The 288,358-nt window shown below is 45.2% G+C and overlaps 1 protein-coding gene across 2 annotated transcripts; it reads right to left on the reverse strand.

Annotated features, from left to right (window-relative positions):
* Positions 1 to 24,468: 24,468 nt before the first annotated feature.
* SHPK (sedoheptulokinase) lies at positions 24,469 to 229,497 on the reverse strand. 2 transcript variants are annotated; one of them, XM_086955020.1, is made up of 8 exons: positions 229,386 to 229,493; positions 229,028 to 229,294; positions 145,379 to 145,520; positions 79,922 to 80,105; positions 76,937 to 77,089; positions 64,211 to 64,386; positions 48,373 to 48,573; positions 24,469 to 28,679 (listed from the first exon to the last, which is right to left on the reverse strand). In XM_086955020.1, exons 2-8 carry the CDS (start codon positions 229,175 to 229,177, stop codon positions 28,285 to 28,287), a joined length of 1,401 nt encoding a protein of 466 aa, XP_086811146.1. In that variant the 5' UTR covers positions 229,178 to 229,294; positions 229,386 to 229,493; the 3' UTR covers positions 24,469 to 28,284. The 2 variants fall into 2 exon arrangements, with proteins under 2 accessions (XP_086811146.1, XP_086811147.1); XM_086955021.1 differs by lacking the exon at positions 48,373 to 48,573 and having other exon boundaries at positions 229,386 to 229,497.
* Between the last annotated feature and the right edge of the window lie 58,861 nt (positions 229,498 to 288,358).

Below are 288,358 nucleotides of genomic sequence, written 5' to 3' on the forward strand. Positions count from 1 at the left end.
ATTTATTCCTATGGGCCTCCAGGCCCATAGGAATGAATGGCAAATACCGAATCGGTAAATACCGATTCGGTAAATACCGATTCTTACTGATTAGGTATTTTTTACCGAATAATTATCTACATTGCAATTACCGATTCGAAAATACGGAATCGGTAAAATTCGGTATTTTCGAATCGGTCATTTACAATTGCCTACATCTAACCCCTAGGTCCTTACTATATCTACCTACTGGCGACCGCAAGTAGGTAATATATATGTATATATATATATATATATATATATCTATATATATATATATATATCCATAATATATTATACAATATATTATGGATATATATATATATATATCCTAGTGATGGTCGCCAGTAGGTATCGTTGGGTCAGTTATTCCACAGGAAAAGCGTTTCTTGTGTTGCTAATAACTTTGGCACCATTTGACAAATCTGCATGAAACTACTTTTTGGCAGGTTTGTGAATGGAAAGCTTCGGGGTGATTGGACAAGCGGAGGCCGAGAAAAAAGGGGGGTGCCCAAAAACAAAATCACCATGCATTTTGCATAGACTTTTGTAGATGAGGCTACAGCACAAACTGCTGCACTGAATTACACCAAATTTGATTGACAGCTAGATCTTGGTCCGCAAATTGTGCTTTTTTGTGAGTTGGTGTAAATCCAATCAGTAGTATATCTGGACGGTTGGGTTTGCGAGTCTCCAGAGACACTTGCGGGAGCACCAATTTAAAAATAGAGCATTCTGCTTGGCCCAGGGAGCTTTATTTCCTGTGGGCCATCTTGCTTTCGCGGTAATGAGTGCTCTAATTGGCTGCTAGCAAACATGAGAAAAAGTTTGCTGTCAGCCATTACAGACCCAGGCCGTATTCATTACTTAAAAGCCTACCCTGTGGTTGAAACTATGAAAAAAAGAGGAGGGGAGCGGCACGGCCCCCCTTCTTTGAGCTTCCAGAGGCCTCTTCCCCTTGGTGATTTTCTTAGTAAAGGGGAAGGAGCGTTCCGACTCCTCCTTTTTATTAAAGAAATCAGCCCTGGGCCTCCAGAGGCTCACGAAGGGGGGCTGCGTGCCCCTGTCCCTTTTTTTTACCAAATGTTGGCCTGAAGTGGGCTCCACAGGGGCAATGGGGGAGGTGTTCCCCAAGGCCTAAAGAGGCTTGGGGAGCAAGGGCTGCATGGCCCCCTCCCCATTTATAAAAAACAGCTTGGGGGATGGAGTTCCCAGGGACTAATAAGGCTCAGGGAGGGGGCCCCTTGAACCTCTACCCTTTAAAAAATATAAGGGCCTATGGTCCTCAGGGCCTAAAGGGATTAATTAGGTTTGGGGAGGGGGCCCTGTGGCCAATCCCTAGCCGCACATGGTCTTTGGCCTTGTGCGGTGGGGAGGTGGCTTCACGTATAATAATAATATATTACTTTATGTTAAAAAAAACTAGAAATTCACAAAAAAACATAGGTTAAAGAAACAAAGTTAGGTTACTTCGTCAGTGACAACATTAATGTTTTGAACTAAAAAAAACACAGAAATCCACAAGTTCTAGTTAGCAGAGCTAACTATAACTTGCGCCCCCATCATGCACTACTTCTGACCTCACATATTACATCACTTACGACATGAGAATTTCTGGGTTTCTTTAAGTTCAACGTTAATGTCACATGTATAGTCACCTAACTATAACGTTACTTTAACCTTTAGGTTTTCAGTGAATGTCTAAGGTGTTTCTTAAAAACAAAACAGATCTTTTTATTGCACCTAACTATATATTGATGTGGGCATATATGTATATGTCATGGCAATATATCACTATAAATAGATATATTAAAGAATTTGAATTTTTGAATTTTAACATATTTGTAGAGCGCGCTTATACCGGGACGGTTTCATGGCGCTAGATAGCGATGAATCAGTGGACAGAGACAGAGACTAGACTGCAAGGGATCTGGAGAACAAAAAAAAAAAAAAAAAAGACTCTAGCATATATGAGCATATAGATATTAGCGACTACTCTCAAAACAACAAAAACAGACAAGCTATATAAAACAAAGGCAATGTAAATTTTATGATTACATTTGAAGGAAAAACGTCATTTGGTCTTAAACCTGAATAAAACAGTATTTTAAAATGCAAATCTTTTATAAAACAGCTTTTAAATTAATTTAAAACAAACATTTACATATACATAATTGATGAAACATACTTACCTTCAATGATGAAAAGCAATACCACTCCAGATGCAAAGACTCCTGATGTATTCACTGTAATTTAAGGACTTCAAAGTAATAGTACGCGAGGTAATGACTGGCATTCATGTTACACCATTGTTGCAAACCCTAATGCTTAGGATCCTAGCATAATGCTAAAGGTGGGCATCATCAAGAGAATGATGCCAACAAAATGCAAAAAATGGCTGCCATTAATGTTAGTAGCTGGTGCCTATTATGACAGAGATATTGCTCAAATGACAATGGGCAAAAGATGCCAGGGGTCATCTACCAGGTAGCTGCCAGGGTGCTATACTTCCAACCAGAGGACACTGCCATTCACACACGCACACAATATACATTGGTGCTGGAGAGCACTCCACAGCCCCTCTGCACCCTGTCACTCTCCTTTCCCTCATTGAGATCTTGCTTTACCTCCACTCCTGCTCTAGCACTGCTTTCCACGCGGTGCTGTCCTTCCTCAGTGCCAGAGCTATGCACATAAACACACACACAAAGTGTGACTGACGGTGTTTCTGCCACAGCATTGCGAATTGCCATGAGGCAACAGCAGCTGTGGCAATGAATAACATTCTCTGCCCTGGCTGTCTGTCTGGGCTTTGCGGCTCCAGTGTGCAATTTCCTGGAAGCCACAGCATAGACCAGAGCCTTCAATACACCTTCCAACCAGAAAGCAAAAACTGTGCATTCATATTGAGCCACTCCATCTATTACACAATGCACAGTTTTACTTGACTTTTGCCGCCTCTTCGATGTTCCAGAGCGGTGCTGCGTGGTCTTCTTAAGTCTGCAGGGGCAACGCGCACCACTACATGCAAACAGAGAGATATTTAACATTTCTGGTGTGGCTCCACCATAACACCCTTACCGGCTGAACACCACTGGATGAGTCCCTGAAAAATCACATACATACAATGGAGCTTTGCAAAGGTGACAGCGGCGGTCACGAAAATACAATATAGCATTGTAAATTTAACAGTTAAGGACAGACCCTAAAACAGTTGCCAGATACAGAGAAAGCACCCGAGGTCAAATCATAGGAGCCTGCAAACATGTGGATGGTGGCCAGGAAAACTGGCAGAATGCCAAGCCCTTAGAGTCTCCTGTTTGAATATAGAATAGCGATTGTGGAGGATAAGGAAAAACCCAGAAACTCAACAGGCATGGAGACTGCTATTGAACCATTGGGGGAGTTTAGAGGTTAACTAATGCGAGGTTCCCCCGTCTGGGGAGAGAACACCTCTGTGCACAACCATTGTGCACAACCATTATCTATTGAAGTGTCCCTGCGGCAAATGTTATGTCGGACACACCGAAAGAAAGATCCGTGTCAGGATCTTAGAACATAAGAGTAACATCCGCACGAACAACTTGAAATCTACTGTAGCCACCCACTTCATGGAGAACAGGCACTCTGTGGCTCAACTAAAATGTCAAATTTTGGAACAAGTTCAAGTCACACATAAAAAAAAGAATACCCTATTAAAAAGAGAGAACTATTGGATTTGTTTTCTTACCACGATGGTGCCCCATGGGCTCAATGACCGCATTGAATTTCTGTGTTACCTGTAATTTTTTCCTCCATGTTTATTTTTTATGCCTGATTATGTCTGAATCTACTTGTATTTAGATATTCTCTCACCCTATTTTTTCTAATATCCCCCTGGGCAACACACACTCCATCATGGCGGCGTTCGAATTTCACTCATCTCCACTGTTCCCACTCTGCTCGGGTCTTGTTTGTAGTCCCTTTTTTATGTTCACGCTTCCTGGACGCTTTAAATCACTGTTATGCAGCGTTTCACGGGTTGACCAGCTCCGTTTGGAATTCCGCGGAGTTTAGCGTAATTTCACGCATGTAAGTACCCTTCTGGGGACCCTATGAGATTTTCACCGGGTGGGCCTCACCACGCTGTTGGTTTACTCTACCTTTCACCGTCCCACGAGCATGTTATCGTGTGGTTACACTTTCTCGGTTTGATAGTCACTGTCTACGTATCGCGTTACTCGTCTTGGGAGATAGCCTTTTCTATTCAACACGGGAGAGCTTGGGTTGCACGTTGGTTTGTTCTCACCATTTCAGTTTTCTACTCATTATGCAGGAAGATATGTATTCGTTTCTACCATTAGTATTTTTTGATGTTCTGTTGCTTTAAATTTCAGTTAGCTAGTCGCATGACATTGTATAGCATTTTGTTGCAGGATGCAGGATGTTTTAGTGATTTTGGTTATTTTCTGATTTGCCTCGTAGAGTAATCCCCTGACGAAGGGCATCTGCCCGAAATGCATCGGGATGTGTGAGGATTATTATGTTACAACATAACTACCACAGAGACATGTTTTTGACTAAAGTCTTATCCTGATTGGAATGTCTAAATATTCTACTTTCTCAAATAAAACCTTCAGATGGATAACTTTGATTCTCGTATAACCTTGTGTATGGAATAAGACTTCGGTCCCCCTGGTTGTGCACAGAGGTGTTCTCTCCCCAGACGGGGGAGCCTCGCATTAGTTCTACTGGATCTCACACTGCCTGGCCAGACAGTGTTTATCCTCTTGTTGCACACTACAGTCCGTTACAACCCTTCACCACTCCACCATTTGACCAAATTTGGCTGTGCGAGTTCCCTCAATTCTTGGAGTTTAGAGGTTGTCACTATGTTGAAAGCTGCATTGGGGAGCTGTTACAAAAAATGCATCTTTAATCAGCAACTTGCTTCCAGAAATTGTGAATAAAAGAAGAGAAGAATTACAATACCCTCTATTAGGCTTTGTCATTTGCAAGCAGTATTCATGAAGAAAAGGCAAAATTAGAAATAAAGTCCCTACTTTCCATTATGAGCTACACGCCATAACACAGCTGCAATCATTGTAAGATATCATCACCAGATTTCAGCAAGGCAACAACATATATAGTACTAAAAGTTATTGACCATCCCAAGTAGACCGGAGGATCCCTCCAACATAGTTACCGCCAATGCCAAACCCTCGTATTTCAATACCACTCCATGTGTGTTGTTTGTCCAGTGAAAGTGATGTTGCTGGTACTGGCAAACCAATGAAAGGATGCAGTTATGTCACAAAATCCACAGGGATGGAAACTGTCATGAACAATGGTCATAGGAAGGTGAACGGGAAATGATGGTCTGCCTTCTATGATTCAAAACACTGTACTCATTAGCTCTGCTTAGAAATGAATGTATTTTCTCCTTGTGAGCAAGTTCAATTCTTGAAGCATTAAAAGAGGGCGTCCCATAAGAGTGCTACATATAATTATATTGAGAGCAACTGGAAAGCTGCCATTAAATGGAAATTTTAACTGTGGTCAAAAAACACCCAATTAACTTTAAGCACTGTAAGCTACAAGACTTTCTACACATGAGTGAATATATGCTCTGTAAAGGCACATGAAGAATACCTACCACTGCCAGGTCCTCAATCCCGATTTACAACATGAGAACGTCATCGACAGAGGTGCGTATGAGACGGGCTCCTCCAGTCTAGTGATCATACAGGTACAGAGTATTTTGTATGTGAACACATCCCTAAATGAGAGAGGACGCGAGCAGTATGCCTCACTACCTTGATTCAAGGTTCTGGGAATTCATTTTTCTTTCAGGTAAAAAGGTTGTCATAAATATATGTTGTTAGATTATGGCTGTTATGGCATAAGTGTTCCATATCTGTATCATTAGATGGCAACCAAATATCCTAGTAAGGAATCTGGGTAACATATAATTTGAAGAACTATGGCTCCTCCGAACATCTTTATAACACACTAAGGATTGGGTGGCAGAAATGCATATATCGTAGGGTATATACATATTATACTAACATTCAGGCTCTCTGACTATAATACAGGACAGAGTAAACACGTTTTAGACATGCTTACAATATTTAACGTCAATATGAAAAAGTGAACTACCTGGTGCTCTGACGACCGTGCACAGTGAGGACCTCCCTCTTCAGGATGTTAGATGGCAATTTAAAGGGTTTTGTGCAGACTGTGATGTTGGGAGTCCAATTTGGGTTTCGAGTGGTGGATCATAAAGGTAATAGACGTTGTCCCTTTGGATATACACTGAACACTAGCATGTGATTATCCAGAGCAGAGGGAATGGAGATCTAAGGCAGAAGTGAAACATCCAGACTTCAACATGGAGTGAAAAGCTATATATATCCGTATTAGAATCCTAAATCCGGACCTGCAAAAACTCAAGGTGGAGATACTGGCCAAGAGACTGGAAGCTTCCCCCAGTCTCAACGACTCTATGGGCATGATTACTAGTGGTCCATTATACTGCGACCCCCGGAAAAGGACCACAATTATAAGTGGTGTGGTGTCTATTGCACACGGTAATTACCAGGAGCAATTAAGTTTGCATTCTTCGTTAGATTTAGGCAGGTCAAATCTGAGGGAATTTTACAGGATAAAAGGGTGCTGTATTTATCATGACATGCAGATTTTGTTGAAAAAGTATGGAAACCCTACTGTTAGTATGGAAAAAATCTGATTCGTTGATAATTATCGCTCTAGATAAATTCTGACACCATGGTGTTGGATTTTATTATGTGAGATAATGAATCCCATCTGACATGAGCCACTTGTAACCTGGCCCTAAAAGAGAAACAAGGGGGAATGGCATATAGTGTTGTCAGTTTTATTCCTACAATCCCAATTGGCAGGTTTGTGTTGTAAGGAAGGTCGCTTAACATGCTTGCACATCTCTATATATTGTTCATTCTGCTACAGTCCAGGCTTCTCCTCTTAATCTATTCTGCCTCATTCCTTTCTCCTAGACCCTCGACTTGAGCCTTGTGTGTGAGACTCAGGATGTGTTCTACTGGAACAGTGATCTTCATTTTCAAAAGGTGAGCTCTGCTCCCATATAATATTTGGCGCAAACGCTGTGCGTTATATAGACATCAAAAATTGATTGTTTTGTTTTGGCACTGAAAATAGTCGGTGTTGAGACACCAATAGATTTAACCCGTAAAAATGTTGTGCCTTGATAGCTCACTCACTTTATCAAAGGAAAGGCAGAAAATCAATTCTTCACAGTGGCATCAATCAGAAGAGTGAAAGCAGTCCATATCTGCCTAAAAATTAATCAACACAACGGGCTGCTGAAGGAGCATGGTGAGTGGTCTATCACGAGGGTCGAATGCCAGAGAGCCAAGCAATCACCTTTCACAGAGCTAGGATCAAACCTCGGTGTAGTTACTAATCTTTGATGCAACAAGGGTAGCAAGCAAAGTTGCTGCAGTGTATTGTGCAAAAGGAGAGAGAGAAGAATTGCTCCATATTTACAAAGGCGGGCTGGTTTTGTGAAGGAAAAACAACAACCAAGAGATCGCATTTTTAGATGTCCTCGTTAAGATCACCACCCATGGAATTCAGACTGACTTATTTCGAAAACCCACAGACCGCAACAACACTTTACTCTACAGCAGCTTCCACCGGAACGCCCTCAAAAAACATTTACCATACAGCCAGATGCTGAGAGTTACACGGATTGTATCCAACCCAGACACCAGACTGAATCAGATTCAAGCGATGGCATCTAGATTTCAGACAAGAGGATATCCCGAGGAAATCTTGAAGGAAGCCATCGAGAGGACCACCGCCACGTCCCGTAACGATGCCCTTTTGAGTAGCCACAAAACGAACCAACAGAGGATAGTCCTAGTATCGAGATACTCCACTGTGAGCAACACCTACAAAAGCACCATACTAAAACACTGGCGCATCCTGGCATCTGAACCGGATTTTGGGGACCTTTTCAAGGAACCCCCAATTTTCGCATACACTCGTCCTAGAAACATCAAAGAGATTCTATCTGGTAGCAATCCCAATACCATTCCTGTTAAACATACCGGCACACGTCCTTGTTACCATTGCAACAACTGCAATAACATCATCAAAGGAAACCATATCAATCATCCCATGAGAGGTCACGATATCAAACTAAATGTGGACGCTACTTGCGACTCTTCTAACGTCATTTACCTACTTAAATGCCCTTGCGGCAAAATCTATGTGGGTAAAACCAGCAGGAAAATAAAGATCAGACTGAATGAACATAAGTCGAACATTCGTACAAAAAACACCAAGTCCAGCATAGCAACCCACTTCAGTGAAGCTAACCATAACGTGGCCCAATTGAAGTACATGGTCCTAGAGATTGTTCCCAGAATTGAAGGAAGAGACAATGATAAGTTTCTCTTGCAGAGAGAAACCACCTGGATATACAGACTCCAAGCCCAGAAACCGTGGGGTCTCAATGACCGGACTGAATTAAGCTGTTTCTTATGATGCCCTTCTGGCACTGTATTGATGCTATATACTTTGCCTCTGCTGATTGCACCTTAAGCATGCTGATTGTTGTTCTACTTTCCCTTCACATCTTCTTTTGTCCCCTTTCCAAGATGACAATCGCCATCACACCCTTTCACACTACCTTGGTATTCCTTTGTTTATTTTGTCCACACTTGCTTTGAATTCCCGAACTCCGCGCCAGCTCCGCGTAGTTCCAGACTGCTGAACCCGCTAACCACACGCAAGCGCAGACACCCGCTGCAGTAAGTCGTTTTTCGCTTTAACCGGCATTCCAGTCCCGTTTCCTTCACCCCGCCCGGCATTAACGCGATCCTTGTCCCCTTTCCCTTCCAGCCTTCTCTTTCTAACTGGAGTCCATCACGTAAGCCTCGCGTTATGAGGTTTGTTTTGTTACCATTGTCACCGCCCTTTACTTTCTTGTTCCCAGTTGGCCATTCTTGCACGCTCCATCCCGACAGCTTCTTTTTCTCACATGGGCTTTTATTCTCCTTGGCTACCTCATGTTCTGTTCTCAACCGGCTCACCTTTTTTCCTTACCTCCCATTTTCTACACCCTAAGCACATCTGATCTTTTTCACCCTATACACTTCTGATAATTTTCACGTCTTCTCACCAAGATACCACAGTGGGCAGCATGCGGTTGTACCACCAAGTCACCTATGCGCATTACGTATGATAGTGATGTTACTTTATTGATCAGGGTTTTTTCCGTATCTTTTGTTACAGTGCTCCTTGACAAAGGACTTGGTTAGTCCGAAATGCATCGGAGCGAGCCTAATGTTGATTAAATTGATGATTTGATGATCATGTTGAAAAGAAAAATGAAATCTTGAAATGAAAATCTTCAAATAAATTACTAGAACTCTATCATTGGAACTTTCCATTTGAATCTTTTGGAATCTACAGTGTTACCCACACTTAGAACCTGAATAAGTGTGCCCATCACAGGGATGCGCCTACATTTCTGTAGCGCACTCACTCTCTTGACATTTATAGACGCACCGGAACAGTTGCGCCACCTGTAGGAGCACCTTCAAACCCATCACCATCAATAATTACCTTCTTTGAAACTAAGTTACAACTCAAGTAGTGCGCCGTGCCTATACCCATTTTACTCTCTTTGTGAAGGAAAAGACACTTTCCTGCACAGAAGACAATACCCAGAAGCATTTTCCTCTTTTTGTCTGTGCTGCAGAATGCAGCACACGTGAAAGAGTAAATACATAGGAGAAATAAAGATATTTCTCTGGTTACACTTCACTGTACTCATTAGCCTCGCATAGAAATTACATTACAATGTTGATACATTTCCAAGTGTACTAGCTTAGTAAATCTGGGAATGCACCAAAATCCATGAGTGGATGCTAAGGGATGCCCATGGGAAACATCACTTACAACGCATTTATTACAACGCACTACCATTACAACGCAACCATTACAACGCAAACCATTACAACGCATTGCGCTGGGGGGCGCTCTAGGATAGGGAATATATTTAATTTACTATCCAACACCTACCCTACTATCCACGGGGACTGGAGTTGGAATAGTAAATTAAATAAATCACTATCCAGCGCTTAAAAGCACTATGCGTTGTAGTGGTATGCGATGTAAAAACCGCGTTGTAACAGCAGGCGTTGTAATAGCCTGCGTTGTAACGACACCAATCCATGCCCATGCTTCACCCATGGAACATCTTCCAAGATGAAATAAAGCATAGCACACCACAAGTAGCTGCGTTGCGTTAGATTTCTTTACAAAACCATGTAAGATCGATCAAATCAGACCTTTCGTGGTTTTGTAAATACCAAATAATCCTTTGTGTTGCCATGAGTCACCTTACACAATGCGAGGGAGACACAAAGGCTTAGTAAATCTGTTTTTTAGGAGGAGATTATTTGGAAAGGGGTGACCGGTCATTAGCGCAGCAGGTGCAATGACACTGTGGCCCTGCGTGTGAAGAGCCTACTGAACCACAGTTATGGCTTCTACTTCCCAACCAGGAGCCAGGAGTGTCATTTTTGCTTGCTTACCTTAGGACCCATGGCACCTGTGAAATGATAGTAAGTTTGGAGACTGCTTGTTTGCACTGTAAAGACCACTCCTGAGCAATATCCTTCTGAGTCTTTAGGGTGAAAGCCCATTGTGAATAAGTGAAATAGCTCATATTTTTGCAGCTAATTGTTTTAGCTAAGAATACAATACTTAATACTTAATTTCATCTTTTTTCTGCTTCTTTGTGTCTACATCTCTCACTTCTTTTGGTTGTAGGAACTTTTCTTCTAGTCATCTAGTGCTTTTTAGTACAATCTGAATCTGCCAAAGCGAGTCTGGCAGAAGTAAGGAAGTGTGAGAGGGGTACAAGAAATAATATATGCAAATACAAAATGCACCAACGTCAGAGTTAATTGCCTAAAATAAGGTATTACAATACAGTGACCATGAGGTCATCTCAATGGACTGCTACTGGACATAGAGAGAATCCATGCACGTACATCTGCCTGCTTAAACCCCGATGAGTCATTTCCAGCACGGATTGTCAGTGATTGCAAGTGCTGCAAACGTTGGAGCGTCTTCTGCAGCCTACTGTGGGAAGTAGTGTTCTCATTACAAAACCATCTGTCGGCCCAAATCCCACTAATGAGCGATCCAACAATCCAGACACGGGGAAACAGATGGTGCAACCAACCTCCGACCACAAGTCCTACCTCGGTTATCTTCAGACTAATTACAAAGACAATAAAACAGAGGAACGTGTTCTCGAGGATGTGTAAGTCTTTCTACACGTGTGTGCTTCTTGCTCAGCAGGTTCCCGCCTCTTTCTACCTTTGTGTCGAATATCTTTGACACATCTGTCTAAGCTGAGAAAGTCGCACTGCAAGGGACGATGCCTGCAGATGTTGATATTGTTGCAGCTGTGGCAGAGAGGACTGGAAGCTAAAAAGGAAATGTTTGCTCGGAGCAATTGCATTCCCCACAACGTTTGCTTGTGGTTTGCCTTCCAGATGAACCTATTGAATGCTGGGGGAATCTTCTGGGGTTTATTTATTTATACTTATTAAAAGTCATCAATAAAAATGGATAGGTTATTAAATACATTGGTTATCAGCTCAAATAAAATCATCCAATGAACATTCATTCATCCTTTTGATCGATATATTATGTGTTCAGCATGTTCTTTACAATGTCCATATATTTCACAAAGTTATTTAGTAAAGTGCCTTAATGTGTTGTTAAAACAGAAGTGGTAAAAGTGGTAATAAAAGCATTTTGTGTTGTGGTAAAATACACAACAGCATCTGCGTGCTTGACTCTCCTCGTAGTAGGTGCAGACACAGCAGTCTGGCATGTCTTTTTAAGATTCCGTAGTTGTTCAACTTCAATACCAAAGAGCCTAAAACATAAGAGAAGGTATTTGAGCCAAAGCTCCCACGATATGACTGTAACATGACTGACCCTGATCCATTTAGAATGAAGATGGTTTTCAAATGTTAGAAGGTCTCTGTCTCAGGCCTTCTTGGTAATGCTTTAGAGGTAGCGGTAAATGCAGTGTGCCATGGGGAATTACCATGATAGCTGCAGTCTTCAAGTTCATTACAGAGATTGTGTTTGAAGGAATTTGGCTTAGCAAGTTACATTTTCAACCAGCACCTTAATAAAGTGCCATTTATTCCCATTTGCTGGGCGATATAATTAATTTCTAAACAAATGTGGGTGTAACTAGCTGATTTGGGGAGGTGGACAATGGTTCTTAATATATGAGTCTTATTGCCAGATCCTCTAGATTCTGAGATAGTTTAAGAAGGCAACTGTAGGAAGGTAGGATCCTTCTGCATGGGTACCCCACTTTTTGCCTGGTAATGAGCTGTGTTTTGACGAACCTGACTGGGATCCTGCTAATCAGGACCCCAGTCTATCTGCTTTCTCCCTAAACTGTTGTGTTATGTACTCAGCTACACCCCAGATTGGATACTGGTGTACCCTTGTCAGTCCCTAGTGTATGGTTCCCATGTACCCAGGGCATAGGAACCTCAGAGGTCTCGCATGGGCTGCAGCATGTATTATGCCACCCATGAGAGACCATTCAAAATGGTACTACTGGCCTGCTATTGCAGCCTGTGTAAGTTGGTGCATGCACTACTTACTTAAGATATAGGTTTACTATATCTAAGGGTCAATGCACTTAAAAACCTATAAGTCACCCCCATAGCAGCCTTATACAATATTGAAGGCAGGGGGCTTGGTTCTAAGTGAGAGGGTGCCCCTGCATGAGTAGGACACCCCTGCAGCCTACGGAGTCCATTCTGCTGGGTTGTCAGTCAAGCAGCCATATACTATATAGAGGGGCATCACGTGACCGCACATTGACCATCTTGAAAACGGCTGCAACAAATCCTATCCTATTTGTTATCAAACATGTTGGAATCATACCCCCACACCATTAATGGTGTGGGGGTATGATTCCAGGCACCTGAACCGGGCTCTGTTGGGCTTCTGGTGCTCCCGGTAGCAGCCTTCTAGTCCTGGACAGCACAAAATGGTTGCTGCCGACCAGACACAAATTTCTGCCCTTCTGCTGCTGAACAAAGCTAGAGCAGCATCTTGTCACAGGAAGGCGTGACCACCTCCCAGACAGGATTTAGTGTATTAGGACTGGGTGAGTGCGTTTGCCAGCGCCTGTAAGTCTGCATGAGGAGTAAATTTGGTGTCCCTGTGCATAGTCCAGTTTAAACCAGTCCTGGGAGCCGTTGGCTCCTGCACTGACGCAAAACTGGACAAAGGACATGGGACTATACCCCCTGCCCAGACCCTCCCCATGGAAAGTCCCCTGAATCTTCCCAACCCTTTCCTTAGGCTACTTAAGGGCTTACCTTGGTGTAGGTCCTTAGATCCGTCGTGTAAAAGATTCAAAACTAAAACCCCTGCACTTCGACCGTCTGGGCACTCCGGAATTTGTTTGGGCCTGACTTTGTCTCCCTCTCAGTCTGCTGCATCGTCTGTGCATGTGCATCATACAGGATCCATGCAGGACCTGTGGAGCATCCAAGACACCTGAAGATAATCTCCCTTGGAGTGAAGGAGTTACTCCCCTGCATTCTCAGGCACCGCAACACTGCTGACTAGTCTGCTGATCCTGAGCTCCTATGGACTCGAAAGGGTTCAACAACACAGGAGGTGGGTATCTACGTTCCCCGAGGCCCAAGCTGCCCTCTCACTCAGTTTGAGGCCACGAACCCTCGTGGGGTCTGCAATACCTGAACCTCTGTGCACCACGTACTTAATCTATACTATAATATTACATTCTGCTAAAACCAGCTGCTTTACACTCCTTCAAGACTAAGCCTGAAGGCTGCTCTCCACAGCTACCACTTGGATAGCTTTATAAGGTTATCTGAGACCTCTTAAATCACCCTAAGGGTCATCTGGACTGGTGCAGGGTGCCCACTTTAATTACTGGACATCATATACCAGGCCAGCTTCTCAGAGCAACTCTTAGTGATGCAGCTTTATTTTTCATTTCTTGTAAATGGGCTTAGTGGTGGCCTCTTTCACGGACAGTCATTCCCTGCTAAGTGTAAGTTTGGGCATTGCTAATTGTTTGCTTGACAATATTCCAGGCTAAACTTGTATTTTTGTATGTACTGATTCGTAGAACCGTAGGGGCATATTTACCAGCATATCATGCAAAGCATCGCTGCAAGGGGAGTTGCTGTGTTGCAGTGCGTGAAAAGGAGAGAACAGAAAAGCACCATGTTTTCGAAAATATGGTGCAGTTCTGCTCTTTCTTAGCGCTGGTGCACTTGTGTCTGCCTAGCACCAAAGCAAACACCCTTGTGCCATGGTGCAAGGGTGCCTGTATTGTGGGCAGGATGCCATTACTTCCCACACGAAAACTATCCTTTGAGGTTATTTCTTATTTGTATGTTTGGTGTAGAATGCAGTACATATGTAATTCAGAAGAAATAACAAGGAGAAATAAAGGTAGGTGCACCATTTTGGGGCAAACCCATGTTTTCAAGTCTTTATAAATATTGGTGTGTGTCAAAATACATTCATGGATACACAGGAACACCCATGCGCTGCCCATGTTACACCTACCTGAAGCAAAGTAATGGAGGCAGCGTGCTGAGATGTATTTATCACCTTTTTTTATTTGTTTTAGAAAGCCAAACAAATCGGGATTAGCGTGGCTTTGTAAATCCCAAAATGGATTTTGCATCAGGACTGAACCAAAAAAGTGACGCAAACCCAACACAAAATCTTAGTAAGTCTAGGCATTCGTTTTTTAAACAATAAAATCTGAGCTTATTTGAAGAGTGTTGTAGGCTGATTCAAGTACATTCTAATAAGGCTGCATCATCGTCAAACTGAATTATACTCACACTTGTCTCATTGAACTTGGGTGGACAGGCTTTTGAATTCGTTGATGTGTCTTCAATGTCGGCCACATAAAGGCTAAAAAGAAGTGAGGCTAAAAGGCATTACTGTTTAAAAAAAATGTGTATGTAAGGTATTGTGTTCTAATGTAACCTGGCGCAAGTTGTTTGAGTTCATGGTCATATTAGCTTTTAGCAGTTTTTATGGGATTCCCCATTTGGTACGATTTGTCTATAGGAGGCGCCTATTGATGATATCAACATTTTTGAAGTCGCCAAAGCAAACGTATAAGTAACTACGATTTGTTATTGCTTCGTACGCAAGGAGTCACATCTTCCACCCAATTCCTCAGGTAATCTAGAAGCAAGGATACAAAGTATTTAGAGAGTGTACTCAATTTATAATTGGCCAGATCTTGCTTGTTGACTTTCTTAAAGGTTGGATGTAGATATAAGCATTGCCAAAAGTGTCAAACAGTGGTAGTGTTATAGCATCTCTCAAATAGGTTTTTAAATCTGTCTAACCAATATGGAGGATTTCAACTTATGACAGCTGCAGGTATCCCTCTTAGCCCCACTGCTGCATCTTTCTTCTATTAACCCCTCCCATGCTGGTGACGAACCCCAGCTGTCACGCCCCGCGGTGGGCGTGTGCTGATGACGGCTGGGGTTCGTCATGGCCCCGCCCTGTTCTTTTGTTTACCGCACAGCGGTAAAATCGCGTCTGCAACGAAAGGGTTAATTATCTTCAGTATTTGATCTGTGGTTACCCAGTTGGTTATAGTTTTTAGGATAGAGGACTAATTTGGTTGTAACTTGGGAGTGTAGTACCAGTTTGAAGTGGAGGTTTGGAGGAACTTTGACAAGCGCAGAGAATCGCGACGCGCGCACTAAGGACCCAGCCTCTCCGGACCCCGCCTGCTCCTGGTCTCTGGTGGTTGGTCGGGCGGACGGCCTAATCGGCGTCCGGCTGACCCATTTCCGGTCCGGCGATATTGCGTGACCCGAGGGTTAGGGGGTGGAGACTCTGGGCCTATTTAGGGTCAACTCCCTGTGACTGGGGTCTCTGTTCCCGCTATCACTCCTTGATACCTGACTGCTTACGCCGGCACCTGGCCATTCTCCTGATCCGGGCCGGCTTTCCGAAACTCTAGAAGCAGAAGGCTCGAGCATCGTTCGTGTAGCCAGGTAAGGGGTCGAGTGCCTCGGGGGCCTCGTGGGCAGCTGTGAGTCACGGTCGGTGCTGGGAGGGGATAGGAGTGTCGCTACCTTATGGGGCTTACGGCTGTGTGCGTGGATCCTCAGGGTGCGGGCTCCTGCCGGCCGGCGTGAACGGTGCTTAGGGGTGCGGGAGCAGGGAACGCAGGGCACTCTAGGTGTTATAGCAAGGTTGCGCGAAGCGCAAGATAGTTAGCATGGCGCCCAAAAAGGGAGGACAAAAGCAGAAGGACTCTGAGCCTGGATTGGCACAGATTATGAAATTACTGCTGAGGAAGTTGAGCAAGGAGGCTCCCGATAGCGGGGAGGAGAGCGACTCTTCTCAGGGGGATCAGCCCAAGGTCGTGGAGCGGTCGCGCAGGGGGGTGCCACCAAAGGTCGCTGATCCTCCATTAAAGAAGAAACCCAAGGCACAGCCTAAAAGGAAAGGGGGAACAAGATAGGGGAAGGGTAGGCCTAGCCCTGTCAGGAGGAAACAGGACGAGGGATCAGTAGGTCCCGTCCCCACGCCTCCGTTAGATGCAGAGCAGGTGTACCCTTCTGTCCCCATTCCGAATGTACCCGCGCCAGTAGACCCAGTGGGTTCAGTGTTGTCCGAGATTATGGAGGCGCTGAAGGCGTTGGCCCCGGGAGGCCCGGGACCAGTAGTCACGGTCCCCCCGGCCCCACTCCCAACGCAGCCGGTGACCGCAGTGGCGGCCGTGGGCGATCCGTTAGATAGATTGCTGGCGTCGGTTTCCACATTAGTGGGCCAACTATCAGCTCCGGAGAAAGTATTGGAGAGAGTGAGCGCTGGAGCGGCGTCACCGTGGGGGCCCCCTCTGGCCACAGAGCAGGGCGCGTTGCAGGACATTCAGAGGCAGTTGGCCCTCGTAGTCGAGTCGCGCAAGGCGTTGCCTAGTGTAGCGATTGGAGCCCATCCCCCCGCGTCAGCGATAGCTGTAACACCTTCAGGAGGTAAGCCTGGTGACGCTACAGCAAGGAGCAGCGAAGTGGGGGTTAGTCAGGGGAATGTATTGTCCCAGTCAGGGATGTTAGCTACGCATGTGAGTGTGGAAATGCGAGAGAAGATTTGGAAGGGTGCCTACGTAGACATATTCTCCCTTATCAGGCCAAAGAGAAGAGAGGAAGATTACAAAGACAGGGAGGGGAAAGAACACTCCTTCCGAGAGCGGAGACCTAGGATTGAGGAGACGATTACCAATTGGTTGTGCGGCTTTCACGTTTATATGACAGTGTTGTTGGAAAGAAGGCCCGAGTTGGCGATTCCGCTGGTGTTTTATACCAATAAGATCGTGAAGGCTCACTCCACGCATGGTGGTTCAGCCTGGTTGACATACGATAGGGAGTTTCGCTGGGCGAAGGAAGAAAACCCCTCCATTTGTTGGGATCAGGTTGAGGTCAATGCCTGGTTGGAGAGCGTGAGCGCTAGGGAACACCTGGCTAGGCAGCCCTTTCGGACTTCCCAGGGAGGGCCGGGCGAGAAGAAAGGTACATGCTGGGCATTCAATGGCAAAGGGTGCACATGGCCCCCCGGGCAGTGCAAGTTTAAACACGCATGCGCCTACTGCGGTCACCCGTCCCATCCCGAACCAAAGTGCAACAAGAAATCCAAAGAACGGGGAGGTAATGCCTCTAAGGGTATCAAGCCTCCCCAAGTCTAAACTGCCTACTCCTGTTGATATTGAGAAGCTGACCTTTTGGTTGGACAGGTATCCAGACAGGGCAGCTGCTAGGATGTTGTTTGAGAGTTTTTCCAGTGGTTTCCGTATCCCAGCATCGCATGTCCCCCCTATTACTCAGTGTAGGAACCAAGTTTCACCAAGAACCCATCCCTCAGTAGTGGCCACAAAAGGTGGAAAAAGAGCGGGTCTTAGGCCGAGTAGCAGGCCCGTTCCCGGCTCCTCCCTGGGAGAACTATGTGTGCTCCCCTCTGGGAGTAGTGCCCAAGAAGGAGCCGGGACAATTCAGAATGATCCATAACTTATCTGCACCGAAGGGTGCATCTGTAAACGATGCCATCGACCCGGCAGTATGTTCAGTGACGTACTCGTCCTTCGATGCCGCGGTTCAGAAAGTGAGGGAGCTAGGCCGTGGAGTCAGCATTCGCTTGTTACCGGTACACCCTGAGGACTACCATTTGCTAGGCTTTCAGGTCCAACAGCAATTTTATTACGACAGATGTATGCCTATGGGTTGTGCGGTCTCCTGCAAGTACTTTGAGACCTTTAGCTCCATGCTGCAATGGGTGTTTTCGCAAAAGTCAGGATGTACAGATGTGGTGCATTACTTAGATGATTTCATGGTGATGGGTCCCGCATTGTCGGATGCCTGCGCTTTGGCCCTAAGTCAGCTGGTGGCTATGCTAAAGGATTTTGGGGTGCCGCTGGCACCGAGCAAGAAAGTCGGCCCCGACACCTGCATGTCCTTCCTGTGCATCGAAATAGACACAGTAGCGGGGGAATGTAGATTGCCAATGGATAAAGTGAAGGCCTTTTCCCTAGCCATTGAGGTAGCCTTGGCGTGTCCAAAGGTGACGTTGCATCAGTTACAAGTTCTTGTGGGTCAGCTAAACTTTGCTTTGCGTATCATTCTCATGGGATGCCCTTTCTCGAGGTCCATAGCCAGAGCGATGGTGGGTCTTACCCAGAAGCATCACCGGGTGAGGTTAAAAGCAGGGGTTAAGGAGGACCTCAAGGTGTGGCAAGCCTTCCTGGCAGATTTCAACGGGCGGGTAGTATGGCCCGCGCCGCCGGTGTCCAGTGTGGAGCTAGGATTATACACAGATTCAGCTGGAAGTGTTGGTTTTGGGGCAATCTTGGGCCCTGCCTGGTGTGGGGTGGTTTGGCCAGCGGAGTGGCACCTAGCAGGCTTGACTAAGAATTTAGCCTTTCTAGAGCTTTTTCCCATCTGGGTGGCATTTACGGTTTGGGCGGAGCGCTTCAGGGACAGGGCCGTGACCTTCTGGTCGGATAACATGGCAGTGGTTCAGGTTATCAATCGGCAAGGGGCGACTTGCCCACATGTGCTGAGGTTGCTGAAGTTGTTGGTGTTGGCATGCTTGAAATTGAATTTGACCTTTAAGGCTGCGCATATACCTGGTGTTGATAACCATGCTGCTGACGCTTTGTCTCGTTCCAAGTTGCAGGACTTCCGGAGGTTCCACCCGCAGGCGGAAGAGCGCATGACGACGTTTCCTACATCACTGTGGAAAATTGGAGCCCTGCTAAAGCGGGGCTGGTAGGTGCCGCTCTGTGTGACCGCACCAAACGTGCCTATCAGTCACAGTTTAATGTTTACAGATCATTTGTGGAACAAGCCGGAGAGGCTAGGATCTTCTCAACTGAAACAATGTATGCCTTCTTACAGGTTCTGCGGGATCAGGGCAAATCAGTGTCCTATGCTAGGGCCTCCTTGGCAGCGATAGGCTTCTTCGCTAAACTGGCGGGGGAGCGGGACCCTTGGGCTTCATTCTTGATCAGGAAGGCCTTAGCGGGTTGGGCCCGATTGGACGGGCCACGGCGGGACTGTCGTAGGCCTCTGGATCTCCCGACCTGGATTGATATTTTGGGGGTACTGCCTGTTATTTGCCAGTCATCGTTCGAGGGAATCATGCTGGGGGCGGCATTCTGCCTAGCCTTTTACGGGGCCTTTCGCCTGGGTGAGATAGTTGGGGCCTCCAAGGTGGACCATGAGGGAGGGTTGCAGTTCAGGGATATCTCCCTTTCCTCGGGGGGCCTAGTAGTGCGGTTGGGACGTTCCAAGACAGACCAAACAGGAAGGGGGGGTCACCATCAGTTTGCTGCCAGCCCCAGGGAAAGCAGCCTGCCCCGTATCCCTTATGCAGGCGTACTTGGCCCGAAGCCCAGCAGGGGGGGTCGGCTCTCTTCGTCCACGAAAATGGGGATTGCCTGTCTCAATACCAATTTAAAGCAGTATTCGGGTTGGCCTTGGGGAAACTGGGTCTGGGAGCAGTGGGCTATTCTTCTCATTCCTTTAGGATTGGCGCCGCAACTTTGGCGGCAGGGGCCGGTCTCGCCCCCAACGTAGTGAAAGGTGTAGGTCGCTGGACCTCTGACTGCTATAAGCGATATGTGAGGCCTGAACTGTTGTAAAAACATTTGTGTGCAGTGTCTAACAGCTTAATCTCTCTCCTTTCTGATTAGTATGCCCGCTTCCGTGGTATGGGTACTCGGGCACTCTTTCGTGCGTCGCGCGGCGGTGCGCTTGCAGCGAAGAGAGGTGGTGAAACCGGCCGCATTGGGCGAGACCGAATTCGTATGGCACGGCGTTGGAGGGATGCGTATCCGACACTTGAGGCGAATCGTCGAGGAGCTCAGTGCACGAGAGCACAAATCGCCGGATTGGATTATTCTACACTTGGGTGGCAACGACATGGTCGACAGAGGGCGCTTGGCTGTCAAGGAAGCCCTACTAGCAGAGTTTGCCTGGCTGGGGCATGAGTTCCCATCGACAAAAATAGTCTAGTCTGGCATGATATCACGCAGGGCATGGGGCCCAGGAGTGCGTCCTAGATCTTTGAACGTCTCGGTGAGGCGATTGAACGGCGAACTAGCAAGGTTGTGCTCAGTGAAGGGCCGCTTGCGCTACCTCCAGCACCGGATGATTTCCGGAGAAGCAATGTACCACCAGGATGGGATACATTTGTCGGACTATGGAACTGATACTTTTATCCGAGAACTTTGGTCATTTATTCTGAACGCAGGTGGGGAGGGTGTCAGACCTGTGGGCCTTGGCCACCCTTGTGGCGGAGAAGAGACCTGCAATCAGTAAATAGTGGCTAAACAAGATGGATGGGAGCCCGCTTGCCGGGCTCCATAGGCCAGCTCTGAGGGGGGATATGGCAAGCTCTCCAATGGGAGGAAGTGACCACCGGCTGGGGAGGCTAGGGCGACAGAATTCGAGCCTCCCGGGCGACCCTGGGCAGCCTGGTGGTCGAGAGGTGGGCCCCGGTAATGGCGGACAAGGATAGAAGGACGGGACCCACCACTCTAAGGGGCAGGTGCACGGCACTTGGCGTAGGATAACCAGTTGCGAGATGCGAACCAGATGGTGTTCCTCCCTTAGGGTTGGGAAGGTGATGGAGCATGATATGCTCATAAATGTCGTTATGTTATAACTTGTGATTTTAGATATGCATGTTATTGCTTGTCATGTTTATACAATGTGGTGAATAAACATGGCCTTTTTAACCCCACCTGAATCTCTGGTGATTTCAAATGTGGGGATCTTGCATGTCTAGGGTAGTTGGGTGGCGGGGGCATATCTGGAGGGTACGGGTCCTATGACAAGCACGGAGAATCGCGACGCGCGCACTTAGGACCCGGCCTCTCCGGACCTCGCCCGCTCCTGGTCTCTGGTGGTTGGTCGGGCGGACGGCCCAATCGGCGTCCGGCCGACCCATTTCCGGTCCGGTGATATCGTGTGACCCGAGGGTTAGGGGGTGGAGACTCTGGGCCTATTTAGGGTCAACTCCCTGTGACTGGGGTCTCTGTTCCCGCTATCACTCCTTGATACCTGACTGCTTACGCCAGCACCTGGCCATTCTTGTGATCCAGGCCGGCTTTCCGAAACTCCCACCCCCCGTCCCTTAGATAAATTGTGTGAGGGGCGTTCTGCGGAGAAGAGACCTGCGATCAGTAAATAGTGGCTAAACAAGATGGATGGGAGCCCGCTTGCCGGGCTCCATAGGCCAGCTCTGAGGGGGGATATAGCAAGCTCTCCACTGGGAGGAAGTGACCACCGGCTGGGGAGGCTAGGGCGACAGAATTCGAGCCTCCCGGGCGACCCTGGGCAGCCTGGTGGTCGAGAGGTGGGCCCCAGTAATGGCGGACAAGGATAGAAGGGCGGGACCCACCACTCTAAGGGGCAGGTGCACGGCACTTGGCGTAGGATACCCAGTTGCGAGATGCGAACCAGATGGTGTTCCTCCCTTAGGGTTGGGAAGGTGATGGAGCATGATATGCTCATAAATGTAGTTCTGTTATAACTTGTGATTTTAGATATGCATTTTATTGCTTGTCATGTTTATACAATGTGGTGAATAAACATGGCCTTTTTAACCCCACCTGAATCTCTGGTGATTTCAAATGTGGGGATCTTGCATGTCTAGGGTAGTTGGGCGGCGGGGGCATATCTGGAGGGTACGGGTCCTATGGAATTTGATATAGTCTGATGATAGTTTTTCACTTTTGTCACCCTGAACATGGAGTAATTTTGCAAACGCAGTTCATGCTGTAGTGTTGACATTGTTACTTAAGGGAATAGCACCTGTGCCTGATGCATTATTAACATGGCTTTGAAAATCTCAGAGGTTCCTGGATTGGAAAGCTCTGTGAAGGCCTAGCAACCACTGCTTTATGTGACATTTTGTGTGCCAAATAAGTTTTTTTATATCGATGCAACAGTGCAAAGTTGGTGTTGTTGTTTACATAGTTTATCATTTAGATTTTATTTGTACATTCTCTCTTTTGAATTACCAATGTGTACCATATATATATATATATATATATTTACATTTGTTATGGGTAGTGTTTTGTCTATTGTTATTGTTAAATTGGACCTTAGTTGCACTGTGAATTTTCCTGGCCGTACAGGATCATATGATCCTTCTTTTGCTGCAACAGTGCCAAGAAATTAGGTGAGGTCTGGAGCTTTACTTTGTCAGCTCATTAAATGGTGCATCATGGTTTACTGCATGGAATTTAGTATTTTCCTGTGGCCAAGGACATAGTTTGTAGAAGGTGATCACTTTCTGGACGACATTCTACTTTGAAGCTGGTAAAACACTTAAAATGTTCAATTAATATAATGAGGCACTACGGCACCACTTTTCTGGTCTTTGTAAGGTGCGTAACTGACATCTAGATATCCCTTTCAAAGTGACTGTTATTGACCCTTAGACCTATGTCCTATGTTTGATAAGGATTTGCATAGCAAATGTCCCAGTGGGTCTCTTCTTTGGGGGAGGATTGGTTGCTCCTGGATTTTCCATAGTAGGTCTTGTTCCTGATGTTCATCATCCTCTGGGCCTAGTGGAAAGGTAAGTGTTGAAATCTCCTGTTAATGTTATTCTGCGTGAATTCTGATGAAGTCAATTTGTAGTTCATTTCCATCTCCCAGTTGTATGTTTGAATTTCTTGTATATTTATGGATGAGAAATGAAACGTTTTTGGGAGTTTTATTTTAATCAATAATATCCATGGAAGTCCAGTATCAATTTTCTCTGGTTTTAGTTGAAGCCTTGCTGTTACCAGAATTACCAAAGTTGGTTTTCATTTCAACACTGTTCTTTCAGCTGGGTGAGAGAGGTTTAATGTATCAGTTTTGCAAGTTTCTTGGTAGCATATGATCAGGGGTTTAGGAAGGGGGTGCGGGCCACCCCCGGGTGTAATCACTGAGGGGGTGACAAAATGGCAAAAATATGTGTTTTAAACACATATTTTTGCCATTTTGTAACCCCCTCTCAGTGATGACCCTTGTCACCCCCAGCTTGACAAAATGGCAAATATATGTGTTTTAAACACCACTGTATTAGATATGAAACTTGAAATAAATGTGATTGTGCCTTTGTGACTGTGGAGTTGTGAAAAACCTTCTATGCTCCAGGAGCATATTTTTAATTGATTAACAGAGGAGAAGTTTTTACTACATGAATGTGTAGGCTTGGTGCAGTTATGAGTAGTAAATTTATGTAGATGACTGTGATGCTGTCTAGTGAATAGGGTCCTTGTTTTAAGGTGATGCTACCAACCATGTCTATTCTTGGTTAATCCATGGCCTTTGTTTTAGGTAGAGGTGGGCATAGCTCGCATTATTCTATGTAACATAATCCAGCGGAATTACCCAAAACTTCCATAGGATTACGTGGAAATGCGCGAGAAATACAATTCTGCATTTAGCCCCATTTTTTAAAAATGGTGCCTCACGTCCAAAATTAATGCAAGGATGCATTTTTCTCTAAAAAATAGTGCAAAATTCAACAGAACATAAATAGTGAACATGAGCAACTGCCCGATAAATGTGCTCTCGTAGTAGTATGTTGTTCATCCAAATTACTTTTGATTACGCTTTATTATAGATAATTCTGTGTCACAGAGTAATGCAGAATTACTTAAATTACTTTGGCGTAATTGAAATTCCGCCCAGGCCTAGTCTTAGGGTGCAATCTAAACAAAAGATTCCCTTTCGCGCTATAGCCACTAGCGTTAAATCCAGTAAGTATGCACTGAAACGTTGTAAATGTTATAGCACAATGTTCAATATTATCAATCAACACATCTCCTATTCAAAATTATTTATTGACGTTCATGTACAAAAAATATTATTAAATTTTAAAATGTAAAATGTAGACATACAATTTGGAGAGTCGTGGACTATCCTACATAAATCACCAGTATACCGGCAGGATTTACCTATTCAGTGTTATCACAATCTGTTTATCCTCCATCAATGTTAAAATACATCATTATAATTAAATTAAGTTCTTAAACGTGTCAATCTCAAATCTAATTTCTTTAAAAAATTCAAACATTTATAATACCGATCACAAAAACTGATTCTTACAAATTTTGTCGACGTAGCGTTTCGCCGGCCCCTGGAAACAATCCCACACCTTCTTCAGGACAAATTCATGTATGAACAAGCACTGTACATTTAACCATTAATACTATATGAGACAGATATTACAAACATTACATCAATGCACATTGTTGTCTATTATGCATTCCCCCAAAAAATCATGATAACAAATCTTTTCAGAGCACACATTTGGCTACGTTATTTCTGCGTTTATTTATCTCGTATTTTCTCTTTATGTGGTCTCTTCAATGATCCTGTGAGTATCCGGATACTCAGGTAGCATCACATAATTTTAAATCAATTCTAAGGCATTTCTTAAAAAACAGGTATTTGTTTCACCAGACCTGTTTTATCTTATCAGAATTATCTACATTGCTGTTCACCATTCCTTTTGTATGTAGAGAAACTTCTTATTTTTGCAGATTACTGGTTCACACTGATTACTTTAACCCCAATGCACATGAAGATAAGGAAGATATAAACCTGTACGGCTGCATTAAGCACTGGTCAACAATTAATCTGGATTTTGTTTTCTCCAGTGTTAGCTGTTGCACCTGGAAAAACATGTAACTGGTTTCAGGCGCCTTCTTAATTATAACAACATGTTTATTTCTCAAGAAAATCTTTCAAAATTAACTCTTTCTATTGCTTACTTTATCTTACGGGCCATGTAATTAATCTTCTTGATGTCCTTAGTTCTTAATCATGGCTAGGACACTCTTTCTTATTTTTCACCTTTCCTGGTAATAATATACATAATGGTGAATCTACAGTCATTCATGCATATTGTATTTATAAATTGTTGTTACATGCCACTTCCCTTCATTTATTAATTTCTCCTTTGAACTCACCTTACCAATCGCCTCTGTATATCTTTTTTCTCATTAGATAGGGGTGTCTTTTAAGCGAGCAGGAGTGCCTCCTCAATCTTTTACCCTTATCTTTTTTTGTCTTTTTAAAATTTAAATGTATTCCTCCCTGGGTGCAGCATCAGGTCCCTGAATTTTTGGTGTCTAATATGAGTTCAGCATCCATCTAGGTTAATGTTGTGGGAGGGCAAGGGGTGCTTTATACCAATTGTCAGGTAAAGATGTTCCATAGTATTTGGGCTTTTGATTGTACATGGTCAGATAACCACAGTCCTTTTTATTTCTGTAATTGTATGCTATGTGGGATATAGTCTCTTGTAGTTTTTTCAGTTTGGCTGGGTATAAATGGATAGTGTTCTGGTGGTTCAAGGTCACATTTAATATTGATTCATTGGAGAAAATGTTCGGCTGTGGGAGAGACCATAATAGCTTAAAGATGTGTGCACAATTTAAATAGTCATGAAATCCTCTAGAGATGTACTAGGGAGTCAAAAGAGCTGTTGATAAAATTGCAATCTGTGTTGGCGATTTTCTGTTAGCCCACGTTATTGGTCAAACGGTTGCTTCTCGTGGGTCAAGTTGACTTCAGCAATAACATTATTTAAGAAACTTCATTTAGGGAGACATGCTTTAGTGATCAATTAGGAGTTAGTTGATTTTTTGAATACTCTTGTTTTCCTTCCTCGCTCTGACTGGGATTGATTGCCATTCAGGGTGATGTGTTCCAGTCAATTTGAATTTGTCTGGTCCCAACATGGTTACTTTATAACCGTTTCGCCTGAGTGGAAGTTCTTGAATATTTGAAGAGGTTAAGGTCTTTATTTGCATCTATTGGCATTCATTAATGTTGAGTTAACTGGATTGTTCACCTGTGCTGTTCTTTGGTTAGCTGTCTAACTGCTGTTTGAATGCTTTCCTTTTCAGCTGAGGCCACCCTGAGCCTTTATCTGAATCAAGTTTATGGCTTCAAGGAATAGGGATGTAAATTGATCTAAAGAATTAGCTGATATTTGTTTTATTGAATTAGTGGGAATTGCCTCCTTTTATCTATCTGGGACACTTTGTAGACATACATTCCCAATGTTTTTTTACAAAGGCAGTGTAGTAGGAGTTTGGCCTCAAAAGGGGTGATCCGTTGGGGGCACTGCTGCACAGATGTCAAAAGGCCAGGGATCCCATCAAATAACATGTCAATTAGTGATGCCTGAACTTCACCCGAGAGGCCTGTGGAACCCATCTACAGGTGGCGATGAAACACCACACTGATAGTGCCTGCCCTGCCCAAGACGTCAGTGGTGTGCAGCCCACAGCGAATGACATTCTGCGATGCGTCCTGACAATCATGTGCGCAGAATTGGTGCAGTATTCATCAGGAACTGTTAGCAAACTCTCACTGTCCATATTACAGAACACATGCTAGTAGCATCCTAGGACGCAACTAGCATTTACTGAGCAAAGAGTGGGGCTTTTTGAAGAAAATATCCTCTTCCTGAATGCCTCCATGCATTTTGATCCCCTATCGGGAAATGTAGTAGAGAAGGACTTAGGGTTTAGTCTGCTCGTGGATGCCTGGACCACTAAGCTTTCAAGCTATTGTAGTGCATAAGGAAAGGAGGATCACCAGGAGCAAGGGGGCAGGCCTAGGTCTTCTGGCACCTTGTCTACTTACTGTTGGCAAGAGCAAGGTACGGGTTAAAATGTCCATTAGTGCATCCATCAGGGCTTCATTAAAGGGTAAAGGTGGTGCTGTAGAGATCTGCCCAGGTTGCAAGACCTCAGTCAGGACATTAGCTTTACCTTAAAAGGACAGGGGTTGCAGATCTAAAGCTATCCCACCTGGAGGCCACCTCAGGTTCTTGGGGGCCAAAGGCACACCAGAGGGAGCCAAAAGGCTACTGAAGATGAGCAACATTTATTTGTTGTGCAGTCGCACATGAATCCAAGAATACAGGTTGTAACGGTATGAACCGTGGAAAATCGGTTCCTCTGTAGGAGACTGGGAAGCACCTTGATGTCCTCAACTTCTCTGAACGAGAGTGGCTGGACAAGGGAAGAGTCACACATCGACTTCTTGTGTTTCTTTTTAACTTGGACTTACCTGATGACTTGGAGTATGGAGAGGACCTTTTGTAGGTACAGCTTAGAGACCAGTAACAGGCCAGTGCCCTCGACTGTGACTGGTCCTTAAGTGCCTTCCGACGGTGTTCGGCAATCTAGAGCTTGACTTTGCAGTCCGAGATTGCCTTGGGATTCATCCGGGCACAGTCACTGAAGCCAACAGCACTCACAACTTCCAAAAGTAAAGAGTAAGATTAACTGCATCGATAACTTATTTGGAGGTCGTGCTCATTCAGTCTACAGGGCATGCTACTAAACAAGGGTATGTTCAGTGAATATGCGCACGTTTTAATGTTTTAGAAACAGCTATGTAATGTCCAAATCATTTGATTGAGTCATTGTCCCTGAATTAGACCTAAACATTATGTGACGTTTTCAAAACATTTAGAACCGAGTTAAAAAAATGGAAAGACAAAATTTTTTTAGAAGCTTAAGGTTTTTTGTAATGTTGATATAGCCAGATCACTACAGCTTCTTTTTGAAGAAGGCAGGTTCCTAAAGCATGAATTTTATCACGGAAATTTATCTTCTTATCTTCTGTGCATCATAACCAAGGCTGCCCCAAAAGCAGAGTCCGCATCTTTCCCATATACCACAGGAAGAGGAAATACCCGCTCCACTTCCTGCCTCAAAACCTCGTTCCTGAAAAGTGCACTCCCACTTCCTATAATTCTTGTTATCCCTGCATCCTTCAGGCGTTCATAAGGCAACATGGAATGTAAGTTCTGAACAATCCCACAACACAAACTCCTGGACACATGACCCAATGATAGCTCAGACACAGAAATATTTGACACAGAACCCAGGACTTCAGGTATATGCCTTTCCCCAAAAATGGTTGGGTTGATGGTAAGTTTTGTGCTGTCATGGGATAAAGCAGCTTGGATCATCTGGGCATAGATAGTGGAGTCTGGAACTTCAAAACCTGAAAACATAAACAAGAGAAAAGAAAGACATTGTCAAATCTCAAAATAATAGCTACAGTCCCCTGTTACCATGTAAAGGACATCTTACTCTTTACACAATATCAAATCAGGCTGAAACACAAAACTATTTGACATTATGTACTGACAACAAAAATGCCAATGTTAATTACATGTTCCTTTATCTGTACTGTATCAGTAGATATTCAGTGGCAATGGGTAGTAGTAGCTCATGATAGGTGTCAAGGGGCATTTCCGGGCCGAGGTTATAAGGGAGGCTAAACATGCTAGTTAGATAGGATGGAAAACTTGCTCTATACCTGGGAGGTTAAGTTGACAGAGGAAACTGTTTTTATCAAGTACTCAGGACACATATGAGGCTACCCTTCCAGAGAAACAGAGGGCAGTATTATACAGGGTGTATAAGTGGCAGACATACGACCTTAAGCGATACATGGAAAAACAAGCTAACATTATCAACTGTTGTTTGGTTAAAATATTTGAAAAACCACAAAGTGATCTAAATTTCATTATCGGAGTATTTAAGGCCAATATCACATTCCACCAAGACAAGACTTGGACAAAGGTTTGGATGGGGAAGGGAGGCAATGAAAGCCTTAAGCAAATAAAAGGATGGGGTGTGGACGGGAGACTCTTAGTGGAGATGCCCAAACGTGGCTAGAGGAAGGAAGATACTTGGTCAGAAACCGATAAAAGTGGGAGAATGGCATTCCTTGAGAGAATGATGCGGTAAATGGGTGCCATCGAAAAAGAGGGTTTGTGGCGTCAGGAGGAAAAGCGGAGGTATAATACATTCAACTAAAACATTTGATCAAAAATATTAAACCAAAATACGTTTCAAATAACCTACAAATGAGAGACATAGTTAACAGCTGATAGCGGTGCATGCAGAAAATTTTAGTAATAAGCACCTATATGTCACAGAGCAGTTAAAATATATGGGAAATATGTCCAGTCTCTCTTCCCACTATAGCAATGGGAAGAAATCAAGACGACGTATGGTGGTCTTAACAGAATGGCATGCAGGAATCCTACTGCGGACCAAGCAGGCAAATTTTAGTAACAAACGGGAATCCACTGCAATGGCAACATCCTGTTTCAATAATCCCAAAACGTATTTATTTATTTATGAGATTTGATAAAGCGCGAACAAATGCCCTTGGGCGTCTCGGCGCTGCAACTTCTGCATCAAACTGCAGGAAAAACGTTGGTCAGCACTTTGGTGATGTCCTCCTTGGATTATTGTAATGGGCTGTTTGCCAATGCACAATGTAGGGTAATTAATAAATTGCAAACGGTCCAGAATGCTGCCGCGAGACTGTTATCAGGGACCTCCAAATTTAAACCCATATCCCATGTCATCAGGAAGTACCACTGGTTAACGGTCAAGAACCGGGTTAAATTTAAAGCTCTATGTATAGCATTCAAAGCTGCACATCAACTGGGCCCTCAGTTTCTTAAAGATCATTTATCATTCTACTGTCCCAATAGGCAACTTCGCTCAATGACTGCCTTTCAGTTACAGGTCCCAAGAGTAAAGACAGTATCTTGGGGAGACCGGCGTTTCGTAGTTACAGCGGCCAGACTGTGGAACGCTCTGCCCCTACAGATTCGCTCAAGCCAGACATTACTGCATTTCCGCAAGTTGATAAAAACATGGCTGTTTAACCACTAAGCGGTTGCTCTCCTGTAAGCTGAAGTGTATTATGGTCATCTATCCCTCAGCTAGCTCGTGATCCTGCTCAGTCCATAGCCCCGAGATACCCAAGGGCATTTGTTGCACTCTACAAGTTTCAAAAATAAATAAATAAATAAATAAATAAACAAAGGTATGATCTGAGACATTACTGGTTAAACAGCCAGGTTTTTAGATGTTTACGGAAGGACCAGAGTGAGGTGCTGGTCCGGATTGACTGAGGTAGGGTGATCCACAGCTTTGGAGCCGAAACCAGGAACCGACGGTCTCCCCAGGAGACAGTCCTGGTACGGGGCACCACTAAAATACCAAAAACTCAGGTTCTTGGTATCATGGCTGTGTGCAGCGATCCGAGGCTGCAAATTGAGAACTAAATTAGGCTGTAGTGTAGGTCCAAAATAGGGCTACAAGTGGAGGCTTACAACAGGCAGTAATTGGAAGTCTTGAGCAGGGATGCAAGAAGAAGTCCTGGGTGGAATTCAAATGTGGGTAGACAAAAAATGGCTGCGAGTGGAAGTCCAAAACAAAGAAGGATACAAAACTAAAGGACAAGAAAAGGTATATGTGCTACTGGTCTGCAAGCTGATGTCATAGACAGGCCGGCACGTGGAAGTAATGGCGAGAGTGCTGTGATCCGAAGTCTAGGGCAGCGGTATGAGTGGAGGTTCAGGGCTCCATTGTAGGTCTATACGTTTAGGGAATGTTATGTCTCGCTCTAAAGGCAAAGTGCCAACCTCAAGTCAAGAATTATAGCACACTGATATTGACCGTGCGATAAATGATAACTAGAGCAGGGAGAAAAGTGAGGAAGAAAAATAGGATACTATTCAACAAGCACTTTAGGCCAGGACCAATGGCACCATCAATAGGTCGGGATACCAAATGGACATCAGTGGGAAGTAAAACTTTTAAGACTCAGAGTCAATGAATGCACTGCTTGCAGCAGCCAAGGAACTGCAATTATTAAAATGACAAGCACATATGTAATTCCCACCTGACAGGTCAAGATACTTGCACAATAGATGCCAGCTTACAAAAATATTGGAGATCTTGAAATGGTGAGTGAAGTACTGTTAAATAAATTTGAACGAAAGCGGCTGTTTGCAATATTAAGAGAGAGGGCCAAATAGTGAGGGTGTGTGCAGGAAGTACTAGAACTGCAGCCTCACCAAAGCTGCTAGAAACCATTCGATAGATGCCTCCAGAAATCAACTTCAACTTTCAATCAGAGACAGAAAGACATACTTTGTGCAGTTATATTTAAGCAATCAGTTGCTTCTAAATCCCCTCACCAAATACAATGATGCGCACTGCAACAAGCACCTTCCAGTCTCCCGCACACTGTCAGCTTCCGACATCCAGTGTGCCACTTCCTTAGGAAACACATTTATTGAAGCAATTTCCTTCTACCGTGTTCTTCTGCAATGATTATATTAGTGACATGAACCAATATAGATGGGTCCCAAGTAGACGTCTCCATCTTAAAAAGTGGTGTCTCCTGTATGCAATGTGGTGTGGTACTGCTATAGTTTGGAATAGTTCTGTTTCTTAGACATGAATGTGTAGCACTGCACTGCGTCTTCTGTTGTGTTCCTTGAGGTGGAAATTAGCTATTCCACTCTTGGAATCTCCCCAAAGTACTAGTAAAATAGGGGAGTGCAAAATGCAAATGAGTTCAATTGGAATAGTAACTGTTTATGCTTCTGCCATTACAATGTGTCACCGTAACCAATTCACAATATATTGCAGCTATCCCCACTTTTATTAACAGTTGAATACGAATGTATCATGAACCAACATCTGATGTGCAGAGCTTAATATGCACCAATGGTTGTTGGTGGGGCCCACCAGCACTCATTTTTGAGGACCAACACTTCCTTTTACTCACCAGGCTTTCACCCAAAGTGAGAGAGAAAAACACAAAAGGAGGAAAAAGAGAAGGACAATAATAGAGTGACAAGGTGAGTAAGTAGAAATTAAAAATCTGCAAGTGTAAGATAAAGGGGCAGCGAGTATGGAGGGGGAGTTACTTAATCTCCTCTTGTTGGACGTGATTTCAGTAAGACATTTAAAACTAAAGAAGAATATCTCAAAAGCGTATCAATTGGATCACAAATTAACTGCAACAAATTCACCATGGAGATGAGTGTCATGGCATGAGTGTTGGTTTAGACACAGCAAAAAAAACGACACAAAGTAGACAGGTCACAGCTATTTGAGATGCATTGTAACCCTTTTCTAACCCTTAAAATCCATTTATTGGAGCATGGAAACTGATACGTAGTAAAATGAAAGGGATCATGTGGAGGTTATTTAGAGTTTGGCAGAAAGGGTACTTCACCACAACCACAGCAGGACACCTTGTTCCTCAAAATGGCGAGCTACCGTCTCGATTTAGAGTCGGGCAAACTGTCATGTTACCACTGGCAAAACCCTTAGCCCAAAGGCCTGCCGGACACGGGGCTGCCAGTTTAAGCACTTCAGATTGCCTGCCCTAAAGTGTCTGATGTACTTCTCCCCAGAACCAATAGGAAAAGCCTGGCTTTCCCGAACAGAAAAAAATATACATGCCCCCCACATCCTTGGAGAATACTCCCAGGGTGACAAGGTCCTTCATTTTTTCTCCACTGCTTTGGGAGTTTGTTTTGGGAAAATAGAAAAATCTCCTCAATCTGTAAGGTCTTTTAGAAATACCATTTTCCAATGACACTCCTGTGCTCCTCTGCATTCCACTGTAGTCCTTCAACCGCAATTGTGGTAATCTTCCAGTTGACACACTATATGCTGCATAATATCTTTTGTCAACTCTCATGTGGTAGATGTGTTTGTATGACCACCTGTATAATAATGCGATTCGCTGAGAATGTCCAGGCCTGGCACTTGAGCAAACTCTAGTTCCTTACTATTATTATTATTGTTATCATTATTACTATTATTATAATTATCATTATTTCCCGGTGCTTCACCACTTGTACTATTATAATAGAGGGTACGTCTAATTGTATGTTTATTGTATTTCTATTTGTCATTTGTTCATTTCTTATTACTCAATAAAAAAATGACTTGAAATAAAAAAGAAAAATATGAACATCTGCTGAGTGTCCACATGAATCATGGCGGTAGCTGAGCAAACCTAAAGTGCCTGTGGAGGAGCTGCCATGCCCACAGTTCCTCTGAAGGCACAGATCTCTGCCAAGGAGACCGAGATCTCTAAACAGGGCAGACGGTAATCTGCCAGGGTGGCGAATGTTCTGACACCCTGCCTCACGTCGTGCCGCCCGGCAATCTTTAAATACCATCCTAAGTCTGCTAAAGTTTGCCCTCTTCATAAAATAGCATACACCATACACAGTTTAGATTCGTTGATGCTCTAATAATAAACAAGGGCATAGCTCAGCCACATAAAGTGCTAGAACTTTCCAGAATTTATTTTTTCAATTTGAACAAACATAGTACTGACAGTTATGCTCCCTCCTCTGTAAAGCGCTCTGATATCTGCGAAGATCTTGTTCGCGCTATATAAAACTTTCAAAATAAATAAATAAGTTATTAGGTGTTATTACTTTGTGTCTTACTACATTCAAGTACAAATTCCTCACCACCTCCCATTGTAAGTCTTCACTGCGCACACACACACACACACACACTCACCCACCGCTTTCCTCTTTTCGAAACCTACATTCTTATACATCAGGGTCCAACACAATCTTCAATAATGAGTTCACAAACTGCATCATAACATTTTCTCTCCCATTTAAACACATCTTACCTTAGTATTTTGCTATAAGTGAAAGGATGGAAGAAACTCTACCTTACACCTTAAACTTCAACACATGTCTCTGAACCAACCCGTTCCAAAAACAGCATCGTTCACCTAGCCATCACATCCAACCCCATTGCTTCACTCTCCTCCAGCACAATTAAACAAGAGAGTTTACTTTGCAATGTCCATCTCCCATTATGAAACACTGAGTGTAAACTAATTACGGTCGACTAAAAAAAAAATCAAAGAATAGGTATTAAGTTCCTTAACGGACATTACCATAAGCTACATTAAACAAGACCTACTATTCGTCTCTTTCTTGCACTCACCCCAACTTTCTACTAACTTTAAGTTTCTGCTTGATGTACCTAACAACACGTTAAAAGTCAATATGAATGAACATGCCCGCTTGAAGCTCAGAGCAACAACAACAGAGCTTTCCACACAATGGTAAACCAAAGAACTTGCTGAAAGTTCTGACCTCCAACAAAAAAAGAAATAATGTAAGAACAGCTCATACCTGAGGAGTGGACACTAGCAGGAAACGCCTTACAAAAAAACAGTCTACTACAAAGAAACTATCTCCAAAGCACCCAACAAAAGCAAAACACTCATCGGTGCTGCCAAATAATATCCCTCTTCCAAAAGAAAAGGTGGACCATGGAACCGGAACTCACTTTAATGTTGCATGTCATTTGTACATTGCTCGATATTTGGTGGCCATCCTTTTTCTACAATGGTAAATATAACAAAATAGCTTTGTGTGCTCAATGGAATTAAGAATGTTGTGACCAAGTGTGAGAAGTTGGCCAGGTATATGAAGTTCACTATTCTAGTGAGCACCTTGCACCAGTCCAAACAACCCATATGGCAGAGCTTTCCAAACTGTGTGTCCCATCACAGTACTGTGTCGCCTGCAAATGGTGGGTCTGTCGCGGGATGACACCAGTATCAAGGGCACTTAGCACATAACTTTGCACCTGCCACCGTATCCTCAACGGGAGGGCACCAGCACCACTCCAGAGTCTGGTTTCCAGATATGAACCTATGCGAGCACTGCGTTCCTCCCATGGTGGCCTGTTAAAGGTCACGACGATAAGAAAGGCTCGCATGAGAGGTAGATCATTTCGCTACTTGGTGGCGAAGGGCTGGAACGCTTTACCCTTGGATCTTCGCCTAGAAGTGTCTGAAGCCGACTTCAGGAAGAAGCTAAAAACACATCTCTACAAACGATAACTCTAGCTGACTCTGCGGCCTGCCTGTATGAGTTTTTCTGTCCTAGCGTAGGGACACGCCAGCTGAGCGTAACCGCGTGCTTTATAAAACTCCCTTATTATTATTATTATTATTATTATTATTATTATAACTGCTGCTAATTAAGAGGCATTCCTTTGAAAGAGTGTCTCTGAGTCCGCCGCAGCAGCGCGGACTCTGAGACACTCTGCTCTATGGGGGCCAGGAGATTCACAACAAAGCCTCATTAACTAGTAAATGGTCTTTTAAAGACCTGCGAAGTACTCGAGCCCAGCTGTGTGTGTGCTCGGGAAGCTGGGGTGAGGTGACAGACAGAGGGTGACAGGCAGAGGGTGAAAGGCAGAGGGAGAGAAATAGAGGGGGGAAGACAGAGAAAGGGAGACAGAGAGGGAGGGAAACAGGGACGGACACGAAGGGACGGAGATAGAGGGACAGAGATAGAGGGACAGAGATAGAGGGACAGAGACAGAGGAACAGAGACAGAGGAACAGAGACAGAGGGAGACAGACAGAGGGAGGGAGGAAGACGGATAGAGGGAGACAGAGGGAGGGAGACAGACAGAGGGAGACAGACAGAGGGAGGGAGACAGAGATAGAGGGAAACTGTGGGAGACAGAGAGAGAGGGAGACGGGAGGGAGTCCGGAATAGACAGAGACAGAGAGAGGGAGACGGAGAGAGGGAGACAGAGAGAGGGAGACAGCGAGAGGGAGACAGCGAGAGGGAGACAGCGAGAGGGAGACAGCAAGAGGGAGACAGACAGAGGGAGACAGACAGAGGGAGACAGACAGAGGGAGGGAGACAGAGGGAGACAGACAGACAGAGGGAGACAGACAGACAGAGGGAGACAGACAGAGGGAGACAGACAGAGGGAGACAGACAGAGGGAGGGAGACAGAGGGAGGGAGACAGACAGAGGGAGACAGACAGAGGGAGACAGACAGAGGGAGGGATGGAGACAGAGGGAGGGAGACTGAGGTACAGAGACAGAGAGAAGGAGACAGAGGCAACAGACAGAGGGCGACAGATGGAGAGAGACAGACAGATGGAGACAGACAGAGGGAGGGAGGGAGACAGAGGGAGGGAGACTGAGGTACAGAGACAGAGAGAAGGAGACAAAGGGCGACAGACAGAGGGCGACAGACAGACAGAGGGATGCAAATACAAATAGAGGAGACAAATAGAGGGAGACAGAGGGAGGGAGACAGAGGGAGGGAGACAGACAAGAGAGAGTCAGACAAGAGGGAGACAGACAGAGGGAGAGAGAGGGAGGGAGGGAGACAGAGGGAGAGGGAGAGAGAGGGGGAGGGAAACAGAGAGAGGTAGACAGAAAGAGAGAGAGAGGGGGAGACAGACAGAGTGAGTGAGACAGAGGGAGACAGCAAGAGAGAGAGTGGGAGAGAGATAGAGAGAGGGAGGGAGACAGAGAGAGAGACAGAGAGGGACGGAGACAGAGAAAGACAGATATAGACAGAGACAGACAGAGACAAATAGAGGCAGGGACAAGGACAGGGGCAGACAGGCAGATACAGACAGAGACAGAGGGAGGGAGACAGGGACACTCAGGGACAGACAGAGACAGGGACAGACAGACAGATAGAGGCAGAGGCATGGACAGGGACAGACAGAGCAGAGACTGAGCCAGAGAGGGAGAGGGAGACAGAGGGAGAGAGAGGGAGACAGAAGGTGACAGAGGGAGAGGGAGGGAGACAGAGAGAGTGAGACAGAGGGAGGAGGCAGAGGAAGACAGTCAGGAGGAGACAGAGGGAAGGAGAGGGAGACAGACAGAGGGAGGGAGACAGAGAGAGAGGGAGACAGAGGGAGGGTGGAGGGAGGGAGACAGAGGAACGTAAATAGAGGGAGACAGAGGGCGACAGACAGAGGGAGGAGGGCGACAGAGGGAGGGAGACAGACAGAAAGAGACAGAGGGAGGTAGACAGACTGAGGGAGACAGATGGAGACAGACAGAAGGACAGAGAGGGAGGGAGACAGAGAGAGGGAGACAGAGGAGACAGAGAGGGAGAAACAGACACAGACAGAGATAGAGACAGAGACAGACAGGGACAGACAGAGGCAAATAGAGGCAGAGACAGGGACGGGGCAGACAGACCCAGACAGAGATGGAGAGGGAGACAGAGAGAGGGAGACAGGGACAGACAGGCAGATAGAGGCAGAGACAGTGACAGTGACAGACCGAGGCAGAGACTGAGACTGAGACAGACGGAGAGATGCAGCGAGGGAGACAGAGAGGGAGACAGAGAGACAGAGAGACAGAGAGAGAGAGACAGAGAGAGAGAGAGAGAGAGAGAGAGGGAGACAGATGGTGACAGAGGGAGGGAGACAGAGACAGTCGGGGAGACAGAGGGAGATAGAGGGAGGGTGACCAACAGAGGGAGACACACAGAGGGAGACTGAGGGAGGGAGGGAGGCAGAGGAACGGAGACAGAGGGAGGGAAACAGAGGGAGACGGAGAGCGGGAGACAGAGCGGGAGACAGAAGGAGACAGAGGGAGGAGGGCGACAAAGGGAGTGAGACAGGGAGCGAGACAGACAGAGAGAGACAGAGGAAGAGAGAGGGAGGGAGACAGACGGAGAGAGAGGGAGGGAGACAGAGAGAGGGAGACAGACAGAGTCAGTGAGAACCCCCCTGAACCCTACTTAGGTGGTTCGGGTTCGCTCGCTATGCTCGCTCGCTACACTGCCTTACTGTGTCCCAAAATAATGCATCTCCAAAAAGTGTGTCACCAACATGAAAAGTTTGGAAAGCTGTGCCTTATGGTGATGGTTGTAAAGTCAACTTATAGACCAGCTATCCTAGGGGTAGCATGGACAAAGCAGTCTTAGGCTAAACTCAAGAGGGCATGTGAAGCCAGCTGTTTTACCATATGTAACCCCTTTAATACCAAATGAAAGGACACCACACAGGATATATATAAAATATATATGTTATTTATTACTAGACAAACCCTCTGAACTCTTTATGAGGTCAGAGGCACAAGCACAATACAAGATATTTAATTAGAACACAATAAGTTGCACAAAATACAGTAGGGCCCTAGGGGCACGCTAAACCATATACTAAAATAGTGGTATAAGGACCACTACACGGAAAGTGAATAGGCCTAGGGCCTAGGGAATCGCTGGGGCTACGCTGAGCTACCAAGAGTTAGGAAGCAGGAGACCCACGGGAGGCGTGTGCAGTGTCTAATCACACACGCAAGTTACCATAGAGAATGAATGGGAACGTACAAGTTACAAACTAGTTCTTTTAGGGCTCTTCTGACTGGACTCTGTGAAAGTTACTTGAAACCTAGACAGTTGGATAGTTTTTTTTTTTAAACTTTATTTTTGAACAGACAGTTGGATAGTTGCTACCCACAGAGCAACGAAGTACTCGCGTTACCTCACCCACAAGAAGCGGGTGCTTAGGTGTCAAAATGTGTCGGGTTTCGTCGTCGAATCCTATGGAGCCTAGAAGAAAGATGCTGCAGGCGACCAGGAGAGAAGTGTCCGAGTGGATCCAAGGGTGGATCGAAGATGAAGAGGACCTGAAAGCAGAGGGGACAGAGTCTGGGTCACTAGCCAGTGACCAGGAAGGAACCAGGTAGGAACCAGGCAATGTCGCGAAGCAATCAGGTGCTGATGGGAAGCTTGTCTCTGCAGCCACGTGGACCAGGAGGCGTCGACGACGACCAGGAGTCAGGCACGGACTGTCCCACGAAGGCTCTCGCTGTCGGCGGTGTCGGCTTCAGGATTGGAGTCAACAAGCCTTGCCAAAGGCAACCCACGCAGGAAACGAAGTTGGCTTTTTACTCAGACCAGCAAGGTCTGAGTGGCTGCTTCTTTTGAGGGAAGCAAGGGCCAGTCTGGAGCAACCAGACCAGAGGTGTAAATTCAAAGGTTCGTTGCCAAGATGGCCACTAGCCAACGGGAAGGTGACCGGGCAGACGCGTCGAGCAGGAAAATGCAATAGGGCCCCACGTAGAACTCGTGGAGGGTGCAGGGCTGATCTTTGGTGCAGATGCTGCTCAGGGCTGGGGCTTCTCAATCTCCAATGCACAGCTTCGAGGAGGCCTCGGGGGCTGCACAGTTAGCAGGTCGCAGACTTTTCAAGATGGCCGGTCCCACATCTCTCGTCGCCTCCACGGGTCTCAGCTTTGCTGGGACTGTGGTTCGGGCTGTTGGATGTCTGGAAGTCCGGTTCTTGTCAGGCTCTGTGCTCGGGCTCCGGCGGGAGGCGGCGACAAAGCAAGCCGTTGATCGCTGGATGGTGCCTGCTTGTGCAGGGTGGTCACTCCTTGACCACAAGGGAGATTCTTCAGTCGTCTTTTTTCAAGTAGATCGTCGAAGGTCCAGAGTTTCGTTTCAGAGTTTCAGTTAGGATTAATCTAAATTCTTGGGACTCAGCTCCCACCTATATACCAAATCTAGGAGATGGGTTACTTGCTAGGTCCCTCCTATGGGTGGGACCAGGGAAGGGGGTGGTTACACCCCTTTCCCTTTGTCCAGTTTTGTGCCAGACCTGGGGCTGGAGTGCCCCAGCACTGGTTTGAACTGGACCATGCATGGGACACCTTGTGTGCCCCAGGCAGTGTCTCATTTCTTTCAGCCCTCTCTGCCCCAATACACAAAAGCCTGTCTGGGGTGTGCTAGCACCTCCCAAGGCAGAAAACCTATTGTCCAAGCCTCCCTCGCTGGAAGGACTCCCAGCAGCAGGAGGTCAGACTTGTGTCTGTGGCAGCAGCATCCATTTTGTGATGCTGAGGCTCTGGTTAACTTTAACCGGGAATAGTAGGAACAACATGTCTTCTCCATATAGAAGGGTGGAATGCTACCCCCGTCGCCAGAACTGGCGAGGGGGTAGTATTCCAAATCGTATGACACCTTACTCGACATGTTTTGATAAAGCCAAACCAGAGTTAGCATTTAACCGCGAGGTTCATAATGCACTTAAGAGTATATGGTATGGCAATATCCTAGAACAGATATAAGGACATGGTTCCGAAAGCTGCATACAGGCTCAGCTCATGCTAGTAGAGCACCATCTCACATAAAACCAAGCACTCTGCCTCCAGGACTGTTAAGGCCTGCCATAGGAGTGACTTATAGGTGTATATGTGTCTAAATATAAGGTTAGATATAGGTATACTATATCTAAGCAAGGGGTGATTACACGACCTTGCCCCAGCTGAGTGATCAGCCAGTTGTGTCAATGTGAATGGCCAGCCAGGGGTGGCATAATACATGCTGCAGCCCCTGGTAGGCCTTGGATGCACCTATGCCCTGGGTACCTATAGTACACTGTACAGGGGCTCATAAGGTGACCCAGTATTCAATTGGTAATGCACCTAAAGTACATTGTAGTGAATTTAGAGAGAGAGCAGCTGAGCTGTGGGTCTGATTAGCAGGCCCACAGCCACATTAAGTCGAAAACCAGTGAAGCAAAAAGCAAAAAGTAGGGAGACTATAGGAAAGCAGACCCTACTCTCCTACACCAATGCTCTAAAAGGCTACCCAATTTAGAATACCAGAATTAAATTATATATTTATAGCTTTCATTAGACACAAAAGGCCTGATGTTCTAAACTACTCTGTGGTCGCAAAGCTTGGGATTCACAAATCTCACACTTTATGACTGTCTAACGTTTAGTGTACATTGTGAGGTGGGAATCTTTTTTCAACTCGCTAAGCACACTTTGCGAAAAATTCCAAATTGCAATGAGAAAGGCGCATACAAGGAGTGTCCGTCTCGTCAATGTGATTTGCAATGGGATGTATTAATGCTTTGCGGCCACAACTGCAGTCGTAAACATTTGAATAGATACAGAGACCCAATATTTGAGCGTGGTTAATTCTGAATATGGAGGGTCAGTTCCACCTAGTAAATGGTGGCTGCCAGCATCTGGGAAGCAGACAGTGGTCTAGAGGATCAAGGCGCGCTCCAATTATGTCATTGCTTCAATCCTGATTTTTATTTGTAAAAGCAGCCCCTGTCCATGCATTTTTTTCTGAAGCATCCAGTCCCTTGGACATGCTGATATTTTATAAAGTTCCACATTCATTGAATATCTTGCATCTGGATGTGACTATAGTGTAAATGTTTCCAGGCAATGGCTTGCATAAAAAGTCTGATTCACAATTTGTTTGTGTTTAAAGCCAGATTATTTTACAGTAGGAATAGTGATAAATGTAGAATATGCAGCACAAATGTGCATTAGCATATGCAACTTTCTGTTTACTTATTTTCCTTGTGGACAAATCATTTGCACTACACACTTATTAAATACGGAAGTGTTCGGGGAGTAGTGAGTCCCCAGTGACAGACGGAACTGATGGTGTAGTGAGTGGGTGATTGAGTAGATTAGTGTGCGCCCCTGGGTCAGGGATCTGTGGAGAGGGAGATACTGTATGGGGGACCGCACCCCCCTTGAGGCCTACTCTTTGCCCCCCTGTGTTGCCCCTGACATGTCAAATGTTCCTAGTTTGTGGAGTTCTTGCTTCCTTTCCCCACTGCCTTTGCATTCCGCCCCCACACCACCGAGAGTTGCCGGACTACTAGACTGCGGACACTATTACTATGTGTAAGTTAGTTTATCAGTTATGAAGTTGTGCTTTGTAATAATTGGCTATGTGACCGATCTGCATGGCTACCAAAGAACACAAGCATTTCCAATGCAGTTGGTCTCGCATTAGTGAAAGTTTGAGCAATTGGTTCTGCAAATGAAAAAGTACTGCACATTAAATGGCACACTTACATGACATGCCTGCAAATAAGCACTTATACCGACCATTAAATAAGAAATGTCTGTAAAGAAGCAGTAACACGGCAAATTAAGGAAGCCCATTGCTAAGTTGGAAAATGGAATCTTCTGAAATGGGAGGCATTGGTGTTCCAGGTGGCGTGAGATTGGACGTTTGTCTGGTGGCAGTGTAGCACATTTTATCCCATACTGCTTCACTATTGTGTCAACCTTAACACTATTGGGGCTAAAGTTTGAAGTCATTATTATCAGTTTAACACTTAACTACAGCATTCAGCAATTTTAAGATGACCAGTTAAGGATTGCAATGGGCTTACCGCTGCAGGGCTAGACACGTGGCAGGGCTTTTAATACGTTTTTGATGCATTACCCCTGGAAAATATTTTATTGAAATCTGTAAACGATGCAGCGGGGTAGGAATGATGTGGCAAATTTCTAATTAAGACGAAAATGCTGCAGCATCGCAAAAATATAGTGCCCCTGACCATAACTATCATGTTACTAATGCAATGCACCCTAAGACAAGAGCATCTCCCAGGTCACTCCTACATAACACCAAAACATTTTGCATGCATCAGCAATAGAAATAAAACACTATCACAATCTCGTACTGCTGCGCGGTGTAACTTGCTACCCGTCCAAAACCTGATTTGACGCCCCACATACAGAGATGTGTAGATTTATATATAAATGTACATAAGGCCAGACAGCTGGCACAACATATTACGACTTTTCTGAGCCCATCTGGTTGTCATGGACATTGTGCTGTAGGTAACAATTTATGGATGGACACTGCAAAGTATTCTTCGTTGTCCTTGTTGAAAGAATACGTTTGTGTTTGATGAAACATGCGTGCTTAGAGAGAAAACAGAAATGTGTCTCTCACTGCTAAACAAAACGACTAGATTTGACTTCAAAATGCTGCAATGGTTTCGCATTTCGGATTGGCAAACGTATGTTGCTCTGTTTTAGCATTTGCCATGTTACTTTACAATGTTATTTATTTAAATTTGAGATTTGAAATCGTGCATGATCACCTTGCAAACTGCTGCCTCACTCACCTAAAACTGGGCTTTTATAGAGAAATCATCAGCCTTGTTAAGAATGAAATTATTTCACAATTCTGAGGAAAGATGTATAGCACCTACTTTAATTGCCTCTAGGCTTTGCGTCATACTAATTCAGCGCAACTTGTAACGTTTGTTGTCATTAGAATTCTCAGTCATATTTTTCAGTGGTAAACATCAATGCATCAGTATTATAACAGTTTCATGTGAACACTGTTAGGATTATTTTAAGGAAAGTTTGGTGGAAATTTAATTTGTACAAACAACATTTGAAGAAGAACTGGAAACCCCAGCCAAAGCCATGCAAAAATAGAACTGAAAATGCCAACATCGGTAAAGAATTGTCTAGAACAAGATTAATCATTGGGAGGAATGTCGTCTAGTCCCTTCTTTTAAAAGAATGTGTCTGTATCTATTTCTTTCAGGAACTATCCTGTGTATGTTTCTCACTATCCACAATTTCTCCCAGCCAACCACGAAAAAAGTGTAAAAAGTGAGGAGGCAACTCACGGAAACACCCGCCTTGGAGCTACTGATAGGTTCTCATCAGTGTGCTCCACTTATCATCATCACGACACCAAAGGGGATAATGGACGGAGCGTATGAGCAAATCAAACACTCACTCCCAGTCACCGGGAACGAGTTAACCGAACGTCGCCGACTAGGTTGACCCAGATCAACTGGCATAAATAAACTGGGGGTATGTGGACGCGTACACTATATCCCCAGGAGGTGGCTGTAGGTATGCCAAAAGGGGGCAACCACCTGGTATCAAGCTGTGAGTGCACAGTGTGGCAAGGACTGACCCCTAGCCCTGAAAAAATTGCTGATAAGTATCAATACATTAAACAAAGGGGGGTTATAGCCAATAAAGTCACTGGGACCTGGGTGCTACATGAGACACACAAAGAGGTCCCAGTGGGAGGTATCAAAAGTACACAACACAATTATCAAAGTGCCCCAGGGAGAGGAAGGATGGGGGGGTGTTTGTGTAAGAAGAAAGGGATGTGCAGAATTTATATTGTTGTTTGCACTATGACCAATTTGATTGAGTGTGCTCTGAAAATGCAGACTTTGATAATTGTGCTATGAGAATGATATATGTAATTTGAACAAGCACATTGTGATTAAATACCAGCGTGTTGAAGCAATTGAGTTTTATTTGTGTTTGATGATTTTTTGAAGTATTCTGTTGTGTACTTTTGATACCTCCCACTGGGACCCCTTTGTTTGTACGATAAGTATCAATAGGCAATGAACCATGTTGGCTTCTTGTATGAAAATGATGAAGCACGATTGTAGGTCTTGTTTTTAGTGTGAGCAAACACACAGCAGTCATTAAAATTGGAAATAGTGCCAGTGACTGTTTAGCTCGTTTTTAGAGCGTAAGAACCTGAAAATAGTTTTCAATGTCTCTTACTCTAGGGGATCAGGTTTTTCAATAATTGATGTTTCAATTTAGTTGTGCCCGATTTTTCACATTTATTTTTGTGGGGAGGCTGCTGATGATGATAAATGGAGCACACTGATGAGAACCTATCAGTAGCTCCCTGGCGGGTGTTTCCGTGAGGTGCCTCCTCACTTTTCACAACTTTTTTGGTCGTTGGCTGGGAGAAAATGTGGATAGTGAGAAATATACACAGGATAGTTCCTGGAAGAATTAGATACAGACATATTCTTTTAAAAGAAGGGGGTAGGAACACCCTGACAGTACAGAAATGTGTAACTAGTACTTGAAGTATTCTCACCAACAAGGGGTGTGGGGGATGTTCAAGATGTTTTATCCCAAGAAGAAGAGTAGGTTTTTGTGATATAAAAATTGTGAGTGGAGGGCACTAGCTCCTTTTGTGAAGGAATGTGAAGGAATTTCGTCTAAAACAAGATTAATTAATGGTAGGAATGTTTTCAAGTGTTTCTAGGAATTCTCTCGGTAACATGGTCTGCATTTTCAGAGCACACTCGATCCGTTCGGGTGCCTAGACAACTCCTATGGAAGCAAAGTGAAGCAAACAGACCTATCTTTCAGAAGGAGAGGGTGGTGGAAGAGTAGAGAGGGGAACAGAGGGCCTTTAAATACCTCCAGTTTTACGGAAGCCATTGAAACAGTTTTGTTTTTTTTAAACAGAGGAACCGAGCTTTCGGATAACTTCCTTCATCTAAGCACCGCAGAACAGATGTACAATAGTGTAAATTTCACACCCAGCTTTTACTTTCTGTGCATTCACTGGCCATTAGAAAGCGCATAGATGCTCAGCGGTTTGCACATCTGCTGTGTGTTTTGTCTTTGTGAGGTAGCTGCCTGGTTTTGAAAAGAAACTGCGACATAACATTTCGTTATCAGACACTACTGTATTCTTCCAGACTTGCTAGCAGTATCATCTCCAGGATCTTAACCAAGGCATCCAGCAGGGATATTGGGCGATACCAAGTTGGATCATTGCGACTACCTTTTTTAAAGATCAGAAAAATTGCAGCTTCTCACCTGGCTTCCAATTTCCATGTTCTGTAAGCAGACCTCAAAACATTAGTTATAAGAGGGCCCTGGAACTCAAAACCAGCCTTAAAGAAATCTGCTGGTATCCCATTGGGCCCCAGGTCTATGGCATTGCAATATGCTTGCACACAGAATGATGCCACATGTTCCCACTAACAGGCTCATACACTCGCCTGAAGGGGGCCCCACTTGTTAGCAGAGATTGCCATCTCTCAAGAGCCCCCGTTTCCCTGAAATATTGGTGATTGATCATCTGCCAAAATAATGTGGTGTCCTTATGTTTGGAGGCCTTTACTGTGGCATCCCAGGCCTCCTCCTTGAGGATTTGCATCCTCTAAGTGAGGACTAATTTGCATCTCTGTCTGCATTCAGTGATCTCAGTCTGGAATTTCGTTGCAAGGGTCTTAGTGCAGTTGTGGTCAAACCAGAAGACACACAATTGATGGACGGAATGCAGAACAAATCAAAACTTTCACCCCCAGTCAAGAGATCTGGGTTAAATCCATCTGTCAAACCATCCTTTCATTTTGCTCCTCGTCTAACTGTTTTATTAGTTAGAGCATCTGTAATGTACCTTGATATTTCAATAGAAGTCTTATTATTTGCCATCTCTTCTGTGTTATCAACCAGGCAAATACAGATATTAGATATGTTGGCCTCAAAAACCTTCCTCGCAATTCCCTCTGAGTTAACCCTCTCCCATATAATTTGAGGGCCATTTTTCCTTACTACTACAATGTCACTGAGGTCCAGTCACTGGTTACCTCACGGAAAATTCTCTATATCTTGGATTGCCGCGTTATCTCCGTCAGTGCCTCCAGATAGACAGTGCAGGCAAAGGGCTACTTCTTAACATTCCTTGCCGTCACTCCGTCACTCCATTTCAATTCATGTAAGGCAGCAGCAATGGTTAACTATTGCAAATTAATCAATTTTCAAGGCATTCTGCATTATTTTGAGATCCCTCTCTTGCAAAGGTCGCAGATAGAATCAAATTCTATTTAGCCATTAACAACCTGCCTGTGAGCTGCTATCCTCTATTAGTAAGCTCGCCTGTGTTCTGTTTGTTAACAAGGTTAGGCAAGGTATATTACCTTCAGAATCACAGTTCAGACAAAAACTAACAATTTTGCTGCTCTCTCGTTAGCTTATTTTCTTATAGGTCTCCAAACATGCTGCTAGCGCCAGGCGACCCTACTGAATGTACCATCATTTTCTACATAATGCTATTCCTTCATCCATTCATTCAGTAAATTCCAGCTAGAGTTATGATTTTTTAACCTAACTCATTGAAATCTACCACGTAAAAACAAATTCAACCAGGTAAGATGATTTATCATTCACTCGACCATCCAATAAGATTGGAGAGGATGTTTTGAGAGCAAAATAAGAAATTGAAACATGGTGGGGAGTAAATAAAGATCATTGTAGGTCCGAATCAAGCATGTCGGCTCGTATCATAAGACTGGCCATCTAACTGTTCTAAATGAGTCTATTTTCTCACTTTCATCCTATCAAAAATTTATGAGCACTGCAGAAAGACAATTTTAAGTAATTAATCAAAAGCAGCCTGCCTGCCATCTAATGTGAAAATGAACCATTAATTTCATGTCAATTGAACAAAATATGTTTTGCGTAATGGAGAACACTAGGATATTTTTTCTTCTACTTCCTTATTTAAAAGAAATAGAAATATTCAGAGTAAACACTGCACTAATAGCTTTTTAGAAAGTCTCCTGATGACTTACAGATGTTTCTAAACTTTTGCCAAGATGATGGACCTGTCAAGCAATGGGCAGTAGCCACAGGAGAGCTGTAAGCAGAGCAACATCTGCTACACGCAGGACTTTATGTTTCTGTATGGTTTTATTTGCCACCTGTTCTATATACAATGCCTTTGGTTGCAGGTGGTGGGCATGCATTTTTGGGGCCCGAGATGTTTTCCATTATCAGACTTTGACCCACAGCAACAGAGAGAAAGGCAGAAAAGGAAGAGGAAGTGAAAAGAAGACAGCAGGGATAAACATGCATTGGCAAAACCAATGAGTTTGTTGTCGGCTGCTAATCTTTTGTCTTTGCCAATGCCTATTTTGTTTGTAACTGCTTTTTATATGAAGGCACACATTGTATTAAAACAATCATTGTCTAAAAGCCAAAATGCATGTTGCACATTGCACCAGTAGTCACTGGCATTGAAGGGTACTATTTCTTGTGTGGATGGGCACACTGTGCAAAAACTGAATTCTATCACCCACAGTCAGGTAAATCAATGGTGAATGTGGTCTGAACCAGTTCCTGATGCCGTAGGTTCCGGTGGGCGGAAGCAAAATGTGAATGACACTACAGCAGACAAAAAAAGCTGCCTGAAACTCCAATAAATATGTACAGTATAGATATTTTTACGAACGACAAAACCTCTTGGCTAACACCAGACCTACAGAGAGGCTGCAAAACTGAAATAAATAGATAGGAAATGCATGACGGTGAAAGAAAGAAGCATGAGGTGGAATCAAAACCTGATAGCCTTGATATTCGGCAAGCCTGGCATTAGGCTGTGCTGGTGGAGAGCTCCTAAGAAAAAGTTTTTACTTTTTTTTAAAATTAAGTACTGGTATATTCTTTTATTTTAGATCACATAAAATACCTAGTTCTGTAGTCCACCGGCTCAGCATTCGTACAAACTCTGCCAGCACATTTCCTCCATTGAGCGAAGCCGCCACAGCCAAGTAGCGGTCGTTGAAGTACGGGAAGTACGCAACAGCTGCCTGAGGATCAGGGCTCCCCATAGGCTTGAATCCCGGAGGCAGAGAGAAGGTCAGCTGTGCTGAGGTGCTGACATTGAGCACTAGGACATCAAATAAAAGAGTCAAGGTTAGATTGCAGAAGGAACAGGTGGGCATGAATTTATGATGGATGGCACCATAGAGGGGGAATGACAACAAACTCCAGTGCCTTATTGGCTTTGCAGTAGGCTCACAGATCCCTCAGTTCTAGTGCTGAAATGACTGCAGCATTTCTGGCTCTGCCGCCAAGGCTGAACTGGGGGCTCAAGCAGACCTAGCACCAGATGCTGCATTGAACAAGAGAGTGCATTGAGCAAACCAAGCACTTTCCTGCTAAACTTGCAAGGCATTATTTTAAATTGGCCAAAGCAACTCATTTTAGAGCACAACATTTCAAAAACGTTGGTTGAAAAGCAAAAAGAGAAAACGAGATAGTGTTGGAAACTCAATCGCACTTCAAAACCTTACAGAAAACTGGGCTAGTATGCACAATTTATCTATTGATCAGAGTGTCCATTTGGTGCCTCTCAGGGTAAGATACCCCACTATCCAAGGTATAAGTAATACAAGAAACAAGAGTTACTTGTATAGCATAAATAACAAAAGGAAATCCCCAGCACTCCTAAATTATCACATTAACTCAAATATGGTACATTGTTTTACACCAACTAACGCCAGGATGACGAAAGATTCCTCCTATTACAGGAAACCATGACAAATATTCCATAGACCATTCATTAATAGATTTATTTACAGTAACATAGAAGGGAAACCAAGAACTGGCATATAGATATTACACAAATACATTCATACAAAAGATTTTTGTGTGAAATGCATAGTGGTCCAGTCCTTGTCGTGTAGGAGACCGATCACAGCCAACGAGCGTTTCGTCACCACCGTGACTTTCTCAAGGCTTCATGGTTAGGCGAATAGATGTCGGAAAGTTCAGCAGCTCGGTAGTCACAAAGACAAATCTTCTTGGAAAGGCATACAATAGTTAAAAGATGAAGATTTGTGTCCTGCTTCCTATTCAAATCTGAATTACGAAATTTGGCCTCCTGACAAATTCTGAAGACATGTACACAGTCACTTGAAAGATTCCTTGTCGCGTAGTAAGACAATAATCATATTAGGAATAGTAGTCAATAGTTCAGACATAAGGCTTAATTCCTTCCTTTCCTATTCCAGTCTTAATCAAGAGATTCATCCTTCATGAACAAGGTTCTAAAAATGTATAGACCGTAACAACGGTGATCCCTTGCAACGTGGTCGGACAGTGTTCCGAAGATTGGGGGACTGCGATAAGACCCTGTACAACAAAACACACAAGATGATGGACGGAATGTTGCATAATGGCAAAACATTCACCCGCAGTCACAGATCTGGGTTAAATCCATCGTTATTTTGCTCACCAAGCCAACCCAGTTCTGACATGGCCATATGCAAATCAGTCTTGACCCTGTGCCTCATAACGATGGATTAAACCCAGATCTGTGACTGGGGGTGAGTGTTTTGCCATTGTGCAACATTCCGTCCATCAACCTGTGTGTTTTGCTGTTCACCCTATGTGGGAAGGGTATACCCAGACGTGGGTCCCATGCTCACCAAGCCACAGGAGTCAAGCTATCCTGGCTGATGACGACTGATAGCCAGAAACTGGTCCTAGGATGCTTGATTCCAGTCCAGGGAAGACATGGCTTGGCAGTTCGAGCTGGACTGTTCCCATGAGAAGCAAGGTCAAGACTGATTTGCATATGGCCATGTCTGAACTGGGGTGGCTTGGTGAGCAAAATGCCCAGACGTGGGTCCCGTGCTCACTAAGCCACTGGAGTCAAGCTATCCTGGCTGAAGACAGCTGATAGCCAGAAACCGGTCCTAGGATGCTTGATTCTGGTCCAGGGAAGTCATCGCTTGGCAGTTCGGGCTGGCCTGTTCCCATGAGGCACAGGGTCAAGACTGATTTGCATATGGCCATGTCTGAACTGGGGTGGCTTGGTGAGCAAAATAACGATGCATTAAACCCAGATCTGTGACTGTGGGTGAATGTTTTGCCATTGTGCAACATTCTGTCCATCATCTTGTGTGTTTTGCTGTTCACCCTAGGTGGGAAGGGTATGCCCAGATGTGGGTCCCGTGCTCACTAAGCCACTGGAGTCAAGCTATCCTGGCTCAAGACGGCTGATAGTCAGAAACCGGTCCTAGGATGCGTGATTACGGTCCAGGGAAGACATGGCTAGGCAGTTCAGGCTGGACTGTTCCCATGAGGCACAGGGTCAAGACTGATTTGCATATGGCCATGTCTGAACTGGGATGGCTTGGTGAGCAAAATAACGATGGATTAAACCCCGATCTGTGACTGTGGGTGAATGTTTTGCCATTGTGCAACATTTCGTCCATCATCTTGTATTTTTTTCCTGTTCACTCTATGTGGGAATGGTATGCCCAGACGTGGGTCCCGTGCTCACTAAGCGACTGGAGTCAAGCTATCCTGGCTCAAGACGGCTGATAGCCAGAAACCGGTCCTAGGATGCGTGATTCCGGTCCAAGGAAGACATGGCTAGACAGTTCGGGCTGGACTGCTCCCAGGAGGCACGGGGTCAAGACTGATTTGCATATGGCCATGTCTGAACTAGGGTGGCTTGGTGAGCAAAATAACGATGGATTAAACCCAGATCTATGACTGGGGGAGAATGTTTTGCCATTGTGCAACATTCAGTCCATCATGTTCTGTGTTTTGCTGTTCACCCTATGTTGGAAGGGTATGCCCAGACGTGCGTCCCTTGCTCACTTATCCACTGGAGTCAAGCTATCCTGGCTGAAGACGGCTGATAGTCAGAAACCGGTCCTAGGATGCGTGATTACGGTCCAGGGAAGACATGGCTAGGCAGTTCAGGCTGGACTGTTCCCATGAGGCACAGGGTCAAGACTGATTTGCATATGGCCATGTCTGAACTGGGATGGCTTGGTGAGCAAAATAACGATGGATTAAACCCCGATCTGTGACTGTGGGTGAATGTTTTGCCATTGTGCAACATTTCGTCCATCATCTTGTATTTTTTTCCTGTTCACTCTATGTGGGAATGGTATGCCCAGACGTGGGTCCCGTGCTCACTAAGCGACTGGAGTCAAGCTATCCTGGCTCAAGACGGCTGATAGCCAGAAACCGGTCCTAGGATGCTTGATTCCGGTCCAGGGAAGACATGGCTTGGCAGTTCGGGCTGGACTTTTCCCATAAGGCACAGGGTCAAGACTTATTTGCATATGGCCATGTCTGAACTGGGGTGGCTTGATGAGCACAATAACAATTGATTAAACCCAGATTTGTGAATGGGGGTGAATGTTTTGCCATTGTGCAACATTCCGTCCATCATCTTGTGTGTTTTGCTGAAGACCCTGTACTAACGTTAGAGCGTCTCTGTAACCTACTTCTCCCATTGGTTGCAAAGAACTACGTTTTAAAGCACTTTTGAAGATACACTACAGTACTTTGGGTCAGGTACCATATCCAGGATCAATATTTCTCTGTGTGGAATTAAGTTATCTATACACCTATAAGTAAATTGTCTACTAGTTAGCAGGAAGGTTTTGGGGCCAAGCACTGGCTACAAATATTTCAGCCTAGCCAGCCTCAGAAATAGCCCACTACAATAGACCATTGATGTTGGGCGTCCCTCAGAAACTTAAACCCATTCCTGCCCTGTGCGTAAAAAGCAGGAAAATCATACTATATAATGATGAAGACTTAACAATCAATACTTGTATAGACATTACAACAGATAATAAGGAGGCCCTGCTTTTTGAAGCTGGATATAAAGAAGAACCTATACCTGGCTCTTACCCCCAGAAGAAAACAATCTTTAGAGTGAATAGTCCCTTAGGGCACGTGCTTAAAATAAGAAATTCTATTTTTGTGGCCACAGGCCCAATCCGTGGGGAAAGAGAATATAGGGTGGAAACCAACTTGTGTGCACATCTTAACTGCCAAGAATCTTGTACTGTTGACTCTGATGTGAGAGCAGGACTCAATATTCAATATTCAGTTGCTAGAGACCGTATGTTAACCATTACAAAGAATACCTGTGACTACAGGTGACAGCATATCACTAAACAGAGATTACATTATAAGCATCAGATTCAGTTGTTTTGGTTCTGGCTAATGGAAAATATCAAACCCGTGTAGAACCTCGGCTGGTGTTTATTAATATATGGCATAAGATGCCACCAACTATTCATTATAATGATACTAAAAGTCACCAAGAATGTCAGTGACCATATATTGGCACTAGGACCCAAGTACTTCCTGATTTAATTCCCTTTATAGGTCGAGCCTAAGGGCAGCTCGCATGCTGTATTAGGGTATGCACTGAAAGCACCGCCTACTCTCCTCCCATATTTGTTATTGGCTTGCATCATTGTCCTTCTTAAGTGCTGGCTTCTGATTCGTGAATAGGCTTCTTAGTCCCTCCTTAGTACTGCCTAGTCTGCTTTGGTAACCTCCCATGAGGACTTGCCCTCTTACTAGTGTCGTTACCCCATAGGTTCTAATTATAGTCTGTCCGCACTATTTCTTAAACCGCTTTGAGGCAGGACACGGTTTCCCGCAATTTCTTTTTGTAGCTCGTCGTGGGGTAACTTTAAAATATACTCTACACCTACCCACCTCCACCACTCCGCGCCATGAGGGAGCTGCTCATGTTCGCACCTTCGCCAATGATCGTGTGAAAGCTGCAACCTTGGAAGAGGTCAGCTTAAAAAAACAAGTATGTGCGCATTGTTTTTAAAACCTTTCTGTTGCCTTTGTGAAACTGATACCTCCTTTTTAGGTCTCGCCTTGGCAGTGCATGCCCTGCATGCACTGTCTCAGCGAGACATAAAGTAATCTGTATGTTGGGTGAAAGTCAGTGTAAGTTATTTTTCTGCTTGCCATTGGTTTACCTGTGGCATTGCTATTCTTATCTTGCTTTCTATTGGCTGTTGATCCTATGGTAACTTCCGTATAGTCCCTAAGCAGCGGCGCCTAACTACAGTTTTCCTCCGCTCAGCTCGCACTTCCTTCAATTGGGTGCAGTGGGCCATCTGTTTCCAACCGTTTGTTTATTGATTGCGGAAATCACCCCCTGTGTCTGAAGGACTTAATAGCATCCGGGCCTTCCCAGGGCAAGAAATTAAGGATAGAGCGGAATGCTGTTTAATTTTTCGCGCGGTCTGACACACCGTCTTGCCCCTTGCGCAGGAGAGACAGCAGGCCTCAATAATGTAGCCTCTGCCAGCAAACCTGGCAGCAGCAGCCCCGGGTGCCATCCGGGATGCCAGCTATCTGTTTACACTAGACGGAGGGGGCAGCGGTGAAACGATTAAACCGCCTCTCTGATCGGGATTGGGGGAAGATTGCACCAGCTAGAAATCACTGAGCCATCCTAATAGCAGGCAAGGACCCACGGCACTGCGCACGCCTGCCCCGGCTCTTGGTATCACTCAGGCTGCTTATCTATTACTGTTAATGAGCGTATACTTCTGCCTGCTGGCAGTGTTTCCAGGCAGTGCTGCATCAGAGGCATTGCGGACACTGCAGTGGAGTCTGCCAGAGTGACTGGCGGTTATGGTCTGGGTCAACATGTTGTGTCCCTGCTGTGCAGCCGTGACCAAGTCACCATGACCCCGTGCGGCTCACCGCCGCGGCCGCTGGACGAGAGACCGAGTGTGAAATAGTCAGCGAGACTGTAATGAAGACAGAGAAGACTGCATGTCAAAGTTCAAAAGAGTTTATACTGTGTTTGGTTCGTACTTGTTACTTTCCGCCAGGCTGCAGGCGCTGCTGCCGCTAACTTAACTAGCCTCTGTCACTGTGTAACTTTAGCACGAGCGCACGCACGCTGCAAATGAGATTTCATTTATTCAGACTGAGACAGTAGACACAGAATAAAATCTGCAGGCGCCGGGCTGCTCGCTCTCTCTCTCATCCTGAGTGTGAGGTTATGCACGGCAATGTCAGTCAGCCTAACAGAAGACGGCTATGCTAGGAAAACCGCATCATGGGGATTGTAGTCTTAGTTGCATATTAAGCATATTAGTTACTGTTCCTCTTCATGATTATAACAGAGGTTACTGTCAAAACACCACAAAGTAGCGCGGGACAGGCTGGAACAAAGTAAGATATAAAAGGCATTTTTATTTAGCTATATTTGGGTCAGTAGTTATGTTGCGCAGGATAATTTCTTTCTAAATCTATTTTTCTATAAATAGGTTGACATAACTTTTTGAGGCGTAGCCTCACACTGCTGCGTGACTGCAGTAAAATTAAAATGATGACCTCCGACCCCGCCTTTTGATTGCTGAGTGAGTGAGTTCAGGACTGGACTCTCTGACGATGCAGGTGACCTGGCAGTAAATGAACACCCTTAACTCGCAGCTCCAAGTAAGTGAGACTGGGCCCTGCATGGCAGCGAGTCATCAGCTGCTTGCAGTCAGTGCCGGTCATGAAGGTCTACCCTGGACATGGCTGTAGGCTCGAAGCTGCCGACGAGCTATGACCAAGTGTGTGCTGCCTCTTTGCCCAAAATGCCCAGGGGTGCTTGCTGGTGTCTGCCGCAGTTAGTTTTACTTCACCCTCAGCCAGCCAACAGCCACAGCTGTCCTTTACTTCTGTGCAGCAGCAGTAGCGTGTAGCGGCGGACAGTGGCTGCGGGGATGGGCAGGGTACAAGTGGCGGAGTCCTTCCTCCTCTTGGGAAGCATCTTTGTCCCGTATAGAGTGCATAATTTATGCAGGTGGTTGGTGGTGGAGGGAATTCATTTTTGGGGTCTGAGAGAGTTATTTTTCTTCCACCATATTTTCGTCCAGAGCTAGAGAGAATTACATAAAGGGAGCAAGAAGGAGGCAGAGGAAGATCATGGAACAGTGACAATTGGAGATAGCAGGAATGAAAAATAGCCTGCAAGAGTGAGATAAGGATGGTTGATTGAAGAAACAAGCATGATGTGGGATCATGGCACACCGAAAAATTATACACTTATCAAACAGGGTAATGTTAAGACTAGCATTTGAACAGAGCTCAGCAAACCATGTAGGATAATGGAGAAAAAAACAGTATGAAAGCTCAAATAGGTGTAATGTATTATATTGATATGTTTACCTGGTTTTTATTGCTTGAGTTTGTTCATGAGTAAGTGTCACTCATGTTCATTAAAATGTCACTCATAATTAAACTGAAATTATGAACATGTCACATAGCAATCTGAAACCTTGGCAGCTATGGCCTGTGTCTGCGGCCTTGATTCTGTAAATGCCCATGGCTGGGTTGTGCGTTTTGGGGCGTGGCATATGTGAGCAAAAAGCTGCGCAATGGAACGCAGCCAGATTAATTACAAATGATTCTGAGTGAGGCAAACAATTCCAGTTCTCACTGTGCTGCCATCAGTTCTATTGGAAGGGCAGTGTCTGTATTGTCAGCTTAGTTTTAATGTCAGTGGGGTGCTGGTCTGCTGCCATAGCACGGTGCTCTCCGTTTTAATGTCATGGAGTGTTGCAGGCTGCCATTGTATGGGGTAATTAGTTTTAAAATTAGTGAGGTGCTGGCCCAATGCCATGGCCCCTCAGTTTTACTTCAGTGGAGTGCTGATGTGCCACAGTGTGGGAGGCTTCTGCTTTAAGGTAAGTGGTGTGCTAGCCAGCTTCCAGTTTTATTGATGAAGGGGTTCAAGCCTGCTGCCGGTGTGTCCTCCCCTAGGAAGGGCGGCAGACCCGTGGCCCACTAAGGTGCCTGGACTCCCCTCCTTAACTCCAGCGAATGCAGAGACCTGCTTTCTGCTCCTTGGAAGGACGTTGCTGTCGGTTCGGTGATGGTTGGGCTGCAGCAGCACATGCTCGCACAACTATTAAGGTTTCAAGCACAGTGACAGAGGCAGGTGACTCTCACTGCTTTGGAGGACGTCAATTTAAATTTCTCTCAACCCAGCACCTCTCCCATGTGATACATTCCCACATAAATCGAAAGTCGTTCTGCCTCACTCATTAGGGCGCACTGTCACTAAATAATGCACATGTGTAGCGTTACTTGCGACCAGGACTACACCCACCTCACTGCTGCCCCTTTTCCAATCCCCTCTCTTGCTTCCTTTGCCTTTTCCCTGCCTGAAGACCATCGGGTTTTAGCACATACAAACACTGACACATGCACATAGGTTGCTAGATCCAATCTGACCCAGGATGCCAGGGATTAAAATACATTACCATCTGTCCACATTTTTCGGAAGGCTGCATGCAAGGAACAGGCAGTCTCCATGCAGTGCCTACACAGTGTTTGTCTGTGTTACACAAAGAAATGAATACAATTTGCAGTCAGCAGAGAGGCCCGAAATTAAATGAGCAAGGGAGTCTGAACTGCCTTCTCAACCCCCTGAGGATGTATGATGAACACTGGTGGATAGCTAGAAAAGCTTGCACTACACATAGGCAGCCATTACCACTAGCACTACACTGGCCCAGTCTCTGGCGTCAGTAAAGGAGTGCCAGGAGGTGCCTATGCAACGGATACATTTGGACTGCTCCCCATGGGCCCCACTACCAAAGCGATTGAATGTCACCTGAAAATCTATACAGAAAAAACAGACAGCGCACCTTACTAAACACATTATTATGTGGAACTACCTATCACTGCAGGGCAACCACTGTATGTAGCAATACAAGAGCCAACATGTTTAAATAAAATGTTTAAATATGACTTTCTGTGCATTTACGGATCTATATTTGTATATACAGAAAGAGATACACACATAAAAAGTCAGTAAAAATAATAAACAAATGTATATTATTATTATAAATATATATGCACACACACACACACACACACACACACACGTGCGAGCACTCATGCCCATGCACGGCAACACATTCTTTTTTAAAGACTGTTTCTATCTGCCTTTCTAGATGATATTGAAATAAGGTCATATAAATCGGTCTTTAGAATCCCAAAACACATTAGCCGTGCGAATGTTAGACTCGAATTTGGATTGAAGAAACAGTGCCTAAGTAGACAATCTACATTTTTAAAGTCCTTATTGTTATTATCCAGATCCGAGGAAGGTTCGTTGGCTAATCTGTGTTGGCTTGAGATCCAAAGAGGGGCCCATTTGAAAAGCAGGCAAACCTATTTAGATGAATGTTTACATACCTTCGAATGCCCAAACATACTGGATGAAACAAGGAGTAAAATGGTCTACAAAAAACAAATTAATCAATCAGCAGCCCTTTTATCTTGTATAATGGACAAAGATAATCTAAGGAAAAAAAAAACATCTTTGGTCAATAGCCAACTCTTTTACCAAACTGTATCCCCAGCCTTATCTGCTATTTCATTTAAAACCTTTAATTAAGAATACATTTATGTTGTTATGGTTTGGGAGATACCCAACCAAAGAAGGAACCCCAAAATGGGAAAAAAGTGGTCTTCTAATGTCTGTAGATTATGTGGTAAGAACGAAGAAACTTTCCAGCACATAGAAACTTTGTGCCCAAAACTGCTCGTAGAACGAAAGATGATTTTAAAGCCGATTTTTAAGGAAATGGAAGTTAGAACCTGTAGAACTGCAATTATAGTATGTCTAAGAGGTATTACAGATAGTTTAATTCATCAGTTTGTCAAGTATATCCTTATAGCTGAAACAAAACTAAGGAAGACATCTCAACTGATGAAATTCCTGTTATGAAAGCTAACTAAAATGTCGATGAAATCATAATTTTAAATGTTTTTAGGGATCGCTGGGCTATTTTAAAGCAAGTTTTAGCATAATTACTACAAATGTACCACCCTATTTTAACGTTTCCACCCTATAGTGAATTATACTTTCTTTATGGATAATATTTGCTGCTAGCACTTGCCACTTTAATCTCCGGTGTTACTTGATTAATAGTAATAGTATTTGATTTAGTAAGTACAAGTCGAGGTATAATCTTCTCCGCTCGCACATGGCACTTTAATAAGTTAAAGTCTCCAATGCTGTTAGTACAAAGTACATCAAATCCGGTTGGTGGATAGTATATCATGCTTATTTTCAATCTAAAATGGCTTTATCAGAAATCTTTGCTGCTCATTTTAAAGCATTTTAATTTTTTGCTGCTAAATTGCTTATTGGCAAACCGACCGACTGCAGTTGAGCAAATTATGTATATGTGTTTCTGTGGCACTCATCTCGGATTCAATAATGCGCTGGTTTCGTATTTTTATCGTTTTTTTAAATCAGATTGTAAATTGAATTTGTTTCCTGCTGTTTGTAATGATTTTAATTAATCAACAAATAAACTTATACTTACTTACTTACTATCTGCCTTTCTTTGGAGGTGGTCACAGTAGTTTTATCTGTGGCTTACTGTTTACCCCATTAAAAATCTCTTTTAGTGATCCCACCAGGCCCAGCCACTATCTGCACTCTACTATTAAGAAGTGGCGTTGAAGTTTGGTTATAGAATGTGCCATAATACTGTAACGAGCGGATTCTCGAACCAGATAGGATCAGCTCCTCAGAGCACCTCCAACCCAGCCGGAACGTAACCACCTCCCTCCTCAGGACCCATCTGTCCAGGCACCTGGGTACCTACCTGAGGATGGGGAACTCGCAATATACAAGCTCATATCATCAAAAACACCACTAAATCTATAGGGATTACTAGGAATACTCACTGATTACTAAGGACGACCATGCCCTACACCACACTCATACCTCATAGTCTCGCGACCACATGGGTCCAGACTAATCTACCCTGGGGCAGTTCTGATTATTTACCATTACACACTGACCACAGTCAGTGCTCGCTCGGCACCTCCGCAATCCTGCGTGCCTACACACTGGTCTGCAGCCCTAGTGCTCTCTTCCTCACAATCCGGTCCACAATCTGGCGGACCTAAGCACTGGTGTCCCCCCCAGTGTTCTCTAACTCACAGCCCGATCCGCAATCCGGCGGATCTAAGCACCAGTCTCCCACCTGGTGTTCTCATTAACGCCGCTTACCAACGACGATCACTCTCCTATGAATACCTTCAGCTCTCTCTCTCTATGTTGGGGAGTTTCTCTCACTATTCACTAAAGGTTCACTACTACAATAATATTATGGAATGGCCGAATCACTTAGTGTATGACTGTTTCCCTAGCTCAAGGGCTCCTCTCTCTCCCTAATTATTCAGTGGCTACTTACCTGATCAGGGGCAGCATCTGTTCTGGCTGTAACACCTGACTAGAAGGAAAGGTTACCTGTGCTTTAAGAACAAGAGACACACACTGTATGCAAGAGTTATTCCCTGATTTAAACGCTCCTATTTCCTTTTGAGAAAGGTTAGCTCTATCATAAGGACAACACATGCACACTGGTTCACTAAGAACTGGGGTATCTTTATTACAATAACAATAAAATGGGAATAGACACATACACAGATCTGCGGGGTCTCTGTAACTAACAGGAACTGTAACACACCGCTGAAAGAAAAAGGATTAGACATACAATAGCCTAGGGACAAGATTAAGATGTAAGTGTAAAGCAAACTAGTTCAGACTACCTCACCTATTAGAAGGAATGTTTCTCTCTCTCTCTGGTGGGATCAGGACTCTCTCTCTCTCCCTCCGTCACCACAGCTTCACTCCTCTGGCTCAACTGCTTCAGCTGGCAGCTTCAACTCCTCCATCTGCTTTAATGCATTCTGATAAACTGGCAGCCCCAGCTGATAGTTCCAACTTTGTTCATATGACTGCTCTCTCCAGCTTCAGCAATCATCTGCCTTCTTTCTCCATTCCAGAAAACCCATTGAACTGAACTATACTCTTCAGCTCCAGCAACCATTCTACTCTTCACTCTTCAAGAACCAAACTGACCACTCCTCCTCTCCTGCAATTCGCTAATATGGAATCCTCTCCTCTAGTGGAAAGTTCCAGCCAGTAGCCTCCTCCCACCAGGTTCATGCACCGGGCTCCTTGCTCTAGACGCTCCCACAGTGATCAGCTGCTTGTTTCGTCTAGAGACCTGAGCCCAGGGACACTTCTTGATTAGATTCAGCTCTGGCCGGTTCCCTCCGGTTCGCTTAGGACGAACAACAGCTCAGAACTAAAATATTACCTTTACCCTACAAGCATCTCAGTTCTGCAGGGATAGAAAGCAAAATGGAGTCTCTCTAGTTCTGGGCCTTGTAGGCCTGAGAAGGATGAAATAACCCTTAGCTCTGTCAGAGTACCTACACAAACCATACCAATATGTAATATAAAGTCAGGACTACAAAGGACACATAATTATGTCAAAGCCAATAGGCAATAGATGGATTAGAGTCAAGAATAAGGGATCTATCATCATATAAAGCAGCTATCCTCTTCTAGGTCTGGAAGAAAGGGCTTAAAAGGGCCAACACAAGGTAAGAATACAGATTATAGATGTTAGCAAGCTTAAAGTCATCATCACTCCGAAATAGAGCCAAAAACCATGTCAGGACAAATACAGATGTACAATTTTAAAAATATGCACACTTGTACTGTTATTTTTCTTTATACAAATCTCGGGTTGTCATGGACCAGTGATAGACTCTCCTGGTCTAGATCATCAATTGAGTAAGAAACAGGTTTCCCAGAGCGGTTTACTTTGTAAGTAACAGATCTCTAAGGACTGTAAGGCTTCAGAGAAAGAGGATACAGGAAAATCTGCCCCTTTTCATCCCTCCAGTTTAAATTTTTATGTGAAGGGTGGTTAGGAGATTGGCCTTGTTGGATGGCGGTCTCTTCATTGGTCGTGAGGGAGGATGGTCAGTTCTATATCACAGCTTAATAATATGAGGAAGTCACTTTATTCCGGATTGCAGAAGCTAAAGACACACAATTGATGGTCACCAGGTTTTAAATTACACTTATCAGTGACTGCCTTGTTATGAATCATCCATAGAACTCCTCGGACGGTCTCCTGGGAAAGCCATTACGCCTTACCGTAATCAAACCATCATAAAGCAATAGCTCTTATAAGAAAGATGCTACGATTCATGGACAAGTCAGATCTGTCTAAGCCAGTCAAAGCACGAAATTGCACGTCTTTACACATATGTTCAGTTTTGTTACATGAAAAGAACATTAGTTGAAGACAGCTAGTAGATTTTTATCTTCTGTGACCGGAAGGGGAGGATTCCTGGGAGCTGAATATGAAGGAAATGCTCCCATAAAAACATAAGACTCTCTACAAAGCATCTTCGGCATACAGAGGGAGACGTTATCTTAGAACCTATGGTTCGATGTCTAACTAATTCTGATTACTGACGTGCTCCGCATCTTTTTAATCTTTTTAATCATGTTACTGATTTTTCAAATCACTCTCCTGTTGGAAAGCATTTTCTGTGAACTTGCTTCTCGTGTGATCTGATAAGGACACCCAAACCAAGAAAGCAACAACACGTCACTGACCTGATCTCATCCAACCTAGATCCGACAGGATAAAAGTTTTGTATTGTAAGATTCTGCAGGTCACACTAGTGTAGCCTCTTCCTTAAGCACAGGGTCTGCAAAAACGCCTATAGAATGACGGGCAGCGAAGCACCCCTCAAGAGATATATACATGCACGTAGAAGATGGCTGGGATCGAAACGCAGAACGAGACAGGCTCACATTTAACCCAAACAGACAATTATAGAACTGTGCTACGACTGTGGAACAGGAAAAACAACAGATTATGGTATGACCAAAGAAATGAAGGCTCTAAATTGAAGTTGACAATAACATTTCTGATTAAAGAAGATTTTCTGATTTATTGTGAAAACTATTTTTAAAACATTAGCCAAAAATGACACCTTAGGAAAAAAACAAAGTATTCAATAACAGCATTAAAGGAAAACCCTTTACATTTCCATTCTTAGGACCTTGAACTTCTTGTCTTCCAAGTTAACCCACTTCACCTCCTCTGTAACTACTTCCTTCCACACTTGACGTGCCTGATACAGACCAATATATTCCTCTTTTTAGATTAATATAAATACCTACAGGGTATCTCAGTGATAGCAAACGTTTGCACAAAATGTCAATCTCCACATGTCAAAAAATAAAAACACTATAATTAAAAAAAATCTCACTTTCATCATGCCAACCTTATTTAAAACTTCATAAATGTTCAGAGGTGAATACCTACCTGCACCATTAGATTCTGTACCCACTTACTTATGCTAAATTGCCACGTTTATTTATTTGTTTGTTTACTAGCGCCAAAGTTGGCGCTTTCACATTCATGTAGGCTGCACCCGTTTCTTTAGACAAGCTGCGCCTAACGAAAAGTGCGCAGCCGCTATTAAAGTGAAAACGCAGCATGGGCGCTTTCAGAAAAAAAATCTGTTTGCCAACTTGACAAACAGATGCTTTTTTGTCAAAGCGCCCCATTCTGCGGTTTCACTTTAATGTAGGCTTCGTCCCTTTCGTTAGACTCGGCTTGTCAACTGAAAGGGGCGCGGTCTCCATGAATGTGAAAGCGCCGCAAGGGTGCTAGCAATTTTCAATGCAATAGGTCTCACATGTGCGAGAGTTTAATCGATTGCATTGCCAATAGCTCAAACTCTTGTAAATGCGAGACCTATTGCATTGCAAATGCTTGTTTGTGCTTGAAACACAAATACCGTAGTGCAGGTACCTGTTTAGAACTGAGAAGTTAAATGTCCCAGACTTACTTTCATTGCACATGCAGCAGTATTGTATCCTCCTGTTGTTAATTATATAGTTTTGATTTGAGGATTAAGTGCTTATTTTCGTTCTTTGTCACTTGTGTGTCAGATGCCTTATGAAAAAAAACATTGCAAGAAGTTGCCAAACGTTACTGGCAGGTTTAAAACAGAGAGAGGTGGGAAGAATGTTGTGTACAGTGGTACTAAATACAGGCATTTCTATTATTTAGAGCCTGGGGGAGATAGTTGTGGAATAAGCTGCCTGTGGCCCTGCGCAGCACTCCAAACCTGTTGGCCTTTAGGAAGGGGCTCAAAACCTGGCTTTTTACCTCTTAGTTTTCTGGCCTTGTCTGGTTTCCTTCTCTCTGCCTTTTATTTGTTTTTCCTGTTATGTTATGAGTTTCGTGCGCTATTCAAAGCGTCGGGACACTCTTCCGAGTAGCCGTACGCTATATAAAACCCCGGTATAACATAACATAACATAACATAACAAAACAAGCATTTGCAATGCAATAGGTCTTACATTTGCAAAATTTTAAGCTATTGGCATTGTAAATGACAATGCTTTTTACTTATCTGTTTTCAAAACCAACACATAGATATAAGGTTTGTCATTTACAATGCCAATAGCTCAAAGTCTAGCAAATTTGAGACCGATTGCATTGCAAATGTTTGTTTTAGATGGTGGACCTATGCCCCATCTCATTTTCTATTTGAAGGCGGACCTGCTCTGCCAGTTTTCCATCAATAGTAACACTACAGCCCTGTGTTTGGTCTTGTTGCCGTTCTCTGGATTTTCTCAAGCTTTTTGCTCTATGTAAAGCTCTATGCTATATGTGTGTAGTTGTGATCGAGACTGAGAACAGAAACCTGCCTGTAGCGATACCAGTACACTACATTGTGGACCAGTTACCTGGATTTATCGGATCTTGCTGATGAAACAAAAAAAACATAAGTGTGATGAAACTACACTGGCAAAACATCAATTGGATGAAAAGTGTACTTGCTTTTAGGTTACTGCTTAGTGCCGGGGGTTATACCTGCATCTGTGTTCTCTGTCATCGAGGAGTACACAGAACACTGGAAGTCTCCGAGGGCGAGTCCCACTTCAGCTCCCTTTGGTATTCCACACCATTGGTGCAATGTCCTGCCGGCCACTTCTCCTGGCTCGCCTGTGTCAGGAAGCAGTGATACAGGAAAGCCAGATTCTCTTAGGCTGAAGTAACAAAACCAAAGAACACATATTGTACATATATTACCATCAGATGTTGTAAACATACCGACTGATTTCTATACACAGTCTCATTTTAAGAAAGTGAACAAGCAGATGATGGAGACTATGCCTTTGCCAAGTGGTAGGCATCAAGTGACACAAGAATTACCTGGCTTATGAGAATGTCTTCTTGCAGGATGTGTTCTTGCAGCCTGTTCTCAGTCGCTGTGTTGGCAAAAATACATTTGTTGTTTATATAGCCTTATAGCCCGGTATAATTATGCAACTAGTGACCAATCTTTTTGAAAGGATTTATGTTCTAGAAACAGTCTAGGCGCATTTGTCACTATGAAACCTGAGGGTGCACAGTTGGCTCTGAAATACTCTGTCATCATGACTGGCTGATGTAGAATAATTTGATCCGTCATCATGACAGAGTATTTCAGAGCCAACTGTGCACCCTCTGGTTTGATAGTGACAAATGCGCCTAGACTGTTTCTAGAAGGTAAATCCTTTCTAAAAGATTGGTCACTAATTGCATGGAGGTGTACTAGGGATTGGCTGATCTTGATTATTACTACGGCCAAACATATTGCTAATACCATTTTAGTTGAAATACAAACTCTTGAAGCCCAGATTAAATCAATCAATCAATCAATCTATTTGTAGAGCGCGCTATTTACCCGTGAGGGTCTCAAGGCGCTGTACTGGTTACTTCAGTTTATAAGAAACAAGCGGATGGAACCAACAAAAACAACAAAGAGTTCAGAGAGTCAGTCCTTGCTACTAAAATCGCTAAATTCAGGAAAGATTTGGAGAAATTCTCTCTGGAGAAAGTATATCCCTGTACCAACGATCAGTGCGTTCCACCTCAATACAATCAGAGAGGAGGAAGGTACGGATCAAATTATTCTACATCAGCCAGTGATGAAGGTTTAAGTGACACTGACTCCTCAAACTATGGAGGAAGAGGAGGCCGACAATCCAACAGAAGAGGTAGAGGAAGAGGACAAAGAAGAGGGGTATACTTTGTCCCGGGTCATAATCAGTGGTGGCCACCCGTTCCTTATGGTTATCCACCATCACACCTACAACAACAATTTTTCCCTCCTAAACCTTTTAACAATATGATGCCGAACCAGCCTTTTTTAAAGTTTGGTCCAGGCCGTCCACGAGGGCGACGAAGAAACACAGGGGTGAATTGGAGCACACCCATAGCGACAACAACAACAAGCAGCATGGTGCAACCACCGGTACAACCGGGGAGCAGTCACGAACACAGTTGATTGTGAACTTGAGTGCACATACGCTCACCAAGACTGAAACATTTGTCTTACAGAAAGGTCTCGGATTTGTACCTACCTATAAAGGAGACGCCTTCCAAATCCGCCAAGAATTGGCAGGTTTCTTTCACAAGATCCGCTTGAATTCCTTCTTTAAGCATAAAGAAACTACCAAGATTGGAGAAGACACCAACAACACAGGATTAAGACCACCCTCTACGTTTAACCCGCCAGCGCATATTGTCTCGGCACAGGTGATTGCGTTTGAAGAAGCCGTGTTGCATGATGTAAGCAATATAATAGATCAAGATATTGCACAATACCAGAATCTCACTAAAGTGCAGAAACAGGCACTACAAGACCTGTCCCAGGATGAGACTATCACACTTAAACCTGCCGATAAGGGGGGCGCCATAGTTGTGATGGATACGGTGGCATACAGAACAGAGTGCCTACGACAACTAGATGACATGAGATCATACAAAATCTTCAGAATGGATCCCACAAAACGTCTATCAGATGAGATTAAGTAGATGGTAGAAACAGGAAAAGAAAATCATTGGATAAAGGAGCATGAAGCATCCTATTTGACAACATAATTTCCCACCATTCCGTACTTTTATGTATTACCTAAAATACATAAAGGGAAACGTCCTCCGCATGGAAGGCCTATAATTGCAGGTATTGGGTCACTACTAGAACCATTGTCCACTTTTGTGGATTTCTTTTTAAGACCAATGGTATCCAAAATGCCAACCTTATTGCTAGATACTAAGATTCTACTTCGTCATCTTACAGAGACTCCATTTGATAGAGACCAGGATTTCTTGGTGCCTTTCGATGTTGAGTCTCTGTATACGTGTATACCTCAAGATGAGACTTTGGCACCTATACAACTGATACTGGAAGAACATAATAATAATAAACTTTATTCGGATTTTAAAGATCCATAAAAGCAGTACAGATAAAAAATCTTCAGTGAAATATAATTACAGATTACTTAAAAACAGCAAAAAGGAGTTTCGGTAATTTATACAGTACTATTATAATTAAAGGTTTTTCCTGTGTCCATATATACATTTCAGAAAGTTAAGAACATGGTAACATGTGGCTTCGGTATCCAAAAGCTGCAAGCTCAACATGGCTACTCGGCATTGTCTAAGACCCCAAGATTTTAAAAGAGTTAGTAACCAAAGTTTGCGGTGTTCCTGATAAAATTTGCAGAACAGAACAGTATGAAGGGTGGTTTGACCTGATATCCCATCGCATGGACATGGAAGTGGATTTGGGTCCCAAACGTTTGGCGTTGGGAAAGCTACCAGTTTGTGAAATATGTTCAGTCTGAATCTTATCAGGAGAAATCGTTCGAAGGTACCAATGTCAAGGTTTAAATAGGGCTGCATTGAAAGGGTAGATTGAACCATTATTGCGTGCTGCACCGACTGTTTCCCAGCTTCTATTTGTAGTCTTAGATTACCCAGATGGTCCAAGGCTCGTTTTTTTAAATTATTTTTTGAGAGTTCTCCAATTTTTTCGGGGTTTGAATAATATTTTTCTATTCCAAGGTCAAAGAGAAAGGTCCGGATATAGGCCAGCCATTTAATTTTTAAAACGTAGTCCAGAGACATTGCATCCGCCAGTATTGTTTTTGTAATGTCGTTTTTATCTGACGCCCAGATACGTCGCCAAAGGAGGAGTGGTTGAATTTTGGCAAGATCTTCGATATATGGTGCCCCCAATTCTAAGTGGCAGGTGTAAGTCGAGGAACTTTTGGGGGCGGATAAGAGGAATCTGAAAAACTTGTTTTCTGCAATTTGCAGAGAGGTGACATCCGTATGGCCCCATAGTCCTGCTCCGTATAAAGCTGTGGATTGACATTTAGCTTTGTATATGGTTATCAATTCCCTGGGCGGACGTTTTCCTAGTTTTTGTGTAAATGACACCAATGCGGCTAATGCTCTTTTAAAACAATGTTTTCTGGCTTCTACTGCTGGTTTCCAGGAGAGTTTATTATCTATCATGACTCCCAGATAGCAGTATTCGTTTGTAGAGTCTATTTTTTGGCTGCCAAGGTAGATGGAGTTTTGCTGTTTCCTCCCAACCCCAGCCTTCATTACGAAAGTCTTTTTTACGTTTATATGAAGGTCAAGGGTTCTCATGAACTGCGAATATCTGTTAAGGGACCTTTGGAGTTCACGGGGGGTTTGTGCAAGGAGGACGGCGTCGTCCGCGTAGAGTAGAGCGGGGATCGGGCGATGTTTGGCCAGTGGAAGATCACGGGCACCCTTCAGGAGCTCGACCTCCAAGTTGTTGGTATAGAGGGAGAAAAGGAAGGGTGCCAGGACACATCCTTGTCTGACCCCACGCTCTACTCTAAAAGACGCCGTCAGTTCCCCCTTTGTCCCGTAGCGGACTCTTGCGGATGGATTGGAATAGAGTTCCCTTAAAAAGTTCAGGAGTGATGGATCTACCCCCATCTGTGCTAAAAGGGACCACAATTTTGTATGGGAGACACAGTCGAAAGCCGCGGACAAATCTACGTAGGTCATGTAAAGTTTTGCTTTCTTTGCATGCACATATTTTCCAAAGATTATCGATAAATTTAGGGCTTGTTCCACAGTACCTAGTCCTTTTCTAAATCCAAATTGAAGGTCGGATAGGATGCCTCTCTCTTCCGCCCAGTCCTGAAGTCTTTCTAAAATCACTCTTCCTGCTATTTTTCCCAGTGAGTCCAGCAAAGAAATTGGGCGATAGCAGGCAGGGTCCATACGGTTACCTTTTTTAAATATCGGCACCATGATGGACCTTGTCCATGACTCCAGAATTCCTAATTTTGCCGTAGCGGTGCAGACCCTTGTTAAAATCGGTGCCCAAAGTTCTGTTTGGTGTTTAAAAAAGTCTGCCGGGACTCCGTCCGGCCCTGGAGCTTTTCCTTTTTTGGTTGAGTTCAATGCCACAAGAATCTCAGAGATTTCAAAATTTATGTCTATAGGGTATGGTAGGAATGTTTTTTCCTCCTCTTCCGTCTCTTGATCAGAGGTTGGTTTTTGGAAGATGCTGGTAAAGTGTGATACCCAAGTTGCAGCGTCTATAGCAGCTTCGATTTTTGGGCAAGTGTCGCCTGCCAAGAAAGGAGTTCTTATAATTCTCCAGAAGGCTTGAGAGTTTTTTTCTTGGGCACTGGTGTGGAGTTCATGCCACAGCGCTTGCTTCAGTTCCTCTTTCCTCTTTTTCCTAATTTTGTGATATTCGCTTCTGAGGGTGGCTATTGTGCGGGGATCCCTTTCGTTTTTGTTTAAGGCTAGCTTCAATTTTGTATGAGCCTTAGTGCACTCTTGGTTGAACCAGCCTTTGGGCCGGGATGGACCGGATTTTTGTGTTTTTGTGAGTAAAACCTTTAGTTTGTCCATAATTTGGGCAAAGTTATTTAGAAGCTCCACGTCCTTAGTTGCTATGTCCAAACAAATTTTGATTTGGGGATAGACTGATCTTATTAACTCTTTGGTGAGTTCCTCTGGGTTTATCCTTCCCCATTTTATTGAGTACCCGTTTACTTTATCCATATTGATATTTTCCTGGGTCAATGCGTTGGCTATTATTGCTGGAGAACATTGTTGATAGTTTAGTGAGACTTCCAAGGTTAATATTGCATGGTCACTTTGAAGATTCGGTTTGACTTCAAAGTTTTTTATTCTTAGTTGTAAGGATGTTGATATAATTATGAAGTCTACCGTGGTTTTGTAGCCTCTTCCTATATAAGTAGGTGCAAGTGAGTTATCCCCATAGTCCAGAGTGTTTACTATCTGGAGATCCAGGTCGGATAGGAGATCATTCATTTGTCTACCCATTTTGTTATGCAAGAAATGGGTGAGTGAGAGGCCATCTTCTGTCACCATGCCAGGACATTTTCTTTTTGGTTGGGTACAGGCGTGAAGATTGAAGTCGCCTGCCCATATTATTGCGGCCGGGCCTCTTTCTCCTTGTTTCATTCTGAGAGTAGTTAATTTTTCGTGGAGGTGGGCCAGGACTCCCTCAAAGTCCAGTTCATCCAGGTTGTTATAAAAATTGATGATAACCATTGACTCTTTTTTCTGGAGGAAAAGACCAAGGATCTGCAAATTAGATGCCAGTTCTATAACCTTTATTTTAGCGTTTTGGATAGTGTTGGCTACATAGATGCACAGACCTCCCTTTGGTCTACCTGTGTGTCCCGACTGCGCGAGAGAGGAGTACGTTTTGTACCCCTGCAGGTGATGTTCTTGTAATGACCATGTCTCCTGTATGCATATTATTTGGTGATTATGCATGTGGTGCATGATTGTCCCATCCTCTATTTTTGTCCTTAGTCCAGCGATGTTCCACGAGATCAGGCTCAGGATTGTTAGACTGTCCCTTGAGCTTTTTACTCTTTTTGATTCGTTAAAGATCTCTGGGGCTGGAGGAATCTCTGGGTCTGGAGGGACTAATGGGGAGACCGTGGGTTCCGATAGGTCTGTGTGGATTTGGGAGTGTTCTTGTGGTTGTGGTAGTCAATCGACGCACTCCAAGGCGCTATACCTGTTTGCTAATTGTATGCCATTCCAGCTATCCCAACGTGTGGGGTCACTGTACTTTCTCCAGTGTTCCTGTCCACTCCATTCGTCCCTATCTCTGCCTTGGTGATTAAGGCCTAGTGGGTTGAATGGGGGAAACCGTCCTTGCCGCGGCTGCTGCCATAGGTGAGTGTTGTGTTGCGTGGATTGCTGGGGTTGCCACCACTGTTGGGTGGTATGATATGGGTATTGAGGAGGATGAGCAGGTGGTTGGGTAGCAAGGTGTATAGGTTGAGGAAGTTGGGCGGGTGGTTGCCACTGGAAAACTGATTGTTGTGGAATTTGTGGGAATCGTGGCAAGTGTGGGTGCTGCTGGTATTGATACGTATTGTATTCAGAGGAATTTATAGGCCCAGTGTTTAATGGGAGTACGGGAGAGGGAAAATTTTGCCTTGAAGATGGGGGTAGGAAATAGGACAAGGGAAGGGGATTTATTTGGGTGGCTGGTCCTCTGTTGGGTGAATTGCAGATATAATTTGATGCCCCTATCTCCCTAAATTTGATGCTGATGACATCTCCCGCTATTGCCTTCGTGCTTCTGCCAACCCAATCTCCTCTGCGTGCGGAGAAGATATCACCCCTGATGTGAGCGGGTAAGGGTTTGTGGAGTTGGAGCCACTGGGCGCATTTGTTCCTCAGCTCCGCGAAAGTTTCTCTTACACCCTCCTTCAGTGGGGGAACAGCTGTTAACACCACCACGAAGGGAGAAGCTTCCGGGGGTAAATTGATTATTTTGGGCCGAGACTGCTTGGTCTTCAGTTCTGGTGGTTTTTCTAGGGAGGGGGTCTCTGCTGGAATGGTGGTATTTCCTTTTGTTTGTCGGTTGTTTGTTTTAGTTTGACCTGCTGGACCTATTTGTGTAGCAGGGGGGAGATCTACCGCGACCGGAATGTCTTGGGGGGCATCTAGATTACTCCCTTTTTTAGCTAGGGGTTGTGTTACTGCCGCTTTTCTGGTTGGTGAAGTGTGAGGCTTGTTTGTTATACCTGTTATTTGTTTGAGACTAGATGGTTTTTTTGGGAGTATTTCCTTTGCCCCGTGCGTTGGAGCGGGACCGTTCCCGCTTGCCTTACAACTGCATTTCGTATTGATTAGTGACGTAAGTCTGTCCAACTTTGATATTAGGGGTTTGATCTGTGCTGTAATATTAGCTTCGAGGTCTGATTTTAGGTCCATGACCATGTTTTCCACCCAACAGGGGATACCTGCCGAGGAGTTTGGGGTGGGCGTGATCAGATTATGATTCTTTGTTTTTGTTTTAGGTTTTTCCTTGATAATTGGCATAGCCTTAGGGAGGGTGGAGGTGTTTTTCCTTGTTTTTGTTGGTTCTAAGGTCGTTACTGGATCAGGTAGTAAGGGATTACTAATGGCACTCTGGTCTAATTTTTCAGTCGGTGATTGGCAGGCTTCTAAGTCTGGGGTTGCTTCAAGGTCGACATATGATTGATCAGAGTCTGTTTGGGTTACGGATAAATCTACAGAATTTGGTACAGTCATCATAGGAACGATAGTTAGTGGCAGTGGTAAAGAGCAATTATTAGCAACCTGGTGAGCAGGGGAATTTGCGGTGGCAAGTGAGCCGAGCGAGGATCGTTTGGCCTGCATGAGGTCCAAGGAGACTCTTTTCTCCAGTAGGATAATACTCTTATCAATGGTGTCGTTTACCCTGGATATGAAAAGGTCTATAGGACCGGTCACTTGTGTCACCAGTGTAGCTTTCTTAGACGTGCTTCTAGTTTTGGGACGCATCGTGGTTCTCAGTGATGTACGTCAGAAGTCGTGGGGGCCTGCGGGAACAAAGTAAAGTACAGGGTGACAGGGCCGGGGCCGTCCTCTGCCGTCCTCGAACGGCCTCAAACGGCCCTGTCTTTGCCCAGTCTTCGCCCGTGCTGCGTCCCGCGCTGCGGGAGTAAGATGTTATTAAGTAGGGGGCGTAAAGGGCAGGGGGCGGGCCAGCAGGGAGAGCGGACCGGAAGCTCTTCCTTGGTCTTGCAGGGACTTCTGGGAAATGAAGTCCCCGCACACTCGCAGCCCCGCTGGTTCCTCGCGCCCCTTACCGCCTTGCCGCCGGCGTCCTGCGTTGGTCCTTGAAGATGTTGCCTCTACCAGTGCCCACCAGCGAAGCGGCACCCGCGAAGCGGGTGCGGCGAGAGGTGGGCTGGGAGGCCGGTGCGCTGCTGGGCTGATAGGCTACAGCGTGAGTGATGCCTTCCGCTTCAAAAGTAAGTAAGTAGGTGTCCCACAGGGTAGAGGAAGAGGAGGGCTTTTAACTGGCTTTGATGGGCGGGGGGCGGGCCAGCAGGGAGAGCGGACCGGAAGCTCTTCCTTGGTCTTGCAGGGACTTCTGGGAAATGAAGTCCCCGCACACTCGCAGCCCCGCTGGTTCCTCGCGCCCCTTACCGCCTTGCCGCCGGCGTCCTGCGTTGGTCCTTGAAGATGTTGCCTCTACCAGTGCCCACCAGCGAAGCGGCACCCGCGAAGCGGGTGCGGCGAGAGGTGGGCTGGGAGGCCGGTGCGCTGCTGGGCTGATAGGCTACAGCGTGAGTGATGCCTTCCGCTTCAAAAGTAAGTAAGTAGGTGTCCCCTACTGGAAGAACATCCCATGGAAAGCATAACACCTGTGCAATTCATTATGTCCTGCGCCAAGAAAGTCATGACAGAAAACTTTTTCAAGTTTGAGGATACATTGTATCTGCAATTCGGGCACATCAATGGGCAGTGTTTGTGCGCCGAGTCTGGCCAACCTGTATGTCCCTCATTTTGAACAAACAACTATACTCCTAGCAAGCAATCCCTTCTACAGACACATTTGTGTCTGGAAACGCTATATAGATGACATCTTTGTATATGGAGAGGTGACATTACGACAATTAAGGCTTTCCACTCATGGATAAAAGAGAGAAATTAATACTTACGCTTCACCTTGGAATATTCTCAAGAAAGTCTTGCCTTCCTTGATGTCCGGATCTTTCCAGAGAATGATGGCCTTGCCACAGAGTTGTACAAGAAGACCATGGCTTGTAACTCTCTACCAGCTTATCAGAGTCACCACCCTAATTCTTTCCGGGAAAACTTGCCCTTCGGGCAATTTCTCAGAATGAGGTGTAACAACAATGGAAAAATACAATGAACACGCAAAAACTCTGACAATGGATTTGAAGGTTAAAAATTACCCCCTATCCACAATACCCGCTCACGCAAGAGAGCAGCCAACAACAACCGAGAAGCTCTGATAGAAATTCAGACGCCGAAAGAGAAGAATTCTAGATTGAGCTTTGTCAATACATTCTCTAGCTATTCTAATCTCATCAAGAAAAGTATCAATCGTCACTGGAACATACTGAATTCAGGGAATGAGAAGCTCCCATTGCCTATGGTTGCTTGCAAAAGAAGTGCTAACATTAGACATAGATTGGTCCACACTTGACCTAAAGAGAAAAAGAAGAATGACCTGCCCCAATCTTTGAGGAATATACCCCCAGTGAAGGGTCATTTTCCATGTGGCATGTGCGCGGTGTGTCCGCAAACTGAAAAAACAACTGAAATAGATATAGGTACAGGCAGACCTTGGACACTCCAAAAACACACAAATTGTAATAGCGAGAAACTCATTTATTTGATTTGGTGCCCACGCAAGCTTCGCTATGTCGGGATGACCTCGCGCAAAATCCAAACAAGAATTTCAGAACACAAGAGCACCATTAGGTGCAAAAAGAGAGCAGCAAAGGAGACAAACCATTTTCTTGATAAACACCACTCAGAAACAGATTTAAGATGGGTGGTGTCAGAACAACCATGGATACCATCGCATATCACAGACATTTCTAAATTCCTATTCAATCGCGAGCAGCGCTGGGTGTTTAAACTCAAAATCGACATAATTGGGTTAAATGATGATACCTTGGCTATCTGTACATCATTAGCACTTAGGTTAAATGTAGTAATACTTTGGCTATCTGTATATATTTTCTAGTGGGAGATTAGTAATGTGAGTACAAGAGATCGCCTGCAAGTTAGGACACTAACAGGAAGATAACATCACGTGTGTCTATATAATTACATTTTAAGTGATGAGCTGGACTTAAATTATGATTCCTATATGGATATATCTATTTCGTCTCAACCTTACTGTTGTAATCATGTTGTGGCGGAGGCATACTGTTACAGATGCGGACGTGTTACTTTGAAAGGATATATACCTTGGTTTATACCCTATAAACACCTACACTATAACCTGGTAGTTGCCATACTGAACATATTAATGGACTTTCCCCTCTATAAGCATTAAGATGGGGATTTGTCTGAGACATGACCCTTGAATATCCATTGACCCAAAAAAAAATAATCCACCTAAAAAACCAATTGTTTACAGTTAGCATTAATCATCAATATACCTTGCAATAATTGGGTTACCATATTGCTCAAACTATAATAGAAATGCGGGTTTCCTCTTTCCCTGTTTTTAAAAAAGTAGCAGGAAGAGAGTTCGATGTAGCTGTGCTGCAGTAGATATGCCGCAACTTTCCCTAAACGTAATACAGTAGACACATACACATGTACTTCACGCTCTGAAGACTAGTGGCTTCAGTCTGACACCGGCGCAAAATAAGTAATGCGGTCAAATTTCACTTTTTAAAACGTATCGCTAGCAAACGCTGATAGCTATGTGTTTATGTTTCATTTTAAAGTGAGCATAGGCGAAGCAACGTGAGTACTAATAAAAACGAGTTTACGAGGGGGACTCGTATGTGAAGCATATCGGGTAGAGCGGCTCAACACTGCACATGTGCTGTAGAGCTGAGCTAATAATTAGAGACTACCGTCTCGCTCCTGAACATGCGCGATGCACATTCGCTGTGGGTCATTTCAGGCAGCGTTAGGGGCACCTATGTCTACACCTGATGCTACTTGCAATTATTAACCCTATAAAATACGAGCCCACCTGCCCGTCCGGTACCTCCGGGGCAGCTCAGTACCGTGACGGGGTACCGTGACGGGGTACCGACGGACAGGAAAGGTGATCAAGGCACATTTACTTGGTATTACAAGGACAGGGTTTTGTCCTCTTGATACAGCCTCAAGACCACGGGCTTTTTCCTTGTTTTCCTATTGCTTACATCTGCACAGATTTTCCCCTTGCCTTACTATTAAAAAATAACTGCAAGGTAGTGCAAGGACAGGTCTTTGTCCTCTTTGATACAGTTTTTAAAAACTTGTTCTACATCAAACAGGATTTAAAGTAAGATGGGGTCAGCTTAGCAAATAAGCACAACTAACTTAAGAAGTACTATAGGGCACATTGACAACAGTACCTTATAGTATCCTAAAGAACCCCCATTTTTTTTATATATTTATACTTCTGTACAGAGATCACCAGCCTCTGGGGGATGCCACACCACCACTTTTTGGAACATATTTGAGCATTTCAAAATAATCCCACCTAGAAAGTTGAATAGGTTTGATTAAGTACTTTATTTTCCCACAGAGCGGGCCTCCTCCCCTGAGCTGTAGCCGGGTAGAGATGAGGTGTTTTATCTTACATTTGAGGGTAAGTTCATCTTCAATTAATATCCATTGGATGGCTATTGACAATAGAACTAACTACAGTATGTCACTAGGGAAGCACGATAAACGTACTGTGTGTGATGTTGGGATTTGTTTTCTCTTTCTTCACAGATATTCCCAGTAAATCCTGATACAGCCTTGCAGGATTACTGGTGTTGTATCTTTTTCTTACTTTTTATCACCAATATTATCGTTAGCAGCAGCGTACATTATTATCATTTTGGTCCTGAAGAAAGCTGTTGATACAATTCTTTGATCACTCGGCTGAAACATGTCGAACTTATTTAGTGAGCAGTTTTAAATGTATACTGTTCCTCGCACTGCTTTTTAACCCTGCCATTGAAAGCAACCCAATAAAAGAACAAATTTTTGCATCTTCCTAGGCAGTTTTAGATCACTATTAGCTCCCCTTTGTTTGCGCTGCGCCCACATTACACCATACCTTCACATATGGGATTTTAGCATCCTAGACACACTAGGGAACATCATTTGAGAAACATCCCTGAGCTCCTCCCTCACGGTGAGGGAGCTGTGGCCCTCAACAGGACTAGGATTTCCTGCTAGGAGGAGTAACCCATATGATTAAGCATGTCACCTGCGGGTGAGTGAAGGTTCTAGTCCTTAAGGGATAACTCCACCCCTTATTGGTTATATCTCCTTCACAATTCTTTTTGAGGGAACTTGCACTTTTCACCACACACAACTCACGTGCTACTATATAGACCCGAGGAAGTAAGGTGCTATAATCCTGTACAGCCCCATCAACAAACTCTTGGTGTATAATAACACCATCCATATGCAGTATGTACAGTGTTCAAACTAGTATGTTATTGTCACTCTTGGTACTTTTAGTCTGATCTATCCAACAGCTACAGCTATAACAACTAAGTGAAAAGGTAATGTTGACATTAAGCTTCACGATGAGCCATCAAATGTGTAAACCAAACAAAAGATTAACACAGTAAACGCTCTTATTCGAGAACATATCTTGCCCAATAAGGAGTTTCAAAAGCAATAAACATAAGTTAAAAACAATGGATTTTGATGGATGTTTACATTTAGGAAGAGCTTGTGCCCACCTTGAAAAATATTGGCACAAGCATTTTAACTTACATATCGTGATTCCAGCTTTTTGTCACTGTGTTAAAATAGCCCCAACTGGCAGCATTCTGGGCAGACATCAGGGGAGTTTGTAGGCCACAAAGCATGGCAACCACATAGTCATGGATGGTACCAGCTGCATCATACTGCTTCAGGAAATCGGGCCTGCACAGATAAAAAGAACACATGCTTGGAGAATACCATCGGACTACATGTATGGAATTTTTACTGGCAAAAGCAGGCCTTTCAAACCTGCAGGGAAATGCATCAATAGTTGAGGTAGAAGCCTGCTTTTCATTTAATTATAGTCATTCTCGATAACTGGGTTCAACACTGTAATATCCACTTGGAAATGTGGCATTCAGGAATTCCAAAAAGCATGATAACCAAGCAAGTGTGTAAGGAACGACCAGGAGTAGCAGTCATTCCTGGAAAGAAAAGCTATTGATTATGTTCATCCACTATTTAATCTTCCTGTAGGTATTTTTCCTTAATGTCTGTTGCTCAAATATATACCTTACGAGCAATAGGAGACATGCCAACCTAACACTCTTTTCTTTACAAATATTACTGAATGATTCTGTTTCTTGCTATGGTTAAGGGCAAAGTTGTCTCGTCTGAGAGTGAAACATAGCTTTTGCCTACATCAGTTGCATCGGTATTGACAATCAATCAAGCAGGCATTTGTTAAGAGCGCCTACTCACGCATAAGGGTGCTGGGGGGTGGCGTTAGCAGGCTCCGGTCCATCAGGGGGGGGGGAGTATCTGTCAAAGAGCCAGGTTTTGAGGTTTCTTGCGAAGATGGGGAACGATGTTGTCTGTCTGAGGTGGCGCGAAAGGGCGTTCCAGGTTCGGGCCACGAGGAAGGAGAAGGAGCGGCCTCCCGATCTGGTCTTTCTGGTGCGGGGAACCATGGCGTAGGAGAGCTGGGCTGATCGTAGGCTCCTCTGGGGTATGTGGAATTTGAGTCGGCTATTCAGGTATGCTGGTCCGGTGTCGTGAAGGGCCTTGTGGGCATGGATGAGCATCTTGAAGGTGATTCTAGCTTCGATGGGGTGCCAATGGAGTGTGCGCAGGTGCTCGGAGATGTGGCAGGGTCTTGGCAGGTCGAGGACCAGTCTTGTGGCAGCATTCTGGATATTCTGTAGCTTGAGTTAGATTTTGTTTATTGCGTATAATACACAAATTATTTACATTGTCCTATCCAGAATTCACACCTCTGGCTCTTTTGTGTGAGGTGCATCGTCCTGTACCACATGCAAATGTATTAAAAAACGTAGAGCATTCTGCTTTAGGTCCCACCAGTACGGACTCTCAGATACTTCTCTAGATCCATTAATGCACACTGTACTGCTTTGGTTTTTGGTGTGTCTAGTCCTCTGCTTAAGAAAGTATCCATTTTCACAAGGACCTCAAACTTAGAAGTACCCTCAAGCCTCTGATCCTCTTTGAGCCTGATCCTCCTAAATGTTCTTGCTGAATCTTTTGTGATCCTGTCCCTATCTGAAAGTGTCTCTTTAAACTTTCTGCAGTCATTCATGTACCCAGTAAGACTTAAGCAAGCCACACCAATGTGCCTTGCTTGGCTGAAGATTGGAACCTAGTTCTCATTTGTAGCAGCTCCATTCTATTAACCAAGCAATGTTGTTCATTTATTTTTATCAATGCATTATGTTCATCACTGGCTCACAGTTAATGAATGTACCCAGTCACACCATCCAGAGCGGCACTGGCCAGAAAGAATATTCATGCAATAGTCACTCTCATTCCCTATCAAGTTAGATCTTGTCACCTCTCAGACATAAAAGTGCTAGACAAGAAATAGAGCTAGATGACATCAGGCATTCATTTATTATATCTTGTGTTTGCTGCATGTGGCCTAATAAGGAATCATCTAACAACATTTCAATATTTCAATATTGCCCAGAGTTTCCAAGCCCTAATCTTGGACTCCACCTCAGGTCCTGCTTCTACCCTCTAGGGTCCCTCCCAGACTAGACCCTCCCAAGAGATGCACCTTGTAAGTATTCTAAAAGCATGCACTCCAGACTTGACATTCACTCATCCTTCAGAACATTTTGTCCCAGGGAGACTTCAGATGCACACCTCCATCCATATGCCCTTTGTGTTACTTGTTCATAGCATGCTGGCCTCATATCTCCTGTTGCCAGGAGTACCAGGAGGTATCCAACATCTACTAGCCCATTTTATAGTATTGTCATGGTAACCAATGAGAACACTGCATGCAAAGACAAAAACATAAACATGATAGTGAAAATTAGATAGAGAAGGTGGTAGTTGTAAAGTTGGTCCCCTTGCAGTTCAATGCAATCAATCTGGAGAAGGTGCAAGTACAGACTAAAACAGCCAACAGCATTAGATGAGAAATCAATACACTAGTGGGCTAAGCCAAGACATGCTTGACAATGTCTCAAGTCGATAGCTGAAAGAGGATGATTGATGTGATGAAAGTCAATGGTTGAACGGTGCAGATACAAAGCCCAGCCTAAGTTTTTTTTTTACAGTTTTATATAGCGCGCTCCTGATCAAAGGTATCGGGTATCTGAGCACTTTACATAGCACCAGTTGCGTTAGAAGAGGACACATTAATTTTTTGTTAGGACACATTCATTTTTTGTTAGGCACAGGGAGATTAAGTGATTTGCCCAGATTTTCCCAGAATAACAGGATGTTCAGCATCATTGCCGAGACTCAAACCCAGTTCCCCAGATTCGAGGTCGACCGCCCTAGCCGTTAGGCCAACTACACTCCTCAATTTTATTGTTAGCAATATGTCAAATTGAATGTTTCGGGTTTTCATCCATTACTCACTAAAAAAAATAATGTACAGGAGTAACAACATGGATTATAAATGTGTCTAGAAAAACAAATTAGACTCTGTAGAAAGCTATGCCCACAGGTAACAAAGATACATGGGACGGGAATGCGACTGTGAATGAATGGCTGAATGAGCAGTTAATGCCCAGTTTTTGTTACCTGTTCTTGAGGTACCAGTAGATTGTAGCACACCCAAATCCTGTTGCTGTGCTCAGATGTGATTGGGGTTGTGGAAGAGAATTAAGGAACTCTTTGCTGCAGCGCCCGTCCTGCCAGGTCACCAAATGGCTGACAACATCTGGCTGAAACACACCTCCTGCTCCCGTCTGAGTCCACTTGCAACCTAGAACAAAAGAAAGAAACCTATCAAAACTCTGGAGCTGAACAACGATTGACTCAAGAAGCTAACAAACTGAATGCAAAACTAAGTGAGGATTCATAGTCTAAGTCTAATACAAATGAAAGTCAAATTGCTTTTAGTTTATTACATCACATCACACCATTGTTTGAAAAGAAAAAGGAATGGGGTATTGATGCACTGAATGGAAACGACAAAACGGTTTAAATGTCAATCTGTACAAACATTTAATATTACAAAGTGTTAACACAATACAGTAAGACCCCCGTGAAAAAAATATGCTGTGCTAAGTCTAATAAAAACGGAAATTGCTGATTGGTTGTAAGTGATTTTTTAAGAATAGAGGATTTAAAATGTATTTGGTAGGATGCCATATCAGTGAATTATTGTCAACATTTCGTAGTTATTGTAGTTTTACATAAATAACGGACTTAAACCAATAAGAAATCTAGATAAAAAGTGTAATTTCTTCTACAATTTGCCATTCATACATCCGATACTAAAATACCTGATTGATGAGGTTTATTACAGTCCTCTTTGAAAATAAATGTACGTGAAAACCGAAAAAAGAGAGGGATGCTTTGTAGGCCTGGTCGTGAAACAGCGTAACCTATTTCGGAGCGTCATGTAATAAAACGAAGTCATAAATAGAAAATACAAATATTCGTGCAAAATTTAAGGGGAAGAGCTGTGAAAAACAATGTGTTTTAGGGGCCTATGTATGAAGCATATTTCCCGTTCGAAGACGGGCCAATTCTCTGAATCGGCCCGTTTGCGAATGGGAAAAAGCCTTTTGGGACGTATCATCCCAAAAGGCCCCCGCAAAATAGGGAATCGCAAAATTTGCGATTCCCTATTTTGCAAAAGCAGTTAAGCCTTAAATGCGATGTAAAAAACACCCAAGTTGTGCGATTTCTTCTTAAGAAATTGCGAATTACCACCAACTCCAAGTAGGTGGTAATTTGCGATATCTTTGAAAAATGCACTTTTTGGCATTTTTCAAAGTGCCATGTGGCACTCATACATGCCCTTTGGGCATGTATAAGGGCATGTATGTGCGCCACATGTGCACACATGCTCATTTCAGGGTGCATCAGGGTGTCCTTATGACACCCTTGCACCCATGAAATTACATTCGCAATTTGTGAGTACCTAATGGGTACTCGCAAATTGCGAATGTCTTCCCATTCATTCCCATGGGCCCTTAAGTCCATAGGAATTAATGGGAAGCCATTCCTTAATTGCGAGTCACAATTAAAGAATACCAAGGAATCGCAAAATAGTTGCAAATCTTTTTATTACATCTTGTTTTGCGATTCTCAAATAGCGATTCTCAAAAAATCGCTATTTGAGAATCGCAAATACAGTATTTGATACATCTGCTCCTCAGCTCCTACAGGAATTTTCGAAATTTTCGCTCATGCCTACACCCAAAACCGCTGGACAAATTTGTAGCAAACTTGGCAGGAATGTAGAATATCACTGAGACAGACTGCTTTAATCAATTTGGTGTGAACCTGTTCAGTACGTTTTGAGATATCGGCATTTCTAAAAGTTGACGAGCAGGTTTTAAGGACGTAATACAGAAAATCACAACCCAGTCAATCACATTCTAATGTTTTCTCGGATGTGAAGGGCTTATGAAGGGGATTTTTCCTCCCATCTTAAAATTCACAATTTAGAACATCAAAAAAATAACAATTTTCACATTATGGAAAAAAAATCCACAATCATGGGTAGGGCAACATGAGAGGTGCCCAAATCCATGGGGGTACCTGAAAGCGTGGACAAATAGGTGAACAAGACAAAAAAGGGTTGGTTGCAATAAAATTGCGATTTTAATGCAAACTACAAATCTGTAACAAGCTCAAATTTCCATTTTTCATTAAAGCCACGACTTTTAACAAAAAAATAGGTACACATCAGAAAAAAACTAATTAATAAATAGGGGGGGAAACCGCTGTGCACATCTACAGGGTATGAGTAGCAGGGGTTGGCTGGCGGCACTGGCAATCAACAGCAGATTGGCACCTTGCGGTGGGTCGGGTTAGTCACAGGGCCTGGCTACAAGCCATTCATTCCCTCTGGTTTAGGGCAATCCCAACCGTGCAGAGCTTAAGGCATTCACTGCGGAGGTTGAGCACCCACTGCGGCCTACACCTGAGGCCAAAAATTAGCCCACACAAGGTTAGTCGCTGGGCCTGTGGAGGCTGAGCACTCACAGCGGTTTGGGGACTAGGGACCCGAAGACCAGGTCCTGCGGCCAACCCTTTCTGTGCACAGCCAAAGGCTATTCAGAGCAGGAATGGCAGCCCGCACCCTGTTGGTTGCTGGGGTTAGAGGGTTAGGGAGTTGAATTGCAAATCAGTGCGTAGTTAATGAGAAATCATGAAATCAGTGAAAAAAAAAGTTAAAAACTGAGTATTGGTTCTGGCTCAAACACGTGAAAGGATTAAACGTTGCTTGTTATAGTTTGCAGCACCTGCCATAACTAACGTCACTTGCCAGGAAGAAAACACAAAACAAAATACAAAACTCAGAATAACACTGGAAAAAAATTACTTCCAAGAGCAAAGAGCAAAACATGGCAGGTGGTGAGTAACTTTGTGTGTTGTGCCCGTGAGTTATGGTTTGCATTGTGTGCCATCCATAGACTGGTTCTGGGCATCTGCCTGCGCTTTTTCCCAGTTTCCAATGATCCCTCATGTGGGGTGAAAAATGGGACCAGCACCAATGAGACTCACCTTTGCCGCACAGGCACATCAACCATTGTATACCTTTCTCTTGGAGATGGCCATACATCCGCTCCAAAGACTTCCCTGAAATCCAGAATTACTCAATCAGCATCATGGGCTCCTGCTCCATCTCAGTCTGAAAGCCCTCGGTCTGAGCAGTGTGACAAATGAGCTCACATACATTGTTTATTAGAAACTTTCACAGCAATGTATGCGAACCATAAAAGGAAACATTTTGTCATCTATTGCACTACTTAAAACGTCAACACTTTGACAGCCACAGTTCAGCATTTGACCCCTATGTAAAACAAGCATTGGTATAGCCAATAGGTCTCGCCTTTGTAACCGTATAACTATTTAGTTATGCAGCACAATATCCCAGGTGTTACAACATCAACATCAACTGTTGCATGGTTTAACACTTATAAGCTCCCAAAGGCGAGACCTATTGACTATGCCAATGCTTGTTTATAATGCAAGCTTCCTTGAGCTTGAAGAGTTTTCCATATTGTGTTGGTCTCCATAAAGTGAATGTTAATATGAGGCTATATTGTGACAACAAAATATGGAACCGTGGTCTTCTGGCATAAGAGAGTTGCCGTTTAGGTGGCTAAGCCAGAGCGCTCACATTTCCAATTCCGTGGCTAAGTAGCTCATTCACTTCAGGTTTTCACTTTACACTCTGGGATATGCAGTCCTGCTGCTCCAGTTCTAAAATGAAGACTATATTTATCAGAATGTGACAAAAGAACCTGTAACGGTTGAGCTACACGAGGGCTTTAAGACCATCTCTGGTGGGTGTGAGATATTCGCAAAAAACCTTTAAGTGAATGTTATCTGGACTATACAAGTTCCAAGCAACAATAACATGCATTACATCCATGAAGTCTCACTACAAACAACATGGACTCAATATCACCTGTTCCTGGAAATATGAATATTGTCAAAAGCACAACACTATAGCACAGATCAAATCGGCGTGGTCTTCCGGCAGCGGTTTAGGGCATGGCAGCATGTCAGCTCTTCCTGCGTGGCTGTCTGCGTGCAGCTCACGCCAGACTGAGGCCTAGCCGTCCCTTCACCCCTCTTCCTGCAGGGAACACCCTTCCCTTTTACTTGGGATGAAGCAGACACAAGGCCGAACCCAGGGCCTTGAGAGCAGCACATAGACCAGTTAAGTAACAGGTGGTAAAAGAAGACAGGTGTGGGCAGAAAGAGGGTCACGCGGCCTCAGGAAGAAGGGCAAAGCGTGTCAAACAGAGCAGGTCATGGGTCGGGTGATCAGGAACCGGGGCCTGAGGGGTCAGGAAGGAGGTTATTCAATGTCCAAAGAGGGTATGTTGGCCATGCAGAAGGACCGGTGGGTGCTGGAAGAGGGGCGGGCATGAGGTGTCATGAAGTGGTACATGCAGGGTCAGACAGCGGTATATGCATGGTCAGGAAAAGTTGTTATTGTTATTGTTAACTGAAGCTTATATAGCGCCAAATCACCGTCAGGTCTCTAGGCGCTTATGACAGAAAGAATAACAACAGTAAAGTAAATAAAGGAAAGATGCGTAAGGCCCTGGCACTAAGCGGTACTTAAGGCTTCCCTAAACAGGAGAGTTTTTAGAGACTTCCTGAAATGCAACAGATTTGATTCTTTGCGGAAGTTTGTTCCAGATCTGTGGAACCAACACAGAAAAGGATCTCCCTCCCTTAGTTGCCATTTTGTAACGGGGACAGGACAGCAACTGAGTATTAGAGGACCTTAATGATCGTGTGGGGTTATAAACCCCAAGGCGTTCTTTGATATAGGCGGGTGATTGGCCTTAAATTGCTTTATGGGCATTGCATAAACTTTTGAACTCCACCCTTTGTTTTATGTGGAGCCAGTGTAACCTACAAAAAAATGGAGAGGCATGAGGCCGTCTAGGTAACCTTAAGATTAGCCTAGCTGCGTCGTTTAGGACCACTTGCAGCCTACTGGTCAGTGATTTAGGCAATCCCAAATAAAGGGCATTCCCATAATCCAGTCTTGAGATTATTGTAGCAGAGACAATTGTACGAAGCGTGGAAGGAGAAAGAGAGGGACTAGCTTACGTAGCTGTCTAATTAGGTTTGTGCAAGTCCCAAAAACGGAGGAGATCTGGTTGGCCATTGACAGCTCATGGTCGATCTTTATGCCGAGACTTTTTACATTGGAACATGGTTTCGGGGTGGGGCCAAGATCTTGAGGCCAGAGCAAGTCACCCCAAGGTAAAGCAGCAGTTGAAACCACCAGGACCTTTGTTTTGTCCGGATTGATCTTCAACGAATTCGCTGTCATCCAACTCACAGTATGTCTGAGAATTTTTTGTGCTTGGATCTGTGCATATGCAGTGTTGTCAATACTGAGTAACAACTGGGTGTCGTTGGCATAGTTGAAGGTTCTGCAGCCCATGTTTACCAAAGAGTCAATTAAGGGCTGCAGATAAAGGTTGAATAAGAGTGGGGACAAAGCAGATCCTTGAGGGACTCCACACTCAAGGGTACCCAGGTCTGATGTGCAGTCCCCCAGTTAATCCTTTGAGTTCTCCCAGAAAGAAAGAATTTTAGCCATTGATAGGCTAAGTCTTTTATCCCAAAAGCAGCTAGTCTGTCCCGAAGCAGGGTGAGGCTGACAGTATCGAATGCCGCTGACAGATCTAGTAATATCAGGGCACTCGGTTTCTTACTGTCAGCCGCACCTCTGAGCTCATCCAGCACTGAAAGCATCACCAATTCAGTGCTGTGATGTGCCCGAAACCCCGCTTGACGCTCCTGGAGTAGATGGTGTGACTCCAGAAATGATGAAAGAGACATCAAAACGTGTTGTTCCAAAATCTTGGACAGAAAAGGCAACTGGGATATTGGCCTATAGTTTTTTAAGTTGGCAGGGTCAGCCCCAGACTTTTTTATTAGGGGCCTAACTCATGCTTCTTTAAGGCTGGAAGGTAAATGGCCAGTGTCTAATGATTTATTCAATAACGGGACAATATGATTCTCTAGAGTAGGAGATGCTAGCCGAAAAATACTAGAGTAACATGGGTCTGCTGGTGAGCCTGACTTGATTCGACTCATAAGCTGCCCTAAGACTATAGAATCTATCAAGGGAAACTTAGAGATGGTATATTCTGGAGGGGAGGTTTGAGAGTGCAGTAATGGAGGATGACTGCTGGAGATATTCTTAATGTCAGAAAGAATAGTTTTTACTTTATCAAGAAAATAATGTTGAAAGGTATTACAATCTATCGGGGATTCTGATTTTTCTGCTTTCTTGCTCAGCTCTGTTAAAATTTTAAAGGTTTCTTTCTGGATATTCTTCGCGTTGTTAATTTGGGATTCATAGTAGTCTGCTTTTGCTGACAGAATACATTTTTTATACAGCTTAAGAAATGCTTTATAATGATCTCGATCTATGAGATCATTTGTTTTCCTCCAGCTTCTCTCTAGATGGCGGAGCTTTATTTTACGGTCCCTCAGAGAAGAGTTGGACCACGGAGCCCCTTTTACTGCTCTGTTTCCTTTCGGGTGCTATTTGATCAATGGCCTGACTAAGCTTTTGCATCAAATTCACATATTCCTGATCTAGATCACCATGAGTATCAGGTAACTGTATATTTTTGAGGAGAGTGTCCGTCAGTGTTTTGGAGTCAACTTTCCTCCATTGACGTACTTTTGTAATTTTTGGGGGTCGTGGTTGAGACAGCTACCCATCTATTGGGATATCACAGTTTATTAAGTAGTGATCTGACCATTTACAGGGTAAGATACCTGTGAGAACTACATCTGGATCTGAGGTCCAAATAAGATCAAGGGTATGGCCTTTATTATGTGTGGGTGCCTCTACTAGTTGTTGGAGCCCAAGTGTGGACATGGTAGTCTTCAACTGTCGGGTTGCCACATCTCTATGCGTTTTGTCCCAATGGACATTAAAATCTCCCGTTATTAAGACTTTTTGGTAGCGTGTACAAATATCTGAGATAATGGGGGACAGTAAGTCATTAAACAAAGGGTTAGATTTTGGGGGACGATAGACTGTAAGAACAGCAAGGCAAGTGTTTCTTAAAGTAATCTTCACTCCAAGTATATCAGCTAGATCGACTGTTTCTGCCATTAGTTTGGTAACGGTTAGATGTTTTTTAAACAGGATTGCCACACACCCCCGACGTTATCTGCACGATTATGCCACATAGCGTCATAATCGTTTGGGAGGGCGGCTATAATATCTGGTACTGAGCTGTCACCCAGCCACGTTTCTGTGAGGGTTAGGACATCTATGTCCTCATTCTGAAGGAGGGTAAAGATTCCAAGATGATGTTTTTGTAACAATCTTGTATTCAGGCTAGTTAACTTCAGGCTGGGATGATTCAAAATCATACTACTATTAGTACTCAGGATGCCGGTCTCTTTTAGCTTGGCCAAAATGGTTGAGCTTGGTGTAGGAGTACTAGAATCTAGTCGGTGTAGCTCACCTGGGGAATATATCCATCGACATTTATAGGACATTTATAGTCAGAAAGTGTGTCACGCGGGGCCGGACACCACCTCTCTCATGGAGATTTTCTTTTAGAGATGCAGTGGAAAGGATTATCTGGAGAGAGAATGTAGTTTCAAACATGGAACTTTTAGCCAGAGGTACAAGATATGTACTATGGCACAGACACAAACCATCCACAGCATCTGCCCAATTCTTGTAACACAAGCCCCTTTGTGTGCTTCTAAGAATTTTCCAAAAGCATGCGCACTAATTTAACCAGAAGGCACGAGCAATCAGAATCTAGAAGTTGCAGGCATAGGATGTGATCAGGGAGCCCCTGCATAGTCATTGGGGCCGTGAAGGCAGAATCCGAGTACTCGTGCAGAGGGATGCATCCTCATGGTAAAAAGTTATTGGGATAGTGCCACAATCCAGTCAGACATCAGGAGATGTCTACGATCGATGAAAGGCCCTTTCATCAGTAAAACGAGCCAGGGCAGCCAAGAGCGCATCGAGCAGATAGTACACTCTAGGCCAACCAGCAAAAGCACGGCTCTGCGCCACACGTGTATCGTGAGACACCAGGAATGCAGCTGGCAGCCAGCTGAAAGCCTGCGCACCCCTGCTCGCTCCCAAGACCCCTAGGCCATGGGAGGGGACATTTCAAGAGAAGGCAGAACATACCCGAGCCTTTGGTGGAAACCTTAGGCCAATGGCAATTAAATGCTGCCCGGGAAAAAAAAACATGAGGAAAAGATATGTTACATGGAAGCCCATACTAGAAGCCTCGCAGAGTAGTGCATGCGCGCTGTCTCAGGCGAGACCTAAAAAGAATATTCACAAAAAAGTAGTCACTAATCGCACACCAACATTTTGCAACCAGTCTTTAATTTTGCGATTTAACCCATGTCACATCACAAAAGCTCCAGTCGCAAGGGGTCGGAGAACAACCTGCCTGATAAATATCAATTAGGCAAGTTGCTCCTTACTACTCTCTGTGATAGGCTACAGGGATGGAGACTGGAAAGGGACATGGATAGAAGAACACATTGGTTCACTCCCTCATTAAAGCAAGAGGACAATTCGGATTGGTGGCTCGAAGTCACGTGCCTCCGATTAACATCACTGGAGCTCTTGGTCATTTCAACGCAAATAAGACTTTCTCTTGGTTTGAATGTAAAATTATTTACGCATTCGGGCTGAAATTCTGATGCTGCTACCAGATGTAAATCAACGAAGACACGCATAATACCAGTGAACACGTACATATTAGAATTAATTGGTTTTTTATGAAAGAGTGTTCTGTTAATAAATACTATATAACACCACTTGAAGGTTCCACCCAACGCTTCTGTGCAAATAATAATTTCTATAGATAATTCTTGAACTGCTATCATGTGTTGATTTACATGACTTGTCCTTCACACAAATTAAAATAGTAAGGAAGTTAAAATTTTCACTTGGTATCCTGGAAGATGTGCATTTATGTTTGGCTCACCCTTGTTGAGTGATTCAGGAACTCTGGAGTCTCACACAGAATCCTGATTAATTGTTTTTGAGGTAGAGCATAACTTTAACTTCCCTCACCAAAGACCTGTGAACCAAAGTCAAGACCTTGGATTTGCAGAGTACTTTTATACCCTCGTGTAGACTTTTAAGCTCAGTATGGGGAAAGACACCTCATCTTTTAGGGTGTGCTTCACTTTTAAGCAGCACTTGTATTTTTCAGCACTGTCTGCCCTCATAAATAGCATTACAGTAATCAAAGTTAGGCTTGTCAAAGGTCGCGTGGGAGCCGTGCCTCGCTCGCCATACCCCTGTCACCATCCAAACTGTAAAACCTTTGAGGTTCCAGTATCCAGACCAGGTGAGCGAGGATTCAGCATCTTTCTCCCCTGCTCTTTCCTCTAATCCTGTTCCTGCTGTCAGTCTTTCAATGATGTATCATCTGGAAAACGTCATTGCAAAATGGCAAATGTTCTCATACATCAATTTAGGCTATGAAGATAAATGTACTCTAACCAATGAAATATTAAGCAGCTGCTAACTAGAGGTTAGAGGTACAGTGAGTTTTTGTGGTTAAAGAAAGGAAACAGAGTGGCATTTTGTAACTAAAGGAACCATACTCCCGGGGCTGGCACTCTGTGGGGCAATTAGCTATGAGCGATTTCTGCAAAACTTTCAGGCTGCAGGAGTACTCAGTCTTTCCATCACTGTGACAGAAAAACATTGAGAGCGCACAGTAATTAGAAATTGTGGTCTTATTTGAAAAATGTGGTGCTGCCTGCCTTTTCTGAAAACTTTAATAATGGCTAGCGACGAGGTACAGTTCTCCCTTGAGTTACAGAGAGAGACCTGCAAAATCAATACTGCAACACCCATGAAAAAGACATCTCATCGAATTCTGGAATGCTAACAGCATAAATATTGAGTTAGGCATAGGTTTTCATGTGATCTGCACAGGTATTATTTTAATATTTACCCATGTCAGTATATAATGAAAAAAGTCTTGATAATATTGCACTGTTTATTTGATGGCATATTGTTTCTCCAGGACTGTTTGGAAACTATGAAAACTATATACAGTTTTTCAATAAGTATAATGTAATCCTAAATCCTTATGTATCGCAACCGGTTCATTTGTAAAGCGCTCTGACACCTTCGGGTAATGTTCCCGCTATAGAAAATCACATTAAATAAATAAATAAATGCCCCAAAGAATTAGTGGTTGGTGTAAAATCTTTCTTTCAAGGAGGTGGCTATTTACCTGGGCGCCTGCCAAACAGTATAATAATCTCAGCTAATTATCCAGCGGCCATCAAAATAGCACATAATCTATGTTGTTTAGCTAGACACATGTTAAATAGTAGAGATGATGCATAATTTGACTGAGGACGGATAAATAGTTTGAAAGAGGTCTTTATTTAGCTGGCCATGAAAAAAGAAGGGCCAACATGCAATGGTAGTGAGATGGCCATCTTGTAATTAGGATGCAACATGTGTGAGGCATTTGAAAGTAAGGCCATATAGAAATGTATATACAATAGCTTGTACAAAGGTAAGTGCATGAATTAAGATAAGCAGTTTACAGATGAAAAAAGAGGAAAATAAATTCTGAATAAAACATTTATATTCATTTAATATTCAAATAAGAAATGTAGATATGATGCTTCTAATTCAGAATGTGGCAAAGAGATATTTTGGACGGCACTCTAGGAATATTTACTGTCTGCAAAGATTAATGAAGAGGGTTTTAAAGGAGGTTACATAAATGTTCTATTCACTCATGAGAAATCAATGCTTTTTCATTTTCATGATCCTCCTTTTGATGATTTTTGAGAGCTGGGCACTTTTTAGACTTCTTATGAAAGGACTTCTACTAGTTGTATGCTTCTTTTAAGAGTGGTTGTTTTTGCTTAGTATTTTAAGCCTGGCAACACAGCAGTAGTTGACAAGCAGCAGTAAACAGGGATTGCAGACAGATATGAGGTATCTGGGAGACTAGTGGTTTTGGGCACAGTGCTTTAGGGCACTTGCAGGAAGTAAATTGAGCGAGACACAGTTATGGGGGTTTCTGTGGAATGGGCAAGTGAAAACAGAAACCAGATAAGTAATGCATCTAGGTAATGCACAGGAATACTTTAATCAGCTACCTTCGAACAAGCACACTTTTCTTACTGTTCACCACACTCCAGATCAATTGAATATACATTTCGGGAGTCTGTGGCAAGATCTATCACAGTAATGTAATAAGAACTGACATTATCATACTTGTGAATAGTTCATATCAGATATCCCGGACAACTACAGAACGCATCTCCAAGGCCCCCATTATGATGAATAAATGGGTATTTTAATAAACCTTAAACCAAAGACTTCTCTCTGATTAATATTTAAAGTATATGATTGATGTTAATATTGTGCTTGGCTCAAATTTGTGTTGCTATTCACATATCCTATAGGATTATACTTGATTTGGGGTAAATATACACTCATTGTTGTAACGGCTTGGAGGCTGTACCGGTCTAAAGATATTGTGGAGGGGGATGGGAAAGGAATGAGTAGGGCCAGAAAAGGAGGATGGTGTCAAGTAGGAGAATTAGGGTAAGGCAGTGGATCACCAGGAGGACTAGGATGACCAGAGCTACGAGGACCAGGACACGAATAACCAGGACTAGGGAGACCTATTCTAGGACGACCAAGGTTTACCAAAGCTAGAGGGTAAGAGGATGGAGAGGACAGAGCCCCGGGTCCCAGGAGGGGGCCAGGGTGAAGTGGATATGCAGCGGCCGAGGCCGCCAATAGCAGCACAGGGCTCCCGTGATGAAGGAGAGAACCCCGCGTCGTGCTGCACAAGACCGCCCCAGAGCCTACCCGAGTCGGTGATTGAGGGCGGGGGCGGAAGACATAGCCGGTACTCCTCTTCAGGGCAGCCCCGCTTAACGGAGGGCTTCCTCAACGGTATTGGCATTTTCATTTAAGGGCATGTGCCCCGCTACTTACCTATAGCACCATAGTGGTGTCATTTTCCAGAGCAGCCCCGGATGGCAGCGGGCCGCTCCGAAGTTCCGCATATTTGTTTCCAGAGCCTAGAGGGCTCTAATTGTGCGCAGTATTTGCTCCAAGAGCCTAGGTGGCTCCAAGGCTTCCCATTATTCCTAGAGCCTAGTTGGCTCTAAACACTTCGCATTAATTACTTTTAGAGCCAAATGGCTCTAACATGTGGTGCAGTTGTTCTTAGGGCCAGTGAGAGCCCATGCCGCAGTTTACATTTCACAGCGGCTCAGCAAGTAGTGGGCAGCTGCACCGTTTAGGTTCATTCTTTTAGGGGGACATGTGCTTTCGAACCCAGGAGTGAGACGCACTCCTTCATCCCTACCTCGGCCTGCACAGCTGCGCAGCACTTCGTGCCAGCTGCAAAGTTTAGGTCTTTCCTTGAAGATTCCCAGCTGCCCAGCAAGTAGTCGGCAGCTGCCAGTTTAGGTTTGCGCCAAGTGCGCCCCCCTGACCGTCTCTGCATTGGCAGCGCGCCCTGACTTTGTGGACAGAGGGCATTTGAGCCCCTTAGAGATGGCCAGTTGGCCCAGGGGACTATTAGGTTTGTAGGGCGCAAGGCCCTAATGTCATTTTTTTTATATAGGTGCTAGGAAATGTAATGTTTGTTATATGATTTATGCACCTTGATTTATGCTTATAGATGTACTTTTATGCTTACTAGGTTTTACCTACTCACAGGTGCCGACAACTGGGGAACACAACATGGCGAACTGAGCATCATCCTCTGCACCCAGGAACTTACTATGATAACATCTGGATTGCTGATGTGCAGCGTACTATAAACATCTGTGAATCGTAAAAAAACATGTTTTTAAATCGAATTACTAACTGTGTGCTTCATGTCCTGGAATGGCCTGTGCTAGGCTCTTACCTTAGAGATAGGGCAAACTTGTGGCCAGAGAGAGAAAACAGTTCTGTCCCCCAAACTGGTGCTGTTTGTTCCCATTTAGTTCTCTCTCTTTCTTTGTCCACTTCCTTTGCTCCCATCCCCTCTCCCCTGAATCTCTCCCCTTGCCGGCTACACCACCTAGCCCCCTGCCCTTTTGTGCCCTGTCACTAAGCACTCCTTCTCCCCTTGTTGGGGAAAGATCTAATATTTATACTCTGGAGTCTCAGCGATCCCGCTGAGAGAGTCCACAGCGCCAAGGGAGCCACTCACAGTTGAGGTATGGTATGGCAACCCTTGACAAAGCACTCCCTCTCCCCTTTTTGGGAAAGGATCCAGTATGTAGGCCTTGGAGTCTCAGAGACCCCTCTGAGAGAGTCCACTGCATATAGGGAGCCTCTCGCAACAGAGATGCAGAAATTATACCACTTCCCCTGGGACCACAGTTTACCAGATTTTGGACACAGCTTTGACTTGTCTTCTGGTTTGTGTCCCATCACCCTTCTCTCCCCCTCCCCTCCTCTTTCCATGCTGTGTCTGTCACCCTCCCCTCCCCTTTCCCTCCTCCATTCTCTGTCGACCTCCGCTGCTCCTACCCCCCTCCCCTGAATCTGCCCCCTTGCCTGCTTTTTCCCTTAGGTACATATGCCCTTCTTGTTTATCTCGACCTTTCATGTAACTATGTTGCCATGCTCTAATAACTGTGCAACCTTTGTAACGATGTAACCTGCAATCTATGGTCTGATACTCATGTAAAGCGCTCTGATACCTCCGGATCTAGCCAGCGCTATATAAAACCTTTAAAATAAAGGTAAAAAAGGACTAGGGGATCAAGGTGAGAAGGATCGGCTGGTCCAGATGGATGAGGGAGAGGGGGATCTGGACCCCAGGGTACAAGGGCCTGAAGGAACAGAAGGACCAGGGTTAGAAGGAACAGAAGGCAGGACCATAATGATGAGGGGGGCAAGGAGCCCCTGAGTGGACTGATCAGACCAGAGGGGCGAGGACGACCAGGCCAGGATTAGCCTACCCAGGTTAGACAGACCATAGAGGACCAGGATTGGCAAGGAGACCCGGAGACAGGAAGACCAAGGCCACCAAATAAGATCACAGTTGACCAAGGAGCCAGAGGCGAATGGACATGGACAGGGAAGACAACAACCAGAAAGGACCAGGGCTTGGAGGACCTGGACAGCCATTATTACAGTGTGCAGGGGGATCAAAGACCCATCTTCCCACCAAAGCATCTGCTAAGTAATAATAATAATAATATAAAGGACCAGAAAGTGTAGGCCCCCTGGCACTAGGAGCAGAAGGTCCATGAGGGTCAGACTCAGGGAAATTCTAAACAAGGGTGGCAAGGACTACATGAATCAAGGTGACCCGCAACATGGAAGTAGGTAGGCCAGTGCCGGAGGCATTAGGAAGACCAGACCCAGGAGGAGCATTATTAGAAGACCATGAAAAGAGGGGCAGGTTCAGATGGGAAATAACAATATGAACTAGGCAAACCAGGAGACCTAGTATAAGTAGGATGGGGCAGAAGGACCTGCGGACTGGGAGAGCTAAGGAAGCCAAGGCAAAAGAGACCAGCCCCTAAACACCCAATACTTGAGGACCAGACAAAGGAGTACCAGAACTAAGACCAGGATTACATGGACGAATAGAAGGAACAGAAGGAGTAGGAAAAGACAAACCAGGGAAATAAATAAGCATGGGAAACATCCAATAGGACTGATAGAATAGAATTAAGGCAGGAGGGATGAAAATGTCCAGGACTGGGAGCCAGTAAAAAAGGAGACCCAGAATACAAAGAAATAGGTGCAGAAGTACATGAGAATGATGAACAGTCGGACCAGGAAGTGCTACGGCTTGCAGACACTGAATGTTAAGGAACATGATAACTAGTTTCCCAGTTGATCTATGGTGGGCCAGGACAAGTTACTGAAGAACCATGAGGGCAAAGAACTCGATGGCTAGGGCCAGAAGGATCAGGACCAGATTGAAGAAGACTACAAAGATCAGGACCTGGAGGGCAATGGCCAGTAGTACCAGGAAACCAGTATAAGTAGTACAAGGATAAAAAAGACAAGGGAGACTTGTCCAAAGGGCACCAGAGGAAGGAGGACTAGGTGAACTAGTTGAGACCAGAAGTACTTGAAACAGAGCAGAGAGAGCCATGAAGATCAGAATACAGGGGAACAGGGCTCTAGTTACCAAAAGAGGCACAGCAACTGTACTGAACAGTGGTGCTCAGGAGGACCAAGACAAAAATGGCCAAGTTCAGAAGGACGCAAACAAGGAGAACCTGGATCAAGGGGTCAGGATCAATGACTATAGCACCAGTAAGTCTAAGAGAACTTGGAATAGATCCAGGAGGCCAGGACAACCCAAACAAAAAGAACAAAGACACAAGCGGCCATATGGACCAGGGCCTCCTTTACCAGGGATAGAAGGTTCATAGTGAAAAGAAAAACAGGTGATTAGGCAGAAGAACCTAATGGCCAAGATGGCAATATAGTAACAAGCACAATAGGACCAAGATCAAGGACTAAGTCTAGGATGGTTGGTGAACCAGGTCCACAAGAACTAGGGTTAGGAGAACCCAAACTAGAAGGCCCTAGAGGTTTAGGGCCAATGGGCACATAATCTTGACAAGGATAAGGACTATGAAAACCAAGAATAGCACGACCATGGCCAGGAGTGTCAGGGAGGCAACAAAAGCCAGAGGGAAATGTTCTAAGAGGAACAGGAAACAAAGGAACAAGAAGACCAGGACCTGGAGTACGAGGACCAGGAGAACCAGGTTGTGGAGGAAAAGGAGGATCAGGACATGGATAACCACATCCTGGAGATCAAGGCCACAGAGATAGGAACAAGATGACCAAGTCTGAACCAAATCTTGAAAGTCTAGGAAGATTAGGAACATGAAGATTATGGCCAATAGAAGATAAGGTGGCAGAATCAAAGATACCAGTGGAGGGGGAGTGGCCGGCATCCAAACATGATGGCACACCTTGTGGCATAGGCACAATCAATGTAACATTTAACCTTAGACGGTTCTCCAAAAAAAAGTGCTCATGTGCAACGTGAGTGAAGAGAAAAAGAAAATTCAGAAGAAAGCAATTGAAAATCAAAGTATCATAATTCATACATAAAAATCACTGTTTTGGGTTGTTCTAAGATGGCTGAACCAATGTTAAGCCAGTTTACAACACAATTATTGTACATTGCTATATGGCCTATGCCTTAATGCCTCACCACCTCAGTTCCTTGCATAGACATCCCGCACCCCCTCCAAACCACTCACTCTGCTCTCCAGATCTCACTCTCCCTCCGCTCCGTTACTTACAGCTCCTCCCATGGGCCCATCAACCCTAGAATTACTACCATGGCGCCTGACACAGCCTTATCTAAAGAAACTACTTCACCGTCCACTCCCACACATCCAATAACGAAACGATCCCACCGGACACCAGACTTGACCTGATATTATCAGCTCTTCAACAAGTCAAATCTGACATCCAAACCCTTCACAACCTTATCTTACAACAAACCAAGTCCACGGGCACTAAACAGGAATACAATCCGTTAACACACCCCAAGATTTATAGTCTCTTACAACGTCTTCCTGCAAGCGCCCAAGCTCATGGGTACGCTGGAGCACAGTCCCTCACCCTAATGCCATATCCCGCCCTATCAGGGGATTTAACAGTCTACCTGACTTAGATATAGGAGCTCTCCTCCGATCTTACGAGCTACCTGACCCTCCAAATAACGTGGGACTTCCAGTTAGCCCTCAATCAGACTACCGAATTCACGCTATTCCGATCAACACACACAGAACCTCCAGACTCAATTCCAGAGGCATTGTGTATAATAACCTCACTAGAATCCCCATCACAGTCAAACCCACCACAGAAATCAAACAACCACATCTAAGCTGCATCCTCCTTAACTGTAGGTCCGCCACCAGACATGCAGCTGATATAGCTGACCTTCATATCTCGAACGGACCTGACATTATGATCCTGACAGAAACTTTGCTAAACGAAACTTCTACAACCATCATTCACATTCTGCTACCCCCTAACTATGACATCACCAGACTAGACAGAACCGACAGACTAGGCGTTGGGATAGCCTGCATACACCAGATCAGCCTAACAGTGACCAACTCCAAAGCCCCCGCTATATCATCTTGCGAATACCTATGCTTAAACATCGCCAACAACAACAAACAAATATGATCTCTTCACTCCTTCTACCATCCTCCGGGAGATTATATCACTTTCATAGAACACTTCATGGACATTCTTGCATCTAATGACAACCAACATATTAAGCAAATTTTCATAGGGAATTACAACCTTCACTGGGATGACCAGAATGACCCTGGGGTAAACAGCCCAAAGCCTTCCTCTCTGATCTCAATCTCAACCAAATATGCAACAGCCCTACGCATGACAAGGGTGCACGCTCGACCTAATTATCTCCAAAGCAGACTCCACACAGCTTGACGCAATACTCCCTGCGACTACTCTGACCATCATATCTTGTTCCAAATCCTGGAAACCATTAAACGACTCCCCTCACAACCCCTTAGAACTAAGTTCTGGAAGAGAAACCTGAAAAACGTCGGATCTGACCTTGCAGCCTTAGCTAGCTCAAACCCCATCCGCCCCCCGGAAGCCCTGAGAGATGTACAAGGGCTGACAAATCACTACTTCCATTCCATGAACAACCTTCTAGACAAAATGGCCCCATTGCAACTGAAAATAACATCCTCAAAAGACTCAAAACCATGGTATGATGGGAGGCTAAATGATGACAGACGCTCGGTCAGAGCTATTGAACGACGCTGGAGAGACACACCCTAAACAGACCATTCAAACTTCTAAGAACATCCAGAAACGCTTATTTTAGAAAGATCAGAAAATCCAAAAACGATTTCTTCAGGTCTCGCCTAGACCTAGCCAAGAACCGTCCCAAAAAGCTATTGGACCTTATCAAAGCCCAAATTAAAAGCCCACCTAATGTCCTCAATGCCAGCCCACCCTCTCTTCCCAACTGTGATGAATTTGCTTCCTTCTTCGCCTCTAAGACAGAATCCATTAAATCCTATCTACTCAAGGACCTTATATCCATCTCAGACTTAAAAAAGAGACCATCACTGCCCCTGTCTGGTGCCCTAGCAAATGACCTCCCATTATTTAAACTAAAAAAGAACGCAACTTGGTACCACTTCGACACGTACTGTGAAGACTCCATATCAAAGATGCTAAACACACTGAAGCCCTCCAATCACTTCACAAAACCGATACCGGCGAACTACCTAAAAGACTTAATTCCCCACTTACTACCCAGCTGGACCAAGATCATTAACACATCCCTCCTTCAAGGTTCCATTCCAGACATCCCGAAAAGTGGACAGGTCTCACCTATCCTAAAGAAAACCACTGCGGACCCTTCGGACTTAAATAACTATCGTCCGATATCTAACATCCCTATGTTAGCCAAACTCCTAGAAAAATGTATTAACATACAGCTGAAAAGTCACATTGATCAATTCAACTTGTTAAACCAATTTCAACCAGGCTTCAGAGCAGGTCACAGCACCGAATCAGCCACAACTCATGTATTAGACGACGTTCTCAAAATCTTAGACCAAAATGAAGCCTGCCTTCTAATCCTACTCAACCTATCATGAGCTTTCAACACCGTCAAACACGACAACCTGCTGGATCTCCTCAAACACAGAATGGGAATATCTGGAAATGTATTTAACTGGTTCGCCTCCTTCCTCCAAAATAGATCCCAAAGATTCAAGGTCTACCAATTCCTGTCCAACCCCATGCCAGTCACATTAGGAGTCCCACAAGGCTCCTCTCTATCATTCACCTTGTTCAACCTGTTCATGGAACCTCTTACTGATCTTCTCAGCCTCAGCAAGATACACTTCCACATGTATGCAGATGACACCCAAATTTACATAAAGATACACTCACTAGAGGACATCAAATCGCTCTACAAAAAACCCAAACGTGGCTGGCCGAAAACCATCTGAAACTTAACTCCCTCAAAACGGAATTCCTCTTAATCGCCCCCCGAACAAAACTCACATGACCCTGGACTGGATGAAGCACCTAACAACTCTTAATGGTCAACCGCTCATAGTCGACTCAGCGAAATCTCTAGGGGTAACGCTAGACAATAAGTTAAAGATGTAGAAACACATTAGCGCCTCAACAAAAGAAGCCAACTGCCACCCCGACCAAAACTACTTTTGGTCGGGGACCTCAACTTTTGGTTTGATAACACATTGTTAGACCCTCAAGCAGCAGAGATGAAAGACCTTTTTAACGACATCAACTTGATACAACACATTCATACCGAGACTCATCAGAAAGGTCATAGTCTTGATCAAATCTGGTCCTCTAACTTACCAATATCTTCTATTGCTATAAAACCTTGCTGCTGGTCTGACCACTACAGCATAAGTTTCTCTTTTCATTTAGATAAAATCACTCAATTCAAGCTACAAACCAGTAAGACCACTAGGAAATGGACTTCCATGGATATGTCAGCTTTCTTAAACTTTTAAAATACTTCCCTTCCCCTAGAGAGTACTAATGTGGAGGTAGCTGACCTTAGGTTTAAGGAATGGCTAACTTCAGCGATCAATATCTATGCCCCTCCTACGCGTCTTTGTAGCTCCAGGAGCTCGGACGCACACAAATGGTTCACACCGGAGCTAAAAAAATTAAAATTGGAAGTGAGGCAACAGGAAAGAGCTTGGCGTTCTCAGTACTGCCCTCAAGCTAGGGCTACCTACTGCCTAGCCAGGAAAGCATACCAAAAAATTCTACATAATCATAAGACTGCTTATTTTTCAACTAAAATTTTAAACTCTACCAACAAGTCGAAAGAAATTTTTAGAATAGTGAACGATTTATGTAATGATGACAGAACCTCTCCTCCGGTAGTTCCTTCACAAACACTCTGTAACTCCTTGAATGATTTCTTTAGCGAAAAGATACTACTGATTAAACAGAATATATCCACACTTCCAGTCTGCGCCCATTGTGGATGATATCTTTTTTAATCCTTTAACATTACACTCTTTTCCTCCCATTGATCTGAAAGTCTTTTTAGAGTTACTGACTAGAGTCAAATCAGGCTCCCCTATGGATGTTTGTCCCCCTCAAATCATGAGGGAAATTGGCCGGGCCATCCCCAACAGTATGATATCCTTGCTTAACAATTCTCTTACATCCGGGACAGTCCCCAGCAGTTTTAAGCAGGCCTTATTGATACCCCTCACTAAGAAACCTGGTATTGACCCTTTGGACCTCACTAATTATCGGCCTATATCCCTTCTGCCCTTTCTATCCAAGATTCTGGAGGCTCATGTCACCAACAGCCTCTGAAACTTTGTGGAAGAATCGGGCTATTTACAACCTAACCAAGCAGGATTCCGGCCTGGTCATTCTACTGAGGCAGTAATACTGGCCGTTCAGAACACCTTGAGGTCTAATGCCGACAAAAATCTTCACCAAGCTCTGGTGCTTCTTGATCTGTCCGCAGCATTCGACACGGTTGACTATTCCATTCTGGTCAACCGTGTCGAACAGGCCGGCCTCAGAGATTCTGCCTTGGCCTGGCTGAAATCGTTCATATCTGAACGCACCCAGTCTGTCTGTTTAGGATCTTTCTCAGCTCCTAAAATTAATTCTTTTTGTGGGGTCCCTCAAGGCTCTTCTTTATCTCCTTTATTATTTAATTTGTATATGCGGCCCCTTCTTTTTTCTTTAAGAGAGCACAAAGTCACTGTATATAATTATGCAGATGACTTGCAGCTAGTCTTTGTACTCAATTCACCTAATGCTGTGGAGGATTTTCAGGCAACCATGACCTTAATTCAGAGCTGGATGTCTTTAAATCACCTCAAATTAAACCCGGGGAAAACCGAGCTGATTTTGCCCGGGAAGAGTGAAATCAGCTGGAGCCCTTATTTCTGGCCTTCTGACATGGGTCTCCCCCCTAAAAAATCGCAAACAGTAAAAAGCTTGGGAGTGACCATCAATGAGGACCTTACTTTAAAATCCCAGATTGGAACTGTGGTATCTTCTGGCTTTTTTCAACTAAGGAAAATTAGAAAAATTGCACACCTCCTTACTCATACTGCCCTAACTCAGGTGGTCATGGCTCTAGGCCCCTCCCACATTGATTTTTCAAACAGCCTCTATCTTGGCCTACCTGTAGGTCAACTTAGAAGATTGCAATACCTGCAGAATCAAGCCGCTAGGCTGATCTACAATGTACCCAAATGGGAATCGATAAAACCAGGTTTAGAGAATCTGCACTGGCTACCTGTGGCTCAAAGAGCCGAATTCAAAGCCGGGTGCATCATTTTCAAGGCATTGCAAGGTAAGGGCCCCTGTTCATCAGGCAGTTGATTGGAAGATACATCCCCTCACGCAGCTTGAGATCAGCCCATAAAGATTTACTTGAGGTACCACGGTTCAAGAAAAAACTACAGGGAGGCAGCTGTTTTCATTTTTTGGCAGCCACCTTGTGGAATTCATTACCTTTGGCCCCCAGACAGAGCAAGGATCTCCTTGCTTTTAGAAAGGCATTCAAGACCCACCTTTTCACACAGGCCTATTTGAAATAGAGACTCTTGTTGGTACATCCTTTGTTATGTTTTTTATCTCTCTTCAGCGCCAGGAAGCTCCTGGGCGTATGTGCGCTTTACAAATTTTAAATAACATAACATAACCCCTGAACCATTGTTCTTCTAAAATACGTTTTCACCCCAGGTTCGCTTTATGGGGTACCCTTGTTCTCAAAATAAACTTCCACCTTAAGACTCTACGAAAACTGAAAACATTTCTGCCCGCACACAATTTCAAACAAGCAGTTCAAGCCCTAGTAATTCCCCGCGTGGAATATGGAGCAGTAACACTATGCGGCCTCCCTAGGTCATCGACTGCTCCGCTAAGAGCTACGATCAACTCAGCTGCAAGACTCATCACAGTTCCTAAGAGAAACGCTCACATTTCCCCAGACCTGAGAGCACTCAACTGGCTACCGTTTGAAGCCAGAATTCACCTAAAAATTGATTGCATGACACACAAGGCCCTCTACCACAACGCCCCACACACCTAGCTCAGAAACTGGTGCTCTCTGCGGGCAGCAGAGCCTCCAGGAGTGCCAAGACTCTTCTCCAACAATCTCAACGATTTGCCAAAAAAAAAAATGTATAACCGGTCCTTTTCGGGTATGGCTCCGAGGACATGGAATGCCTTACCCAGTGCAACAAGAATGAACCCTTCCACTGCCTCCTTCAAAAGAGAAGTGAAAGCTATCCTCATGGCTAAATTCACTTGAACTCTATGTCTATCCATTGTAATTTTTATTGTGTTGTTCTTTGTATACTATATCTTGCCTTCTAATTATGACCTGTAAAGCGCTCTCATACTCGCAAGAGTCTTGTTCGCGCTATATAAAACATTCAAAATAAAAAATATAAAAAGATTTTGTCTCAAAAGTTTCGTTGCCTTTCTCTTTGGTATATTCCTTTAGAGTTCTTTACTCCTCTATTTTCATGTAAAGTTTTTCTGAGGACTCATTTGATGGATCTTTCGAGCCTTTTGCCTCTTTGGGTGGTTTAAAGAGGTTTGTCAGGACCAATTGTTGTACTTACTGCATTGTTCCCAGGTACTTTGACTTTTTCTGGGAGTACCTCATTAGTTTATAAGAGGAGCAGAATGGCCTGAATGACCCTTGTAGTTTCATAGCAGAATAATGGAGTCATTGAAGTTGGGGAAATGTGACCAAACCCTAACTTTTAATACTTTGCAAACTGTGAGGAATGGACTCGATAGTAACAGAAACCTCGATTCCTGATTTATTGTCTCAAAGGCTGTGCATAATTGGCCATTTTGAGATTTTTTTATGAAATGTAATTAAAGGTGGCACTTTCCTACAGACTCTCAATTGTTGGAGCACATTTGTGTACTCCTGGATCTGTTTTCTGGTGATGCATGGTATGTATAGTTTTTCTAACAATATAAAATGTTTCTGTTATGTTTACAATGCCTACTTCGTCACTCTATTTTCTTGTATTACCTACGGGGACAACCCAACTCCACAGCTTGAAGTGTTAGCTCTGCTACCATTGTTGTGGTCTAGCTGGTCCCTGCCCCATAGCAGCAGAGGAATGATGAGCTCAGGTACGAGTACACATGAGCTACCTCAGTTATTATCTACTGCAGTCACAGTTGTTGTTCTGTGTTTACAGTGTTGTCCAGGTTGTGTGCACCTAAAAACACAAATCTTGATTAATTGCCATGTGTTTGTAGTAAAGTAAAGAAGGATGGCTTGATGCCCCTTCCTTCTATGCAAATAAGCAATTTCTCCTCACCCACTCTCCAAGAAGAAACTGCAAATTTCAAAGAAAGCTTCAAACAAGATATGCTTCCATAAGTAGTATGAAAATGCAATGGAAATGTGACTGTGGTCTAAATAGACAAACAATGACCTGCCAATGGTCCAACAAACTATCTATCAAGTTATAAAAAGACCTGGGGCCTCATTTATATGTTGGCAGTATATATGCTCCGACGCAACGGAGTATACATACCGCCAACAAAAATTCTACATGCCCCATTTAAATAAAGGTGGGCCTTTATTTTGGCTACGGTGGTAACTGCTCCGTCACCATCACAGCCAAACCTCTCCGACCGCCCAACAGAGTAAGGACCATCAGAGAAAATGATACGTGTTAGGGCACCCAATCAGGTAAAGCAGACTTGTAGCCATTTTTTATAGTTTAAAACAAATAATGCCCCCCCCCCCGCCATGGAGATCACTATCATGGCAAGGGAAGCACTACTTTAGTGTTACAGCCCTGCACCAAACAGCGGATTGCATAGACAGGAACCACCATCAGAGCATTTCCTACCCAGCTTGGAGGTCATTTATAAATTTGGAGTTCAGGACCTCCACCAGGGCGACAGAAAAATGTATTCCGTCTCCCTGGAGGAATAATGGCCTGACCAACAACATAAAATAGGCCCTTAAATTGATCTCAAATGGCGAGGAAGCATTACTTTTTTCAGTTTTTAAAATTTCTTTTTGGAATAAAAAAAATAAATATTGTTTGGTGCAGGGTTGCTTCATGCTGTCGCAGCCCTGCACTAAACCGCGAATTGCATAGACAGGAACGACTATGACAGCATTTCCTACCCAGCTTGGAGGTCATTTATAAATTTGGCGTTCTGGACCTCCACCAGGGCGACAGAAAAATGTATTCCGTTTCCCTGGATGAATAATGGCCTGACGGCTAACATATAAATTAGCCCCTAATATTTTCCACATGACCTACATATTGTCTTAAGGCTAAGCAAGAATGCATTTGAAAATGAACATATATTTTATACCCAGCAGAATGTCTCAAAATCAAAGTTTTAACAGAGAACATCTGCACTCCTGGTGGGAAATAGTATATATGATTATATATTCAGAATATTGTATCAATCAATCAATCATGATATTTGTAAAGCGCGCTACTCACCCAGAGGGGTCTCAAGGCGCTGGGGGAGAGGGGTACTTACTGCTCGAAAAACCAGGTCTTGTGTTGCTTCCTGAAGGAGAGATGGTCCTGGGTTAACCGGAGGTGGGTGGGGAGGGGGTTTCATGTCTTGGCTGCCAGGTAGGAGAAGGATCTTCTTCCTGTGGTGGCTCTGCAGATGCGTGGAACGGCGGCGAGGGCGAGGCTGGTTGATCGTAGCTGGAGGGTGGGAGTGTAGAAGGTCAGGCGGTTGTTGAGGTACTTGGGGCCCAGGTCGTGGAGGGCCTTGTGTGCGTGGGTGAGGAGTCTGAACGTGATCCTCTTGCTGACGGGGAGCCAGTGTAGGTCTCTCAGGTGGCCGGAGATGTGGCTGTGTTGGGGGATGTCCAGGATGAGTCGTGCGGAGGCGTTCTGGATGCGTTGGAGTCTTTTCTGAAGTCTGGCTGTGGTTCCGGCGTAGAGGGTGTTTCCGTAGTCCAGTCGGCTGGTGACGAGTGCCTGGGTGACCGTCTTCCTAGTTTCAGTGGGGATCCACCGGAAGATCTTTCGGAGCATGCGCAGGGTGTTGAAGCACGATGATGAGACGGCGTTGACTTGTCTGGTCATCGAGAGGGAGGAGTCCAGGATGAAGCCCAGGTTACGTGCGTAGTCCGTTGGCTTGGGAGTGGTGCCCAGGGCAGGGGGCCACCAGGAGTCGTTTCAAGCAGAGGGCGATGGTCCCAGGATGAGGACTTCCGTCTTGCCTGAGTTCAGTTTCAGGCGGCGGTTCTTCATCCACTCAGCGACGTCTTTCATCCCTTCGTGTAGGCTGGTTCTGGTGGTGGCGGGGTTGTTGGTGAGGGAGAGCATCAGCTGGGTGTCGTTGGCGTAGGAGATGATGTTGAGGTTGTGTTGGCGTGCGATGGCTGCGAGGGTGCTCATGTAGACGTTGAAGAGGGTTGGGCTGAGTGATGATCCTTGTGGTACGCCACAGATGACTTCGGTGGCCTCGGATCTGAATGGGGGGAGGCGGACTCTCTGGGTTATTCCGGTGAGGAACGAGATGATCCACTCCAGTGCCCTGTCTTGGATTCCGATGTTGCTGAGGCGCTGCACTAGGGTGCGGTGACAGACAGTGTTGAACGCTGACGAGAGGTCCAGGAGGATGAGGGCCGCTGTTTCCCCGTTGTCGAGCAGGGATCTGATGTCGTCAGTGGCTGCGATGAGGGCGGTCTCAGTGCTGTGGTTGGCTCGGAAACTGGACTGCGAGTGGTCGAGGGATCCGTTCGTCTCAAGGAAGGCGGCAAGCTGTCTGTTGACGGTCTTCTCGATGACTTTGGCGGGAAAAGGGAGGAGCGAGATGGGGCGGAAGTTTTTGAGGCAGGTGGGGTCCGCTGTTGGTTTCTTCAGGAGGGAGCTGAGCTCGCGTGCTTCCAGCTCTTCGGGAAAGTGGCGTTGTTGAAGGAGGCGTTGATGATGTCCCGGAGTTGGGGTGCGATGATGGAGTCAGCCTTGTTGCAGACGTGGTGGGGGCAGGGGTCGATTGGTGATACGAGTGGATGGTGTTCATCGTGCGGGTGGTGCCTTCGGTACAATGTTCCCCATGATCCCCTTTAGAAAACGTTTACTGCATGACACAAATTTTCCCTTTTCTAAAGTACAATAAATGTTAAAATTACAAGCTCTGTGGTTTTACAAGCATCACACCCACACCACAGTACAGAAAATCAATCTACCAGATGAATAGGTTTGATCAAAGTAACGAAGCAACAAACACCTTTCTGCTGCAGCACAGTTGATTGGGACAATAGATGTGTCACGGTTACTTGTACAGCCCTTCATTTATTTCTTCTCATCACCACCGAAACACATTGGATGCCATGCCTTACAGGAAATTCCAATGCCACCTCCGTTGTTCAGTATTCACAAGAGATCACTGGCACAGGCTATTTTTCAAATTATTTTCCAGTCCCTAATGTTTGAAGATAATAAGCAACTACACACCTATCTGAGTAGCCACATAGAACAGTGTAAACACATCAATACTTGCTTGAAGCACATACTTCTGTAGATGATTGGCGGTTACCTTTGCAGTCATTACAAATACCAACTAACATTGTATGATTTTTAGAAGAATCTTCACCCTACTCCTGAAAATACACCACATTGTGCTTATCATGGCCTTAGTACTGTCGCGGGTTGTCACCTTAACAATAACTATGACACAGCACTGAAGAAACACATTCTCAAACCCCTGAGACTACAAACTCCAATAGGCAGGCACTACTTGATCTTGAACTGTCACTGGCTCTTTATAATATTCACTGGCTTCCAAGGACACCAAGAATACGTTCAAAATACTTTGATATATGTTCAAAGCAGAGTTAGTGAAACAGTCTGAGATACCTACAGTATCAGACTCTACATTACATACCCAACCAACAATTGATGTCCAGCACAGAAAACCTGATAGCATAAGCCAGATTCTGCTGAACGATCAGTGGAGGCAAGTTGGCCCATGTTATTGTAGTGCAGCTCTGAAACTCGATAATAACCATCTAAGACCAAATCTGGTAGCATTACAAGGACATCTTAAGATAACTCTCTTCAAAGAAGCTCTACCATCTTCCCTTAATGCCAAAACCATCTTTATAACATTTCTTCTTCAAATTAAGGTATGAGAGCCTGGACCTGAAAACCTACATGCAGACACCACCCCCATCAATATGCATCAACCATCACAGTGGGAGAGTTGAGCCGACCTGTTGAAAATAAACTTACCAGCATTACAACGTGGCTTTTTGATATAAGCCTGGATATATTAAATAATTACAGAAAATATCTATCTCTGATCTAACCTTGTTTTCTAGCACGACTGCACATGTAAAGCATCAAACAGTAAAATATAATTTATAAACATGGTTGAAGATATGCTTCTTCAATAAATACTTAATACATTGGGTTACACTGCAGCTTACAGCTTTTAGGTCTTTTTCACCAATACAGCTATGATTGCAGCATAGTTGTGAGTACCTTATCAATGAGCCAGTGTGTGGCATGTTATTCCATATCCATTTCTTTTCTAAAGTAAGTGCAACAATTAATTTATTAATACCTCATTTCTTCCCTTGAAATATTATTCAATGTGCGACTTGAAGCTCTGATTGTGTACTAATATGTGGCATTCATATACAGGTTGCAGACAGATATGAATGTAAATGTAAATGTATAGGCATTTATATAGCGCACTACTTATCCGTAGGGTCCCAAGGCGCTTCGACCGCTGCGAAACCCTTCCTGGCTTCCCTGAGAGATGGTCCCTTAATGGGTATCTCCAGGGTGAGACCAGGCATCCCCGGCGGTCTGGTGGGGCCGTTAGTGAAGATGAGGCAAGCTAATGCCCAGAGTTGCCGAGTGTGATCGCTGATCAGAGTGGGCACCGAGGCGAGAGAATTATCGAGTCCGCTGACCCTGGTCCAGAAACCTGCCGCGCCGGGAATCGAACCCTGGTCCCGGGCCGTCCTCTGCTCTCGGGTCTGCCGCCTCTAACAAGTGAGCCACACTACCTCACATATAGAGGTCTTATGGCAGTGCTGATGAGTTCCATTCTACCAGAATCACAACATAAAAGGATGTTTGCATTGTGTAGAAAACATAATGTCAGAGATGTACCGGCTATAGTATCTTTCTCCTTCACAATATCTAATGCGTGGAATGATGGCACCTCCCTTTTCCTGTTTTGTTTATTATAGGTAAGCTAAATAGGTTGTCTTTGCCAAATGCTTGTTATAACTTACAGTGAGTAGGCTCTTATGAATTAGACCAGATGGACTTGGATTATTGTATGTATGTTTTGGAGTTGTGATCAACTAACTTAAACAAAGTAGACTGTATTCATGTTGTGTGTGGTGATAATTGCCAAGACCATGAAAGTCATGAAGACTGAGACACCTGCTCGCAGTCAGTTATGGTACATCAAATCAAAGGATGAGATACATAGCTGAAGCACTGTTGTGTAACAGCAGCAGTAACTGCTAGATGCAAAACAAAAAAGTAAATAAAAGGGTGACAACGCACATTTCTCTTGATCAACATTCCAAAAGGTCACAGAGTGTAGTCCTGTGAACTTTTTCCCGTCACATGTCAGTCTCTGATTAAACAGGTGACATATGTGATCATGAAGACAAAACAAAAAGCTACACAAAATATTCAAAACAAAATTGCACCTATATTCCGAATTATAAATGGGAATTGTAAATAAGAGCCCTGGGTCCAAGAAGACTCTGGGATAGGGGACGCATGCTCACTTCAACCGTTTAACAGCATTTGGCCATGGGTGATGGGGTCCCCAGGGCACTTTAAGGCTTGTGGAGGGAGACCATGTGGTCCCCTCCCCTTTTTTCTGGAGCGGTCTCTCGAAAATGGGGTCCTTGGGGCCAATTATGGTTCAGGGAGGGGGCGGCATACCCCTACCCTTAATATGTTTTGACCCCAGGGGTCGGGGTAACCTACACTGCAAAGGCTGTGTGTGTTGGCTGCTTGCGGGGCGGGCTGCCTCCAGGTGGGTTGGCAACAAGTCCTGGCCACATTCAAGAGATCATTAGTGATGGCATAAATGATATCATAGAACATGTCATGAGTAATGTAATATGTGAGGTCATTAGCAGTGCATATCAGGGGTTTAAGTTATAGTTAGCGCTGCTAGTTAGTACTGTTGATACATAGAAATGCCTGCCTGGTGAGCGATGTGAGCTGAGAATGAACAGTTGTCTAAGGTAGCATAACATGCATGTTCTACAAATCCTTAACTGTATAACAAGAACTTGAAAAGTGAATGTAACAATGCAGATATATAGTGACGATGCAACTGACTGTTGATAGCTATTTCACTCAGTCAATTGTGCATACTTAGTTTCACCAGAGTGCAGTGAAATCGAGAGACAGGTGTTTTCAATAAAAGGTGTTATTTATTGAGCAGTCTTCTTTCTCATGCAAGAGAAATGAATTGCCACAATTGCAATACTTGTTATAAAGTAAAGTGAGTACAGTAAAAGGAGCATTGTGAAATAATACTGTAAAAGCATTGATATGGTTTCTGAGCCATATGATACTTAAAAGGTATAAAATATATACAGTTACATACAATGATAAAAGTTTGACTAAACGTACTCAACTAGTGCTTCTAAATACGCCTACCCCGGTGTACCTAACCTAAGCCTAGTACGTGGGAAGGAGTAAATGAGTTGCAGTTTAAGTTAAGTTAGTTTTAGCCAAGAATCTGACTCAAGACTTCTCTAAGGGTCTAATCAGCTCCGTACCTTGGTATTAGAATAGAGGAGGTCTTGTATCTCGCTCTCAGGACTCGATCTCCCAGTAACCCGCAAGGGTGAATGGAAACACTGGAGCTGGATTTTCTTGGCAGGAGAAAAAGACAGCGTCTTTCTCAGTGTGTCAAATGGGAGGGACGGCTTCCTTCGGCACTCGCATCAGCTGGGCTTCGGATAAGTAGATAGCCGCTCTGCTCCACACCACCGTGTGTTGCTTAAGGCAAACGCTGGTATATTTATACCTGGAAGGTGCCGTGTTTGACGTAAGGTTGGACATAAGAAGTCAATAAAGGATGTCACTAAGAACTGGCCATTCTTTCAGTGCTCGCAGGAGTTCTAGGACAAATCAAAACAAAAGCATGGGGAATTCCCAGGTTGCTGGATGTTTGGTTTGTTGAAAGAACTCGTTGTGCTCTCTAGGAGTCTAAGGAAGTAGCCTTGCCGTATTTGGTTTGCATTGGCTATTACTAAATATGGATTTGCTTCTTATGCCTTTATAAGGGCATGATTTGTTATAACCATATAAGGGCATAAATCGGGAATATTTAATTAGGGTCCTAGATAAGATCACAACACTCACTCCAAGTATATTGTCCATCATTACTAAATACTAAGCAATATATAAACATATAGGTATGCATGTGTTTTCCACCCCAACCCAAAATACATCAAATGCATTTGAAATGGTATAGATAGACGAAAATGAGTATTATACTGTACGCATTCAAGCAGTGGTATCACTCAGATAATGCAAATATAAATATCAGCTGAATGAATTGCGAAAATTACATTTATGAAATGGCTCTTAATTCAGAAGAGAAGGTCGAGACCATTTCATCACATATTTATACAAGATTGTAAGTGTGCTAGAGTCTGATTAAAATATTGTCTATAGAGTCTCTAGGAATAGAAGTTCTGTTCTCTAAGAATAGTTCTACTTTAAGCAGAGTACCTTGTGCCAAAAAAAGGTAAATATTTTGGAATTTGGGAAAAATGATTTTTCTTTCAAGGGGAAAAAATAGTTCCAAGTGTTTTCAGCAGTGTTGTTTATAAAAACTGAAGGCCGAATTCAGAGTTTAGGGAACGCTGTGTGCTCGCTATTTCAATTGTTATTCTTGTTGTTAGGGGAGAACATTACTTCAGATAGACCAGCAAAAAACGCGTCTACCACAATAGGTGAAAGTTGGGCCAACTCGGAAAAGGTTGAAATAGTGCATATATGAGATGCATTGTTCTAGAAAGTTGTTCCTTCAGTGGTCATATATATCTATAGGCAATATACATCAGATAATTTTGAGAAAGGTGACAGACTTATATAAACATGTTTATTTTGTCATAGTTTTTATTTTCATTTGCTTAAGTTTTTTTCATTTCAATTTCTCATATACAAATTACATAATTCATCATAAATACATTTTACAGACTCGAAAATTTTTTTGGTTTTTAAAACACACATTATTGATAACACACCAGAAATACAAGAAAGAGTTATTTATACACAAAAGAAATTGATTGATTTTTAAGAAGGCCACCTGATATTTTTATTTATTTTTTTTTTTTTTTGGAAAACCTTTATTTGTAGAAAAAAGTACACCGCTATTCAGCCATACATCCCGGAGGCCAGGCAGCATTAAGGTAGCAGGTAGACTCATGTACAAAACAGTGCGCAGAAGCAGTCAGGTTTAATTTTCAATTACGAACAATTTGGAAGGAAAAAACAAAAAGAATATGAGGGCCCCGAAAGGCCACCAGAGAACGAAGTGCCTAGGCACGAAAGAAAGTAGGAGAGAGAGAAAGAAGAGAAAGATTTGGCCGAGGACAGTACATAAGTAGTAAAGGGGCACAGCGGGAGGGGGCCTGGGGCCGCACATCCAACACAGCTCAGAATATCAATTGCGACACGATGGTATGGGGGGGGTATCGTTCCAGGATGTTCTGTCTGGAATTACGGGAAGGGTTACAATCTATGGGGAGGAATGGACTTCCAAATCCGGCTCAAGCGGGGGTTCGCATAAATCGCCCCGATACGAATTCCAGGCACCCCATACTGATCTCCACATTCTGGGCTTGCCCCTGGCCACATACACCGCTTTCTCCCGCAGCATGCACCAGTCCATGTTGTTCTCCCAGAGGCTAAGGGAAGGGGGAGCGGGCGCACCCCACTTCTGGGCAATGTCCCTCTTGGCCACCATGTTGCCTAAGGTGACCCATCGGGTCTGGGCCACACTGTAGTCATTCGGACACCACACATTTAGGAGGCAACGTCGAGCCTCGGCCGGCAGGGCCACTCCAGTCACCTCCTCCATCACCTCATGCACTCGCTTCCAGAACCGGGCCACACCAGGACACTCCCAGAGGATGTGTAGGAAGGTAGCAAGCATACCACAACCCCGCCGACACAGGCCATCCGTGGAAAGCCCCATGTGGATGAGCCTGGGGCCAGTGACATACACTCTATGCAGAATTTTCAACTGGACCAGACGCAACCGCGCCGATATGGCCACCTCCCTGGGGGAGGAGGCCGCTGACTGCCATTCCTCGTCGTCCATTTCTATGCCATCATTCACCCAGTGCATCCGCAGTCGTTCAAGCAAGTCCACCCTCACGTTGATCAGTTTTTTGTAGGTCAGGGAAATGGCGCTGTCCGGCATGTGGCCGTCCAGCACCCGATCCTCCAGGGGCGAGGACTCAGGGATAGCACCACCATCAGAGACGTGGGGGGAGAGGGCATGGCTAAGCTGGGCGTGTCGGAAGTATTCCGTCGACGCCAGCTGGTACTCGAGTTGCAGCGAGGCAAACGACTTGATCCTCCCCCGCGCAACCATGTCACCAACTTTAGATATTCCGATGGTGTCCCACCGGTCAAAACCTTTGGTCTTCCACAGTTTCCCCAGCGCGTCCGAGTCATACAGGGGAGTGGCCAGAGTGATCTTATCTTTCCAGCCAAGGGTGTCCGTGACCGCACGCCATACATGTACCATCGTTCTGGTGGGGCCCGTCAACCTACGATCCAACGACCTGGAGTAAAGAGCTCTGTAGTAGTTACCGTCTTTAACTAGCCACCGATCCATAGCGTAGCCCGGACTTACCGCAGGGCCATAGAGGCCATGGTTAACCGCCGCAAGCTGGGACGCCCAATAATAACGCCGCATATCCGGTAGTGCTATACCACCGTCATAGCAGGGAATAGTCAATTTAAGCAGTGATATTCTCGGCCGCCCATCCCACAGCAGTGCCCGCTGCAGGGATTCGATCTCGCCAAAGTACTTGGTTGGGACCGGGTCCTGTGAGTTCTGCAAAGCGTATAGGAAGCGGGGCAACGCCATCATCTTAAACAGTGCGGCCCTGCCCATCAAAGAGATAGGCAGTTTCTTCCAAATCTCGACATCCCTCCGTAAGCGCTCGAGCGGTGGCAGAAGATTGCGTGAGTATCGGGCGCGGGGGTCGCGCGACACGTAGATGCCCAAGTACCGGAAGCCCTGTTGGGCCACCTGAATCGAGCACCCACGGGGGAGGCGCGGAGTATCCCCAAACACCGTGTACAGTGAGGATTTAGACCAATTGATCACCAGTCCCGAGAACGACCCAAAGGCACCCAGCAGGTCAAAAACCACGATGAGCGAGCGACAAGGAGAGGTAAGGTAAAGGAGGATGTCGTCCGCGTAAAGCGACACTCGGTCCTCGAAACCGGGCGACCACGTGATCCCTGAAACATCAGGGTGGGTTCTAATCTTCGCCGCCAGGGGCTCCAGCGCTAGTGCAAACAGGAGCGGCGAAAGCGGGCAGCCCTGTCTGGTGCCTCTGTGCAGTGCAAAGGAGGCCGAAAGTCTACCGTTAACAGCCACATTAGCCAGCGGTGCAGAATATAACAGTCGGACCCATCCAATGTAGGATGGCCCGAAGCCCAGCTTGGCTAGAACTGCCCACAAATAATTCCACTCTAGGGAATCGAAAGCCATAGTAGCGTCAAGTGAGGCCAGGACCGCCGGATCGCGAAGCAAGTGAGCGCGTGCCAGAACTGCGTGGAGTCTCCTTAAATTAAGCGCCGTGTTCCGGTGTGGTATGAACCCGGACTGGTCCGGATGTACCAGATCTGTGATCACGCCCACCAGCCGGTTGGCCAACAGTTTTGCTAAGATCTTGGGTTCGGCATTTAACAGTGAAATGGGCCTGTAGGACCGGGACAAATTCCGCGGCTTCCCTTCCTTGTGGATCACCACAATGGTGGCGAGTCTCTGGTCGGGGGGGAGTTCCCCCTGCTCGCGGGCCTCGAGGAACATTTTGCGCAACGGCGCGGCCAGCGCGTCAGCCTTTAGCTTGTATAATTCAACCGGGATACCGTTAGGACCCGGCGCTTTGCCAGATCGCAACGAGCGGATCGCCTGGGCAACCTCGTCATCAGACAGGTCTCGATCCATGTCCTCACGGTCAAGATCAGATAGGCAGGGGAGGTCAATATCTTCCAGATAGGAGGCCGAAGCGGACTCCGGGAGGGGAGTTGCGGAGGTATAAACCCCTTCAAAATATTCAGCGAAGGACCCGGCTATAGCCGCCGGGTCCGTCAAGGTTAAACCGTCCTCACCCACCAGTTCCGGGACCACCCGGGACGCCAATTCCCGCTTGTCCAACCAGGCCAAGAGCTTACCAGCTTTGTCACCGGAATCATAAATTCTTCCCTGCTGTTCCCTGCTCAAGGCCTTTGCTGCGTCAGTGGCGGTGGCCCGGAGTTCGGATTGCTTAAGCGAGATGGCATGGACCAGGTCGGGTGACGGGCCCAGTTCTAGCTGGGTGTCCAAGTCTGCGAGGTCAGACTCCAGCCGCACCACGTCTTCATCGCGGCGGCGACGTGCCTCCGCGATCAGAGAGAAGGCCTCGCCACGAAGAACAGTCTTAAAAGCCTCCCAGAGGGAGACGGCGGAGTCTACGGAGCCGGTATTCTCAGCAAAGTACCGGTCCATAGCATTGGTCAGGAGAGATCGGGTCTTCGGATCGCGAAAGTACCACGGGTTGATGGGGGCAACTCGCGAGGATGCAGGGACCTGGAAGTCAAACGAAATCCAGACCGGAGAGTGGTCCGAGATGCCTCGGGCCAGGAGGCGCGCGGTGGAAACAGACTGCGCCTGGGCCGCCGGGGCCAGGACGTAGTCCAGCCTAGAGAAGCTACCGTGAGCACCCGAGAGGAAGGAGTACTGTCGCTGAGTAGGGTGTAGTAAACGCCAACAATCAATCATCCCCATGGAACATACAAAGTCAGGCATCCAAGACTGGGAAGGGCGAAGATCCCTGGGAGGAAAACGGTCCAGTTCCCCTGAGACAACCGAATTGAAGTCCCCACCCACCAGTAACAATCCCTCGGGAAGACCTAAAATGGCGCCACCCAGGTCCCTGAATGTAGTCTCCTGCAGCCCCGGGGGTACATAAACCGAAACCAAAACTAGCGTGCGGCCCTCCCATCTACCCACCAGTGCCACGTATCTGCCTCTATCATCAGCCAGCACAGACTCCACGTCTAACGGAAGGGACGCGCGCACCATTATGCCCACCCCCCTGGAGCCCGAAGAGAACCCTGCGTGAGCCACCATTTTGTAACCCAGTCTATTCAAGGCCTTGCAAGCATGACCCACCAAGTGGGTCTCCTGTAGAAAAACTACATCTGGCGAGCATCGCTTAAGCATTTGTAACACAACACCCCTCTTGATACGGTCCCCCAACCCGTTTACATTCCAGCTCAGCAAATGAAGCAATTTACCCCCCATCGTCAAGGACGCTCCGCGTCCCCCTCCCCACCCCCCACATTAGCGCCCAGTGCAGCGAAATAACATACCAGAAGTTCCTCAGCCAGAATAAGAGACTAAACAATGAGAAAATACAAAAACACACACCCCAACTACCCACCACCCTGCACCCCTGCATCAGACTAAAATCCACCCCAACTAGCAGTGTGCCTGTCGCCCCTTAACTAACCTACAAAAAGCCCACGAAGGAGAAAGGAGGCATCCCATCCCCTCCCGTCATCCCCCATATCAATAACAAAATGAGTCAATTTAAGCAGCAATGTCAAAAGTCGAAGCACCTCACGGCTTCCCAGTTCTCGGAAGACAAGTAGCCAAGAAATCATTCCTGTGCAGCCGCGCCTCCGGTGGCTTCCTCCGTCCGGTCGGTCGATTCAGGCTGTTCCTGGGGTAGGGTGTCGAGCCAGTGTCCCGCGTCGTCAGGAAAGTCGAAGAAGAAAGTCCGGTGGTCTCGCTCGATGCGAAGCTTAGCAGGATAGAGCATAGAGTACCGCAGGCCCATTTCCCTGAGTCTCCGCTTCACCCCGGTGAAGCTCTGCCGCTGTTTCTGAACGGCCTGGGTGAAGTCCGGGAAAAAGTTCACTTCAGAGTTTTGGAAATGGAGAGGGCCCGCGGTCCTCGAAGCCTGTAGGATAGCGTCTCTATCCCTATAATTGAATAGCCTCGCAATGATGGGGCGCGGGGTTGCTCCCGATTTAGGCGGCCCACCAGGAATCCTGTGGGCCCTCTCTACCGAGAAGAACTTGCTCAGGCCCCCCGGTTGTAGGTTTTTCACCACCAGTTCTTCCACGAAGAGTTCAGTCGAGTCCTCCTCGGCCTGTTCCGGTACTCCGGTGATGCGGACATTTTGGCGCCGCGCGCGGCCTTCGAACTCATCCAGCCGACGCGCCAGCACGCCATTAGCCAGTTTCAAAGTGCGCACCTCCGACTGGATGTCCGATACATCCGTGATCAGGCTGGATGTCTTAAGGTCCAAAGATTTCACCCGGTCATTGGTTTTCCCGAGGTCCGTCCTGATGAGATTCAGTTCAATTTTCAGAGAGTCGACCTTGCTGGACAGCTCCTCGCGAAGTGTGTGCACCTCCGTCCTCACCCCCGATATCGCGCCCATGACGTCCCTGAGCGTTATCTCGGAGTCGTCCGGCGACTCATCTCTCCTCGGGTCACTTGTGCGAACCACCTGCACCGGTGATCCCTTAGACTGGGAGAAGCGCTCGGGAATAGTGGACTGGGACTGGGATGGCTTCCTGTTGATCCGTTGAGTCTTACCCGCATCCGAGCCACCCTTGCCCGCCATGTTGGCAATCACGGGACAGGGGGGACACCAGGGGCGAAAGAGTCCAGCGGGGTACGTCCAATGCACACCACAAGGATTTCAAGGTCCAGAATCAAGATCGCCCAGCAAGGCGATCGAAGCTCAGGTGCACCCCTCGGGTCGGAGAAGCACTGGCAGGGAGGAACTCCGTAGGGACACCGCTACGACCCGCCCTGGCACAAGCGGTGCGGGAGGAGCCTCCGGGAATCGTCGACACAACTTAGGCTAGGAATGTCCAATTTTCAGTCCGAAAGCGGGAGCCGCATCAGGCCCGGCTTAGTTACCGATTCCCACCGTTGTGGGACAGGATGGAGAGCAGGATTAATTCGGAAGATCGGGAGGTCTTCGGAGCTCCGAGCTCACGCGGCCATCTTGGTTGGCAGCGAAGCTCCTCCCCCGGCCACCTGATATTTAAATACACAACTCAATTTGCAAACATACACACATGCATACCACAATTACACTACCAAAAGGGGAAAAAAGGGGAGAGAAACTACGTATGGACTGACAAGTTCACAGGTTGTCAGGTTCTAGGGTCTCAGAAGAACTTAAGACCCCCGCACATGATTGGTCGACGCGCGTTTCGGTGGATAACCACCTTCCTCAGGACCTTTTTTTTTCCCTCTTGTGGGTCAAAGATATCAGGGGACCTGAAAAGGAGTTTATTTACAAGAAAAGACAAGAAAAAATATCTGTCACCAACACTTCTTCTTATTGATTTACAGATACAACAATATAAAACATTGCCTAGGTCTAGCATGGCTGCCCCCCACATGACCGACAAAATTTGGAAACATCAAAGCCACTGACTCCGATAAACGTGGGTCGTAGATGATTAATTTGTTATAATGTGAGGCCAACAGGGACTTGAAAAGAGAGTTCTAATTGTTTAGGAATAGAAGACAGGTAGTGCTCGTTTTGATTGAGATCCCTCTATGCTAGTTTAAAATACAGGGATTGTTATCATATGAACCAGGACATAGTGCTACTCACAAGAAGGGATAGGCCAATATGGATTCCTTGCGTGCTCAGTTGCTAGATTTTCGGATTTAATACTTGTTAAAAAACACCTGCATGGAGGATACAATATTCCTTGTTTTATCATTTGTAACTAAATATGTACAATATATAGTACCCAATAAGCTGTCATTCTTACCACTTTTCATTGTGAGACAGGGTTCGATTACTTCAACCTGTTCAGAGACGATTATTTGTTCTCCAGGGAGTCAATTAAAAACTACAAAGCAAGAAAAGTGTCCATATCTAGTATTTGGTTTCTCCTTTCGATATGTACATACACTATATAAGCGGAATATAATTAGCCTAAATGGTGTAATGTGTGGAGATATACCTTTAAATGGCTGATGATGCCCTCAGTAGTACAAAATGAATCGGTAAGATGTGGTCTCAGTAGTTGCGGTCTACACAGGTAGAGAAAGGAAACACATCTTCATGCTGTATATGAGATGCATTGCCATCATCGGTGTCTAGATCAGCAATGTTCACAGTAGGTTGTACCTGTGTGGTGCCGCTTTCATCTCGTACTTCACCGCCACCTGATCGTAATGGTGCAGTCTCAACTAATGCCGTCATCATAATCGGTAGCCGCTGGGGACAACACGTTGCGTGAGTCGTTACCGGACAAAGAAAAGCGTCGACATCCATTGGTACTGTTGATGGTAGTGTAAGACAGACGTCTAACATGCATTCTTATCCGCATAGCAGACATCGAAGCACAGGTAAGATGCAATTTCGCCAGATCGGTCGAAATGAAAGAAACCAGGTTGTATTCAGATCTCTTAGCCGGGCCAATCCGATGACCTTAGTGATACGGTCTCGGTATCGTATTGCTAGTATCGTTTCTTCCAACGTAGCCTGAGTTTTGTCTGTGACTTGGCTTGCCATATCGGAGCAAAAGGAACAAAAATAGAATTCCTGCTAGGAGTCCCAAAATAAGAGGCAGGCCACTGAAAAGAGATTGCACAAAATTCGGGAAGATGCTGAGATTAGTTTCAAAAGGTGTTAACAGTCCTGAAAAAATTGTCTTAAATACATGTGCGATGCCACTGGTATCTGACATGTTTAAAATTTGGCTTAACATTTCCACGAAATGCACGGGGCAGTTTGTCGATAATAGGGTATGTATCTCTGCTGCTGTCCTTGCAGCTTGCAGGTCATACGTCTCTTTGGACGAGGTTAAAGGCACAGTTGTCTATAAAAGAATAGACTTCATTCTGCTTAAAGTATCAATTTGAATAGAAGAGATATTCACAGAAGGCCACAATGCCGCCTCCATGTCTGGATTGCTGTTTGGATACAATACTTGCATACAACAAATGACCCTGGAAGTAACGCTTACGAGATAGGGTTTTCCTGGCATCATGCCACAACAGCTGTGGTCACTTAATATAACGTAGCTACCGTTGGAAAGATGTCTGAAAAATGGCTCTATCTGTGTAGCCGGGGGACCGTGCAGATGACATGAAAGGTTGTTTGATGAACCTCTGCAAGATCCATGCAAGTTTATTCCTTCGCATAGGAGTGTACCGCTCAGTGCTGTTTTACAATTAGTACCACTAAGAAATACCTCTTTCATGCCCCCACTCCAACATCTATGTGTAAAAGGTAAATTCCAGGTTGATTTGATGTATCCTTTACCCAACCTTTCATACAAGCCTGCTGGTATATACTCTTGGCAGTATTGAAACTGAAAAGTCGTTATTGGGATTGTAATGGTGCCATGTATTATCCAATCAATGACAGGTCTTTCTGACATTGTCAATGATAATCTCTCAAGTTTTTCAATGCTTGGCCCCGTATAATCTGCTCCTTTCTGTGCCAACGAGATTTGTCTATCAGTAAGGTTAAAGATAGAAAATGACGTTATGTTGATTAGACGCCATGGCACGTGACCTGAACGCAGGTTTTGTAACGTCCAGCCTAGCTGTACAATAGAGCGCAATTGGGACTGACCATGTTGTAACATTATCATATCCTGTTCTATTATATCAATAGCAGATGATACAATGCTGTCCAGTGAATAGATTCTGGAGGACAGAGTCATTAACCCATTGTCCACTACAGAAAGTGTTTTTTCCAAATTAATACGATCAATTTCTCGTATTTTTTCAGCAGTTTCAATTTGATTTAATTTCCAAGCTTCATTGTATGCTGCGTATATACCGGCGTATATGAAACGTTTTTGACGCTGTTTGCGAGGTCCCAGTATGAAATCTCGCAATCAGTACCTTCTATAAGTAAAGTTAAGTGTTGCTTAATTTCGGAAAGTGTGGATCGATGTAGCCACTCGAGGCATAGTGTTCCTACACTGTATGTTGTAACTATCCCTGGATGTTGTCTCTGGGAATATCTTGGGTCTGGCCTGTTCTTTTTGAACCCCTGTATTTTGTTCAGGAATCTATCATGACAGTTATCAGTGTCTGTGGGCCAGATCAACTATTTGTTCAGGTCAGGAAGTATTCTGTTTTGTTTTAAAATATAGGCCACGTCTAACCCCTCATCTGTAGTGGTGTTTCTATCAGGCATTGGCTTTGGTATAGACCGGTTGTTTAAATCTTTTATCTTGGCTAAACCAAGACAAGTTGTTTGCTGAATTGTGTCATTCAGGAACATTATTTGTTCTGGGATCATGCAGGCTCTGAACAATGCTTCTACACCTTGTACCTGCCATTCTTTTGTACCCCAGATGGTTTTTGTCTCAATGTTGTTTTTCCAAAATTCAAAACCAAATGTAGACATTTTCTCATAACATTTCTCAGAATAAATCAGTTTAGTATTTGTAAACATGTTTTTCACTCCTGTCTTATTTAACATTTTAAAATATAATGTTTCAGGATCAGTGACATTAAACCCCGAGAAGTATGGAAATTTCTCATAAAATGTTTTTGAGCTGCCTTTTGGCAGGGTTGGACAATGTTCCTATTGATTATTACTGAAAGTATTTCTAGGATTTGCAGATTTATGCAGATAATGATGCCCAAAGTGGTTGAAACGGTATATTTCCTCATAATTCGATGAACCCTGTAAATAATCATGTGCTGTAAATTTTGCTGACCTTTCTAAATCTGACATCATATTATTATTATTTTCGAAGTACCAATCATCAGAGAAACTACTAGGTGATACAAAGTCACTTAAAGAAATCTTAAATTGGTGTGGATATTTCAAAAGCTCAACCGGGCCATAAATTTCATAGTCAGTTTTGTCCCATGCTATACCACCAGGTATAGCATGGGACAAAATGATGGCTGTGATGTTCACTGCTGACAGTTCTCTTTTTTCGATGTGTGGTTTCAGGACCAAGTTGATGTTCTGGCTTGCTGTGTTCATTGTACGATATTTTCCATCAATAAATCTACTCAAACTTAAAACCAAGATGAGCCATAGAAGGAGGAAAAGTACGCCTAACACAATCCAAATTTTAAACCATTGTGAAGTTAGGTATGTTTCTCTGAGTTGTTGAAAGAGTTCTGTGATTATTTCTTTGAATGTTTTTGTTGCTGGCTTGTCTCCATGTTCACTTGGATCATCGGAAAAGTCATCAAAGTTGATAAAGTAGCCAGATGCAGTTCTGTCAATTGGTGGGATTGCTTCTGGATTTCCATTGATCTTTGCATTTTCTTTTGTTACATTTGTATAGTCCGAGGCTACATCGCTGTAGACTGGTGTTTCTTGTTGAACTGTTGCAATTTGGGTTTCAAGAGGCACAAGTTCCATGGCTTAGTTGCATAGTCCTTTTTTAATTACTGCAGGTTTGTTAAATGTGATTAGTCTCTCAGTTTGAACCTCTTGGACTGTAGCAAGATTTGGTCTTCTGCTATTTCTTGGGAGTCCACTGGGCCTACAACTTATTATTGGCCACATGGTTGTGGTTTCACCAGGTCGATTGATACAACTCGGTTCTCCTTTTTTCCAGCAAGGGGCGGTAGTACAACTGATCTTTTTCCGCTGACAGCTAAGACAGGTACTGCTTTTCTGTAAGAAGGTCCAAGTTCCTTCTTCACCGCGATCTTTTCTCTGACCAGATCCCCAATCTTTGGAATCCAGACGAGTCTTGCTCGGACAGGTGGTTTTTCTTCAGTGGTAGATGGCTTTAGCTTTCCGTTACTCAGACTTTTTCTTGTTTAATTTAAGTCCTGTAAAACAGCCAAACGATCATTGATATCAAAGGCTTTTTGTTGCACCACTGAAGTCTGACAATCCAACTCCTGAATGATCATTCTGGTACCACATAAAAGTTCATATGGACTGATACCTCCTAGAGAATTTCTTGGCATATTATTAAGACTACGTTGGACACTTATTAGATGTTTGACCCACCCATCACTCAAACCTAATACCCTCGCTGTTATAGATTGCTTTATGTCCCGGTTTTTTCTCTCCACTATCGCATTTCCCTCGGGATGGAATGGACTATAATACCGCAATGCAATGCCCAAGCTGGCCATGGCCTCCTTGTAAGCCCGAGAGCTAAACGCAGGACCCTGGGGTCAGAATGTAGCATGCCAATTAAGTATGTGCTGATAAAGACTCGCAAATCTTTTATAACAGTTCTGGCGTCAGCCGAGCGCTGGGGCCACATCCAAATGAATCTCGTACAGGAATCTACTGCGACCATGATATATTTATAGTTGCCGTCCCTTTTGTAAGGGACCACAGTGGCCCAGGTAAACACATGCTAATGGTTTGTCTGAGATTAGAAGGGGCGTCTGCGCTGGTCGTTTCACCGTTGACACTTTCATTTTCTGACATACTTCACATTCTAGAACATAGTTCCTAGTCTGGTTTCTCATTCGTGGCCACCAATATCTCTGTTTTAATAATGATACTGTGGCGGAAACACCAGCGTGTGCAGAGGCGAGACCTTCGTGTGCCGCTAAAATTAGTCCTAACCTGTGCTCCGTGTTTGGAATTGCTCTATCCCCCACTCCAGGGATTTGAGCAAACGGAACGTTGTTCGCATCAGTTTTGTATGAGTACTTTACTGGAAAGCCTTTTGGGAGTGTCTTACCGCTGTCTTTTACTGAAGCACTGACAGCTTGCATTATCTCGCTGTCTATTTTTGTTTTTGACGGAGTAATGGCAGCTACGGAAGCCGTTTGTACAGCTGCTTTCGCGGCCTCGTCAGCCAATGAATTCCCTGCAACATGAACGCCATCACATTGATGACTCAGTATATGAATCATGTGAGTCTTTTGTAGTTCTTTTTGTAAAAGAACTACCTGTTCCCAAAGCATTTTATGCTTGATTGTGCCACTTTTTGCGACTTTGTAGTTGTTTTGAACCCAGTTCTGTAAATATTCCTTGTAAGACTGGACACAGTAATAGGAATCGCACACTATTAGTGTGGGGAATTCTCGTTCGCTATTTTCAAGTGCCATCTTAACACCTTGCGTGCGGCCCCGATTTTCCCCCGGTGCTGAAGATTCCAATCGCGGGTGTGGTCCTGACGGAACGGTTCCGGCATGAGCACAGCGCGACCGATGCTCATGACGGAACCGTTCCGTCATAAGCATCGAAGGGGTTAAAAGCCTGTAGTTCAGCTCGCTGAGCTGTACAGTCTCCTAGTGTTTGAGTTTTAGTTACCAAAGGTTTAAATTTTCCTTTGTGCCAAAGACCTTTAACAATTGCGCACGCAGCACTGTAGGCTTGTTTACCCCCAACCGCGGGTTGTGCTGAGCCGTCTGTATATATTAAACAACCGTAATGTTCTAGAGGCAGAATCTAGATCGGCAGAGGACATTCATATTCATATTGTAAAAATTCTTGTTTTTAAGCTGGGATCAAATTCATATACTACGTCCGGTGCAGCAAGAGAGTTAACCCATTGTATCCATCTCGGATGTAAAGCTTTAGCATTGGGGAGGCTTGCTCTTGTTACTGCTTCTAGGGCAGGTATTGGTGTAACAATAAATATTTGTTTACCTTGTGTGAGGGCTCTCTCTTTTGCTACAGCAGTTTGAACTGCAGTTAGAATTTTTTCAGTTGAACTGAATTTCATTTCAGCTTGTGTGTACAAATGTGATTTGTAAGCTATTGGTACCGTTTCTCCCTCATTAGAGGTCAGATATGTGAATCCGCATCTTCCTGGGATGACTCGGATTACAAGGTTGCGTTCATTTGTGCGTGTTTGCAGTTTTGTTTTAGTTAACATATTTTATTAGTTCGTAGAGAGGTTTAACCCTCTCTGCATAATTTAGGATGTATGTTCTTCCGAAATTCAGGAAACCTAGTATTGATTGATGTTGTTTTATATTTTTTGCGCACAATGTTATTCATCAGTGCTGCACTTTGTGAATTTTTGTACTGCAAAAGTTTTACAGCAGGAGATTAGATGTCTGTAGTCCAAAACTAGACGATATGAATCGTCTGGCTTGGAGACAGGAAACAAAGGATTGTTCATTTGTGAGGTGCATGTTTCAATCACCGCCTGATATTCAAGTTGATCTAAAATTTCTTTTACTTGTTTTTTAGCTTCTTGCTTAACAGGATACTGCCTCTGTGCAGTAGGTTGATTTTTTAACTGGATTGTATGGTGAGGAGAATCCTCATCCCATCCTACATGATTTTTATATAATGCAGGGGCTTGGGCCACTGCCCATTTTCTAGCAAGTGTATATTTTTTATGAATTTGAATGTGATTTGAGAAGGCAGGCATAATCATTTCTTCACCATGTGGGCACTCCCTGACAAGCTCTGGTGGCCAGTCTTTCTCTGCTAGAAGGATATCATAGCCTTTAGATAGATTCTCCCAAAAGAGACCTTTTATTTTCCTAGTTTTATCTCCCTCTATACGTAATGTTATTTCATATAGTTTATGGGGCATGCTTACTCGGGTGTCTGCAGTTTCCACTTGAATGTATTCATTTGTGTCCACTGTCTCTAGAAGATTCATCAGGATCTTGCGAGCTATGCTTACTTCTGCTACGCTGTCTAGCATTGTCTGAGCCCACTCTCGGTTTTTCAGTTGTGTCCTCAAGATTCTCGGCATGTTTTATTTTAATACTCGCTACCTTCTTTCTTGGAAATTGTCATTTTTTACTTTGATGAGCAGATCCCCTGTCTTTGGACTTGACGTGCTCTTCTTTGTGTTCTGACCGTCCTCTTCTTTCTGATTTCTTTGATGAAGTCTGAAAAGATCGAGAGGAACATGTATCAATATCTTGATATCTGTCAGGTTTTCTCAAATTGTCCCTATTTCTAAGGAGACTTGCCCCCCTGTTCTGGAGATTTATCTCTTCGTTGGGGAGACCTTCCTCTGGTCTGAAACTGTTTTTCTCTGGGAGTGGTTTGTTTGTTACCCTCCCACCTCTTCTTTTGAGAATTGAGATTATTTTTAATAAAAGTTTTTTAAGGATTTTCAATTAGTTGGGGTTTTACTGGTTTACCACCCAAACTATCTCTGCCTAATTCTTCATAGGATTTTTAAATTATTTTAGCAAGCTCAAATGGTTGGTCTGTTATATCTGTCTCCTTCAATTTTTGGCGGATTGCCACACATGCTGCTTCTCCTTTTATGTTGGCGAATAATATAGCCGAGACCAGCTTAAAGTCTTTCAGTAATTTCATACCCAGAGTTAAAGCAGGTTCTGGACCGTATTCATTTTGAATCTGTCTTAGTACATCTGGTATAACCGCCATAGGCGGAACACCATGTGTTTTTGTGTAGATAGAAGCAAAGACTGTGCCCCAAGTGTCACAGTCCTCCACGTGTGGTGCGATCCCCATTTGGAGACAGATAGTCAGAATTCTGTGTTTTTCGTGAGGGGTAGTTTCAGGAAATACTGCCTCTATCTGAGTGATTTTTTGAGCTAACCAGAATGGAATTTGTTCACCTTTTGCGGGTGTTTTACCAAGACATGATTGTATATTCTGTGGTGTAATCTTGTTTGTGTTCCCCTGTTGAGGGGTGTTTTGTGGAAATTATTTGCAGGCTGGACTGTTGAAGTCCGCATGACATATTGGACCAACTGTCTATGTATTTTAATTAGTTGTTTTAGCTGAACTAAAAGTTCTCTGTCTGACATTATTTCAATGTCCGGATTTATGTGTAGCTGGCTAGAACCGGCCATGTGGCTCCTGGTCTACCTAGTGGACCGAGCCTGGTAATGTGATTTTGATGTTTTAGGGCGCCATTAAACAAGAGCAGGTGCTCTTGGTATGTTAGTGGAATTTCAACTTCCTCGAAAGGAGAGTATTCCTCTGGAGATTCCGCTATTTTGTAGTAGTGGAACTTATGTGTTATAGCATTTGCTGCTGGAAAATTTAGCCAAGAATAGAATACCTCTGTCTGCCGAAATTCATGGGCCTCTACCACAAATATGACTGTACCACCTCTTGATGATACTCCATTTCTATAAGTTTTATAGTTATGGTTTTCCTTATATTGACCGGGATGAGTATTGCATCATGGTCGTCTTCATTAATCCCTGTAACGTCTGCATCTGGTTGGTTCGCATTTACTGCGGCTTCACCGGTTTCGTTGTTGTCGCCGTTATTTGACATTGTTTAATGAAAGTTTCTTGCAGAGCAAGCTTTTGAGGAAACAAAGATTAGGTGCACAATATTTTGGAACACTATATCCTTCAACGTGGACTATACCGTAAACTAATACATTGGATTCTCTTCTTACTAAGTTTCGGCGGATATTTTAACCTTTCACCCACTCCAGACGTCTATTGGAGTTTTTACGGGAAAAGGGGTCTATGTGATAAAGCACGACTGAGTTACTCTAGTATCTTGCGTTAGATTATCGCCTTACCAAACGTTGGGCGGCATGTAGTGTAGTTCCGATTTTCCCTATAGGCTCTGCGCATTGGAATAACATAAACAATAGTTTAGAAGTAGGACTGAGGTCGACTAGGTCTCTATTGAATATGTTAGACTTAATTTAGGTTTGCCAGCTAGCTCAGAGGTCACTAGAAACTTTCTCGATTGAACAGGGAGGAGTAAACTTCCCTGATTAGACAAGAAGGGAGTCAGCTTCTGACAACCGCATAAACATGACAACGTTGCTCCCCCAAAATAAGGAGTATTGCCCACATGCATCAAACTCTCGTTTTGCAATTTCAAATTTGCGATTTTTACCGAATCGCAAATAAGGAATCGCAAAACTGGATGCATCATTGAAAGTGCATAATATTTGCCATTCTGTAAAAATCGCAATTTTTACCAAATCGCAAATATTATGCGAATTCCAATTTCCGATTTCGCAATTCCCATTGATTCCTATGGGCCAAAAGGCCCATAGGAATCAATGGTAATTGCGAATTCGCAAATTGGAATTCGCAAAATGTTGATGCATTCCATGGGTGCAGGGGGGGTCCAAAGGACCCCCCCCTGCACCCCTGAAATGTATTTTAAAATGGTTGTTTCACACACACATGTCCTAAGGACATGTGTGTCTGTAACATGACAGTGTTTAAAATGCTAATTTGAGCATTTGAAACATTTTTCGCAAATTACCACGAAGTTCAACCTCGTGGTAATTTGCACTTGCAATCTTTGAATTCGCAATTTTTTTTAAGAATGATGCATTGCATTTAAGGAATCGCAAATTTGCGATTCCTTAAATGCAATCGCATTTTGGAAAATCTCAAAATTAGCGATTTTCAACAAAAAATAATGATGCATCTCAAAAATCATTTTTGGAATCGCAAACGGCGGATTTTAAGGAATCGCACCGTTTGCGACTCCAAAAATGCTTGATGCATGTGGGCATATATCTCCAGAGTCATGTGAAAACAATAGATAGCTATTTCACTCAGTCAATTGTGCATACTTAGTTTCACCAGTGTGCAGAGAAATAGAAAGACGGGCGTTTTCAATAAAAGGTGTTATTTATTGAGCAGTCTTCTTTCTCATGCAAGAGAAATAAATTGCCACAATTGCAATACTTGTTATAAAGTAAAGTGCGTACAGTAAAAGGAGTATTATGAAATAATACTGTAAAAGCATTGATATGGTTTCTGAGCCATATGATACTTAAAAGGTATAAAATATATACAGTTACATACAATGATAAAAGTTTGACTAAACGTACTCAACTGGTGCTTCTTAATACGCCTACCCCGTAGTACCTAACCTAAGCCTAGTATGTGGGAAGGAGTAAATGAACTGCAGTTTAAGTTAAGTTAGTTTTAGCCAAGAATCTGACTCAAGAATTCCATAAGGGGCTAATCAGCTCCATACCTTGGTATTATAATGGAGGAGGTCTTGTATCTCGCACTCAGGACTCGATCTCCCAGTAAACCGCAAGGGTGACTGGAAACACTGGAGCTGGATTTTCTCGGCAGGAGAAAAAGACAGCGTCTTTCTCAGTGCGTCAAATGGGAGGGACGGCTTCCTTCGGCACTCACATCAGCTGGGCTTTGGATAAGTAGATAGCCGCACTGCTCCACACCATCGTGTGTTGCTCAAGGCAAAAGCTGGTATATGTAATCCTGGAAGGTGCCGTGTTTGTCGTCAATAAAAGATGTCACTAAGAACTGGCCGTTCTTTCAGTGCTCGCAGGAGTTCTAGGAAAAATCAAAACAAAAGCACGGGGAATTCCCAGGTTGCTGGAGGTTTGGTTTGTTGAAAGAACTCGTTGTGCTCTCTAGGAGTCTAAGGAAGTAGCCTTGCCGTATTTGGTTTGCATTGGCTATTACTAAATATGGATTTGATTCTTATGCCTTTATAAGAGTATAATTTGTTATAACCACATAAGGGCATAAATCGGGAAAATTTAATTAGGGTCCTCGATAAGATCACAACAACGGAAACAATGAAAAGTTACAGGATAAAAACTGTGATTGAAGACCTGAAGTTAACCACATGAGAGAGATGGGAAGAGTGCATGAGAGAGCGAGAGAGATTGGTGAGAAAGAGTTTAAAAGAGTTTGAAAGAGAGAGATAGAGGTACAAGTGGAAGGGGCACCTGGTGGTACATGAGAGGTGGACTAGTGCACAGTGTGAGGAGGTAGAGGAAGGTAGCATGTGTGAGTAGGCAGTATAAAGAGGAGACAGTTAGTGTGAGTGAGGGATGAGAGAGGGTAGTGGTAATGTGAGATGAGAGTGGGGTGTGGGAGAGAGAGATGAGCGGGCAAGTGGGTATGTAGGGGAGAGAAAACAGTGTCCACTTGGGACAAACAGACACAGAGCACTAACAAAAACTGCCTAGTGAGCAGAAAGAAATGTCCTCACTTCAACTGTTGTAGGATTTGTGTCTGTTCTGTGTGGACAACATTTTTAATTTGAAAAAAACACATGCAACTCATAGAATGTAGTGGAGAGGATATATAGGTTGAAGAAGTAGTGGATTACCACTTGTTGCACTATAATACACAAAATTGCCAGTTTTAGAATACAGTAAAAGCCAACTCAATGTTTACACAAAAGCAGATTGCCAAAACACAGGGCTGGCTTTAGGGTGGTGCTACAGGTGCAGCTGCACTGGGTGCTGACCTGGAGATGGCACTGACCTGGGATGCTGAGGGCTACCAGGAGGGGAGGGGGGTGCTGAGTGTAATAATAAAGTTCAATTTAAAAGCACCAGCTTCAGAGTTCCTTGTCCACACATCTTTTGGGCAGCGATAAAATTGCCAAGATAACTCTTGTGAATAATGTTCATGCTAGAGAGAGAGAGAGAGAGAGAGAGAGAGAGAGAGAGACAGAGAGAGAGTGGAGTTTTCTCTAGCGGCAGTTTTGATTCGCCATAAAGTAGCACAGATGGTTAATATGCAAAGAACAAATCTATATTTTATGTCGATAGGCGAATGGAATAATTAAACCAGCCTTTACCAGCGGTTTAAAACAAACTAAATGTTTATGAGAGGGGAAACAGCTGTTACACCGCAAGCGGTACAACACATGCCATTACCCCACATGCAGTTGCAACGCCAAAGGTGTGTAGCAGTGGGTAGAAGGTGTTGTATTTAACTCATACACATTCCCTACTGTTGCAAACACTAGTGTTGGAATAGTAAATTAAACTATTCCAACTTTTAGCACACCCCGACAGCAAGTCGGGGTAAAGTTTTGCGTTGTAACGTCATGCGGGTATTGGCATGCGTTGTATTGTCACATATCAATATGAGAGAGGGTCTGTGTGGAGATGAGGGGCACTTTTGCCAGGTGGTGGTAAGGGAATCCCAGGAGGAGGTCATGGTGGGGGGAAGGAGGGTGCCATAAAAGACTGCTGCACCCGTGCCACCAGCGCTAAAGCCGGCCCTCCTAAAACATTACACCATGTTACCTCTCTTTAAACCCCCCGTAGCAGAGAGGTAATAATTTACTCTATATATCAGGTTCTCTACCAAGCCCCAACAAATGCACAGGTAAAAGCAGAGATTGCTGCTCACTCAAAAAAGATGTGCCTAATAGATTAAAGCTGCATGCCTCGGGATATGTCATATATTTCCTTCAATGTTTCAGCATGCACTTCTCAACCTCACGTCAACTTACTGGAGCACGTTTGGTAAACAACTAATAATACAAACACACGTGTGCATGCACCTGAAATTTAAAATCTTGCAAAGTTCACATTGAAAGGTTTGCTGCAGCCTAAGCTCGACCTCAAAAGACTTTTATAAACTTCCCTATGATACACATAAGAAATCGCTCTACTAAGCAAAATCTCTCACCGTATAGGGTAAGAAAAACACACGTCTGGAATGTATTTGAAAAACTTAAAGCAAAAAGCTTAACATTCTCAAGTTATAAGTTTTGTTCAAGTAAGAGTTTTGTGAATTAATTAACGAGTCATAGAACAAACTTAAGCCACAACTTTGTCAATCAGGGACTGGAAATCCTTAAGGCGCGACTGAACCATATAGTTAGAATAAGCAGTCGCCCAGACAGAAAAATTAGAAGCAGCATAGGAACGCTTCACCGCCCCCTCAACACGCTTATCCACAGCGTCTGCAGGAAGAGCGTCCTCAGAAACGACCAAACCCTGAGAGGAAAGGCCAGCCATCAAATTGTCAACCTTCACAGCCTGAGGGAACTCAGTAGCAAAATCCTCAAGAGGGTAACGCCTGGACAGGAAACGAGGAAAAGTAGACTTGTCCACCTCCTTCCATTCGCGAGACAGCACATTGCGTACCGCCCCGTGCAAAGGATAAGGGTCAGGAGCAGGCTGGGCATACTGCGTAAAAAAGTCATTCTCCAAGACAGCATCCGCATCCGCAGGAGGAGAGAAGCCCAAATTCAGCAAAGCAGTTCAGCGAGCTCAGCACCCTGAACAAATCGACCACGTACACCCTCATCATCATCAGGACCATTGTCATCCTCAGTAGCGGCCTGCGGATCCAAAAAGACACGAGGCACCTTGGGAGGAGGCCCAGCCGCGTCCCTAGCCAGGAAAGCAGCAGCCACAGCCTCATTAATAATGAGGCGCAGGGCATCAAGAGGGGCAGCGGAGGAAGAAGCCTCGGAATCCATGCCAGCAACCAGCCCAGTTCAAAACACTAAATTCAGGCAGAAGCAAGGACAAAAACCATGCAGGAAGGACCCCATTTAAAGGACACGAAGTCCCAAGGACACGAAATCCCACGAGAGCTGGAAAAGCGGCCGGCACAAAAGGCACAGCCAACAGACAGACTCGCCCCCCAAATTCACCCTGAAACAAGAGCGCAGCACCTCCACACTCAGAAACCCCTGCCCGGTAAAGCAGGGCACACAGGGACTCGAAAAATTATCCAGGAATGGCTGCTGAAGCTGGCCAAAGCATCAAGCTAAGAGCGGTATTTGAAAAACGGCCGCTAACGCGAACCGCGTATCAAAAGGCAGACCACCGGCAGAGGCAGCGCGGGGGAACACATAGAAGCAAACAACGGGCGGCCGCTAGAGCAGGCCGCCAAAATCAAAGCAAAAGGAATATACCAAAACTCAATCAAACTCCGACACAGCACAGCACAGCCAGGCAACAGGCACCCGCCACAGAAAAAAAAGAACAGGATGTTTATTGATGCACTTCCCCCTTTATAGTCACGTGATGGTGACGTCATCCTAAGGGGAAGTACAAACAGCTCAGCTAGGTAGGGGTTTCTGTAGACCAGACTAGCTGCTCACTTGTCAGGAATGGGACGGGGAGACCAGGACTCGGAGTAATGGATATTACTGGTGAGTAACCGGGCATTTCTCCTCATGTATGAGGTTTGCGTTCTGAACATTCCAACATATCCCCAGTATCAAACCAATTTCCCAGGACACAGTCCCTCTCACTGCAATAGAGTCTCAGAAACCTAGTGATTGCACAAGAACCACTAGAAGGGAAAGCAACACGGTTGCAGAAGAGAAAGTGGTGCAGAAAGAGAGTACTAGGCAAACTGGAGAGTCCTAGGCAAACTGGGGAGAGGCGACACTGGGGCAACTTTACCAGAAGCAGGAGCTAGACTCCTGGAGCCTAAAGGTAGTTGTAGTCATTCCTGAAGGGCAGCTCCACCAATTCGTGAGCAGTGTGCACAGCGTGTCTCGCTTGGAATGCTGAGAAGGCTAGTCAGTAATGGATGGTCACGCTACAGATTACTATTTTCATGTCCTTGCACAACGCTGGGACCTGTTATCGTGCATATGTATTCCATATTTCTAGTTCTGGTTCTTCCTGAAATGTTATAAATCTGCGCTAAAGAGCGACATTTTTTTAAAGCAAATAAAGAGCAAGAGCAGACACAGAAGTAGGTCTACACGTAGACAATGATTTGCATCTTTTATATATGCTTAACTATAATCAGGACTTTAAATTGGATGAGAAAAATAGCGGCAGGAAGGGGAGGGGGATCTCTGTATGTGGCGTGGCCTAAGTAAATAAAGGCGTGGCTTGAAAACGTAAATGCGTGCTTAATCTGGCCATGCCTACAAAGCTCTTAAAAGCAGAGTGAGTAACATGAAATGACAGATTTGAGTTTAAAGCAAATAAATGCAATATGTATATAGACATTGAAATGTAACACATACCGTTTCCTCCTGGAGAGCGAGCCGCAGTGACAATTTGTGTTAGTCTCGAAACGGGAGCAGAAGTACTCATGTAACAGGCATCAGGTTCAAAATATAATAAGGAAGTAAAAGAAACAAGCATTGTCATACCCAATAGGTCTCACTTTTGGGACCTTATAAGTATTTAGTTATGCAGCACAATATCCTTGGTGCAATAAAATCAACTGTTGCATGGCTAAAAACATATAAGGTCCCAAAAGCAAGACCTATTGGCTATGCCAATGCTTGTTTCCAAGAAGGGGCGGGTCCTAGCTGAGCAGCACTGGAGAAGCTCAGAAGAGAAGGCAGACAGACAGACAGCGTGTCAGAGGCCACCAAGAGACAGTTCAAGCTTGCCGAGCGAGCTTCGTAAAGGGCCAATATTCGACCAAAAATGCTAATGTCACGACCCCTAGACTAAGAGTACCCTGGAAAGCAAACACACTTGTACTGCTCGAACCAAGCGCGCTACAAGTAGCCTTAAGTGGCACAATAGAAATCACTTTAAAATGCAAATTATATAACTAACCTGCTCTATCTACACACTGCGTTTCTGAGATCAGTTACCCTGCTTAAGAAGCGAGTGACCGTCTTACATCTTTACTGCAGGTGCATTAACCAGCTAAAATTAGTCATCACCTCCTCTGTCCAGCACGATAACAAAAAGAGCTGTTGGTATTAAGCAACACTAGTGTGCAGTTCCTTGCACAATGAATCTAAGAACTGCATACTTATGACTAGTCTTGACCAAAGGGTATAATAGAGCAACTTTTTTTGAGTGAGGTTGAGAAATTGCCAGAACTCAGACAAGCATGCATTAGTCACATCGTAGAAATGGAAGATCCCAGGAGCAAGGGCCACCAGAAAAAAAAGCTTAACACAGTCACTGCAGTTCCTTTAGATGTCAGCTTGCCATCCCAATTCAGATCAAGTTTCCAATGATGCAAGGAGTAAATAATGGTCCATGGTGCGGACATGTTTCCTACGAGACAGACCTATGGGAAGGAATCCTAGTGGAACATTTCCTAATATAAAAAAAAGTTGACTGTCTCCATGACAGGTCCCTTGCCTACAAATAAGGAGCCTCAAATGAAGAAGTGTGGTTTATTTTAAATCTTAGCTCCGTCCTGAATAGGTGTGGCACAGAGCATTCAGGCTTAACTCCAGGGAGGCCTGAGTAAAGCATTTCTGTACCAATGTCGAAAACACAATCAAATTGACAATTGAACACCAAAAAAAAAGAAACAATTATGATGAGGGAAACCAGGAACGATTTTTTGAGTCGACTAGTGAAAAAAAAAAGAGAAGCCCCAACCACTGGTATTTGGTCGAGCTAGACCAAACTCGAAAGTTAAGACTGACTGAGAAAGCCAGATGGCAGCTGTGCACGTTGTGCCCGCTTGTGCGCGCAACAGCAAGCCGGCAGCCGGCAAAAGCCTGTGGGTAGCACTTTGAAAACCAGCTTACTAAATGCCTCGCCAGAGCAGCGCATGCCCTGACTCAGGCGAGACCTAACAACTCAAGAGTCGGCACGCTCACTTTGTCCACACTAGATAACAAGCGTGTGGGCACCATTAAAGAATGCTGGCCTTTTACACACAACATGTACATGTAGACATGCACGTCGGTCCCAGGGAGTCGCTCCGCACCACAGACGGATGTGGGTACCTGCTTTGGCCCCCGGGGTGGAGGAGAATATGGGTTGAAAATTAGCTGAAACCCTCACAGTTACAGTGTCCTAAAACTTCGGTCTGCTCCTCAGGTCCCCATATCCGCAGCAACCTCCAAGTAATAGGGATCCTTACAGCGGGGGGCAAGGGAACAATTTGCCTCGCCCGACGTGCAGTCAATGACTGCCACACCGCTACATGTGTTCCCCGGCTTGAAGGTGAGCCTCAGTAAATCCAGTATCCTGGAAACAGCAACAGTTCCGCCAAAGCAGAGGCCAGTGAGACTGAGGCCAGCTTGATGCCGCGGGGGCCTCGTTGGCGCAGCACTGGTGATCGCGCTGAAAATGTCCAAATACCTTCCTCCGAAAAAAGAAAGACGAGGCCACAGCAGGGGAACCATTTGAAGCAGGCTTTATTTGGTAACACCCATCCCGGCGGATGCATTTCAGCACGTGTGCCTTCCTCATTATCGAAATTATGCCAACTCCAACTTCCATGCAGGCGATGAAGAAAGGCTCGAACTCCACTTCAGGTTTGTCAAGCTGTTTATTTTTCACATAGAGTAGCCATAACGCGTTTCAACCGTCTTAGCAGTCTAGATAACATTAATATATATATTACCTACTGGCTATCGCCAGTAGGTATATATAGTTAGGATTTTTTCCCTATGGCATTTTTGAAAATTCTATGTCTAATAACTTTGGCGTTTGTGGACGGAATCGGCTGAAATTTTCAGGAAAATGGCACATTTTGTTTCTGAGCAGCCCTTGAAAATTTGGGGGGGTTTCGTCAAGGGGGGGCCGAGAAAAAAGGGGGGTCCCAAAACGCGTTTTTCCCATGTTAATTTCCATAGGGCGGTTGGACTCACTTTTAGCTCGAACGGCTGAATGGATTTGCACGAAACTTGGCAAAATTGTAGGGACTGTTAGCCCGATGTGCCTTTGCTAGGTCTCAATATATGTGCTCCAGTAGTTTTTGAGAAATTAACGTTCAAAACAAGATATATATCTGTAACAGCGCTCTGGGCAGCGATCCGGTCCGCTTACTTTTCGCGAAACGGAACTTTGCGCGCAGAAAGCTGATTGGCTCTCCGGTGTCTGTCAACATTCTAAACAGTCCGGAGCGGCCGCCATCTTATCTCTCGGTAGGATCGAGAGAGAAGAAGAGGTGAAAAACGAAGGGGGAATTTATTGAAAGGGGGCAAGGTATACCCCTCTTGACCCCCTAGGAATGTTGTTGGGGTTATTAAAGGGTCCCGTGTTGAAAATAAAAAAAAAATGATTTTTCACGGTAGAAGCGCTTCACGGGCCGCGAACTGGGCCGCAAACTGGTAGCGAAACGGGAATTCGCCATTTTGTGCTTCGTTAATTAAATTACTAGGTATAAGGGGGTGCGGGAGATGTATCCTAATCCCCTATGTTTCCTGAGGGTGGCTGAGGAGGCTCATATATGTTGATACATCTCTTCCAGCGGCTGTGCGTGAGCTTTTTTTTTTTTGCTGCGTGACAGTCCGGAGCGGCCGCCATCTTATCTCTCGGTAGGATCGAGAGAGAAGAAGAGGTGAAAAACGAAGGGGGAATTTAATGAAAGGGGGCAAGGTATCCCCCTCTTGACCCCCTAGGAATGTTGTTGGGGTTATTAAAGGGTCCCGTGGGGAAAATAAAAAAAAAAATGATTTTTCACGGTAGAAGCGCTTCACGGGCCGCGAACTGGGCCGCAAACTGGTAGCGAAACGGGAATTCGCCATTTTGTGCTTCGTTAATTAAATTACTAGGTATAAGGGGGTGCGGGAGACGTATCCTAATCCCCTATGTTTCCTGAGGGTGGCTGAGGAGGCTCATATATGTTGATACATCTCTTCCAGCGGCTGCGCCATCTTGCCTTTTTTCCAATGCCACAATTTTGTCGTGCACGGCAGCCATTTTAGATGCCAGGCTGGTCCCAGGCTATCACCTACCCCTGCGGATGTAGTTTATGGCCCCAGCTGTAGAGAATTCAGACATGCCAACCCTCCCGATTCAGGCGTGAGACTACTGATTTCAGTGCTAGTCTCCCGCCTCCCGATTTCTGCAAGCAAAAACCCGGAGGCATATTACGAACAACTAGCGATAATTTTTGTCTCTAACTTGTTTAGAGACAAAAATTATCGCCGCACATCGGCGATTTTTATCGCAGATAAACTTTGCTATTATCGCAGAAAAGTCAGCGATATTCATGTATTATCGAGCAAATGCTCTTAGCCATGTTATCCACCTCCCATTGGATAACATGGCTAAGAACTGCTCAGGGCAGGTGTTAGATTTTGGAGATATTCGCGCTTAGCGCGAATATCTCCAAAAGTTGGTAATAGGAGATAGCGATGGATAGGGACTGTTTCCAGTCGCTAACATCTTGGCACGCCCACTTTGCATGTCATTAGTGATAAATATCACTGATATGCAAAGCGGGGCCCAAGATGGTCGCTATCACCTTTTAGCTGTCACTAACTGGTGTTAGCGACAGCTTGGTAATAGGGAGATAATTTTATCTCTTTTTTTTTTGGCTTTTAAAGTCCAAAAAGCGGAAATAAACCCCCTTGATAATATGCCCCATGATTTCTCGGGAGTTTCAGCTGACAGGGCTTGGTATTGTGTTACGTGCTAATTCTTCCAGGAAACGTCAGAGGGTCGATGCAGGGGTTCTAGAAGGGGTGATAAACCATTTAAGCCTCATGAACAAGCGCATGGTCTTTTAAAGATTTGTGAAGTACTCGGGGCGGCGGTGTGTGTGTGCCCTCTTTCAGGAGCGGGCGGGGGGGGCACTGCCAGCAACTTGCCAGGCCAGGCAGTGTTCAACACGTGCGTCACCCTTTCTCTGCCTGCTATTGCGCTCCATGCTTCGGAAAGGTAAGAAAAAGAACGTGCATTTGAGTTTGAAATGTCCGATCTTGTAGCAGTACACTTGCAAAGCCCACACATGACAATAACCCGATTCAAGGTCCCATTCACCCGATTTTTTAAACATATATAGCACTCCAACAAAGTTAGATTTTAAAACTTTATTAACATTTAACTATAATGAACGGAACAAAAACTGTAAAAACATTTAAACATTTTTCACCCAAAAAAGCAACAATGGTCAGAAGCTGTCTTTTGTGCGAATAGTCCCAAGGCAGCACAACGTGCAGAGTTCTGGACGGCACCCAGGTGATGTCGCCTGGGTGCCGTACTGGTTTTGGGATCCTACAATGCTGCTCCGAAAATTGGCGTGGGGCGTCCCGGGTGGGGCGAGGGGAGGCCTCGTCAGTAGTGGTCTGTTGTGCGAATAGTCCCAAGGCAGCAGAACGCGCTGAGATGTTGATGGCACCCAGGTGATGTCCAGTAAACTGCCGCACTGGTTTTGGTATCCTACAATGCTGCTCCGAAAATTGGCGTGCGGCGGCCCGGGGGGGGGGGGCCGTGGGGGAGGCGGCGTGAACGGGCCTCCCCAGGTGGCGGCCATCCAGCTGAGTTGCGCCCGCTCTTGCGGCTACAGCGTCTCGCTCACCATGTTGTTGAGTTGCTCCCACTCTTGCAGTGCAGCGATAGGCGCCTGCCACAGGACTCTTAAAATGGCGGACGGCTCTTCGGTTTTGGGCCTGGTGCACTGAAATGGCCCTGGGACACCTTGGAACTCGGACGCTTGCCTGCTAGGGCTTGGGCTCCATTCTCGAAAAGCGTCCCCTCAGCCGTGAAGATTCTACAAAAGTCTTGGGGGCCCCCGACTCCCGCAGGCTTCCGGTGGGGAGCGGCTGCCATGATTGCTCGCGGAATGACCACGACGGAGCCACGAGATGGTGGTGCTCTCATGCTGACGCCAACTTCAGTCTGAATGATCCAGAAACAAGGTGGGGCTTTCATCGTTTGGGAAAAAAAATGTTCTAAATCAATGAAAAGTGTTATTTTTAGGTCATATGACCAAGCCTTCCATCTTTAGGAAACCAAAAGTAAAATGATCCAATGAAAAGTTTTATAAACAAGTCACATGACCTGTTATGCGGCATAGGGCTACAAAAAGCGTAGAAAATCCGTTGGCACGTGAGGCGGCGTCAGTAGCGGACCGATGTGCGAATAGGCCGAAGGCAGCACAACGCGTCGAGATCCGGATGGCACCGAGGTGGTGTCCAGCAAATTGCCGCACTGGTGTGGCCATCCTACAATGCTGCGCCGAAAGACGGCGTGTCCAGCTGAGTTGCGGTCACTCTTGCGGTACAGTGACTCGAACGCGCCGAGATCCGGATGGCACCGGGGTGGTGTCCAGCAAATTGCCGCACTGGTGTGGCCATCCTACAATGCTGCGCCGAAAGACGGCGTGTCCAGCTGAGTTGGAACTTTTTTCCTTTTCCTTTCTGCTTCTTTTCCTACAATCCGTTTCATCTGAAGACACGACCAGGTCCCTGAATGTGTGCAGGGGGACGCTATTGATTGAATGAAAATGGCGGCTTGACACAAAGCTGACTCAAGCGTTGCTGTTGATGCTATACAGACAAAAATTGGTTTTCAGTTTGTACATTCTTCAGGATTTTTTTTTCTATCCAAGTCTGATTGAGAGTTTGTAGAAAAATGGCTTCAGATTTTCCACATACTACTCTTCAACATTCTTCCTAAATGTAACAATGTGAAACTCACTAGGAGAACGGCTGTTTCTGTTTCCTTTCAAAATGCTGCCAACAATATTTTCTGAATGGAAGACACCATCTTGTAGCATAAAGGGCCGAAAGGGGTTCTGGTCTGGCCGATGGTTGGTGGAGACATTTTGACTATATCTTGGACCTGCCCGGCCTCGCACAAAATGGCGCCGGTATAAATGGGACTCGTAACTCCTTGCCCGCAAATGTATATCTAGAAAATGTTATTGTAAGTGGCCCTGTCGTATTTTAATTACAAAATGTACGTCCACCGAATCCGCAACTGTTAGACACCTTTGTTCTTGCAACCTAATGGCCCGCTCGTTACGTTCCTCTTCAGTGTAAATGTCTCCTCATCATATACGATTTCAGTTTGCTCCGTTGCCGGCCCACGTGGTTATAGGCCCGTATTTGTATACTGACATTTTCACAATAAAGGTTTTTAAAACAAAACACGGTAGTAGTATTTACATTGGTAAAGTTTTTACTTTTAGTCACTGTTTTCGAATCAGTAAAAGGCAAGTGAAATAAAGCAGTCCAATTACATGACGGATAAAAGGTATAATATGTAGGAACGCAGTAAAGATAAATGGTCAAGGGCAGTTGTGTTTTTCATTTCTGCAACATAAAGTGATCGATAAGAATCTGATAATCAGGCGTATCGGCGACTAAGACAGCAGGCCGAGTCTCTTTTACTCAACGGCTCCGTCATGGAATGAAGAAACGACCTTTTTCTCGAAAAAGGAATATATTTTACTTGCAGGACAGTTGTAAATTTTCCGGGAAAGTACATTAGCCTGGAATATTGTAACATATATGTTTTAAAAAAAATAATGTTCGAAAACAATAAAAAGCGTAATTTTTAGGTCATATGACCAAGCTTTTCATCATTAAAATAACAAAAGCAAAAAGAACCAATGAAAAGTTTTATTAACAAGTCACATGACCTGTTATGCTTACGTTACGCGCTGCGCGCCGCGCCTCGGATCACTTCCGGGTGCGCTAACGCGGCGTGTCATATAACGCATTACGCGACAACGTAGGTCAAGAATATAGTCAAAATGTCTCCACCAACCAGCGTTCGGAACACAACCCCTTTCAGCAGTCCAAAAAGTTCTGTTAAATGACAACAGAGGGGACAGGCAAGAAGAACCATCAGTCAAAGAGGGGAGGGCAAGTTCTTCTCTTCCGGGTCATGTTGGGGCGCTACCGGAACTGATCGAATTGGTAGTCTACAGTGTTTCTGGATGTTTCAGACTAAAACTGGCGTCAGCATGAGAGCACTACCATCTCGTAGCTCCGTCGTGGCTATTCCACGAGCAATCATGGCAGCCGCTCCCCACCAGAAGCCTGCGGGAGTCGGAGGCCCCCAAGACTTTTGTAGAATCTTCACGGCTGAGGGGACGCTTTCGAGAATGGGACCCAAGCCCTATCAGGGAAGCGTCCGAGTTCAAAGGTGTCCCAGGGCCATTTTAGTGGACCAGGCCCAAAACCGAAGAGCCGGCCGCCATTTTGAGAGTCCTGTGGCAGCCGCCTATCGCTGCACCGCAAGAGCGGGAGCAACTCAACTACATGATGAGCGAGACGCTGTAGTCGCAAGAGCGGGCGGTAAACAGCTGAATGGCGGAAGAGGCACAGTGTAGCAAAAGCGGGCGGAATGGCAACTGAAACGGTAAAGGGGCGCCCCACTACAGCGTGTCTTCAGGTCAAACGGATTGTGGGACAAGGTCCAGAATTGAAGAGTCATCAAAAGGCAAAAAGTTCCGCCGGTCCCCGGGAGCCGGCCGCCTATGTCGGGGGCGATCTCAGGCTACACCAGTGCTATAAGACTTGGGGAGGGTGTCGGAGCCAAGCGTCTTCTCCGAGTCCATGGCCATCACACCGCCCCTCAGGGGCCTCCGTCAAGCTGTTTAGGAAGGTAACATATCACATTGTTTTCTAATGCAGTCAGGTCCACAAACGACACTCACTTACTTTGAGAATAGTGAAGCTGCAGTAGGTGGAAATAAGCTTCAGACAGTGTTACAAGCACTGCTCAGAACTCTTAACTATGGCACCCAACATCCAGAACTTATGCCATTTGAGAATGGCAGTGACATTGAAGCAACTCAGGGACCCAAACCATTAACGTACTTTCACGTATGAAAAACTTACTTGGGGAGGGGGCAGGAGCGAAGCGCCCCCTCCCAGTCCGCGCCACCACACCGTATGTTGAAAATCTGAAGCCATCGTTCTACAAAGTCAACCAACCTTGGATTGAAAAATCTAGAAAAATGTACAAACTGAAAACCAGTTTTGGTCTGCATAGCATCAGTAGCAACGCTTGCTATCAGAGTGCATGAGTTTCATGCTCGATCGATTGAGCTAGCCGGATCGGGCAATAAAAAGTATAAAATAGTTATGTAAATAGTTATTTAATAAAATGTTTTACCCTGTTTCTTTGCTGGTGTGTTGTCTATATTTTTAATATTTGCATAGGGTTTGTCGTTATTTTGGGCGGGGTGGGTGACGGAGTCGAGCTGTCTTGCAGCCCTCATGGTGTGGAGCTCAGTTCATCTCACTATTTTCGTATTTCTCATGAAGGGTTGTTCCTAATATTTCTATTTTAGCGAGGTCAAAAAGAGATCCAATTAGTGGCCTACTGATTTTGCTCGATTACTTTTATTTTTTTACACGATTTTTCACTATCTGCAAAAACTAAACAGAGTATTGCGACTTTGTGCTTGTTTGTAAATAGAGAATGATCCAAAGAGAACCAATTCTAAAACAGTAAATGCTTGGATAACAATCAATCAAATGGAGAGACAAGCAGGCACGACGGATTACAACGGGGGCAAAGGCCTGCGTTAACTACTGTTCAGTATCTGCAAAGAGAGAGTACTACTAAGAGAAAAGAGGGGAGAGGGGGGGCAGCGTTCAAAGCACATCAGCGTGCATAAATACGAAAATGTTTTTATCTATCACGTACTTGACATTTTAAAGCTTTTTATATTTGCTATTAAAAAACCAATGAAATTCACAGAAAAAACCATAGGTTATAGTGGATATATAGTTAGGAATTTGCACTTACAAAACCTTGAAAATTCAATGAAAAAACCATTGGTTTTAGGCCATATATAGTTAGGGATTTGCATTTACAAAACCTTATTTTACTCGCATAAAACCATTGAAATTCCATATATAGTTATAAGCGCTAACTATATATCGCGCACCCGCAATCCACTGCTGATGATGTCACATATTACATCATTCATGACATGGTTAGTGACATCACTGATGACATCACTGATGACATCTCAAATGACATCACTGAAAACATCTCATTTGACATGACTGATAACATCACTGATGCTATCATTCATGTGATAATACCATGAACCTCTTCAGACTCTAATATAACCTTAGATACAATCAGTGTAAACAGACAGTCACAGACTGTCACTCATCCATGGAGTTACTCACACACCTAGTCAGTTATGCCAAAAATCAATCACACCTCCATTTTCTCAACTATACAGTTATACACACCTTACTTATTCAAACATATACTAACACATATTTACTTTACTCTCTTATACAATCTCTGATACATGTTCTCAATGATCCATACAGCCACTCACACATTCACTGGCTCTTATGCACAGTTATTTATAGATGTCAACTCTCACATGTACTATGTTTTACATATGTACTTAATTTGACATGTAGCACTGAGATATCCATTCACTCACTAATACACTCATGCACAGTCAACCGCCCATACAGCTGTTTCCACATACACTTTTGAATCCATACATATAGTGAATCAACTACTCACACATCTATGTACAGTCACACACCTCCCAGCCACCCATACACACACACTCAGTTTCCCATACAAATACTTGGACAACCAATGAATAACCCATACAGTTACTCATATAGCTACTGATCAACACATGCAGCAGTTTACAGAACAACAGACATAATGATGCACAAATTAAAACAGTTTAGTCACTAACCCATGCACTCAGTGAGACACATTTAATCACTCACTCATACAGTCAGTCATGCACCTACTAAATCCTTCATCCAGACACTTATACATCCACTCATTCTTCAATATGTAAGACATATTTTAACTTTACAGAAACATACAGTCACTGGATGTTGTCATCAGTGATGTCATTTGAGATGTCATCAGTGATGTCATCAGTGATGTCATTTGAGATGTCATCAGTGATGTCATTTGAGATGTCATCAGTGATGTCATCAGTGATGTCACTAACCATGTCATGAATGATGTAATATGTGACATCATCAGCAGTGGATTGCGGGTGCGCGATATATAGTTAGCGCTTATAACTATATATGGAATTTCAATGGTTTTATGCAAGTAAAATAAGGTTTTGTAAATGCAAATCCCTAACTATATATGGCCTAAAACCAATGGTTTTTTCATTGAATTTTCAAGGTTTTGTAAGTGCAAATTCCTAACTATATATCCACTATAACCTATGGTTTTTTCTGTGAATATATATATATATATATATATATATATATATATATATATATATATATATATATATATATATATATATATATATATATATATATACACATCTCCTCCTTATGGCTCCCTCCTTTCCCAGGTAGGCGCTGCAAATGTGGTCGCGTCACTCCCGCAGTTGAGCCCAACTGCTTTCTATTCCACAATATTTCTCCCCTTCGAGGAAGAAAACACGGAGTCGCATTTAAAACAAATTCCAGCTCTGCACTGCGGTTAAGTTTCTTTCGTGATTTTATTGATCCATGGGGTCAAAAACAAAAAACCAACGCGTTTCGACAGCGTCCGCTGTCTTGTTCACGGTTAGTTTGTGTGTGTAGCTCACATTATTTTGAAACATTTCCTGAAACTACAGGTACCGCCCACTTGGGTGTATCATGATAGGCATTATGGGATTTGTAGTTTTTGGTATTTACACAACTAAGGCATTTCTAGAACTTAAACAATTAATTGTCCTTTCCCAAAATTTACAATTACCAATTTAGTGCCTCATTGATAATTTGTATATCATTTAAACAATATTCAAACAAATTTCAAACAAAAGTCCTGCCCTCCAGTGGGCTATTTGTCAATCTGCCTCATATTGTCGGCATTGTGGGATTTGTAGTGGGACATATTTACATGACCAGGACATTTGGACCATTAATCAACGTTTCCACAATTATGTAATTACCCATTGGTACCACAGTTATACAAAAAAATGAAACCTTTTATGCTTCATTGCAATCTCATATTTTGAATACAAAAATCCTGCCCTCCGGTGGGCTAATTCACAATTTGCTTCAGCTTGATTTGCGTGAGCTCCTAATGCCAAAGAGTGAAGGAAGGTGATGTGCAGGGATGATAAAATATTAATGACGTGAAAATTTAAACAATAGCGATTTTAAAATTATGGATAAGAGAGAGGAGGCAGAACATTTATAGCATAGATATTTTGTACTTTAGAGTCCTCTACAAGTGAATATAAAGTTCTTCTGACTGGTTGAGGCCCAGCGGGGTCATTGTTCTGAAGGATAGGATATGTCTGGATTCTTTACGTCTCAAAAGTTTTTCCATATGGCCCCCCCTGTCCGAGAGAGCCATTGTTTCCAGACCCCAGAAGCGCAATTGCTTCCAGTCTCCATTATGTTGTGCCTCCATGTGCTTGGCAACAGCGTTGCTTCTATCCTTGTGGATTGTTGCCCGCACATGCTCCAGAATTCTTTTTTTTAATTCACAGATGGTGCTGCCAATGTATCTCATGTTGCAAGGGCACTCAATCATATATATTGTGTACTTGCTGTTGCAGGTTATGCATTCTTGGATTTTCCAAAATAAAATCACGAAAGAAACTTAACCGCAGTGCAGAGCTGGAATTTGTTTTAAATGAGACTCCGTGTTTTCTTCCTCGAAGGGGAGAAATATTGTGGAATATATATATACATATACATATATAGATATATCGACCTAAAAAGGTATCAAGCTACTCAAGAGAACAAAAACCACTGCCAAAGAAAAGGAGTACTTGTCCATGTCCAAACCTCAATGTGAAGAGTAGTCTAAAAATAAGAGTCATTCCTTTTTGTTTTATTTTTTCTGAGTGTCATTTGTACTCCTTATTGAGCTAAACTGTTTTTTTTGTTTTCAGTAAGGACTGAGTGTACACATTCGGCTGCCACAGCAGAATAGCCCTAATGAATGCTAGTTTATATTTCACACATATAGCTTACAGAAAGCCTTCTAATACTCGAATGAGATTGCTTGTGTATATTTTACTGCTGCGTCTTACTGTACCTTGGTTTATTTTCCAAAACACCACACCGTGCATCTGTCCAGAAATTCCTATGCTCGTCACCCTCTGAAGCAGCTCTTCAGATAAAGCAGTCAGGCACTCGGTCAAAGCTGCCACAATCTTCTGGACATCCTGCTCATTCCCCTGCAAAAGATAAGTGCAAACTTACTTTAGTTCTCTTTGGTAAACAACAGTTTCATTGCACTAACTACTGTCAACATACAATCATTATATAATTACATCAAGTGCAATGCCAAGAATGAAATGAAAAAGAATAACTTTTAGAAGTTTATTTCAAAGTATTTGCAAGTCCGAAAATTAGCTACGGATAGCATGCCACACAAGTAGGACAGGGTGATACAGAATTCAAAAACGATTTACAGTGACAGTACCATAGATGGGGCCATTGCAATAGCAGATCATTACATCGTTCAATATTTCTTCATACAAATCATCTTGACAGTTGCAAGTCATACATGAATAACTAAATCACTTTACCTCCTCCGTTTCTTAAAAGTTCATTTCTTGCGTCAATGCCTGGCACAACCTCCAGAACTATGCATTAAGCGAAAATCATCAAGATCATTTTAGGTGATCGTTCAATTGCCAGTCCTGACTAACACCCAACTTCAAAACAGTCGACAGTATGTTTCTAGATGGCCATTTTAAGACATTTTGGGGCACAGAATAATCTGTAATTTCTGATGGAAAAAATGAATGTAGATTAAGGTATCATTTTCCCACAAATAAACGTACAAATATATTGAACCATGAAATCTTGAATGTAGTAAATTAAATTTTACTTTAGCATTTTTTCTTTAACGTATTCTTAAACTCGTCCTCTCCCCGCTTGACACATTCCTCGAAAGAAGCTAAACGTTACAAGTAGGCAAATACATTTTACTATACAACATAACTTCCACAAGTTTTGCATTTCCACAGTTAACACTTCAGTTTTAAGCTCAAGAAATGCATGCAATTGAGCATAACAAAATGATTATCTTACCGTGAGCCTATACTTAATCTAAGAAATGCAAAAGAGCCCATTAGTTCTTCCGACCAAATGTTAAGGTTACTGCCCGCACCATAATTACCCTTGCCACGTTTATGGGCCTGAGTAGCAAGCACCGTTCCTTCAGCTACAAAATCAATATGGTTGCAGTTCTGGCTCTTTTAGAGGGGTTGAATGTGATTTTATAGAAGACCAATTTCATGGGATTCCATTACTGAAAAGCCATTTCATCTAAACTGCTTAATGGGAATTTTCAGAATGAATGGCATTAACCTTTTTGTCGTAACTAATTCATAGAATGTTGTTTTGGTTGAAATGGGCATTTGAAAGCTTCTTTTTTAAATGTAAATGCAATGGTTACATGTCTTTCTTTCAGAAACAGTTTTGTTGGAAATATTTATTTCAGTGCTTTACTTCAGGGAACATTATTTCCTATTTATATGTTTTACATTGGCAATCACCTTGGATGTTTTGAATTTGCTGACTCATGACCATTCGAAAACACTATCCATTGCTGACCCCCCACAACCCCTAACCCCATAAATCTATGTCCCTTAAAAATCCTGACCACATCTAAACTACACTCATCCCTGAAGTCTAAAACCTCTTTCTATGCCACAATTCCACCATCCCTGAACCATAAAATCACTCAACACCCCATAATCCCACCCATTTCTGAACTCTAAAAAGCTCTATCAACTTCTAGACCCCATTCATCCCATATCCCTTAAAACACGTCAGCACACCCAAACCCCACGCATCCCTGAACTCTAAAAAACCCTAACCGCCCTTAAAACCAGACACCCATGACCCATAACAACTTCTCTTCACCTTAAAAAATATCATCCCTGAACCCTAATAAACCCTTTCTATATTTAAGCTCCACCCATCCTTGAATCCTCAAAAACTCTCCACCACACCTTGCTGCCACCCACAATTGAACCTTAAAAACGCTCACCAGCCCCAAACTCCACCTATCCATGAACCCTAAACTTCTCAACATTCCATGCACTCCACTGATCCCTGAACCCAAAAAACACCTCACATTCTAAACACCATTCCTCAGCGCCTTCACTACAACCATATTGGAACACTAAACCCCTCTTTCTATGCCTACACTCCTATTAGCCCTAACATCTAAAAACATCTCATCACCCTGAACATTATCCATCCTTGAACCCAAAAATAAATACCCTGGTAGTCCAAAATTCCACCAAAGTTTAAAGTAATTTTGAATTTTTCCTTTAAAATATTTCCCTTAATTTTCGTTTTTTTGTATTTCTTCAAATTTGTCTTTCCTGGGTTTTCCATCTTTTTGTTTCCTCCAATCTGAGTTCTCATTTTTAATTTCCCATTAATTCACACACATCACTTTTATCAGAAGTTCCTGTCTGTATTATGCTATGCTAACAACCCCTATAGAGTGCAAAAAAAATAGCCATTTTGTGTGTTTTTATACTGGGCTTTAGGTCTTGCATTTCCCAAAATAATGGAAAAAGAGGCTCCAGTACAGCACAACAGAGAAAGCAACTTCTGTACTGAAATATACTGAAGAGCAGTTTATCCCCTTGCACGTAGTGAGCTTAATTCCTCCCTAATGGAAAAGGTCAGGGGAGAATGAAGCAGGGCGCTTCAGAAAGGTAGGAAGTTGGCAGCCACAAAATGTAACACTAGCCTTTTCCTACAGAAAGATCATTCTCAGTCAGTTTCCAAGATTCACAAAGGTGTTCCTCTACACCTATATTTTATCTGCACTGCTGGATTCAACAAGACAGTTACATCAAACACATACTAAAGGCATTGTAATCCCTACATCAGTGCCTCAGCAGGCACCGCCCCTATTGTAGGGATTACTGTCCGTCCGCTGCACCAGGAGGAAAAGCAGCGGTCGGTCCCTCCGCTCAATGCCTCTGACCACCAGATCAGAATCCAGCTGTCCGACCGCTCCTGTAGATGTTGGTGGGCCCACCACCAACGGCCTGTCAGTGGCGGGACCACCGACATCAGAATAAGCCCCTAAAAGTCTGAATGGCAAAATAAGCGATCTGTTTTCAAAAGACGCTTGGAGGGATCTTCATACTGACGAGAGAGATTACACCTTTTATTCACATGTGCATGCGTCTTACTCAAGCATAGATTACATTTTCATGACACTGGGTCTCATCTGTAAGTGATGGATAATGAAATGATTTCCCCACCAGACCATGTATACATAGAGGTGACATGAATAGGGCACAGCAACACAACCCAAAGGGACATGCAGGTTAAACAGAGGTCTGTTTGATGGCCCGTTCAACAAGGAAGAACTGGCTAAAGTGACAGAGGAGTTTTTCAAATTGCCCAGTAACTCTTGGGGAAGCATTTAAGGCAAAAAATAAAGGGGAGTAGCAGTAGCCTTACCTGAGAAGAGCAAGAGACAGGTGCTCACAGAAAGTAAACTGTTAGAGATAAAGACTTTAGAAAAACTGGGCAATCACACTGCCCCCTAATCTTATGCAATTAAAGTTGAATGGCACTAGGCCAGCTATCAGTAGTTACAAACAGAGCAGAAATGGCAGTAATGATATTAAAACAAGAGAGGACACAAAACAGGCCCTATTTGGCATGACAGCTTCACATCAAGAGGACAGAAACTCACATTAGGTAGTTAAGAGATCCTGGGGTGGATGGGTTCTTAAGGAAAGAGATAAGCAAGGCCTCATTAGGACTTTTTTCAATCACAATATGACAGGCAAGAGGATTCAGTGGACTGGGAGGTATTTTTCCAGTCCTCTGGTCTCCCATCTATACCTGAGGAGTTTATACATTATTCTACTTGCAAATAGGTGTAGAAATGGAAACACTGTTTTATATATTTTCAGAGGCCAAAGGGGTGGCATGCTTAGACATACTTAAATGCTATCAGGGAGCACACCTGCAAGTGGTGGTAGAATGGGGTGCTAGAAAAACAAATAAAAAGTGGCTATTGATGGACCATCAAATTATGGGCAGATTCCCTTGGGGTCTTGTGAGGCTTGATGAACAGCACAGACTACACAATGCCTACTTAGCAAGGCTATACCAGTGAAAACTGTCTTAGACGTATGAAATGGGGTGGCTAGTATAATAGCAAAACATATGCTTCTCATGTTCCAGGCAGCAAAAGATAAGGGATGCCTGCCAGAAGATCAGCATACAGCCCTAATAGTAACTATTACTAAACAGGGAAAACACCCAGAGCAATGTGGCTCTCATAGGCCCATATCCCTACTCAACCTGGAGGTTAAGGTCTTGGCGAAGGTTCTGGCATTGCGGATGTCCACAGTGATAACCTCAGTGGTGCATCCAGACCAGTCAGGCTTTATACCACAAATAAGCACTAGATTAAATCTAAGGCACCTATATGGGGTTCTACATATTATCCAAGACAGACGAGGGGAAGAGGCCGTCTTGATCTCGCTAGATGCCCAAATGGCATTCAACAGCATTGAATGGCCGTACCTCTTTTTGACTACTCGAGAAATTGGGATTTGGGCAAGGATTTATCAGTTGGGTCAGGTTATTGTTAAGAAAACCGTAGGAGAGAGTAAGGGTAAACAGGATAGTATCCAGAGCATTTACACAGGGATGGGGACAAGACAAGGGTGCCCCCTATCTCAATGCGTTTTGCGCTGGCACTGGAACCGCTGGCAGCATGGGTAAGGGCGGATCACATGGTGAGAGACATTGGAGGCCCTGGGGAATGGAAAGAACGAATCTCACTATATCAATCAATCAAGAACATTTATAGAGCGCAATACTCACCCATGAGGGTCTCTAAGCGCTGGGGGGGGGGCGGGGAGGGGGTTGGGTTGCTGCTACTGATCGAATACCAGGTCTTGAGTTGTTTCCTGAAGGAGAGATGGTCCTGGGTCAGACGTAGGTGGGTGGGGAGGGAGTTCCAAGTCTTGGCAGCCAGGTAGGAGAAGGATCTTCCTCCAGTGGTGGTTCTGCGGATCCGCAGGACGGTGGCGAGGGCGAGGCTGGCGGAGCGGAGCTGGGGGGTGGGTGTGTAGAACTTGAGGTGGTTGTTGAGGTATTCGGGGCCCATGTCGTGGAGAGCTTTGTGTGCGTGGGTCAGGAGCCTAAACTTGATCCTCTTGTTGAGGGGGAGCCAGTGTAGGTCTGTCAGGTGGGTGGAGATGTGGCTATGCCGGGGGATGTCCAGGATGAGTCGTGCCGATGCGTTCTGTATGCGCTGAAGTCTTTTCTGTAGTTTGGCTGTGGTACCAGCGTAGAGGGCGTTCCCGTAGTCCAGACGGCTGGTGACGAGGGCCTGGGTGACCGCCTTCCTGGTTCTGGTGGGGATCCAGCGGAAGATCTTACGGAGCATGCGAAGGGTGTTGAAGCAGGAAGAAGTAACGGCGTTGACTTGCTTGATCATCGTGAGGGAGGAGTCAAGGATGAATCCCAGGTTGCGTGCGTGGTCTGTGGGCTTGGGGGCGGTGCCCAGAGACGGGGGCCACCAGGAGTCGGCCCAGGCAGAAGGGGATGGTTCGAGGATGAGGACCTCCGTCTTGTCTGAGTTCAGTTTCAGATGGCTGAGCTTCATCCATTCCGCGACGTCCTTCATTCCTTCCTGGAGGCTGGCTTTGGCGGTGGCGGGGTCGTTGGTGAGGGAGAGGATAAGATGGGTGTCGTCTGCGTAGGAGATGATGTTGAGGCCATGTTTGCGTGCGATGGCTGCGAGGGGACTCATGTAGACATTGAAGAGGGTAGGGATGAGGGAGGAGCCTTGGGGTACGCCGCCGATGATCTTGGTGGCCGCGGCGCAGAAGGGTGGGAGGCGGACTCTCTGAGTTCTGTCGGAGAGGAAGGAGGTGATCCAGTCCAGGGCCTTTTCTTGGATCCCAGCGTGGTGGAGGCGGGTCGTTAGGGTGCGGTGGCAGACTGTATCGAATGCGGATGATATCCTCCTATTTGCCACAAGACCATACAGCACAGTGGCCAAGCTACTCCACATTTTTTAGCTTTTTTGCTGTTACTCCGGCTACCAGATCAACTGGGATAAGTCCCTATTACTCCCTTTGTCCAGAGATACTCCACAGAGATTGGCCAGAGACACGCCCCTGCTAGTGCGTCGATCTTTAAGACAGGGAGGAGCCAGCATATAGGGTCGACCGACAGGTGATGGGAGACAGAAACTATATGGAAGTACTATACCAAAAAAAGGGAGTGAAAGATCCTATTACACACTCGGACAGTCACCCAGGTGTGGCACAAGGTAAATAGATATCTGAAGTGTGACACACTGACCGTGAGAACACTACTATGGGACAGTGATTTGTTAAGGGAAGTGAGTAGACTGGAAAGTTTTCATTAATGGAGGATATCGGGAATAGAATCACTCAGGGATGTGTGGAGGGGCCAAGAACAGTTAACATTCCAAGAGCTGCAAGATGAATACAGAATGGCGAACACTGAAAGATTTCCTTATCTGCAATTAGAACATGCACTAAGGATGCACATCCGAAAAGAAGATAGTATACCAGAATACATGCTGCTGGAGGATAGATTCCTGCTGGACACAATGGTGTCCAAAGCAGTTTCGCAGACAGATGAGAAAATCATCAGTAATTCACCGGACCCACTGGTCCATTTGCGAGAGGCATGGGTAACGGAAGTAGGAATTCTAGAGGATGATGATTGGGTGGAGGCTTTGCAGGGACCGAGGAAGGTGGCCATAAGATCGCGTTTCAAGTTAAAGCAGCTGAGAATACTGCATAGATCCTACCTATCTAGTTCACTCTTATATAGGCTGGGACGAGGAGAAACAGACAAGCGTAGAAGGTGATGTGGGGATGTGGGATCATTCTTCCACATTCTGTGGAATGTCCAATTATCCAGAGGTACAGGACAGAAGTCACCAAAGTTATGTCGGAAGTAGTAGATAGGGCAGTCCCACTAGAGCTGAGATGGTTGATATTATGTGCATCAGGAGAGGAGCTGTGGCCCAAATACCAGAGATTGTGGCTTATGACAGCGACAGCAGTGGTAAAAATAAAAATAAGTGTGGCCAGGGAATGAGGCGCGACTCTCCCACCAAGGCAGGAGGGTTTTGGGAACAAGATCTAGAATGGTGCAGCCAGGTGAAGACGTTTATCTATCAGACTAGGGGTTGCCCAGGGAAATGGATGAAGATTTAGGGTGGGGGAAGGGTAGGGAAGGCTATAGGGGACACAGTGGGGACTCTCCAGTTCCTTTAGTATAATGCGAGAGAAGATGGGGGTTCAACTAGGCAGACTACAAAGGGCAATACCAGTTATCAGTGATCTTTTGTTCCTCCATGTATGGGGGTGTGATAAAAGGGGTGGTGTAAAACCTGTGTTTAATTGATTGAAATGATTGAATGTATCTCAGCACATTTTTGAATAAACAGATGCTTTTTTTTTTAAGAAGTATGGGATTTTGTAGTGGTTAAGAGGCACTGACAATTTTCCCGTCACCCAACACTTCATGATAACTCGCACTTCTTGCCAGCAATGACTCATGACACCTGAAAATTCTGGAAAAAGGGGGAAGAATAAATGCTCTCAGATCTCCTACATCAGGGTAACTTTGAATCAGTTAGTGCGTATAAAAAGCATGCTATGGTCAACTAAAAAGAGTGCATTATTTGCACTCAAACATTTGGGGCCTTTTTCCAACACACAAAGAAGCCGCCATTAAACAACTGACTAAATATGAAACAGACATTTGGAGTTACAATGGTTGCCCAGGTTGCCCAGGACTAATCTCTAAGAAATACATAATTCTCCAAGAAGCTCAGCAGGCTCACACATAAACACAGCAAAGCAAATGGGGATTGTCTTTAACTGTCCTGCCTGGAGAAAAAGAGTGGTCAGAGCTATGGCACACCATTCCACACACATTCAGGAGCATTTCATTTAAGAAATCTGCCTATAAAATCATGTACCAGTGGTATCTAACCCCACAGTGCATGCAGAGGATTTTTCCTTTGGTACCTAATAAGAGTTTAGATGCAACACCAGAGATGGCACCTTCCTACATACAAGGCAGGAATGTGCACATTTTGGAAGGAGGTCCTGGGATGTATTTAAAATGGCCCTTGGCTTTCCAATACCCGAGGAATGAAGCTTAAACATGTTTGGTTACTGAAGTCCCTTATCTAAAGGTGCTTCTGTTACAGATGCTATTTACTGCAAAAATGTTGATCACAGGGAATAGCTCAATGGCCCCATAGGTTGTGGTAGTTGATAACAAGCATTGGCATAGCCAATAGGTCTCGCCTTTGGGCCCTGATAAGTATTTAATTATGCAGCACAATATCCTTGGTGCAACAACAACTGTTGCATAGCTAAACACTTATAAGATCCCAAAAGCGAGACCTATTGGCTATGCCAATGCTTGTTGACTATGTTGTGTTTCCTACTTTTGTCAATTGTTGTGCATTCGTACCAATCATGTATCTTTGTTTCTTTTAAGGAGGTAGGTGTTTGGCCACTAATGCCGGTTGTCATATTCTATGGCATGTTTGAGACATAAATAAGTAGATCGCTCTGAGGTGGTGACAGTGGAGACAGTTGGAGTGAGGGGGATCTACTGTCCTGGCCATCACCATCTCAGAGGGGGGAATCCCTGTTGTGTACGCATCTAAACTTGGATAAACACATCTTTATTCATACAAGAATCACCAGATACCTTTATTTTCATTTGTTATACTCCCTCCCTATTACAGTGACCTAAATCTCTCCATTCCAAAATAAAGTCTGTCTTATCACGGCATCAGGACATTAAAAGTGTCAGGGGCTAAACTGTAGAATATCATCCATTAAAAAAAGAAACCTATACCCACCTATCTAATCTAGTCAAGAAAAAAGTTGTTCAGTAACTCCACCTAGTGCTGACCCTCAAAGCTCATATTATGTTATCATTATTGTATTCGCTAACAGAGCGATGCCCTAACCATTGCTTATGTTTCATGTCAAGTCAAGTCAAGTCAAGTCAAGTCAAGAAATTTATATAGCGCACTACATACCCAGAGGGTTTCAAGGCGCTTAGGAGGGGGAGGTGGATTATTTGTCAAATATCCACGTTTTAAGCTGCTTTCTGAACGCTAGGTGATTCTGGGTTAGGCGAAGGTAGGCGGGGAGTGAGTTCCATGTTTTGGCAGCCAGGTAGGAGAAGGATCTGCCTCCCATGGTAGTTTTGTTGATGCGAGGTACAGTGGCGAGGGCTTGGCTGGAAGAGCGGAGTTGGCGGGAGGGGGAGTAGAAGGACAGTCGAGAGTTGAGGCAATCTGGTCCGATGTCGTAGAGTGATTTGTGTGCGTGGGTGAGCAGTCGGAAAGTGATCCTCTTATTGACGGGTAGCCAGTGGAGGTCTTTAAGGTGACCAGAGATGTGTTCGTTGCGTGGGATGTCTAATATGAGCCTGGCTGAGGCGTTTTGGATTCGTTGTAGTTTCTTCTGGAGTTTAGCGGTGGTGCCTGCGTAGAGGGTGTTTCCGTAGTCCAGTCGGCTCGTGACCAGTGCATGGGTAACTGTTTTCCTTGTTTCGGTGGGGATCCAGCGAAATGTTTTTCTGAGCATGCGAAGAATGTTAAAGCAGGAAGAGGATACGGCACTGACTTGTCTGTTCATTGATAGTGAGGAATCCAGGATGACGCCAAGGTTCCGTGCGTGGTCTGTCGGGATGGGTGCATTTCCGAGGGCTTCCGGCCACCAGGAGTTGTCCCATGCAGAGGGGGATTTACCTAAGATGAGGACTTCTGTTTTGTCTGAATTCAGTTTCAGTCGGCTTTGTTTCATCCATTCGGCGACTTCTTTCATTCCTTCGTGAAGATTAGTTTTGGCGGTGCTGGGGTCCTTGGTGAGAGATAGGATCAGTTGAGTGTCATGCGCGTAAGAGATGATGTTGAGGTTGTGTTGGCGGGCGATGGCCGCGAGGGGGCTCATGTATACGTTGAAGAGGGTGGGACTGAGTGAGGATCCTTGTGGTACGCCGCAGATGATTTCAGAGGCCTCGGACTTGAATGGTGGGAGGCGGACTCTCTGGGTTCTTCCGGTGAGGAACGAGGTGACCCATTCCAGTGCCTTTCCTTGGATTCCGATGTTTTTGAGGCGGTGTAACAGGGTGCTGTGGCAGACTGTGTCGAAGGCTGCAGAAAGGTCGAGGAGGATGAGGGCGACAGTGTCTCCATTGTCCAGTAAAGTTCGGATGTCGTCTGTTGCTGCGATGAGGGCGGTCTCAGTACTGTGTTTGGCTCGGAAGCCCGATTGTGAGGGGTCGAGTGAATTGTTGGCTTCGAGGAAGGCGGCGAGTTGGTTGTTGACAGCTTTCTCGATGACTTTGGCCGGGAATGGAAGAAGCGAGATGGGGCGGTAGTTTTTGAGTTCGGTGGGGTCTGCTGTTGGTTTTTTCAGAAGGGCGGTGAGTTCAGCGTGTTTCCAGTCTTCTGGGAAGGTAGCGGAGTTGAAGGAGCAATTGATGACGTCTCGGAGGTGAGGAGCTATGACGGAGTCTGCTTTGTTGAAGATGTGGTGAGGGCATGGGTCTGTGGGGGATCCAGAGTGGATGGAATTCATCAGGCGGATGGTGTCCTCAGTGGAGATAGGGTTCCAGGCGTTAAGGGTGTTAACGGGGGGAAGATGGTCAGCTGAAGGTAGGGTGGGTTGGCTTCCGGGTTGGTTGTCAAAGCTGTTGTGGATGTCCGCAATCTTGTTGTGGAAGAAAGAGGCTAGGGAATCGCAGAGGGTTTGAGAGGGGGAGATGTCGTTGGCGTTGGCCGAGGGGTTGGAAAATTCCTTGACGATGTTGAAAAGTTCCTTGCTGTTGTGGGCGTTGTTGTCAAGTCGATTTTTGAATGCTGTTTTCTTGGCTTTTCGGATCAGTTGGTGGTGAGTACGGATGGCGCTTTTGAAGGTGTCCTTGTTGATGGTGGATGGGTCTTTTTTCCAGGCCTTTTCAAGGGAGCGGCACAGTTTCTTGGACTTCTTGAGGTCATCGTTGAACCATGAGGCCTTCTTGATGCCAAGTGTGTGTTGACGTTTTTTCATTGGTGCTAAGGTGTCGGCGGTGTTGGATAGCCAGAGGGTGAGGTTAGATGCGGCTTCGTTGGCGTTAGAAGAGAGTGCAGGGGAAGTTTGAAGGAGCGATGTGGAGATCTGCTCCGTGGTGATTTTGTTCCAGTTTCTTTGTAGAGTTGGTTGGAGGTGGACAATGGGTTTCGGTTTGTTGTAGGTGAAGTGCACGCAGCTGTGGTCGGTCCAGAGGAGATCCGTAGTGTGGCTGAAGGAGACATGATTGCTGGAGGTGAAGATGGGGTCGAGTGTGTGACCTGCGATGTGGGTGGGGGAAGTGACCAATTGTTTAAGTCCGAGGTTGGCTAGGTTGTCCAGGAGGGTGGTGGTGTTGTGGTCGTAGCTCTTTTCAAGGTGGAAGTTGAGGTCTCCCAGAAGGATGTAGTCTTTGGAGGGGAGCGCGTGTGGGGTGATGAAGTCCGTGATGTCTTCGCTGAATTTTGCGCGGGGTCCTGGTGGTCTGTAGAGGAGGGTGCCTCTGAGTGTGGTCTTGGGGTCGATGTGGATCTGGAAGTGAAGGTGTTCGGAGTTGGCGAGGTTGGCGTCAGAGCTAGTTGAGATGCGGATTGATTTCTTATGGACGATAGCGATTCCACCTCCTGTATGGTCAGTGCGGTCCTTGTGTGTGATCTTGTATCCATCAGGTATGGCAATGGCGATGTCAGGGGCGGAGGAAGCGTTCATCCATGTTTCCGTTAGGAAGGCGACGTCAGGGGAGATGGTGTCTAGTAGGTTCCAAAGGTCAATGGCGTGCCTGTGGACCGAGCGGGTGTTGAGAAGGATGCATTCTAGGTGGTTGGGGTCGGGAGTCGGTGTTGTGGTCGCAGCGGAGATGTTGTTGGTGCCGATGAATCTGCAGGAGAGGCAGGAGAACGGGCCATGGGTCCGACCAGGTGCGGCTTGGACGCAGTTGGGGGCGCGACCGGGGTTAAGGGCTAGGAGGGTGGCAGCATCGTAGGTAATGCGGGAGGGATGGGCAGCGTGAGGGGCAGGGGGTCTGGCGCTGGGCGCGGTCCAGGCGCGGACGGGCGTAGACGGGCTTACCTTTGGCGCACCTTCGGCGCGATTTGGGCGCGGTCGCTGCGCGTGAACGCTGCGCGCGGGAAGAACTGTCATATATGGATGGTGGAGGGGGAGGGGCGAGGGCGTCACAGCTGGGAGGCGGGGCGGGCACACGAGGACAACAACAAACAAAATGGAGGCGGAGGGGGGGGCACAGCGTAGCGCTACAGTCAGACGCGCTAAAAGGACTGAAGGCGGTGTGAAAAACAACTATTAATGCGCTCGTGAGGCAAAGCCGCAATAACCAACACAGCGGAAGAGGATAATACAAATAAGCAGTTCAGGCAAGGCAGCGCTATGAATGCAGTATGCGGAATGTAACAGATCAATGTAAACAATTTAAACAAGGCAGCGCTAACAAAAGGTTAAACAATTTAAACAAGGCAGCGCTAATAAAAGGTAAATGCAGCAGGCGATATGAACCCAATGAGGGACGCTTTAAATCAATGTGGTGGCAATGCAGCGCGGTAAAACCAGATGCCTGCAAGAGACACTGGGAGCGACCACTCAGCTTGTAGGCGAGGAGCGAGTCACGGCGAATGTAAGGAGAGGAGCGCTCTTTCTATTCTGTGGGAGGGCGTCACAGCTGGGAGGCGGGGCGGGCACACGAGGACAACAACAAACAAAATGGAGGCGGAGGGGGGGGCACAGCGTAGCGCTACAGTCAGACGCGCTAAAAGGACTGAAGGCGGTGTGAAAAACAACTATTAATGCGCTCGTGAGGCAAAGCGGCAATAACCAACACAGCGGAAGAGGATAATACAAATAAGCAGTTCAGGCAAGGCAGCGCTATGAATGCAGTATGCGGAATGTAACAGATCAATGTAAACAATTTAAACAAGGCAGCGCTAACAAAAGGTTAAACAATTTAAACAAGGCAGCGCTAATAAAAGGTAAATGCAGCAGGCGATATGAACCCAATGAGGGACGCTTTAAATCAATGTGGTGGCAATGCAGCGCGGTAAAACCTTTCATGTGTGCGCTTTGATGGATCGTTTTAAAAGATGTTTTCATTTTATTTTTCTATTTTCAGTTTATATTTATTATTTTGTTGCGCCTAGAATTCGGACACCCTGCCATTTGTTCAGCACATTGTGAGAATCAACATAAACTTAAAGATATGTACATGCATCTATTTCCAACAATAAATAAATAAATATATTCACATGCACTTTAACTTCCCTAATGTAATCCCTTTTCTCGCTTCACTCTTTTATCACTTTGGTGGCCGGCAGCCACTGTGCACATTGTTTCATGCAATAGATGACATGTAAGGGGAGCCTATAGTGGTGTAACTAAAAGGAGCATTTGCTGTGTACACAAGTAATCCGAAAACAGAAGAGAAGAGATGGAAGACCGCGGCCAACACTGCTTGTGCTTTCTCTTCTGTAGTACACTGTCACAGCCAGTGTCCCTTTTCTGTGCGAGGCTGCTGAACCCACAGACCCGCAATGAACAGAATCATCGCATGCTGTGCGACAAAACTCAACCCCCTTCTTTTGGCATGAGAGGGGCTCCTAGAAAGATGAACCTTGAAATAATGTACTCACTATCTAGAGAAGTTATTTGATTTTAACTTGAGCAAACATCCACTGGGAAGCATTATTAGTTTGCAGAGTCATGGCTTATAAATTTGTAAAGTCAAAACGTAATACATACTCATCGTATGGACTCACTGACAACAATTAAACCTCCTGAAAATACACTTCCTTCTGAAAATGAATCCTGTGTAAATGCAGGATTCTTTTTCAACTGTAAAGCATGCTTTTTGGGTTTATATTGTTCCAGATCGCTCCATTCCAGGAAAGAGGAATCTAGATGCTAAAGTCAGGTATATAAAAGCCTCACTTGTGCTTCAGCCTGAATATCACAGATCGGTTTATCTTTTACATCTGTGCACTCTCCTACTCTGTCTTTAACAACGCAGTGGCCTAACTCGGCGATTATATTTTTAAACACAATGCTGAAGTTATCTAGCATGCAGTTTTTGAGACTTTGTTGCACACACTCACATTCAAATGCATTTATTACATTTGGTTTGACCCTAATTAAGAGCATTTCTGGGGTCAGCGTGCGGCATATTATTGGAGGCGCAAGAGCATGCCTCAGCATAACTCTCCCTGACCTGATGTCCTTTGAAGCTGCAAAACTCCTAGATAAAAAGAGCGAGACTAGCAGAGCGCTTCCCTTGCGGGAGCGAGCCAAGGGCACCATCTGTTTGCAAGTTAATTACAAACAGATGGTTTCAAGCTCGCTCCCGCAAGGGAATCGCCAAATGTGCACGCGTTGCCATTGAAAGCAATGCAACGCGTGCACGTTTTTGGCCAAAAAAGTGAGTCGATTATAAGAGGTCCCCTCCTAAGCAGCGCATGCACGCTGCGTAGGCGAGACCTAAAAATGGAGAAACTAACTCATAATCTCAAGGGCAAGGAACCTAAATTTCTCAAACTTTTAACCTCTATAGTCACATATGCTATCAAATTGGGGCATACTTGCTTTGCTCCAGTGCACTTGCAAACCTTGCAGCTCTTCGCATATATTGTGATGTAAGGTCTCAAAAAGAAGCATTTGTATAATTTCCTTCGTGTGACTCCATAGCCCTGTTTGTTTTACATTGCATGAATACTCGTGTTGGAATATTGAATGAGGTAGGCGAGACCTAAAAATGGAGAAGCTAACTCATAATCTCAAGGGCAAGGAACCTAAATTTGGTAAACTTTTTAACTTTATAGTCACATATGCTATCAAATTGGGGCATACTTGCCTTGTTCCAGTGCACTTGCAAGCCTTGCAGCTCTTCGCATATGTTGTGATGTAATGTCTCAAAAAGAAGCATTTGTATAATTTCTTTCACATGACTCCATAGCCCTGGTTGTATTACATTGCATGAATACTCGTTTTGGAATATGGAATGAGGTAGATCAGGGGAAGAAGAAGCTTTCTCATGAAGCTCCTCCATGACGTGTTGAGGCCCTAATTAATAAAGAAGTTATTCAAACAATTAATCGTTATCTTTACTAAAAAATTTGGCGACGACTGGTTGGCCCAAGTACATGAACTTACGCCAGTTGACATTATTGAGGGTGTATCCTGTATCGCGGAGCCTCACCTTTCTGAGGAGTTATTTTAGTGAAAGGCAATATTTATTCACAGAAGATAATGTGAAATAAGACAATGTTTATGGCGCGATATTGTGGGTGAGTTGTGACTGTGCTAAAAAAAAAAGCTTTGTGCTAAGCAAAATCATTATTATTTTTTCAAATCAACCGCTACAGTTGTTTGTTTCTACTCACTGCAACCTTCCACAACACACAGATGTAAAATCCAGGACACCCAATACGTATGCGTACACAGTACGTCGCCTAAGTTACAACACCATATTGGATGCTGCATTTTCAATAAAGACTGATGCGCATCAGTAATACAGGGTGGTGCGACATCGGATGACTCGTACGTATACATGGGACATTGAATTAAACGGAGACTAATGCACGCTAGAGTCCCGATATGACACACCTGCAAATTCCTCCACAACTTAGCTCTCAGGAGTATACAGACCACACGCTGCTGCTATTGTGGTTTGAAAACATACAATTTTTGCCTTGTCATGGTGTGCTGTGCCAGCGCAAGACATCTTGCTTTGGGTCACTGAGCAATGTCTACTCTACACCATATTTACTGTAAGTTAACTATGCGCATTTACAACTCAGTTGTCAGTTGGGTTTACATTGTCATTGCTTCAAGCAGCACACTTAATTTAATACCACCTCAACCCTTACCTCCAACCTCAGGAGAGAATTCACTTAAATGGCAAGATTGGAAGGAACACTTTCTTAATTGCATTGCTACGCTATATGAGGACAATGACTTTACTGCTGATGGTGAAACAAATTCTGTTACACTCTTTGGAGGAGGTGCGGTGGCTCTTATGTGCTGCAGGTGCAGTGGCACCAATAGTCAGAGGAATAGCAAGTGTGGTGGCTCTGATGTGCAGCAGGTGCAGTGGCGCTGGTAACTGGAGATGCAGGAAGTGTGGTGGCTCTTATGTGCAACATGTGCAGTGGCACCGATAACTAGAGAAACAGGAGGTGCGGTGGCTCGTATGTGCAGCAGGTGCAGTGGCACCAATAACCAGAGAAACAGGAGGTGGGTGGCTCTTATGTGCATCAGGTGCAGTGGCACTGGTGACTGGAGGTTCAGGAAGTGTGGTGGCTCTGATGTGCAGCAGGTGCAGTGGCGCCGGTGACTAAAGCAGGATGTGTGGTGGCTCTTATGTGCAGCTTGTGCAGTGGCACCGATAACTAGAGAAACAGGAGGTGCGGTGGCTCTTATGTGCTGCAGGTGCAGTGGCACTGGTGACTGGAGATGCAGGAAGTGTGGTGGCTCTAATGTGCAGCATGTGCAGTGGCACCCATAACTAGAGAAATAGGAGGTGCGGTGGCTCTTATGTGCTGCAGATGCAGTGGCACTGGTGACTGGAGAAGCAGGAGGTGTAGTGGATTTGATGTGCAGCAGATGCAGTGGCACCCATGACTAGAGAAGCAGAAGGTGCAGTGGCTGTTATGTGCAGCAGGTGCAGTGGCGCTGGTGACTTGAGAAGCAGGAGGTGTGGTGGATTCGATGTGCAGCAGATACATTGCGAATGATGACCAGAGATGCAGAAGGCGTAATCTGTTAAAAATTCAGTTTTGTAGATTGTGCTAAGTGTCGTCTGGTACTTTAATGCAAGTGAAGTGATGCAAGCCTTAGACTTCCATGTCCGGTATGTCATTAAAAGTCTAATGTTGTGGGGGCGTGGCCAACTGCCGAGCATGGCGGCAGCTTGAAGCGGGAGCTCCCCAAGGCATAGCGGCCCGCATTGAAATCCGTCCATCTATCCACATTATCGCCCGCCCGAAGTAGCGGCATCGGCTCGGGGGCCCGAGCGGCGCTGTTTGATCCGGTCCCGGCGGCAATCGGACGCCGGGAACTGCTCCGTCCTGAAGCGACGTGCTGGGGCCTGTGACTGCCTGGCCGCACCGGCCTGGCGTAACTGGCGGGCCCGGGCGGAAGTACATCCTGTTCGGCTTGGGCGCGGTGGCATCAGCCGGCCCCTTCAAGACACGGAGACGAGGATTGCTCCAACACTCCGCATTGCTGGCGTAAACCCCCGTGAGGGCAAGAAGGACTGCCGCATCAAGGACTGGCTGCATAAACGATTAAAACACGGTGCAAGTACCGGCGCAGACGGAGGTATCCCTGGGTCTCGGACGGCGCCATATTGGGAAGAGAAGACGATCAGGCACAACACTCGCACTGCAAGGTGAGGCCGATCGCGCCGGAGGCCCTGCCGTCCTCCCGCAGTGACATTAATCTCCGAGTCCTCGCTCAAGACTAACAGGGGGACGGGACTGAGCCCCTGAATCCTGGCACAGGGTGAACATCCTGAGGGAGCGTCCATAGTGGTGGCCGACCCAACGAGCGGCGCCATGGCTGACCGAGCAGTTGCCCCCTAGCGCTGCTAAACTGGGGTGCCCACCTGCTGCACAGTAGGGGTCTGAACACCGTGCGCAGGGTGACCCCTATCAGGGGATCAGCGAAAACACACCGGAGCACCGAGGCAAGGCACAATAAAGTGAACACGAGGGACGGGGGTGGCCGCGCGGCAGGCCGCACAAGTGCAGCACTGGGACCGGCGTACTGATCATCGCGGCCGCCGACTAAAGCGCGCCTAGGCCCTGTGGGAGACAGAACGAGCCCTTGGAACCAGTGGGGCACCCACCCGACTGCACACCGCCTGACGCCCAAGGGGGCCACGCAGCTCATTGACGCGTGGTACTGAGAATACCGCCAAGAGCAGGCTATACATTCACAAGCACAACGCCATGGCAGGCAAAGGTACAAGGAGTGCGTCGACACAGGCGAAACTCGACAAATTTGCATACAGCCAACACGGACACTCTCAGAGTGGCGGGCGACACTCCGCAGGCGCAGCTCCGGACACAGACGGGACTAAAAAGGTGACCTTGGAGGACATTATGAAAACCCTCTCCGAGGTACAAACAACGGTGGGCTCCATTTCTTCCGAAGTTAATCTGCTACGGGCGGACTTTAAGAAAATGTCGGAAAGGGTGTCTCAGGTGGAGGTGGTTACAAAATCGCTCATTGAGGACACTTCAGACCTACAAGTAGCGATGGAACGAATGGAAAAAGTCACTAAACAACTACAGGACAAGCTTGACGATCAGGAAGGGCGCTCCCGGAGAAACAACGTCCGCATCCTAGGCCTTCCGGAATCGGAGGGAAAAGGTGCAATGGATTTGTACGTCGAGGACCTCATCAAAACCAAGCTACAACCTAAAGGCCTGTCACACTTTTTCTCTGTTGAAAGGGCGCACCGGGTTCCTGGCGGTGCGGCTAAGCCAGGAGCCACACCACGGCCTGTACTAGCTAGACTGTTTAATTTTAGAGACAGAGACGCCATCCTGCAAGCGGCGAGGGTCTCACCACCTGTAAAAATTCAGAACTCGACTTTGGCCTTCTTTCCGGACTACACGGCAGAGGTGGCTAGGCGCCGGAAATCGTTCATTGAAGTGAAAAAGACGCTACGTGACAGAGGCCTACCATACTCGTTGCTTTTCCCCGCCAAATTGCGGATTGTAGCAGACGGGAAAACGTGGTTTTTGGATACGCCGGAGGTGGCACAAGAATGGCTTGATGGATGGAGACAGGTGGGCCAACCCCAACGCCCACACAGGGACCGCCAGAACCAACGCAACGGAAGGCCAGCGGAACACCCGTCCAGTAGTCCCACGAACGAGGAAGGCGCCGCAGGACTGGAATCTGATCTTGAAAGGGACCCACTTGATTCAGGACAGCCTGTCAGGATTTGATTGAATATGCTGCATAAGGGACAACACACTTGCAGCCTTTGGGACCCTGAAGCTGATGGAGCTGAGTAGGGCGGGCATTGACCGGTGCCTGTAGGGGACTTACCAACCCCACGATCAAGTAAGATAGTTAGGGATGGGATTAAGCACTCTGCCAAGTTGGGGATGCGGGCGGGAGTTAGTCCGCGGTGCAGGGGAGCAGGGAGGGGGTGGGGGGGAGAAGTTGTAATGTTACTGTTATTGTTCTTAGTCATCACTACTTTCATGTGGAACACGGTCCTACTGCAGGCCGTACACTCCTGGTACCCTAGCACACGTCGTTACATATGCGTTACACCCCACTTCCACACATCAGTAACACTGGTCGCGCGCCCTGATGGCCCAACAGGAACAAGATGCACCCGCTGAGGGCGCCCCTGCAATGGCAGTAGTGCCCCCCCTGAAACTGCTCACATGGAACGTTAGAGGCCTGGGGGACAAAATTAAAAGAGGTTTGGTCCTGCAAACCATCAAACGCCACGGGCCTGATTTAGTAATGCTTCAGGAGACGCACCTGGCAGGGACTACATGCAAAGCACTCGACAGACGTGGGTATGCCATGGCAGTACACGCGGAATTCACTACGGGATCCAGGGGCACTGGGATACTCCTTAAAAAGAACTCGTCCTTTATGGTTGACAGCCGCAAGACGGACGACCAGGGTCGCTTTGCGGCGCTACATGGCCAATGGGAGGGGAGACCCCTCAGTGTGGTATCTGTATACATCCCCCCGGCACTCCACTCTACAGCATTGCCGGCGCTTGGGCAATTTCTCCTTGACCTCCCAGAGGGTGATATGATCATTGGGGGGGACTTTAATGCAATAACGGACCCCTTGCTGGACACCTTTCCCATACGAGACCGCCCGAGAGGGGCTGCCACGCTTCCTGGTTTTCTGAGCGCACTGGGTCTCACAGATGCATGGCGTCAGTTGAACCCCACGGCGACTCAATACACGCACTACTCCTCTACACATAATAACCTCTCACGTATTGATTACTTTTTATTTTTAGGGGTGGGATTGGGATCAATAGACAAACTAGACATTCTGCCCAGGGGCATATCTGATCACTCCCCAGTGTCCCTCCACCTTACTACCAAAGATAGGAAGCGCGCCAGAATATACCCAATATACCCCAACTATTTAACAGTCCCTGGAATCAGAAAGAAACTCAAATTAGCCACAACGCACTATTTTAACGAAAATGTAGGGACAGTTTCCTCGCCCTCGGTGCTTTGGGAAGCATACAAAGCAGTCCTGCGCGGCGCAGCCATAGCAGCGATCACAGGGCATAAACGAGACTCCAGAAGTGAACTCGCAAAATTAGAGTTGGCACTCCACACCGCCAACACCGCCCACATGTCAGATCCCACCCCTGAAACAACCCATATGCTGCAGCTCCGACAGCAGCAACACCTGGCTCACCTCACAACGACTACTAGGGGGCATCTGGCAAACACCGCACACAGAATATATGACGTGGGTGACAAGGCTGGGAGGATGCTGGCTTGGTTGGACAAACGGGGCGGCAGTAACAGAGGGATACAAAGAATCTCCGCACATGATGGCCAGCTACAGACACACCCTGAACAAATAGTGCGCACCCTAGCACGCCACTATCAGGAGATATACACCCCGGTGCGAACCGTCACGGAACAGGAGGCGATGGCTTCGCTCGAACACATTGCTATCCCCGTGCTTTCACAAGAAGCGCAGCAGGAACTAGACACTGACTTGACGGAGTGAGGAAATATAAATTTTTATGGTCAGAAATGTTCCCTATCGTGTACCCCACCGTCTCCATGTACGAGCTTAAAGTGCATGTAACTTCCCTTCTGTACCAGCTATGAAGACGCAAATACATTTGCGTCCAACGTTAATATGTCCTCTTTCAGACCCACCATGAATGGGTCGGATATTCCGTTCCTAAGTGTGCCTTGCCAACGTCTTTTCATGGTGCACTCTTCACGTTTTCCCTGGCTCAGGCGAGTTAGGCCCTGATTTCTGTCATCGAGTCCTTTCCTGCTTTCTGCCTCTGAATGCTCCAGCTTGGATGAGCATCTGTATCCATGACCTTTGTCTTACTCCCTGCACGGCTAACGGTGCCTGGCTCGGCCTGTTGCCTGCCAAGACTGTATTTTGCCTTCAAGTTATCTGCTCCGCTCCTCGAAAATACATTCCTGTCTAGTAGTTTAGGTAAACATCCTTCCAGCTGCAGAGCAAAGGGCCCGGCCTCACTGTCTCCATGCAAGTAATTCATAGCTCCTGTTACCATGGTAGGCCCATGCCCCCTCGCATCTCATGTAGACACGTAGACGCATATGCACGCACTAGCAGTCAGTATAGAATAGCCTTTTGCCCGAGAGACCTTTCCTTCCAGATAATACAGTTCCTTAAACACAAGATATTAGATACGATTTGGGCTTAGGTTGTTCTGACATCCCAGACTTCTGTCTCCTCATGTAAGGCTAAATGTCAAGTCCCCTTCACCCTCCAGTTACACGTCAATTACACGTCATGCTGCTGCGCGTGCATCTCTGCCATGTATTTCTGCTGACACTGCAGGATTCTCTTATGGATACACCCACCTGTGACATCTCATAATGACGTTTCTAGTACATGCCCTCATGCACGCCTATTGTAACGCCTCTTTCATTCCGTATGTGTATTCTTATCTCTCCTCTCAGCTGTTACGCCTCCTGCATCTGCCTTTACTGTAATGCATTGACTATATATATGATAACCTGTCAATAAAGTATTGTCTGTCTCTTCCCGAACCTTCGTGGTGACGGAATGCGATTTGCCATGGTTCGAACCATACAACCAATTCCTTTTTAAGGAATAAAACCCCTTTTAAAACCTCAAATACCACGGATTCTGCCTCTTATTTTTGACTGAGTTATTCTTTTGAACTTTACTGCATAAATTAAGGATAGGTAATTTATATTTACCACATAATTGGCGCCCAAATAGGGACCCCTCCCCCACCTTACGCGCCGGCGGTGTGTTGCAGGCCCGGTCCCCTGCCACAGCCGGACGGACAACTACGCGTACCCGCAGGATTTCCTGTATCTCCCTCAGGCCAACGGAGGTGACTGAGGCTGCGATCAACACCCAGACGAGGCGGTGAGGAGTGCGGAGGATCCCGACCAGAGCCTAGTTGAGAGAGCAAGATCCGAGGTATACGGAGGCCCACCAGTTTCCGAAGTTCCGAAGTATCTACGTCACGAGCCGAGTCCAGTCCAGTCCAGTGTCGAGTTTCCGAGGCCTTCTGTTCCGTGCTTCCCGGTGAGTACCGTTGCTGGGGACGCATCTAGACGTGCGCATTAGTTTGTGCCGGTCAAGACGGGTTTGGGTACACAGACCCGGTATGCACTGTTTTTAGCGGTGTATCTGTACTGTTTAGCAGTATATCCGGTCTGCACTGTTTTAGCGGTGTATCTGTACTGTTTAGCAGTACATCTAGTATCATGCAGTTAGCTAGTTTTATTCTAATTAAAATTGTTCGTTTTGAAAATGTTTTAATGTGGTTTTAAATGTCGTGGTATGAGTGATTGTTCGATTTTCATTACTGTGTTTATCGTATTAATTGTGTTCAAGTTCGCGTAAATACCAAGTATCAGGGTTCAAGATGCCACTGTTCTCCAAACTAAGACAGATAAAAACCAGAAAAGGGGTACTCGAGGAAGCTGTTCCTATTCCACCTAGGGACACTCCAGGGTACTTTATGTACCATAAACATGGCCTAGATGCCGTATTATATCTCGACTTGTGGGTGGATTATACCAAAGATCTAGCAGAGAATCAGAGATGGCCCGCTGCTGGGACATGGGATGCTGATTGCATCATGAGAGTAGAAGAAGCATTATGGAAAAAGAAAGCCAGACAGTCACAGAAAGATGCCATCGAATTATGGCGTAAAGAATCGCATAGACGCACAGAGAAAGCGCTCAGAAAAGAAGAAAAGAGTAGAGAGGAGTCTGACAAAACCCGAGAAAACGTATTAGTTGGGGAAGGTATACGAGTAAAAGCAGAACAAGTAGACAGACAACGAAACACTCTTATGAATGGTATGTATCCTCTTATGGCCGAGGGTTTACCTAAGGCCACCCCGGAAGTACCAAAAGATCTGCCACCTCCATTGCTTCCGACTAAATTACACCACAAGACCGCAAAGGACATTTTCCTTTCATCCTACTTAGACGATGTAGCTCCCGCATATACAGATCCACGTGTCCAGGCGCCACCCGCTGATGGCACTCCGCCCCGAAATAATCCGCCCCCACTTCTACACCAACAAACTCCTCCTGCCGTTCAACACCTTCCGCCCGTTCCACCACTCCTTCCTGCACCTATTCTCCCTACCTTACACTCAACAAATCCTTTTGGACCTGGCACCTCAGGAGGTGCCACAGGAGGTTTTCAGACCCCACCACAAGCACATAGACTGACTTTTAGGGATTTAGCACACCAACGTACACCACAAACAGCGAATTACGACATACTTAATGAGCCTCTTACAGACTGTAGATATGATCCAGTGCCCGGTAAAGATGACGACAGAATGATGCTATCATCAGTACGTCTACGACGAGTTTCAAACTACTTACTGATACTACCAGGAATGGTTGATCATCTAGACAAAATATATCACTTTGTCCAAACAGGGCAAGGTCCTGAAAGCATTGGCGAGGCCATGGCATACCAGAAAGTTGATACTCAAAAACTGTTGTTACGTTTCTTCATAAACTGCTTGATAAGAAACAGAGATAGGCCTGGTGTAGACCAGGAAGAAATAAAAGCACTTAACAAATGGGGTCAGAATATAGCAGACGGAAAACATGATAAACAAAGTTGTATAGAAAATATGTACCGAAGGATCCGAAAAGCAGTAGTACAGATACATGAAAGAGAACAGAATGAAAGAGAGAATGATGCAGATAAGACTGAATCCTCGGAGGAGGACGAACAACAAGGAACGACAACAGGACAATTACAATTACAATTACCAGCTAGAGAAATGATAGCTTATGTAGGTAAGGGAAGACCCTTGAATAATTCAATACGTCCGGTACGTCCAGAAAGTAAGAGACTTTTTCAAGCTGCCATGTCAAATCCAAAGACGCCTGAACACTTATTTCAGGCTACGGATAAAATACTTCGAGAACGAATGGGGTACCATGTACTCGATTCTATGGATGAACAAGAACTAGCCAGGTCAGCAGTACAATGGGCTGACAGTTCTGATAAATATAGTGATGATGCGCTAGCACACACGTTTTTGAATCTTTCACCAGACGAACAGCGTTTAGCTGGTATGTACATGATACAACATCTTCTTATATTGTATAAAAGCCAACACTCTGATCCAGGTCCCCTACCCGATATATTGATAGAACTTCTCCTGAGGAAATGGAGAGGTCTAGGTACTGATTTAATTAAAGTAATTCTAGAACATCGGCACAGGTACAGTGCCTTCTTGTGTCCACGGCTTGATCCAGCTCCTTTCATGGAAAGAAAAACGTATTACATAGACAGACAGAATCCCTTACGAGAAGTACATCCAGTAAGAAAAGAAGATGACACACTAGAACGTGTGTATGTATATACACCCCTCACAAAAATAGAATTGCTAGAGATGAAGAAACTAGTACCCTGTCACGATAAAGACCCTGCAGGTTTTCACCGAGAAATTAAAGATATGCTACTCATGGGAGACTACACATATTCAGATATTATGAAAATGTTAAAAGTACTGTTGCCAGCCGGCATTTACGAGAAACTCAAAGAGAAAGAATGGGAGGTGGGAGATAAAAAGATTAATTGGACCGAGATAGAGGACGAAGAAAATGGTCGTACTCCAGGGGTAGGCCTTGGGGAAAAAGCTAAAGCATTACCAGGATTAATTGTGCAAGTTCTGCCAAGATTATGGACAACGAAAAAGGAAGACTGGGATGCAATCTCAGCCTGTAAACAGAAACACGATGAAGACACTAGTGACTATTATTCAAGATTCGAGAAATGTTTTATTATTAACAGTGGTCTGAAACCAAGTAGCGAGTCATACCCGCACCGTTTTGTAACAAAATTAGTCGAGAATTCCCTGCCCCAGGTTAAGAACCGTGTATATAAAGTCGAGAGTACATGGCAAGCAAATTCCCCATCCCAAATGTTACAAATGTTACAGTACCACCAGAATAGAATTAGAGAAGAACAGGAACACGAACAAAGACGTATGAAAGACACGAAAATGAAAATGCTAGTTGCTCAGTCAGTTCCAGCTGACGGTCAGAAAAAGGGTACAACACAGTCCAATAATTCAGCAGGTCCTGTTAAAGGGACATGTAACTACTGTAAGCAGCCAGGTCACTATATAAACGATTGTGCAGTTTTGAAACATAATATCTCTACAGGTAAAACCAAAGAGAGACCACGTCCACCTAGACAAGACCAGGTCCAACAACAAGTACCACAGAATATCCAGCCTATGCAAGCCTCACAACAGACAGTACAGACCGTAGCAGTGCCACAGTCACAGCCCATCACCGCAACACAAAACACGACACAACAGATGTACCAGTATGCGCAAAATGATTATCCCGACTATCAGCGATACACATGAAACAGCCTAGAGAGGGAGGTTGGCTTGCCTCTTATTGAGGTTCCTGTAGATCAAGAGGGTCCTTATGTACATAGTCAAGTATTAGGGAAAGACAGAAAGTTTTTAATTGATACAGGGGCAAGCAGGACAACTATCAGTGACGACGAGGTTCCAGGGGCACCCCTCTCAGGCTCACAGAATGTTTCCCTTGGATTTTCAGGAAAGCCTATTATTAACGAAGTATCGCAACCACTTCCCCTTGCAGTTGGTCCTTTGACACGTACTACAGACTTACTACTTACAAAATCATGCCCAGAAAACTTGCTAGGTATAAAGACACTGAAAGCTCTAGGAGCTGTAATATGTTGTTCTCCGGAAGGAGTACGACTATTTCTGCGCGACTTTAAAGGTCACTATGTATTGAGAGATATTGATCCCAGATTACAGAATGTCCCTGCACATTTATGGGCGCAAGGCCCCACTGATGTAGGTTGTATGCACATCACACCATATCGAGTTACACTCAAGCAAGGAGTGGTATTACCACGAATGCGACAATACAAATTACCCCCAGATGCTGTAGTGGCTTTACTGCAAATCATTGATGAGCTCATTGCACAAGGAGTGGTTGTGGAAACTGACTCCAATGTATGTAATTCCCCTATCATTCCAATTCTTAAACGCACCGATCCCAATGCACCACCAGTTTATCGATTAGTTATCGATTTGCGCGAGTTGAATAAATGTATTGTACCACAGTACCCCGTGGTCCCAGATATCTCTTCATTGTTGACAGCTATCGATCCAGAAGCAGCGTTCTTTACTGTAATTGACCTGAAGAACGCTTTCTTTAGTGTTCCAATTGACCCGGAAAGCCAATACTTGTTCGGATTCTGTTTAAATGGACGAAGCTTCAAATTTGCGCGCGCACCTCAAGGATTCACAGAAAGCCCCAGCATCTATAGCCAAGCACTGAAAAGACAACTTGACAGTATTCACATGCCTGATAACACTGCTCTGCTTCAATATGTCGATGATCTGCTGATCACCGCCCGAAGCGAACCTGAATGTGAAAAAGCATCACTGACGGTTTTACATTTTCTGGCCGACAAGGGGCACAAGGTGTCCCCTTCGAAGCTGCAATTCTGTGTTCAGCAAGTTGTTTACCTTGGGCACTTGCTGTCCAAAGGGGGGAGACAGCTCACACCTGATCGCATCCAGTTAATTGTAAATATGTCACGACCCAAGACACAAAAGGAGGTACGGGCCTTCATAGGCCTCACTTCTTACTGCAGACAATGGATTCCCCAATATGCATTTCTAGCAAAGCCACTCATTCAGTTGACAACCCAGGAGGCAGCGTCTTCGCCTGTCCTCCCTTGGACTCAGGAACATACACAAGCTTTTGAAGACTTAAAGAAAGCCTTATGTCAAGCACCTGTTTTAGCAACACCATGTTACAGTAAGCCTTTTACACTTTTTGTTACAGAACGCGAAGGTACTGCCTTGTCAGTACTCACACAGGAACAAGCAGGTTCACACAAACCGTGTGCTTACTTTTCTAGCACATTAGATCCGGTAGCCCAGGCTCTGCCTGCGTGCTTGAAATCAGTTGCAGCGACAGCTCTAGCAATCAGACAAAGTGATTCTATAGTGTTAGGACATCAGTTGACAGTACAAGTTCCACACTCCGTGGAAGTTCTTTTAAACCGAACACAGACCCAGCACTTGACTATAGCACGACTAACAGGTTATGAATTGACATTGTTTCAGCCACACATAGAGATCAGACGCTGTAGTACATTAAATCCCGCCACACTTTTGCCGTTAAGTGGAACAGACCCATTGGCACATGATTGTATTGAAGTCATTACTATTACGACGAAGCCTAGACAAGACTTGACAGACACTCCATTACCAGATCCAGACCTGACACTTTATGTGGATGGTTCATGCATGAGAACAAGTACAGGAGAGTTAGTGGCCGCCTACGCAGTCACGACAGACACTGAAGTCATAGAAACAAATTGTATTGACACCCTGTCAGCTCAAGCAGCAGAGCTCATCGCTCTGACACAAGCCTGTATCCAAGCTAAGAACAAGAGAGTTAACATATACACAGATTCCCGTTATGCATTCGGAGTTGTGCACGATTTCGGTGTATTATGGCGAGAGAGAGGTTACTTAACTTCTCACGGTGCCAACATTCAACACGGTCCCCTCATTCAAGCTCTGTTAGATGCAATACATCTGCCTACTGCTATATCCATCATGAAGTGCAAGGCACATACAAAAATCACTGATATCGTTTCCCAGGGTAACGACCTGGCAGACCGAACAGCCAAGCACACAGCTCAGACTCACGCAACTGACTTGACAAAGACAATAGTTCCGACACCGACACACTGCATGACAGTTAGGGATCCCGCCCATGATGTAATTGACATACAGACACATGCCACACCAGATGAAATAAAGAAATGGACTGAACTAGGAGGGATCCAAACAGATCAGGGATGGATGACAAAGGGAAAATCTACATGGTTTCTCCCCGACTCTATGGTTCAAGTCATCATCAACACAGTACACAGTCCTGCACATCTAGGAGAAAGAGCTATGCTAGACAGTATTCAAAACATCTGGTTCAACAAACACTTACGAGCAGCAGCCAAACAGAAAGTGCGTACTTGCATGATTTGTTGTCAGTTCAATCCAGGTAAAAGCATTCCTGTAGATCAAGGTGGATTTCATCCTCCCGATCACCCTTTTGAAGTCCTCCAGATGGATTATATCCAGATGGAACGTTGTCGAGGATTCAAATATGTCCTCGTAGTTGTATGTGCACTCTCCCGATGGACAGAAGCATATCCAGTCCCAGATTACACTGCTCCGACCACTGCCAAGCAGCTGGTTCGTGAATTCTTCCCACGGTATGGTTTGCCCCGTATCGTATACTCAGATAACGGCCAGCCATTCTCATCCGAGCTTGTAAAACAAGTTACACTCCTGTTAGGCTATCAGTGGAAATTCCACTGTGTCCGGCATCCCGAGGCAGCAGGTCTCGTGGAGCGCCATAATCAGACTCTGAAAATTCGACTAGCTAAAATCTGCAGAGAGAAAGGCGTTGACTGGATAGTAGCTTTGCCAGTTGCGCTCTTCTACATGAGAATGATAGCGCATTCTCGATCAGGGCTATCCCCGTATGAGGTGGTCTTCGGTAGGCCACCAAATATGTGGGGGACGCCTATACCTCGTAAAATAACTGATGTTGATTGTAATATGCTGACAGATTACCTTGCCTCCTTGATGTCTGCACAACAATCTTGTTGTTCACAGGTAGCTGCAGCCTTTCCCGACAACACCGAGGTGAAGCCCCATGAAGTGGTTCCTGGGGATTATGTGTTTATAAGAAACTTCGGCCGACGGAGCCCGCTGGAGCCCCGCTGGCAAACGCCGAAATTGGTACTTTTGACGACGAGGACAGCAGTGAAGATTGAGGGCCGCAAGGGGTGGCTGCACTCGAGCCACATCAAGAAATTTCACGGACTGCCTTCTGATTTGAATTCTCAGCCCTGCCCTCCTCCACAGACTGACTCAAAACTCCCCCTGGTTGAGAAAACCGCTTCCCAAGAATACAAATTAAAACTAAGGTCTAGCAAGTCAGACAGTTTAATTGTTTAAGTCCTCCCCTAGGTGAATCGGTTAAATTAGTCTCTGACATGTATCCCCTAGACCGAAATAGAGAGAGAGATAGACAGAAACAGCCCAAGAAACATGAATATTGTAAATCACTTCGTAGTCACTGTATAGTGACACTATTGATTATGTTTTTTCTAAGTCTTTTGATTATTGCTGCAAGTATACTATTGCACATCTATTACCCTATTTTCAAGCGTGCACATTCTGCTTTCAACGTCACTGCCGAATATTCTTTTAGTGAATTACCCCCGCATGAATTGTCTTACAGACTTGCGCTGCGCAACAACACCTTCATTAGTATGTTACATCACTCTCATCAGACCAGCAACGCTACAAATTGTTGGATATGTGGCCGACTCCCTCCCTACCAGAAATACAAGGGAGTTCTGCCCCTTTTCCCGTACCCGTTCACACATAATGGTTCCTGTGGCGCATGGTTTAGTTTGATTAATTCTTTGGATTCAAATACCGTAGTTTACCAGGGCAACTGGGTATGGGGAAACCTGAACACAGTTCTGCATAAAGTATGTTTCCCTGACAAGGAGGGACTCCCCAAAAGGACAGGGACTGATCTAGAAAATGAAGTATATGGATTAGGTAATTTTACACTTAATCTCATGATTCTGAATGTTGAATCCGAATCCGAGCCAGTCCTGCCTGCTATGTCAGTATTACCAGTCAAAGGTGAATTATGTGTTAGAAAGAATGGTTCAGTACACCTGGGTCATAGTAAATGTACTACTGTGATCGAATTCAGTGATAAGGGCAAGTCTGCGTTTAAAGCTTCACGACATTCCTACTTCATTTGTGGTCATACCGCATATATACGTTTACCTCTAGATTGGGATGGTACCTGTTACATTGCATTCCTTCTGCCACCTGTTTTCCTAGCTCCTCCTGATTATCATAGGAATACCCATCTAGTACACAATAGACCCCAGAGAGATCTCCCGATTGTCGACTATACTGAAACGGCATGGGAGCAATACACAGATTTCAATAAAGGTTTCTTTCCCTACTTAGGTGCTATCTTTAATAGTAAACTGATACGCAAGTTAACTAGAACCCTCGAAGCAGTAGTGAATGAGACTACTTCTGCCCTAGGCAACTTAACAGAGGAGTAGTCTGCGATGCGGATTGTTGTTCTTCAAAATCGTCTCGTCCTTGACGTCATCCTGGCCGATAGGGGCGGAGCCTGTAGAGTCATCGGATTGAGTTGCTGTGTTTTCATTCCAGAAAACGCGCCATCAGTATATAGAGCCATTACTCGTCTTCACAAAATTGCAAGTCAGATACACCAGAATCCAGGCACCTGGACTTGGTCCGGTTGGTTCTGGACCACGTTGTCAGCCTGGGGATGGAAGATCCTATCCTTCCTAGGTATTGCCCTTCTCATAGTATTCAGTTGTTGTTTATGCCTACAATGTGGGCCAGCGATTTGCGGCTTGTGCGCCACATCATGTATTCCTCATTCAAGTTCTCATTCAAAACGGCATAAGAAGAAAGAAGAGCAAATGATACTTCGTGAACAGATTGATAGATTTATGAGTATCGATATATCATGAAGGGTCCATAGGGAACAAGGAGGGAATGAGGAAATATAAATTTATATGGTCAGAAATGTTCCCTATCGTGTACCCCACCGTCTCCATGTACGAACTTAAAGTGCATGTAACTTCCCTTCTGTACCAGCTATGAAGACGCAAATACATTTGCGTCCAACGTTAATATGTCCTCTTTCAGACCCACCATGAATGGGTCGGATATTCCGTTCCTAAGTGTACCTTGCCAACGTCTTTTCATGGTGCACTCTTCACGTTTTCCCTGGCTCAGGCGAGTTAGGCCCTGATTTCTGTCATCGAGTCCTTTCCTGCTTTCTGCCTCTGAATGCTCCAGCTTGGATGAGCATCTGTATCCATGACCTTTGTCTTACTCCCTGCACGGCTAACGGTGCCTGGCTCGGCCTGTTGCCTGCCAAGACTGTATTTTGCCTTCAAGTTATCTGCTCCGCTCCTCGAAAATACATTCCTGTCTAGTAGTTTAGGAAAACATCCTTCCAGCTGCAGAGCAAAGGGCCCGGCCTCACTGTCTCCATGCAAGTAATTCATAGCTCCTGTTACCATGGTAGGCCCATGCCCCCTCGCATCTCATGTAGACACGTAGACGCATATGCACGCACTAGCAGTCAGTATAGAATAGCCTTTTGCCCGAGAGACCTTTCCTTCCAGATAATACAGTTCCTTAAACACAAGATATTAGATACGATTTGGGCTTAGGTTGTTCTGACATCCCAGACTTCTGTCTCCTCATGTAAGGCTAAATGTCAAGTCCCCTTCACCCTCCAGTTACACGTCAATTACACGTCATGCTGCTGTGCGTGCATCTCTGCCATGTATTTCTGCTGACACTGCAGGATTCTCTTATGGATACACCCACCTGTGACATCTCATAATGACGTTTCTAGTACATGCCCTCATGCACGCCTATTGTAACGCCTCTTTCATTACGTATGTGTATTCTTATCTCTCCTCTCAGCTGTTACGCCTCCTGCATCTGCCTTTACTGTAATGCATTGACTATATATATGATAACCTGTCAATAAAGTATTGTCTGTCCCTTCCCGCACCTTCGTGGTGACGGAATGCGATTTGCCATGGTTCGAACCATACAACCAATTCCTTTTTATGGAATAAAACCCATTTTAAAACCTCAAATACCACGGATTCTGCCTCTTATTTTTGACTGAGTTATTCTTTTGAACTTTACCGCATAAATTAAGGATAGGTAATTTATATTTACCACAGGAGGACGAAATCCAATTGGCAATACAGGCGTTGCAATCCGGCAAGGCACTAGGGCCCAACGGGCTACCCGTAGAATGGTATAAAGCGATGGCTTCCGTGTTGAGCAAGCCCCTGCTAAATATGTATGTTGAGAGTGTGGAGAGGGCGGAACTCCCACTTGACCAGCGCACAGCCACAATAGTAGCCATTCCTAAACCAGCTAAGCCGCCGACTGTGTTCCCCTCGTACCGACCCATTTCCTTGCTTAACGTTGAAGCAAAAATCCTGGCGAAACTCCTGGCCAGTCGTTTGACCCAGCACCTAGACACCCTGATACACCCCGATCAATCGGGTTTCATGCCACACAGGAGCACGGCACTGAATCTGCGGAGGGTACATGGGGTGCTGGCACGGGCACATCTCCTTTCAGAACAAGCAGTAATCCTATACCTGGACGCCAAAATGGCTTTCGACCTGGTGGAATGGGAGTATCTATTTGCAGTCCTTGCTCGTATGGGCTTCGGCCCGAAATATCTTGCGTGGGTACGGTTATTGAATACATCACCGGTGGCACAGGTGGTTGCAAATGGTCACATTTCACCAACGTTCCCATTGGGGCGCGGAACTAGACAAGGGTGCCCGCTATCGCCCCTACTGTTTGCGCTGGTACTAGAGCCATTGGCCATCTTGCTCAGAGCAACGCCACTGTTTCGGGGCATCACTTGGGAGGAAGGTTGGGAGGATAAAGTTTCCCTGTATGTGGATGATATGCTGATTTACATGGTTAATCCTAACGAAGGAATCCCTGCCCTATTGACTCTTTGTGATGAGCACGGAAAAGCGTCAGGATACACCCTGAATTGGTCCAAATCAATAATACACGTGCTTAACGGCCCGGAACCACTGTTACAGGACGATTGCCCCCTGACGTTGGCAACCACCTCCTTTAAATACCTGGGTATTTTCATCACTAATAATGCCGCTGACTTTTATGCCGAAAACTTGATGCCACCTCTGGCTCGCCTACGTACAGATGTTAAATACTGGGCAACCCTGCCACTGACCCTCCTTGGGCGAGCGGCGTTATATAAAATGATGGCTCTCCCCAGATTTCTCTATGTGCTAGAAAATACCCCTTATATGGTGGCACCGCGTTACTTCAAACAAGTCGCTGCACTAGTATCCAACTTACTGTGGAGCAACGGTCCAGCCCGTATAGCGCATGACAAACTAGTGAAAAGCTGGTATGAAGGGGGGATCGCGTTACCCAATCTTCAATTGTACTATTGGGCGTCCCAACTTAAGATAATTAATCACTGGATCCACATCCCGCGGAGAGACCCCGCGTACAAGGCGGACTGGTCACAGTTGGGGACGGACGGCATGCTCTCGGTGCTGTATAATTTCTCACAAGTTAAGAACCTACTCGGGCCGACGTATCATACGGCGGCATTATGGCATGCAGCACAATCTCGACTGGGTTGGAAGGGGAAAATCACCAGGATGACGCCATTGTGGGACACAAAATCGCTAGGGAACGTAAGGTCCTGTAAGGGATTCGCGCAATGGGATCGCATAGGAATTTCCACGGTAGGAGACCTTTGGGACAAAGGCACGGTAGTTGTGTTTCCACAGCTCCAGCAACAATATGGTTTGGGCCCCACTGAAACATTTAGATATGTACAGATCCGACACGCACTACTGCAAGCAATTCCACCCGACACCACACTCCCAGAATCGTCGCCACTAGAGGATAGGCTACTTAAGGACTTTATGGAACAGAAGGCAACCTCTCTCACATATAAAAAGCTGGTTAACAACCTGACAGACCCCACACAGAAACTTAGAGAGAGATGGGTTGGGGAACTAGGAGAAATGGATGACTCAGAGTGGAACGAGGCGCTTGCATCACCAAGGGAAGTAGGCATTTCGGCTAGGTTCAGGTTAGTGCAAATCAAGATATTACATCGCACTTATTACACCAGAACACTTCTTCACAGAATACAGAGGGCGCCACACCCCTTCTGCCTCAGGGGCTGCGGGGAGGAGGGAACTCTGTTCAACACACTATGGGACTGCCCACTGATCCAAGACATCTGGAAGCAAATTATGCGCACAGTCTCCCAGGCCGTTAAACTGTCAATCCTGCCTGAACCCCGTAAGTGCCTGTTGAACATTTGGGACCCTAATGACCTGGACAGGTATGGACAGCTATAGGTCACGTTGGCTGTGACAGTGGCCAAGCGAGACATTGCACAAAAATGGGGTGCCCCGGAACTGCCTACGGTGGCTGGATGGGTCAGGAATATGGATCTACTAATGGTAAAGGAAAGGGCGGTCTACGTGCTACGAGCCTGCCCCCGTAAATGGAATAAGGTGTGGAAGCCCTGGAACGAATACAGGGGAGAACCATGTGAACCCTTACCGGAAGACGAGGACTTGGATTCAGAGTAGGAGGAGGACTAGGAAGGGCGGGCATACATAATAAACTCTGGTTCATGCTGGGGTGGCGCAAGAGTGAGACAATACCTTTGATAACGTGCTGATCATGTGCAGTGGCTAATAACTGGCTTTGAGCGGGTATAACCTTCTACTGAGTGATGACAATAGTTGGATTTTATTGTTTTTCTTTTTTCTGTTAGTTGAATTTGCTAGGAACGGATAACTGTGCTGAAGGTGGACAGATCACGGAATACACAATGGGTTTGTTATGTAGGTGAGATAAAGTCTGTGCGAAATGGTTGCTGACAATTCATCCATGTACATAATGAGAAGATAAATGCCCCATGCCAGAATGTGATTTGTTTTATACGTTTATCTTGGCAATAACCGATGCTAATATGACACTGGCCTCTGAATATGATGTGAATATATCTTCTGCCTTCATGTTAATAAAGATTCTTTAAAAAAATAAAAAAAGTCTAATGTTGTAGGGTCAGAGATTCCTTTCCAGGTATTTATGTTATGAAGTTATCTGACAAACCATTATGAGGAGAGGGGAAGGGCTATCTGAAGACAACAGTGGCGAGGAGAAGAAAGGGAGAGGGTGCACACTGCAGCAGCATACACTAGTGGCTGAGGTCTGAATAACCATGACTGGTTAAAAATATGTTACCCTGTCACAGCAGTCACTGTTCATGCGGTGAGGCTGGACTTGGCGCCAATACGCCACACCCAGAGTTCCTAGGGAGCGAATCGTTCTGTTGGGGCAGAAACAAACTCTGCCAAGGAAAGTGTTCCAGAAACCATGGGAGCCTGTCATACACAAGACCTGCCCGCGTGGTAAGAGCCCTGTCTCATAGCTGACAAGTTTTCACTTTTCTTATGCATTACATGTTTTTAGGGCATGCCTGTGTGTGACACTTAGATGCCTTTTGTGTGAGACTTAGACACTGTATAATGAGTAGAATAAAGCATGACGTCTACAACAAGCGCTCGCCATCTGTTTTCACTCAGCCGATTGATTATATTTGCATTGCGCTTTACTTTCACTTTAAAATAAACACGCAGCAGAGTGAAAACGGATGAACCCCCTAAATATTGCTTTGTGACAGCCACAAAGCAGACGATCCTGTCCGGATGGGCCGGACGAAAAGGCGAAAGGGCTGTAACAAAAATACTCCATTTCCAATGGCAGGCCACCGTTTAGCATAAACGGTAATGCAAGCCAATGGAAATGAGGGGCGGGGCTTCGAGTCCCCTTCTGAAAACCCCTCATCCACAATATCTCTCACTGAGCGAGCAGCGCATGTGCAGCAAAGCTAGGCGAGACCTAAAAACTACATGATGGTGACTTTTTGTTCATGCGATGCAAGACTTGGATGTGTATTATGCCCCACTGTGTGCATCAGTATTGACAGATTCAAATCCTACCACAGGAAGCAGTTAAAGGAGGAAACAATTGAGGACTATGTTTCCGCCTTTAAAAAACCTGCAATTGATGTGTTGTTTTGGCTCCTTACATGACAAAGTAATTGGAGACCAAATCATCAGGCATGCAGTAAATGCTGCCCTTCAAGACAACCTCTGGGCGAAAGGTTAAGCACCCCCACCTGAGGTCACTGAAATTGTCAAACGGGTAGAACTCTCGGGAAGGTGTGCGAAGGCTGCCTTGGCAGGTAGCAAAAAACATTTAGAGAGTGACAACAAACAAGAGGGTAGAGATGTGGTCAATAGAATAAAGCCTGGCAAGAAGTCAAGTACCACACAGGAAAAGAATCCAAGTCAAACAAAATCTACATATAAAAAGAAACAGGCCGATTATAGTAATGACTGGAAATGCTACATGTGTGGGTCAGCTGGCCATCTAACCAATGGTAAAAAAGGTCTGGCGTCAGAAATGTTCATGGTGTTAATAATAATGGGTCATTTTCAAAAAAGTGTGTAGGTGGAAAGGCAGTAGCTGTTAAGTTTTTAGAGGATGATTCAGATTCTGAAACGCAGACGCTGATGGTGATGACACCAATATGTGTGTTTTGAGTGTAGATTCTGATAGTGTTGGAAATGCATAGTGACAGGAAAAAACACAAAGTGCAACATAAACATGGGGTGGCGTGACTGCTATTGTTATGGCAGACTCTGGATCTCCATATACCATAATAAATGGGACGGTTTGGAGTGAGAAATTTAAGTATGTGTTAGGAGAGACACTTAGCTCTTCAGATATTTCTCTCAAAAGTTTTATTGGGGAGCCCATTGTACGTATGAGTTATAGAAAATTGCGGTTTGTATTTAAAAACCGCGAGGCTGCATGCAAGATGTTCCTCTCTAAAGCAGGACCCTTGGTTTTTGGGGAGGTGGAATCAGGGTGATCTAGGCATTATCTTGAATACAACAATTTCTGATAGAGAGGAAAAATTCTTAGAGTATCCTGGGGTGTTTTCTGATGGCATTTGGTGAGCTCAAGGGGTTCCAGTATAAAATAATCTTGACGGATGAGACTGTCCCTTGTATTCACAAGTCAAGAAATATTCCCATGGCTATTAGAGATGAAAAGTACAAGGATTTAGAAATTGTACAATAAGCGGGAATAACTGAATCAATTGAATCTTCACTCCGTTTGTGGTGGGGCAATGGGCCAATAGTAAACTCAGGTTCTGAGTTGACCTGAGGGTTCTGAAAAAAACATTGGTTGACCATTTTCCCCTTCCCAGGATAAGTGAATCGTTACCAGCTACTAAGAATGCTAAATGGTTTACCACCATTGATTTAACTTCAACCTACCACCGGTAGCCTTGAATCCGGTAATTTGCCAGTTAACAGCATTTATCACACTGTTTTGGTGCTTCCAGATTGTAAGAGTACAGTTTGAATTAGCCTCTGCGGCTTCAATGTTTGAGCGCTTGATGTTCAAGTTGTTTGAGGATTTCAAAAGGGTGATATTCTTCTAGGACATTACCCAGGTCATGGGTGAAACCAAGAGAGAACACGACGACAAACTCAGGGAGAGTTTGGAAGGTTTTACTGCTCAGTATACAAAATGAAAATGAAAATTTGCAAAGAATTTGGGGGCACATGCATCAAGGTAATCATTTGAGATTACCAAATAACAAAATTTTAAGGATTCACTATTTGGAAATCGCAAATGCCTATATATGAAGGATTCACTATTAGGGAATGCATTCCTATGCATTCCTATGGGCCTATAGGACTGTTATGTTATGTTAAATCACAATGAGATGGAAATCAGCCTTTCCCCTCACACCACTTACCAGGTATGCAGAAATGACTCGTTGGGGGAGTGCAGAAAGTGCTATTATTAGGAAAGAAGAACTCTGTGGCTTATTTAAAATACACATTTAACTGGAGTGGGATACATTTGTTGGAATCATTGAAAGCTACGGATCCACTCGAAGCCCCAGTTTCCCAAGCCGAAGTAACACCAACTCCAGCCACACACGCTAATGTGAATGAGCCCTTATAGCACCATACATTGTACAATGTCTTAATGTTTAGGGACAAATAGATGTATGCCAGTGACAAAGCTATACAGTCATAACCGAGAAAGCACGACCTTACACCATGATCATACATACGTGGGAGGTCAAGAAACAGGTTGGGAGGAGGGAATATCTAGAATAGCAAATGTTAGATTGTAATTGATTATTTAATTTTATCTCACCTCTGTGTTTATAGCCTTGTTGTTTTTCTTCTCTTTCTTTCACTTTTTTAATTTTTTCCTTTCTTCTTTTAGGTACAGAATTGAATCACATGTTATATGTTTGCTTATACATATCAGCGGTCAATATCCATTATATTTTAAATGTATTCATTGACATAGATGACAGTGCATATAGATGTTCATGTATTCAACCATGGTTTATTACATTTTGTAAAGACAGCTTAAACACACATGTACCTATGTTGTTGAAAAGTTACGACACGTATATATCATATGAACTGTAATACAATCAATAAAATTGTGTTTCAAAATAAAAATGTTATGTTATATTAAAATACTTTTATAGCGCATGGCTGCCCCAGCATCGAAGCGTCCCTGCACTGAAGCAGAACATTGAGTGAGGAGGCAAGGTGGGAAAATTAGCAATGGGAGAAGAGCCAGGTCTTCACCAGCCTTCTGAAGGTCAGGTGATCTAGGTTGCTACAAATATGAAGAGGGAGGGAGTTCCATAAGGCAGGAGCCAACCGCTTAAAAGATCGACCACCCGATCTGGCCTTCCGTATTCGTGGGATTCTGGCAAGGAGCAAGTCTGCTGAGCGCAGCGCCCGTGTGGGTACATAGTAGGAGCATAGATCACTCAGGATTCCTGGGCTGATACATGTGATAATCTTATGCGTGATATATAACGCTTTAAAACAAACTCTTTGTTCAAAGGGTAGCTAGTGTAGGCGGTGAAGGAGATTGGAGACATGACAGTGTTTAGGGAGGGCGTGGGCCGCAGCGTTCTGGACACGCTGCAGTCTTTTAATCACTGATTTATTGGAAACCAGAAGTAACATGTTACAATAGTCCAATCTGGCCAGGATGGAGCCTTGGATGATCAGCTGACGTGTTTGAGAATAAAAAAAACAAGTATAGGCTTTAGACCTCGCAGCAGTCCGAAGCATTTCCTAGCCACAGATTTGGTACGCATGCATTTCCAATGCGAATTCTTTATCCATCATAATGCCCAAGTTCTTCACCACAGGTTTGGGTGCAGGGGGCACTCCGAGAGCAGGAGGCCACCATTCATTGTACCAGAGAGGATCTCTGATTTGTCTGAATTAAACTGCCAATAATTAGCAGTCATCCACTCCCAGATGGCCATTAAATCTTCTTTGAATTTTGCCTCATCCTGGCTAGGATTGTTGGAAAAAGTGATCACCAGCTAGGTGTCATCTGCGTTTGACACCAGGGAGAGGCCTTAGGCTTTGGCCATCAGCACCAGTGGTCTCACGTAGACATTAAATAAGGTAGGGCTCAAAGCTGACCCCTGAGGAACACCGCAGCGTAGTGGGTGTGTGTGGTAGGAGAAAGGAGGGGCAGTTACTTGGAATGTCCGATTGGACAAGAAAGATGAAAACCAGGAAAGGGCTTTATTGTTGACCCCGATCTCTTCCAGGCAATGGAGCAGGATTTTGTGGGAGACTGTGTCGAAGGCCGCACTCAGATCCAGCAGAACTAGTGCTGTAGTTCTACCGGCATCCAAGGTGGTCCGCAGCTGTTTTATGACTGTCAGCAAAGCAGACTCAGTGCTATGCCGGGGTCGGAACCCATTCTGGGATGTGTCTAGTATTGAGTTTGCTTCCAGGTAGTGGGTTAGAATCGAATTAACATGAGATTCAATGATTTTACATAGGAACAGGAGCAGAGAGTTGGGTCGGAAACTTTCCGGCTTGGACACATCTAGTGTTGGTTTTTCAGTAGGGCGACCACTTTGGCGTGTTTCCAGGACTTAGGAACCACCGCCGAGGATAGGGATAGGGATAGATTGATCAACTCCAAACACTCAGGCAGGAGACACTGTTGAAATTTCTGAAAAGCGTCAGGTCTCATAGGGTCATTGGGAGACCCTGATTTTACTTTGACAAACAGTGCTTCCATAGCTTTAAGAGAAATAGGAGGGAGCGAGGCGAGAGAGTAGATCTCAGGGCCCACAGACACGTTCCTCCCCATGACACTGGAGGTGTCGCCTGGGTGAAAGCTACTGTAGATGCGTTCCACCTTCTCCAGAAAGAATTTGGCCAACCCTTCACATTGTAGACTAGAGGATATGGTAGTGCCAGAAGCAAAGGGAGGTTTGACCAGGCCCTTCAAAAGGGAGAATATGGTTTTTTTAGGATTATTATTTGTGGTGATCAGGTTCAAGTAGTGTGCTGCCAAAGTCTTGCGGACCAATTTGTGATATGCCTTGATCACACTTCTCTACTGGGGTTTAGCCTGAGGGTTATAGAATCCCCTCCAGGCTTGCTCCAGGACCTTGCAGTCATTCCTGGCTAGGGTCAGAGACTCATTAAACCAGACATTAGCCCGTGCACTTTTTGAGCGTGTAAGTTTGAGCGGGATACAGGTGTCTAGGGCTTGGGTAACCCACCCCTGAAAGAGCACATCGGTCTCTTCCTTATACGCAGACTTTTCAGGAGGCTGAGTGCTCAAGGCCGCAAGGAAAGCCACCTGGTCCAGTTTATGCTAGGGGTGTTTGAGTGAGGAGTTGTGGTGTGACTGGAGTTTGGGGTCAGCTAACGTTAGCCGCATGGAAATGAGAAAATTATCTGTCCAGGGCATAGGAAGGGGTGCCTGAACTTCCAGAGACTGGAGATTTGAAAAAATCGGGTCGAGGAGATGCCCTAGAAAGTGAATTGATCCCGGGACCAATTGGACCAACTGGCAAGCTGCCATTACACTGAGAAAACTAAGAATGTCAGGGAATCCTGCAACTCTAAATAGAGGTTCAGGTCACCTATAACATTAAAGTTACCTGTCTGAAGTGCTAATGCTGTGATAGCATTAGCCAGGGCTTCTCTAAAACTTTATGATGGACCAGGTGGGCGGTAGATAAGTAGCCCAGAGAAAGTGAAGTTCGCTGTCAGCGTAATTTTAAAAAGCACGCTCTCACAGTCCGGGAAGTCTTGGGGGACGAGGCTACACATGTGGACTGCTTTATGTATAATTGCAATGCCTCCCCCTCTCCCCACTATTATATTCAGACTACTCATTACATATCCAACCGGGAGGGCCAGGGCTGGGGTAGTCACAGAAACCGCAGAGCCAGGTTTCCGTTAAAAATAGGAACTCAGGGGACCGTTCCTGTAGGAGATGAAACACCTCAGCGTGGTGTTTGGTCAGGGAGCAGCAGTTTAGACTGAGAATCGTGTAGGTCTGAACCTTGGGACCAGAGTCTGTGGGGTGCACGGGAGGGTTAATCCCAAAGTGCAGTGTCTGCAAAGAATAGGGCAGGCCTCCGGGGCCCAACTTTGATCCCCACATGCAACCCCACCTGACAGAGTGACTAGCGCTTCACGTGAGTAAACTCGTCTCTGTGCCACAGATGGACCAGCAGGGCCGGCCTAAGGCATGTGCAAGCTGTGCACCTGCACAGGGCCACCAAACCCCAGGGGCCACCACGCCAATATATACCCTTAATATATTAATCCTCTGAGGATGGATACATATTTGCGTGGTGGCCCCTGGCAGGGATTTGGCGGCCTCCGGCTCTGTTCCACTTCTAAACTCCCTGACCCCCTCCCCTCTTTACTGGCCAGCGCGCTCCGCCCCGCCCGGACCCCCTCTTCCGGGCCCCCTACCTACGCTCCCTGCCCAGGGCCACCATGAGCCTAGAGCCGGCCCTGGGACCAGAGTGGCTGGCTGCTGTCGACGTCCCGGAGCGGAGGGGCGCAGACGGGCTTGGCTTCGGCACGCCACCGGCGCGTCAATGCTGCGGCATGCATTAAATGCCTGTGGGCACAACTGGCTTCTCCCGGCTGATCTCTGATTGGCTGTGAACTGGCCAATCAGAGCGAGGCACGCCAGTGACAGAAAGTGCCCAAACGCTCCGTGACACGCAAGCACAAGAAGCGATTATGTCAAAATAAGCTTTTTTTTAAAGCTACAAGATTAAAAATAGTCGTAGCAGCAATTTCGCCCAACAAATTCACAACAATGCCCCCAACTCGATCCAACAGCACCTCAGCGCTGCGGCATGCATTAAATGCCTGGAGGGGTGGCTCCTCCTGGGCTGATCTAAGACTGGCTGTGAACTGGCCAATCAGAGAGAGGCACTGGCAGTGATAGAAAGTGCCCAAACGCTCTGTCACACGCAAGCACAGGAAGCGATTATGTGCAAAATACGCTTTTTTTAAGTTACAAGATTAAAAACAGTAGTAGCAGCAGTTTCGCACCAACAAATTCACAACAATGCCACAACTCAGTCCAACAGCGCGTCCCCGCTACGGCGTGTATTAAATTCCGGGAGGGGGGGGGGGGGCTGCACAACTGGCTCCTCCGAGGCTGATCTCAGATACGATGTGAACTGGCCAATCAGAGCGAGCACTGGCGGTGATAGAAAGTGCCCAAATGCTCCATGACACGCAAGCAAATAAAGCGATTATGTGCAAAATAAGCTTTTTTTTTTAAAGTTACAAAAGTTAAAAACAGTCGTAGCAGCAGTTTCACCCAACAAATTCACAACTTTGCCCCCAATTCGGTCCATGAATGGGAATGCATTCGCAATTTGCAAATACCAAATAGGTAATCGCAAATTGTGAATGCAATTGCAAGGGTGCTAGGGGGCCTAAGGCCCCCCTAATGCACCCCCAAAAAAGGTAAGTGTGCAGATGTGGTGCCTAAGGGCAAGTGTGTGCGCCACATGGCACTTAGAAAAATTTACTTGTGTGCATTTTTCAAAAGATTTGCAAATTACCATCAACTTGAAGTTGATGCCAATTTTCAATTACCAAATGCAAAGTTGCATTTTAGAAATTTGCTACATGCATCGCATTAAAAGAATCACAAATTGAGATTCCCTAAATGCATTTGCAAATTAGTTCATCGCAAAAATTGCAAGAGGGGCGATTCGACCTGTAAAATTCTTGATGCATGAGCCCCTTCGTGACATATTTAGGTAATGAAATAAGTGAAAAAGTTGTGGAGCCCAAGGCATATTTGGTTGAGTCAATTATGAATCCTCCAGCGTCATCTAATAAGGACGAAATTAGAGCTTTCTTAGGATGGCAGAATGCTATGTTAAGTATGTGATGAACTTCTCTAGTAAAACGTTTTCCATTGGGCAAATTCAGAAGAATCAATGTGAATTTAAATGGTCTGATGAATGTCAGGAGTCCTTCCAGGTTATAAAAATATATATGTTGTGCACCAGCCTTGCAGGGTTTGGACCCCAAATTGCGAAATGTGTAGTAACCACTGTTGCAAGTGGCAAGGGATTGGATCCAGCGCTCACACAATTTGATGGGGAAGGTAATACACTTATGATTTCCATTGCTCGATGTTTTATCACCACCACGGAAGAGAAATATTTATTAATGGAAAGGGAGGCCCTTGCAGGAGTGTGAGGCTTAGAGCATTTGAGGGCGTACATTTGGGGTTTACTTGTTACTCTGCATAGTGACCACAAGCTGTTGAATAGAGTGCTTACCATGAATAGAATGTTGTAAACACATCTCCGGATCTGGCTCACATGTCTATCAAGCTCCTTGATTACAATTATGAGGTGTGTTATGCACTTGGTGCTAAAAAACGGATCGCTGATTTCTTAGGCAGAATGCCGATCCAGATGAAGAAGAATTTGAAAATGTTGCGTAGCACTAGTTGGTGGTGCAATTAATGGTATCCAAGAGTGTGAATAGGAAGAGGCAATTTATAATGATGTTGTTTTGCAAAAGAATCAAAGATTTGATCATGGAAGGTTGACCCAACAAGGGGAATGTGGGAAGAAGAGACTTACGGGTATAAGAGGAGCTGAGAAATTAACTCCCATTGGAAAATGGAAGAGTTTTACGTGGCGGAAGGGTTATTCCCGCCAAATGCTCGAAGGGAAAATTTCTTGATTTATGTCATGAAGGACATCTGGGGATGACAAAAATAAAAAAACAGTTAAATATCTATATTGGTGGCGGGCCGAGATTTGGCTATTGAGAAAACAGTTAGAAATTGCACATTGTGCAACATCTCTGAAAAGACGGATGTAAGGATCAAGCCACTTTTATGCCCCATCGAAAGTCCAGATTTGCCTTGGGAAAGAATTGGCTTGGATATCATGGGTTCTCTTCATGTTGGAGCGAAACCCAAGTATGTTATTGTTTTGAATGAACCATTTTGCCAAGTGACCAGTCATTGAGGTGTTATTCAAAGTGGATGCCGAGGTAGTTATGTGTTTTTTGGATGAAGTATTCTTAAGGGAAGTGTTGCTCAAGGAGATCATTACGGATAATGGACCCAAATTCATTTCTGAGGTGTTCTAAGTCATACTTAAGAAGGAATGGCATTGTGCATAAAACTACATCTATGTATCATCCCGCTGGTAATAGTGCTGTTGAGCGCTTTATTAGCCAGGGAAGCTAGGGTATCCTGGATTAAAGAAGTGTGGCGACTGTTTGGGCTTATAAGGTTACACCATGTTGGTTCACAGGTTTTAGTCTGTTTGAATTCATGTCTTCATAGTTCATTTTGAGGGGTATTGGCGTGCAACGTTGGCTGTGGCTAGATTTCCGCGAACAAGGTTATGGGATTTAAAGACCTGTGCACAGCTCAAGGTAAATTCTGTTTGTAAACAAAAGTTCATATATTCAGGTAGGTGCTCCCAGACAACGTTGCACCCCAATACCTTTCAAAATGAACTATGAAAACATTGCCCGTTCAACCGAAGCCAGGGCAGACACTTTTGCCTATGGCATTGATGAAGCAAACAAAATTTACGCATTAATTCAAGACGACATAACTGAATCGTCAACAACAAGGAGTAAAGAACAGAACGCAAAACAATTGTTATATCTATCCAAACGCAAAATCAATCAGACTTTACATGCTGCAACCCTAATCAAATATCATAAGACTCTACGCATTCCAGGGGCCTACGAATTGCATTAAAACCCTCATTATGCAAGAATTCAAAGCCATTTCACGACAAGTGGTACGCCATTCTAAATAAATGCAGCCTTGATTTAATTCTTTTAATAGTGGAAGAGTTATCTAAAATCATCATTGAAATAGAAAAAGAAATTGCGGAAACAACGGAAGAACTCACAAAAAACATGCCCACGGAGGATTGGGATGAATTCATTGCCGATATAAAACAACAACTTGACAAACATCAAAATGAAATCAATGAACAAAAGATTAGAAAATGTAGGCGTGACACGCTAGATTATGAATTGGACGAAGTATATACCTGGGCGGAAGTTTACGCCCAGAGGAGAAGATCTCGTCCATAGACCCAAAACACGGACACATCCTCATCTGAAGGCGAGTCCGCTGAACGTCAACGAAGAACTGGACAACAAAGTGGTTGCACTCAAGGACCACGTCAAACTGCAAGAACGGAAGAAGTGACACCAAGCACATCAACTGAGACTATGACTACTCCTTTTTTAGAACAGGCCATAGAACAGGACGACCCAGGAGGGGCAAAGCAAAAAAAATCCCACAAACAAGAAGTGTAACACTACCAAAGGAGAAAGAAAAAAAGAAGAAATGAAGGATGACAATCAACTAGTCATTAACATATCTGATTATACATTTACCACACAAGACATAAATTTGTTACAAAAAGGCACTTCTTTTGTACCGTCCAACAAATCCAACCAGTTGGAATTAGACATCGTCACATTTAAACTCATTAGGAAACTAAGACTCAGACATTATTTTGACAATATAGCTAATCTACAGGGTCAACAAAAAGAGGACCCATTGATGGGTCTAAAAACATCCAGTACTTTTCAAGCTCCAGTTAGCCACAAAACCATCGATCTATTCGAGCAATTGATTAAAAAGGATTTGACCTATATCAATTATCAGAAGAATCCACATAAGAACATCACTCAGAAAGATTTGGATCGGTTAAAGTCCATTGCTCACAACAATGAAATTACCTGTACAAAAGCTGATAAAGGTGGAGCTATTGTTGTTATGAACGCTTCGATGTATCACCAAAAGTTACAAGAACACATCACAGATGAAACAGTCTACATTAAATTACCCAATAATCCCACACAACAACTTGCCACAGATCTGAAAACCATCATTGAGAAAGCCTTTACCCAAGGCGTCATTGATCAAAGAACCAAGAATTTTCTTATACTATCTCATCCAAAAAGCCCATCAATCTACGCCATGCCTAAGATTCATAAAGATCTAATGAATCCGCCGATACGTCCAATAGTATCTACACATGGAAGTATCCATGAGCCAGTGGGCCAATACTTGGATCGTAAGTTACAACCAACCGTTCAATCTTTGGCAAGTTACATCAAGGATACCACTGACTTTTTGTGTAAACTGCAAGCTTTGGAAATCCACCCTAATGAATCCTTATGGTTATGCACAGCGGACGTTAGTGCATTATACACTTCCATCCCACATTTAGGTGACATTGAGGCCATAGAACAAGCAGTTGTTAATTTAGACTTGGATGAAACCACAAAAATCTTTCTAATGGAACTAATGACCTTTACCCTGTATCACAGTTATTTTAAACATCAAGACAACTGGTATTTGCAACTAGTGGGCACCAGCATGGGTAACTGCGCAGCTCCAGTCTACGCTAACATCTACATGGGAGAATTTGAGCAGGCCAACATTTGGTCTAAACCAGAATGGACCGACAATCTCAAAATGTATGTACGATACATTGACGACCTGTTTATCCTTTGGAAGAATTCAAAAGAAAATTTAGAAACAGCTCTCAACACCTTGAACAACGTCAATGACAGCATCAAATTCACGTGGAACATTCAAGCTGATTCCATCACTTTCTTGAATGTTAAAATAACACTGAAAGACAATCAGTTAATCACCGACATTTTCAGGAAACCTACAGACCGTAATAATACCCTTCATTATACCAGCTTTCATCAACCATCCTTAAGAAAACACTTACCAAGATCACAATTACTCAGAGTCAAACGCATCACCTCAGATCCCATCACTGCCGAAATCCGCATCAATGAAATGACAGAAAGATTTTGTGCGAGAGGATATCCCAATCAAATATTGGAGTCGGCTAAAGACTTCATTCAACCTATGAGCTGTCAAGAGATTCTCAACAAACCCAGACAAAAACCCGAAAGCGACCGCATGGTTGTAGTTTCAAAGTTTTCAAATGTCAGCACCACCTATAAAAACATTGTACTTAAACATTGGCCACTTTTACAACTGGAGCCAGATTTCAATGACATATTCAAGTCTTTACCACTGTTTGCCTACACCATGGGCAAAAACTTAGGAGAAATCCTCAAACAACCATAAAGACCGGTCCATCAATCTTGTGGAATGAGACCATGTAACAATTGCAATAATTGTAACAACATAATACCAGGCACCGACATAACACACCCAATGAAAGGACACAAAATGCATCTACAAGTAACTGCCACATGTGATACCAATAACTGCATTTACCTCCTAAAATGCCCGTGTGGAAAAACTTACGTGGGCAGGGGTGTGGAATTTTCAAAATAATCTACTTGTCCAAGGGACAAAATGCCACTGAGATCTACATGTCCTGTAAAATCCACTTGTCCCATATTAATCAAAAAACAACTGGTTTTTGTACAGCACGTATTCTGAACACATGCATTTTAAAGTGCTTCTCTTGATTAAGACGAAAAGGTTAGTTTTGGTGAAATAAAATATTTGCCTAAGATTACACAATTTAAGCATAGAAGCCAATTTTTATCTAGGCAGGTTCTCTTTCACAAACTACGAGTATTTAAATGGAGGCCCCCCTGTTTCACACAAGCACAGTCAGTGTGATCTAGTTGTGTTCATTGGCAGAGCTCTGCATATGTGTATACACTAGCACATACCAACTGAATACACCACCAGATTGTTGTACTGCTGCCAAGAAAAATCAGCATGTTCTCTTCTTCTTTAATGGCACCCTTCATATCTTCCTTACCACCCCATTTCACTAGTTGCGATTTTAAGACTTGACTGGTCTACTGGACTTGGATACGTTATTCTGATGAAAAAAGCAGTTTTTATGATTATTTTTAACACAAGTCAAAGATGTCTGAACAATGAGAATGCCTCAAGGCAGCAAGTCAGGTCTCGGCTAGAGTTAGAAGGGGCAAAGCGGTAGCAGTGAGTTCCTGCTCCACTATGTAGTTCTGCTCTACCCTTAGAAGCTAACTTGGGACCCCCTAACATTTCAGTTATTTGGGGCACACAAGCAACACTTATTACAGTGCTACACTTCACACACTGTAGAATTCATTGCTCTTTTTTTTTAGGTTGACTGGCTGAGTGGGGCTCAGTAACAACCCTCGCTCCCTGATCCAGCTGACAGAGCGAGAGGGGGGAGGTTCACCACACCACTGAGTTATAAATAAGAAGGTGAGGAAAAAACTGCTTCAACCTTTTGAAATGGAAATAGAGCCATTGCGCTGCCTGTTCTCGCTTGGTATGTTTCGCCTTTTCTGCTGCTGTGTGTAGATATTGTGGAAATACCCGGGGTGGTGAGACTTGCAGAAATGTCCCTCATGCAGACCCCCTGTGCAGTTGTCTCACCTTGGGGCACAATAAAGGAGGGAGAAAGAATGTCTTGCATCTAAGGGCTATCCATGCTCCGAGCAGATGGCCTGCGCCCACAGCCACTTGCACTGTAGGTAGTGCTCACGGACTTTAAAGTGGCGTTTGGTGCTTAAATAAAAAATGCATGACATTCTTTTTCTTCATCCTAAGATCAATGTTCATTTCAATATGGTCTGAATATGCTTGCATAAGACCTCGAGTGCTAATAAAAGAATGACATTTTTTTTGCAGTTTATTATAGCGCAAACTCGACCTGAAGGTATTGGAGCACTTTACATGAGCGCCAGTTACATTTACACAAGGACACATTCATTTATTTCTAAAGTAGCTCTAATAAATTGGCGCAGCTGCACAGGAAATCAAATGTGTTATTCAGAGGGGACATTTAGGTTGTAGAGTCCCAAAATGCGCCTTCTAATCCAAGCTCATGTCCCCGCTTTACCAATGTGGTTTAATCTCGACAACCTCTTTACCTATTAATTATCCAGTGTTCTTTTACGGTTAGAATTAAGCAAGCCTGGCAGCTCATGAAAGATAAACTGCAGCGCCACGGCAGCTTAAAAGAAATGCGCACAACGGGCTTAATTATACCCAATAAAATACTATTAGCATTTGCTCACACAAATGGGAAAGATATCGCCCATTTGTGAGGGAAATTGCTTAATTTGGCAAATCTGTGCCACGCATCTGGTGTGAAAGGGAGTTATAATCAGCTCTGCACAGGAATTGAAACGTGCGCAGTTGGCACGACTTAAAGCATGGCTCCAATAGCAGCGGTTGGTAATATCTGTTGGTACTTCAGGTGTGGAATTAACTGAATTCTGGGGCTCTCGGAGCTAGGGCACTTACGCCGAACAGCATGGGCAACAAAGAATCGTTCCTGATATATTGTCAACAGCACAAAACGGGGCAGAATCCAAAAATCTGAAGGGTTAAGGGACATTTCCTCACTCCTTCTGTGCTGCACAGTGAAGTTGAAATGCAAGGCTGAAAGTGCTCTATATTAATATTCAAAACCGTACTACAAACAGAGGCAGCGTAGTGCTGGGAGGTTCACAAGCCGTAGTAAACAGGCAGTGACTGGGCCCCAATAATTGGGACTCCGTGGGTTCTTGGTCAGGCCAGGCTTCAAACCCGATAATCTTTATAGTAAAATATCCTTCTTGTCCCATCATACCCTCGCCCCCTCCCTTACATTAACCAAACGCATCTGGTTCATTTAGCTTCAGGCTAGACACACTCCTCCCTCCGCCCCCGCTTGCTTTTGGGTGTTGCTCTATTCCAGTGACTCGCTCATTAGCTTTTTCACCCCCTTGCGTGCACACAACCATAAAGGCGTTAGCTAGCTGCAGTAAATATGTAGTTTTTGGGCAGGCTCGTGTGCCCCATCATCATCTCCTTGCAGGTCAGTAACGGGAAGGTAAGACCGGGCAGCAGCGTGAAGAGCTGTTGGCTGATAAGGCCGATCCGACTCCCCTCCTTACCTTGTAGATGCGAATGCAGCAGTATCCGGATCCTTTGGCGGGCTTCTTTGGAAGTGGAAGCCAGTGATGTTTATAGTGGTCTGCTAGCGCCTCGGCCACAGCCCCTCCACAACCACGCAGTCGGCTATCGCTCACTCAACCCCAAAGCAACGAGGATAGGAAGCCGACGGCAGCAGTGATCTCCAAGTGCCCATGGGACGGGGGGACTAGGTAGAGACGGCGGCAGGGTCCTGCAGCATGACGGGCCTCTTGTATACCAGTGGGGGCAGAATGTTATCTTATGTGCGGATCCCTTGGCTGGTTAGGGACGCTTGGTAATGCCACAGTGTGTGGAGTAAGCTGAAGTTAGCGTGGCTGTGGTAAAGGGACAGCGACTTCTCTTGGACAGTCGGATATGGCCTCCCAGTTTATTCGGTCTGCAGAATGTTTCCAATACTCTGTTGTCTCCGGCCCGATCGGTCGGCAGTCTCTCCCAGGCCCATAGGTTCTTGGTCAGATCGGGTCGAGTTACCTCTTATTTCGGATCCCCCGTTAATGCGGCGTTACTGGGCCCTGTGCTTCAGCGCCCAGCGTGTTATGCTGTCTCACGCTCCAATAGCAGCGAGGAGAGCCAGAGCTTTCTGGAGCCACAAGGACACGCATTACACACGGTCCCTCACAGCAGGCGCACCAGTTCTATTTTAATTACAGAGCGATCTGCAAGCTGATCAAAATATAATTCTTTTGAGCATTCTACAAGTGCTTTGGCGGGCATTATGGCAGTTCTTATTTTACCTTAATGTATTGTCTTGCGGCGGCCACAAACTACTGCTGGCTGAGACTGAGTGACGTTTCACTCCCTCAGCCAATCAAGCCCAGTTATGGGCTGCTAGCCAATCAGAGGCCTCTAAAGGCTCTCGGCAAGCTTCTCCGATTGGCTGTGAGCCCCCGAGTGTCCACAGCTCGTTTTATTTATGTGATTTAATGTCTACTTGTCCGTCGGACGAAATAGACATTAAATCTTCTTGCCCACGGATAAAAACAACATGGTTCGGGCGTCGGGCGATATGATTCCCCCACCCCTGCGTGGGGAAAACCGAGCGAAAGATGAAAATTCGCTTAAACGAACACAAGTCAAACATTCGCACCATGAATCAGAAATCCACAGTAGCCATTCATTTCAACGAAATGAAACACATCATTTCTCAGCTGAAATACACCATTTTGGAGATTGTTGATAAGGTTGAGGGAAGAGACAACAACAAACATTTACTTCAAAGGGAAAATTACTGGATATCTAGACTACAGTCTATGAGACCTTTTGGTCTAAATGAACGCATCGAATTCTCTTGTTATCTGTAAATATTATTCAATGAAATCCCCACTGGGGGATCAGTAGTTCTGTACACTCTTCTTGTTGTTCACTTTAGCAGTCCTATATTTGTCTGTGTGAATATTCATGATTATTATTCTTCATACGTACAGTTAATTTCCTGTTGTGTTTCACACCAGTTTGTTTAGTCATGTGAACGGATATTTGCACATTTCAGTTAATTACCATTCTCATCTTCATTTTCATTTTTACTTTACTTTATTCACCATTTCATTTACCATTTCACCCACAGTTCCTGCTCTATCACCTAACCTACACACCTTGGCTTTTGTTCGTCTTTCGTCTCACTTCATGCTCACCACGTGACCGGCGTTTATCCACCCGTAACCATCGGTAAGTTTGGCGAGCACTTTGCATGTTCTAAATCCGTAGCACATAACCGACAGCACCCGCCGTAGTTCTGTACGCCGTTATGATTCCCGACCACTTTTTGGGCGATGATTCGACCAGTTTGTTTAAGTTAATTGTACACATCACGATATGCTCACTCCGTTCTCGGCTTAATACCAGCACCCAGTCACTGCCTGATGAAACCGTTTCACCCGTTATTCATTTCCAGCACTTGGTCACAGCATACAATATGTTTCTTTATTTAACTATTTGCTATACGTCTTCATTGGCACAGACTACATAGGTTTTTTATGTCGTTTTTTTCAGCTGCTCCCCGACGAAGGACTATTGTCCGAAATGCATTGGAGCAATATGTGGAGCAATATGTAAAAAAAGTAGAAAGCATCATTGCAATGAATATGTGAATTAACATTATTCAAACTGAATACTATGGAATAAAAACTTTTTGACCATGAACATAATCATGTTTCTTTGAATGGTGAAGGCAAGAATCGCCTAACAGTGTGCCCTAAGGGATGCTATCAGTTTCTTGACAGCACTTCATACCTTATAATTTACTCGTCCACAGGGCAGAGGACGACACCTGGGAGCACCTACCTGAATATATGAACTTTTGTTTTCAAACAGAATTTACCTTGAGCTGTGCACAGGTCTTTAAATCCCATAACCTTGTTTACTAAGTAATTTATACATGAAGAAGAACACTCAGGAGTAATATTTGTTCTTCTTCTTAATTCTGCACGATTTCCCAGCAGTACTTCTGAAGGTACAGCTAGTGTGGCATCAATTGGTGTAGGACACTATCATCAGGTCCACTATATCATCATGTTTGCTACACTATGGTAATACCATAAGGAGTCCCAGATGATGAACGGTGGTATCGAGTGGTGACTGATGGGCTTCCTTAAACCCTAAGGATGTTACTGATGTCTCATATTTGTAAAAAATATGGTTAGAATCAGATGTCATTGAGGTAGTCTCCTTGTTTAGACCTGTGGACACTTGTATTGTTTATAAGTTAAGTGATTGGGGGTTGTGTCCGCGCCAGGTCTTAAAAATGTCCCCTAGGACCCTGCTCTCTCGTATTATTCCGAGGTTTTAAACCACCCATCTCAACTACTAAGGGAGGATGGGAACTTTGTGCTCTACTCCTCCAAACCAAGGAGTCTAGATCCTACAGAGGTAGGGCTGACTCTATACCAGACAGTGAGGACAACTTCACAGAGGAGGACCGCCTTTTACAAAGGATGGCCAGAAGACTAAAGCTAGAGACTAGGCTCCTGGCTCTAGAAAAAGAGAGGGCAGAGATTGCCCTAGGGTCGATCAATGATGGTAGCAATTTAAAAAAGCAAGACAAGGAAGAATCTTATAATCGTAAAACCCCCAAAGGGATTGTCCCTAAATTTGAGGATGGTGATAATATCACCAAATGGCTCACAGACTTTGAGAGGGCATGTGTAGCAAGGAAGGTGAGGAAGAATAACTGGGGGAGACTCATTTGGGGACTGTTCACTGGTAAATACAGGGACAGACACCTGACCCTTTCTGGGGCAGGAGCTGACTCTTATGAATTCATGAAGGGTACCCTGAATGAGGGATGTTGGGATCACAACTGAGGAGTACATAATTAAATTCAGAGGGGCTCAGAAATCCCAGAGTCAGTCCTGTAGACAACTCAGTAAAACACTAGGTGGCTGGTTGACTCAAAGTAAAGTGCAGGATTATAAGGGACTTTATAATTTGTTTATGAAGGAAGGAACATATTTTAAGTAACTGCATCAATAAAAAGTTGCATCAGTATCTGGAAGACCTAGGTCTAATACCTCCACAAGAATTGGGAAAGAAGGCAGGCGACTGGGTCAACAGAAGGGTGACCAAAACGTCCACTGGGGTGACCAAAAGAAAGGGGTTCCAAAACCTCCCCCCAGGGGAAAGAGAGTCAGCATCCTAAAGATAAAAGTAAGGAGTCCCAGGAAGCCCCCCAAACACCTGTCCAGGAGGGTGGGTCCAAAGACACCTCACATCCTAAAACTGAGTATCAAGGTAAGAGTTGGGATCCTGATACGGTATGGTGTTACAACTGTCAAAAGACAGGACACCACACCAAGGAGCCTTGCTGTCCTAAACCTAACGCCCCTAGTATAGCTCCAGAGGTTGCCAGTATAGCCCATGAGGGTAGTCCCTCAGATGAGATGAGGAAGTCTACGTAGCCTTCAACTGGAAAGTGGGCCCAAATGGTAAGTTGGAGATTCCAGAGTGTAGTTGACACTTCCACCGCCTACTGATTAATGGAATCCCAACCACTGCTTTGACAGATATCTGTGCCAGTCACACTGTGGTGCATGACAGGTTGGTACTCTCAAGCCAATATGTCCCAGGGGATACAGAAAGAGTAAGGGCTATCCCAGGCAATGTCTCTGTTAGGCCTGTGGCTGTAATGCCTCTAGAAATAGATGGGTCCTTAGTTGGAGAAAGGTGGTAGTAAATAAAAACCTCCCCCTTGATTGTATCCTTTGGAATGACCACCCAGAGATTGGTCTGAGCTAAAGTGAGGTACTGGTCTAGTGTCAGGTCTCATCCAAGGAACCTGGGGAGGGCAGGGGATGGCGGCGGGCTGAATCCTGCAGTAAGTGCAGATAAGCCCTAAAAGGAAAAGAAGAGCATGTGTAGGAAAGGTGGACAACGGTTAGACACAGTTCCAGTGGGCCAGGGAGAACTATCCCAATAGGAGAGAACTCCAACGTTTCCACTGGTAAAGTCCTCTCTAGCCCACAAAAAGACCTGACTAGTCAGGAAACTGTCCATCCTGAGTTGGTGGCTCCTCGGCTGACAGAAATGGGGGTGGACGTAGGGATTTCACTACAAAGTGTAGTGGCCGCCTACCCTAAAACAGCAGACAGGCAACCAGAACCCAACGAAGCCTGTAAGTTAGCCCCTTCACCTACCAGCGAAGAGCTAAAGGTGTGGCCCTTGGCACGGACAGCTGTCAGTGGCCTCTGCTGGGTATTAGCCTTCATGGCAGCACTGTCCTTTGCGTGGAGGTCTAGCCCCATGCCAAATAGCAAGTTAGGCCCCCTGACCCTAGTTGGTTATAGTGGGGTTACTCAAACTGTGGGTACGCTGGGTTTTGCCTTACCTAAGTTAGAATTTGTAGCAGTAGGTACCTCTGAACCCAAACTAAAAAGATGGGGTGAAGACACTAAAGAGCTAAGAAAGTAGCATTGGGAATTAGGTCTTGAAACTGTTGAGGTAGGCTAGCTCCCCAAAGGGTCCGACCTGAACGGAAGGATGTAAGGCAGAGGAGGCCCTGCAACTTACAAACCACTTCTTCTTCTCTTCCTTACCTGAAAGACCAAGAAGACTCTACCAGGTTTAGCTGACTCTCTTGGTTTCTGGGCAGGGGCTTGTGTAGGAAAGTGGGTTTCTGTTGCAGTAACCCCCGCCCCACTTGTTTCCAGGTTTCTGATGCACTTTGACTTGATGTGCCCTGGGTCTCTGTCAATCATGTTCCCAGGGCATGTATTCTTTCCCCAAAACTGTACCTTTGTGCCTACAATTGCCACATCTCTGGCCACAGGTAAGCCCTTTGTAAAAGGCACCATGGGTACCAAGGGCACTGTGACCAGGGAAGGCCTCTAAGGGCTGCAGCACCTATTGGGCCACCCTTAGAGGCCCTACACCTTGACATGCACACAATACCATTGCAGGCTGCGTGTTTTAGTGCAGAGAAAAGTGAAGAGTCGACATGGCACACATCCCTGTGTGCCGTGCCTGCAATCCACTGCTTGGGGCCTAGTTAGTTATCCCTCTAGCAGGGTGCAATAACTCGCAGATGAGGGTACAGTGGCATGAGCCCTGTAATGCTAAAGTGCCTACTCCTATACATAGACATTGCAAGTGCCTTAAAGATATAATTTAATTAATAATTTGCGTGTTTATATAGCGCTAGAATCACTCCCGGGGGAGTATCTCCACGCTTCGACCGCTGCGAAACCCTTCCTGGCTTCCCTGAGAGATGGTCCCTTAATGGGTATCTCCAGGGTGAGACCAGGCATCCCCGGCGGTCTGGTGGTACCGTTAGTGAAGATGAGGCAAGCTAATGCCCAGAGTTGCCGAGTGTGATCGCAGATCAGAGTGGGCACCGAGGCAAGAGAATTATCGAGTCCGCTGACCCTGGTCCAGAAACCTGCCGCGCCGGGAATCGAACCCTGGTCCCGGGCCGTCCTCTGCTCTCAGGTCTGCCGCCTCTAACCAGTGAGCCACACTACCTCACTCATATAAAGAGTATATGGTCTGGGAGTTGGTCATTAGGAACTCCACAGCTCCATAATGGCTTAACTGAAAACTGTGAAGTTTGGTAGCAGACTTCTCCGCACATTACACCCACACTGATGCCAGTATGGGATGTAATGTATAATGCACTCATAAGGCATCTTAGAGATGCCCCCTGAAAAAAGACCAGTCCTGGTGTGTTTTTTGAGTGGCTGACCACCGTTTGCCACCACCAAACAGGTTTCTGGACCCCTGGGTAGAGAGCCTCTGATCTCTGGGTCCAGAAACAAAGCCCATCCCAGGCAGATGCGTCATACCTACTCCCCCAGGATGGGCTGGGTCCGCAAAGGGAGACGCTTCAAAGGCCTGCCACCTTTTTAAGCTGTCCTTGCCTTTTGCTACCCCCAGTAACTGCCTCCCACCAGTTCTGACCCCCACTATTGGCGGTAGAATTGGCGGGAAAACCAAGTTAGGGGGACAGGTGTACCAACCTTTGCCAACCCCACCCATCAGGTGGGGGAGGCGAGGTGAAGAGCACATCTCTGTACCCTCCCACTTGAAAATTAAGGCACCTAGCCAGAGGTAGGTTCATGCCCTCCCCTTCCCCCCCCCCCCCCACTGGAGGGTGGCACAATAGGGGGTGCACCCAATCCAAGGAAGGGATCTATTCGTCCTGACCTGCACACCCCTGTAAACGCCCCTAAATTTAGTATTTAGTGGTGATCCTGAAACTTGCCTCCTCGGATTCCTGCAACCTGTGAAGAAGAAGGATGGAAGAAGTCACACAGCAGAGGAGACTGTAGGGCAGAACTGATGTGGTCCCAGCCCTACCTGCCTGTCTGCAGTTTCCAGAGATCCTGCGCCACATGTCGACTTGTCCTGCAGCCAGCGACCTAAAGAACCCCTGGGAGGACTGACTGCTTTCAACAAAGACTGCTTTCAACAAAGACCGGATCTCCTGTGAACAGCAGCTCTGTTTAAAAGAAACTCCAAAGAAAGACTCTGAGCCTGCTGACTACAAAGAAACTCGACAACTGGAACCATCACTGCACCCATTGCCTAGGACCTGAGTCCAGGTGGCCCACTGGTCCCAGCGAGGTCCCTCAGCACTCCAGGGTCCGGGTTCACCGGGGGCTGGCCCCTCCAGGACTTCCCGACATTACTTGCAGCCTCTGCACAAAGACCCTCTCCAAGCGCGAATGTCCTCACTCTCCCCAACACAGAGAATTTGGTAATCACACTAGACTCAGAGAGTGGGGCTCTTACTGTAATTCTGTTATACCGCCCTCCCCAATACATGGCCAATTATCCAGTACTTTTGGCAGAACAACTGGCATCCCATGTAATAAAGCACTCTAAAACTGTCCTAGTGGGGGACTTAAATTATTGGTTCGATAGAACAGACACTGACACCCAAGCTGGAGAACTGAGGGATCTACTTACAGATCTAAATCTGGTCCAACACATTCACTCTCCCACTCACCAGAAGGGTCACAGCTTGGACCAAATCTGGACATACAACGTACCACCATTCTCTCCTATTATAAGCCCTTGCATTTGGTCAGACCATTATCTTATCCAGTTCCCGCTAGAAATTCAAGGGCAGCACAAGGCCAAACCTCCCATGGGTAAAGAGTTCCGCAAATGGAAATCCATGGACCGCTCTGGGTTCATGGACACGTTGAACAACACCCTTCCCCCATTAGACGAAGATCTGGAGGTTGACGAGAGGGCATTGTCCTCCTGGCTTCTCCACGCAGCAGATCTGTTCGCCCCCTCTGTATACTTACCTAACATTAGAGGCAAGGATGCCCACAAATGTTTCACTCAAGAACTTAGAGCACTTAAATTAGGGGTACGACAGAAAGAAAGACAGTGGAGAGCCACCTACTCTTCACAGGATAGGGAAACCTTCTGCGTCACTAGGAAAAATTATCAAAAATTTTTAAATCAACACAAACTTAATTACTTCTCCACAAACATTTATCGTCATCCAACAAGTCCAAAGATATTTTTAATATAGTTAATGAACTCTGTGACAACGACAGGACAGCCCCTTCAATAGCTCCTACGCAGAAGCTATGTGATTCCCTGAATAATTTTTTCAGAGAAAAAATTGTCACTATCCAATCGAGCATTGCTAGTTCCCCAACGTCACTTCCTTTGGATGACGTCTTTTACAATCCATTTGTATTAGATACCTTCCCGGCCATTGATGGTAAAACCTTTTCTTCACTTTTGACGAGGGTAAAGTCCGGATCCCCTAACGACATCTGCCCCCCCCCACATCTTCTCGGAAATCGGTCAGACTATCCCTCAGGGTATTCTACCCCTACTAAATAAATCACTGACCCAGGGCAGGGTACCTACTGGCTTTAAACACGCTCTGCTAATCCCTCTAATTAAAAAACCAGGTCTGGACCCTCAGGACTCATCAAATTATCGTCCTATATCCCTGTTGCCGTTCCTATCCAAGATATTGGAGGCTCACGTCTCCAATTGCCTTTCCAACTTTGTGGAAACCACTGGATTTCTGGAGCCAAATCAAGCTGGGTTCCGTCCAGGCCATTCGACCGAGACGGTAACCCTGGCAGTCCAGAATACACTTCGGTGTAACGCAGACAGGGATGTCCACCAGGCACTGGTGCTTCTTGACCTGTCTGCTGCATTCGACACGGTCGACCACACTATTTTGGTCGGCCGTGTCGAGCAGGCAGGCCTCAGAGGTACTGCCCTGAGCTGGGTGGAATCATTCTTGTCCGACCGGACTCAAGCAGTGAGACTGGGCACCTTCACAGCCCCTAGAATTAAGAACGATTGCGGTGTCCCTCAAGGCTCATCCCTGTCTCCCCTTTTATTTAATTTATACTTGCGTCCCCTTTTGTACTCCTTGAGGAAATTCAAAGTGTGGATCTTTAATTACGCAGATGATCTGCAATTGGTTTTCCCCCTGGGGTCGCCGGATGCTGTCACTGAGTTTAGGGAGGTCATGGCTCATATCCAGAGATGGATGGGCCTTAACCACCTAAAACTTAACCCAGGCAAGACTGAACTGATCTTGCCTGGGAAGAGCGAACTCAGCTGGGGACCTCAATTTTGGCCTCCGGAGATGGGAAATCCCCCCTCCAAATCCCGCACGGTTAAGAGCCTTGGAGTCACCTTTAGTGAAGACCTCTCCCTGAAAAGTCAGGTAGGGTCAGTTGTTTCCGCTTGCTTCTTTCAGCTGCGCAAGATTAGAAAGATCGCCCATTTCCTAACCCATTCTGCCCTAATACAGGTGACCATCGCCCTTGTGCTGTCTAGGCTGGACTACTCAAATAGTTTATATTTGGGTCTTCCAGCCGGGCAGCTCAAGAGGCTGCAGCTGGTTCAAAATCAGGCGGCCAGGCTGATCTGTGGGCTTCCTAAATGGCAGTCCATCAGGCCAGGCCTGGCAGACCTGCATTGGCTGCCGGTAGCCCAGAGGGCGGCTTTTAAAACCGTCTGCATTATCTTTAGGGCATTACAAAGCAAAGGCCCCAAATTTATCATCAACCTGCTTGCCAGATACACCCCCTCCCGCAACCTCCGTTCTGGTCACAAAAACTTGCTCACGGTGCCGGTTGTTAGGAAACAACGTCAGGGCGGCAGCTCCTTTCATTTTCTTGCTGCCTCCCTCTGGAACTCCTTGCCAGCTTCTTTAAGGTCACACGAGGATATTCTAGCCTTTAGACTAGCCTTTAAGACCTGGCTTTTTAGAGAAGCCTATCCTTAGACGTTCTAAGTTGTCCTCCTGTTGTTGTGTTATGCTCTGAAAACTTCCTACAGCGCCATGAAGCCTACGGGCGTACGTGCGCTTTATAAGCTAAATTTAACAGTAAGGTGAAATCCAACCTTAAAAGGCATCCCTACATCCGGCCGCCCTGCGCCCTTGAGAAAAGGACCTTAGGTGCACCCACGTACCTGAGCACTCCAACTTACCTGCCCAGCTGTTGGCTCTTTCCGGAAGACTTCCTGGACCGAGCCTGCAGCCAAAATCCAAAACTGGCAACCTCCTTAGGATTTCATAGGGCTCCCAAACCCTCCTAAGCGTCCTGCACCTGGCGGCCGCTGGTGGTGTGGACTTGGTGCCAACCGGGGACCCTCTTTGTCCTGACTTTAACCCTACAAGCTTAGCCCCCAAGACTGAGTGGCCTACCCATGAGCAGCCCCCATCCGAAGTGCCCCTTATCCCTATTGGCTAATATTGGGCCTCTGCACCCGGCCGCCCTAGTCGGTGGTGCGATTTGAGTACCTAACTGGACATTGGGTACCTTTGATCTAACCCTCCAAAAAACACTCTTGCAGGTTATGTAATTACCAGTAAACCATTAACACTCTTTTTCCCATAGGAACCATTGCTACCAGTTTTGTTCCTAAAAATTTCTCTGTTGGGGGGGCGTGGCTAGCAGCCAACGATGGCGGCCGCAGCTTAGGGAGGCTCCTGGGCAGAGGCGGCTTTCCGCGATAATCCGCATCAACATCCTGATCTTCGCTGGCGGAAAGGGGCGGACCAGACCCGGTGTCCGTGCGGCGAGCAGCGCTGAAGTTCCTGGGAGCGGCGGCGGCCCGAACGGGCAAAATCTCACTCTCGAGAGGCGGAGGAGGAGCTGGGCCTGACTGCAGCCGAGAAGCCGCGGACTACCGGTGCCATCGAATCCGGCCGGAAGTGACCAGCAAGCGGGGGTGAGTGGCAGGAAGCGCCGGCTTTCCGAGCGCGTCACCCCGAAAGCACCGCAAAGCTTCCCTCCCGTCCACCCAAGCACACGGACGCCCACCACGACAACCCGGCAGCACTCCCCAGTCTCGCACGCATCCACCGGCAGCGCGACGGGAGCTGCGCAGGCTCAACCCAGTGCCGCCATTACCCGGCCACAACGACGGAAGACGCCGGACCCCGGCTGCGGCAGGCAAAGCCACGCAGCGGCAGGCAACGCTACACGGCGGCCACAGCGGGCGTGGGTTGCAGAAACTGCAGACTTTCTAACAGGATCACCGGGGGCCATACGCACGCGGCGCCACCAGTGGGGCAAGAGCCTGGGCAGCACCCACATCAAGGGGGCACTGAGGAGAGACATAACGCGACGGCCCCGGCCGGTGTGAGTCGCAATTTACAGCGCACCGCCACACTCCCCTTTGAACCCATTGCTAGGGGGAGACTCAGCGCCTGGCCTGTACGCAATCTCTAGGAGAGCGTCGCACCACTGCATAACGGAGAGGAGACACCACCCCCCACTGCGGTGACCATATACCTAGACGCAGCCTACCGCCGGAGCGCAAAGAAGCGGCCCTGTGCAACCCACGCACGATCATTCTACCCACCTGGCAGTTTAATTCACGGCAGCACCATGTCCCACAGGGGCCCCAGAAACAACTCAACCCAGGCCAAGCTGGACAAATTCGCATATGAGAGGCACTCACCGCCCCAAGACCAACGCAAGGCCGCCGGAAAAGCGGCTGAAACCGAGGGGGCGAAGAAGGCCACACTTGACGATGTCCTAGCAGCACTGGCCCAAGTGCAAACGGCGGTAGGTGCCACGGCAACGGAAGTCACCTTGATAATAGCGGATCTCCAAAAAATGAACGAGAGGGTCAAACAGGTCGAGGTGGTCACTAAGTCGCTGGTTGAGGATGTATCCGAATTGCAAATAGCAGTAGAACGGCTGCAAACCGATAACAAACTGCTTCGGGACAAACTGGACGACCAGGAAGGGCGCTCCCGACGCAATAATGTCCGAATTTTAGGTGTGCCGGAATCAGAAGACACGGGGGCAATGGACCTCTACGTGGAGGACTTGGTCAAAACTCGGCTCAAGCCCAAGGGCCTCTCGAACTTCTTCTCCGTCGAAAGGGCGCACCGCGTTCCGGGAGGAAAGCCCAAGTCGGGGGCAGCACCGCGACCGATACTGGCTAGGTTGTTCAATTTCCGGGATCGGAACGCCATTCTGCAGGCCGCTAGAGTGGCACCGACCATCCAAATCCATCACTCGAAGATTGCTTTCTTCCCGGACTATACGGCTGAGGTATCTAGGAGAAGGAAAACATTCCTGGAAGTAAAAAAGACCTTGAGAGATAAAGAACTGCCGTACTCAATGCTCTTCCCGGCTAAACTGCGGGTGGTAGCGGACAAGAAAGTGTGGATCTTCGACTCCCCTGGAGCAGCCCGGGACTGGCTGGAGGGTTGGCACACCGTTGGACGACAGCGCAAAACACACAGACCGGATCGAGACCGTGGAGGAGGCAGCAGAGCGGGGGAGGCGAGGAAGACTGAACCCGACCTTGGACTCTGGACACTAAGCAGTCGCCGAACGCCGAACTAACTTATGATTTCCACAGCTGCACGTAGACGCCGGCATGGCTGCCCCAAAAGCCTTCAGGGAAGCCGCCTGCCTGGGGAGACGCTCTCCCCCCTACAAGCAAGTACTCTGGTTTTGGGATGGGTAAAGCACTCTGCTCAGTTGGGGTGGCGGGCAGTTGGAGGTCCGTTAAGCAGGGGGGCAGGGAGGGGGGTTTGTTTTGAATTGTTTATGTTAGGAATGTGCATAATGGGTCGAAGACAATGTTTCAGTACCTATGGGAATCAGAACACATTGCTGGGAACGGACAGTGACGTTATGCCCCCATGATGCCTCTGAACGCTTTGCTGTGCGACGACGCAGCCGCTAAACCGGTTACATCTCTGGGGCACTGTATCATGTACCTAATCCCACCCGATGGCTAACAATCCCGTACCGGCAGAGGGGGTGACTCACTCTGACGCACAATGCCCACCTATGACCTTGATGTCCTGGAATGTGAGAGGTTTGGGGGGCAAGGTTGAGCGGGGATTGGTATTGACGGCTATTAAGCGCCTGCGACCTACTGTGGCCCTGTTGCAAGAGACACACCTGGTGGGGGGGGCTACGAAGGCCTTGGATAGGCGAGGCTACAAAATGTGGGCCCACTCTGCTTTCACGTCCGGCTCCAGGGGGTCTGGCATTCTAATACAGAAGAACTCACGTTTCATGCCCCTATCAATTAAAATGGATGATCAGGGCTGCTTCGCGGCCGTGCAGGGACAATGGGAGGGGAAACTCTTTAATTTGGAATCAGTGTATGTGCCACCGGCTTTACACTCGGTCCACCTCCCAAGACTAGGGGACTTCCTTTTAACTCTCCCCGAGGGTGAGACCATACTAAGGGGGGACTTCAACGCGGTCATAGACCCACAACTAGATAAACACCCCTCCCCCAACCAGACAGGGGGGGAAACATACTTTCGACGATTTACCACGGCCATGGGCATGACAGACATCTGGAGACACCTACACCCGGGCACGAAACAATACACATTTCACTCCGCGGTGCATGGCAGCCTGTCCCGCATCGATTATTTCCTGTCATTGGGGGAGGCCCTTTGTCATGATAATACCCTAGTGATTCACCCTCGTGGTATTTCGGACCACTCACCGCTCACACTGACGCTTTCCCTACAGACGAGAGCACGTAAGCGCATATACCCCATGCACGCATCATATTTTAAAATCCCACAGGTTCGCAAAGCACTCAAACACGCCACGAAACACTACTTTCTTGAAAATACCCATTCAGTGCGCTCCCCGGCAACGCTCTGGGAGGCCTATAAAACGGTTCTGCGGGGACAAGCTATTAACACTATAACCGGACAGAAGAAACAACAATCTCAGGAGCTAGCCGACCTAGAGATTACGTTGAGGGAGCGGACCGCGGCGCATGAATCTCACCCTTCTCCCACTGCCCTGCACGCACTCACTCTCCAGCAACAGCTGTACAATGATCACCTGCGGTTGGTGGTCAAGGGTCTCTTAACCGACACTCAGAACAGGATCTATGAAGTCGGGGACAAAGCAGGGAAAATGCTGGCGTGGCTCGATAAACGTGAGGGTAGCTCCAGGGGGGTCCAACGTCTAAAAGATGAACAGGGAGTGACACACACCGATCCGAGGCGCATAACAGAACTACTTGCGTCCCATTTTGAACGAGTGTACACCCCGGCTAGTACAATTACACCTGAGAGTGCCAGGGCGCTCTTGGCACAAATTGAGGTTCGGACCCTCTCACCGGAGGCATCGAGCGAGCTGGAGGCAGACATCACAGCCGACGAAATCCAGCTGGCCATTAAGGCACTAAACCCGGGCAAAGCATTGGGACCGAATGGGATACCCATAGAATGGTATCAAGTGATGCCAGACACCCTCAGCACGCATCTGCTGGGGATGTTCAAGGACTGCTTGGAGAGGGGTTCCCTTCCACTGGACCAGCGTGCGGCCACTATAATACCAATCCCCAAGCCGGGTAAACCCCCGGAGGACTGCTCCTCCTATCGGCCAATTTCCTTATTAAACGCGGAAGTGAAAATCTTGGCCAAGCTTTTGGCACAGAGGATCCTGCCCCATCTGTCCTCGATTATACACCCGGATCAGTCCGGGTTTATGCCGCACAGGAACACAGCGCTGAATTTGCGGCGACTGCATGGTATCCTGGCCAGAGTTGACACCATCACCACGCCGGCAGTAATCCTGGCACTTGACGCCAAAATGGCATTTGACCTGGTGGAGTGGGAGTACCTTTTCGAAACACTGACGCATATGGGGTTCGGGCCTCGCTTTCTAGCGTGGGTTAAACTGCTGTACACAGCCCCGATGGCTCATGTGGTGGCGAACGGCCACATTTCCCGCACTTTCCCGCTGGGTCGGGGCACGCGACAGGGATGCCCTTTGTCACCCCTGTTGTTTGCCATCTCCTTGGAACCACTTGCGACTCTTATACGAGCCTCCCCCCTCCTCAAGGGTATACCAGGGACCGGGGGTTGGGAAGACCGTCTGTCCCTCTACGCAGACGACATGCTGCTGTATCTAACAGACCCCGAGGAGGGAATACCGGCCTTGTTACGCATTTGTGACACGTACGTCAGGATTTCCGGCTACACGCTAAATTGGTCCAAGTCAGAGATATATGTCCTCCGGGGTCCGGCTCCAGACCTCGACGATACTTGCCCGCTGCGACTGGTGGGATCTTCCTTTAAATATCTAGGCATACACGTCACTAAGGACCCGGCTGAATTCATGGATAAGAATCTGAAGCCGCCCCTGGATAGACTCAAGCGGGATGTGGAGTTCTGGTCCGGCCTGCCGTTAACACTCCTCGGCAGGGCGGCGCTTTACAAGATAATGGCGTTACCACGCTTCTTGTACGTCCTCGACAATTCACCCTATCCTGTACCACCCAAATTCTTCCAGAAAGTAGCAGCTGTAGTTTCCAACCTACTTTGGGGCAACCTCCCGGCGCGAGTGGCACAATCCAAGCTACACAGAGACTGGTATAGCGGGGGCATTGCGCTACCGAATCTGAAACTGTATTATTGGGCTGCACAATTGAGGCCCATTAATCAATGGATACACGCACCACACACCGAGCCAGCATTTCACTCGGACAGGGAGCAGTTGGGCGCTGATAGTCTGTTGGGTCCACTATATGATCACCGCAAGGTACGTACTCTGGTCGGCCCCACCAAGTTAACGGTGCAGATATGGCATGCAGCTACGGCAGCTCTGGGCTGGAAGGGGAGAATCACAGGGATGACTCCGCTGTGGGACTCTCGTGCATTGGGCAACCTGAAGAACACCAAGGGGTTCGCACAATGGGACATGATAGGCATCTCCGTGGTGGGTGACCTATGGGAGAGGAATGAAGTGATCCCCTTTGCTCGACTAAAAGAACTCTATGAACTCAACGACAGGGAACTCTACAGGTACATTCAGGTCCGTCACGCACTGCTTGCAGCCATTCCAGCAGACACACTACTCCCAGAGTCCTCACCCTTGGAAGATCGCCTACTCACAGATTGCATGTTAGAACGGGCAACATCCCTCACTTACCGTAAGCTCCTCAATAACAGCCCTGAACCCACATCACACCTGAAGGAGAAATGGGAGGGGGAGGTTAACGACATGGATGAACATGAATGGAACGCAGCTCTTGGGTCCCCTAAAGAAATAGGCATCTCGGCACGCATGCGGCTGGTGCAATTTAAGATCCTGCACAGGGTTTACTATACAAGGACAATGCTGCATCGCATACATAGGGCGCCCCATCCCTACTGTCTGTGTGGGTGTGGGGAGGAGGGCACGTTCTTCCACACCATATGGGACTGCCCTAAGATCCAGGAATACTGGAAACAAGTACTCCGCACACTTTCACAGGCATTAGATCACTCCATATTACCTGACCCGAGGAGGTGCTTGCTAAATATATGGGAACCTACTGACTTGACCCGATACGAGCAACTTTGGGTCACGGCGGGGCTAATGGTAGCGAAACGCGACATAGCACAGCGCTGGGGGGCAGCGGAACTCCCAACCAAGTCCCAGTGGTGCTTGAACATGGATCGAGTGATGTTGACCGAGCGAGCAGTGTACATCAACCGAGCCTGCCCCGGGAAATGGAATAAGATATGGCTGAAGTGGAATGAGTACAGGGGGGACATCTGCGAACCCTTGCGAGAGGATGATCTGGATGAATCTGACGATGAGGGCGAGGAGGGCTAAACCTGGGCGGGAGGGGGGAGTGTGGGGGGGGGCCTGGGCTGCTGTAGGAGGTCGCCTCTTAGAGCTTAGACAGATGAGTCAAAGCAAGTAGGGGCGGGTGGGGAGAGTAGAGGCATGCGCGTACTGTGTAGGGCTATCAGGTTTCCATACTCCAAAGAGACACTAGAGACTTGAAACGCACTGATTCGTGTCAGACCACACTGTCATTCCTAACTGTTGTTGTTATGAGTTTGTTATTTTTCAAAAAAACGAAAAAACTCCATCAAAACCTCAATTCCTGCATTGAACAATTGCTCAACTGGCACTTATTTTTTCAGCACTCTCTGTCAAGAATTTTATTGTTATTGTGGTATGATTATACTTTTTGCTGAAAATCTCTGTATGCAATGATCCTCCGATAGCGGCCGGCCCTCGGGGTTGTAGGCATTCCGCTGTGTGCTATGCAAAGTGCAATAAAGGTTTTGGAGAAAAAAAAAAAAAAGAAAAAAAAAAAAGATTTCTCTGTTGAACTACGTTTTGCATGAAAGGAAAGTAACTGTGCTTCAAACCAAAAAGTCTTACTTACCTTTGCATTGTAGAATCCACAGTGTGATATCTAGGAATATCAACCCGAGTAGTCGTTGTAATCCAAAAGTCATCTAAAAGTAGTAACTTCTGTGTATTTTAAACTTTTTTTAAAGCAAATACAAACCTGTAACAATTGCAATTCCAACCACAACTGCATTTCCTTGTAAGGTTTTGCATTTGAAAGTATATTTCACTTACCTGGGCCAATATCATGCTTGGTTCTTAGAAATAAAACATAAGTATACCTTTTTTATACTTACCTAATTGGTTTGGATTCTGTCTCTCAGTGTGTGCAATCAGCCTTGGTTGAGTGAATATTCAATCGAAGCTGCGGGCACCCACATTGTTGGCTGACACCAGGGCAGTGGGCCTACGTGTAGAGCACACAATCTCCAATAACTTGACCTTCCATCAGTCACAACTTTCATCTTCCTCTGAAACTCGAGAGAAACCCTAATGTAGATCTTGCTCGATTTCCGCCTTGGATTCCCCAACATGCTCATACTGGTCCATTTAAATACTACACACCAGCCCACAGCTGGGAATGCAATTTTACTTAAGATCGTAATTGCGTAGCATTCCGCACATAAGCTTTAAGGTATCCCTCCCTTTCCTTCACAGTGGGGCTCCATTGTGGTATAACACAGGCTGCTTATAGCTGACAAACCGGTCCACTGGGCATCGTGAGATGTGAAGGAGGTGAAACTAATTGACCAAATGTTTAGTGATGGAGAGTCATTCCAGACTCTAACAGAAGAATTTGCCGTCTTGTTTTCTGAGTGTTAGAAACACCGACAGTTAGCAATGTTGGTGGCACACTTGGCCCCCACCTGTGGTGCTCCCAACATATCTCATCTTTCAAAACTTGGACTCGATTCAAGGCAATGGTGTCTGGGCTCTACGGGCTGTTTATTAAACATCCTCGCTCTTAGCACAACCAGACTCGCCTGGCAAATGCAGTGAAGCTAACTGTGATTTATACCATATTCTCTGGTTCTGTCTGGCCCTACAACCTTATTGGATAGCGGTGTAATCTCACTGTATGTTCTTAGTTCACTCTCCATTCTATCCTCTCCACACCAGGCTATTCTATGCATTATATCCGACATTCCGGACCTTATTCTACATACTCACTGCTGGCTAGCTACCTCCTAGGCATTGACCAAATTAAAGATAATTCATCAGTGGAGATTCCATCGTCCCACATGCACTAAGTGGCTCACTGAAATGCACAGAGTGGCACAGCACGAAAGGACCACCTACAAACTGAAAGATAAACATGACAAATTTGAGAAGTTTGAGGGCGCTTCCTGACGTTGGAAAAGAGGGCCCCTTTAATCCTATCCCTGTTCCTCCCTTCGCTCCTGAATCATGTCAGTTCTTCTCCAGGGACGTATGACATGTTTCACACCATGTTGTTTGGTTCACAGATGTGGGCATATTCCTCATAAGGAAGCCACCTTGTACTTCCTCCTTTTTTGCCCCTCTATCAGAGGTGGTGGATCGGGCAATAGGGAGCCCTTCATTCGGTGTTCTGTTCTAGTTTCTCATCTGCATTGCTAAGAGTGTAATGTGGCATTGTTGTACTAGCATATTACCTTACTGCTGATGGGAATAATGCTGCCGACTACGGCAAATCTAATTTTATCACTATCCTCTGCCTACTCTCCCCAGATCCTCCTCTCCCCCAATCCTGGTCCCTTGCCTTCCTCCATTTACCCTTTACCTGTTATGGGTAGAGTACAAATTAGAGAATCCTGGGTGTTCTGTTCATTTCCTTACTATGAATAGATGGTCCATGACTGGGCCAATGAGGATGGCCTTTCTCTGCTTCCATTATTATGCATGGTGATTGTAACCTTTTGCAAAAAGTGTTCTTTTCATATGTATGCAAACACACTAATGCTTGATTGTATTCCATTCTTGAATATCCAAATAAAGAAATGTTGCAAATACAAATAAATAATTTAAGATGCAGGGTCCTAGCCATATGCAATTCATCCCCTAATGCCCATGACTTGTAATCAGTTAGGTTACATTACATCTGACGAACCTCACATTGGCTTGCTGTAGAGAAACAATTTAAAAGAACATTTTCAGAGCCCTTAATTTCTGAAATCTTTTCATGAGCTGCTCTCTTTAGAACTTTAACGCCAGGTCCACAAGATGGCATCATCAGCATTCCCTCTTCAGCATGCATATGCTTAAAGTCTTCATTTATTCCTCTGCGCCGATCACGTTTGTGCCTCGATCCAATTAAAATGTGGGTGCTAACTATGAGACTCTGAGTTTGCCATCACATTTTTCGCTAGGTAAAATCTACTACAAATTACGTAGGATATTTTCGTACCCTGCAATAGAGGAAAATATGAAAATTCTGTAGTAGTCCCATTCGAAGGTCTGAAAATCAGAATGGTACCGAAACACTGCATCCACGGGGGCACTAGAGAGACCGACTGCCGAATGGCCGCAATCTCCCGGTGAAGCTCCTTGCGCTATGGTAATCCAACAACTTGTGGTGCCTGAACACATCTAACCCAATTGCATAGGGCTAAAATGGCTTCAGTCCACCCCGTCGTGTGTCTCACCCCGGGCTGCTGTAGGCTCAGCTGGGCAGTGTCTGGAGTCTTATCTTCGGCATGCCCAAGTTCTTCACAGGTATTTAAAGACCATTTGCATATTTACATACCTTTGTTAACTGTTTACCAGGCTTTGTTTTTTTTCTGGTTCCAGTACCCCTATAGCCCCCACTCTGCCTATTCCTTACATGTGCATTTTACATTTACTGCCATAGTGTGGAAATGCATTTCATGAAAAGGAATATAAAGTAGGGTTGGCAAAAGAAAAAATGCTGCCATGTGTTGTTTAAAGAGCCTGCAAAGGCCTTGTCTTGACACTAAGGGGTTGATTGCGATTCGAGAAACCAATCCGTAAGACGATTCGTATTCGTAGCCGTTCCCGTACGAATCGTACAAATCGACTCGGGTAGTACAATCCAAAGGAAAAGAATACGTACGAATGTGTGCGAACCATACGAAAAGCAAGGGAGAATCCGTACGAAACGGACCCTCACGGTGAACCATACGAATCGTAAACTAGCTGTACGCCCCAACAAGTACGAACCGGACCGGGAAACGAGAACGCGATTCGGACAGAAAACATCTTATGAGCAATTCGTACGGAGAGCCACACACTCTGCAATCATGGGGGTACAAACTGTACCCCGATGCTCTGTACCTCTACGCACCGTACCCCGATGCACCGTACACCTATGCACCGTATACTCATGCACCGTACACCCATTCACCGTACCCCGATGCACCGTACCCCTGCGCACCGCACCACTACACACCGTACCCCTACTTACGCACCGTACCCGGGGGGGTCCGTGTCGCACGCGGTTTGAGTCGAAATCTGCTTTTACGGACATTTTAAACTCCCGTAGAAAAAGAGTCGTACGGAGTGTTGTCGCAACGAATCGTACTTGCTGGTTCATGAAAAGCTGCTTCCATCCGTAAGGATGTCCCGTACTGCGTGTTCCAAATGCGATTTGTAGGTATTTTTAAGTCATATGTTCTTTCGTACGATTCGTACAGAGATCTGCTATGGGTTCGGGTCGTACTCCTTCGTACGTACGGGGATGTTGAAGGTGTACTATTCATACGGGAAAAATGCTCCGTGTGGCGATTCATAGGGGATTTTACCGAATCGGAATCGACCCCTAAATAGGGTGATACATAAAAAATTATATATTCATTTGTAATGTGACTTTTCTCTCTGTGTTCTCTTTAGTTATCAGTCATGGTTAATTCGGGCAGCCCTAGAACATAATTAAAAGTGCTTTTTATTTATATTTGCTATTCAAAGTATGCACAGATAAGTGCTGAAAATACAGCTTTCGGTGACTGCTCATTTTTGCATCATCTGGGACATCAAAATAATGAGATGGCAACCCTAATCATAAGACTAGAAGTTTGTTGCAGGACCAGCACATTATTTATTTCCTCCACCCTTGATCCCCGATTATTGCCATAATAGCCATAGTTTAACTTATATCTGAAACCCTACGCCGCCTTCAATAACATGCTGATTTACTTCAAATGTCTGGGAATGCACCTGCATTCAGACAACTCCCACCTCATTATCGCCCTACACTTTTATGCTCGCCCTACACTTTTATGCTCACCCTGCACTCACATTGGATCACGATGCCTTCACACTGATCATCATGCACTCACACGATTCACCATCTCATCCTACAACTCACAGATGATCACTCTGCACTCACAATGAACTTTTGCCGTTCACCCTGTACCTCACCCTTCAATCACACAAGAACACTACTCACCCTGCACTCATTTGACACTTCACTCACTTGTCACCCTCACTGCTCAATCTGCAATCTCGCTCAAACAAGCCAATCACAAGCCACACAATCATGTGTCCCACTCTGCAGTTACATCCGCACCCAAATTCATTTGGCCACCACATTCACCCTGCAGTCACTCCTCTTACCCTACTCTCACACTGTTGCATCGCTCACCGTACACTCACATGAGCATTTCTGCCACCCACACAGCGCAGAGGGTTCATGTCTATGCTACAAAGAACATGTACCATGCAGATCACAGAACAGAGTGTGAGTAAACTATGAGTAGCTCTATAAAAAAATGAAATGTTTGTCAGAAAGCTTCTATAGAGAGATGATGTGCATTGGTGCATTACTGGTGAGTGGTAATGAGGGAATTCATGGAGAAGGAGGAAATGGGGGAGGGGCGCAAAAAAACCACTGTTTCATCGTGTGCGACCAGTGCTAGGGCCAGCCCTGGCAGGGAGTGTATGCACCCTGCCCCGAAGTTTGGGTCTGGTTGCGCCCCTGGTTGAGCTGCAGTAATACACAGACAACAACAAATGTGAGGAAAACTGGCGCTAACAGACAGGGCTGCATGTACAGAGGGCCTTCCGTATGCATCCAATCTCCCCCAGCAGAAGGTCCTGGGCTGCGCAAAACCAGGCGCGAGAATGTTCCTCCTGTGAAAGGTGTACTGAAGCACCCGCTCGCGAGTGGGCCATAAGGAGTGGGGATGCAGCACTGTGGACGCCGGCTGTGAAGCAGAGGCAAGTAAGGTAGGTACCAAATGTAAGACCAAAGCCTGGATGCCTGCTGGGGTAACTTGAGAGGTGTCGGAGGTGTCTACAGAGACACCACTGAGGGACGCCCTGTGTCCATAATATCTGGGCAGTAGCATAGGCATGAAGCTGAACAGCAGGGTTGATGCTTCATGTGGCGTGTGCGCTTTTGCTTTGACCCGGCTTGCAGGGCTTTGATCTGATCATGCTCCAGTGTATGGACATTGATGCAGAAATAGGAGGGAAAGGTGGCACCCCTCCCTAACAATGAGATCCTAAGCTTGGAGTGCACCAGTGAGGGATCTACCACTCCCAAACAGGACAGGCATGGCCGGGCAGTGCCATGGATAGTGCTACTAAACCACCAGCACAGGGGAAGGCTGACCTGATGGAAAACAATCTAAGCTGTCATTTGAATCCATGGGCTCAAACAAAGCTCTCAAAGGCTGATGAAGCAGCGCCCTCTCCCATGACTGAGCTCAAGGTGGAACCAGACCTTGGGATAAATTTGCTGGACATGACACATAAGTCTGGTAAAAATCAATTCCAAGATAGACATGCTCACAGACCATCTAGACCTCATGAAAGAGATATTGGATGGCACCACAAATGTATCAGCCATCTGGAATTATGGGTATAGGACGCTGAAGACAGCACTCTTGGACTAATAAGAAACTATTCCACATTGAAAAAGTACGGGAAATCATCAAAGCCAAAATGAAGACATGAAGGCCCGGAACTGCCACAACAACCTATGAATCCTGTGCTCCCGGAGATCATAAACATTGGGAAAATGGAAGATTACACTTATTTAATGCTCAAACAGATCTTCCAAAGCCCAATTCACCACAATATTCTCGATAGAAAGAGCCCATAGATTGCTGGGCACAGGCCCCCTACAGAGTCAGCAGCCAGCTATATCATACCTCTGAACTCAACTTTAAAGATTGGGACCTGATCCTCAAGTTGGTCACGAGTAAGAGAGAGCTAAAGCACTAAGGAAATACCTTTCCAAACTACAGGGCTGCCATTAAACATACCTCACAAAAGTCACAGAAAACTGAATGCAAATGGCATGATTTAAAACCTGTGGGCTGTTACGGGTCATATGCACATGGGGTAGCCATCATAGCAAGGAGGAGAGTGCTGTTACACCAAATAATAGTCATGCCCAGAAGGCAGTTACATAATCCTGCATGCTCAGCTCATTAGATGTACCCTGACGTTAGTGAATGTTTCCCCCACAACTGTGATGAGATGGTCTTCTAATCAAGACCTATACTCCAAATTCTTACAATTAGATATGCAAACGTACTGTGGGGAGGGGATTTCAATTATGTTCTAGGCCCAGTACTTCACAGATCAGGATGCTCTTGCTGCCCTAACCCACAATCAGCCAAACAGGTGCTTGACATCATGATCAATAGCGTGCTAGTGGACGTCTGGCACCATATCTATCCTGTGTGCGGAGGCACCTGCTATTCATCAGGCTGTCACAAATTGATTGGCTGGTCACCAAAGATTTATGCCCATGATGCAAACATATATCGTACCTATCAGAACACTTCCAAGTTCTGTTGGAATTCCAAATTCCAGGTCTGAACACTCCCATATTCACATAGAGACTACCATCTGAAGCTCTACAGGACCAGTGTTGTGTAGTTGCTAGGAATCCCCCCGTGCCTGCGCTTTTTGGATTACCTACACTGAGAGCCTGGTGTCCCGACCGCTTATAGACACCCTCACAGAATATGGCAGCCATTAGACCAGCTAGCACTAGAGCGCCACTACCACCCCCCATATCCTACAGTGGTGTAGGTAGTCTTTGACAACCACTGAACATAACAACCCTGATTCCTCAGTGATTGTGGAAAACAGTACAGTACATTTCGCTCACATACTCGTGCTTGCTTACTCTCAGAAAATACATAGGATGGCGATGAGGAAGTTTTAATAAGTACTTATTAATCCAGCCTTGTGTAAAAAATATTTGCTGCGACAAACAGGAGACAGAAGCATACAAGATTGCAAGTACCAATATAGTAAATAGTAGATACATTTCTACCATAGTGCTAATAAGATGAACATAAGCAGTTCAAATAAAAACAGTAGCATTTGCATATTACTAAAATGTGCGCCCTGAGTAATTTACCTAAATGTACCTAGCCTAGATCTGTATGTGTAGCATGTACATGCTTATCGCTATGTGTATCTGTAACAAAGAAACCCCCAGGGATGAACCTGCCCCCTCACTTGATGGTTGAGAATGAAGGAACCTGTCTCTGCTTCAAGGACGACAACCTACAAGGGATGTCAGACCGCTGCATGCGGAAGCATTCAGCATGCAGTACACCGTGTCAGCTTGGAAGGAATTCTCCTCTAATTTGTAGGAGGAAGTGACTGTCTTTTGTACGAAAGTGGTCACTCCAGGTTTTTTCTATAATATATATCTTATTTAAAAAATCATGGATGTGTATCTGGGGATCTTTGTATCCACGTCCTCTTCGGTCCGCTACGAGCGGAATCTGTATGCTCCGCTCCGTAGACTGAAGCAAGACGTTCGGCGTTGGCGCGATTTGCCTCTATCTCCTTTGGGCCGAGCGGCACTCTTTAAAATGATGTCGCTCCCCCGATTTCTTTACACCTTGCAAAATTTCTTCGACCCTGTTCCAGCTCGCTATTTCCGTGAAGTCGAGAGTCTACAGCGACAACTTATTTGGGACGGCCGTGCCCGTATTGCTTTGTCCAAACTCACGCTCTCCTGGTATGATGGGGGTATTGCGTTGCCGGATATTAGACGGTACTACTGGGCCTCACACCTGAGCGCCATCAACCATGCGACCTATGCGCCGGAGCCCGCTCCCGCCTTTGCTTTGGATAAACTATTATTGCCCGGTGGCAATTTTAATAGGGCTCTGTATTCAAAGGCACCCTTTCGGCTCCTTACGGGCCCGACGAAATGTGCAGTGCGGGCATGGAGAGATGCTACCGTGGCCACGGGCTGGGGTGGTAGGCTGACACGTAAGACGCCACTGTATGATTCGGAACGGTTGGGCAACCTGTGGAAGACGAAAGGGTTTGAGAAATGGGACATGATTGGGATCAGCACGGTGGAGGACCTGTGGGCGCGGGGCGCGGTCAAGTCTTTTGAGTCCTTGAAATTGGAATACCGGCTCGACGATAGAGAACACTTCCGATATATGCAGGTGAGACATGCCCTGTCCTCCGTCTTCCCACCTGGTACCGATATTCCGCAGTCCTCCCCCCTGGAAGACCGTGTTCTAGATGGCCATGTTCCGGATAGTACCATCTCCTTAATCTACAAAAAGCTTATCAACAATAGAGCTGACCAGCTCGAGAAGCTCAGGGCAGCCTGGACGGCTGACGGACTCGAATTAGATGACGAGGACTGGCAGTCAGCTGTATCTTCCCCTAAGGAGGTGGCTATTCCGGCACGGCTTCGCTTTGTCCAGTTGAAGATCCTCCACCGTGTGTATCTGACTGGGGTACGTCTGGTGCGAATGGGTTTGGTTTCGGACGGTCGATGTAGGCGTGGGTGTGGAATGGATGGTACCTTTCTTCATGTCCTTTGGGAATGCCCGATGATTGCAGCGTATTGGTCCAGGGTGCATGATGTTATGAGTCGTGTTACGGGGATCCCACTACTTCCCGAGGCACGTCGTTGTCTGTTGAATGTGTGGGAACCGTCTGATTGTAATGCTGCCCAGACACTTTGGGTTACCCTGGGCAACATGGTCGCGAAGAGAGATATCGCGCAGCTCTGGGGCTCCCCTAGATTACCATTGCTAAGTGCCTGGAAGGAGAACATGGACTGGTCTATGTTCCGAGAGAAGACTGTGTATGAGGCTCGAGGGCGCCCAGGGAAGTGGTCCAGAGTTTGGGCTCAGTGGAATGCCTATCGGGGAGACATTTGTTCCCCTCCGCTTGATTATGAGGTCCCTCTCCCCTCCTCTCCATGATTTACGTTCCTTTTCTAATTCTATCACACGTTCTGTTTTCCCGCACGTGCCGCCCCCCCCTTGCCAGCATCCCTTCTTTCACATCACTTCCCCCCCCCATGCCTCCAGCAACCCTTGCCACTATGATACCATGTGTTTGTGTGTTGGTGTTCTTTCAACAAAAACATAAAATTAAACCTTTCTTATCCTACTTGTATGATGATATGCTCTTACCTAAAATGTGGACTTGATAGACTGCTTCAGCAACGTACTGCCTCGGAATCTACTTTTCACTCTGCCTGTCTATGTCATAGCGGCCGGCCCTGCGGGGTTGTAGGCAGACGCTGTGTATTGTGCATTCGTAAATAAAGGTTTTATAAAAAAAAAAAAAAAAAATCATGGATGTTATGAAAACAATCACCAATGCTTTTCTAAACAAGTGCGATCATGCCCAGCTGGCTGTTGGCCAAGGACGAAAAAAGTGGAATAATTATGCCGTGCCTGGGGACATGTTTATGTACGTCAGGTACAGGGGTTCTGATAGAGTACTGAGAGCCTGGTCTTAAAGAGACAAGAACAAGCTCCTAGGTAAAAGGTCACCTGTTTGGAATTGTTATTGTTCTGTGGATGGGACAAATGTATGTAATAGGGGTGTATGTGACAGGACTAGCCTACAGGAAATGACACCAGATATTCAGGGAAGGCTTGAAAAGATATATAATAGAGTATTCTTCTCACAAGAAGGGTTCTGTCCAAAGCTCCTGCACACTATGGTTGGCCTACAAGATTGCTGTTATGGGTGGCTGCATTACTAAACACCCCAGCATTCCAAAATACATAAGTAGTTGACTAGATAGGCTACTGACAGATCAATGCTCTAGAAGAGAACCTACAAGTGTACAATGAATTGACACTTGCACAAATTCACTCCAAGCTAGATTAATTTTGCAAGACTTCAGATAGTGAACTTAAATTCCTGTGCAAGGAAGCCAGGGCCAGATCATATGAGGAGGGTGATAGGACAGGCAAAACTTTTGCTAAGTTAATTAGACGCCTATGGCCGAGCACAAGGATCCCTGCCCTTACCACATAAGCAGACAGGTTCAATGACTAAATAGCGAGGGCCAGAATATAGACTGGCCAAAATATCGATTTAAAAATATCGAGGGACCGAATATAGAATGCCTATCTACAAACAGGTAAGTACTAGAATATTAAGTACAAAATATTGAATGGTCAAATATAGTTAAATAAAATATCGATTTTTTTAAATGTATTAAAAATAATATAAAAGTAATTAAATAATAAACACAATTAAATAAAACATAGTTAAAATAATGTAAAAAAGCTTTAAATGTAAGAATAATAAATGTAATGTAAAAAATATTACTTTTTTAAACATATATATGTTCTTAATATTATAAGCAATTATTAATCTTAATTATAAAATATGTAAAACATTATTACAAATATATTTACATAAATATGTAAATAAACCTGGTACCTAAATATAATAATAAATAATAATTTAAATAATTAAAGAAATACTTCTTATGTTAATTAATAATTTACACTACATTAAATATAACAAAATTAAAAACATTACATAGCTAATGGAATAAAATTAGTATTCACACTCCAACAACAACAAAAGTAAAGAATTTGTTGGATAGTGATAGGGTAAAAATTACTATTCCCACTCCAGTGACTGCAACAGTAGGGAAAGCGTTGGATAGTGTAGGAGTAAAAATAACTATTCCCACTCCAGAGAGTGCAACAGAAGGGAAAGCGTTGGATAGCGGGAGGGTAAAAATTACTATTCCCACTCCAGAGAGTGCAGCAGTAGAGAAAGAGTTGGATAGCGTAGGGGTAAAAATTACTATTCCCACTCCAGTGAGTGCAACAGTAGGTAAAGCTTTGAATACCGTAGGTGTAAAATGTACTATTCGCACTACAGAGAGTGCGACAGTATGGAAAACGTTGGATAGCGGGAGGGTAAAAATTACTATTCCCACTCCAGAGAGTGCAACAGTAGGGAAAGCTTTGGATAGCATAGGGGTAAAAATTACCATTCCCACTCCAAAGAGTGTAACAGTAGGGTAAGCGTTGGATAGAGTAGGGGTAAAAATAACTATTCGCACTCCAAAGAGTGCAAGAGTAGGGAAAACGTTGGCTAGCGGGAGTGTAAAAGTTACTATTCCCACTCCAGAGAGTGCAACAGTAGAGAAATAGTTGGATAGCGTACAGGTAAAAATTACTATTCCCTCTCCAGTGAGTGAAACATAAGGGAAAGCTTTGAATACCGTAGGGGTAAATTTTACTATTCCCACTCCAGAGAGTGCAACAGTAGGGAAAACATTGGATAGCGGGAGGGTAAAAATTACTATTCCCACTCCAGAGAGTGCAACAGTAGGGAAAGCTTTGGATAGCGTAGGGGTAAAAATTACTATTCACACTCCAGTGAGTGCAACAGTAGGGAAAGCTTTGGATAGCGTAGGGGTAATATTTACTATTCCCACTCCAGAGAGTGCAACAGTAGGGAAAACGTTGGATAGCCGGAGGGTAAAAATTACTATTCCCACTCCAGAGAGTGCAACAGTAGGGAAAGCTTTGGATAGCATAGGGGTAATATTTACTATTCCCACTCCAGAGAGTGCAACAGTTGGGAAAACGTTGGATAGCCGGAGGGTAAAAATTACTATTCCCACTCCAGTGAGTGCAACAGTAGGGAAAGCGTTGGATAGCGTAGGGCTAAAATGTACTATTCCCACTCCAGAGAGTGCAACAGTAGGGAAAGTGTTGGATAGCGTAGGGGTAAAAATTACTATTCCCACTCCAGTGAGTGCAACAGTGGGTAAAGTGTTAGATAGCGTAGGGGTAAAAATTACTATTCCCACTCCAGAGAGTGCAACAGTATGGAAAGTAATGATTTAATATTTAAATAAGAATAAATTATCAATACCAATTAAAAAATAATTAAAATTAATTACCAATCACAAAATATTTTATTATTTATAAATACCAATAAATATTTAATAAAACATAATTACCTATTAATAATTAATTAACAACCAATTGATTTTCAATACCAAAAATGTAATAAGTAATGAAAAAAATGACCAATTAATAATTAATTAACAATACATTATTTCTCAATACACAAAAATATTTTCAATAATTCTTTAATTACAATTAAATTACTTCCCACCCTATTCCCCTCTAACCCACAACACACTACAAATAATACAATACAACATAATTACCAATTAAACAATTAATTAAAATTAATAACCAATTCATAAAAAAGAATTCGCAAATAATAATTAATTAACAATCAATTAATTATCAATACATATAAATAAAAATAAATATTTACTTAATTACAATTAAATTACTTCCCATCCTATTCCCCTATAAACCCATAACCCGCTACAGAACTTAAACGCAAAATTAAATTAAAAATAATTAATAAATCATAAAAATTAATATTTAATTTACTATAATTAAATTACTTCCCACCCTATTCCCCTATAAACCCACAACCCGCTACGGAATTAAATTACGCAAAAATTACATAACATAAAATGCATTACTTTAAAAAATGTAAACATACATTACAAAACTAATATATCATTTTAACACATACTACCATACATAACACTAATTTGTTTTTTGATTTTATGATAAACGATATTTCCAAATTCGATTTTATGGAAAACTATATTTCTAAATTCGATATTATGGAAATCAATATTTCTTAACTCAAATTCGATTTTCTATACAACTATATTTTGGGAATTCGATATTCTGGCCTCGCTGTATTTTTGATTCGATATTCTGTACAGTCGATATTTCAAATTCAATATTTTGGGTGTTTACCAGGCTGACAAACCTATGCTAGAGGTTAAGGACATCCTGGAGGAATTCTGTAGACATTATGCAGAATTATACAGCTCTCCAACCAATCCCCTGGACTCTGACAATGTTGACTCTAGCCTGGCTAGAAGAGGCTCACAGAAAAATCTAAGCACCCCAATCACAACTAAAGGACTGATTCAGGTTATGAACATGCTTACCTAGCAGCAAAGCATCTAGCCCAGATCTGCTCACGGTCCAGTTCTACAACAAATATGTTCAAATACTAGCCTCACATTTACTGTACATGTATGATGTATGTATTCATAAACTAGGCCAAGTCTAAAATCTACTTCTCCCCGACAGAAGTTACCCTTAAATGTGACTCAGAATATCCCCTCTGGTGGCAGGACTCCTCAGTGAAATACCTGGGCATCTGGGTTACCAGGGCCGTCAAATTAGTTCTACAGGAAAATTAAGAAATTATAATGTTCCACATCGAGACTCAAATAGATTGATGGATCAAATACCCACTTTCACTGGCAGGCAAATTGAGTTTGGCCAATATGGTAGTTCAGGTCAAACTGCTATACTTGTTTACTAATATTTCCATACCGCTAACCAAAACCAGAGGTCCTTTTACCGGCCCCATCAAACCTTTGATGAACAATTCAACAGTACTGATGACCTGTAACACCAAAGTTAGTGAACAATTAGTCAAACGACACCTGGTGATGCTGGGAGACCTCTATCCAAAAGACATTTTCATATCAGTAAAAAAAAAAAAACAGGAGCCGAAAGAGACCACACACCACTGGACATAATTTTATACTTGCATGTGCATACAGCTTGCAAAGCTGCTTGCGAACAGTCCGCCTCCCCCACTTGGCATTAGCTCCACTAGAAAAGATGCTCACTGCACCAACACAGAAAAAGGTGGTTCCTAGATTTTACAGGGAGATGCAAGATAGCAGGCTAATGTGCGAGGCTCCAACCAGACATACATGGTCAATGAATGTCACAGTCAATACGCAATGGGAGTTTTGCTTCAAATTAACAGGGACACTTTCACCCAACCTTAGGCTGTGCTTAATCCACTTCAAATTCTTCCATAAAATCTATTAAACACCTGCCTCTTTCCACTGAATGGGCTAAATGTCTTACTCGAATTGCACTGGATATGTCTCGGTGCGTGCTGACTTTATTCATGTATCGGGTAAAGGTGCCTACAAGGGATTTATTTGAAAGGTATTAAGATACAACTTACTAATTACTCACTGGACATCTAATCATTGCATCAGAAGACTAATTTCAAGCACTGCGGTCAATATTATTTAAAAAGAAGAAATCAATGCAACCGGGTGTACCTCTCAAGTCATTATATTTTAATCATAAGATGGTTTCTATAGGGGTTCAAAATGAAAAAAAATCCTTCAACAATCTTGATAACAGCTGCCAGGGGCAAAATCAACGCAGCTGGGCCTATCTCAAAGTGCTTCTCATTGATGGTCCTGGTGCAGTGAGGATCCTGACTGGTCACTCAAGGTCGGTGTTTGGTGCAGGGCATCCGGTACCCCAGGGGTTGTTACGGCATGGCTTTGGTTGGTTCTGGTGTCTTCACACTCGTGGGGCGACAGATCTGACCTTTCAGAGCAGGAGTACCTTCTCCTGGTCGTCTGCCGTGTCTGCCGGGCCGGAGAGCTGCAAGGCAGTAGACCAGACTCTGCTTGTCGGTGCTTGCAGACTGCAGGGGTAGCTCCTCTACTCGAAAGGGGACTTTCAGTGTTTGTTGAAGTGATGGCAGGCTCCCCTAGGCTTTGGTTGTTCTCCAGCTCATAGGACGAGTCACTATGTTGTGTCTGTCGAGAGAGGGCTGAGGAAGGGAGAGTTTAGTGCCATAGTCCAATGTTCTACAGTGTTCTCACCATGCAGTGACTATTCTTTGTCCTTCTTCTGTTAATCCATCGAATCTGAGTTCTTGGGTTTGGGGTGCAACCTAAATACTCAATTTAGAGGCATTATTGGGAGTGACAGGTATTAGCTAAGGGCTACCTACCTTAAGGGTGTCTACGCTGTCTATAGGACCACTTTCGTGGGAAGCGGGCATAACTCTAATTCCGTTCAAAACAACAGGGAGGAATCTGAAAAGTGTGGTTCACATCAGCTGACCCACCCTTGGGGTGGTGCTGGCTGAATGTGGACACACCTCAATCTAATTAATTGTTCTACCTGTCTTACCGCCAAAAAGTGGGGTCAGAACAAGGGAGTGGCAACTGCAGGCCTTTGAAGCTTCTCGCCTTGGAATGCCCATCCTGCTTGGAGGAGTTGTGAACACCCCCAACCAGAGCAGGCTTTGTTCCTGTCTTCCGAAAGCAGGAGTAAGAGCGAGAGGAATTAGAACACCAGGCAGGGGCCGGCGTGATAATGAAGTAGCTGATTAATTAGTGGCTGAATCAACCATTTCAGAGCGGGGGTGCTGCAATCAGTGTCACATCACTGATGCCACAGGGATTGTGAAAAATGTAAGCATCAGACAAACAAGTGTAGTAAATGAGCCACACCCATTCAGCAGGGAAGTGGTATGTAGTTAGTGGTGCATTTTTGGAGCACGCTGTTGTAATTATATCACTAAAGCAGGGTGTGGTAACATACTATCATTTACATTGAAATTGCCCCTATATTTACACAGACAAGTCGTTTTACGGATAAACCTACACAGAGCACAAATGATAATTTGTAGAAATTGGGTTTTCAGTGAATGTTTATCATTTGCACATCACCAAGTGGTGCTGTGATAAAATATTTGTTTCCATAACACTTCAGCATTACAAAAGAAAGTGAATTATTTGTGCTTTCCTAAGTTCTTATATATTTTGAAATCTGTGCAGTTCAGGTTTTTTCTGTTAGAAAAAAATTAACACACTTTCTTTTCAACACTCAGAAAAATTGTCATGCAGTTCACATTGCAAAATGCTATCACCTTGCAGTCACAGAAAGAAAAGTAACAACAATTTGTTCAATTAATAAGCAGAAATTTGTGACAAAACTGTAAAGACATCTTTAGTATTCATTCACCTTCTGAACTCCAGCATGGTTCGTTTGGGGGTGCAGTAGCAACACCAGCCCCTACTATGCACCCCATCCCCCACCCCCATCTTCTTTCAGCGCCCATGGATGAGTTAATTTTAGGTAGCAGGTAGTACGCTCTGTACTGCATCCTTATAATCTGCAGCCCCGCCCTCTCACCTCAGGGCAAAGGTTGCTGGTGGTCTGCGCATGTGTGTCCTTGCAGCTGCTGCTTATAACGTCACCGGAGTCGAGCTCGAGCAGCACGGCCTTGACAGAGGTGGTTCCCAAATCTATTCCTAGCACCAGGGGTAAAGTACCGGCGTCCATACTCCCAACCACAGGATACCTCTATGTCAGATAATCTACTGCGGGGTGACCGGGGTCCAAAGGGCGGGACAGGCACATGATCCAGAAGAGAGGAGGGCGAGTCCTCTCCGGAGCCACCTGTGGTAGAAAGAGAAGAGGGACATATTTAACAGAATTCCAGTGGCTCCGCGCAGCCGTTCAAAATAACAAGAACCTCTGTAATACTAACCTTTAAAACGATGTTCCTGCATCGCCTCAAGGTGTCACATTTTCTAACCTAATCAGGTATGCAAAAACATGTTTCATTGTATTTCCTCTCCGCCATAGACTTCGCCACGCCCTTGCTAGCACATGTAGCCAATCGGGAGTATTTTTGCGGCCAATAGGCTTGTACATCATGCTAGACAGGCTCAGCTTCCGGCGGAATGCGAAATTCTGCCTGGATCTTTAGCTGCAGCTTGTCCGGATGGCACCGTAGTAGGGAACGTTTAGTGTCCTACCTGGGACAGCTTCTACGGCTGTCCAAGTCGGTCAGACAGGTAGGTATCCGTCCTCCCGCCTCAACTCGAACATTTTGAGTGCATGCAAACTTTTTTGAATACACTTGTGCACGCGGCAGTCCTTTCTGACTCGTGTGAACGTGGAAACCAGACTCCTCATGGTCCCGTTTACTTGGCTGTCCAATTAGAGGTGGGCGAGCCAACAAATTAACGGGGAGAGTCGAACGAGCCAAGGGTCTGGTTTGGCTAAACGAGCCCATGCACGAACCTCAAAATTCGTGAAACAAACCCTTTGTTAAAATATGAGGATAAAATCTCTTCGAAATTCCCAAAATGTACTTCTTTAACATGCCATACCACATCGGAGTGGATCACTGCATTTAGAAGCATTTATTAAAACTGATAGTCCTTAACAAGAACCTAGAAACAATTTTGCCCCCTTGCCGTGAAGACAACTTCAATAGTGATCTAAAAGGCATTTCAGTTGCCATGTATAGTCTTCCCCAGCCTGGGTACCCACTACACACTGAGCTTAGCAAAACACGTTTTTAATTGCGTGTGTCTAACTGCGAATTCAACATTCGAACCCAAGCTTTAATTGCATTCTGCTCGAACACTGACGTCACAGCTCTACCAATGTAATTAGAAATCTCACTTGCTTTTGGTTCTTTTTTCTTTAGCAAGAAGATAAATGGCTAAAACAGTAACATGACATCCCAAAGATTCAAACAAAGATGCTATAACCACAATATGGTCGAATAGAACTTCAATGAAACGGAGGGGGGAGATGATAAAGAAAAAAGCAAGTGAGAAATCTGATACAATGCGTCTCATTACCACATGGTGGTGAAAAAAATAAAGAATATTCTAAGAAAAAAATTGAATATTTTACAATTGGACCCAACAGTGGCTCAACTAATGAGTAAACACCCTAATGTAACCTTAAGAAGAGCAAGAAATTTGAAGGACCAATGAGTCCACAGCCATTTCCAGAAGAAACGCAGTAAATCAATTGATTGGCTGAAACAAAAAGGTTTTTTCAAATGTAATAACAGCAGAGTGTGCAAAATTGCCAAAAATGTAAAAGAAACCAAATTGGCAAGTAAGAACATTTGGAAAATCAATCATTTCATAACCTGCAGAAGCCAATTTGGGGTGTAAATAATTAAATGCCTGTGTGCCCTCAAATACGTTGGAAATACCACTTGCGAGCTAAAAAAAAACATCCTAGAACACGTGAGAGCAGCAGTGAACAAGGATCGCAGTAACGCTGTGGCCATAGGAACTACACCATGGAGGAGACTGGAAAAAGTTGAAGTTTTATGCAATTGAGATTGGAACGCCATGAAAGAGGTGGCGACAGAGAACGTAAGCTCTGGCAAAGGTAGTGTTGACACATCGTGGATCTACGTACCCTTACACCATATGAAAGAATCAAAATGAAGAACTTTACACGCATCTGTAAATTGCTGAAATAAATTTCCACTTTGTGTTTTCCGAAGTAATATTAAGAACAAGACTGGACATTTAGAATTATTACAGTAAACACGAGCACCTTGAAACTAAGACAGGAGTAAGAAATACGCAGGAGCGCATAATGAACTCTATGAACTGATATAACAATTGTGTAACCAGCATAAGCACAATGACACCCTATACATACTTTATACAATCATTGTTGCATGCTAAGCAATGGGGTCAATAACTCTTAAATGTGTATACCCACTAGTGGGTTGAAATGATTCAATCTTTAATCTGACTATAATGAATAGTATAATCGCTATAGTAACAATCACCTCTAGTAATAAGCCATTAGAAGTTTCCCGTCATATACGGTAATGGTTAATCCCTAGTCGTTGATCTTCAAATGAAATTAGTGAACTTCACAAAAAATTAGATTGCATTATTTGCTGGTCACTTTCAAAAATTGGACAACATGAGTCTGTGGGGAAATTATGTCCTACAAAGGAGATAAATTGTGCATGTAAAACCTGCAAGATTGACTGGATATGATATGCAGCTGACTTCAGTTTACATACATATGTTTAAATACATTATGAATGTTCTCTCCTGGTGAAACCAATTTACACATATTTCGCACATTGCTCTTTGCTCCCCCCACTTGTATATAAATAATTTTAACGGGCACATGTAGCACTACATCTCCCATAAAGACATGCGGCAAAAACAGGAAGTGATGTCAAAACACGTAAAAATGTATTTAATTGGTTTCGTAATGCCTCCCAAACACCAGTGAGCAAGGTCACTGTGAGACCGAAACATATTGGGGCACCATTTGATTCTGGCCTGTATGGATTTTACAGAAAGGAAATAAAAGAACTATGAGTAATTTGTGAGTGCGACCCACCTTTCTGTAAAGAAGTTTTTGGAATAATCACACAGCGTGACTGACGCATCAGGACCGCATCGCCCGAGAAACGCCATAAAGCGATCCGCTGAGGATATGTGTTTAATTAGGGCCCCAAGTCAAAGGGAAATCCCTGGAGTACACTAATGAACCTCACCCACCCGTGTAGACATGCATTTACAAAAACACGGGGAAGGACCTGTAGTTCACTGTATTCTAGGGAATATATAATAATTTCCACAAAGAAATAAAATCGTTCACAATCTAATTTTATTAAAAAAAACATATCTGAGCAATTAAAATACAAGACAATTAAAATCAAAGAGAATTCCTTGAAAAATCACAAACACTCAAAACCAATGCTTTTCAGACACAATTAAAAAATACACAAAATCAATACTTTTCAGACACAATTAAAAAATATACAAAACCAATGGAGACATGTGTGTAACATTTCAGCAGTTCATAGACAGTAAACATGGAACAAAAATTACACCATAAAGAACCCCTAGTATTGCTATGGCTCCTGGATATCTCTGCCACTCTATATCAATAGATCCACAGGCCTATATAGTTTTAGCTTCTGTAAACATTAGTAACAATATTGCATGTCCATCCAGTGTTTACCAGGCCCTGATTGGATTCTCTATAACAGAAAACATGCGTCGACGCGTTTCGGTGCAGTACATTTGATTCTGTGGCACCTTCTTCAGGACTTCTTTTGTTGGGGTTTCAAAGAGCGGTTATTTGCACCTTTTCTGTAGATATATAGGAAGAAAGGTACGGAGTCATTTATCGTACAGGATACTGACCGTTCTACATTCAGTATATTATAATTATCCGTCTCCTAAGTGGATACTTGTTGATTTCCCTCTATAGCTTATGCAGTTCAGATTTCAGTCATGCATGTACTAGCCTATTTCCTGACTCCTAGATATTTGTTCAATGATGTCACTATTTATTGTATCTAGTACAGTATTCAAGCATGCACAAATCTACTTATCGGGTGACTTATTGTTACTCATGCTGTATATGCATTTAGTACATTATATTGCTCAATTTCACAGTGTTTTTGTTCACATATACCCCCATGTTCCCTCCGAGTCTATTTCAATGTGGAAAGTACTGAAGCATGGGGTGGTGGCCCACTTTGGTGAAGGTACGGTGTCTAAATCAATGATCTCACCCTCGTAGTACTAAATAAGGTTCATTCTCGCCCCTACTCTCTGTGGAAGACAATCCAGAATGGGGTCTGCGTAGCGCTGCAATATGATTCTGCAAACTTTTGTGACTACGTCCTGGGGAACAATATCGGAGTGTTAGCGGACATTGTTATTAGTTCATGATTTTAAAATTTCAGCTTAGGTCTACGTTGGTGAGCAAATGTTTTATTTTCTGGTTACCTCTCTCCTTGTACAGGAGCTCCTTGTATTGGGATGTCTTTCTTTCGTCTTTTCGATCTACTGGACAATTTTGATTGTGTATCTATATGGACAAAACACATGATATTTGCTCTAACTCTATCCCTCTTTCTTTTTTTTTTTGAAAACCTTTATTTTCGTAAACATAGTACACAGCGTCTGCCTACAACCACTGCGGGCCGGCCGCTATGACAACATACAAACATTCCGGGGTACCTTGCGCTGCAACAGATGAAAGATAAGAACTCTACGATGGATTTGCAAGGAGCCACAGGAAAAGGATAAAGAGGGTTTCATTTTATGTTTTTGACGAATCGTCCTAAAGTCAGACAGGGTAGCTGAGTGGGCGAGCCACATGAAGGATATCCACAAGTACTACGTCGTTAACAAAATATTGGCGTGAATCATTTACAATAAGGATACACAAGCACAGAAATAGATGTCGCCCCAATTAGCGCCCGCCCAATCAATATATCACATAGGAGTTACAATCTAGCTTGTCTACGGTATGATAGGATATGGAAGGGTTCATTATATAGCAACAATAAAGGATCTAACGACATGTAAGAAGGACACTTATTACATGGGAAAAGTCGTGACAGGATATGCGCCCTCAAACGATAGTGGAAAAAGGAAGGAAAAGCAAGTTCTGTAAGCATACAATGACTATGTAGTAAAATCGATATCTTGATAATGGAATCAATAAACCATGTGATAAAGACATAGACGCAAACCACAAAGAAACGTCCCGTGAAGAACCAAACCCAACCTCCCGTCTGACCCAAGATATATAGGAAGAAGAGAGAAATAAGAATAAAGATAAAGAGAAGGCCATAGAAACAAAAAGAGAAAGGAATAAAGACCCACCCCCCCACCCTGCACGTCGAAGAGGCTACGGCCCACCCCCCCCTACTAACGTGCCTGTCGCCCCAAGAGTACCCACATAAGGGAAAAGACGGGGGAAAGACAACCCCCGGAGAAGAAGGAAGAGCGGAGGAGGGCCAGATAAAACAAACAAGCAATCAATGGATTCGCCCTCGGCCGCCCCTCCCCCGACCCCAACCCGACACCGCACCAACGTTCACCTCCCCAGCTGTCCAATGTAATCACCAGCATTGTCCGCAGTAGAACAAAGTAAAGAAAGAGAAAACATCTTCAACCTTGTCCCTGTCGTTCCAGCCAGTCAATTAAGTCCAGTCGAGCAGCAGCCATCTTAGACGTAACCGAGCCAAACACCATCCACAGTGGTCTATCCAACGTGAAGCCAAACCGGGCAGAACTACCCAGTAACGGTGGAAACACAGCAGCAATACCTGAGAGTTGACCGGCCAGGATCATAGCGACAACCCCATAATGAGACAAAGGGACCCACCGAGGGGCCACAAAGTAGATCCAAAGCATGGTGTCCAAAAAGAAACCTCCAGCCGACGGATAGGATCCAGAGTCCCGCAACTCGTCCCATCCTGACTGGGTAGCGCGGCGGCCACTATCCCCGGGGGCGTCCAGTGCTGTCACATACGTCTGGGTAGACTGGCAGCCACCTTCGAGCACAGGATGGGGCAAGGCGCACAGAGCATGATGAGCAGCGTCGCCAAGCGGGAGCCCAGCAGGCGATATAGTATCCAGTCGGCCCTCTAGGACCTGGGCATTTAAACGCATAGCAGCTCGCAGGTTATTCAGAGCGCCCAGAACCGCAGCAATCCCAAGAGGTTCCTCTGTAGAAGTGTCATGCACCCGGAGGGCGCCGCCATATTGCCGTCTTCGCATATGTCCACCGGTGCCCATCGCAATAACAATATTAGATCCACGAGGTACTGGAGCCGCGGGGTTGGCAACCGCAATCTGTCCCTGGCCACCAAGATCCAGCCACAATGTAGCATGCACCTTAATGAGCTCTCTGATCAGTCCTCCGGGGTCGGCAGTCCCAAAATATTAAGCGCTCGGTGAAAGATGGCACCCACCGTAGCGCTAAAGAACAATAAGGCTCCCAGTGCCAGCCACAAGTTAACAAAGCGCCGGCAACAATTGCAGGCAGTGAGTGTAGAGGTGCGCAGGGCCGGGCGGTACACTGTAGCAAGGAAGGAATTGCAACAGTAACTCGCCAGTCACCGGTCTCTCCGCTGCAAGCATCCGCAGTTGCCGAGTTCTGGGGCAGCCGTCTCCGGGAACAAAGACCCGGTCGCCCACGCTCCACGCTGGAACGAAAGTAGGGACGTATCGCCAGTTCTGCCGCAGGATATACAGCGGGGAGCACACCATCGGAATCAGGATCGCCACCCGGTTCCGAAACGCCGACGCGTTACCAGGATGGATGTCAGGATCAGCGGCGTTTCGGAAAGAAAGCGGGCGGGTCGGCGGAGCCGAGGAGTCAGGCGGCCATCATGGTTGCAGGCTAGGCTCCTCCTCCCTATCCCTCTTTCTAAATAAGATCTAATAGTGGATTTATATCTCGTGAGTATCTTACCTTATAGCATTTTAAAACTTTCCTTGAACGGGCATAGGGTAACTCGATTCTTCCCCAGAACTGGATGTGTTCTATTCAAGTGAAATAAGTACAAAAATATATATTTTAGTACTTGCCCTGTGGAGTTGTTAAACTGTTCATTAGGTACTGTTGAGGATAGGGTTAGTTCGCTGTCTATATTCTATCCCCCTATGTTTATACATGGCATTTAAATTTATTGATTAAGAGCCCATATAGTTCTTTAGCACAGATACCTTTAACTCTATACACATATGTGTCATTTGCTATGTTAGGTACTATCTGCATAATGCAACACTACCCCATGTGGTTGGTATGAAGTAACCTCCCTATTTTAAATGATATAAGGGATGCTGAAAAATATATAGTCACTGCGTCCGTCATTGGCTGAGTTCCTCCCCGCTTTCTAACTTTTTAGCCTCTGTTGTACTATGGGCTTGTTTTTTATCACCTTAATGCTGGACCTCACTCCCTTGGATCGCTATGTCCCATAGTATGTTTTATCAAAGTGCAAACGGCTAACGTTAGCTCTGGCAAGCTCTGGCAATACCCCCATGTGCTTGGTATGAAGTTACCTCCCTATTTTAAATGGTATAAGGGATGCTGTCAAATATATAGACACTGCGTCCGTCATAAGCTAAGTCCCTCCCCGCTTTTTAACTTTTTAGCCTCTGATTAACTATGATGAACTATGAGCTGGTTGTCTATCGCCTTAACGCTGGACCTCACTCCCTTGGATCGCTATGTCCCATAGTTCCCCGTGGTCTACGATGTCTCTTACCTTCGTCTCGACGGAGCCGCGTCTCTGCCTCGTTCACTCACTCTCTAGAGTGTTGAATGAATGTGCCTCTACTTTTATGTATTACTGGGCTGTTTAATTGATTACACCTGGCTAATCAGTGGATGTCTAAGGGGCGTCTCGTGGGGAAATGTAGGCGCCATCTTGGAACGGTGCATCTATGCCTTTGTTTATATCGAGTTTGATCTTTTCTATGTCCCGCCGGCCTTAAAGCGTCATTCGTTATGATATTCCACTTGTTATTTTATGGATAACCCCAAAAGACCCAATGTTAGAAATCTTCATGAATTTTTTATTTTGAGAAAAAACATAATTGGCTTGCTGTTCATTCGGTCGGTATTAAGGCGGTGTGTCATGGATAGCCGTGGCGCCATCTTGGGACAGTGTAAATACAACATCGTATTCATCAACTACGGTATTGTCTTAATCATATGGGCATTAACACTCATTATGCCTGATTCTTCATACATATGAACGAAACCTTAATGTGAATTATTTTTTAAAGATTGTCACGCGTTTTTTGTTGTAGCGGTATGGCCAGCCTTGCAATCAGCAGCAATAATCATACAAAACACTTAAACTGGGTACTATGTGCACTAGCCCCGAGTGCATAGGCATCTTTACATATTGGCTCTGCCCTCAGGGTGCAGGTGGTAACAAAGTATCGTAGCTGCCGAGTGGCTCACTACATCCCTCAACCTTTAATAAAGCAAAATATATAAATAGACAAGCATACAAAAAGAAATACACTGGATATGTCTTCATCATGATGTAGTCATTAAGATAAGTCCCTCAGCTTCTTGCTGGGTCGAGGGTTCGTTCTAAGGTGAATCGGATGGCCTCGCTGAGATACTTGACTGTCACTGCTCACCATCGCCTCTTCAGACAACTGTGGTACGAACCCGAAAGACCCTTCACTCCTGTGGCTTTTGTTCTTTCCCCCTCTGGGACCTTCGGGATAGTCCTCCCAGATTGTGTCATTGGGCTCACACATTATTTCTTCTTCTTTGACAGGACCCACCCCTCCCCCCACCCGGGAGTTTCTTGAACCATGATGCATTTTTTGGATACTTCCCCCTCTTTTTGCAATGATCAGAGTCCCCTGCACCCTCATTACCTCTCTTGGCTTTTTCACAAAGGAGTTCTATACTTGCAGCTGGGTTGATGATCTTCGATAATGACTTTGTCCCCCACACACAGTTCATGCTCCCAGGAGCCTCATTTCCGGCTGACCCTCTCGTGTTTTCTGCTTTGAGCGGCGGTCGCATCCAGAACAGTAGGCTCCCGTTGTAGGCTTACCAGTACCCGATCTGTAACCGGTCTTTTCATGAGATCACCTGGTGCACACCATGTTGAGCTATGGGGAGTCTGCCTGTAGGCTCTCAGAAACTATTCTAAACAATATTCTAGTTTTAGATCTACTCCAATCCTCAGGGCCTTATTGAGAGTTCTCATGAATCTCTCCACCTCCTCATTGGCTTGGGGACAGAGCTGAGTTATTCTTCGGTGTTTGATGTTGAGATGGCTGAGATATTCCTGACCCGTAAATGTCAGTTTGTATCTCGCCTGGAAACCCCAATTGGGATCATATTTTTTCTAGAGCTGGTTTCACACTCTCAAAAGCTTTAGATCTGATCAATTCCACAGCAGAAAACATGGTGTTGCTGTCCATGAGTACTAGATTGACTCAGTTGTCTGAAGAGCTCCCAAAGTCTATGCTCACAGAATTCCAGGGCTTGGTTTAGGGATCCTCAGTAATGGTAGACGTGATGAGTGGTTCAGTACTCATAATGAGAATTGAATGGCAGTTCTTCACCTTATCCTCCGTCAGCCGGTCCATCCCTGGGAACCACACCTTTCTTCGGAGACAAGCCTTGGTCTGTGCCTGCTGGTTCGCATCCAGAGTCTTGACTTTCACTCAGTTCATCTCGTCACACCCATAGCTGAGTTCCTGTTTCACTCTCCCGTTCCGTGAGACCACTAAGCCCCTCCAAGAAATTCTTCCAGTGGTGCTCCTTTAGTGCCTCCTTAGCCTTTTGAATGCAACTGTCTGACTTTGTGACCTCACTGATTTCCTCAAGAGATATCATTCAAGGGCAAGCCATGTCAGTGATAATTCGCACAAACCCTTCCATCCATGATCATTTTCCTGCTGTGATTGGGGATCCACTGCTATTACGTGGCGTGATAAGTAGTCAGCGGGATTATTTACCCCTGAACGGTACACCACTTCTAACTAATACTACTGTAACTGGACAGCCCATCTCTTGATTCTCGGTGGTCAGTTCCTAGCTGTGCCTCCGAATAACGGTAACACGGGTTTGTAATCTGAGACTATTTGAAACGTTTGCCCACAAAGGTACAGGTGGAAGTGCTTACACGCAAACAGAATGGCCATAGCTTCTCTTTAGATTTGTGCAAATGTGGTTTCCACTACAGTGAGTGTGTGGCTCGCGTATGCAATTGGTACCCATTCTTCTACCTCGTTCAATTGTAGCAGACCTAAGTCCTCAGCTGTATGGCAGCCTGTCAGCATTCATGTACTCTCTTGGGTTATATAAAACTTTGTCTGGGTTTTGACCTCTCCACGGGTGATTTCCATGACTATTACTCCTTGCAGTGTGATGGGAACAGTCCCCCCATATATGTATATCTTCCCCCTTGTTGACATCAGCTCGGGTCTCGGATATACTTGAAGAACTGCTCGGAATCAAGGACATTTACTGATGACCCATGTCATTGAGCGCATTGATTGTTACACCTCCTACATCTACCTGGCACATGGGAGTTGGTCTTCTTTTCTGATTATGACGGCCTGTGAATGAGATTGTAAATACATCTTCCTCTTCTTCCATTTGACTAATGCGACTCTGCGCAGACTACTTCTGATCCCTCCAACGAGATTTGTTTTACCTGACTGTACCTTTTGCCATTTGCACCATCATTCTATATCGGGTTTGCTCTTCAGCACACTTTCACAAAATGGTTTTGGCACCTACATTCCAGACACCTCTTGTCCTGCGTGGGGCATCCTCTCGCTGGATGATTGGGCAACCAGGAATTACTGCACATCTTCCAGCCTATTTTGGCACCAGTGGCATCTTGTGATCTCCCAGGCTACTTTCGAAGCTCCTCTATGTGTTCTGCTTTGACTTTTACTATACCGGGTGGGGGTGGGACAGGGCGGAGCCTATTTTGCCTGGTCTGGTGTCTACCAGTTCATGAGACCTTTTTAAAATTAGGATTTTGTCTAATGAAATGCCTTGCTGTCGTAGAAACATTTTCTGGAGATTAGAGGATCAGTATCTTTGAATGAGTTGCACCCTGAACTCCACTGGTTTGTCTATCCTGTGCCCTTGCTTGCCAACTTGCATAGCCCTGCAAAGAACATATCCACAGATTCCTTCTCGTGCTGCAGCGTAAAATGTTCATAATCAGGATTGAATTGAGGGTCAAAGTGTTTTTTCCAAGCTTGTACCCCTGCTTCAAAACCATCTTCTGTACCTATATTTGGTAAACATATAAACAACTTGTAAAGTTCTTCGCCACTCATGTTAAGCATCATGGATTTTTTTAACCGATACTTCCGTTTCATGCATAGCACGAAAATAGTACTTTAACCAACCAATCTACTTTCTCCACCTCTGGGCAGTCATTGCAGGATCTTCTAGCTAGCTGAATGGGGGGTTGGGGAGAGGCTATGTAACAGGGGAATGCTAGTAGCGTTCAGGCGTTGGAGCTACTGTTGCACTCTTCGCTCCTGTCGACATTGCTGCGTCACCAATGAGGTATTCTTGGTGACATTCGTCATGTAGCGAAACGCTGTATCCATGTAATCTGCTTGAGCTGCCCAGTCTTAGTGTTTTACCTGTATCATCTGTGTCACGGGCAACCACCATCCTGCTGGTGGTGCACACCCACCTGGGATGACTTCACTTTATTTATATACTAGCAGCCCGTCCCGACCTTGTCCGGGAGCAACAGGCTTCCCGCCCGCCCCGAAACTGTCCAGCAGCCTGGGCCCCCGCTTGGCCCGTCCCCCGCCTTCCCCGACCCCCGCTTGCCCCGACATGGGTCCCCTTACCTCAGCCGCCGCTCCTCCAGCCTGTCCGCTGCTCGCACAGCCGCTGGCCTGTCCGCTGCTCCTCACGTCACTGCTCCTCCCCCGCGCCATGTCCACCGCTCCTCGTCGCACTCCTGGACACTGCTCCTTCCCGCGCTCCTGACGTGAGCACGCACGTCGCGGCCGGCGCTACTTCGGAGGGACTACTTTTTTTTCACTGTAAATTTTTTAAATACCGTTTTTTAGAAACATTTATATAGCCTATAACCATCTACACACCCTGACGATTCCAACGGTGTATCGGGTGTGTGGATTGGCGCTGTGGTTCCCGAGTTTACCCGCCTCAAAGACTGAAAGTTCTTCCTTTATTATAGTAGTATAGATTTATATAGCGCCCCAATACCTAGAGGCGTCTAGGCGCTGACATCCAACCTCCTGCCAGCCATGGGGAATCAGAAGAAAGAAAACTAATCACTGCTTATCTTTAGGCTTGAAAAAGTAAGGTCTTCAGACTCTTCCTGAAGGATATCAGGTCTGATGAATTTTTCATCCTTGGTCTGCTGTGGTCCTGGAATCATCACAGGTGTGCTGTTTCTGAAACACCTTGCTGGCTGTCTCACCTTACACGCCCCGATGGACCATGCTTTCAATGTGCTGCTTTGGGCTTGTTGTGGCAAGTGCACCAGCAGCTCCCCCACTCATTTCTTTGAGGAAGCCACCATAGGCCTCCACCAGTGCTGCATCCGTGGCATTTCTCTGTTAGCAATGTGTAGGCAGACCTCTCAAGCAGCACACGCCATCTGTGTGTGCACACTGTCATGAAGCTGCTCACTGCCAGGGTCATCCCTCCTCAATGCCAGTGTAGAGTCAAAACCCGAGCCCAGCCTCGTGGCGGGCCTTGCAATCACCAGCAATAATCATACACCACACTTTCCTAGATACTACGCGCACTAGGTCCAAGCGGAATAGGCACCTTTATTTAAAACCTTTAGGCCGAGCCTAGCCCTCGTTTTTTTTTGTAAACAAACTATATTGGGCATTTGGAAGACATGTCACAGTACATCGGCTATATATTCTCTATTGAACGATCGAACATAAGGATTCTCTTGGCATGAATATTCATTTCGGTATTACTGTGCCGGTGTCCAAATGTCCTTATTTCGTCTGTTTTGGATGTTTGCTATGCACATGTGAATAAATGGTTTAGTAAGTAAATTAACCCCTATCAGATAACTCCCACTCTCTTTAGCCCCACCCTCTTGCCTCCAGGCATGTCTTGTGTTATTAAGCATCTGCATCCTCCAGAAACCTCCATCCAGCTCCCTTGTCTTCCAATTTCTTGATAAGGCTTCCATTGGGGGCATATTTCCCTTCTCTCTCTCTCCCCCCCGTGCATGGACCACCATACTTTCGTACAACCAACTGCCCACGATTATTCCCGGTTACCCTCTTCTTAGATATCATTGAGCTGTTTTAACTGCATCGTTAAGGCTTCCCACGCTCTGGCTGCTTCTAACGCCTTTTCACTCCCAGTATGCCGAGCATTTCGTAAGCGAATCGTCCCCTCGCAACCTGCTGATCGTAAAAACTCCTTTCTCCATCTTCTTATGTTTGGACCTCACCTTGCTTTCCAGTGACTCATAATATCTCTCTTCGTTCATACTAAACATAGGTCTTTGAATTTGCAGGCGACCATGTTCTTAGAAGTATGTGGAAATGTGTGCAATAAGTAGAATCCTGCTACCATAGTTAAGCCTTTCTCTGTAATTTCCACTAGGATTTAAGTCACCTCCCTCCAGTAATTGTCTATTTCCGGGCAACTCCAGAACATATGCAGAAACTCCGCCCCTACTTCACCGCGATGGGGACACACTGCTGTGTCCGTGTAAAAGTACTTATTGATGCGCCCTCAGGTGAGAGGCGCCGCATGGAATACGTAAAAAGTAACGAGCTGGAATTGAACATTTCTAGTGACTTTCCTGACCCTTTCTGTTAGCTCCCGCCATGCTTTTTCCTCCATAGGTTATCCCAAGTCCTCTTCCCATTTCTATTGGAGCTCATTAAGTGGGAGGAGTGTTGTATGTCTCAACCTTCTATATAAGCAGGTGACCGCCTTAAACGTCTGTGCTGCCGACACCTCATATTGGCAACCTTTTTCTAACCCAGGTTCAGTTAAACCAGCCCCCCAATTTTTACGCAATTCAGGAGTTAAAGCCGCATGAAGCAGGAAGTCGCTTCTCAGTATCTCATTTTTCTTGCTAAAGTCTTCGAATGGTAGTTGCATGCCATCCTGGTATAATTGTCCTATGGTAAGCACTCCAGCTTCCTCCCACGCCCCTAGCCACCTCCAATCTGCTCTGGGAGGCAATGCCAGATAATATTTTAATGGAATCTCTGGTGCAAAAGGGTGTCTCACTTTAGTTTTCTGCGACCTTCTGACCCAGCATTTGTAGATGACATGTGCCTCCGCAGACACTTCTCTCTCTGATACAGGTAGTTTCATCACTATCCTAGATAGGAGGTCTGGTGCATGGCATCCATCTCCCTGCTGCACTGTTCCCCGAAGTTGGCTAGCCACCCATTTCATTAGCCATTTCAGTTGAGCTGCAATGTAATAGTATTCATAATCTTGCACCGCTAATCCCCCTTCTGCCTTGGGCCTCATTAAGGTCGTCAGTGCTACCCTTCGTCTTCCGGCTCACCATACCTCGGAGCTGCTTAAACCTATCTGCTGGGATGCATATTGGTAGAACTCCAAAGACATAGAGGAGTCTTGGGAGGGTCACCATCTTTAATGAGGGCGTCCTGCCTGCCAGCGACAAGGGAAGGGTTCCCCAAAACTCGAAATTTGCTTTTGTTCCTCGTATTAGCTTTCCCACGTTGCCCTCCAGAATATCCATTCTGTCATGATATATTTTACCCCTAGGTATGTGATGCATCTCTCTTCCCATTGGATCCCTTCTACCGCTTGGAGTTTCTCCCGCCCCTGCATAGTAGGGAACAAGCTTGATCTTCTCCAATTCACCTTAAGGCCCGCAACTTTTTCCGGCGCTTAGAGGAGTTCTTTAGCTCCCTCTAGTTCTGATTCCGTGTTTCTCAGAAACAGAATTAAGTCATCAGCATACAAGGCTTTATGATGAATATGTCCCTCTACTTCCAGCCCGCTGTACCAGCGTCCAGTCCTGGCTTTAGCGGCCAGCGGTTCCATGGCTATCGCAAACAGAGGTGATAAGGGGCATCCTTGTCGTGTTCCTCTCTCTACCCTACACCCATCCGGGATGATTTCCCCTGTCTTAACCCGAGCTGTAGAGTCTCTAAATAATAGGGTCCTCCATCCTGAAAATTCCTGGCCTAATCCGAAAGCCCGCATAACTCTGCCATTGGTCTGTGTCACTACCTTCTCAGGGATCACAAATGAAGTGAAGACATTTGATAAAAGAAACTGGCATACAGTGAAGGGATTGGAAGTATTTAAGGATACACCAGTATTCGTGCTGAAGAAAACAAAAGCATCAAAGACAAACTGGTACGGACGAAAACGTCAGTGAAGACACCAATACCATCAATATGAACAATGCTTGTATTGCCTCCCATCAAAGGACATTGACGCTGCGGAAATTGTACATCATGTGCAAGTACTATTGAAGGCATGCAATTCACTAATGGGAACAAAAATGTGAATTACTGTTAGACCCGGGATTCCTGGTTGGCTGAGGTATGTACCTTAGGCCAAATAGGGACCCACGTTTCCATTTCAGGGAAAAGAAGGACACCTGCTGAGATAGCCCCGCCCAACCCCTTGGTAACTTGGCACGGTAGCCAGGCTTATCTTCAAGTACTTAAGAAAACAATGGTCAGGAGGAGGCGACTGGAGTATTTGAGATTGGTGATTTGTTCCCGATCCATGCTGATTTGTCGCGCTCCGCCTGCAGTTACTTTCAAAGATCAATTCCCCTGCAACCTTGCTTGGCGTAGTCCGACCACCCGCCCGGGACTCCTGGTTCCTCCATTTTTCATCAGCTGTAGCACCAGTGGCCTCCTCACTCATGATTTATTGCCCAGCTCAACCTCCAACTCTTCGGCGAATACAACTCTATCGCTAATAAAAACTACCACCATGTCCTCAGAGTAATTGGAAAGCTTGCTCCTGTTTGAATTGAGATTTCGCTGACGATTCTCCATACCGGCTATCCGGCCCACTCCGGTTCTACCTGCTCACATTTGTCTCGTCCTGATGTTGATCTCACACTAATGAGATCGAAACACCGTTGACCATTACAACCAAAAATCTATTACTGCAACTAACTAAATTGGAGTTTTGCACAATATTGTTGTCAATGTGATGTAAATTTTAATGTCACAAACACTCCTCACTTCACACACTTTCACTTCTTGTGTGAGCACCAGAACTATTACTAGAATTATACTATGATACTCCGTTTATGCTGTTAATAAATGTGATGTCATACCAAACCTTGTGTCTCAGCATATACTGCATAATCAGTCCTGCCTGAACTACTTTACTTTGTTTTACCTGACTAGCGCTTTCTAAAATACTTCAGTAGCCTAGGCTACACAAGGACAGAAGTGGCCTCCTCCTGACCGTTGTTTTCCTAAGTACTTAATTCCCCGGATCACAATATTGGGGTTCCCTTGTTCTTTGAAACATATAGGCTTATCTTCAAGGCAAATGTGTAAAGTATTTGCAACCACACTCACAGCAACCCAATGATGACACCACAAGTGCACTCCACACGTTTTCATAAAAACAAGTATACATTTTATATAAAAAGATATAGGATAAGACCACACAATATAAATCCAACATATGCGTATTTGTAATATTCCTCCTGGCCGCTTGTTAGGCCAGCCAGGACTTGTAAGTTCTGCTGATATTAATGAACACTTATAAACTATCCACTGTAGTCCGAATACAATGTTATGCTTTTCGTAATGCTAGAATCAGGCACTTTGCAATGGAAAAGTAATGCAATATATAGCGCAACAATCAGGCACTGTGTAATGTAAAAATAATGCAATGCGTAAAGCAACAATCAGGCACTTGGCAATGTAGAAATAATGCAATGAGTAACCAAACAATCAGGTACTTCGTTATGCAGAAATAATTCAATGCGTAATACTCTAACGATCCCAGTGCCTTAGGCGGTCTCTTCGCCACTCGGGCTGACTTGCAGTCAGCCTCTGTCAAGAGTTGTCCCCAACACAGGTATGGTATAACAAAAAAGTACAGCTCCGCACTCCGGCCCTGGTACTGCGACTTCCTTGGCAAGTACGGGCCGCGAAACGAGCTGAAGCAGAGGCTTGCACTGCTGGAATGAGAGAGAGGCCCAGAGAATCTCCCTCCGAGCCTGCACCCCGCCCCAGGCGTCGACACAGGTTACCTAGGGGGTGCACCCTCACTCTCCTCTCCTCTTCCAGCCACTTGGGCCTCTGATGCAATCTTTGTGAATTGGCAACGGGGGGCGCGGGCTGGTGGCTCAGCTCCTCCAGGGCTGGCGGTCCAGGCCGCTGCTGCTACAAAGATCTCCGGCTGCCACAGGGCACACGCACACAGCGTCGCTGAGACTTACTTGAGCTTCGGGTACACGATAACAAGGCAATCCTCAGGAAGGTCTCAGGCTGCAAAAAGCACACGCACACATCGTCTTCTGAGACTCGCTTGGACTCCAGGTGCCCACGATCAGAGGGCACTCCTTACGAGGGTCTCAGACTGCAAAAAGCACACCCTCACTGCGTCGCTGAGACTCTCCTGGAAACTTTCCGCAACAGGGAGCCAGCTCACCTCGGGCCCTTGGGGATACGTTACTTCAGAACACAGTACAACAAAGTCCTTTGAAGCAAGGGGACACAGCAAATTTCCTTTAGCCTTTCCTTGGTTAAAACAGCAAACTGCAGGCCAGCCCCAGAACACACAGCAAGGCGTCAGTCCTTCCCTTCAGTCTCTTCAGTTGTTTCTTCCTTGGCAAAGGTTCATCTTGACCACGAGGTAACTCCAGTCTTGTTCAGTCTTAATCTAGCCATTCTCCAAAGTTCTGAAGCTTCAGCTCTCATAGATATACCCCTCAATGGCTTCGAAATGTTTGTGTTCAGGGGGGCACTGACCCCTGTTCATGCCAGTGACACCATCTTCCTTTGATTAGTGGGGGTCTGGATTCTCAATCACTAAGCAGGATATGGGACAATTGTTTTATAGCAGCAACCCAGGCCTCTTCGCCTCTAGGGGCTGCTCCTCCCCCTACACTCCAGATGCAGGTCAGCCTGTTGCTGTCTCACCTCCTCCCCTGGATCAAGATATTCCCAAGATGCTATCACTTTCAAATCGAGACAGTCAATCCACAACCAGGCAGAGAAACACAGAAATGTTAGAGCACAAAAACCCAGCCACTTCTAAAAGAGTGGCTTATAAACGCACAATGCAAAAACCACCTTCATAAAAAGATGAGTTATTACATTGTGAGTTCAGGCATACTAAACTTCACCTTTCTATCTTAAGCCTTTAAGATAGAAATAGGCTGGAAAGCATATTACACAGCCTTCCCATTTTATCCTATGGGCAAGATGGCCTTTTAACTGTGAAAAAATGAAATGGAGATTATTTCACTGCCAGGACATGGTACACACCTTAGTACATGTCTTACCTTTCACATGCACTGCACCTGCCCAGGGGGTACCCTGGACCTACCATATGGGTGTCTAATGTGCATAGAAAGGGAAGGGTAAAGTCTGGCAAGTGGATGCACTTGTCAGAACAACATGGCAGTTTAACAAACTGCGCACAGGCACTGCAATGATAGGCCTGAGTTCCCTTTTTAAGGCTACTTGTATGGGTGGCAAAATTAGTGCTGCAGGCCCACTAGTAGCATTTGCATTACCAGCCCTGGAACACATAGTGCACTTTACTAGGGAATTTACTAGTAAGGCAAACATACCAATAATGGACAACCAATTACCATTACACTTTATACAGGGAGCACTTTCACTTTGACACTGTTTAGCAGTGGCAAAGTGTCCAAAGCATCTAAGTTGGCAACACCATGTCAGAAAAAAGGTCTAGGGGGAAGGAAAACGTTTAGGGAACGTTAGCCAAAAAAGGGCAAGTCCTAAAAACACGAAGAATTTACAAACTGCACTACACATGATGTAATATACTGTGTCCTCTGTCCATGCACCAAGGCCTACATAAACCCACACAGCCTGTGAAGAAAAGAATAACCCAACACCGGTCACATATAAATTGTCAAGTATTAAATGCACCCATGGTCCAACACTGGATCGATAATGGCCATGGCCCAAACGGCATCAAGTGAACAGTCCTGAAACATGTCATAGGCGGCAATATCGATAATTTGCTAGCCAGATTTGTAGCCAAAACGGTCACGTACCTGGGAACTACAGAAAATGGTCTTAATTAAATTAATGAGATTTTTCACTATGTATAATAGTAGGATGTTGAAATCCTGTAACCCCACATAAAACAGCTGAGTATATGGGGCACAATTCCACAGAAAACCACCTGCAGCCTTTGCATCCAATGGTTTACAGGAAGCAGGAGCACAGAACCTGCTAATGTGTGAGGGAAACTAACAAAACTAGGCAGCATGATACGCAATCCTATGACTACAAAGTAAACGTTTTTTAGACAACAGGAAGTCAGGTGAGGTCAGGCCACACCGAGAATAACGGAAGCACGTCAAGATGTTGAGCCTCACTGGATGCTAGAACGCGGAAGTACCTTGGACATAAAAACGCTCTAGCTGGCAAACACATCGGAAGAACGGATCAGGTTCAAGACCGGAGCCCTTGATTGAAGCATGGAACCACGTAAGAGTACAGAACGCGACCAGTTTGAAGGTAAAAGACGGCGCAAAATGAGACACCCTTTCACCCTGACATGTGCTCTATTGAGCCTCTCGGATCACACTCACAGGGAGTTCACAATATTAAGCATGCAGAGTTCAGTAACGGAGCACACCTAGACGACGCACAGCATGTCTGGCACCACCTTAACAATGAAAATTGACACCCACAATAAACTAGATTGCCTGCCGCTGTCCTGGCCACAAAAGGTGTTTACAAAATGCTAGCTGCAATAGACACTACACTAGTCTGCTTACCCATCTATAGTAAGACACTGATCTTATAAATACATCACCCCCCTGAAGAAGTGCATGACCATCATTATTGTTTAGCTCGGAGAGCTCCCCCCTAAAACCTTACCCTTGTCTTTACCCCTCCCCCTCGCAAACCAGAGAAAGCATGAAACTCAAGGCGCTAGGAAAACCAAGAGAGATAACCGAGTGACGAGGGTGCCACATGACACCACCAAATCCCTGTGTTTGAGGGTTCAGAAAGATATCACCACCCGGTATGTAAAAAGCATTTTAACAATAAGATCAAAACACAGTGTACTTGTAACTAAGAGAAACCTTGCTCAAGACCCCCCACCCCCAATTTCTTTGTATTAGGTAATTCGTATTGTCCTACACTTACTCGCCCCGCCCTGCTGAAGACCTTCAATCAAACTAGCTGTGGGTCCATTTATGAAGGTTGAAACGCGATGGCATTTTCCCCCAAGAGTAACCATACGGAAGCATTATATTAAATAATGTATTGACTGGGCCTGATTAATTTGGCGCAGCCTGAGAGTTTTATATCTATACTCTGAATCTTGTTTGATCTTTGGTTGGAGAGGTATCTTTAGTATTGCCAGGTATTCACTACTCTGCATATGTCCATGTATCTCAGTAGTATTTAGAACAGCGTCTAGACTTACGTGTAGGTCATGCATAGAGGAGAAAACCGAGCCGAGCCCTCGGTGTAGGTGGTAATGAAGTATCGTAGTGGCTGGGTGGCTCACTACAACATGTGTGTGTTACAATTAGATCTCTTCAATCAACCTTCTTATTTTAAAAACACATTACATTGAGGAATATATAGATTCCAACACGGCCAAAACAGCCCATAAAAAAATTGGTGCAGCAAAAATATCTTAGACAGTGATTTCCTTTTCCCTGGGCAATGTCAGGGGTGCCTTACTTGAGCCTTACAATTTTCTCTACGCTCAGAGAGACAGTAGAGGGAAATTATGAGCTTCTCTCCACAGCATGCAAAGACCTACAGAGCTGGTCTGCTGGAGATCTCTCATGGGTCTGGAGAATAGCATAAATGAAAATGACATTGTTACCCAAGATTCTCTTTAATATGCAGACCCTGTGGCTGGATTTGCGCTCCAGCACTCATTTGTGAACTCCGACTAATAGGAACTTATAAATGGGATTAGAAGCATCCCCGCATTGCAAGGAAACAAGCGTACCTCCCCATAGACAGTGGCAGCCTTACTCATTACTATTTGGCAGCTCAAGTTAGGTACTTAGTGGGATGGAATAAGCCACTTACAGAGAGACATTGATGTTTCATTGATTAGCTGGAATTCACAGGTGGACAATGGTGGACTGTACTTCAAACTGATTCCTAGCTCAGAAGGTGTCTCTGCCACATCTGCTTCTGCTGAAGTGAAATCTTGCTAGGAAGAATGTGTTGCTGCCTGTGTCATGCAAAGTTCATTTTTGACGATTGGCAAAGGCTGTGGGAGGAACTGGGTAAGAGGACCCGCATGGTGATCATCCTTGAATTCACTCGGCCCACTGCAAAATGCCAGACTGGCAGACCTTCCTCAGTGAAGTCTGGGCTTTGCAGAGAGCAGTGAACGTGTTGAAAACGGTGCCTAGGTCTATCACAAAAGGATGGCTAAACAAAAACCCATCAACCATGGGCCCAGTCTTTGTAGACTCCAGCTCCGTCAACTTAGGGTCTATGCTAATCACTTGACACTGCGCAGGTGGTATTACTCAGCTGGCATATCGCTTTCTGAGACAAACCCTCTAGAATTGATGTATAGGCTCTCCCAATTCTTTGGTATTGGCTGCTATTTCTAGAACCTTTGCCAGGGGCCCCGAAATATCCAACAGTCTGTCCTTGTGAGACCTTCAGGCCCTGTCAATGTCCTTCTTAGGGTCAATGTTTTTTTTCTTCTTTCAAGAAGATTCATGTTAGGATCGACCTCAGACATTGCTGGTACTTTACCCCTCTTCTGCAGGGCATGACCATTTTGCACAAAGATGATAATGCATGCATTGATCAGATGCATTGTGCAAGTGGCATTGCATGTGGTCTGCCATCTGTGGGCAATATACTCAATCCAATGATCTTGGATGATCATGCCTGGATCAAACAATAGAAGCCCCACAGACTTTGTCTTCCGACTGGGAGCGAGATTGGAAAACAGCTGTCATTTCGGCAACTAATATTAAGACTAATCTTAGTGATCAAAAGAGGCATCAGATCCATTTGTAGCTTTCTTCGAGGTGGACAGCATGGCATCCCTCTCAGGTAGTGCCCCATGCTATAACTATGATCTGCCATAAAGGACTTTTTATAGTTTGCCAAAGACATTTGAATGGGGCCAATGTCTTTGATTTCGCCAGTCGCTTACCTTTCTGAACATGTCTTGAAAGGTAGGGTTCACTGCCAAGACCACAGTGAACACTTGATTGCACAATTATTTTGAGTTGTCTAGTGGAGGGTTTGAGAGGAATGGCTAGGGCTCTGTTAACAGACTTGCACAAAATTATCAAGATCCTTCTTAGATTCTTACTCCATAAAATGTTCCTTCTCCTCATAAGGCTCATAATGTTCATCAGTAAAAGAGCCTGACTGCTCAAACATTCAAAAGTTTAATTTCAACAAGAAGCATAGAATAAAGCACATGCCATGTAGATACAAGTGTTAGGTGGGGAGGGGGTGGACCAAAGTACAGTGGGGCGAGGGGGAGGCCCACTAGTAACAACACCGGCTTCCACAGCTACTGAGGCAAGCTTGTGCTCAAAACCTATTCCAGCGCTACCATGCTCTGCCGAGTAGGACATAGCTGGAAATTTAAATGTTAATAATTGCCCCAAATATGCCCCGATCACCCTCTCGACATCCAGCTATACCACTCGCAGATTGCAAGGGCAGCACAAATTGTAACTAGCTGTGAAAGTATGATGTGCTTCCAAGTGAATGACTCACACTTGTGGGGAAAGTCTTGTGTCAGAGAGATGTGCAGGGGGGCATTAGGACCCTGCACAAGACACTAGGGGAGGGAGTTAGCAACCGGACACCACTTCCAGTCAGTGAAGGGGGATGCGGCATTAGTAGCGTTACTCAAGAGGAAGCCGGTAGTGCCTGCATGCACTGCCCCCCTAAGAACGAACAATGGATAGGTGGAACACATACCTGCATTGTGTAGGCTTTGTGGACACGTGGCCACGTGGGACACATCCGGCAACGGTAGGTGTGATTACAAGAACGCATGTGCACTGTGTGTCCTGCGTGCACGCGGCAATAAAGAATGGAGCCAGGAGCCCACCCTGGTCCATCTGGCCAGAGAAAGGAAGAAGTGGTGCATGGAGCCCACCCTGTTTCCGTAGCAGGGAGCGAAAAAAGGAGCAAGACATGGTAAGCAATGCCACCGCGCTGCTTTCAAACAGGGTCATCAGCCCAACACCCACAGTGACTTTAAACCCTCCAGCTGTGACTTCAAACGCTCCCTTGACCTCCCTCCAGTAAGCAGTGTGCACCATAGCTGCCTGCCGACTGTCTGCAGGACTGCTCGAATCTCCAGTGAGGCTTTCCATTTTAAACTGAAATCTCGTAAGATCTCGGCGTCTATTTTAAAGTCAGGCGCTGCGGCCAATAGGAATATAGGAAGTCCTAGCCTGTCATTTTGAGGTCAGGCAAGCCAGAAAAAAAGGCCCAGCAGAACTTGTGAGACCTCGCCGGCATTCTGAAAGTCAGGCAGAGAGTCCAATCAGCTAAAAGGAAGTCCTGGTGGCCATTTTCAAGTTAGGCACAGTGATTTTCATGCAAAACAAAGAAAATTAATACCCACAAAAGCAATGGGGCAACACAAAAATAAAATAAAGGTACCACCTGTAAAAACTAATAACAAGATACTTGCATCCCAAAAAAATGACAGCGGACCGAAACTAAAGTGCAACTACAAGCGCAATCTTCGGCCGACCACTGCCATTGGACCTCTCAGACTCTCAGATGAAAGGTGCTCGCTGGGAAAGGTGGATTAGACAGTTTGAACGCTACATATTCACCACATGCAAAAACAACATAGATTAACAAAATAGCGATCTATTTTTTAACTTTGTTGGTGTTGAGGTCAAGGATCTTCTCGTAACATTCCCATCTGAGGCAATCACTACTCACAGAGGGGTAATAAAGTGTCTCACCGACAGTTTTGACCCTCAGAGGAATGTAGACTCCAAACGCTACACATTTAGCACAGCATGCCAACGACCACAGGAATCGCTTGATGATTTTGTGTCCAGGATACGCAGACTGGTCACATTAGTGAATTTTATAAATTTGACAATGAGGCGGCGATACAGGTGCTCATAATTGAGGGTTGTCAGTCTGTTGGTTTTCTCACAAGGATACCAAAAGGACCGTACACACTAGACAAAATACTAACAATGGCACACACAAAGGCCAGAGCTACGTCACATGCCATGCAGATGGGAGAGTGCGGACAATGGAACAAGCTAATTTCATGTCTGGGAACAGCAGCAGGCATTACAAAACACCACCACATAAGCAGAAACAAGACAAGACATGCTATCGCTGCGGACTAGACTTCCTGCATGTTGGTGCCTGCCCTGCATGGGACACAAGTGTCAGAAATGCAACCGAGAAAACCACTTTGGGAGTGTCTGCAATGGTGCGAGGGCGACCTGCCAAATAGGAAACAACGCCAAGCAGATACGCACAGCACATGGAGACAAAACCGCAGTCCTTCAGCTGACTGATAGCGCACATGCCCGTGAAATCATGGAACGACTATACCTAATGACGTCCTGTCAGAACTGGTAAATATCGTTGGGTTCCTCCGGAGCAGTACCCTCAAGAATCCCACCTTCCAGGTGACTCAAGCTTAATTGCACTGAGGATCAAAGTGGCTAGACGGGGAAGGGATTTGGGAAGGGTACTGCGGGGAGGGAGACCTGGAACAAGACCTTATCCTCATTTAGCTTTCCTGATATACCATGTGAACTCTTGGACTAAACTATCATGGTTAAATAACAATAACACACCTGTAAAGAAAAGCAGCTCACATATGAAACAGTTGTCACTCTAATACATCACAAGGAATAGAATTGCTGTTCATATAATCCTCAAAACAAAATATAACAACATAGACTTTATGATTAATCTTGTGATTACATAGACGCTGTTCTCCAGAGCGAGTTACACATTCATATAAAAGAGTCTATTGGCTTTTGTCACACTCTTAAATTATGATTTGTATGTAACACTGTTTAACCCCTTCCATGCTCATGACGAGCTCAGCTCGTCATGAGGCACAGTGGAGCTGTGCTGATGACGAGCTGAGCTCGTCATGAACAATGGAGTTCACCATGGGTCAGCACAGGAGGGGAAAATGCACAGCAGCGATGTGGTTAAGAATCAAAGTGCTAATTCCAACAAGAGTATTATAATGTACAACAGGTTTCAAATGCCAAATGTGTTTCAAGCTGTAAAGCGAATATTATTTTATGCATATGCCCAAGAAAGCGCTTCAGCGCGATGTGCCACATTTAATATGCAAATGTTCAAGAAAGTGCCTCAGCGTGCTGTACCAAAGTCAATATGCAAATGAACCAGAAGCGCTCCAGCACGATGTGCCATGTTCAATATGCAAATGCCCTAAAATGCGCTTCAGCGCGATGTGCCACAGTCCAGTATGCAAATACCCACGACACGCTTCAGCTCGATGTACCAAAGTCCACTAAACAAATGCCCAATAAATCACTTTGAGGAAGAGAGCTTGAGTCAATATGCAAATAGCAGCATGTTCCTCCTCTTAATAAAATGGAACAATCCTACCTGTTGGTTGTCAAGCGAAGGATCTACAACCTGCATTAAATCATCAAAGATCTTCTCACTGCTACCGGAGATCTGCTGCTGCTGCTCCTGCTCACACTCAGAGTTCTCAATAACAAGAGAACAGGGTGTGGCCCCTATTTAAAGGATTTCTCAAGATGTTTCCAGATGACAGCTCTCAGGTAAATTATTGGAGCTGAGAAGGGCTACTAGACCTTGGGCAGCAGATTATGAGTTTGAAATCTGCAACAGACTGCAACAAGCATTGGCACAAACAAGTGATAGTGTACAACCAATAAACAAGCACTGTTGCATTGGCAAAAACAAGGGAGAGTGTGCAAACAACAAGCACTGGCAAAAACAAAACCATAGGTAATACTAAAGGACATGGACAAGCAATAGATAAAGAATACAGCGACGGTAGGCATTGAGCTTGGAAGTCACACAACAAAATTTGTACTGGATAGTGGTGCCACATGCAACATCATGTGCCTATCAGAATATGAGAAGATGAAACACAAGTCTCCATTGTCACCATCCACTGTTGATGTCTTCACATGAAGTGAAGGGGGACGGGGCATTAGTTGCAATACCCACAAGGAAGACGGTAGTGCCTGCATGCACTGGCCCCTAAGAATAAAGCATAGGTGGTACCCAATGTTGTTGGAAATGAGTGTGGATTGCCCAGTAATTCTGCCGAACTTTAAGGGAATCTTAAGAGAACCTATGGGAGAGATTCACGGGTTGGTGGAACCGGGCCATCTTCAACTAATGGCTTGGAAACTTTCAGGAGAGTCTGGAGAAAGCCAGGACTTGCTTCTGAGGCTTTGAAACTCATTGAGGAATCATGGGCATATAGGACTAGGAAGGCATATAAATCAGCCTGGAATAAGTGGAATGGTTGGTGTATGGAAAGGAACCTGGATCCTGTTTCAGCAGATGTAGTTCAGGTGTTGAATTATTTAACTGGTTTGTTCACAAAAGGTTTGGCTTATAGGTCAGTGAACTTACATAGGTCGGCTATTTCAGCGGGACATGCTCTGGTGTATAGTATTACTGTTGGTCACAATATTATGGTTAGGAGTTTGTTAAGAAGCATCAGGTTAGCAAAACCACCAGGTCCAAAATACTCTTCCCTGTGGGATGTATCACAGGTTTTGTGTTTTCTAGATTCTTGGAATGACAATATGGATTTGAATTTGAAAGATTTATCTTCAGACTTACAATATTGTTGTGCCTTCTTTCATTCAGGAGAGTATCTGATGTCCGTGCATTAGAGATCTCAAGTAGGTGTTTTACTCCTGAGGGTATTTGCATTTACGTTAAACAGTAAACAAAAACGAATTCATCAACTATATTTTATCCATTCATGGTTGAAAAAGAGAAACTTTGTGTGGTGCATTGTGTGAAAGAGTATGAACGTAGAACGAACCTTTTAAGACCTGTTGGGGTAGACCAATTACTCATTTCTTTCAGGTATCCTTATAAGGCTGTTTCTTCGCCCACTTTGGCTAGATGGGTGAAAGATTTGATGAGGATGGCAGGTATTGATATAAGTATGTTTGGAGCACACTCTTTGAGGGGTACGGCTGCCTCTAAAGCATGTGTCTTAGGTGGTAGCCTGCAAGATATTCTTAGATGTGATGATTGGTCTACTGATTCAATTTTTAGAAGGTTTTACTTTAAACCGATTGAAAATGCAGCTAATTGTCTGGTAAATATACTTTGAACTTGCATAATGTTGGCCTCCATGTTGTGCCATAAAATGTAGATTTTCCACAGCCTCGGTGGGCTAAAATTCTGAATTTTATTAAGGACACGGAGGCTAATATTATCCCTCCCATGTTTTTTCCCATCCCTGATGTTGTTTTCTGATTTTATTATCAATGCAGGTCAAAACTAGGACTTGTTGGATTCGTTCACATCTCATCATCTCTACTTTTATGGAAGCAAGAAGATTTCTTTGATGTTTATTAATTGAAGTATAAAAAAATGGAAATATTTTGATTGTTAGATGTTAGTTGTTAGAGTGAAGTAGCGTGGCTCACTGGTTAGAGGCGGCAGACCCGAGAGCAGAGGACGGCCCGGGACCAGGGTTCGATTCCCGGCGCGTCAGGTTTCGGGACCAGGGTCAGCGGACTCGATAATTCTCTCGCCTCGGTGCCCACTCTGATCAGCGATCACACTCGGCAACTCTGGGCATTAGCTTGCCTCATCTTCACTAACGGCCCCACCAGACCGCCGGGGATGCCTGGTCTCACCCTGGAGATACCCATTAAGGGACCATCTCTCAGGGAAGCCAGGAAGGGTTTCGCAGCGGTCGAAGCGCCTTGGGACCCTACGGGTAAGTAGTGCGCTATATAAATGCCAATACATTTCTCCTTTTCACAGGCAATGGAAAGAAGGTATAAGAGAGGAACAAGAGGAGTTTTATTGTTTTTTGGAATGTTGTAAAAGGTTCTGTATTCTGAGAACCTTTTTTCTTGTGCTGGTGAGTGGTGGCAATAAAGGATTTATTGCATAATATTAGCCTCTGTGTCTTTAATAAAATTCAGATTTTCAGCCCACCGAGACTGAGGAAAATCTACATTTTAAGTGTACTGAAACTGTGTAGAGAAAGCGCTCATCAGAAAACTAATAAGTAGCTTGAGCAGATTAAAGACAATATTCAGCAACTTGCCTCTCGCATGACCCAGGTGGAACTGAAGGGATCTACCTTGGGGGATACTTGTAATAAACAGGAAGGAGTCTACTCAAGAACGCAGACAGAGGTGGAAGACTGTCAATTAAAGCTAGACAATGTTGAAAACAGAGCCCAGTGTACCAATGTGAGGCTTGTAGGTATACCCGAGGACCGGAAAGCAGGTCAAACAGCCACAGCACCTATATTGGATTGGATCCATAAATATGTTGTTCCAGACAAATCAGCAGAAGGGGGAGATTTAACCAAATCAGCAGAAGAGGAGATTTAACCATCACCTGGGCACATTAGGTTCTGTCAGTTCAGCCCACAAACGCCAAATACTTCCACACAATCCTGGTCAATTTTGGAGAAGTTTGGAATAAAGAACAGATCCTGTCACAGGCAATTAAAAACATATCTTTTTCTACCTCTAACAACTTCACCTTCCGGATTTACTCAGACATGTCAATCTTAGCTGCATGACGGTAGCGGGAATTTGTTGTATTGATTAATGACTTTAAATGCCTGGGGGCTCTGGCAGGCATTTTGAAATAATCTAAACTGAAAGTATTTTATAAGGGCCGGTCTCATATATTTATATTTAAATGTCTGCATTCATTCATGCAAGAGGGGGGGGGCAGAGGCAGTAATCTTGGGAGATAAGGCGTTCAAATTATTAATGTTATGTTATTATAGGTGAAGTATTATCCAGCGATTTTGTTCTTAAAATAAGCCTTGTAGAATTCCCTACGGTATAGTTCTGAGCCTTGCGTGGATTTTGTATCGTAGTGTACTGAGGCCCCCTTGCTGCTCCCCAAAGTACTCGTTCAGGGCAAAGGGAGGATGAGTAGGGTGGAGGGTTGGGGATTGGTTTTGGAAAGTCAATGGGTAAGTCGCGGTTGCAGTTTTAAAGAAGAAAGACCCTTCCCAATTGACCCTGAAGAAACCCTGTGGAAGATTGGAGAGTCACGCCACCTGTGGGTACCCCAGGAACCAGGATACCTACACCAGGTAGGCCGGTTGCATAGGTGCCAATTGCCATCGGAAAACGCCGTAGACCATAATAGCGGACTTCAGAAAAGATGCCGCTGGCGAAGAAGGGGAAAGAGTCTGCTGGAATCAAAAGGTGGATGCAAGATGAGAGGTACCTACAAGCAGAGGGGACAGAGTCTATGCCAGTCAGGAGTGACCAGGAGGCACAGAAAACAAGTGGCCTCCGATGTTGGAGCTGCAGGGGAGTTGACAGTGCCTTGAAGTTGCAGCAGTGCGGACCAAGCGATGCTGTGAAAGTCCAGGAGCCATTCACGAGCTGTACCACATCGGATGTCAAGACCCAAATGATCAGTGTCCTGCAGGGGCACCAACAAGCCTTGGCAATGGCAAACAACAAAACTGTCCCTTAAACCTTGCAAGATATCCAGAAATCTACAGGGTGTAAAATAGAAGTGCATACGTGGAAGTATTATAATGTGTAGACACACAAAGCCATAAGAGGGCTAAATTTAAATTGATGGCCTTTTTTTGTAAGTGTCGACTATACTATACTCCATTCCACATACATAGAATATTTCCGTCCATTTCTGGGTCATATTTTAGGTTTAGACATCAAACCGGAGACTGAGTACATGTATGTTTTACCTGCCCGGCTCAGTGGCTTAGTAGAAAACTACAGACGTCTATAACCACTAACTCATTGGCTGCTCGGTTTTGGTATTAATACTACACTCAACTTATCAGTGCGTCAAAAACAGCTATTACTAATCGCATCATTAGAGGCCAAATCTTTGATCCTACAAAAATGGAGACAGGTGGAGGCTCCTGCCTTCGACCAATGGGTGCATAAGATGAAACAAGTGAAATCCAAGGAAAAACTATACTTCCAAAGAGTAGGGGCCATAGTAAAGTTCCACAAAATTTGGGGTGGCGAGCAGTAAATAGTTTTTTAGGGGGTGGAAGCTTTGCACAGTGTGCCAGGTTTACTACATGCATCATATTCCAGGAATGTCTATAAGAATGATGTGTCTTTGGGGAAGGGTATTTATAATATATTTTCTATTTGCAATGATGAAATTGTGTGGATTAAATGCACTGTTTTCCTGCCTGTGACCATAAATCAAAAAAATATATATATATAGCACTTACCTCAATTGGTAGCATGTTGAGTTTCTTGAGAGTGGAAGTAATGTGGTTGAAGCGTCTCTCCCCCGGCAGAGGTCTAACAGCTGTGTATAATGTGGCTTTCAGAAGGGCTAGGTGTGTTTTGGGGGCACCTTCAATCGCTGCGTTGCCGTAGTCTGGCTTAGGGAGGACTAGAGATTGCAAAACAGTCTTAAGGTCTTCGATAAAGATGAAGGGTTTGACTTTTTAAGTTGTTTCATCTTGTGAAAGGAACTTTTAGCATAGGAATGAATATGTTCTTTCATGCTCAGGTGCCTGTCAAGTATAATTTCCAGGGATTTAATGGAGTCAGATTTGGATAGGTTGCAGTTTAATGGAGTGAGGTTGTCAACCCAGATATCTACAGGACAAAATTTATCTTTGGATTGGATGAGAGTTCAGTTTTGTTGGGGTTGAGCTTAAGATGGTTGCTGGATAGCCAGAACTGAACAGTGGAGAGAGTGCTATTTAAGTGCTGGATGTCTTTGATTGACATGATTTGCATGTAGAGTGGAGTGTCATCTGCATAGAGATGATCAGCAATTTTTGATTGTATCAGGATCATTGTAAGGGGTTCTATATAAAGGTTGAATAAGGCAGAAGACAGGATTGACCCTGGCAGAACTCCTTGTGAAAATTACCAATACCTAAAGTGAGCTAGCACACCGTTTTTAGGAAAAGTGGAAAGGTAATAGAGAAAAAAAATAATCAAATTATGCGTGTATCCACGTCATGATAAGGGATGAAAGCCCTAGTCCCTTAAGAATATGAAGTACAAAATGGAGGAAGTGGAAAAATCCACCACCTGCGTTGAGCACAGCTATGGACAAATGTGTCTCAAAAAATTACGCTCAACACTTAGTACGAATAGCACAATCTATGCATTAAAAAGCAAAAGTGAAAATCACATAACTTTCTCCGTGATGCATAAATTTAACAATTCAAAAACATTTTGAATTTGAAAATCATATGTGTGTATGAGACATTAACAATCATAGTCACTATATACAATGCATTATTGTAATCAATCCCAATGCATTTCGGGTTCAATTGGAACCCTTCGTCAGGGGGAAAAACATCTTCAAAATGTTAATTTGATGGAGTGAAGCAAATCTTTCTCAGGAATCTACAATACAACAAATGTAGGCATGTGACACAATTCAACTCGGCTCTGTGTGTTTATCTTCATTAAAAATGTACATAAGAGAACAAGAATTTGCACTCAGGTAAAGGAAAAGAAAAGGAAGATGGTTAAAATCAAGATCCAATTGTGTGTAGGATTTGTGATTAAAAGTGCAAATATGTTGTACTACACCCCAGACATCCAGTGTGCCACTTTGCAACAATCGAGCCGTGTGGAAAGAAACCAACGCAGTGTTGAACAAATAACTAGACACCTAAAGAAAGTGATTGTAATGCTCGTAACTGAGCTCAACACAAATGAAGTCTTACCCCACTCGGTAAAACCGTATGTTTTGTCGCACTGCAACAATAATGAAACAAGAGTGATTCCAACGATAACCACGCGGAAACAATATTTCCCAAAAGGAGGTAACAGCTAGCGGTAAGACTCACCCGACTGTTTAGTAAGTGGTAGAGACAACCACGTTTCCATACATGGGGATAAATGTTTTCAAATGTATTCACGCCGCAATGAAAAGCTGTAAAACCATGATAACTGGAATGAACAAAAGGAAACCCTGCGAGTCAGTTGTAGTGCGTTATCAAGGAAAACAAGTTCCTCAACTCTTACCCGATAAACAGGAGAACAACAGTCAAGTGTGTTTTTCCTTGAGGGTCTGTCGTATGTGGGTAGGGAAGGTGTTCTAGGTCTTGGCAGGGAGGTAGGAGAAGGATCTGTCACCGGAGGTCGTTCGTTGGATGCGGGGAACAGCGGCGAGGGCGCGGCTGGCAGAGCTGAGCTGGCGGGTGGGGGTTTAGAAGCTGAGTCTGCTGTTAAGGTAGGCTTATGCGGCGCTGTGGAGTGCTTTGTGTGCATGGGTGAGGAGCTTGAAGGTGATCCTCTTGTCGATGGGGAGCCAGTGTAGGTCTGTCAGGTGGGGGGGTGATGTGGCTGCGGCGGGGGACGTTGACAATCAGTCGGGCGGAGGCGTTTTGGATGCGCTGTAGTCGTCGTAGGTGTTTGGCTGGGATTCCTGCGTAGAGTGCGTTGCCGTAGTTCAGTCTGCTGCTGACGAGGGCCTGTGTCACCGTTCTTCTTGTTTCTGCCGGGATCCACTTGTAGATCCTGCGGAGCATGCTGAAGGTGTTGTAGCAGGAGGAGGAGAAAGCGTTGACCTGTTAGCCATGGAGAGGGAGTAGTCGAGGATGAATCCTAGGTTACGTGCATGGTCGGTGGGTGTTGGTGCTGTTCCCAGTGTGGTCAGCCACCAGGAGTCATCCCAGGCTGAGGGGGTGGGTCCAAGGATGAGTACCTCCGTCTTGTCCGAGTTCAGCTTCAGACGGTTGCTCCTCATCCAGTCGGCGACGGCCTTCATTCCCTCGTAGAGGTTGGTTTTGGCGGTGTGTGGGTCCTTAGTGAGGGAGAGTATGAGCTGGGTGTCGGCGGCGTAGGAGATGATGTTGAGGTTGTGATGCGGGCCACTTGTGCGAGGGGGGCCATGTAGATGTTGAACAGCGTCGGGCTGAGGGATCAGCCCTGGGGGACGCCACAGATGATGTCGGTGGCTTTAGATCGGAAGGGTGGGAGGCGGACGCTCTGGGTTCTGCCGGAGAGGAAGGACGTGGTCCAGTCAAGGGCCCTCTCTTGGATTCCGGCTTCTAGGAGGCGTGTCTTTAGAGTGCGATGGCAGACCGTGTCGGAGGCGATGAGGTGGTAGAGGACTTGTTGAATAGCTCAAACCAATTACTATTGAGAAGGTAGCCCAAACCTACATCCTACTGAGGAAGAAGCCCAAAAAGGATCATTTTGAAGGAGTAGCCTAACAGTTCTACTGAGAAAGTAGCTCAAAAAGAAAAGACAAAATAGGTAATTATCCAACCTTTTTGAAGCTATGCAGAGGAGAAGGTCGGCTTCAGGGATGCTCAGTTTCCTGCAGAGCATTTGTGCTGAGGCAGACATTCAAGGCAGTCAAGCTTGTAAGCCTCTATCTTGTCATGGTGACCTGGTTCAGAGGGATCCCTAGCGAAGTAACCCACAGGTAGGCTGTTCTCGCACTCTGCACTGCACTGGACCTTTCCCACAGCCGCCTGAGGGGCAGTAGGCTGCTGAGCAAGGATGAAGACAACACTGGAGTGCTTGATTAGGCCGAGGGCTCATCTCCCAGCTGCCAGCTACAGTAGGCACAGCAATCCGGCAGCGCCCTTAGAGTGCGCGCTGATTGGGAACAGAACTCAACTTCGTGCCCGTGGATTCCACTCATATCGTCAAATTAGTGCCACTGTGTTCCCGGCACATGAGGGCTCCGGGGGCCAGCCCAAGCTCCATCGCAGTTGTTATCAGGGCAACCAATTGGAGTCACAATATTTGTAATCCTTGCATAGTTACAGTGTTAAAGTTAATAAAAAGAAAAACATATTTCAATAACTATCTAAAGCATTTTATGCTTTTTTTTCATTTCAAAAGTTTTTATTGGTAGTTTCAGAAATAAGGAAAAACAAAGGTGAATGTTGACAATCGTACAAATGTGGTACATACGATAGCGATCAGTTGGTTCTAACCCATACATTTGAGGTACAGTAATTGGATGAAAGCTGGAATAAGAGACGGTAAGTACCAATAAGCGAGCAATAAGCCTAAACTAACAGAAGCAACACAAGATGCTAAATAAATAGGAAACCATAAATAAGACAGCACAAAAAGCGACGGTATAAGCAGTAGTATCCCAAGATTGGTCCACAGTTTGATGACATGATTTAAAGTGAGCTGCTTTGTACCCAGCTGTGCAGGTAGGAAAGCACCAGCCGATATAAAGTGTAAGAATGTGGAGTCAAGGGGGCGAGTGGTTGGGTCAAGGGAGCGTGAGGTTCATTCATGGGGGTTGTGGGCACTGAAGTAATTGTCAAGGGTGATCCACAAACACCTCGTGGGGGGCACCAGGGGAGTGTTGAAGAGCCATATTATCGGCGCCATGAAAATTAATTACCCAGTTTAACCGGCAGGCATAGTTAGCTTTCCGGGTATCTTTCCAATTATTGAGGACTACCTTTACAACAGCCATGAGTAGAAGGTCTAGTAAGGCCCTCTCATTGTCATTGAGGAACTTGGCTTTGAGAAACCCAAAGACTAGGGGCCAGATGTAGGTATCCAAATACCGGTCGGAAACAGCCGAAAATCGGTATTTTCGGCTGTTTCCGACCGGTATTTGGATATTGAGATGTAGGGGCATGTTAAATTACAGAATCGGTAATTTTACCGAATTTGTAATTTTTCCGTTTCGGTAAAATACCGAATTGGTAAAATTACCGATTCTGTAATTCAACATGTAGGTATGTAGATTCCTATGGGCCTCAAACCTAGAGGTTTACCATGGTCGATGATCTTAAATCTTGCCGGACCTGCAAATGAGAATTGAATATCCTTTAACTTCAGCTTATCTCTCAATGACAGGAAGCCTTTTCTTATCTCAACCGTCTCTTTGGAGAAGACCTGCATGAAGATTATACGGTGGCCTTCCCAGGTGATATGGTGGTTCTTTCTTGCAAATTGTAGAATGGCCTCGGTATGTTGAAATCGGAGAGGTTTGCAGATCAGAGGACGCGGGCCTTTTTTTCCATGGGAGATGAATGTCGGGATTCTGTGAGCTCTGTCTAGCTCCGGGCCGTGGTGGAAGTTAATTCCGGTGACTGTTGGAATCCACGCTTCCAGGAAAGTCACATAAGATTCTGCATCTTTTTCTGATTCTTCCGGCACGCCAAAGAGGCGTTTTAGGTCTTTAGTAGTGCTCTGAAGGTGTTGTATGATTTTGCAGGACTGGGTTGTTTTATCTTCTACGTCACTTATCCGTTCTTCCGCTTCACTGATGCTTTTGTTCATCGAGTTCATATCTGCTCTGATCGCCGTGAGTTCCAATTGCATGGTATCGGTGTTGCCTTTCGTGGATTTGGCCAAGTCGTGGACCTCCGCCAGTTTCTTAAGGATCATGTCCAATGTGCTTTTTAGGTCTGCTTTAGCTTTGATAGGTGATTCAGATAAGGTTGACTCCGGTCTTACTTTCTTGTAATTTTTGTTTTCTCCCTCCGCCATCTTGTAGGATCGTCAGACACAGGGGGTGATGAGAAGATACAAGGTCAAGGCGACACCAAGGCGCTGGATCAAGAGTGGCTCCTGTGTGGTGGATTGTTTACCTCATGTTATGTACCTGTGTCCGAAAGCGAGGTGAAGAGAGGAATGATGACACAGATGTGAGGCTGGGGAAGTTATGATCGCCACTGACGAAAGGCAAAAGCTGAACTAAAGGAACCAGTTGTGTGACTCTATCTTGTGCAGGTGTAGAACACTCACAGGTGGTCCATCGGAGAGACGGCAGGGGAGTAGAATCAGACAGGCGTGAACCCTCAGATGGAGAGCCGAGAAATCATTCAGGAAAGAGTACGGTCCTAGGAGATGCAGCCAACCAGCGAAGTGGGGTGGATGAAGATGAAGATCACATTCATCAGACACAAGCTATGTAGATGAGCTCGCCAATGTCCCTGCTATGGTGTGGTTGGCAGGGTGACCGCGATATGTCAAAGGCAGGAGCGCAGAGGGCTAGCCGCATGGCCAAGAGTGGTCTTAGAGGGATGCCTTTAGGAGTATGAGCTTTGGCGCTGGTTGAAACCTGCCGCGGTATTAAGATTTTGTGAGTAGGGAGGCAGTTGATGGCCCTTGGTCAGTTCCTGGCTAGCCCCTTGATAGACCGGTTCAGGACTCAGTAAACCTGACTCAGTGAGCTGCAGGCTCTAACAGACATTGGCAGGATTAGGCACGGTTCGGCACGTTTTGGCAGGTTTTAGCAATCATTTGGCAGTCATTTTAGATTTGAAGCTGTGATGGGTAATCACTAGCAGTCACTAGCAGTCATCGGTAGAAATGGCAGGATTAGGCAGGCTCTAGCTCTAGCAGGCTCTAGTAGGCTCTAGCAGACATTGGCAGACATTGGCAGGAATGGCAGGATTAGGCACGATTCGGCACATTTTGGCAGGTTTTAGCAATCCTTTAGCAGTCATTTTAGATTTGAAGCTGTGATGGGTACTCACTATGCACTGTGAGGACGCCGGGCTTAGGACACGTCCCCCTGCTGTGGCCGACACTTCTCTACTCTTCGCGCTCTTTGCGCCCCCTTCTTCCCGATGTTGCCGTCATTTCGAAATCAGGCAGTGTGGAGGCGATATCATGGGTATATGGTGAGAGGCCGGTTCAGCGCTGGGAATGCAGGCAGCAATGGAGGAATCAGGCACTTGGCAATTGGAAAGGAGCTTGAGGGTCGGTTCTCTTTCACGGGTGCATCCGAAACGGGAGCCGCAGCCATGTTTCCGCCATTACAGGGTCAGGCAAGATAGTGCGTCGTGAGGCGGGTGAGCCTCCTTCGGAGTTATAACCTTTTACAACGCGTTATGTGCGGTCAGCGCTCACCTCCGGGATTTGACGGTGGCTTGGCAGAGATCCAGGCTGTGTTTAGGCGGTGGCCAGCAGGCGGGCGATCAGGGCTAGGGCTCCGCGCTGGTCAGCGCCATTTTCAGGTTCAGCCTCAATGCAGACGACTGCTCACAGGTCCCAAAAATCCAGTTTACCGCATTCCCTTCACATAAAACTGATCCATGGGTGTGCTGTGCAGTAAACGGCAGCGCGGAGCTGCAAAACTATTTGCTTAAGACTCCTGGAAACAGCAAAGTCGCTATCCTGTGCGACGTGAGACAGGTTCAGGCGGCCATCTCCACCGCCGCCCAAGCCAAGCCCCTGCATTTTATGCTTTTTGTCGAAAAAACATACCAGTGATAAGATAGATGGGCCAGATTAAAAAATAAGTGGTATGAAAAACAAATATAAATAGAGTCCATAAAAAAGAAGTAAAACTTTTCTTTCATTTTTTCAGTTTGTATGGGCTTTGTGGTACAAATGATGGATACAGATCATGAATCATTGGTTGACTTACTTATTGAGTTCACTCCAAATCAGAGGACATGTCAAAATCGTACTAGTGTACACGCAGCATAATTGCAAATCCCTACAGAGCATGTTCATATTTTATAGTTGGTGTGCTAGATGGACCAGCAATTAGTTGCTTGTCTGAGCCACTTGATATTGGTTCTCCTGTCATATAGTTACTGCTTACCTATATACCGTGTTAAGTTAGCATGAGCTTATTAAATGTTTAAACGCCATTTTACCTTTTGCTGCTTCTGCACACGACACATAATTGTTGTTTTAGCTTTCAACCCAGAAGAGCGTTTTGATTTACACGAGAATAATATGTTATTGCTCTGATATCAACTTTGCTTAGTAAACGGTGTCTGTACAATGAGTGCTGAAGCCTTCAAGGATAACAAAACACAGTGTTGTTGTAAGGTCTGATCTTCGCACTTCCCTAGACAAAACATAAATGCAGCTGCTGCCAAATCTGTCTTTAGGCGCGTTTTATATTGCTTTGCTAAGAGCACACACACACACTTGATGGTGCTTCGCATGCAGAGAGCAGGTGGAAGATGATGTGATCCTCTGCCACTGAGAGATTGAGGTATGGGGTCGCCCTGCTAAAACCCAAAGAGACCTTCTTAGATATAATACAATATGCTAGTTAGGGAGGGTGAGAATTAGGTGTTGTTAACTCCTATTCATTTCAACATTTTAGCATGTTGTCACTTTTTGCCTTTTATGAACTAGTAACTATGCTGATAACTTTGCTTCTTATAATATGTTTGCTTGTATTATCTAAGATACTGCGTTTGAGAACCCTGCATTAGTAAATAAATATTTCAAATATGCACGCGTCCTCATTTACTCCACGTTCTGGTTTGAAATTATATAACAAAAGAGTGTCTATGTGTTCCACGTGACCTGAGGTATTCTAGGATCATGTTCTGGTTTGTCTAAACATTGGGAGTTTGTTATGACCAATGAGACACTGTAGCTAGCTCGGTAAGGGGATTTTGGGTACTATGGTGAGTTTTGGGCCATCCTAATTTACTGAGGTTCCAAATCTCTATGCACAGTTCTGTAGGAGAATGGAATCCCTGCTACACTCCAGTATTGTTTCTTTTATAGATTCACATGCTTGAACCTTCCCAGTCGTCATGGTGGGAGTCCATCTGTAACAGTACCAATACCAGTATTCAAGACAGTACCATGGACCTCCATAGAAAAGAAAAGCACAATTTAGCAACCCTTCACCCTCATTTTATAACCTCCAAAGTTCAGCCAATCACAGCAGAGACCTCAGAATAATCTTCCCCTACAGAGCCACCATTCCTCAGATTTCTTACCACAGGTCATGTGATAGGAAATCTTTGTGAGCTATGCTTAGTTACAGTTTTGCTCTTCAGCATCTGGCCTCCAGCTTCAGCTACATTCAAGGTACTATTGTTTTGTGTCTTTACTTCTCATTTTCAAGAAGCCAGAGCATTAAAAAGGCTATTCAGGCACTGGAAAGCGTGTGGGAAGTGTAGGCTGTTTTCTGAAGACCCCCACAAGCATTGTCTTTACTGCCTCTACCCTGACCATAAACCCAGAGAATGCAAATATTGCCACACTGTTTCCGCCAAAACTCTCTAAGACAGAGGGTACAAAATCGTCTTCAGCACCAGCTTCTGCTTTCCTGACTCCTGCCAGAGACCAGTTATCTGTTGTCGAAGATTCTCACCACCACAAGTAAAGCTGATGTATCTGCACCGTCGATGGTCCCATCGGCGACTCTCAAAAGGTCGACGGTGGCATCGGGTCCACAACTGATGTTGAAGACTGCATCATTGACAAGACCTTCACCCTCGATGAGGATTTCCCCGTCATCCATCGCCCAGTCGAGGACTATGACGGCGGCTCTACAGACAAAGGTCGTACATGCAGCAGCGACGGCACCTTCGGTGAGCTGTGGACGGAGGGGAAAACCACCTTCCTGCATCCCTAACAAATGCAGGATTTCTCTAAAATGTCTCCTTTGCCTCCAGCTCGCTTTTTGGATTTTCTGGAGTCTGAGGATGAACGTATGTTAAGGGTCAAATGACTTGACTTTGATATTGAAGACCTTGTGGACAATGATCCATCCTCTTACCTGGTTAGAGAGTGTGTATTTTCGGATAGAGATCCTTCTTTTGCGCAGGAGCCTGAATTATTCCAGGAGCGTTACCCCTATGATGACTAAGAGGAGTAACGTCATCACTTTAGGGAACCGTCAGTGAATCTTTCGGTATCCTTGATATCAGACTTACGTCATATGATTGACGATTATTATAGATGCTTTCCAGATGCTAATGATCCTCAACCGCCTCCGCCTCCTCAAGGGGCTCCTGTTCATCTAGCGGGCCAAGGCACTCCTAAATCCACTAAGCAAAGAGTATTACCTCCACCGATTTTCATCACAGGATGAAAATCAGCAGCAAACAGAGGAAGGTGGAATCCATACTGAAGTGGCTACGCGTGATGAATGGAATGACTATATAGCTCCCATGCCACCATCTCCTACCCTTGAAGACTTCAGTGGCTTTTACGATCTGTTGGAGCCTGCCTCCAAGCGCTTCGATCCCATGCCGGCTAAACCAAGTGAATGTTTTTTTTGTTCGATTTCAAGCCAGGCGCTCAGCGTTCCATCAGAGCTATCCCCACAGTGGAGTTTTTGTGGCAAGAGGGCCTCAAGCTAATGAAAACACCAGCTTCTATTCCAGCTGTGATTCCAAAGCTGGACAAAAAGTACTAGGCCCCTGACAACTCGCCCACATGTCTAATTGGTCATCACAGACCGGTCTCTGTCATTATGTAGGCAGCACAGCGAAGGGCCAAAAATCCATTGTCCCCGTGCTCTGCTCCCCTGATAAGGTATGTCGCTGTATCAACAACATAGGAAACAGGTTTTTTGCTCTGTGGGCCACCTCCATTAGGGCCTCCAATGCCATGGCTATCTTAGGGCAATCTGACTGACAGATGTGGTTGGATATTTCCTCATTGTTGGAGTATCTTCCAGAGGATAAAAAGAAGGAGGTAAAGGACATTCTGTTGGAAGGGGAAAGAACATCATTGGAGCTCATTGAGATTGCCATGGACGTTCCCTCTACTGCCTTTCACCAGATGGCAGGAGCAGTGATGCTATGTCGTCAAGGTTGGCTGAGAACAACCACCTTTCTGTCCTGAGATAGAGGCCAAAGTACTTGATATGCCCTTCGATGGGGAATGCTTGTACAGGAAGCACATTAATGAGGCGCTGCAGTTCATTAAAGCAGACAGGGAAACTGCTAAATCACTAGCCACTCTCCAACAATGCTGCTTCCAGTCCTTTCGAGGTAGAGTTCGAGGGCAATATAAATCTCAACTGTAATTCCAACTGTGGTTCCAGACTTACTCATAGTATACCTACCAACTATACAGTCCTTCTCAAAATTCTTGCAAACATTGAAGTCCATTAGCTCCCAGGGTTTTCACCAAATGCACGGCCCCAGTAGCAGCCTTTCTAAGACATTCTAGACACCAAGTGTTTCCCTACCTGGACGACTGGCTAATAAAGGCTCCTACATACCAGGCGGCCGAAGCTTCCACCCAAGCCTGCACAAACCTCTTCCAGTCTCTAGGGCTTCGTCTCAATTTGGAAAAATCATTCTTTCCAAATCTCAGTTTTTTCTAGGGGCATGCCTTGACACAGATCTCGGCAAAGCCTTTCCCACTCAAGAAAGAGTATTACATATTCAAGGAATAACACAGCTTCTGTCATCAAAAAGGTCAGTGTCCGTGAAAATATATTAAAGTCTATGCTGGGAATGGTGTCCTCGTGCATCCCGCTGATCCTCCATTGCTGTCTCCGCAGGCGACCACTGCATGAGCAGCTGGATATGCAATGGATTCAAATCAAGGCTTGTTCAGTGACATGATTCACATTCAGCTTCTACTAAAACTGCAATGTCTTGGTGGAGGACCAAGAAAAATCTTACACAGGGTCTTTTCTTCATTCACATTGTGCCACGGTGGGTGAGGACCTTACATGCATCCATGGAGAGATAGAGAGCTCACCTCTAGGACTTGTAAGAAAACAGCAAATGGTCCAGGGCTCTTCAGTTCTTGTCCGGATGGACAATACTACCACCATGTTCTACCTTCGAAAGCAAGGCGGCACAAGATCTCGAGCGCTTTCCTGCAGAGCCCAACAGATTTTGGAGTGGCTTCTTGCCAGTCACATTTCCTTGCAGGTGGAACACGTGGCGGGAGTCTACATCTAGTGGGCCGACTCTCTCAGCAGGGAGTCCAAGCAATGCCACGAATGGGAACTGAATGATCTACAGGTTGTCTTCCAGTCCTGGGGTTATCCAACATTAGATCTGTTCGGTACATACCTAAAAAAAAGTGCACCTTCTTTTCAAGCAGGATTTCTCAGCCAGTGTCGTGGGGATATTCGCCTACGCCATTCCCGCTTTTTCGATCATTCATCTAGTCCTTCAGATGAAGCAGGAGTTGTGTCAGCTGATTGTTTTTGCTCCTGGGTGGGTAAGACACTACTGGTACACCGAGCTGCATCGCATCAGAGTGTGCTCTGATTCCCTTTCCTCCAAAGGAGGACCTTCTCTACATGAACCAGGGCAAGTAGTTCATCCGCAAATTCCCTCCCTTCATTTGTTGGCTTGCTCCTGCCTTCATGGAATTTGGGAATTTGAGCCTACCTGAAGACTGCAAAGCAATACTGCAGAACTTGCGAGCTCCTTCCACACTCAAATGCTACCTTGCAAAATGCAAGAGATTTTGTGCACAGTGTATTTCCCATTCATTGCATCTGCTTTCATCTTCACTGGAGCAAGTAATACCTAATCTCTTGTACCTTGCCAAAACTTGTTTCGCACTATTCCATAAAAGTTCATCTTGCTTCAATATCCAGATACAGAAGACGCTCAGCTCTATCTTCCTTGTGGTGCAATAGATTCATCAAAGAATTTATGAACGTTCTCTTTAGAGTCCATTCACCGGTTAGACCTCCTCCAATACTATGGCAGATAAATACAGTTCTGACACAACTTTTACGACCTCAATTTGAATCAGTGCACAAATGTGAGTTAAAGTTTCCGTCTTGGAAGGCTGCTTTTCTCTTGGCCATTTTCTTAGCAAGACGTATCAGCAAAATCCAGGTATTCACCATAAAAGAACCATAACTTCAGTACCTGCCAGATAGGGTTATAGTGCGTACTAATCCTTCTTTCATACCTAAAATGCCTTCAACTTACCACCTCAATTAACCTATAATCCTACCTACATTCTTTCCTAAGCTGTCTTTGCCGGTGGAGAGAGCTCTCCATTCATTGAATATTAAACACTGCTTGAAGTTTTATCTGCTAAGGACAAGTATTTTGCTTAAATCCTCTCAATTGCTAAAATCCTTCTCTGCATCTAGAAAAGGGCAGGCTTTGACTGGGCCAGCATTTCTCGTTGGATCACCTCAGCGATTGCCTTTTGCCATGAAAAGGCTGGCCATCTGCTACCTGCAAAGAAGCAAGCTCATTCATTGAGGAAGGTGGCAACTCAGCCCTGTTTGCGGTGGCATCTCTGCCTGATATATGCAGGGCAGCGACATGGGCGAATGCTCAAACATTCACAAAGGATTACTGCCTCAATGGTTAAAAGAAGGCAGATATAGCTGTTGGACAAGCTGCACTCCGTCGCCTCTTTGCCTAAGGTATGTTGCTATTAGCCTAATAAATTTATATAAGTATACACGCAAGTAAAAGCTACAAAAAATTAATTTGCTTATATTAAGGACACTAGTGATTTTATGAGAAACATTGAGGCTGTAAACTGGGAGGAAGATATGCTTCTCATTACACTAGATATCACCAGCTTCTACACTTGTATTAACAACAAAGACGGTGTAGAGGCTGTACGATGGTTTCTTAACAGCGACCCCTGAAATTCATAAAACACAATAGGATGCTGTTAAAAATGCCGACATTCTGTCTTGAGAGCAATATTTTCATCTTCTCTGGCCAACTTTACAAACTGCAGCGCTGAACAGGAATGGGCACGTGCTTCGCGCCCAGCTCTGCTATGCTATGCAAATCTGTTTGTAGGATGGTGGGAGAAGCACGTGGCCTGGTGGAACACACCAGAAAAATGGATGGATCATATTATATAATAATTTCTTTATTTAGATATATAAAAACATATCTTTAAAAGATTCTTCCAGCACATTAAATACAATTTTGCAGATTAAAAGGGATTAAGAAAAAACAAAATAAAATTTGGCCTTCTTATCAGTGCTTGCTGCAACGTGTCAATTTAAAAAATTAGCACTCCTGGACAATGCAGATGAGGTTAAAGTACATATTATTCAGCACAGATATCCAATTTTTCTAAAAGACTATAAACTTGCTGAACAAATTTGGCCAATTTTATATTTAAAACAGTGTTCTCTAAGGACAGAGCAGCAATAATGGCGTGCCTACAAGTCCGAACTCCCAGCCTGTTCCATTCTGGCCTAAGTAGGCGTCTGCGTTGGAGAATAAAGAAAGAGCATGTACAAAGCACGTGCAAAAAAGTTTTGTTTGCTGCCCCACATCCTCTGCACGTTGGATCGACCCTTTTTTGACGCCATACAGGGAGATTTTGAAGGAAGCGCCAGTCTCCCAGTCTAAGGGCGATCAAGCATCGCTTTAGATGATAAGAAAATGTTATCCAAAGATGGATCATATTGTATTATGGGCCTGCTACATTGATGATCTGTTCATTGTGTGGAAGGGCACCTGCCTCGCTGCTGAGGAATATGTAGCTTTCCTTAATTGCAACAGCCTCAAATTGAAATTCAGTGGGAATATCAGCAACACCAGTGTCTGTTACCTGGATGCAGAAGTCTATATAGACAATTCTAAAATATTGAACCTTTTGTTTAGAAAATCTACAGCGGGCAATTCGGTGCTTCATGCTAGGAGTTCCTATCCGAGGAGCATGAGTAACAATATCCCCTATGGGGTGCTTCTCCGTCTAAAAAGAAACAGTAAAGCCTCCAAAGAATATGAAAAGGCAAGGGAAGAGGCCTTTCAGAGGTTCACGAACAGAGAAAACTGACAAAATAGACAGACTTCACTTACTGATAACTAAGATCTCTAATCCCCAAACTGAATCAACTATTAGCTCAGCCATTATGATCATTGTGATACAATGCTAAATCATCAGCAATGGTCCAAATATTCAAAAAGAACTGGCATATTCTTCGAACAGATACTATTCTTTAAGAAGTTATTCCAGTGTACCCATTGATAACATACAGACGTGGTAAATCAATTGGAGACCACTTAATGCAAAGTCATCTTAGGTCACCTGTACAGTAAAGACCAAAGGTGAGAGTGTTTTATCCATACCTAAACTGTAAGGCATGCAAACATAGTCAGAAAGTTCTACTCTATAAAACCCTAGAAACTGGTGTGACCGTAAACGAAAGAGAAAAATCAATAGACTTTTAAATTGTAATTCTGAATTTACAGTGTGTTTCAGAAAGTCCCTGCCCCAAAAGATATGTGGGCAGTACCATCCACCCAGCCAAAAAACCTGTAATGGAACATATGCGAGCCATTACAAAAAAAAGATCCGACCTACTCGGTGGATTGCCATTTCGAGGAAATTCACAATAGTGATTGCAACCTTTTACAGTTCTTTTGCATTGACCAGGTCCCCAAGAGAGAGGGGGAGATAGGACCAGAGCATTGAGGGCTCTAGAATCGAAACACATCATTGATCTGCAAACTAGAGCCCCTTTAGGACTTAACATCGATGAGGAACTATGGGCTCATTTAGAATGATATAATATGAGCAATTGCATCAACATTGCCTCTGGTTCCCCATTACTAATCTTCCTTGAATACGAAATCACGCTTTCGAGAAGTCCAGTTCTCTGGGAAGAGGTTTGTCATGTATACATAGTCTCTAGTTGTCCTCACTTGTTCCGTTATGTAGGTTTGCCCATTCAGGGCTCAATTGTGATAATCTGCAGGCACTCCAAGTGGTTATTAGGAAGACAGTAAACTATTTAGATGCAAAAGATAGAGTAATTTTAACTCCTTAATAAGTGTTTTCTTATATTAACTTCTCATAAGACAAAGTTTTGTATTATAAGCTTAATACTTATTAGATTTCTCTGAAATATGTTTTAACCACTTTTTAACTACTGTTAGAAATTGGGATTTCTGGTTGGCTAGGGCTTGCTCCTAAGCTAGGCAGAAACTACCACTCTAGTCAGGGCAAGGGAGTTACACACGGAAGATAACCCCTGCTCACCCCCTTGGTAGCTTGGCACGAGCAGTCAGGCTTATCCCAGAGGCAATGTGTAAAGCGTTTGCACAGCACACACACATCAGCAACACACTAGGCACACCACAAAAGAAACTACACACGCGGTTATATATACATAGCCTTTGCATTATCAAAAACACATTAGAATAGTAAATCACACAATATACACTGTGCCAACCGGCACTAGGCAATATTTACAGGGGATTATATACACGTGACAGGCCCAATTGGGCCACTGTCAGAACCATCACAAAGTAAAAATATAGTAAATGTAGACCACAACCAGTAATTACTGGCGAAACACTGTACTAAGCATTATATCATGCAACATAAACTATATTTTGCAATCAGCAACATATTAGGCGTAAAATACATTCTGCACCAACTTCATAAGCCTAAACAAATTAGACAATAATATCCTCACCAGCATAAACACATTATGCATTAACCTCACAAGCATAAATCACCTTAGAGGCATAAATCACAGTTTAGAATAACCTCACAAGCATAAACCTCAGATTAGGGAATAACCTCCTAAACATAAACATCAGAGGCCTAAATCAGGGTGCCTAATCACATTTCCTAGGCACCACATAAATCACATTAGGGCCTGGCGCCCTATCAACCTAATACTGTCCCCCTGGCCAACTGTCCTTCTCAGAGGGCTCAAATGCCCTATGTTCATAATGTCAGGGCGTGCTGCCAATGCAGCAGAATCCAAAAGTGCGCAATTGCACTGGCCTAAACGTTGCAGCTGCCACTAATTGCTGTGCAGCTGTGAAGCAAAACGTGGGCCTGGACACTCACTGTGCCCTCTGGGTGGGTCCCCACTGAGACTCTGCCAACAAATATGCGCAACCTTTGCAGCTGCCCTCTATCAGGCGAGGCAGCTGTAAACATAGCCAAGAGGCACTGATCCCCCTACAAGCAATGTGGGCTCGTTGGTGCGCCCTCTTTCCTGCTGGTCCGCTTGGGAAATGGGCATCAGAACAGTGCCTCGATCATGCTCCCCCAGCCAACCCCACTCACCGGGCCCTCCTGGGTCTCCTCCGGTCTCCTTAAAGGAGATCGGCCGGCGCCTCAACACACGGTGCTCTCTCTTCACCACGGTAGCCCCGCTGACCGGCTGCAGCACTTCTGCCCTTTTCCGGTGGGCTTCTGCTCGCATCTCGCGGCCCCGCCCATCGTCAGGCGGAGACGCCTGACTTCCCGTATCTCCGGCTCTCATCTTCAGATGCAATGCGGGGTGGGCTCCCTCTTAGATTCAAGATAGACACGGGGTGGGCACCCACATTTAAAATAGCATAAGAGCGGGGTGGGCACCCGCTCGCCAAAATCATAAGCGGTGTGGGCACCCGCGAAAAGGCATCACAATGCCGGGTAGGCTCCTGCTAAGCACCAGAATGCGGGGTGGGCTCCCGCAGAAAAGGCACCAAATAACAGGGATGCAGCTCCGTGCTGCGAAGCCCAAGCGCTCCTCTTCCTTGGAAAGTAAAACACAGCGCTCAAGAGGCGCTAGATGTCCAAAGATTCAAAGGGGCGCAGCTGGGCCAGGGAAGCCAGCACAAAGAGCCCTTCAGCAGGGAGGCAAGCCCCTGTTGCAGCTCCTCCTGGGTCCCCAGCAGTAACAAGCCCCCCGAAAGTCCAGAAACAGCACAGAATTCATGGGGTCACTGCTCCTACATTTATACTACTATTCTCTTTTGTCCGCAGTCCAGGGCTTGGGAGAACCAGCAAAAACTGGTTCAGGGGGGGAATTGAAGCACTCTGTTTACCAGGCTCCTCTTCTCCTTTGTCAGGTGGGGGCTCAGTGATCAGACACACCACAGGGGGCGGAGCCAGCATTGTACAGGCTAGGCACAGACCCTTTCAGGGTCAGTGGATTACTCCTCCCACTACTAACAATGCAGATGTCCCATTCAGCCTAGTGCTGACTCACCCTGCCCCTCCTGGAGCCACACACACCTCCCAGCCCCTGTCACTCAAAAGCCAGACATGCAATTCACATCAGGCAGGCAGACACATAGCACACAGAAATGCCAACTTCTAAAAGTGGCATTTCTAAAATAGTTATAATAAATCTGCTCACACCATTGCGCAGCATTTATTATTACAATTCCAAATATACTAAACTTGACGACGCTTCTCCTCAGGAATTACCACTAAAACACTTATCAGGGAATCCCCAATACATTCCTATGGGAGGGCAGCCCCACAGTAGTGAGAAACTAAAATGGCTGTTTGTCACTACCAGGACATGTCACACACTTAAGCTACATGTCCTATCTTTTACCTACAATGCACCCTGCCCATAGGGCTAGCAATAGCCTACCTTAGGGGTGACTGACATGCAGGAAAAGGGGGGTCACAGACATGGCACACACTTGAGGTTTCACGTCACAGCAACACTAACACTGCATGCACAGGCCCTGCAATGGCAGAGGCCTGAGATAGGGTTGCAAGGCTACTTTGGTGGGTGGCGCAATCAGCTCTGCAAGCCACCAGTAACATTTAATTTACCAGACCTGGGTATATGGGGTACCACTTTACAAGAGACTGACAGGTAAATTAAATAGGCCAAACAGGTGTAGACCAATCTTACCATATGTAACGCAGAGAGCTCAAGCACTTTACAGAAGTTCTAAAGTGCCCAGAGTCCTAAAACAACCAACACCATGTCAGAGAAAAGGCTAGGAGAAAGGCAAACAGTTTAGGGATGACCCTGCAAAAAGGGCCAAATCCAACAACCACTTTGCAATTGTATATTTATATATACTTTAATGGCGTACCTATTTGACATTGACTTGCTTGTATCTGGAACAAGTTCTAAGATGACTGCCTTGTATTCTACATTAAGTAGTAGTATGTATTCAGCCATGTTTTATTCCCATGTTTTGTATTCACGTAATGCATGTCTGCACTTCTTAATGGTGTTTTTCACTTGGTCTCGCTGACATTGAAAAAGGCAGATTGCTGAATCGCGTCTTTCAGTGCCTGGGGGGTTTAGCACTAAATAAATCGCATAGTTAACAAGGACCTGCGAGTGCTCTCCTTTTTGCACCAACTGGACGAAGTGTGGAAAAAAAAAAAAATATATATATATATATATATATATATATATACTCCAAAGTTTGCCCAAGAGAGTGGCGCTCAAACAAGAGCGTAAGGTTGTGAACCTTTAATTAGTGGTATGAACAGTGCCCCATCTGCCGATTCCATTTGGCAGCAATTCCGTCATTTATTGCCTGACTCGTTTCAAGGGTAGTCCCCTCTTCTCAGAGGCTTCACAAGGAAAAGGATGCGTGCTGTTTCCAGTTGCAGTTCCACTTATATATGCTTATTTCCACGCCCCCTGGATTAGGCTGCTTCTTTGAGTCTGTGGTATTTACAAAAAGGGGTGGTGAGGGACAGAGTCTCTGAATTAAACAGAAAGCTCTCACCCAGTCAAAAGATCAGGGCTAGATCCAACACCGTTTTTTAGCTCACTGCACCATCCCAGTTTCAGAACCTGACTGTATGCAAATTAGTCTGTTCCTGTCCCAGTGCATGATGGGAACAGGACAAACCAAACTACAGAAGCCAATTCTTACACTGGGAAGGAAACAAGCTCCCGGGGACCGGTTTCTGGCATTACAGCCGTCTTCGGCCCAGTTTGCTTGAATCCTGATGGTGCAATGAGCAAGGGTCTCACATCTGAGAATACCCTTCCACGCTTAGGGTGGACAAAAATATTTACAAAAAGGGGTGGTGAGGGACAGAGTCTCTGAATTAAACAGAAAGCTCTCACCCAGTCAAAAGATCAGGGCTAGATCCAACACCGTTTTTTAGCTCACTGCACCATCCCAGTTTCAGAACCTGACTGTATGCAAATTAGTCTGTTCCTGTCCCAGTGCATGATGGGAACAGGACAAACCAAACTACAGAAGCCAATTCTTACACTGGGAAGGAAACAAGCTCCCGGGGACCGGTTTCTGGCATTACAGCCGTCTTCGGCCCAGTTTGCTTGAATCCTGATGGTGCAATGAGCAAGGGTCTCACATCTGAGAATACCCTTCCACGCTTAGGGTGGACAAAAATATTTACAAAAAGGGGTGGTGAGGGACAGAGTCTCTGAATTAAACAGAAAGCTCTCACCCAGTCAAAAGATAAGGGCTAGATCCAACACCGTTTTTTAGCTCACTGCACCATCCCAGTTTCAGAACCTGACTGTATGCAAATTAGTCTGTTCCTGTCCCAGTGCATGATGGGAACAGGACAAACCAAACTACAGAAGCCAATTCTTACACTGGGAAGGAAACAAGCTCCCGGGGACCGGTTTCTGGCATTACAGCCGTCTTCGGCCCAGTTTGCTTGAATCCTGATGGTGCAATGAGCAAGGGTCTCACATCTGAGAATACCCTTCCACGCTTAGGGTGGACAAAAATATTTACAAAAAGGGGTGGTGAGGGACAGAGTCTCTGAATTAAACAGAAAGCTCTCACCCAGTCAAAAGATCAGGGCTAGATCCAACACCGTTTTTTAGCTCACTGCACCATCCCAGTTTCAGAACCTGACTGTATGCAAATTAGTCTGTTCCTGTCCCAGTGCATGATGGGAACAGGACAAACCAAACTACAGAAGCCAATTCTTACACTGGGAAGGAAACAAGCTCCCGGGGACCGGTTTCTGGCATTACAGCCGTCTTCGGCCCAGTTTGCTTGAATCCTGATGGTGCAATGAGCAAGGGTCTCACATCTGAGAATACCCTTCCACGCTTAGGGTGGACAAAAATATTTACAAAAAGGGGTGGTGAGGGACAGAGTCTCTGAATTAAACAGAAAGCTCTCACCCAGTCAAAAGATCAGGGCTAGATCCAACACCGTTTTTTAGCTCACTGCACCATCCCAGTTTCAGAACCTGACTGTATGCAAATTAGTCTGTTCCTGTCCCAGTGCATGATGGGAACAGGACAAACCAAACTACAGAAGCCAATTCTTACACTGGGAAGGAAACAAGCTCCCGGGGACCGGTTTCTGGCATTACAGCCGTCTTCGGCCCAGTTTGCTTGAATCCTGATGGTGCAATGAGCAAGGGTCTCACATCTGAGAATACCCTTCCACGCTTAGGGTGGACAAAAATATTTACAAAAAGGGGTGGTGAGGGACAGAGTCTCTGAATTAAACAGAAAGCTCTCACCCAGTCAAAAGATCAGGGCTAGATCCAACACCGTTTTTTAGCTCACTGCACCATCCCAGTTTCAGAACCTGACTGTATGCAAATTAGTCTGTTCCTGTCCCAGTGCATGATGGGAACAGGACAAACCAAACTACAGAAGCCAATTCTTACACTGGGAAGGAAACAAGCTCCCGGGGACCGGTTTCTGGCATTACAGCCGTCTTCGGCCCAGTTTGCTTGAATCCTGATGGTGCAATGAGCAAGGGTCTCACATCTGAGAATACCCTTCCACGCTTAGGGTGGACAAAAATATTTACAAAAAGGGGTGGTGAGGGACAGAGTCTCTGAATTAAACAGAAAGCTCTCACCCAGTCAAAAGATCAGGGCTAGATCCAACACCGTTTTTTAGCTCACTGCACCATCCCAGTTTCAGAACCTGACTGTATGCAAATTAGTCTGTTCCTGTCCCAGTGCATGATGGGAACAGGACAAACCAAACTACAGAAGCCAATTCTTACACTGGGAAGGAAACAAGCTCCCGGGGACCGGTTTCTGGCATTACAGCCGTCTTCGGCCCAGTTTGCTTGAATCCTGATGGTGCAATGAGCAAGGGTCTCACATCTGAGAATACCCTTCCACGCTTAGGGTGGACAAAAATATTTACAAAAAGGGGTGGTGAGGGACAGAGTCTCTGAATTAAACAGAAAGCTCTCACCCAGTCAAAAGATCAGGGCTAGATCCAACACCGTTTTTTAGCTCACTGCACCATCCCAGTTTCAGAACCTGACTGTATGCAAATTAGTCTGTTCCTGTCCCAGTGCATGATGGGAACAGGACAAACCAAACTACAGAAGCCAATTCTTACACTGGGAAGGAAACAAGCTCCCGGGGACCGGTTTCTGGCATTACAGCCGTCTTCGGCCCAGTTTGCTTGAATCCTGATGGTGCAATGAGCAAGGGTCTCACATCTGAGAATACCCTTCCACGCTTAGGGTGGACAAAAATATTTACAAAAAGGGGTGGTGAGGGACAGAGTCTCTGAATTAAACAGAAAGCTCTCACCCAGTCAAAAGATCAGGGCTAGATCCAACACCGTTTTTTAGCTCACTGCACCATCCCAGTTTCAGAACCTGACTGTATGCAAATTAGTCTGTTCCTGTCCCAGTGCATGATGGGAACAGGACAAACCAAACTACAGAAGCCAATTCTTACACTGGGAAGGAAACAAGCTCCCGGGGACCGGTTTCTGGCATTACAGCCGTCTTCGGCCCAGTTTGCTTGAATCCTGATGGTGCAATGAGCAAGGGTCTCACATCTGAGAATACCCTTCCACGCTTAGGGTGGACAAAAATATTTACAAAAAGGGGTGGTGAGGGACAGAGTCTCTGAATTAAACAGAAAGCTCTCACCCAGTCAAAAGATCAGGGCTAGATCCAACACCGTTTTTTAGCTCACTGCACCATCCCAGTTTCAGAACCTGACTGTATGCAAATTAGTCTGTTCCTGTCCCAGTGCATGATGGGAACAGGACAAACCAAACTACAGAAGCCAATTCTTACACTGGGAAGGAAACAAGCTCCCGGGGACCGGTTTCTGGCATTACAGCCGTCTTCGGCCCAGTTTGCTTGAATCCTGATGGTGCAATGAGCATTGTGGGTAATGCAGTCCGTGAAACTATTCAAACCACAGATGGCCGCACTAATTCTCTGCCGGATAAGAAGATTTACCAGCCCTGGATGGGCCTCAGCAAATGGGAGCTGTTCTAAATCCAGCGCTGTTGCTCCACTGCAAGCCCGGTGGAATACCGGACTATGGCCCCGTACACTTAACAGGGTGGTGCTCGCTCGGCGGTTGGACCACCGCCAAAAATGAAAGCTCCAAAGTTTGCCCAACCAAAAGAGTGGCACTCAAACAAGAGCGTAAGGTTGTGAACCTTTAATTAGTGGTATGAACAGTGCCCCATCTGCCGATTCCATTTGGCAGCAATTCCGTCATTTATTGCCTGACGCGTTTCAAGGGTAGTCCCCTCTTCCTCAGAGGCTTCACACGGAAAAGGATGCGTGCTGTTTCCAGTTGCAGTTCCACTTATATATGCTTATTTCCACGCCCCCTGGATTAGGCTGCTTCTTTGAGTCTGTGGAGCATTGTGGGTAATGCAGTCTGTGAAACTATTCAAACCACAGATGGCCGCACTAATTCTCTGCCGGATAAGAAGATTTACCAGCACTGGATGGGCCTCAGCAAATGGGAGCCGTTCTAAATCCAGCGCTGTTGCTCCACTGCAAGCCCGGTGGAATACCGGACTATGGCCTCGTACACTTAACAGGGTGGTGCTCGCTCGGCGGTTGAATTACTGTGGGAATACTGATGAATCTATTTCTGGTTTGCAGCAAGGCTCACAGAAGCAATACTTTGATGCACTGCAAATCCCAGAAGGCCCTGCGAGCGGCCGCGCCAGGGAGGGCGGGGATTTAAGACAACGACAGGTACACCATTAACTTTCAAAAGCCAATGATTAAGGGCAGGGGCCAAAACGCGTCTGGCTTCATTGATGGACTGTGCGTACTGACGGAATTGCACTGCAGTCACGAATAAAATTCAAAGCACCATCTAGCTTTTTGTGTGCTCTCTCTTTTGAGGTAACTTTGCAGTTTAATATATATATATATATATATATATATATATATATATATATATATATATATATATATATATATATATATATTCAGTTCTGTTCATAGACTTTTATTCGGTTACCACTTATTATTGCAACCATAAAAAGTACAATAACGTTAAAAATAAACATTTGTAAAAACGTTTTACAAACAAGTCAATCATATTATACACAAAAAAAAGAAAACACATTTACTTATAAAACGTTAACTAAAGTATAAATTACTCATAATTACGTCGATATTTGATACAAGATTTTAAAAAGTTAGCTATGTACTTCGCTATAAAACTTGACTCAAGAGATTGCAGGGACAAAAATGCTGGGCGACAGGATCTTAAACCCATTAATCGCAGTAGAGGCAAGATCCAGACCTTCCTAGGAAAAGTATAATATTTACAAAAGAAAACAATATGTAATGTTGATTGAGGGGAAAAACCATCGCAGGGACAAGGAATGATTGTAGGAGACCAGTCTTGGGAATTAGGAAAGGTTACGAGCCGGAAAAAAGAATTAAAATGAAACCTTGTCAAAAGGTACTTTTCATAGTTGTTCAGATGGAAGGTCAAATAAGGTTGGATACCCAGATAGTTCTGAACAGCAACGATTTGAGTGTTTGCGGGTTTCACCAATTCCATCGAACATCGAAGAGCTCTTAAGTGGTACAAGCACAGCTTTTTTAGTTCTTTCCTCGAGATGTCGCCCATACTGGGTGGATCCTGGAAAAAACTGCTACGGCCCATGTCCCGACGGAGGTTCCTTATATATACAAGCCAAGGTATTTTTTCCCAGTTATCAAGGTCTATACAATCCAAAATTAATGAACGCGTTAGGTGGCACTCCTCTTTAATCCATATGCGGTGCCACAAAAGCATGGGTTGGCAGCGAATGGTGTCTGTGATGTAGTCCATACCCAATTTGGCTAACGAGGCATAGGTTGGGGCACTTTGTGGTAGGGCCAGCAAATACTTAACAAACCCGTTCTCAACAGTTTGAAGTGGGTTTATTGGACCATAGCCCCAGACCCCTGCTCCGTACGTTGCCAAGCTGTGACACTTTGCGTAGTAAATTGTAAGAAGTTCAGGAGGAGCCGGTTTCCCCAGTTTCCTTTAAAAGGTGACCAGGGCTGCCGTTGCTCTCTGGAAGAGCAACTTTTTGCTTGCCACAGCCTGCCGCTAGCTCAATGAATCGTCCACCAAAATGCCCAAGTAAGGATAGACGGGAGTTCGTTCAAGCTTGGTTTTTTAAACAAAAATAGATTTAGGGCTCTTAATTTTTGGGCCGAGGTGCATTACAAATGTCTTTTTTATATTGACCGTAAGGCCTAAGGATCCCATGTAGGAACAGTACTTGTTGAGCTGTACTTGCAGTTGGGTCAGCGTCCTAGCAAAGATGACAGAGTTGTCCGCGTATAGCAGCGTTGGTATGGGGCGATGTTTAATTTGTGGAAGGTCCTGGCTCCCTTCTAGCATAGCTGCCTCCAGTCGATTAGTAAATAAATTGAACAGGAAGAGAGCCAGTACACAGCCCTGCCGAACCCCTTTGGTAATTGAGAAAGGGGGGGAAAGTTCTCCATTGATCCCGAACCTGACTCTTGCCGTTGCATCCGAATAAAGTTCGCTCAAGAATGCAATGAGAGCGGGATCGACCCCTATTTCCCCGAGCAAAGCCCAAAGTTTGGGGTGCAGGACACAGTCAAAAGCTGCGCTGAGGTCAACGTATACAAGAAATAGGTGACCCTTTTTGGCGCCCACGTACTTCCCAATCAGAAGGGCGAGATTCAGGGCCTGCTCCACAGTCCCAAGACCCGCCTGGAACCCATATTGGAGGTCGGTCATGACGTTGTTAGTTGCTGCCCACTCCTGAAGACGTTCCAGCAGCAGTCGCCCCGCTACCTTTCCCAAGGAGTCCAGGAGGGAGATGGGCCTGTAACAGCCCGGGTCATTCCGGTCACCCTTCTTGAAAATGGGGAGGAGAATAGATGTGGACCATGAGTCGATAAGACCTGTGGTTGTTACTGCAGCCAGTACCTGGGTAAGAAGTGGGGACCAGAGCTCGATGTTATGAATGAAGATGGCCACCGGCACCCCATCTGGGCCAGGGGCCATGCCTGGTTTTGACGCTTTTAAGGCTCTGACCATCTCTCCATGCTCAAATCGGATGTTAATTGGAAAGGTCTTTGAGTCCGATGAGGTAACTGCAATAAAAACCCCCTCTACGGGCTCTGTTTGGCATCCGCCAAAGATTCTCGAGAAATGGGCAACCCACTCTTCTGCTGTCACTGCGACATCAAGATGTTGGACTGTCGATGGGTCTGACAGGAAGGGAGATTTTACAACTCGCCAAAAGAGGCCACTATCTTTGCTTCGGCAGCTGTCATGTAGTTGTGACCACAAGTTCGCCTTTATTTCTTTACTGCGTTCTGCCCTTGCGGCCTTGTAGAGCTTTCTTAGTTTGGTTATCTCAGGGATGTTCCTCGGAGTGTTTCGGAGAGCTGCCTTGAGGTTAGAGAGAGCCGATGGTTTGCGTACATGCGTACGAGATAATTCCTCCTTTATTGTTCCCAGAATCCTGCCAAAGCTGTCCAAGACTGTTTGAGGCGAGGAATCAGGATTTAAACAGTCATTTACACAGAGGCAGGCTTTTTTGAGAACTTTCTCCGTTACTACATCAGGATCTATTTTTGCCCACTTTACTGAAAAGCCGTTCACTTTATCCATTTTTAACGATTGTTGTGTTAACAGGCTTGTAACATTGGTGTGTAGTGAACAGATTTTGGTTGTATTAAAACGCTATTAGGGAAGTGGTCACTACTAATATCGGATCCTGTGCGAAATTTTGCTATTTGGCCCTTCATACTCTGTGAGCAAAGAATAAAATCAATTGTACTTGACTGACCCCTACCATGAAATGTCGGAGAGAAGTCAACTTGTGTGTATACCAACTTGTTTGCGTAGTCCATCTCCAATGAGAAGAGGCTCTCGTTCAGGCAATTCCCATTAATGGTGTGTGCAAAATGGGCCAGGGGGCTATCAGTCTCATCTAACAATCCACAGTTTCCATTTCTGTGATTGGAACATAATGAAATATTAAAATCGCCACCCCAAATAACGTATACAGGGAGAGACGATGGCTTATTCAACTGCAATATTAAAAAAGTGGTAATTTCATTTAGTATCTTCACACACTCAAGTGGTTGAAGATTATTATATAAATTTACCAAAAGGTAAGTAAAACTGTTGTTCATGTGGATTTTTTGAATTTGGTAGCAAACCTCTTCTTTTAAGCTAGTTGTTATTGTAGAGGAAAGGTTGTTTATTACATAAACTGCTAGACCACCCTTGGGTCTTCCGAACAAGCCCTGCTTTGCCGGAATGAAAAAAGTTGTGAAGCCCACCAGATGAACAGGGACAGTTAACCAAGTCTCCTGAAGGCATACTAAGTGGTTCTCGTTGATTGTGTCTGCCCATGATTGTAAATTAATCTTGGAACGAAGACCAGCAATGTTCCAGAATAAAACAGATAGGGTCGTCCCCTTAAATGGGGGGGGAGTTACATTTTTGGCCGTACGGGGTAGCTGTACTAACATTTTCAGTTGTGGTCATTGGCAAAGAGCTGTTCCGAGCCACAATCGGGGAAGGTAATTTAAGACCCTCGGTCAGAGGAGACGACAAGTCAGGAGGACTTACAGGTTCCTCCGGATCACGTCCTGTGAGGCCATGGGGAGGAGTGAGGGATGTAAGGGATTGGGCACAGGTGGTGACTAGTGCGGACAGGATTTTAGTATTATCAGAATGGATCACTAAAGCTCTCTCTGGCATCTGTGGAAGCCCAAGGGCCCTCTGGATCAAATTGTTGCTGTGTGGAATGGCTAACGGTCAATCGACCATTTCCAGGCAGTCGTATCTATTTCTAATGGGAATACCTCGCCATCCCACCAAAGAAGCCTGTTCCCTACTAGGGTACCAGGGCCGAGGTTCCCACTCCCTACTCCTATTCCTCTGGGTAAACCAGGGACCCACATAGTTCCAGGGACACTCTGATGGCTGGTCCCACTTTGGAACCAGAGGATACTGGTTGCTACGTATTGGTGGGTAAAAGAAGGAGAGACGATGTGCGTCAATCCCCCCTTTCTTGGCCAAAGCTGGCCATGAGCAAATGTAGTCAACAGTGGCTGGGTCATCGCAATTTACTATGATACAATCTCCCAGTGTACTTTTAGGTTCGGTCCCTATCCACGGAACTCTACATACGGTAGAGATTCTGCTAGTATGTGGAGGTTGTAATGGCCTATTTACACTAAGCCACTGTAGGACCTTATTCTTGAGAGACCAAGACGGTTCCTCTGTGGTTAACGGGAGCTCCGGGACCCCCGTAAGGATGACAGTATAGGGAGACACTTCTGGGGGAAGATGGATCGGGCGTCTGGGCCTAATCGCCCTTTTCCCCTCGCCCAGTACATTTGATGAAGAATGCCGAGGCATTAAAGGTGGAATAGGTCTCTGATTTAATAACTGAGCGGGACCCTTATCAAGAATGGGCTGAGAAGAAATGGGCTGCGATGGAACGGGCTGGGTAGGAATGGTACTCGGGGTCTTAGCCGTGGACCCACTTCCAGGGATGGAGAGGGAGGGGCTTTGTGGCCCTTTAGGCTTTGTTAGGTTGGTTTGGGCTTTTGTCGCTTTGGACGACTTAGGTTCGCAATCCTTTTGGCCCCCTTGAGCACCGGTACTGAGAGAATTGTCTTTACCCACCCCTGAATTCGGTTGACCCATACTGTGCTGATTAGATGGTTTCAGGGCGAGATTCGCAAGTTGTTTTTCGATAATCATTATACTGCGTTCTAAGGGTTGAAGATGATGTTTTAAAATTTCCCTGAAACTTGCCAAAAGCTGGTTGTTTGTACTACACAAGCTGCAAATCTCCCCCACAGTACCCGTGGTCATTGAGTTAACCCCTTCGATGCTGATGACGAGCTGAGCTCGTCATCAGCCACGGGTGGCGTGTGCTGATGACGAGCTGAGCTCATCATGTAACGCGGTTTTGCGAAAAAAGCCGCACAGCGCAAAAATGACCGCAGCAGCGATGCGGTTAACAAATGGGTCTAATAAATTAATAGGTTGAGTATTAGAGTCGTTTGGAAAGTCCTGCGGTGGCTGAACATTTGGCCTCTTTTTATTAGTTATAGCAACTTGGGGTTTTTTTAAATTACCTTTTTCTTATCTTTACCCCGCTTAGGGACAGCACCCTCCTTCGCCCCCATATGCTAATTCTCAGTACCTGGATCTTGAGTTTGGAGTAACTGAAGGTCTGGAGTATTTTCAAGATTACCTGTAGAATCAAAGTCTGAGGAGAGATTTGTGGCTGATAAATCAACAGATTTCGGGATGGAATGGATCTCCACTAGAACACTTGGCTGTAATAACACCGGAATATTTGAAGCCGATTGTAGCGGGGATAGCGCTGAGACTAGGGGGCCCATTGATGACCTTCTGGCAATTGCAAGGTCTTGTGACACCCTTCGCTCAAGCAGAGAAATACTCTG

This window comes from Lissotriton vulgaris, chromosome 2_1 (genome assembly GCF_964263255.1).
Source record: "Lissotriton vulgaris chromosome 2_1, aLisVul1.2, whole genome shotgun sequence".
In the NCBI taxonomy this organism is placed as follows: Eukaryota; Metazoa; Chordata; class Amphibia; order Caudata; family Salamandridae; genus Lissotriton; species Lissotriton vulgaris.

Excerpts from the sequence above, each read along its gene's own strand:
- SHPK (XM_086955020.1), bottom strand. The coding sequence starts at position 229,177 with ATGGACGCCGGTACTTTACCCCTGGTGCTAGGAATAGATTTGGGAACC. Across the intron at positions 145,521-229,027 it reads CCAGCAACCTTTGCCCTGAG|GGGAATGAGCAGGATGTCCA; the intron begins GTGAGAGGGCGG and ends TATCTTTTGCAG. Across the intron at positions 28,680-48,372 it reads CCGGTGGACTACAGAACTAG|GTTTTGAAGTTCCAGACTCC; the intron begins GTATTTTATGTG and ends TTATGTTTTCAG.